The 287537-nt window shown below is 42.3% G+C and overlaps 4 protein-coding genes and 1 long non-coding RNA gene across 8 annotated transcripts; 3 read left to right on the forward strand and 2 right to left on the reverse strand.

Moving 5' to 3' along the window:
* Window positions 1-9881: 9881 nt before the first annotated feature.
* LOC135422008 (uncharacterized) lies at window positions 9882-18913 on the reverse strand. The gene is made up of 2 exons (XR_010434274.1): window positions 15874-18913; window positions 9882-15767 (listed from the first exon to the last, which is right to left on the reverse strand). It is a non-coding gene; the product is annotated as an uncharacterized LOC135422008 (long non-coding RNA).
* Window positions 18914-19413: 500 nt separating this feature from the next.
* Window positions 19414-152348, forward strand: CMIP (c-Maf inducing protein). 2 transcript variants are annotated; one of them, XM_064670942.1, is made up of 21 exons: window positions 19414-19945; window positions 89728-89853; window positions 100076-100126; window positions 117508-117669; window positions 118801-118842; window positions 121275-121337; window positions 122738-122818; window positions 125924-126027; window positions 126592-126696; window positions 127559-127912; window positions 135916-135981; window positions 137054-137080; window positions 137544-137592; window positions 139049-139174; window positions 141710-141826; window positions 143289-143429; window positions 144362-144409; window positions 145143-145289; window positions 146766-146871; window positions 147984-148054; window positions 150350-152348. In XM_064670942.1, exons 1-21 carry the CDS (start codon window positions 19649-19651, stop codon window positions 150401-150403), a joined length of 2337 nt encoding a protein of 778 aa, XP_064527012.1. In that variant the 5' UTR covers window positions 19414-19648; the 3' UTR covers window positions 150404-152348. The 2 variants fall into 2 exon arrangements, with proteins under 2 accessions (XP_064527012.1, XP_064527013.1); XM_064670943.1 differs by having other exon boundaries at window positions 139049-139156.
* A 5453-nt stretch (window positions 152349-157801) lies between these two features.
* On the forward strand, window positions 157802-234816 carry PLCG2 (phospholipase C gamma 2). The gene is given in 42 exon segments (XM_064670935.1): window positions 157802-158125; window positions 159910-159991; window positions 160986-161052; window positions 161988-162130; window positions 162842-163075; window positions 173581-173669; window positions 175482-175570; window positions 180273-180440; window positions 180442-180510; window positions 186020-186050; window positions 186053-186253; window positions 195478-195618; window positions 198223-198316; window positions 199567-199614; window positions 202280-202364; window positions 203145-203228; window positions 204472-204515; window positions 205684-205756; window positions 206767-206868; window positions 207027-207145; window positions 208047-208132; window positions 209091-209211; window positions 209562-209730; window positions 210984-211088; window positions 211296-211385; window positions 211978-212156; window positions 212958-213158; window positions 214410-214529; window positions 215850-216030; window positions 216987-217055; window positions 218286-218395; window positions 219195-219291; window positions 220218-220284; window positions 220551-220708; window positions 222829-222931; window positions 223677-223886; window positions 224490-224635; window positions 225632-225746; window positions 226980-227147; window positions 227484-227572; window positions 230948-231132; window positions 231917-234816. Coding segments are annotated over 35 exon segments (3927 nt in total). The 5' UTR covers window positions 157802-158125; window positions 159910-159991; window positions 160986-161052; window positions 161988-162130; window positions 162842-163075; window positions 173581-173669; window positions 175482-175570; window positions 180273-180416; the 3' UTR covers window positions 231960-234816.
* Window positions 234817-238785: 3969 nt separating this feature from the next.
* Window positions 238786-242556, reverse strand: SDR42E1 (short chain dehydrogenase/reductase family 42E, member 1). 3 transcript variants are annotated; one of them, XM_064670936.1, is made up of 3 exons: window positions 242089-242556; window positions 241714-241815; window positions 238786-240394 (listed from the first exon to the last, which is right to left on the reverse strand). In XM_064670936.1, the coding sequence occupies exons 1-3, from the start codon at window positions 242522-242524 to the stop codon at window positions 239292-239294; spliced, it is 1641 nt and encodes a 546-aa protein (XP_064527006.1). In that variant the 5' UTR covers window positions 242525-242556; the 3' UTR covers window positions 238786-239291. The 3 variants fall into 3 exon arrangements, with proteins under 3 accessions (XP_064527006.1, XP_064527008.1, XP_064527007.1); XM_064670938.1 differs by having other exon boundaries at window positions 238786-240399; window positions 242089-242229; XM_064670937.1 differs by lacking the exons at window positions 241714-241815; window positions 242089-242556 and adding an exon at window positions 241530-241688 and having other exon boundaries at window positions 238786-240399.
* A 14313-nt stretch (window positions 242557-256869) lies between these two features.
* On the forward strand, window positions 256870-272799 carry HSD17B2 (hydroxysteroid 17-beta dehydrogenase 2). The gene is made up of 5 exons (XM_064670940.1): window positions 256870-261314; window positions 265950-266162; window positions 266489-266674; window positions 270011-270148; window positions 271707-272799. Exons 1-5 carry the CDS (start codon window positions 261038-261040, stop codon window positions 272063-272065), a joined length of 1173 nt encoding a protein of 390 aa, XP_064527010.1. The 5' UTR covers window positions 256870-261037; the 3' UTR covers window positions 272066-272799.
* Window positions 272800-287537: the final 14738 nt, after the last annotated feature.

Here is a 287537-nt window from a genome sequence, read left to right on the forward strand (position 1 = left end):
GCTCCTGAAGCGAGTCCAGGGTTCACATTACTGGGCCCTGACATTTTCCACAGCCTGTGCTGTTCTCCCATTCCTTAATCCTGCCCCTGGACTAGAAAAGCTTTTAAATGAGACACTGTGATTTGCTTGCAGGACACAGTAACGATGCCTTTCAGGCCACCGAGGCAGGAGGAGTTTGGCTGATCCAGTAAATACCTGCTTGCCTGTTTTAGTCAGTGGTTGGAGTCACAAAGAAAAGAAACGCTTTGAAATGCTAAAAGCTGCCTGACCAAAGAGCCGGGCTGAGGGTGGTGCCGCCCTGCCTCCTTCCATTCCCACGTGCACTGCCCACCTCCCCAGAACCAGTCCCGCCTGTCCTCCCGCTGTTCCTCATCAGCTGCAAGGCCTCCCTCTCCCCCCTTCTCCAGGCTCGCTCCTGCCCTTCCTCAGTGCCCCCTTCTCTGAGGTGACTGAGCCCTCAGTGCTCCTGCTCACGCTCTTTTCTGCAGTCTCAGGTTTAAAAGCTGTAGCCCCCACACTCAAACGATCCCCCAGTGCTGGAGTCTCCCGGGCTGTGGGTGCCATCAGTGCCCGATTCCAGTTCTCCTCAGGTTTTCCTTCAGCGCTGGATGCAGAGATGGGGAGGGCAGTGCTGTGCTGCTCCTCCCCACGGAGTGGCTGGGTGGGTTTGTCCTAGATTTCTTCCCCCTGATATGCCCGTGTCTAAGGGTGAGTCATGCCAAGCCTGGGCAGAGGGTGATGCTCCCCCAGGAACTGCTCCCTCTGAGATATGAATGTCTCCTTGGGAAGGGCCTATCTCTTCCCATCAGCTGCCTGTGGAGCTGAGGGCAATGCTCTCCTCTGTGAAGGGCTTGGACATCAGGTGGGGTGATTCTTTGCTTCTTGCTATCTGTGCTTCAGCAGGTTTCGCTGATTTGCAATTAAATCTTCTTTCATGTTGGTTTTAATTGCCTCCTCAGTTCCCCATGCTACAGAGTAATGCTGAAGAATCCATTTTCAGCCCTTTCAGTTCATCTCCTCCTCATTTCAGCTGCGTCTGTGCTTTTCTCCTTGCTGTTGTAGTGTGAAATATTCAGGGAGAAATGTGAAATTCCCTCATCTGAAAGTCATGTACCACATCTTACAGCTTGCCATGAGGCACAGCAATGTTCCTGGCTCTACCTGCTTTGAAGAGCAAACAAAGGAAAGCTGCAAGCACCACAGTGTCTGGTCTTGGCAGATGCTTTGGAGACCAGCCCATTTTCATGGAAATTAGGCTGTTGCTATTAGTTTATTTTTTTGTCAGGACCTGAGTGATTCCTCAATCACTTTTCCATTTTCATAAAGCAGTTTATGAATCACATACACGTAAAATGAAGGAGTTAGCAAATGCTGCTTCCCTTTGATGTACAGTAATCTGGCCTTCTCGTTTTCAACTGCTCCCTGGAATTTTCCATCTTACTGTGCAGATTTCAATGAAAGGTAGCAAAGAAACCCCCCACTACCTTCTACTTGTTTAAAGAGAACAGGAAGGTCGTGCAAGCTAAAATGAAAACAAATCTGGTTTGCAGCTGAATGACACGTTAAGAAAGGAGGAAAGGGCTGAGAAAGAACATTCAGAGACAAACCCTTCAGGTGTGGGGAGTGGGGGAGGTTAAACAGTCCCTGTTCAGAGAGATGTGCTGGACTCACTTCTTGGTACAGGAGTAACATTATGCCATTGTAGTATTTTCCTGTGTTGACTGTGTTCACTTTTGTGTCTTTAAACACAGGGATGTTCTGTTTGTCTCCAGTTGGAGACATAGCATCAGCTATGTCTCAGTATCAGTGCACCACCACTCTGTTCAATGTTTACAGCTTTTCCCAACTTTTTTCCTCATGCTGAATGGCATTTTATATCCTTGAGATATTAGTCTGGTGGTTGGCATAACCTAATATCTAACAATTTCCTGCTACCTGCTGTTAACTGCTCCAGCTTTCTGGGCTCCTTTCCCCCCATAACCTAACCTGTTCCTTGGAGTTGGTGTAGTTCAAATGGCACCACCCTCTCAGACGCTGTTCTGAGATGACAGATGCTTCTTGGAATTACTTTTCATTGTACAAACATGTTGTTATAAAAGTTCTAAAGATTAACTTTTTCTTGCCTAAATAGAAGCTGGGAATAATTTAGGGGTAGCATAGGTCTTGCCTACTTTATCCTTGAGTTTGAAAAAGAACTTTTCATATCTCTAGAAGTGAATTTGAACTGGAGGTCTTTTCTGTTTCCACTCTTTCACTGCCATTGATGGTGTGGTCAGAGAACATCTTCCTACAGGGTTTCCCTGCCACGTTCATTTCTGTGGATGTACTTTGGATTTGTGGTTAAATGGAGAGGTGTCCTCTCTTTCTTTATGGTTGCATTTACCTATTGGGAAAAGACATCTCTACCCCTGTGCTGTTTCTGGAGTAGTCTGGAAGGAAGGAATGTTCCCCAATATTTCTTGGGCTGAATCAACACCCTGTTTCCAACAAGCGATGTCAGCGTTGCTCTTGGGGTTGACCCTGGGTTATGAGCAGCGTCAAGATTGCAAAGTAAGGCCCCAATCCAACAAATACTTAAAGCTCTGCCGAGGCTTTTATTTGCAAAATCTTTGCTCTGACATTGCAAGGCACCTGTGAACGTAGCAGACTGCCAGACAGGGAAGTGTTGCTTGGACCTAGAATGGCGCGTGGTTGAGAGCAGAACAGATTGGGAAATCTGAAAATCCGGGGGACCAAGGGAGCGTGTTCTCGGCAGAGCTTCTCACAGGATCTTCCACCACTCCCCCACGGTACCAGTTTATTAAAGAGACCTGAAAAAAACCCTAGTTCTTGCCAGCCTGGGTGACTCCTATCACAGCTATGACAGGTTTATTCCAGTTGCAAGTCTAAACAAGTTTCTCCCTCTCTCTTGAAGGTACATAATTATCAAGATCATCCTTATTGCTACACCCGTTACCATCGCCTATAATCTTTGGGTATTTGCACTTTCCTGGCACAGTCCTGATTGGCAAAACAAAGCTTGCTTGTGTGATAAGTTTAGGGTAAGAGACTCTTCTCATTAGCACTGGATGCCATGAATCAGAATGATTAAGTGATTTGTCCAAAGCACAAAGTAGATTTAGTGTTTCTGCACTGCAGTCCTACTAAATCATGAATGTTACCAATTTCACAAATATTACCTAAAAATACTAAATCCTAATCTTGTAAATGTGATCCATTTCTATTTATAACAGAGGCCTCAAACCTTAACCATTTATTTCTTCCTATTAAAAAAAGCTCCTAGAAACGCGAAATTATGGTAATTTAAAATTCCTTCATGCCAAAAAAGGTGTTGTTTGGCACCAGAGAAACATGTAAAATTTTATCTGCTTCCCTCAGTTAATTATCCTTGGTTTGGCCAGCTGGGAGTAACATACCTCCTGGTCTTCAGTGAGAGAGCTGCAGGTAACTGTCAGGAGAGACAGTGCTGGTGAACAACTACAAGAAACTAAGCAGAGATGAGGACAAATGGTCCAGAAATGAGAATTGGTCTCTGGTGGCCTCAGTTCCTTGCCCATTGCACCTCTGCATGACTGGCAGGCCAGAGAGAGGCAGATCTTTGAACATGCCAGAGAGTCATCCAAGATCATCCTCTGATCTCTTGAATTCAAAGTCAGTTCATACCTTGGAGGAGATGCTCCTGTCAGGGGAGAACAGAACTGGTCTGCAGCGCTAATTCATGATGCCTGAGAGGCTCCCACCCCTCCTGTACAGGGACTGTTCCAGTACCTGCTGTAGTTCCAGATTATTTGGGGAGCAGAGCCGTCTCCACAGGGTGTAGACATGGGAAAGGGGGAGGAAAGGCTGCCCACGCAGTTGGCTGATACCATCAGGACCGAAAGGACTTTGCTTAGAGCTTCTGAGACACAGAAGAGCCTGCTGTCAGCTGACTGAAAGTGAGACAAGTGTAATTTTTTGCACTGCTCCTGCTCTGAAACTCTCCCGTAGCTGTAGGGGCAGACGGATATCTCCTCTTGCCACAGGGCCCGGCAAGATGCAAAGAGATCTCGCTTTTAATGCTCCAGTGCACAGCAATGCTGCTGGAAGGAGGAAGTTTGAACAAGATGAAACTGCTCCAGCACCTTTTGGCCTCCCTGCTCACACTCTTTGCTTTTCAGGTCACCTTAATCCTCGTCTACCACTCAGCAGGAACAATATTCTCCAGGGAAATGAGCCTGATGTGAATGCCCCTGAGCTTCTGATGACTAGAGGAATGCTGGGTCCCTTCCCTTTCTAAACAAGCCTCTCCAGTAGATTCACACATTTCAGTTTGCTTTCACAAGGCTACTTGGTGACAAGTGGCACCATAACCTTCTCTGAGGCTTCTCACCCAAAGCTTTATGCAAATTGCATGTAAACTGACTCTCCCCATGTGAGGTAAGTGGTGCCTAAATGCCATGTTTGTTGATGGATGTCCTGGGGCTCAGAGTGCCTTGTCCTAGCAGGGGTCCTCTGAGGCATGCACCAAATCTGGAGCATCTCCAAGGGATAGAGAATTTAGGAGTGCTGGTGACTCGTGAAACTTTCTGGGCCCAAACTTACACTCTAAAAGTCCTCCCGCGGCAGCATCCAGTCCTCCCATGTGGGGTTGTTCTGCCACATCAGCATCATCATGGCTCTGTCCAGAAAGGAGCTGCCCTCACCCAGCACACAGGGAAACCCACAGCAGCCCCTCAGCTCCCAAAGCAGGAGAGCCCCACACATCCTTTCTCTCTGGTGCTGGCAGGTGGTGCTGGCCAAGCCCCAGCCAGCACCCCAGAGCTAACAGAGCCAGGGCCACAGCTTCCTGGGGGTGCCATGGTGCTGCAAACACACATGCACTTGGTTATGTTCTATGGAACAAGCACAGCCAGCTCCCCAGTGCTTGCACATGGTGCCAAATCCCACTTCCTCTGATGCTCTTTCAGTATTAGCAAGTCAGGTCATACATCTGATGGGTGCAGGGACAGGGAAGTCCCATCAGAGCCTTTAACTCCGTGTACATCTGACGGGGGTCTGTTCCCTTTCTGTGGCTCCTCCTGGGCCCTGTTCTAGTCTTTTCTTCCTTCTTTTCATTTTTTTTTTTTAATCCTTTAAAAGGGAGCTGTACCTACAAATCACCATCAATAAACAGCCCCTAGGATTGACTCCATCTGCTTTCCTGTTGCTGGAAAGGGAGACTGAGTTGTCACCCAGACCCATGACTTTTGGGAATGAAGAGTGGTTCATTGGGATTTATAGCCTAAGCTGTAAATAACAGGACCTGAATCCACGCTTCATTTATGCCTGGTGGTTTACACTGAGAGACCTGTGCAGGCTACTTGTCTTGTTTTTTCATCCCAACTTTGGTGCAGCTTTCATGTCGCTCCATGTCACGCCAGCAGAGAAAGGCTGGAGGGCTTGAAGAGCTGGGAAAGATTTGCCTCTCCAGTTCCTGTTACAGAAGCAATAACTTCTGCAAGGGGTGAGGGAACAGACAACATCTACAGTCACTGCTCAAACCAGGGTGTCAGGCCATGGGCAGAAGAAGGAAGTGGCTGTGTCACCTCCTCAGGTACTGGGGACCTCTGCTCTGGAACCACCAGAAAAGCCACAGGCAGCTCTCATTCACTACCCTGAGAACAACTGGACTGTTTACACCACCTTTATCTGGAATGGGGTTACATGCCATGCATTCAAACCTTAGTTTGCTTTGTCCCAACCTCCCTGCCCAGGCAATCCCGAAGTTACCACGTTGCCCAAAATGACTTGCCCACTTCAATTTGGATAAGTACTTGCTTTCCCAGCTGGCTCATTGTTCTGCTGCTAAATATTGCTCAGATATCCCAGCCATGCCAAGCCTGATTTTTATCTGTGGATTCTGCAAGACAAGCTGTGGAATGCAAATTATTCCGGTGTATTTGCAGGTCTGTGCCGAGGAGGAGATCCCTGGAGCTTGATCCTTCTGTTTCCCAGTGAGTCATTATTGTTATGTAGGTTGTATTGCCCCACCACTCTGAGGTAAGAAATGCTGGGGTTTTACAGGCCACTTGTAAAAGAACACAGGGTCACAAAATCTCTGTGTGTGTCTAGCAGGAAACCAGCATTCCAGTGGTGATCACACTGTATACAAACCTTTCTTCCAAAATCTCACCCAAAATCTATCTCTAGGCAAAGGCAGTGTCCCCTCAAGGCTTCGAGGTGCTCAAGTGCTTTGGGAAGGAACTCTGACTGCAGACAGCAACTGTTAGCTTAGCAAAGTCTAACAAAAGGCAGGCAGCTTTCTGCAGGCTCTTTTGTCTCAGGTGACTAGTATAAACCTTTGCTTTCACTTAATAACCCCAACAGCCAGGAAAGGGTGGGGGAATCATTTGTTAATTATGTTCATTTGATAGAGCACACATAAATGTCTGCAAGTGCCTGCAAATTTTACTAACTCCTGAAGTTACATTCCAGTTGCTCTGGTTATGTGTCCTTTCTGCTCTTCTGCTGAACAAAGGAGGCAACTTTATCAGCTGCCTCTGCAAGAGAGATTTTGTGGCTTCCTTACATGGAATAAGGCAAGAATAGGTTAAAAAGCCTTCCCCCACAGGGTGCTCCTTCCCAAACAGCCAGTTATCTCTCTGCAGGCAGGCTGGGTGCATTAGGTGCTGTGCCAGGAAAGAATGATGATCCTCCTGCACCCACTCGCCCCGTGGGGAGGGCTGACCCAGAAGGGAGCTGTGAGAGGGCAGGGAGTGCTGGGTGAGAGGAGACATTTCTGCCTTGTGAGCAAATTAAAACGTGTCTGATCAGTGCATGGATCCAGGGCATCCCCACAGAGCTCAGCCCTGCATGTGAATTCTTATGGATTAAACGAGTGTCTGGATCCAGGGACCTGAATGTTTATGGCTGCCTCGTCCTTGCTTTGAGTTTACTCCCGAGCTAAATGGGTTTACACACCATTCTAAAGTCTCAGCCTATTTTGCCACAGGGTTGGGTTTTTGCAAGGAAACATCCAAGTTTCCTCTGTTTGTCCATGCTTCATCCAACTTGCCTTATCCATGGCTGCTGCAGCAGGGAATGGTGTGAGCACTTGTCCTGGTAAGGCACAGAAGGACCTGTGAGGTGCCACAGAGGTGGTGATCTGGCAGGACAATGGGCCCAGGTTTTGTGTTTGCCACTGATGATCTTATGCGTAGAGTGAGGGTTTTTCAGACTGTTCTGGAATTCCAAACCAGGCAGTTTAGGTGATTTCAGCAGAATGAGGACCAGAATTTGACTTTAGGTACTTTTTCTTGCATTCACAACTAGTTTTAAAAGTGCTGGCAATAAACAGCAAAGTGTTGCTCACTTTAGCAAATGCAAAACCCATCCTGAGTACAGACTCTTCTATTTTCTCTATTTTTGTGCTCTGTTTGACAGTGGTTTCTGACTGACTTCCAGCAAGGCAATAGTCAACCTGACTATTATTTGTCACCTCCTATGAGCTAAATATAATTTTGATTTTATTTACCTCATAGTATTTCTTTAACAAGATGTGTAACTCACTCTCTGATATTTTTCCTGGAAAAAAGAACTCCTCACATTGCTGTCTTTACGCAAAATAAATAAAATCTTTGTCTTCTTGCCACATTTAGATCTATATATATATATCCCTGGTACACTGAGGAGATATCAGCTTGGGAATTGGCACTCTGAGGGTAAATAAATGAATTTACAGTAAAGCCTGGTTATTGTTTTTAAAGACCTATTGAAAGGAGAAGACTGTTCTTAATTTTCTCTTGTAATCACATTTCAAGATGTTTAGCTCATAAAGGTCTGTCAGAACATGGGGCCTGGACTTTTATCTTTGCTTTCCAGTTGAAAACCTGGAGGACACTCTGGTTTTTCACTCCTGGCTGTGGTCACGAGGAGAAGCCGTAGCCAATACGGGACAGGATCCTGTGGGCTCCTGCCACAGATTCCTTGTCCAGAAGTGAAAAGAGCTGTTAATCCTGCCTTGTTTGCTTTGCACACCACACCCCTGCTTATTGCCTACAATCTAAATTACAGAGGCGGCCAAACTTGCTTCCTGTTCAAAACAATAGCCCTGGCTGACACATCCCCTCGAAATGCACGGAGCAAAGTGCCAGGGAACGGCCCCGGTGGGTTGGATGGGCCCCAGGGCTGGGGCTGAGGGCACCGGTGGTCCCCACAGAAGGGTCACACCTGCACCCCAGGCAGGCTGGGGAAAGATGTAGGGGCTGCTGATAGTGTGCTGTGGAAAGAAATTACTTTATGGAGGATGTTAATTAAGGGAAACGTCTTGAAATATGGGGAAAACTTCCTGAAAAGAACAAGCATGAACAGGATCATCAAAGGCTTATGAATTTAGTAGGAATTTCTATAGGGAAGCTAATTTGTGAGTGTCCAGCTGTTTCAAAATCCGAGTCATGCTTTTCTCCATAAGGATGATACTGGTTTATTGCAGAAAATATTTTGATTAGGTAGTTTTCATTGGAAGGACTGTACGTGAGGATATAAGTTCTAATTTCCTCCATTTGTTTTACCTTTCCTAGGAAATGTGTGCAACAGTCTGAGCTGACGTTACTGAGCTGACGTTACTCGTGCTTAATAGCACTTATTGGGAAGAGCTGTGCTGCGTTGGAGTCCCTCTGCAAACAGAGGATGTATAGAAAATAGTCCCAGGCATTTCTGAGGAACCATGCTGGATCACAGCCAGGATGTCATGGAGGATGTAGGTGACATACCCAGCATTTCCATGGGCAAACACTGTTGTGTTCACAGTGCCTGGCTAACGAAGGGCAGGATAAGCTGGTGAGGGCACATTTGCTGTCCTCTGAGTGCCTGGCTACCAGTGCCAAAAACTTTTGATTCTGGTCTATCACGACACGTCCAGTGACGGTGTCTGCGGTCGTGGGATGTGTAGCAGCTTCCAAAATAGGGACTCCCTTCCTCTGGTTTGAAACAGAGGGTGTCACAGTGGCTGTGCAGGGCACTGCTGCTCCTGTGTTCCCCGGTGAGGTGCTGCTGGGCTCAGGTTGTTTACTGAGCTGAACTGGCTGCACAGGGCAGTGAAGGGGCAGTGAGTCAGGCCCACGATTGTTCAAGTGCAGGAAAACAAGCTGTGTGTGTGCAAAATGATCTGGGCACCGGAGCTGGAAAATCCATCTGACTCCTTGTGCTGTTGGTTTGAGGAGAATCGTGTTATGGAAGTGTTCCTGGGCCATTATTAAGGCTTATTTTTCCAGGGATGCTGGCACGTTGGGAAACTTCACATTTACTTCGGGTTTAATGTTCTTTTGTTCTGCATTCTGACTCAGAATAATACCTTCCCCTGTGAGCTGGAATTACAGCTGGAGCCAGGTTACAGGTTCCAAATCAATCTGGTATCCTAGAGATCTACCTCACTGATAGCAGTTAGAAATCATTTCCCCTATCTCTACCCACACTGTCTCAGGGAATCCTTGTGAAGGCTCTCTCTCTGTTTTTATCCTCACTTTGGGATCAGATGACATCTGGCTTCATTGCTTTGTGAGCCTTTGGATAATTCACTGTTTCCATTTCTCTCCCAGCATGATCTATACGATCCTCCCCTGAGACATTTTAATGTCTGGAATGAACTCCCCCGTCTCCTCCAGAGAAGACTGAGGCAGATGATTAACTGTAGCCAAATCTACCCCTTTTTCTCTCTAAATTATCCCTTACTGTCTCCTCCTTCCTCCCCTTGGTTTTAACTAACAACTTCATGAAACATCTGACTTCTCGGTTTTTCTAGGGGAAAATTTTAAACAAAACCACATTCAGACACACAGACATACACACACCAGGCAGACAATGAATGCTCACAGACAACCAGCAGCATGCTCACAGAGGCAGGCTTATACACAGATACAATGACGTAAATCAACACCCAGAAGCATTTATTAAATTACCCAGATATATACACAGAGGGACAGGCAGATGGGTTAAGGCTGCGTTTTTACTGGTGGATAAATGAAAACATCACTTTAATGCCCACAGGAGAGTATTTTGGAAAAGCGGTGGCAGCAGCAGCAGCACCAGATATTAGAGGTGATAATATCTCTTTATTCACTCTTGCAGACTAATTGGCTTATCCTAGGAAAGGGCAAATACTGCTGCATAGCAAGTGCAAAACCATAAGCTGATTTTTTTTTTTTTTGATTCATAATGAAAATCAGTGCAAAAGCAGCATAGCAGTCATCCCCAAAATCAGCCCCTGTTCTCAGACAAGGAATGGTTCCTGGAACTTGCATCCCTAAACTCCCACTTTTGATTGCTCAGGGAAGCCCTGTCTTCCTTTTTTCTTGCTCAAAGATGAAAGCAAACTGAATTCCCTTTGTACAGTCATGGGAAGAATTGTTCCCAGAATCCAGCTACACAGCTCTCAGTGTATTAAATAGACTTTTTCTTGAATGCCCATCATCCTCAGGATATGGAACATTAGGAAATACTGTAGTTCATACTGGTTCATACTGGTGCTTGGTTACCCCCACACCCACTTAAGGAGGCATTTTAGCCACAGATATAAGTTAACTGAAACAACTGCAGAATTAAACTGGCCAAATGTCTGTCTTTTCTGGCCCACATGCAGGTTTTCTCATTAAAAACTACTACTAAGCTAACTGCAATCTCCTTAGATGACCTTGAACCATGAGATTCACTTGTATCTTCAGTATGCTTACAGTGAGATATGAGTTACACAATATGAGACCTCTAAACAGGGTAACTCAGCCCCATCACCCCTACTTACACCTTCCTACCCGGTGCCCCAGCCCTGCTGACCTCACCCAACATTTTCTTTATTGCTTGTTTCTCTGTTAAAATGTGGATAGTGTTTAGGGCTGTAATGATCTTCTTTGCTCTTGACTGCAGGACAAACAAGAGGCCAACCCCTGGCTGCCTGCACTCACAAACATCACCTGGCACACACAATGCCTTCATTCTCCTGCTGTTGATAATGATAACCCAGCCCCACTCCACACTGCCCACGTTGCACCCACTCCCTTTCCTCCCATCACCTGTGTGGCTGTGGTAAACAAATGTAAATTGATATCTGCCTTGGTGCAATTTGCTGGTGGACTTAACCAATTCACAAGGTGTTTTGCAGCAACAGCTGTACCATCCCTAATGCTCTCAAGGTCTTACTAAAGGCTCAGGGTGCTGGATGGCTGGTGTTTTCCTACAATGTCTCATTCTGTGTTTGTATCTTAAAGCTTTCCATGGCATTAGTGAAGAGCTTAATCCAAATGTACTCTTTTCAGCTTATCTTTTTTGTGTTCTGAAAACATAGCCTTATGTACTGGAAGCCAAATATATGGAACTATAGAAACTGCCTCCATTTTGCAATATTATAGTAGTTCAGAAACTCTGATTTCGATGGTCAGCTGCAGCCTTGGGCACTACTGAAGTTATAGCCATGACTTTTTTCCTTTTTATGCCTTTTTTCCCCCCTGGTTATGATGTGTGATGCATTTCTTCTAGGAATATGGTACAGTTTGTCCATTACTGACCATCTGTTCTTTTCAGAGAATTCTATGGATTGTCATCTTCTTGCTCTGTTGCATGTGAAGTGGGGACTGTCCTAAGCAAATCACTGCCATTTCTCTGTTTTCTCTTCCACTTGGATTGTAAAGCCTCCAAAGATATTATACTTTCCAGAAATCATCTATGCTCAGCTGATGGACAGGTAAAAATTACAAGGTGTGTATTTACTAAAGCATTCCTTTAGTTGTATCTGTGAATCTATAAATCATGAAAGACAACCATGTTGTCTCTGTCCTTCGTATTTATTCTCTTAGGCTTCTTAGGCTAAGGTCTGTGTTACATGTATTTACAAGCACAACAAAACCTCCAGCACTGGATGATGTGCATTGTCATCAGATGGGAGTTTACACTTCACTTTGTAACCCAGCTCATATTAAGGTAAGGAAAGGACTGAGGACAAATGGGAGAGTTTCAGCTGCCTTTTGTAACGTTGTTTTGAAACGACCCTGACACAGGAATTTCATAATAAAAACAATAATTAAGGATGTTGTTTTATTGACTCTTTCTATGACACCTCTTCACCAGAGAACCTGTCCTCCTAATACTTGGCAGTCTTACACATTCTGTTTCTTTTTCTCTCCCTGGTCTTTCAAAAACTAATCCAAGTGTTTCAGCACTTCATCCACTTCTAATTTCACTTCCCCACTGTGTTGGTTCAGTGAGCAAAGATATACTTCCCTAATGTGGGGACTACTTTTTTCTTTCTTAGTTGTTCTTCCTCTGTTTTGAGGAAACTTCACTTTATTGTGACAAGCTCAGAGCTCTGCATCATATCCCCTTTCCCTCTGACTCTTAGTGCTTGACTGTGCTACGGTGATGTTTTATCTGTGTTAAGAGCTAATAGAGCATTTCAGATGGAGGAGCACTCACAGCTTGGAATGACTGGTAGGATGTGACCTATTGATGAAACAGGAAATATTAGTTGGGGGTGGGAACCATAACGCAGACAGTGTAACAGAAATGGTGACTTTTCACTGCCTCCTGCCAAAAGACAGTTTTTTACGTACATCTTGATGGCAGTAAGCACTAAAGGAAACAGAGACAGCAGCCTGATGAGGGCTTTTCCAAGTTTTTTTCCATGCCTGAGCATGTGGGTGGCACTGGAAGAAAGTGGGGAAGAAGTTTACTGCTCAGGGCTCCTGTCACTTAGGAGGGTGAATGTGGGGGATACCTTATCTGCACTATCTGGTTGGGTGCAGCAAAGCAGAAAAGAAATTTCAGGCTCTTTCCACTCTTCTTTGTGTCTTCTGCTTATTTCCTTCCTATCAACTTGTTTGTTTATTTTAGTTGCCTCTTAGTTTCTATTTGGCCAATTCAGATTTAGACCCGAGACTGTAAGAGTTGAGACTTCCTCCTTCCACCTAAATAAATCCCTTCACCACAGCAACTCTGTTAATGCTGCTTCTGTTCTGAAACATTTAATCTACTTTGCATAGTGCTCCATCCTCCTCTATCAGATCTGGGAAAAGTCAGATTGGAGTGCTGCTCAGATCAGCAGATGGCAGGCTCCTTCTAGCAATTGATACCACCAGCTTCATCCTACATCCCCCTACATCAGAGCATCTGATGATGACAGGCAGAAAAAAAAGTATTTCTGCATCATGCACTCAAGTGTGTGCATTATGTCAGTGAGGAATCAGAGATATATTTGTCCCCAGGGTCTGCACAGCTCAGAGTTAGCCCTGTGCTGTAATGTGCCTCAGCTGGGGAAACAAGAACCCAGTGCCTGAGTAAACCGGAGAAATAGCAGAAATCTGAATGTCAGAGATGTCAGAGAATTACAAATTCATATCAGAGTCTGATTTCCCTCTTACTACTCCACCTGTGAGGTGTCTTCCAAAATTACTTTTAGGCTCAGGAGTGGGTGATAAAACATTTAAGGAAAAGAAAGAGATGCTTGCAATCCAATCTTTATTTTGTGTTCCTATGATCAATGGTGCCCTAATCCAGCCCTTCCTTCCCTTAGGGCGACTACTCCTTGCAGGGTGGGTTTCTTTAATCTAGTTATTTTTTTAAATGTCCACCACCTCTTTTGGGAAACAATTGAGTTTCCCGTAGTTTTATGATTTACTGAATCCTCTTAACACCACCACGGTGATTAATTCAAACACACCTCAAATGCAGGACTTTCAGCATTACTGATACAGCATCTCTTTTATGTTTTAGGTGTTTGCTTGAATGTGTTGTATTCCCGATTTTCAGTAAAGAACGGTTTAAAAGTATTTTTTAACAATACAGCATTGTTATGAAAATGAGCTGACTAGTGAGTCTGATAGCAGGAATTTGCTCTGAGTCAACAGTGGCAATTTGCAAGCATTGACTAATGAATTCCATAATCCAGGCAGCACCTCTGCGAATAAGGGAAGAAAGCTCCATTATCTCTAATAGGCATCGAGGATTCAAACATGAGAGGAACAGCTGCTGTGTAAGAATCTAAACGAATACTGAATACAAGTTGGGAATTCCTGGTCTTTGCTGCTTGGAAAAACTGTATCTCACATCTCTGAACAGATAACTCCCAGGAATGTGTTAAGCAGACAAGAGCAGGAGAGTTTTTTTGTTACAGAAAGCATGAATGTGTTAGACTCTTATAGCCTCTGACAGAAAATTTCAGTGACAGTAAAAGGAGATTTATTTTTTTCTTCCTTCTTTGATTGACTGGGGAAAGGGTTTGCCAAGTCATGTGTTAATGTCATAACACTGTAAAATGAATCAGGGATAATTAAAAGACGTAGTAAGCAGTTATTATTCCTTTTCCTTGTTTTCTCTTTTAAAGTGTACTACTAATCCTGCAAAGCCCCTCTGGGGACAGTGGTCAGCACATCCCCTGTTGGAGCATCTCATTGTCTGTATCTGGTCCTTGCCACAGCTGCTTCTTTAGTCCCCTCATAGCTTGTCAGGCATCCATTTGCATGAATTTACTCTCAGACAAGGTGACTTTAGGCAATTTTTTTCCCCTGTGTAGGTTTTGTGTTTTCTAAAGGGTTTTCCAAGGCTCCCACTATCATGAAACCGGTGTCAGTGGCACTGAGCACTATACATAAAATGCCATCTTCTTTTCCTTTGGAATATCACACTGGTTTTGTTTTAACACATTATTATAGGTGGGTGTTACTAAGCTGAAGAAGGTATGCTGGGACAGTGCTTCTGTTTTGGCACCCACGAATGACCTCTGCAGAACACCTGATTGAATTGAGAGTAGTCAGACAAGAGACCAAATGTTGAGAATGCATAAAAAATATGTTTTTTTTTTCTTAAGACTGGAATCCCAGGTATTTGTGAATGACTGTGTCAATGGGCTTTCCTGGTTTTACAGACATACAACTGAGGAGATGAATATTCTGAATAATACACGTCACAACAGAACTGGTTTTGAAAAAGGGAAAAAGAAAGTCTGTTGCTGACCCAGAAGCCTGGGTCAGTGCCCTGAACTGCATGGTGAGTATAACCCAGGTTTCCAGGGTACAGTGTCTTTCAGGAAGTGATGCTTCTGTTTACAAAGCCTATTATGAAATGGTGGTGAATAATAAAAAGAGAGCAAATACAAAGAAGTGCAAATGAAAGGGCAGAGTTCAGGAGTAAGATAGAACTTGGAAGTGAGTGAGCAGAGCTCAAGAGTAGGGTACAGGACTGGCAGGTGGGTCTGAATTGCCCTTCTGCCACTGAACTCTCTTTTGGAGAAAGCATCTTTTACCTCTGCTGCTTCCCTGCCAGCCCCACTCTCATTTTGGTTCAACTGCACTGATATTTCTGCAGAGTAGAAGTCTCTCTTGGGCTATCTCCTTCCTCCTTCAAATTTGACCTGTATCTAGACACCTTGAACTAAAAGAGCTTCTACTCAGTAGTAGTATCAACAGTAATAAATAAGCCATTTGATTTTCATTTTGAAAGCTTGTGTTTCTCTTCTAGCAGAGAAAGGAAGTATTTCATAGAAAACCTTGTAAATTCTTGAATTATTCAAAACTGATAGCATGCCCAGAAGCACCTTGTGAATAGCTAGAGGTATGTGCTTTTTATTATGAATTATTTGCTCAGTGTTTCTTATATGAATGATTATGACTCATGCTTATGATAAATTTGTGGTTGAATTTGCTCATAAAAATTAGATTTTTGGGGAAAAAAACCAAAACTTACAGCAATTCCCAAATGCCACCTTGAAATCCTGCCAGGCGTGTATACCTGAGATGTCTGTTGTGCTGCATGGAGCCAGAAGAGGAAGTCTGGAAGAACAAAAAAGCCAGGATTGCAATTGATCCAACTTTTGATTGCTATAATAGATATGAGGAAGGGTGTTAGTTTTAATGTGCTCAGCCTTGGGTCACATACCAGCTATTTATTGCAGGTTGGATGGCTAATGTGTGTTCCAGCAAGCTGTGCAGCACCAGCGTGTTTCAATTTCACTTGTCTAGACAGGGTTTTCAGTTGCCCTGCTCTGGCAGGCAACGGGAGATTTCATACCTTGATCTTATCATGCTGTGCCGAGTTTACCTCACTGAGAACACCTGCAGGCCGAGAACAGGGATTCAGGGGAGCTGCAGACACACAGCACCTCTGAGGATTTGGACCTCTGTCCTTGACAGGGGTTGCCACGAGTGGCTTTTGCAATATGTCAGTGGATTTCAGCACTTTGGAACGGTGGATTTCCAGGCTTGGATCCTTTCAGGTAACTCGTGGGTCAGCTGCTATAGACCAGCCTTCATTTTTTTTGCTGCCTTCCGTGGAACACTAGTGGAGAACCTCTGCTCTAATTTGCCAGGAAATTCACTTAAGAACACCAGACTCTTACATAACGTCCTCCCGTTGGTGAGCAGCTCTCCGAGATGACAATTACGGTAGATTTAAAGCAGTGGTTTGGGCAGGTGAATGGTTTGCACAAACTAGAATAGTCTCACTGGCTGTATTTCTGGGTGAAGTGTTGGTGCAGATGAGTGTATGCGAGTAGTCCTACTATCGACATGATTATCATTTGTACCAGAACAGTGCCTCGGGTCAAACAAGAACAGGTCTCCCTTGTACCAGACACTCTGGGAACTCCTGGAAACAGACAGTTCCTGCGGTGAAAGGCTTACATCTACACAAAGCTGTCCTTTCCCAGTTTGGTTTGCAAATATTTTTTTGTTATTATTTTTATTGCTGTTCCAGGGAGATTTACAGGTGTGAGTAGATCTGGCTGTATTTCAGGGTAAATGCCTGCGTCACTCACCCCTCGCAGTATGTGGTGTACAAAGCCCTGTGGGAACCGCCTGTAATGTTTAGTGCACAATGACCAGTCAGTTTGTTTAAGTTCAGGAGGTAAGTGATTACCAGGGCTACGAGATACTGACAATCTGAACCTCTATAAAAGAGATTTTTGTCTTCCTGTTGGTTGTATTATTCAGGTCATTAAACGAGTGGCTTTCTTCTGACCTTTGCCAAGTCATATAATTCTGCGTCGTTCTATCAACTGGTACTTGGGAGTATTCTGGAGACTTCCTTGCTTTTTATAAATAATTTTGAGGCTGATATGCAAAAAAAGCATCTCCTGAATTTGCTAGCAATTGATAGGCTAAAAAATCGTCCCTTCTGAAAGTGTTTAGGCAGCAATACTCCAGTCAAATGCAAGCCTATTTCAACACAACAGCTCTGTAATGACACACACGTGATGGACACGCTCACTGTAATTGTGGTCCAGCTGGTCATGTATTGTCTTTGACAGCAGCCACTACAAAAGGTTTTATGGCAAAGGCTCCCAAACCTTTCCAGTAGAAGCTCGCCTCTCCAACAGATAATCTGTGTGACTCATGATGGGAACAGATCAGATGAAAGAGCTTTCTCTTGGGCAGGCTGGTGATGCTGCTCACAACTGCTGGCACCTCTCTTGGCATGGTGACCTATCTGAGAGCTATTGCAGCAGAAGATGCCACCAGAAACCAAGTCACGGGCACACACTGTAGAATAGTCATCACAGAACAGGTCATCCCTTTCCCAAACTCCTTCAATTAGAGGCAAGCTTAAATTTTTAAGTATGAAGGTTTATACTTTCTCTGAATATTTTGCAAGCACCAAGTAAAACAACCCTTTAAACTTCTTCTGAATTCTGGACCTTGGTAATATCCATTGCAATGAGCCCCACAGTTTAATGGCATGTGCACGTATTATATAAAATGTTTTTTTGTTTGTTTGTTTGTCCTAACCTTGTTGTGCAGATGAGGAAACTGGAAATGAGATCCAAATTCTCCCACTGAAAATTTAAACTGCTGACAAAAAAGTATCGATGGTACCGCTTCTCCGGGCATGACATCCATATCGCACACAGCATCCCTGAGCCATTGAGCAGTTTAGAGGGCTTAGAAGGGAGTTCATTTTTTCATTCCTTTTTTTTTTTTTTTTTTTTTTTGATAAACAATTGTACTGCTTTGTGGACAATCGGAGGACATTCCACATCCTTCTCAGCACAGTCTGAGGAGGTGCTGCTCTTCCTGGGCTTCTAAGGGCTGGTGTGTTGGGGAACGCAGCCATTCCCAGTCCCCTTATAAAGCCAGAGGAAACGGAACAGTGGGATCCACTGGTGAAGTGCTACCAGCCAGGCACGGGCTTCCCTGGCAGTTCCTCGCAGTGGCTGTACAAGAACGTAATGCAGACTGAGGATGCTCAAAACACAACCTGCCTGAGGAGAAGAAGCAAAGGGGGTGTGTGTGTGTAGTGATTTTAAGCAATTGTTCCCCTGTACTCTGGCACTGGTGAGGGCACACCTCGAATGCTGTGTCCAGTTCTGGGCCCCTAAATTCTGGAAGGACATTGAGGTGCTGCAGCGGGTCCAGAAGAGGGCAAGGGAGCTGGTGAAGGGTCTGGAGCACAAGTCCAGTGAGGAGCAGCTGGGGGGGCTCAGCCTGGAGGAAAGGAGGCTCGGGGGGACCTTGTCACTCTCCAGCTCCCTGACAGGAGGGTGGAGCCGGGGGAGGGGGTCAGGCTCTTCTCTCAGGCAACCAGCGCCCAGACGAGTGGACGTATCCCCAAGCTGCGCCAGGGGAGGTTCAGGTTGGACAGCAGGAGGAATTTCTTCACATACAGGGGGATTAGACATTGGAACGGGCTGCCCAGGGAGGTGGTGGAGTCACCACCCTCGAGAGCGCTCAAGGAACGACTGGACGTGGCACTCAGCGCTCTGGTCTGTCTGACGCGGCGGTGGTGCTGGGTCGCGGGTCGGACTCGATGGCCCTCAGAGGTCTTTTCCAACCCCGTTCATTCCGCCCCTCCGTGAGGGGCGCGGCGGCCGCGCGCGCGGGTCTCCCCGCGCGCCTCCCGCGGCCGGCGCTGCCCCGAGCGGCCATTGACGTCAGGGAGGGCGGCACGTGACCGCGGCGGAGCCAATCGGCGGCGGCCGGAGCCGCTCCGGCGAGAAGGGGCCGTGTCGGCAGCGCCCGCCGCTCCCGCCGCCCCCGCCCCCGCCCCCTCCTCCTGCCGCGGCGGCGGCGCGTGGGGAGCCGCGCACGGCGACACACACACAGAGACACGCACACACACACACACACACATACACACTTACATACATACACACATACATACACACACACACGCACACACGCTCCCGCACCCACGGGCGCGCACCCGCACCCACATACATGCACGCGCGCCGCCGCACGCTCCCGCGCACACGCCCCGGGGGGAAGGAAGGAGCCGCGGCCGGACGCCCCGCAGCCCCCGCCGCCGCCGCCGCCGCCGCCGCCAGGAGCAGCCCCCCGCACCGCCACCACCGCCGGCTTTTGTCCGCCGCCCCCGCGGGAGCCCACCCTGCGCCCGGCCGGCGGCAGCATGGACGCGGCGCTGTGACCCGCCGGGGGCGGATTGGGAAGTTTGAATAAGGATTTTATCGCTTCCCTTTCCCTGTTCTCCCCCTCGGTGCGGCTCGGTCCCTGCCCCCCATCTTCCCCGACAGGTTTTGTTTTTTTTTTCCCCAGCAATTTTTTCTTTTAATCCGCCGCGCGGGGTTGGATTTTTTTTTTATTATTATTATTATCGTTTGTGTTTTTATTTGGTTTGGTCGTATCCGTCTCTACCGGCCGTAGAGACCGGTCCCCGCGGGCGGCCGAGCGCCACCCCCGACCCGGCCCGCGGGGCTGCCATGGATCGCACCGGCGGCTCCGGCGGGGGCAGCGACCGCAGGCAGCCCGAGGAGAGCAAGCCGCTGCTGGGCGAGATGTCCGCTCCCGAGGGGAATAAAATGGGTGCCGCGCCGTGCCGGAGAGCCCTGCTCCACTGCAACGGCATGAGGTACAAGCTGCTGCAGGAGGGGGACATCCAGGTGTGTGTCATCCGGCACCCCCGGACGTTTCTCAGCAAGATCCTCACCTCCAAGTTCCTGCGGCGGTGGGAGCCGCACCACTTGACCCTGGCGGACAACAGCGTCGCCTCGGCCACGGTAAGAACCCGCCCGGGTCCGCCCGGCACCGGCATCGGCACCGCCGCGGGGCATCCGCGGGGTGCGGGGGGATGCCCGCGCCTTTGGGGCCCCCGCGCTGCCCCACCTGGGGGGACCCCCCTCGGGGGGTCAGTGGAGGGTCGGCTCGAGTGGGTCCCGGAATGCCGGCGGAAAACCCTGAAAGGATTTTTTTGTTTTTCCTTTGTAACCCTATGGATATTTAATTTTGCGGTTTCGATTTTTTTTTTTTTTTTGGAGAAAGACTATTATTGTTATTACTGATTTTTTTCCCGTCCCATTTTTTTAAAAAAATTCCTCCTTTCCCAACATGACAGACATGCAGTCACCACACCGAGCCGTTTCTGTCCGAAACCAAAGTCGGCAGATACCTGCTGGCACCTCGGGCAAGTTGGAGGTGAGGGAGGTGGAGGATGCTTTGAATTCGAGAGCGAAGGCTGTGCGCGGTCTTTGCTGTGGTTCAGGCCTGCTCTGGGGGCTCTGGTTTGGCGGTCACATACCCTGCCCAGACACAGGCGATGTGATTGGAAAATATGGAGATTCCTTCAGGGTTTTCTTCTGGCTGGAAAATGATGCAAGAGAAAAATGCGAGGTGGTGATATCAACGTTACAGAAAATGTGCAGTAGATGGATACAGTCTTGAAAAATATGATTTTTATGTTCGTGTACAATTTAAAATTTCATGGCCATTATTATTTGAACATTTATGTAGCATGTGATGTGATTACACCCATATTTTGGCGATTAACGCAGCTCACAAAACATGTTTTACACTGATCTTTAATCATTCAGTACTTGGATCGTGTCTTTTTTTGATTTATATGTAAATGTCTCATTTTTCTCAATGGCTTCGTTCTGGCCTTCCTATAGGACACTGTGAATCGAGAGAGTGGATTGGCTTTTGTGTGGATTTCTGTTAATGGTGTATTTCAGTGGGTTTCATCCAGCCTGTGCTGTGCTTGGAGGTTGGATTTTGTCACACTTTGGTACACAGACATAATGTGTGTAAATGTCCCTCCTGCATCATGCTCTGGTGTGAAGTATTCTGAGCAGCTTTTCAGTGGGAGCTCCTTTAACCTTCAGGTAGGCCAGCTGCCTGTTCTCACAGAGCTCTTTTTTGTGCCACAATGACATCTCACGGTTTCCACGGGGCTCTCGAGGATGTTTCCAAGGGAGTATTTTTCTTTCTTTGATAGAGCTACTGTCTAAAGGGAGAAGGAAGACTTGATCGAGCGTTGCTGGAGAAAACCCCCAAAAGACACACGAGCTCAAGGAGTTTTTACAGCTTTTGCAGCTCTTCATTTTGTTAAGATACCGTCAGTGTGGAGGGGGAGTTGAATATCAGTGGAGATGAGGCATCTTCCTGGCAGTATCCATAGCTGACTATTTCTGAGCAGAGAAGGATACCAGCAGAGAGAGGCATGATTGTGCTTCAGATCTCTGCAGTGTGGCAATACCAGGCATGAAGTTGTATTTGTGCAGGAGACGTCAAACTCTGCTTGCTGGCAGAGCTGTCACCAAAGAGACCATCCCTGAAAAGGTTTCTGAAGTCCCGTGGGGTTGTGCTTTAATTACTGTTGAGGTGTTCTCATTCCTAATTATTTTATGCACATAAATAGCGAGAAGACACTAAAATGTTGTGCGTACCATTGCAGGCTCCATTTTGTTGAGCAGTGCTCTTCGTGCTTGGTCTTGCGCCTTATCATTTTTTTCCAGTGCTAACTCACCAAGTAAATACCGTTGTTCACAGAAATATCTGTGCTTTATTATTTCAGGTAGTGTCTTTGGTTTCCAGGGAGCAATTAGGGCACAGGGATAAGATCTACATTCACTTGTTGCCTGACTCTATGGGTAGGTTTAGGAGGTATCTTACAGGTTCTATGATATCTATATTTTATTCTTTGTTTTTTAAGCTGGGAAGATTTGATTTAAGCAAAATCCGTGGTAGTTTAACTCCCACCCCCTATGGAAATGTGGTATAGGCACAATGCCAAAACCACCTCAAACTGGAGGTAGATATTTGAATGCGACTAATTTGGTTTTCAAGAGCCGTAGGAAAATATCCATTCTGTCCATTGAAAGTGAGCGTTGGGAGCACTCAACAGCTTTGATAACGAGGTCATTTTTACACATGGGGCTTTCCACGGGCAGGGTGCTTTATGAGCAGCCAGTAATTAATCTTCACATCATCCCTTTGCAAATCCTCTGGCATGACGAGTTTTACTGCATTCTATATAACATGAATAAAATTGAGCAGGAAAATAACATCACTTTGTTTTGCATTTGAAAGCAAAAGTTGTAATGACAGCTAAATCCAGATCTGGCAAATTATGTCCCTGAGTACAGTGGATAGGTTATTTGTTGATTCCAGGCACTTTATATCCTTTTTATTGTCACTTGAGACACATATTTGAATTAAAATCTTCTCCCCACAAGCTCTTACTTGTCAGTCCCTGGGCTGCAATATAGGAGTTAGCATTAGTTTGTGTATGGATTATTCATCTGTAGTTTATTCCACAAGTAGACACAGTATGTGCCCACATCTATAAGTCTGAATAATGAGACCCTATCTACATTTTTTTTTTTTTTTTGGTGAGAGATAAGTAGTTTTGTTGTTTATTTAGGCAGCTACATGTTTTGTGCTGACAAGATAGTTTTCAATAGCAGAAGCACTATGCATGAATGCAGTGGAACAACTGTTAGACCATCTTATTTTAGCAGAATTTAGGGAGAAAAAATAATGTTGTCTACAAGTGCATTTTCTGACATTATCACAGGCGACTGTTTCAACTAAAATAAGTCCATGTTAATAAAATAATAATAATAATAATAATAGTAGTATTCTGATTTGGTACATGCACTCAGTTAAGAAATGGAAAGGTATTAGCTTGTGGAGAGTCCCATAACTGTAGGTGTTGGGGCTTTATGTGATTAATATGTTGTTTCCATTGCTTGTTTCATGTTTTTATTTCTCAAAGAATTGGTTAAATATAGTACAGTTTCACCACTACAGTTCCACTTGCATCATGTCCAGGCTTTCCTTCTTTTTTGAAGAAAGTGAATACAGATCTGTAGCCTTTTTTTATTATTATTTTGTTTTGTTTTGTTACTGTAAATATTAAAGCCCCAGTAGGAAATTTTGATACTTAAAAACTTTGTTTGTCAGACAGCAGCTTGCCTGGGAACGACTCTGACTTTCTCCCCCATGGGAGGAATAATGTTTATTTTATAAACACCTACCAAACTCAGATGTAGCACCCTTACTAATTTTTTTTTTGCCAGTGAGATCTGTCCTTGCACAGCTTGAGGGGCAGTGATAGTAAAAACAAAGACAGAAATAAAATCCAATTTAATATTTCTCGAGTGGTACTTTTTGGGGGAGGTGAAGAATAACCCTATGGCTGTCTTCAGCCAAAATTTAATTTTCAGTAGTTTAAATGTAGGTGTTGTGACTGAACTTCTGTGTCTTTAGTATCATTCTGCATTGTCCCTTTCATGTCTCTGCCCTGCTTTTTTTCTTTCATTCTTTCTCTTGAGTCAGTTGGGATTGGATGTTGAGGACAATGAGTTTTAAAGTCCTGGGTTGCAAGGAAGACTTGTGATACATATGTATGTGCAGCAGACAAGGAAAGAATAAATAAGTGATTCATTTTTGCTGGATAGGGATGACCTCTCTAGTTCCCATCTGGGAAGATAAGACATTATTGAAACCATGAAGTTATTCATTAATATCCCTCAAGGAGAGGTGGAAGCTTTGGGTTTTCGTGCCTGTTTCACATTTCTTGACTTTGCCTTGGCAGGTAAGTTGAGTGTATTGTGTTTTGCTCAAAGCTGGTGACAATCCTGAAAAGACTTTAGTTTCTTTTAAACATCTTTCATTTTTCTATACAGAGGGAATGTGTGAGGACAATAGTTTATTGACAGACTGGCTAATCGGAAATGCATTTGAAACAAGAATGTGAGTGGATTAGGGAACTGCATTTGTATTTTCTTCTAGAGACAAGAACATACCCAATTAATATTAAATGAGGCAGGGCAGGATTATCTGCTTCAAATAGGAGAACTGGAGTAGAAAATTGTCTTCTAATTGTTTTTTAAAATTGAACAATTCTGCTACTGCATGTGTTTCAGCATGTCTTTCCTGGTAAAGATAGAGCAAAAATTCCTATCAAGCTGGACTCATTGTTTACTTTAGCACAGGTTCCCATTAGTTAGAAAAACATACTTTTAAAAATTAAATTTCCCTTGAAAAAGAATTAGCTCAAGTGGGAAGTATTATGCAGAGCTCAGAAATTTCAAAACAATCTTACAATGAGAATTTTTGTAAAGCTTTCATGGAAAAGGAATATTGTAGCATTATCCAGATTGGAAACAGAATAAATATGAATTTGCTATAGTACTACTACTACTACTAACTAAAGTTTAAAGAGTCTTGAGTAAATCAAGTGCTGCCCTTAAGTCCTGCACTCTTGATGAGGCTCTACCTATTTAGCCCACCAAGCCAAATTATCTTGGAGGGCCTGCCGTCATTACGTGTATAAGTGAGTGTGAACACATAAATAACAAAACAATTTAGGATAATTTTTTATCTCCTATAACAATGGAATGATAAATTACTATTTATATTTAATATTTCCCATTGTTTACTGTTGCAGATGATTGCTTTCATTTGATAAGAAGTGGTACCAACAGGTTTCAGATGTACATGTTTTTGCCTATTCTGGTTATTTATTGCTAAATACCAGGTATTTTGTTCAGGTGCATCAGAAAGGGCATTGAATCTCATAATTTGCAGAAAACCCATGACAATTTAGAGTTCTCTGCAAATAGAGAAGCAATTGCTCCATGTTATCTGTGCTGTTGAAATTGAGATGCTGTTTCAGAAGCGAAGGCAGGCATGTACCTGCGTTAACAAAATCCAGGTTTTTCTGAAGACTGGGTGATTTAATGTCTGCTGTGACAAACTTCTTTTATTGCTGTATTAGTTGGTAGCACGACATAGGAAAACCTAAATGATATTTCTTTAAAGTTGTTTAATGCCTATCAAACGTATTTTTGCATATACAGTTCCTGCAGTGGTTAAAAAGCATATTTATAAGTCAGCAGTGTTAAGGTATGTGTTTATATGTCACAGAGCTTATATAAAATATGAAAACAGAAGCTATATTCATTGGCAGAGTGAAAGCTCTCAAGGCTATTAGTGTTAACACCCAGCCAGTAAATTTTACATGTTCAGGAACATAAATAAAAAGGATACTCAGAAATACTTGTGCCTCATTTTTCGTTTTGGCTGGGGAGTAAAGATGTGGTGCTAGTCACTACATGGTGGTAATAGTCCCCCTGGGAAAGCTTGGAAATTGCCTCTGGTCCTCAGTGGGACCTGATCCTGCATCAGAGCAGGGCTTGGAGGAGCTCAGCATCCCTCACAGGGCTGAGCCTTTGTGGAGCTGTAAGATCATATATTTTTTTTGTTGAAGTGGATTAGTGTAAGTAGTGATATTCCCAGAAGAGTCTGGATCATCCACGTTGGGGTGTAGCCCTTCTAGAAAAGGACATACTGCCCAGGGAAGCTGTGGCTGCCCCATCCCTGGAAATGTTCAAGGCCAGGTTGGACAGGACTGGTCTAGTGGAAGGTATCCCTGCCCATGGCAGAGGGGTGGAATGAGATGATCTGTAAAGGTCCCTTCCAACCCAAACCATTTCATGACTGTGATTCTGTGAAACTCAAAAGTGCCATGTGGTTTTTCGGAGGTGAAGGGCCATGGTGAGGGTCCCATCTGCATCGATGGTCCGATATGCAAGGTTGGGTTTGCCTTGTTAGCAGGAGTGGGAGAACAGAGGCCACAGCCTTGGTCCCACCAAAATCCCTGACAGAACTGTATACACTGAAGGACCCTTTTGGAAGAAAAAGGTGGTAGGTTTAGTACATAGAAAGGAGTGATTTCTTTGTAACTGTTTAATTTATTGCATATAATTTGTTTGTACTTTTGAAGTTGATTAGTAACAGGTGAGTTTAACACAATACATTAAAAAGACTTCCCTCATTTCCTTCTATGTCAGTAAGCGTGGCTGGCCTAATAGGGTTTTACTCATCTCCCCACATAGGATTTATGAGAGAAGAGACCTACCTCAAACAGTTCAAGCCTTTTGGAGTCTTTAGGAGTAATTAGATTGTGGGTTGCATGGGTAGATTGCGGCTTGTTTGTTAGTGTTTGGAGCAGTGCTAGTTGCATCAGTTCTGGTTTGTGTCTGCATGTGTTTATAGATACGTAGGGCTTAATTCCACAAACAGTCACGTGTTTGAAGATGATTGATACTTGAGCATGTATAATCCATTCAGAGAGCTTGTGCATGCATGTGCACTCAGTAAAATAACTTTTTTTTGCCCATCTGATGATGCAGAGTCATTGGCAGCAGTGCTGGCTGGGGCTGGCTGGGGCAGCCTGGCCTGTGCCATTCTGCGTCTGTGCCGTGCCCTGTCAATCTGCCTTTTGTACACACCTAACAGTTTGCAGGGTCAGGTCGAGAAAATCTCTGTGAGCTGGCTGGGGAGCACCTTCTCTGCTTGAACCTTTTGCAGATTTGTTGTCTTTTAACTGCGTCAGGGAGCTGATGTGTTTCAGCCTATAGTCAGCCAGACTGCTGAGGAAGAAGAGAGCGGGAAACATGGTAGGCTGGAATTGCTGCCAAAAAAAATGTATTATTAAATCATTGCGTAAAATTTTCCTGTTTTGCACAATATTTAATAATGCAGGGACAACACCAGGAAAGGGAAAAGACAATTGAAAAGCATACATTATAACTGATCACGTCAGTGGTGAGTGAAGTTTTAGCACTTGCGGTTGTGGAAGAAAACATGAAGAAGTCAGAACCAGATGCTAAGTTAAAAGGCCTTCACTTCATAGGCTTAAAAATTAAGAGGATTTAACAATACTCTTTAGGTTTTGGAGGAGGGGAGTCTTGTTCCAGGATTTGTTGTTACCAGTACTGGCATTTCCAGTGCTTAAAGTGATTTGTTGACTTTGCCCCTTGGGCTGTCCCATGACTGATGGGACAGGGCCAATAGAGTGGGGAATACAAAAGCAGGTAACAATACCAGGTCACAGACTGTGGTGTCCAGGGCATGAGTTTATGGTGTAGGCAATTTTCTACTACTTTAATCTGAGATTTCAGTGCATTTTTAGATAATTGTAAGTCTTTTTCCTATTTTTGAGAAACTCAGAAAGAAGGCATCTGTTTTTTCTGGACTCGAGTGTTTCTGCTAGATGTGTGCCATTCCTACTTGAGCTCAAGAAACTCATCGAGTTGCAATGACTTAAATCTGAACTGGAAGTACACTCGGTCACGTACATTCTTGGTCTCGCTCTGCTGAAATCAGCAGGGTAATTTGAGGAGAGGGATTACCATTCATTGCCTGTAACGTGAATGGCAGGATGTGCTGTTCAGACAGCCAGGAAGGTTCAGCGAGGGATCGCCCTGCAGGTTGGCTGCTGGCTGGGGGAGATGGCTGACTCTGCTCAGCCTCGTGCAGCTCTCTCCAAACACAGCCACAATTCCTCCCTCTGCTTGAGGCAGATCTTGAGGTGCTGAGCCACTGGCAGGAGTGGCTTTCCCAAGAACAAGGGGATTGCTGGAAACTTCTGTGTTAGACAGAACTGGTATAGAAGCTGCTGCTCTTTCACCCATTTTATGCCAACATTTATACAACACTGTCCTGGTGGAAAGTGAGTTTGTGACATCATTTTCTTCTGTGGGGAAAACGTTTTCATTCAGAATTCTTGGAAAGGTCCTGCCAGCCATCGCCGCTGCTCCATGGGGCATGTGCCAGCTCCCTCCTGTCTCTTTTCCCCAGACAATAGAGTTTTATTAAGAAAAAAAAAATGCTGCTTGATGCAAGTGATCTCTTTTCCCCCATTTGGGCTTGAAATTTGCTGAAATGCTGCTGTGGGATGTGGTCCTGGCTGAAGTTTGCGTGAGGGTGGATCCTCTACAGGGGCAGCTGCCCCCAATTCCTTTAAGGTGTAGGAAGATGGTGCTGCTGCTTCTGCCATTGTCTTGCTTGATATTTGCACCTGGGGCCATTTTCACTTCTGGGGCAGTGGCAGAAAGGTTTAAAATGGAGTAAGGCTTTTCTGGGCCCTTAGGGAGCCTCTCCCTTGTCTGCTCAGAATTGCCACTTGTTTCAGGGGTAAGAGCTCTTGCACTTTTCAAAGTATGCTGCAGTTTCTGTGAAGTTCTTGTTCCTGTGAATGAGGGATTGCATGATTTTCTCGTTGAATGAAAAATTTAAAAGGAATAAATGCTTTCATTGATGAAAAGAGTAATAACCAGGGCTTCAAAAAAGATGACTTAAAAATGAATATCCAGTGCTTCTCAAACTCCAGACTGCTAATTTCTTGATATTAAGAATGGAGATGTTGAATGCTTGGCACTGTCTACAAAGGACTTTTCCTTCTTGGGTTTCCAGTGCTTAAAGAAATGCAGAATAAAATAAAATCTTTTTATCCTTTTGAAAAATTTAGAACTAAAACCTTAGAGCACACAGAAATGGATTTAGGTTTTGTAAGATTGTATTTTCAAAGATGCCATATGTGGTACAATAAATGTTGCCTGAAGAAAACTGGGATTAGCTAAATCAGAGGGGTTTGTGGAGAATAGATAATTGTATTCCCAAATATAATTATTTTATAGTTATCTTTTGCATAATATTTTTCTTAGACCTAAAGAGAAACTCTGTTTGCAAGTGAGACTCAGAAATAATGTTTTTTTTCTTAGAAATAAGGTGTATGTAATTTGAAGTGTACAGATATCTATGTATATTTTATGGATGAGATTTCTGATGCTGTTAACCCAAAGGTAAGGCAAGAATTTTGTAAACAAAAAAGTTGCCTTGTTCTTTATTTATGTATAGACAGTTAACATTACCTGAGCAACATTAGGCAATTGCATGTGCAGGTAGACAGTTTGGATAAGTTTTAAGAGAAAGCCTTTTTTTCCCCTAAACCTCCTGAAGATACCCCACAGTGTGTTCCCAGTGGTACATTTCAAACAATACAGAGCAGATATTCCTCTATGGTAAAGCTGTGATATTGCTATTGTTTTTTCCTCCCAGTCTTTGTCTGTTTTGGCTATTTGAATATAAGCTTTTGGGATTGGCAGGTGTCTCTTAGCATGTCTGGTTCCTGTTGTAATGGGATTCTGTTATACCAGAGAGTTTTTTGTTTGCTGCTGTAATACAATTAGTGTGTATTGTGAGCAGGCTGTGTTTTTGCTCTGTCTAAAATAAAACTGAATGAGTTTGTTATCCATTTTCAGGGATGGGCATTATTAATAGTAATGGAGAAACTGCTTAACAAAAAGTTTCTGAAATTTGCCAAGTGGACTCCAACTTTTTTAAACAAAATACTAAGGGTGTGTAGGCTTTTGCCATAAATATGAATGTCTGTTTGACCCACTGTGAACAAAAAAGAAGAGAGATTATTTTCAGCCTCTGAAATGATCAGAAAAAAATGATTTTTGGATGACAGTATAATGTCTTCATCCTACGAGTTCTTGGGTTTCAACTTCACTGTGCTTCAACCTCCTCAAAGTGCTTAATGGTCAGTGTTTTTATACTTGGGGAAAACAGAGACAAGTAAATGTAAATGAGACTTTTCAGACATGTTGGTTGGTTCATGCTTAGTTTGCAGTTCCTTCACGTCTGTGGTTCACTCTGGATGGTCTGAGGTTGGACACCAAGGATCAGTCATGCCTTGCCCTAATGTTCATGATAAATCAGTGGTGGGAGCTGGAGCAGAAGTGATGTTCCCTTGCTTTGTCTGCTAGGCTGCATCTTCCCTCCTGATTTGGATGGCTATCCATTTTCTTAACGGTTGTAAATCTCATTAAAAATCAGTGGAAGTGTGGGAGAGTGACTGACAGCAGAACGTGGCCCACAGTGTCGTGCTCTTCTTGCTACCCTTCAATCTTCCTGCAAAGAAAGTACCTGTCGGGGAACCAGGTGCCAATCAGTTCAAGTCTCTTGCCTTCTGCAGCGTGCGTGCTTTGTGTGTTCTCCTAGCAGTCATGCTGACAACCTACCACTTTGCTTTTGCTTTAGAGGCTGTTAAGATTGAATTCAGAAGAAAAGAGTAAGGCAGGGAAACCTTGACTGCTCTGAAATTTTCAGGATGAGAATGATCTTGCAAAATTACTGTAGAAGCAGGGTGTTGCAATCCGTTTTTGTAAAAAGATTGGCAGTTCTCTCTCCCTTCTCAAACCTTGGGTTTACTATAGAAGCTTTTTGACATTGAGCTCTTAAATTTAGGAATCCCTTGAGAAGAGTATGATTGCAGAGGCATCTCAAAACACCACGTTTCTCTCTGCTGCAATGTGTGCTGTAAGAAGGTATGAAACTGAAAGTAGAATGTTATGTGGACTCTTAAATTGTGGATCTTTGAGCCACTGGTGTCAGCTAATGCAGTTCTGCAGATTTTTTTCCTGGCGGCTGTGTGGTTATTGTAGTTGGGGACCTGAGTGTTGAGTTGTTCCTGGCAGCTTGAAAAGTTGTACAGTGAGAGATTTCTTTGCCCTGGCTGTTCTGATGCCAGGCAGGGCACTGGATGTCAATGATGGAGAGCTGTGAGCGTGTGCCTGCCTTGAATGCTGTGGCTCCACGGTGCTCTCACGATAGCTGTGGTGCTCTGTCATCTGAACAGTTTGCTCGGTATCTTGGCTCTGAGGAGGAAGGTGGGAGGAGGGGAACGAAACTGTGAAAGGCCCAGTGATTCTTGAAGAACAGCATTTACTTTTGCAGCAGTGATTGCCATCTCCTTTGATGGGCTGTGTTGAGTGAGGTCCGTGTCCTTGTCTTACTGCTCAGTGGTGAAATGCCTGGAGTTTGAGTACCTGTTCATTCCTTGTGGAAGATGAATCATGTTCAATGAAGCAATTGTGTTCCTTACCCACCAGTAACGTAGAACAGAGAGGTTTATTTGGATGTCTGGAGGAAGAGAAAATAGCGTCATGTTACAGATGTCGTTCAGTCATTGTTTAAACCAGGAGAAAATCTATGCAATTGCTGTAAACCTCTGCCTTTAGTAAATAGGTTATAGTAGCAAGATTATTGAATTGGAAGAGGAGCTTCAGCTTATTATTTCAGTGCAGGAACACTGATGCTTCTTCAGATATTCCTTAAAAAACAAATGGCCACTCCAGCTGTGTAGTAAGAACTCAAAGTAGTATTCCCAATCATTATTGTTATGAAATGCAGCCCCTATGTGGAAGTGAAGAGTGTTGATGAAAGATACTATGCAAGTGCAAATTATTAGTTGTTGCTTTAGTTTTTCTTTCAACTCTTCATGGTTCTTTTAGATCCTTTGGTGTTTTGGTTTTTTTTTTTCCTCCTTTCCCCCCCACTGATATTATGTTGACTTTTGAGGAAAGTGTTTTAATTTTTAACTAAAAAATAGCCTGACATCCAGAGGCATGGAACAGGCTCTTCCTCTCCCAGAGGAGCAAATGACTTGAGTGGAGTCCTGGCACTGAAAATCTCATCTACTTTGCAACCAAATAATGTGGACATTGTAGAAAGCATAAAACTTGTGCTGGCACAGAACTTAGTTGCTGAAGGTGAAAGTACGGACACAGTCAACATGTCTCGTCTGACTGAAAACACATTTTCTAAGGTTGGATAATTCGTCTTTTGTGATTGCTGTGAATGAAACAGGAAATCAAGCTGAAAAAGCTTGAAATTAAATGAAATGTGCAGGACCAGACATGCACTTTGTTATTAAATATTGACATACCCCGTGTAGGTAACCACTTTGCCTTTGGAGCCCAGCATTTGCCTGAAGACTGCAATGTCTTCTTGCTCTTATGGTGAAAAATTTATCAGCATTGAGAAATACTGCTAATGGCTGCTTTCCTAACACCAGTGTACGCTGTGTTTGGTGCCATGTCGCTGCCTCCCTTGAAATTAATCTCCTGATTTATTGTAAGTTATTTCAAATGTCCCCGCTGACTTGGGTTGACTAATGTACTTTAAATATGGCGAAATCAAATCATCTGTTGTGGGAGTTGACCGTGTATCAAGCTGCTCCCTCGTGGAGATAGATGACATGGGAAAGTACTGAGCCCTCCTTGGTGCTTACCCAAATACAGGACCAGTCCTCTGTTGCTGTCAGCCTATGGATTGGTCAGTTTTAAATCTGGGGTGAGCTGGGATCAAGGCATCACTAACCATCTGCATTATCTGTATATTGTGTGTTTATGGTACCACAGCATGGCCCAAGTGGGCTTGGAGGTGGAAGGGAAAGAAAGGAGGTGATGAGAGGAAAAAATTAAACAGGGCAGCTTCAGGCCTGAGGTCGGATGGGTCTGTGTGCTCCAGAAGAAAAGGGAAGCCTGTGAGTGCAGCGTGCCTGTGACTGGAACTTCTTGACTCATCTCAAAGGGATGTTGTCCACAGTGCAGCTTCTTCACATGAGGTGGCAAGGAGCCCACAGTGTGTGAGGCCTGTGCTGTTGTATCTTCCTTTCTGAATGCCGTTTAAAAATAAAGGGAATGTTTATATTTGGTGGGTTGTGTGTTTCCTAATGCCTCTTCATTTATCATACCCGCTGTAATTGAGACAAAGATGTAATTCTCTGTTACATATCTAGGTTTAACGTCAAGGGTTTGGGAGGTTGTGTCTCTACTTGTCAGATTTTCTTAAGAGAAACAGGAGAACAAACTTACCCGGTGCATCTTCTTGCCTGTACAGTCTGTACCTGGAGATCTGAGAGCGGCTGTCTTGAGACCTTTGTGTCTGATCCGAGGCTCTTGCTGTGCTCAGATTTCATGTTACCCGTTTTTTTATTTTGGAATTGTAAGAAAAGCCTGTACAAACAATGCTCTGCTGTTTCCAAACACTGTGAAGTTTTCCCCATTGCTTCCTGTTTTTGTAGCCTGTTTGTGAAAAGACCTTGCCTGCTTTGCACTGGAGTTATCCTTAACGTGAATGCATTCTGCATTAGCTGCTGTGTGTTCCACCATGCCGGGACCCAAGCTTCTCCTCAGCAAGCGTCATTACTCTTTATTTATGGCAAGACTAGATTTAAAAAGACTTGTGCATGTAAAAGTGAAAGCACAGGCGGTGTTAAATTGTGCAGTCATGAGCTTGTTATTTCCCTTCCCCCCCCCAGTATGCAAGCCAGTTAGTAACCCAGTGATCTATACATGAGGCTTTAATTGGATATATGCCCAGAGAGCAGATTAATATGGAAAAGCTATAAAGGCACGGGTTCACAAACTTTGTTTGACCACAGGAGGACTGTCTGCATGATCCCACATGGAATGTGCCAGGGATTCTCAAAACAAAGAAATACCTTCGTGTATCTGTATGTAAACCACGGGATACAGAGGTGATGTCTCTGCCTTAAAATCAATAGACCGTTGATTAAATGGGACTTCTTCAGCCTAGGAGTGCTTTAGGTGGGGCTTAGGTGCGTCTGTGGCCTCTGTGTAATTTACTCGAGCTCTTAAATTTTAGTTTTGGTAATTGTTGGAGGCTTCTCTGTGCGATTGGATATAATCTTTGGCTGCCTTTAGAGATAAGAGGGGGGGCGTGAATCTCTCTGTAGTGAAATGAAAACAAGCAGATGTCTGACTGCAGCTGGCTAGAGATAAATCATTTCATATAAACTTGCCTGGAGAACATGATCTGATTCCTCTATAAACCTACACTCCAGAGGGAAGGGAGAACCCCCATTAGTCAATGACACCCTCCTGGCCTAAAATTCCAGTGTTTCTAGTTTGCAAATCACATGAAACACATACAGACTAGTAGCTGTATTCAGCAAAGACTTTCTCAATTTCGAAAACACTTGTAACACAGATTTTGTGTCTCTTCTGGGGATTTTTTTCCCCCTAAATTAAAATTACAGCATCCCTAAATGTGTAAAACCAGCCACAGTCACATCCCTATGTTCTCCAAACCAATTTAATATTGATAAAATCTCTTTTAAGTTGGCACAGGGCTGCAATAAAGAGTTTTGTGATTTAGGAGAGCCCTGTTGCAGACAAAGCTGACCTTCCTGACCCTTCACATGATGGAGAGCAGTAAAGCATACCACCTATTTCACAACTCTGTTTTTCCTCTTTGCCATCCTGTGCATGGTTGTATGGCACATTTTTCCCTGAAGATGGTGGGATGGAAATGTTATCTCTTGTGGCATAAACCCGAATCAACATGAAGAGTGGGGAACTGTGGTAAATATACTCAAATAGTTGCAGAAAATAAGGTTACTCTAATTAAAGTTTCGTGCAAGTAGTTTCAGTGTTTGATTCCAACCATTTGCCTAACGAAGGCAGGGAATAGTCCTTAACTCTCTGCCTGCAGCAAGAATATGGGAATTGCAGTGACTCATTCTCAGGGACACGGCAATGGGAATGAGGCACTGCTGTGGTTGCAGATAATTCCCTGGAAGTCTCCGTTGTGCAGAATGCATTAATTGAAGAGATTCATGAGCTGCTTAATGTCACATCACTTCATTTCCTCATCAGGGAACTGAAAGTCTCATCCGTATGGGGGAAAAACAGAATCTCTCTGGTTGCGAGTAAGTCTTGACCTCTGTAAAAAGGGGTTGTGTGTGTTGTCCCTCACAGTGCCCTGGGTTAAACCTGTTGCCATGTAGCTTGAATTTTTCCTTGCCATCTTGTCAGCTGTGGGGACAGAGGCAGCAGTGTAAAGACTTGGATTTCTGAGTGCCCAGAAGTGAGCAGTGAGGGTGAGGAGGGCACTGTTTGCTGCTGGTTTCTTCAGTGCAGTGCAGCAGAAGGATGGACGGTTCCTCTTTGTAACTCATCACCGTCTGCAACCATTGCACTGCTCTCAGAAGCAGAGGCATATCTTTATATTCAAGGGAGAGGATGTGGCAGAGGATACCCCTGCAGAGAGCTGGAAATACAACATGGTACCGTGTGGCCCGTTCTGGAGGGGATGGGTGCATATCTCGGGGGAACACGCTCTGCAGACAGTGATGTGTTCCAAGTAGGCAGATCTGATGCCTTGTGTAGGCAGCAGAAAATAAACAGTGCAGCCCACCGTTTGCAGATTTAAACTGGAGAAGGGAATGTGCTGCACTTATGGAAATCAGTCTTGCTGTGTGTGATATCGCAGTTTTCAGAAGCAGATGTACCCTAATTCTGGTTTTCCCCAAGTGCCTGTGTTTCTGACTGTCTTGCCCATTGCAGGCTCAGGTGAGAGCTAGTACAGAATGAGTCCCATGGTATTTGCCATAGTTTTATCATGTGCCCCCCCCCCGACACTGCTTCAGCCTGAGTTTTTATCCCTGTATTACATTTATGGCATGGCAAACATTGCACAGAAAAAATTTAACACTATAACAGCTACTTGCTAAAAAAAAAAAAAGCAGCTTTTCTTACTTTTTTGACTAGAAATTAGTCAAGATTTCTGTGTCTTGAGTGTAAAGCATTTCTGAAGGGGTTGTATCTTACAGCTTTTGGTTTGGTCCTTGGCCAAGGAGAGCAGGTCAGTGAGACGAAATTCCCTTTCCTGTGGCTGTATCTGCCACTGCTATCCAGAGTTTTGGGAGTATCAGTGAGACCTTAGAGCTGGACTTGGGGCACTTTTTGTCTTTCTAGCATCTAATTCCACCAGGAGATCACAGTAGTTTCAGTTGCACGACTCAAACTCACATCTACCACGAACAGCCATAATGCTCTAGCTGTGCTCTTCTGTGGCAGGCTGGTTAAGTAATAAGAAGTACCTTTCAGATCCACTAATAATTGAGTTTTCCTTCATCTATGCCTTTGGGAACATTTCAGTACTTTGCCTGGCAGTGTATCACTACTCTTGAATCGTGTGTGGAAAAATGTCTGAAGCAAATTAAACAAAATTACTTGTGAGTAAAAGATCAAGTCACAACATTGTCGAGATGAAAATCATTGAGTTGATGGGTGCAGTCTATCTGTGAGTGGGAAACCTTTAGTGGTGCCAGGAGAGAAAATTGACCATAGTAGAAAAAGTTGCACTTGATGTTTCTGTAACATCAAAAAAAAAAAAAAATCAGTCTCTTTGTTCCTGTGATTTATTATTTCTGTGGTCACATGACACAAGGTATTGCGAACACATGGAGTCTTAGCAGAGGCCACAACAGGTTGCCTACTTCAGCAAAGTCTGGCTTGAGACTGAATCTCAAAAAATTAAGGTGGAGAGAATGAGAGAAAAAAATTGAAATTATTTTTCTGGCATTATATTTGTGGCTTGGCACGTCTAGATCCTGGGAGTCCATTCCATTGTTTTTACTCATAGCATCTTTCTCTCTTGCTGGGAATCACTAAGAGTGATTTGGCATCTGTGCCATACTAGTAAAAACAATCTTAACTACTTATAATTAATGAATTGTGTAAGCTGCCAGTCACTGGTTTGAAGGAATGGAATAACAAACATAAGGACAATGTGAATTCTGCATTGACTGGCAGAGTATGTCAGAGAAAGTGCTGCTTTGTTTTTCTGGTGCTGAATTGCTTTAGTATATGGACTTTTAAATAAGTAGTGCTTTGAGAAAGTGTATCAGTTGCTGGAGCTGAAGCTGATGTGTTCATAAGCTGAAAAGTGGCATAATTTTATATCGTTGTGTGTACTATGACATGAAATCCCTGTGAAGGGAAGATGCTGTCCTGTTTTCCCTGTTGTATCTGTCTGGGTTCACTAGGTGGGAAAATAAATCACTGACCTGAACTGGTGACACTGACTGCCATTTTTGAAAAAAAAAAAAAAAATTAGGATGTCTTAGTGTAAAAGCAAAAAAGCCATATTGAGGTCCATCAAGGGAAAGAAGGACGTTTTCAAGTGATGAAGCTTGTTCTTGGAGAGAAAATGATACTTCTAGTTTTTCTGATGAAGAGTTAACCCACAGCAAGATCTTTTTAAACAAAACAAACCAGTTGGACTCATTCTTAAAGAGAGGATTTTTTTGAGGGGAACACTTTTTCAGGCTTTTTGGTTCCTCTTTGAACTGTGTCTTTAGGATGGATATGTATGTTTAGTTCAGTCAAGAGCTGATAGAACAGCATCACTCCTCACATGGAAGTCTTACAAAATACTTCTATTTCCCTATGGAAAGAGGATCATTTTAGGGAGAGCTGATGTTCTGGGCAGTATATCCAAGATAGCTATAGATGCTAGAGGAAGAGAAAGCAGCCTCATGAACAATAGGGAGGATTTAAAAAGCTGTTTAATTTGTGCCAAGCTGCTTTTTTTTTTTTTTTTTGGTTGTCATAGAAATGTGCCAGCCCGTGTCTCTCACAGATGAGCTCACTAAATGAATGGCTGTGCAGGATGAGTCTGGTTTCAATGAAGATGTTTATACTTGAAGAACACAGATGGACTTAAACCACAGCCCAGAATCTAAACACCCCTGAGCTCCTGGGGGAGGGGAGTGATAGGAAATGAAATCTGGATTTTATAGCTCAGGCCTGCATCTGTCCTCCTTGATTTGGCTTTCTGAGTTATTATGGGGAAGCAGGAGAGGAATATTAAGTGCAATAAAGAGGGTTTGTTGGGTGTTGGAGGGGAGGATGATTTTGTGTCTGGCCCAACTCTGTTGGGCTGGAAGGACTTTTCCTGCCTCGATGTCTTTGCAGGACTGAGGTTAATTGGTTGCAGAGATGTCACTTTAAGGTGCAGTCTGTAGCAGGTATTTTGTGATTTCTATGCTCCTGCTACTCTTTGTCTTTTGAAATAAAATATTTCGAACGAGGCAATTTTGTCTCCTGTGAAATGCTGTGGTGCAGGTTTGGTAAAAGCTCAGAAGTTGGTGCAAATAACTACAAATGCTGCCCCAGACCTGTGAAACACTGACAATCCTCAGTGAGGTGTGTCACTGAGCCTTGGACAAACAGTCAACAAACACCGTGTCCTGTGGCGAGTGGGGCGTGTTCAGTGTGCCCAAAAATGTCCTTTGCAGGAATTTAGTCTCTGGATTTGTTTGCTTATGAGCATAATTTTCTGTGAATTCCTCTTGCTTCCAAGAAGCCCATTAATTCTTTATTTTCATCTGCATTTGGCACTGTCAGAATGCCTCAGAGGAGCTTAGGTGTAAAATGACAATAGCTACAGTATCTCCAGGGTTTTCAGGTATCCGAGTGATTTGTTTATCTGCCTGTCTTGCTTTCCTTGGTTTTCTATTCCTGGAGCTGGGCTGCCGGAAATGATGCATGTTGCTGAATGCAGAATAGTCCTTGCTGTGCCAAGGCATGTACTTGGAAAAATGGGATGCTATGTCCTATTAATTGGTATAAATAATCAAGAATATGGAATAAATGAAGTACTGGCTCTCTTTTTTTTTTTCTTTCTTTCTTTCTTTATTTTTTTTAATATATTCCCAACAAGTGGAAGGTAGCACGTTTTTAGATGAAATCCACCTTTACCAGAAATTTTCTCTGTTGGAGAATACTTTAAGGACTTGCCACTCAAACCTGTTTGAGTGTATTTGAGCCTCAGCTTTGGTCAGAGCATTGAGTTCAGCTGTGCAGACTTTTCTCTTGGTGCTCTGCTTTTGCTTGTTTTTTGATCTTAAGTCACCTGCTTGAACTTCTGTTGGAAGACAGGGTAGGCTAAAATTATCTTGCCTTTTAATGAAAAGTATTTTTTTTAAGCTAAAATGAGTTTTTGACGTGCTGCAAGCTTTGGGAAATGCAGTTTCTGTGCAGAGTAATTCCTCTTCTGCATGCCTGACCCATGTTTTGTGGGATATTAAAAGGTCCCAGCACTCTGTTAAAGACCTTGTTCTGTCAACTCATCTCATGCTCAGAGCTGGGAATAGGCTTTCTTACTCTATGAATTTATTTTAAGGGTTAATCAATTAGACATTAGCAACTGGAATTTTATAGACATTAATTTATTAAACTGCTTGCTTTTTTGATAGAGCTGTTTGAATTATCTGTTGTGTATGTCTTCTACTTTTGAAATAAATACCAAAAATTGACTATAGCTGGTTTTTTTTTTTTTTTTTTTCTCAAATTCACCTCCTTCATTCATTTTTGTAAGAGCCTTTCTGGAAAGGGAGTGCACAACCTATTACATTGCATTTGAGGAACTATGAAGTGATCAGCATGACTGCTGCCAAATGCACGGAATTAAGATGGAAACAATTAAATGACCATTTAAAAATATTTTTTCTAGTTATAGCCTAGAACCCTGACCACAAGAAGTTTTTTTGGGTAATGCCACTGTTTTCGGTGTGCCCTGGATAGGCTAAAACAATGTGTCAAAGCAAGAATACTAAGTGATCAGAGAGCCCGTGTTTTGATAGGACACATTTGCTGTCCTATTTGCGTGAGAAATTTGCAGTGATGCAATAATATTGAAAATTATCACTTTCACTGTGGGAGCATTGATGCACTGCTATTGGAAATTACCGCTTTCACTGCAGGAGCATTCATTTTTCTTCTGAGATCATTAAAATCATCTTGTTTTTGCTTTTGTAATTGGCTTAAGTTGCCCTTCTTGGGGGAGGGGAGGCTCTGGGGTTTTGTTGTTGGCTCGGGGGTTTTTTGTCTTTTCGCTTTTAATTTGAAACACAGTTTTAACATTTGGATTGTTTGAAACAAAAACAAGAGAAGTCCCAACATGAGCAGAGAATATTTTTAAAGGACTTTATGGCTCTAAGTTCCTAACACAGTCCAGATGTCTCCTATCTCTGCTCTTTCCGTAGCATTTTCTGGCGCAGTGTCACTGGATTTTGAACGTGGTCCAAGCTGTGTGCCAAGTCCTGAAATAAAGTAAATCAGTGAGTTGTTCTTGGACGTTTCTCCTTAATCCAAACCAACCCAAATCAAACTTCAGCTCTGACCTCAGGACTGCACATTCAAATATTTTCCTTTGCCTCCTCAGTTTCAAAGTAGCAAAAGCAGGAGATTACCACTTTGCAGTATTTAAACAGAGGCTTGTGTGACATCCGTGCAGCTGAAGCAACTGCATTCCTTGGGACCTGGTGTGTGTTAAAACACCAGTGATGTTCAGCAGCGCTGTGATTCTTCACCGTGATTCCCTTTGTTGGGTCAGGACGCATGTTAAGACCACACCGAAGCAGGATTTGTTTGGAGGCAGTTGTGTCAACAGTTAGATGGCAATTAAAGGAAATATTCTGTAGTGCTCTTTGGCAAATACTTCTGCCTAGGTGTCTTGTAGCAGTTACTGATAAGACAAACCCGGTAACCCCCAAAACAGCATCAGAACTAAGTTTTAGGATAAGTGGATGTCTTTTATCTTTCCTTGTGGTGCAAGCACTGGTTTCCTTTTGTATTGAAGCATTCCATTGAAGTTGGCCTCTCATGCAAACAGACTGTGACTGAAGGGGCCACCTATTGTCATTTAGCATTCTAGTGACATCCCAACAGGGAAGGTGGTGTTATTTTTAACAGGAGTTTAATTGCTGGACCAAAGGAGACTGAACAGTGTGTGATGCAGACTTTTTGCAGAACATCAGCATGTTTGAGACCTGCTGGTTGAATTCTTAGCTTTTATCTGGCCAAGTTGAGGTAAATTTAATTAAACTTTATCTGTTATCCAACCCCTTTTTTAGACCCAACTTCCACTGAAATGGAGGTGAAGCTTTCCTTTGGCTTTGCACTGGTTCCTTAAATGTGTGTGATCTACCAGGTGTTTTGATATAACTGATCATCCTTGGTACAGACAGTGGTCAGAAGAGGTGAGATGCAGGAATCTGGAGGTATTTTTTCACATGGTACTGTCTTACAGTGGGGAACGAGAGTTTTCAGCATGCTCTGTGTTGGCCTCAGTTCAGGTTTTTGGGATTCCCACTACAGTTGTACATACGTCTTTGTCCCCTCAGGGAATACTAAGATAAAGCTCCTTATTAAACAAGGGACTATCATATTGCATGTTATCAGGGCTGGTAGGATTACTTTATTTTTATTAATCAGTTTTGTTCCCTCTGGTCTTTGAGACAGTTGTCTGTCTTTCTGTCTTGATTCTGTATAAACTTGAAATGGGTAACTAATGGATCCTGCTTTGGGGCCAGAGAACGTAAAACTTACCTTTCAGAAGTAGCCAAAACAGCCATGTGCATAAAAATAACTCATGATTCTTGTGTTGGATTCTCTAACTTGAGCTAGATGTTCACCAGCACGTTCATGTGCTATGTGGAGGCAGTGGGACGTGCGATTACCAAGTTGTTATGCAACAATAAATACAAGGGACAGCAAGTAAATGAGTTTTTTGCAGAGAAATGTCATTAAAAAGGAAGATTTTAGCCCTGGCATGTCTTGTAATTCTTTCATCGCTCGGCAGAGCTTTTGTATACACACGACTTCATGTTTCCTGTGAGATGTCCTGTTCGGTGCTCAACTCTTGGATGTTCAGGACTGTTGTGCTTTCTGTGTGGAACATCAGGCATGGACTGACCAGTCACGCTGAGCTTCCCTTGCTTGTGCACTGTGCAGGGCTATTTCCCCCGGGTGTGGACCTCCTCTGAACTCCATGTCAGAGCCTCTCTGCTCTGTCTCTTGGCTCCTTGCACGGAGGCTGGACCTGATTGTTTTGAAGAGTGACCTTTCTATCAGGGCCGACCTGCTGAGCTTGCTGGCATGGGATCAGGAAACCAATTTCTGGCTCAGTCTGGGCTTCTGCTGCTGCTAAATTGCTTTAACACCCTCACCCTAAACACTGTGATCTGCATGATATACCCCACATCAAAAATCACTTGCATATATGAAACTATTCCATTCCTTGTCCTATCAGGAAAGACCTAAAGGTAAAGGTGGATTTTGTGCTCTGCCCTGTAGGAACTGGGAGTGAACCTGCCAGAGCAGGAGGTATATAACAGATTATAGAGTGTGGGAGGTTTTCTTTCCTTCAGAGCTTGTCGTGGGAATCAGTTTAGCAAAGACCCTGGGAGAAAGGCTGCAGTGGGCACAACCTTCATATGTGTGTTTGCAGATAGATAAAAACTGCTCAGGAGATCTTACGGCTTTCACAAAGGGATGATGATGCGAGATAAAGCTCTGTCAGGGGACAATGATTAAAGAACCCATGCTGAAAATGAAAGAGCTGTTGGGTGATAAGAGGAAACGCCTGTGTTTTGAGAGCTGGACTTCAGCTAGATAAAAATCTTAAAAGCCCTGTGCAGATCAGCAGTGTTGGCCTTGCCTGGGTTTCGCTTAATTTTCTCTCTGCCACCCAGGCTGGAGGAAGCAGTTTTCATGCTTCCCTGGCAGCAGGATTTTTGAATGTGGGAAACCTGATAGTGTGTCTGCTTAACTACCAGACTTTGGCCTGGTGCCCTTCCTGGTTTCCTTATGGAGTAAGTGCAGTGATGGGAAGAATGTGCTCCTTACACGTGTAGTCATCTCGGTGATAGTAAACTGTGACACTGATACCCTGTTAGCTACCTCTGCCTGCAGAGCCACTGCCACGGGCCTGGGGTCACCGACAGGATAACGAGAAGTCTGCTTTAGGTTTGGAGTGCAAAAGAGAAACTACAAGTGAAATCAGTTTTTTTTTTTTTTGGTCTGATTTATCTTTTTTTTTTTTTTGAGAAACTGTAGATGTTTGTTCTAAACTGTCAACCTAATACACATTAATCTAATTTGCTCTGTTGAGACTTTTGCAGTTGCTGCTGGTGTGCAAACAGAGAGCCTCCACTATGTGCTAGCAGCAGTTTTCTCAAATTAGTCCATTTTAGCTGTATTTAGTGTGACCAGTTTGCCTGCAAAACATAAGGAGAATTTGTTTGGGTGGTTAAAAAGTTGCTCTACAACCACTTGAATGTTTTGGAGCAGATACAAAAAGAACCCCATGAATTTTGGAGGGTTCCACTTACAATTTTGCATTTGTAAAATTGCTTTAGTATCGTTTGGTGTGATGTTCAGGTCAATGGAAGGGAATTTAAATAAAGCAACTTAAAACATCCACCCCCTAGGAAGCCCCGGCCTGAATGTGACTGATGGCCCACTGAATTGGATTTGTAAATCTTGCCAAACAAAAGCAAAATGTTTTGAATTATAAAAATGTAAACTGAAAATATTAAGGCAATGAATTTGTCCTGGAGACAAAAGGCTCCTGAAATGATGAGGAAATAGTTTTGTTGATTTAAATTTTACTGTTTGCATTTTGTTTGTTTTTATTTGGGGTATGTGTTTAGAGAATCAGTTTGCTGGGGACGTTTCTCGTTTCAGACTTTGCTTTCTGGCAGTGCCAATTGGAAATGAAACTGTAGGTGTCAAGCACATTAAAAATGAATTTAAGATCCTGGGGAGTCAACAGCTAGGACTTGTAGGTCTCAATACTGCAAAATACTGCATACCCTGAAATCCTGTTGCAAATGGAGTGCTCTGCAATGTGCAGGGTTGGAGCCAAGGAGCAACCGAGCCAGGTAGACGTGCACTAGGAAGTGATTTGGCAAACACTCATTTCATCATGACAGAGCTGTTCGTGATGGCAAATGCTTACAGGATCCTTGAGCCTTGGGCCTGAGCTACAGCCACACACAACTGCAGTGTAGGAGCTTGATGCAAAGCCCAATTAAATCGGGGGATGTTTGGATTGGCTGCAATGGCCTTTGGGTTAAATCTTAAGTCTTCAGTTCAGAAGAAGACTTTTACTTGGTGTGTAAGTAATGTATACACCGAAAAGCATGATTTCTAACAGTTGTTATTATTGGAGAGTGCTTTGTTTTTCTGCTGGGAAGTATAATTTACAAGGAAAAATATTTCTAAAATATTTTAGAAGTTTCGTATATAGTACACGTCAAACGACAAATTGTTTATTCATGTTGTGTCACAAAAGGGCATTTATTAGCACTCATTAACACTGTCTGGTGCAGTTCTGCCACTTCTTAAGTTACCTATTGTGGGCTATATCCCAGTGAATCTGATAAATCACAATGTGGTTTCTCGAGGTACACTTTAGAATTGGGCAGTATTACCTGGGTATTTTTGGCAGGGAAGTGGAGCCATATACTGTTGTCCCAAACCAAATCCAAAGTCTGTGTCAGAGCTAGAAGTGAAAAAGAACTTTAGAAGCTCAGTTTGAACAAAGGAACTGAATGAATGTTGAAAAACAAAAAAAACTGTTTTGAATATAGACATTTTTAACCCCAATACAACCTTCTCTTAAAATAGCAGGCCAGCTGTTATTACAGACACCTTTGGTGATTGAGGTTTTTCAACTCAAATTGGATTCAAGTAATACAAAGATTAAAAAAACCCCCACAACTGATGAGCTGTTCTTAAAGGAATATTCCCTCCTGGAAATGCTCAAGAAATTGTACACCCCCTGCATCATTAAGGTTTTTTGAGAAATTATATTTCTAATACTTGGTGACAGGTTTATATCTTCAGATCCTTGTACAAACATGAAGTAAAGCGTTTAACTATGTGCTACTGGAAAATAAGGTTTAATGTTCGAGTGTAGTGCCTCATTCAGCCTTTTTTCAGTTTCATTCATCAAGAAATTTCTAATAAAAGGATATTTCTTAGTCACAGGTGACTTGTTCTGCAGTGGTGAAGGTGTTTTCTTATCCTCTGTCTGTATCTTACGTGTCATTATTAATCTGTTTTCCCAGTCATATGTATGAATGTATAATAAAGACCAGGAAAATAGGTCAGCATCAGTCAGTATTTCTATCTCCAATACTGCTAAAACACCTCACTTGTCAGTTCCTGCATTTTTAACTTTCTTGTTGCTGCTTCATAGTTTCTTTATCTTTGAAGGTCAGAGGTGAATTTTAGAAAGCAGGTTTTCAGCTTGTCTGATGAATATGTTGGTATCAATTTCCATATGGTACCAGACAAGTTTCTTCCATTTTATTAGCATTGTTGTTGATGGTTTGCTAAAAAGTTGTATTGGTAGAGTCTCCATTTCTGCAGGGGAATGACTGGAAACCCCCTAGTAACAGCTACAGAGAAATTATTAGTACACCTCCTAATGTCAAAGGAAAAGTAAGAAAGCAAGTGTTGGAGATTTACCTGAAATTACCTATTTTGGAGGGACTACTGCAAAGAATGAAAGCAAAGAGAATAATTCTAGTTGGAAAAGTTCTTTTAACTTACAGCATCAGTGTGATGTCAGGCGTGATGTTTTCTGCATTTCACTGAGTCAGATTTTTGTTCTATTTGTCTGGGTCTTTCAAACAGCAGCAGAGGAATGTTAAACACTGGGACTAGAACCTTCTGAAAACAAAGCCATTTTTTCCTCAAAAAGAGTTCTACTGCACATGGGGAACTGACTTTTTCCAGAATTGCAAACATTCATTGGTGTGCTGTATTATTTGAAAAATTGAGGGCATTCATTCTCTCTCACCCTAAACAGGGTTTTGCTGTACTTGTGGCCATCCTGAGCAAATCCTGGTGTCTTTGTTGTTGTTTTTTTACTGCATTAGGTCGGTTAGCATCCAATAAACAATGTTAACTTTATGTAGCTGTTAGGTACACTGACCTTTAGTATTGGTTTGCACAAGCTGTGCTCGATGCGAGTCCCACTGAAATACCAGGGCTGATTTAAGCAAGTTGCTGTCCTGCAAACAAAATATGACATTTCTGCTGCTGAACAAATGCTTCAACAGCGAGAGCGCCACTATTTCCCAGAGCTGGTTCTCTCTCTCTGTTTCTTGATACTCTTTCAGTCTTGGTTTTCTCGCCTGAAAAACAGAAATAAAAATCCTGTGTCCTCGGGAATAACCAGGTTAATATTTGCTGAGTGCTTTGCAGCTCTGTGGTCCCATGATACACCGGACGGGGCCAACGTGACTGTTGCTAAATCGCACTCTAGTCAGAATTACAGTCATTAATAGCTCCGAGTCTGGGGAAAGAGTCACTGCAGATACTGTAACAGCTCCTTTAACTGTTTCCTTTTAAGCAAACAAAACCTCTTGACGTTTCTGCTGAGCAAGTTATAGTGGCTTAACTTATTAAAATGCTGCAGAGTGTCTTGTTCCTCACTAGCCTCAGTAGCCTTTTTGCTTTTCATTGAGCCAACTGATTAGGGAAATTCCACCAAAAATGATGGCAGTTCTTCAACTCAGTGGATTTAGAGAGTGGCTTTCTTGCTGTTACTCAAGGTTATGTCCTGGGAACATGCAACATGACAGCAATTCAGCAACAAGAGAAAAGGGGAACCTAAAAATCAGTGACGCAGGTTCTGTAATTCTACTTCCCATTCTCAGCCTCTCGGCTTCGGGTTTTCAGCACATGAATCAGCTTTGTGGAGGGGAATGCCCCGTTTGAACAAAATTTAACTCTGTATTTCCCAGTGGGTCAATGCTGCTGTACCAGGCATCCTTTGGGAGATCAGGAACAGGCTGCTTTCTGGATGCATTCAGGCAGCTGTAGCAGGGGCTCAGTTCATCATGACAAATACTGTAGAAGAAGTGGTTTTGGTTTCCAGACCTCCCTGTGCAATATTCGTTGTGCCTCCTTGAGATAAGAAGAGTGAGACTACATGTGCATTAACATTTTCTGCAAGGTGAATGAAAAAGATGGGAGAGGGGACATGTACAACATCCAAGGAGTTCTTGGCTATAAAAATTACTTAACATAAACTTTCAATATCTTGGATTTGCCTCCTGTAAAATGAAGGTGATTTTTCAGTGCTTAATCACCTAATAAACAGTGATCAAATAATGGAAAAACAAAAGCAAAACCATCAGCTAAAAGAAATAGTGCAGAATGAGAGTGAGGTTGGAGAAGCTCTTAAGCTTTTTTCTCAGTTATGAACTGGTCAGAAATAATTCTGTCAGTCCTTTCATTTGATTTTTTACAATACAATATTTCCATAGGGAAAATGAATGAAAATGTTGCAAATAGAAATACAGCACTAGAGGAGAGAACTGAAATATTCTAATATGGTTAAAATCTGTGTGAAAGTGTGGGATTATGTTCTCCTCTGTGGACAGCTAAGAGAAGGAGACTGCTTGCCAGCTGAATGTGTGTTTGGATAAGTGTGTGCTTGCGAGTGACAGATGTCAGGAGAGGGGAACTGGGTTAGTCCTTTCATATAGTTCTCATTTTGTAGGTCTTGGCTTTCTGCTTTGTGAACTGTTATGAGAGATGTGCAAGGTGAAAGGGTTATTAGTCAAAAGATTCGGGAAGGAGATTCAAATTGAAAGACTACCACTAACCTCATTCACAGCCAGGTCTTTTTTCACTGACTTAAAAACAAAAAAGAAAGAAGAAACCCCCAACGACCAAACTTCCTACTTAGCTGAGGCAGCTCCATTTTGTTTTGCTTTTTCTCTCAACTGGAGTTCTGATGTTGTTCAGACCTTTAATTAGGAGGGCTCCTCTCCCAGGTTCACACTGGGACTATGATGAGCTTGAGATAGAGGGGTGAATCTTACCTCATTTATTAATTTCAGTAGTTGATCATAACTGGGCCCAAATATATTATTTCTAGGATCAGTGCTGGCTTCTTTTTTAACCTTTTTTTTTAGTCTAATTTTGTCCTGTTGTGATGATTCTGATTCAATAGGCAAATAAAAATAACGAGAAACATCAGGAGTTACTGGTACTGAGCTGAACATTTACAGCTAAAGCTCGATTTCTCTCACGTGTTGTCAAAGCTTGAGAGCTGTACAAGTTCCTGAGAATGCTATTTCATGGTTTGTTTTAAGGCTGACTTATTCTGTACTGGAAAACAACAGGGTTGTATCCCCCAAAATTGCCATCCAGTCCCATCCCTCTTGTACAGCTGCTTGGCTTGTGCAGCTGCGTAGTTTGATTGAAGATGTGATCAACCTGCAGATTTTCTTTTTTTTTTAATAATTTTATTCACTGTAGGGTTCATTTTTATCCCTCAGTTCTCAGTTTAAACTGCAAAATGTATGCTTCTCATATTCCCTTGAGAGTGGGTTGGAGTTGAGGGTACTCAGCCCTTACGGGAAACCCTCGGCATTTTGCTGGATTGGACCACAAAGTGCTCTGGTGCTTTGCACAGTGTACATATTTAGAAACACCCTGAGATATTTTGGATAGAGGATTATTTGGGGAAAACTGGGGGAGTTCCTGCTTTTCTGGTAGAGAAAAAAAAAAAGTCACATAATCCTCCTAACTTCAGGCTGTGAAGGTTTTGTTTTAGCAGTTTGCCTGTGATGGGCGTATCCTGTGAGGGAAGAAATGGTGTTTATCTAAGATGCGTGGCAGTGAATGACAGGACAAAGGTTAGGTGTGTGTTGAAAAGGCTGGGCATTGATTTTCTAAAGATGTTTTTTTCCAAGCTGTCTGCTATCAGGGAGCAGAGACCTCCCTCTACACAGTTAGACATGTTTTGATCAAAAGTCACTGAAAAAGATATGTCAGTCTCACTCTTAATCTCTTATGCAGAGATGATAATACTGTCAGCTCTCTTGTACTTCACTGAAATAGGGTTACATTAAAGTCTGGCTCAGTGATTTTGCATGGACTTCACCCCATATTTAAGATAATAGCTGCAATACATTTCTGCCTGAGAATAAATTGATTTCTGAATGGCATAATTATTTCTTCACTGCTTATCAAACTGGTCTCTCCAGGCAGTTTGTTTAAAGATCAGATTCTTTACGCTCATGGGGGCACTGCGGGAAGGTTTGTTGATGGATTGGTAAACAATTTAAAAAATCCCAAATCAGAAAACACTAGGCTTCACAAAATAGAGCCTGGTAACTGTTTGACTGTCAGGTTTAATTAAGCTTTGTGTTCCCTCAATTTTTAAGAATTTAACTGGTCTTAAGAGGTAACTTAAGAGCATTGAACATATCTTTAACAAAAAAAGCATTGCTTCAGTCCTGTAAAAAGCCCCAGTATCCCCTTGCTTTGTCCGTGCATGTTTCCTTGCAGGCTTTCTGAGCTGCCTTAGATAAAAACAAAAGGGAGAAGCAAGAAGTGGATCTGTTGACAGCTATGACAGAGATCAAATTCCAAGCCAGGCCATGGGATTCCTGAGAAGGGGCTACTTAAACAGGACTCTCCTTTGATTAATTGGAGATAGGGTGACACCTTGGACGTCAGAACTGTATTTGAGCTTGGAATCAGACGCAGAGGGTCAAAGAGATGAGATGCTCGAGGGCTGAAATGTGATCCCTGCCTCTTCCCTCCCTCCTTTCTCCCCTTCCTGGCTGTGGTACAGACCTGCAGGTCCTGCTCACATGGCTTCATTTTACGTTCAGCAGTAGCTCTGCTAATCATCAGTTCAGAAACCTGTGACACACTGGGTGGCTTTTCTGCACTGCCTGGTGTTCTCTGGCATTGCCACCCTAGAAATCAAACTTTTTCACAACCTTACAGCCCCCTTGGTTCAGGCTTTGGAAACTTCCATCGTTGCCTAACTAGCCTTTGAAGATTTGCTAATTTTGCCCCAAGCAAGTTTTATCAACAAGGATAATGTTTTGTGAGTGGTTAATCACTTTTCTTCCCTGAAAAGTTAATCGCTTATCTTCCCTGATAACAGCTCTTCTGCTTGTTTGTTGTTTTTTGTTTGTTTGTTTTGGTTTTTTACAAGTACAGATATTAAGAAAAAACGTAGGTCTATGGAATTTGAGATTTGCTGCCTTCAGTGCCTTATTAGTGGATGCTGTGCAGAAATGCAAGGAAATAGTGTAGAGTATATGTAAATTTAGTTTCAAAATAAGAATTTCCTGTGTGTTTTCTTGATATCTCCACTAGAATAATATTTAGTCTCTTCTTCTCATCAGTCTTTCCTTGGCCTCTGGACAGGTTTACTTTAGCCACAGTGCTGACCCAAGATGAAAGACTTGGGATGGAATTCAGCTTACTTAAATTCAGCAGTATAATGCTCATTGTAAATGCATCTAATTAAATCAGTTTGCTGAAAAACTTTTGTTGTCAGCTGAATTCAGAGGCTGCTGAGAGTAATTCAGACTCCTCAGGTTCAGTCATTTAGTGTCCAAAGGGCAGTTCTGTAATGAGGACTCACGTCAGGCATTTATGGAGCAGGGATACTCTTGGCCACCTTTCTGTAGCCATTCTGTGGGCTCTTGGTGACAGTCCCAAGTGTGTGTAACCTGTAGATTTAGATGCTACAGGGTTTTTTTTACTTGAATCTGTGTGTTGAGTTCTCTTTGTCCCCAGTGCACGCACAGGCTTGACATCACTGTCAATAAATGCTTGGGGGTAGCAGGCAACTCCTGCACTGGTTTGCTCAGGAGTTGCTTGTGTGTCACACTGAAGTCCAGGCATCTTAGGGAGACCAGCTGAAAGAACAATTAAAATATCCAGGGCCATTCTTTGTAATGCAAGTACACTGTAAAAGTATTTAAAGAGGCAGTTTGTATGAAAACCTCTGGAGATGAGGAAATTACTAATTATCAAAGTTTTTAAACTGCATCCCATTTTGAGTCTGGCCTGCTTTGACTGTGACCAGAAGCTCTCACTATGTAAAGAATTCTCAGCTGTTACCAACACTGTTTGGAAGTGTTTTTCCAATTTTTGATATTTTGATTATAGAGATGCCCCAAAAGCATTACCTTTCACTAAGCTCCTCTGCAGGCTGATGAATTTTCTCCTGGGCAGACCTGAGAAACATTTACAGGGGTACTGTGAGATGATGACAGTCCTTTGGCAGGTGTTTCTCCCCATAGCTGCTGGTTTGGCTCCTTTTTGAGTATTTTTTTCCTAAGTTCAGATTAGTAATACCTAAAACATCCTATAGAACTTCTCATAAGCAAACACTTGAAGGCTTGACTGTTGGGGGAACATAAATTATTACATGGTATGTTTTGGAGCAGTGTCTTGGGGAGTCTTGGCTATGTTTTTGTTAACAGAAGAATTATAAATACAGTTCTACACTAAACTTTGTCAAAATGCTGGGAAGTGATTTAGTGAAGCGATTTAATAAAATTAATAGTGCTTCTCCCATAACACAGGGTCATTAAACAATGGGGTGCTTTCAGTCCATTCCAGTGACCTTGGTTTTAAAGCCTGCTTCTTATTTGAGGTGATCCCGCACTGAAAACTGGCAAAGAGGAACCACCTCTTTGGGAAAAAGAGGCAAGTGGTGTTTGTGTTTTGGCCAGAAGGGCTCTCTGTGGTAGCGTAGTCTTTACAAAAGAAATAATTATGCGAAAACACACGCTAAGAACAACATGCTTGAGGAATTTGATTTACTATCTGAGCATAATGACCAAAGTTTGAACCCAACATGCAACCAAGAGGCCATTTAAAACAATTATGTAGTTTAAATGGGGAGGCATAAAAGGCAGCAGAAGTGTAACTTTCTTGTAGTTTACCTGTGGCCAAAGGCCTTTTCACCTTTCTGTAGGCCATAAGTGAGGGATCGTGGAAGTTGCACAGGGTTTTCCTGGTCAGGACCAATCTTTAAAAAGCCCATGCCAAACCCCCAGAGTTTTATCAACCGTTTACAGCCTTCATTTAATTAGAGTTTGAATCTGATGAGCAGAAAGTTGTGGTCCTGCCTGTTGTGTGATAATGACTCTCTTGCTGCTGGTGTTCTCAGATGAGTGGCAGATGACCAGGACCTTAGCAGGAGGCTCTGTTTGGGTGTACTGGCTGAGAAGAGATTATTAACTCTATAAACTTGTTTGTTCTGGTTTTGAGGATCCTTATAGTTTTTACTGATGATGCTGAACAATATAAAGTTGTCAGTCCTGGACTTTGCTGGTTTTCTTTTGCTCCTTTTTCTTTCCTCAACCTTCATGGCTTTTGAGACTGGCCTTAGCATAAGCCTCGAGTGGCTGCTCTTTTTGTGGCTGGATCATTATTTGTAAAAATGAGCAGAACTGCAGAGTTACCATGGAAGCCATGTAAATGGCATTTCTGGAGCACAAGTCACAGTGACAAGGAGACAGGACTTTTTAAAATAAAACCCTCTTTTTAGCCACTCTTCCTTGTTTATAGGCGACAGATGTTTTTGTTTACATAAATGGTCTCCATAAATAATCCATTTTTGTATGTTCTGTACATTGAGCAATCTATTTTACAGACAATTGAAAATCTAACATTCATTACATGGGGTTTTTTTGGACTGTTGGGAAGATCTCAAAACTGGAGTGGTTTCATAATCCCTCAGCCTCCCACAAAATTATTTCACCAAAACTTTGGCTTTCTCTAGTGTTTCTCAGGTTTGGCAGCACAGCAGTGCTTTTGTTGTCCAACTCATGCAGCAGTAGATTAAAGTGAGGCAGACCTGTGTGCTAGAATAACCAATTTAGTTGTAGCTCTGGAGCCTCTGAGAGTTTCATACCCTTCTGAGACAGGGTGACTTGTCTTCAGTGCAGTGCTGTAAATTAGAATGTTTCAGCACCTTCTGTTTGTATTTGCTGTCCCATGGTGTGAGCCCCAGTCCTGGGGCTGGTGACTGTGTGACAGAGCTCCACGAGACCCTCTGCCAGGAGCCTTGTGCTCAGTGGGTAAGTGATACCCTGGTCAGTTCAGGCCAAGGGTCAGAGGGGGGTTTCTTCCTTAATCCCTTGTGATGGATCAGTCTGATACAATGGCCTTGTAGTATTTTCACTACTATTTTAATCCTACTTCTTCTCACGACCCCTTTTTGACACCGCTGAGCCCAGCTTTTCTTCAGCTGCTCACACTCCCTTCCTGGCCTCATCCAAGTGCTGATGGTTTGCTTCAGGTGTTGTCTTTGTGGTAAGACATGAGCAAACCATGAAGGATGGTTGAATGCTGTTGGAAGAATATGCTGCCCTTTTCTTCCCTTCATCTTGGAACAGCAATAGACTTTGGGTGGGCGTCTTCCCATATTTAGGCGAGGTGTTGTGGTAATTACACAATTTAGGTGTATCCCAGATGAAAATATCGTATTACCTAATATAGAACAGGTCAGGAAACAATATGATGCTGACATTGCATTTTTTCCACTTGTGTTTTGACGTTGGTTGTTTCCTTCTAGAAGAATATGTGTCCTCGGATAAGGTTGTTTGTGCCACATAAATAACCAAGTGTTTCACCTTCTTGGGTTAGTTCTCTGATCAGAACAGAAGATAGTCCAGATTATTCCTATTTTACTGGAAAAGCCACACGAACTTAACATCACTGTAGGATACAGTTATAGTTAGTAAACCAGCCTGTGAAATGAAAGCAGAGTAGGGTTTTTTTTTGTATAAGATGTGAACACAAGACTGCTAAATCCTTTTCAGGCATGCTGTATTCCTGTATTGTATTGATTACTGACCAGGTTTTACCTGACATCTCAGAATATGATTCATAGATATTGATCTGCACAGAAACTTGGCAGGAGGTTGAAAAACAAATAAGCAATGTTGCCTGGGCCCCCACCCTTATGTACTGTCTCAGATTGGACCTTCTACCACCCAAATCTTGACTTGTTCATGGGACTGGTGCTCACTGAGCACTGTGGTTTCCTCTTAAATTAGCCTTTTGTACAAGCAATGTTCACACAGGGTGGAATTGGGTCCCAAAAATCTCCAACCTTGGTGATAGCTTTTAACTCCAGCATGTGCTCCTCAGGCACTGAAGGGTCTGTTACAGACACACGTGTTCATTATTTCCTGTTTGATTGAATTTTAGATGAACCAGAAATGGGGAATGATTTCAATAAAAAACAATGCCAGAGGGGTGAAGAAGGAGCTGTTGAGATGCATGAGGAAAAGCAATGTTGTATCAAGTCCTCAATAAGTAAGAAGAATTAGTCATGATTCCTGAAAAATAGGCAGTGACTCTGTTCACCTTTCTAATTAATCAGTTTTAGGTTAATGAGTTATTAATTGTTTTTGAATGTGAAACCTTTGAGTGGGTGTTTCCTTTTGGTCCCTTGCAGTTGATCTCTTGTAGTGATTTAGTCGTCAGAATGGTATTTATTTTCCCTTTCCACCTTAGTTTCTTCCCCTGTAAAACAGTATTAATCTTTAACTCTTTGCACAATAGATTAGGAAAGCATTAATCATCTAATGTTCTTGCACTGGGCTTGTCTTCAGTGCAGTAGTCACTGAAATGAGCAGACTCGTGTCGTGAAACTGGGATGGAGACAGGAGTGACTGTGGGGTGAGACATCAGGAGCTGTGTGAGGAACTGGCTGAGCACAGGCTGGTTCAGCAGGAAGTGGTTGATGAGTTACTGGTGTTACGGGGTGAAAATGAAACCTGAGTTACAGTTTGAGCTCACAAATACGATAAAGTCTTTACAGGTGGAACTGTAGCATGACTTATTTTTACTCCACAGAACTTGGCTTGTCCCTGTGCCCAAAAAGAGACCTTGCCTGAAATGTAATAATGCAGTCAGCTGTTCCTGAGCAATTAATTATACTTTGTATTAGAACCAGCTTCTCTTGGTCAATATTGACATATTCATTTGAAATCTGCCACTCCAAACACCAAGCCCCGTGCTGGGAGTGGAAATATAAAAGCAAAATGGTCCCTTTCCATGTGCTGTCTAAACTCATTCAATGGCTGTAGCCTGTTGCTTTGAGTCTGTGGTACACAGGTTGTGCCAGGGTTACTGTAGTTCTGGCCTTGAAAGGGATTTTAGTGTGGAAGGAGGAAAAAGGACCTTACAGCTGGACTGTGATAGAAGTCTCTTCAAAACTGAAAACTTACGTTTTGGACCTTGAATTTTATTGCCTACCTGTTTCTGAAATTTTATTTTTATTTGAATGTAATTTATGGGATTTTGTAGTGGAACTGACCTGCATGGTATTTCTTTCTCTCCAGAGGAGCCATGAATTACTGGAGGCTGGAAAATTATTACAGGGGAAGTCACTGTTTGCCTGTTAGATTCTTTGCTAAAGGTACAGTGATGGACAGTGTTGGACGTTTGAGCTCATCAGTAGGAGTTTCTTACATTCCCTCTCTGCCAGAGGGCAATTCTAGCAGTGGATGCTGGGAAAAATGTCATCTGAAAAAAAAAAGTATTTAGTTTCGTCAGGGTATTCTTGTGGACAGAGGGAGCCTGGGTTTCGAGTCTCTGCATGAGGACATTTCTACATACCTAAGTTTATTGCAAGGTAAGCAGCAGTGAGAAAGTACAGCTAATTAGGTCCTCCTGCATGATCTCATTTGTGCACTGCTGAACTTTTATGAAAGGTAGGAGATGGGGTGGAACAGAGCTTGAAGCTGAATCTCCATTTTTTCATCTGAAAACCTTGGCTTTGTAGCTGGGCAGGGCTTGCTTCTGTTCTTTCCATTGGTGTCTGAGAGAAGGAAATGTGGATTGCATGTTTGTTTACTTTTCTTCTTATTTTATTTATATTTATTTGGAACACTAAAAAGCTTGCCACAGAATCGTTTAAAAATGAAAAGTGGGACTGTTTGCGGTGAAAATAATATCACTTGTTACCTCCCAGCTAAATGTCTCGGGTGAATCAAAATTGTCCTGCAGGCTAAGAACAAGAAACAAGCAGAAAATCCTTAGTTAAGTGCTGTGGTTGTACGGAAAGGCAAAAGGAGAATTACAGGGATGTGCTGGCTCACAACTCAAAATTCAGTTTTAACTTGGAGATTTTTCTGCGAGTAAAACAGTCGCCAAACGTTTGATCCAGATGGAGTCCTGACAGTAATTACTTGTACGTATGGTACAGCCACTGCTGCTGCTCTCACAGCTATTCTTGAAGAGAGCTGGGTGGTTTTGTGTTAGATATCCCTTACTGCTCCCTCTGCTTTCTAGGCATAGCATAACACTATTTTGTGGGAGTATTGATCTCTGCTGGCATTGATACTGCCTGCCTGGTGTCTGGAGTATCTCACAATCCAGTAAAGTTGGGGTTTATTTTTGTACTTCCTTTGGATTTTTTTTCTTTTTGTTTATAGTCTCCCCTGTAATTGCCCAGAAGATGTTGAAGCATTAAGGGTGTAAGTGAATTAACTGCTTTTACAGGAAAACTGCCAGCATGTTCCCACATCTCAGGTCACATCTGATGCAGGTTGTTCTCTCTGGAAATGCCTCTTCTGCTCACAAGCACCTTTTGGTGACTGTGCTGTGGCTAGGTGGCAAAGTCCTGGCCAGGTGCTGGGTGCATTACGGGGGGAGCTGTGCACCTGGACTTTAAATACTGCAGAGTTGTATCACCCCTGTCCCTTTGTGAATCTCTTCCTGAGTATTTGTGCCATCTAAGAAATCAAACAAAACATCAGGTTAACTGTGGTTCCACAGCAACTATCAATATTCTCGTTGGAGGACTTGGATCAGAGGCCAAAGAACAAAGTGGTGATGGAGGTTCAAATATCACTTCTTGGATGCAGGACTCAGTCCAGGAGTGACTGAAGGACATAATCTGTATTGCTGTGTGTGCAGGGGCTGCCCTGCAGTGAAATAGGGAGGTGACCTCATCGTGACACCTTTCACCTGCTCGTATCTGTTGTTCAAGTTCACCTTTGAAACCAAGTCACTGGTCTAAACTCTGTTGTGACAACTGGAGTGCAAACTGGCTCTGTTAATCTGTGTCCCATGGGGATGCCAGACGGCTCTTTCATGTCAAAAGTGATTGTTTAACAGCTTCTCTCTTACTTTGTCAAAATGTGGCATGGGTCGAACGCAGCAAAGTTAATAAGTAGTTCAGCAGCTGAGGAGACCAGAGGAAGAACTTCTGTGACAAGTGTTTTAAATGCCCTCCATGTCCAGTGTCACCAGCAGAACTTGTCCCATGGAGAGAGTACGAACACCTTGCCTTAGAGTGCATGAGTGAACTGTTGGGCCAGGAGCTGCTAATGCTGTGGGCTTCTCTCTGAAAGGTAGGGATGTAGCAGTGGAAGTGAAGGAAAAGCAGTAGTTAGGAAAAGAAATATTCCAGGAACTGAGCTGAGAGCTCTATCCTTTCCTCCCCCTTGCCCCTCACAGAAGAAACGTAGAAGGGGTTTATACAACCATAGGTCAAAGTAATTTCATGAAAAGATGGTTTAAAAAAACCTGTCACTAATTTTAAATGTATTTAATTAAATGCTGTGCTGAGTAATGTACTGAAATTGAGCCGTTTTGATCAGAAGCACGAAATACCAGGATAATAATACATGGGCCTATAAAAAACTGGTTGTGTTGTAGATATTTAAGTGATGCCAAACCGTGGCAGCCTGTCACTTGTGCCTCCCATTGAAATTCGTTGCAAAAGTTGAGTTAAATTTCATCGAACATCCTGACACATAAAATTTTATGATGATTAGCGATCCAAAACTACTACACTCTATGCAGTTACCCATATTCCTCTTGTTGTTATCTACCTTCCAACAGCCTACCTTTCAGCTTGTGGGCTACAAGGTCTTTTACCATTTTGAACTTGAAACATTATATTTCAGCTAATTTAACAGCTGGGGCCAAAATACACAGAACTCTGCATCCATTACCAGTTTATCTTGATCATCATAAACAGTAAAATGTGTGCAAATGTGTGCCCTCTGACAGCCCTTTATATGTATGACTGAAGTTTATGCGTTTAAGTGCTGCCACTGGAGTCAAGAAGAAAATCCTTTTTAATAGCTTGGGCCCTCATTGCTTTGGGTTGATTTGCCCAGCATGACCACTGGAATGTTTTATTCTTTGGTTTCTTTACATTGTAGGCTTGCAGGGGATATCAGATTTCTGATATTTGGGTATCAGCGTGGAGACAGAATTTTCTTCAGTTACCACATATTTAGTCTTCCATTGTTGGATATAAAATTGTGAAACTGAGAATTGCAGTAGCAATTGGTCTTATAGTTCAGATTTAAAATAACAGATCTTAAAATACTCCTGATTGCTCCCTCATCCTGTTTATCTTTCTTTTGGAAAGATATTTCTAAGTATCAGTATCTGATTTATGCAGTGGAGAAGTTACTTGTTTTAAATCTGAACACTGAACTGAGTTTATAGAGTTATGTGCCAGCAGAAATTGAAACGCTAGTTTGCTGCTGCTGTGGTATTTGCAGCTAATTGAATTGTGGATACTAAGAAATGAGTAGCTCAGCTTGACTTCTTGGCACTGCAGAATTTTTACCCTGGTTAGTAATTTTGAAGACTTGCTTGCAAACAATGGTTCAATGGGCGCCCTCACAAAATTGTGTGGGTAGTGATGTCAGAAAAATTTACCAGCTGCATGTTACCCAGAAGGCTAAATCTTCTGCCTCAGAAACGTAAGGAGAATGGGAACGAGACTTGAATTGATCTATGGGCTTTGTAAGAATGCCACTTAGGAGAAACCGAAGGAGATACTAATTTGACTTTTTGCTAACGAAAAGCTAATGGTAGAAAATGGGAGTGATTTGATGTATTTTTAATAGTTCTCTAAATCTTGACCAGTACATTATATTCTATGAAAGGGACATCTGAAATGATTTGGCTTGCCATTATGTTCTATAAATTTGAGTAAGTGCACTAGTAGTTAGCTAACACAAATAAAACAGATAAGAGTGTAGGCTAGTAAAAGCATTGCCAAAGGAAAAACAGAAGAGAAAGGAAGAATTGGAAGTAAATAACTTTAAAAGTAGAAGGTATTATCTTCAAACGTCATTAACTGCTTTCCTTTTCCCCCCCTATTTAGAAGTATCTTACCTCAAAGGTAATTTGTTTCATGCTCATCCAACATTAATGGTATTAATTTTTAATTAATTTAACAGTAGCATTGTCCATCTGTCAGTGCAACCCTAATCTGTTAAACAGATAAAATCAACATGTCTGCAGGTTCATTGTAGGTCGGCAGGCAGCGGTTGCGTGTCTGCATTCAGGGTTCTCTATTAAATAATGCAGAGGCTTTATACAAATACACAAGTGCAGAGACTTTTGAAAACAAATGTGCTAATACAGAAGGACAGATAAAGTGTCCTAGCTCGTGGTTCAAGTGTACTAAAGGTGGCAATCTCCTTGGCCAAAATCTGGAGTTAGTCTCTTACACAAATACTCAGCTTTTTGCTAGAGTGGAGCCCTTTGGAGATGCTGATGGAGAACACAACAGAATGCTCGGTGTTTCTCAAATTTGGCCTCTATTTTGACATCCTTATTTGGAAATCCCATCTCCTCCATGTGCACCACCCCCAAGCTGGGAATACAAAAGCAGTTTGAATGGGAACAATTACTGGATGTGCTTTGCTTCTGCACTTTCTAGAGCTGGCTGGGTAGTTGTGGAGAGAGGAGCCTGTTTGAGTGTCTGTGCTTAGAGAAATGTTACTTGTGCTACTAGGGGTTGAGAACTGCTCTCTGTTAAAAGAGTTTGAAGGAAGACAAGTGTTCTAAAACGATTCTAGTTTCCTGTTTGGATGCTAAAATGTGCTTTTGAACAACAGTTAAATTTAACATTGTGTTTTTGGTTTGGACAGAGATAAGCATCGGCAGCATGAGGAGAGCAGTTTCCTTGGCTACACTTGAAACAGTGTCTAAATGGCCTTTATGAAATACCAGATAGTGTGTCTGTTTTGTACCTGACTGATGGGAGCCAGAGCAATGCTATCTCTAAAAAGTAGGCAGATGCAAGCTTAGAGTCCCCAGGAATTTTTAGTTTTGCCATAAGCTGCTCTAACAGGAATTTAAAGCGGGCTCTTGCATCTCACCACACTACTCCAGGTTTGAACTGTGTTGACTAAGCCAGCAATACTTCAATAGAGAGTTTACTGATCTTTATCACTTGAGCAGCACAGGTCTTGTGTTCTTGGGTTTGGAAAGGACAAAACACTGATAGGTCGTGCTGCTTGAAATTCTTTCACAGCCAGGCCTGACTGGAGAGGAAAACAGCTGCTTTTCCACATTTTGTATGGAAGTTTGTGGTTGGACTGTATGCTCTTAAAGGTCTTTTCCATCCTAAATGTTCTATGATTCTGTGATTTTATGACTCTGCTCTGGTTTCAGCTTTAACTTGCTTTTCATCATTTTCCTAAGCAAGGCTCTTCACAGCAGTGAGGAGGAGCAGGCAGCTTTAGAGGAGAAAATGGGCGAGTCGAGGTATTTCTGGGCTGGTGGAAAAGGCCATAGCTGGACTGACAAAAGCTGTCAGCTGAAAAGTTGTCTCTGTAAGAGCTGGCTGGGGCTCCTCAGACCTCCTGTCCTGTCATTCCCGCCCCCACACCATCCTTTGCTTGGGTGGTCCAGCTGTTTACAGGCAGCCTGGTGAGTGAGGTCAAGAAATTCATCAGCACTGGAAAAAAGGAGGGGGGATTATTTTTGGCCTGGATCAGTTCCCTGATCCCCTTTACCTTCCAAAGCTGCAAATGGCTGAAGTAGCCCAGCTGAGGGGACAATGGTAAAGCAGAAATGGGCTGCAGGAGGAGGTAAAGGGTTAGATCACAACTCTGCCCAAGAGAAGCAGCCCATTTTCACTGACTGTAGGTTAAATAAAGAACTTCAAGGTTGGCTTCTCAGCCATAGGTTTATTTTATGTTGTGCTGGCTCACATAGGCTCTAGAAGCAGTTCTTACCATATTCATTTTCCAAGCACCAAATTCTCTTTAAAAATAAAACTGATTTGATCAGCCCAGTGAGTCTCAGTGCTAAACTTTTTGGCAGGGATGGGGCTTTGGTTACCTTGTGTTCATCCAGTTCTGGCTGCGTTAGGACACGTTCAACCATATAAACTTCAATATAGGTGTATGTTCTTGCCACACTGTTCCTGTAAAGATTATAGATTAACTAGAGTTCTGTGATAACTACGCTTTTATTGTTGGAAATTTTTAGAACTAAAACTTTGCTTGAATTCTCCCTTAAACAAAAAAAAAAAGAGAAGTTCAACCAGGGATGACTGGAAACTGAAGCAGAGGGTTTATGCTCCTTGCTCTGTCACTGTTTCAGCTTTTTGCCATTGGGGCCCATACAGCAATGAAAGACATGGAACTGCCAAACCACCCACCAGTCTGCTCCTGAAGGACATGACTCTTCAATTGCGTGCTAAAACACCTGGTACCTTAAAATGCACGTCTCCTCCCAGCACTGAGCTGCTGGGAAAGGTGTGGTGCAATCTGTGTGCGTGTGAGAAGGGTTTTTTTTTTCTTTTCCTTCATCAGGTAATATATTAAATTTTGGAGGCAACGCTGCAATTAGAGAAGATAAACTTGCTGATGTCAGATCGACTTTCAGGGTTGCTGTTTTGTCAAGCCTTGAGTTATGAAAGTAAAATGTAAAGGTGGGTCAATGACCTTGTATCCCAAGGAGCATCTCTCTGAGCTCATGTCAGGCTAAGGGTTCCTCTCTGGACTGCAGAGGAGAAAAGCAGATTCTGCCAGCCTCTATAGCCATAAATCATAGTGACAGTTGTAGATTCGCCCTAAAATACCCTACATGATTCCCAGGACCTCCTGGCATGTTGTACTAGCCTTTTAGCTAGAAAGCTAAAAGTTTGGTTTTAAATCGGAATTTTTCTTGTCAAGAGTATTGCCAGACCCTGCTAATTAGTTCTACTTTTCAAAAGAAAAGTAACTGCAGTTACTGGAGTGGTGGTTACTCTTACAGAACTGACTTCATTTGGAGGAGTTCTTTCCACCATTCATCTAATTCAACATTCATTCAACTAATTGCTCGTTGTTGCAATCTCCAGTGAGAGTACCTACACTGAGATCAGCAAAGTTTCACTAATATGCGAGTCTGACACCAGTAGTCTCATATTTGAGCTCACTGACTTGCTAACATGGATGCTGTATTGCTTTTCCAAGCCTGGTATCTTGTACCACACAAGGGTTTTTACCATAAATAGATAAATGATTGGCCAGTAAAAGCATGTTGAGAAGGGAGATTTTTCTTGTTGCCTTTCCCCAAATGGCTGTTCTGAGCCAGTTGGGAAGAATCTGCAGATATTTGTGGAGTTTGGGCCCCAAATATTCTTCATCAGCCAGTATAAATATCTGCAGTTATGTGGAAAGGGAATGTGTGGTGGATCTCTCCCTGGTCGAGTGTCTATGATGAGGCAACATTATAAAGTTTATTCCACAGAGAAGTGATTTTATTTATTTTCTAAACATTGCTCTGCTGGAGGTGAAATGTTTTGCCTGATGGCAGCAGACCTGTGGTGGGAAGAGACCTTGCATGGGAACATCCAGAGAAACACCGCTCAATTTATCTGGCTCTCTCACCGTCTTTCACTGAGCTGAGAAATTGGCATCTGTATTATTTGCTTTCAGTGCCAGCACTGGCTGCCAGGAACTGCTGCCTCACTGGGTAGGGCTCTCTGATGAGTGGAAAACCAAAGGAGCGCAGAAGAGTTGTTAATTACTGCAGATAGACAAATCAGCTTCTGAAGGGCCACCCATGGCCTAAGCACACTAGTAAAATATGCTTGGGCAGGAAGTATTTTACTGTGTCTTTGACCTGATCTAGGTACATGGACAAACTTTTTGGGCTTTTTTGACACAGTAACACATATGTCTGATTGTGGCACCCATCTATCTACAAGAATGGCTGGAAGGAGGATTTGGGGAACTCCAGGCCTGTCAGCCTGAGCTTGGTGCCTGGGAAGCTCATGGAGCAGCTCATCCCCAGTGCCATCACACAGCAGGTACAGGACAGCCAGGGGATCAGGCCCAGCCAGCAGGGATGTAGGACAGGCAGGTCCTGCTTGACCAACCTGATCTCCTTCTGTGACAGGGTGATCTGCTTAGTGGATGAGGAGAGAACTGTGGATATGGTCTACCTAAACTTCAGTAAAATCTTTGTCACTGTCTCCCACAGCATTTTCCTGAGAAACTGGGTGCTCAAGGCTTCTTGCATTCATGCAAATCCTCGCAGCAGAGCCCAGAGAGGGGTGGTGAATGAAGCTAAAATCCAGTTGGTGGCAGGTCACTAGTGGTGTTCTCCAGGACCAGGTCTCTTTAGTATCTTTATCAATAATGACGAGGGGATCAAGTGCGCCCTCAGTCAGTTTGCAGGGCGACAGCAGGTGGGACAGGAGCGTTGTTCTATTTGAAAACAGGAAGGCTCTGCACAGGGATCTGGAGAGGCTGGATCAGTGGACTGAGGCCAGTTGTATGAGGTTCAGCAAGGCAAAGTGCCGGGTCCTGCCCTTGGATCACAACAACCCCACACAGCACTCCAGGCTGGGGAAAGAGAGGCTGAAAAGCTGCCCAGTGGGAAGGGACCTGGAGGTTCTTGCCAACAGCAGCTGAACATGATCCAGCATGTTCCCAGGTGGCCAAGAAGGCTAGTGGCATCAGTTGTACCAGCAGTAGTGTGGTCAGCAGGACCAGAGCAGTGACTATCCCCATGTACTGGGTACTAGTGAACCTTGAATCTTGTGTTCAGTTCTGGGCCCCTCATGATAAGAAAGACACTGAAGTGCTGGAGTGTGTCCAGAGAAGGGCAACAGGGCTGAGGAAGGGTCTGGAGCACAGGTCATGAGGAGCAGCTGAGGGAGCTAGGGTTGTTTAACGTGGAGAGAAGTAGACTCAGGGGAAATCTTCTCATTCTCTACAACTACCTGAAAGGAGGTTGCAGCGAGGTGGTGGTCAGTCTCCCAATTAACAAGTGATACAATGGGAAGAAATGGCCCCAAGTTGTGCCAGGGGAGGTTTAAGTTGGATATTAGGAAAAATTTCTTGACTGAAAGCGTTGTCAAACACTGGAACAGACTGCCCAGAGAAATGGTGGACCCATCATTCCTGGAGGGATTTAAAAGATGGGAAAGTATGGGGCTCGAGGACATGGTTTAGTGTGGCATTTAGTGGTAGTGCTGGGTTAATGGTTGTACTCAGTGATCTTAGAGGTCTTTTTCCAACCTAAACGATTCTGTGATTCTATCTCCTGGGAACTCAAAGGAACCTTTCCCTAGAAATACAAGCAGAAAATTTGTTCTCTGTATTCCAGTGTGTGCTGGACTATAGATGTATTCAGTCTTTTCAGCACTGTCTGAAGTTTCAATTTTCAAGAGAGTGAGAGAAGCAAAGAGAATGGACTCGATGTGAATGCTGCAATGTGGTGTGGCATTCTGACATTCTCATACAATGGCTTTTGATAACAGTCTGGGCCGATGAAGGTCACAACCTGCGTAATAGATTTTGCAGCAAACTCATGTACTGGGGCTGTTAAACTCTTCAGTCAGCTACATTCAAAATACTGCATCGCTCCCGTGCAGTCCCTCCTCCTGCTCCTCTCGCTCCGTGTCACGCGCCGTCAACCAGTTCAGGACAGATGGAGATGAATTTGGCCATCACACTGTGGGTCTGCCCATGTCCAGGGAAGGTTCTTGGATTTGCAGAAAAGATTGCACATCATCAAGTTGCACTTTTTTTAGGGAATGGTACCTCTGTTTTAGTATGTGGGTTGTGTTTGACTCCAGCGAATACTAATGTGAATAATCTGCAAAATACCAAGCAAAGAGCAGAGAAGATTGAAGGGCATGAAGAGGAATGCATGGTGTTCTCTATGATTGCCAAAGACATAATTTGTTCGAGTTTGTCAGGAAATTTCGTGATTGTGACTTTTGTTGGTCATTAAAAGAAAGTGTTAGCATTTAGAAGTAGGCGTGTTTACCAGAAAATACGACGGTAAAGTACATTTGCTGTGGGAGAAAAAAGTACTTTGTGATCGTTGGGAACATACTGAATTCAGTCCTTTGAAGTACAACAAATTGTCGTGACCTGTCATTACAAAATTAGATGTATTTAATATTTTATTTTCACATACCTCTCCAGTAGTAATTTTTGTAAATTATACTCTGTACGCTTCTTGTTCAAAAGAATGTCTATATTTATACCATTTCCACTCACTTTTATCCAGTTCTGAACATTGACTCTGGATGAAGTATAGTAAAAGTAAATTTGGGAAGAATTATTCATTGTTTCCCACACACCTGGGGTGTGTGCCCTTTGTTATGACGTGCGTTATGTACAGGAGTTGGGTGGAGGTTATAATCCTTTTACTGTTTAGTGTGGAACTTGAACATCTAGTAATTTCTAACAATATTTGACTAAGAGTAATCTGCTTTGTGATTGCAAGGGTGCAAACTGTGCTGAAGATCCTCTCTTCTTTAAGAATCCTCTGTGTGCATATATTTGTGCATATATATGTGTGTGTGTATATATATATATATGCATGAATACTTGGCCTGTGTACGTAGGAGAGAAAATTGCTTGCTGAGGTCTAATCTCATGTTCTTGGTGTTAATATTCTTGTGCACTCTATTCGTTCATTGTTTTGCTAACAGCTGCCATCCTCTGAAAAGGGAGCACTGGAGCATGAAGGAAGGTGGGAGGAGGGGGGATCTCCCTTGCTGTGTGCAAATGCACCATAATTGTTTATGTTCGGTTTTGGTTCAGTTGTGAGCGCAAATCTTGTAACTCTTCGCATCTGCTTGGGGCATTTTCATCCAAGGATGTGACAAAACTTTAATGAATAGCTTCTTTTACAGTGAAGTTTTAATAGCCTGGTTTAATTGAGGGGAAACTGATACGCTGGGAGATAAGCTCTGAAAGCAGCAGGCTGGTTGGGTGACTAGGTTAAGATACTTGTGAGTCGTTTTCAGAGGAGCTACATAGCTTTTTCTAAGCCTGCTTGTGACAGGGATTTCAGGAGTTTATATCCTAGATGGCTGGGTCTTGGCTGAAATGAGCATGAATGTGTAGTCACCAAGAAATAATGGGAAATTCCAAAAATGTTTGCCTGCAAGAAACTTGGTCATATCTCAAGTATTTGGTAGAGCAGAGAGTGGAACATGCTCTGTGCATTAAATACAAATGAGTCTTTCTGCTTTCCTTTTGACTGTTTAATCTTTGTTTTACAAGACTGAATGAACAAGGTAATCAATGTAACTGGCTGTTTACCCTGAGGTATCTCCTTTATTCTTCTCTACTTCCCTTTCCCCCCCCTTTTCTTCTTTTACAGGCTAATGGTAATTTTTCTGACTCCTAATTTAGGAGTTACAATGAGGTTTTGATTAATTGCAGGCCTTAGAAATATGGTGTTCTGAGATGTCTAATCTGTCAGTCACACTCGTTGCTCATTTGATTGTTCTTTGTCAACTTCTTGCAGTTCCTACTGGGATTTTTGACAAGTGTTTATCTTTCACACAGAAAACTTAGTTAACATTTTGCTAGGGGCTGACAGCAAGGACAACATCACAAATAATCTCCAATCAACAACTTTTACCAGAAGTTGGACAGGAAGCAACACCCATGCTGTGCATTTGCCGCCTGGTCCTGGGACCAGGCAGGGGCCATTTCCAATCACACAGCAATTGATTTTTGTTAGAGGCAGCACCTGTGCCTGAGTGGGAATCCCCATCGTGTCTCAGCCTCGTGGTCTGGGTCTGTCTGCCTTTGTTGACTTACCAGCAGTGCTGACCTTCAGATCATTCCTCTCTTCTTGATGCTGACCTCTTGAGACAACAGCGATTCATAATATAGGCACACCAGAAATGTAGAGCCAGACCTAAAAGTGTATCACCCACGTTTCAGGCCTGAATCTTTGCCTGAATGACCTGAATCGGTCATTTCTTAGGTGATCAGTGGGATTTGACTGTTCACCTGCCCATCACTGCTCCACGCACACTGCAGTGCTTCTTTTCATGGTGAAGTGGGCAAGACTCCTTCATGGTGTGTCTTTCTTTAGGTTTCTATTTATTTATTTAATTTATCTTTGCTCTGGTGCTCCTCTGTGTGGGTACTTTGTACTTTTAAAAACCGAAGCAAACATGCTGTATTAGCTACAGGAGATAAAGCAACTGTGTAAATACATAGTAACCACACTTTAGAGCCCCTTTGTTGGAACAGCCACATTTATGAGTGATTCCTGTGTTCCTCAGCAACCGGCCTTGGTGCGGGCTCTGCTTTTCGGTTCTGTGTGTGGGCCCACCTCTGCCTTTCTGGGTCAGGTGGAGGAGGAGAGGTTTCTGCCTTCTGTTTTTTAACTCCTCTCCTTTCTCAGATGGAAGGATTTCTCTGGGATAACCTTATTGGTGACTGATATTTGTAGGTCAGAATTAGATAGCAGGGAAGTGCCCCATCCTTGTGGCGTTCACCATTGATCCTGCTGGTTCAGATGTGTAGGGATGGTCAGAGTTGGTTCCTTACTGCAGCTGTACTGTGCTGGTCCTTCCCAGTTGTGTAGTTTTGCTTTTCAGGCTCATCTTTTCGGTACAGCGGTGAAGGCTGGGCAGAGACAGGAGTCCTGGGTGTAGGCTCTGCTGCGAGGATTTGCATGAATGCAAGAAGCCTTTTTCTATTTATCTTTTTCCTTGAATTAAAATCAATGTCTAGGACATCAGGTAGCTGTCTTAAGCAATTAATCAGGGTGTGACTGCAAGATTCCTGCAGCCTTCCCTGATAGCATCCTGGTGCCTCTGTCCAGGTCAGCCAGTCGCTGGTGTTAATGGCAGCAGACCAGTGTGTCCCTTGCCTTGCCCTGCCCCAAGTCAGAAGGAGACATTAAGAGAGAGCACTGGTTTGGCTGTGTACGAAGCAGAATACCACCTTTAATGCCTGCTGGCTCCTGGGATCCAGCCACAGTGGGCTGCACCGCAGGCTCCAGCACACAGGGAAGCTGCTGGGACACTGGAGACTTCTTGACGTTGGAGCTCTTCAGAGTAGCTGGTCTTGCGTGGTGCTTTCGGCAGCCCGGTCCCCTTTCATCTCCTCCATGAGGAATGTGTAAGTGCACCACAGTCACACACATGATAATGTGTGGGTTACCCATGTTTGCAAGAGCTGCAAGTTTTTTGTTGTTGTTTCTCATATAAACACTAACAGATGTAACCAGCGGTCTCCATGAAAGATCGGCATGAGGAAGGGAGCCTTTGCTTTTAAAACCCATCTAAATATACCAATGCAAATAAACATTTTAACAAGAGGCAGGCCATAAACAGCCTTGGGAGAGTGCTCTGTCCTTTAAAGACTCTGCTTTTTCGTTTTCCCTATTTTGTTCTCTGACAGATGCCAAATATACAAAAGGAGAATTTCAATGGTGGCTTGTGCAGCTGGTGTGCGTGGCTGCATCTCGAACAGGTTGTTTTTCCTTTCCTCACTGCCAGCCTCATTTTAGTTTAATGTTCTTTGGAGTTCAATGGTGGTGAAATAGGGAGGAGAAAAGAGGGGAGTGCAGTCTTAGAGAACTTTTTGTGGGTCAGTAGTTACAAAGGGTGTGATTCAGTTACCTGTACGTAAGAGTGAGGGGCCATTTATATACTTAAGGATATCTAGAGCATATACAGGCTCACAGATGCAACAGTCTACAGTAGACCTGAGCCCTTCTACAAAGGCCACTGATTCCTGTTGTATCCCAAATGGCATTAGACATCTGGGCTCTTGGCAAAAAAATCTTTTGGGAAGAGCTCTTGGGGACCTGTGGGCAAGGCATTGCTTTGTCCTTACTGATCTACTGTGTCAGAAGAGATGACTATTTCATGCCTTAGTTTTTCTGACCAAAAAAAGGAGGAATAATACCATAATTCTATTAGAGTTTCTACCAGGAAAGGTCACGTGGCTCAGAAGTGAAACAGACCTTTTCAGTTTCTTCTAGATTTATATAGTCTTTGTCCTTCCAGTGAGGATAAATTAGGTTTGATTTGATTGTTTAAAGTGGTTGGCAGGATTTGCACCTCGTTGCAAATCATAAAATAAATTCTCTTGTGGTTATGTTTCTTCTTTTTACTTAAATGGTCTCTGCTGCCATTTAACCAATAAATTCCAGTAACAGCTGACATATTTGAGATAGAGGAGGAAAAAACCCTTTAACATTTATAGGGCTGCAACAGAGCCTTTTACATAGCCTTTTCATTTTGAGTATATCATCTTGATGCAATTGGAGACCATCCAGACTAGCATTAACCCTTTGGATTTAAAAAAAGGTGATGCAATTATCTGTGTCCTTTTTCCTACATTTTCACTATGTTGCCAGTCTGTAGAATGTCCCTTACCTATGGTTTTGTCTGTATAGTAGACAAGGTAAAAGAGCTCTGGGTGGGTGTTGCTTCACAGTTTGTTGTGTCATCCAGTAAATTCAACCTACTGGAATTAATAACTTCTAGGAAGATTCACTGAGATTTAGTTACTTTCTTTGTGTTTTAAATTGGTGTCTAGAAACATAGTTTGTACTATGCCACAAGTATTAAGACCAGCTTTAAAAAAAGAAAGATCACTAACATCAGTTTCTGCTCCGTTTGTTGTGTCCTGCCCTTCTGCAATCCGGGGAGCTGGGGGGGAGGAACAGATGGGGAATCCATCACTTCTGCAGAAGAGTAGGTGAAGGAACACTTGCCCCATCATACCTCCAGTGAGCAACCAGAGCCCTTAGTAAACATACCAGCTCCCTGTGTGCAAAGGTATGTGAGCGGGGGAGACCAAGAGAGGAGCTGAATCAAACGTCAGACCTCCCCAGCCAGGCATTTCTTCCCTCATTCCTGTCCCCTCTTCCAGGAAACCAAGGCTGCCTCTGTTTATCCGCACCCTCATCACACAGTCAAAAAGCCCAGGGCTTCAGTTTCCACTTCAAAGGCGGTGTTGGCTGCTGTGTTGGAGATGGAGCCTGATAATTTTGGTTATGAGTGGCTGGTATGTTCCTACGGCTGGAATTACCGCTGGTGGAGGCAGCCTTGCCGAGTGAGGTCATCTGCGTGTAGCGAGGGCAGAGGGCTGGAAAAAAGGTTTCCTTGCAGTGCTCTGCCCTTGTGGTGAGACCACCTCTAAGAGATCCCGTGCCAGTCATTTCTGGGTTTCTCCACAGATGCTCTTTGAAAAGGTGCCAGCTGCTGCCAACTGTGATGGTGGTTTCTGTGCTGTGTCTACTGGTAATTGAAATCAGGGAAACCTGTGGGATTTGGTTCTATAAGAAGAGAAAAGAAGAAAAGTGTGTGTTGCATTGCACTACACACAACTTGTATGCATCTTTCTAGAGAAACCATTTGGCCCAGTCTGACTGGTACGTGCAACCATATTTTTAGATTTACAGTGGGGTAGCACTGGAAGAAACTTGGGATTTGGGTTTTAGGTGTTGTGTGCAGTGGCTTGTGCAATAGTACAGCTACTCAGAGGATCTCTTGAAGTGTAACGGTGCTTGCTCATTCAGTGGTTAGAGTACAGGAAGTTTGTGTCGGTGTGTGTGGTGTTTTTTTTTTTTTTAAAGGTTTTGGTAAAGTAATGGATAGGTCATAGGAAATGACGTGGCTCTCGCTAATCCCTGGATTTGTCCTCTGCTTTCTTCTGAACTACAGCATTTACTTAAAAAAGCTGTTATGCAGCTTTATAAACCAAAGTGCAAATGTGTGTCTTACATTTTGGAATCAAACCCACCCTGTCTTATTTTGAACCTTTGAGAAAAGGGATCTAGAGTTTTAATTACGCTTTCCAGCCACGTAAATTGCAGAGTTAATTGTATACATCAGCATTGTCTGACCTAGTTCTGCTGCTGTGCCTTTCATCTATGGATCTCCAAGTGCCTTACAAAGAAAAATCTTTCATATTAGAATATGGGGAACCTGGGACACAAAGAAGCAACGCAGATATTCAGCCTGACAGTGACTGAACCCCAAGGGGAAGAAAGAGCTTCTGAGTCCCAGTGGACTAAGTGGCACTTACTCTTTGTACAAGTGCCTTCCATTCCTGACTTTACATACCCTTGTTCTACACACTGTAACTGCATTCCCATCTTTTTCTAGATTAGTCTTACATTTCTTCTCCTAACTCACTGGATGTCGTAGGTAATTTCCTTCTAAGCCTTTCAGATTTTGTTACAATCTGTAGTTCTGAAGGTTGCTGTTGCATGTAAGTTAGGTGTGTGTTCTCTGTTGGGTTTTATATTTCCTTTGGTGCCTGTAACACCTCCCATTTTCTCTAGGGTTGGAAGCAGGACAGTAAGGGAACAAAGAGAGTCGTGCTGCATTCCATTTTCGGCCTCTTTTTTGCAGAAATTGACTGGTGAAATAGTGGTTTTGCTGACATACAGATAAGTGACGCAGGTAAATAATCCCACATATGGTTAGCCAAGGCTTTGCCTGTCTACGTGGAGAGCGGTTTTTAGCTGCAGTGCTGTTTTGCAGTGGGTAAGCTGATCTTTTTCTGAAATTGAAATCAAAAGGGAACTTTCTGATAGGCATCAGTGGCAGTTGCACATTGCTCTGAAATGTATCTGTTTTAGCCCCGATGAAAGATGTTTGCTTATCTGCTTCCAGAATCAAATCTTTTTGTTTATCTGCAGAGCTGGAGTATCAACAATACAGACTCCCACTACTGCACATCCCATCCCTTGCTCACTGGGGACAGCCTGTGAGGTCAGAGGTGCTTCAACACTCCTGACCCAATTTTTCCTATGGCCTTTGTTATGACTTTGCTTATGACTGACAGTCCATGCCAAGCACAGTTGTGCTGAATAGTGTTTTTTACCAGGCTTTTTCCTACAGAAGCAAATGTGTGGTGGCTTTGTATTTGCTGTGTTCCAAGATTTTAGCATAAATAAATTAAGTGGGATAGACAAAGAGATTTGGAGGCTGAATGACGTTGCTTTCCTTCTGTTCATTGATAGCCAGCTGTCACTTTGCAAAGCCCCTGTGCTGTGTTCATAACAAGAGCTTTCAGATCAAGAGCCGGAATGGGAATGCTGTCCCCTGGCCTAGGGGACATGTCCCTTCTGTATTTCTCCACCAGTTTATGTAACTCACAGTGATAAGTCCTTCATGCTCTCTCTCTGTCTGAAGCACCCACAGCCGGTATTGCTGTGCATGTTGGTGGTTGGGATGTGCATCTTCTGTGGTCTTGGGGTGTTGTAGCCTGCGTTTCATCAAAAGCTGACACCAGTGCAATATATGGATTGATTGCTGTAGAACTAAATGAACCATTAACACTGTTTGAACAAATTTGCATTGAAAACTGGTCAAAGCAAGGGGTTCTCTTTGCTGCCATAAGGTAGTAAGTGGCCTACAGAAATAATAGCAGGAGTGGCATGCAGGCTGTGTGGGTGTGAGCTGGGAGCCCTATGCTCAGGATATAGCTGGAATCTGCACTTTAATATCCAAACTGTGCTCTGATATCATGCCACTGTCATAGACAGCCAATCCCAGGAGCTCCTGTGATTTATTAAGGACACGTTGTCTTTGCAGGAAGAAAATAGTGTTAGCGAGAAACTTAAGGTTTGCTGTGCCTGCAAGGATGTGGAACTTGCAGCTGGATGGTTGCTTTGTAAAACTGGCACATAGTGTAGGCTTGTGCCATGCCACGTTGTGAGTGGTGCTGTCCTTGCTTTTGCCAAGTTAATTTAGGCAGTTTAAGAAAACAAACTATGCTCAGCTGTTCTGTGCTACTTTGCGATAAGGCATCTTATGTGTGAGATGATTTTATTTTGACAGATGAAGTCTTCAAGTTAGGGGCTGTGCCTTTTTCACTACTTTGTACACAATAAAGCAGATAACTCTCTGTGGCAGCAAATGAATGGGTTTGGCAGGTTTTTGTTGGTTGGTTGGTTGTTTTTTTGTTAGGTTTTTTTTGTATTTGATGTTCTTCATTGTCTTTGGCCGAGAATTAAAGTAACTCTTTGAAGAGAGAAGGCAGATTCTGAATCTGAGATATTTCAAAATGAGCTAAGCAACAAATTCTGCAGGTAGCTAATGATACAGTCTAAGGCACGGCCTAAAGGAAGGTGTGTGAAACCTAGAAACCCTCAAGAGCCTTAAAGGTCAAAGCAGCCCGTTAAAATCAGCTGAATAGATTGCTGGAAGCTGGGGCAAAGCTGCCAGAAACGCAGTAACAAACATGCTGGTCAAACTTAGCAGCTGATGGGCTCCTCTCCCTTGTCGTGCAATTAAAACACTTCTGATTTTTCAGGTTTGATTGTTTGAAAGGTCTGCCTCGCTCCCTGGGACGAGTTTAGCTGCAGATGTTGGTGAGATTACAGTAGCACTCTCAGTGCATTCGCTGCCTTTGCGCTTGCTGGAGTAACCCTTGCTGAGCCCCGGTCAGGGAGCGCAGCTCGGAGCACACAAGGTCAGCCTTTATCTTCCCTGCATGGCTGGCCAAAGATCAGGCTTTTCACACCAAACCTGCCACGGGAGGCTTGCTTTCTGCAGATTTTTCTCTGCTTTCTCAGGGAATAAGGAGCAGAAAGTCCAGTTGCTGACGTCTTTCAACTTCTGCTGAAGCAATTAGGGAGTGCTCGGGGCAGGGTTCATCTCCCCTCGCTGGTCCTGGAAGGCCGTGTGAGGGAGGAAGCTCTTTGGTTCAAAGTGGTTTCATAATCTTCGGTGGGAAGGCAGAGCACGTCACTGCAGAGAAACAGCTTCAAAAGTGGTGCATCACGGTGCTGATACGGGGCAGTAAATACAATTCTCCCTCCACTCTGGGCTGCTGGGTTGGCTGAGAAGGTGATACTGCTGGAATGTGGAGACTTGGGTGTGTAAAATGTACAGGATTTCTCCCCAGAAGGGGATTTGCCTCTGGGGCTGAGGCTGGTGGAGTCTCTGCCTGTTGCTGAGGCTGTCTCACTGTGACAGATGTCTCTGTGACGGTGTCTCTGTGCAGTGGTACCTGGGAGCCAGGAGCTCACTGGCACCTGAGCTTGCTGGGGAAGCCAAAAGCTGAATGCACTGAGCCAGCCACTGTTAACACCCCAAGGAAAACACGAGGGGTCTCTTGTCCCCAGCCAGATTGCCAACCACACAGGTTTTGTCTGTTGTCAACCATACAGGCTTTGTCTGGTATTCAGTGGAAAATGAAAAAAAAAACACCTTGCCTTCAGTAGATGTATTGTAGCCATATACAGAAATTATATATAGAAATTATCTGACTTCTTTTTATTCCCCCTCAACGTAAGAATTTGAGAAAAAGCGGTTCTTTTCGTGTTATGTATTCCTTACCTTAGTTTTTCTTTGCAGTTCAGAGTCTCCAACATATATGTGTCATCAGAGCTTGCAGTCCAAATATTAACATTATGCTACCTGCTGTCATTGTGGAACACAGCACAAAAAGCTGAGGAATAACATGAATGAGAGTTAGTGAATCAAAGTAGTAAAGACAAAATACTACTCATGAGAGTGATCTGTGTCAGTTGTAAAAAATCATTTTTCCCTCAGGTTGAAAAAGAGAAATAGATGTCAGAATTCAGGGAAAAAAAAAAGAACCTTTTATTTAACAAAAATAAAGCTACTGTTTAAGTGTTAGTTTTAAATGGGAAGCAAAGCATGAAACCACAGGCAATTTGTGTGTGCACAGTGTTGCAAAAGACACAAAAGAGATTGCCAAGCACAGCAAACCTGAGCTTGAGAGGAGAGTGTCCAGAAAGGGTGTCCAAAAATGTACATCAAAATCTGAAAAGAATGCTGTGCTTTTCTCCCCGTTCTTTCTAAGCATGCAGAGAGTGGATGTTGAACTCCCCTTGTGTGTATTTAAGGTCACTGTCTCAAACTCACACCCTTGTGTACAGGCACAATCTGGTTAGAAGTGGAAGCATTAACTGGAACACATTCAGAGAGCCCAGATCCTGACTGGGTGTTGCTGAAATTTCCTCACTGATTTTTAAATAGTTTCTCATCTGCACAAATTAAGTTCTGTTGTTACTTGTCTTTTGACATTGTAGACGTCAAACTTCAAAGCCTTTCTTGACTGCCAGATAAAATATTGGCATCCTCTAATTTCTAATAGTCCCTAAAATGAAAGAGTGTTACACATTCTAAGCTGGAAGGAGTAAGTCTTGATCACGTTGGAATACAATTGGAATGAGAAATCTCGTTTGCTCTTTGAGAATAATTTACAAAGAAGTTGAGTGGAGCAGGAAAGATGACTCCGATTTTCTGTTTTCAGTATTCAAATAATTAGCTCATAATTGAAAAAGGAGCCTGATTCTGCAGACACATAACTTGTTATTTAGCATTATGGAAACACACTGTTTTCACGGAAGGGATTAAAACATTGAAAAAGGGACTATTTTCAGTTCTTCTCCTTCTCACTGTATGGTGGGTTTACTTTTCAGGTTTCTGTGAATATGAGTTATGCATGAGTTATGAAGTGCAGAGTTGTAGAATGAGAGCACAAAAAGACCTGTCACTACGTTTCCCAGATCAGTGCTTTGAGTTTTTCAGTGTTCTTGCTCTATTCAGGAATTTAAGGCTTATATTTAAACAGCGGCTCTAGAAAGTTGTCCTAGATTTCCTTCTTCTGATAGAAGAGATATTGGTGCATGTTTTTGATGAATTCTTGCCAACATCTGAGAAGATGTAATTTCTGATCAGTCTCACTGGGTTTGGGAAGTTACTGTTCTGTTTGCTGGAGGTAGAAAAAAGATGAACAACATGACAAATTTTCTGTTTGATTGGGGGTTTTGTGCTTTTTTTTTAGCCTTTGCTTTTACCATTTCTAATGGGTGGTGGTAAACTCATCTCTAAATATTGTTTCAGATAAACAGCAGTGAAAGAAGAGACTTGTGAAAACTGGCAGGTTTACTCAGTAAGGTTTCATATTTTGTGAACTGCAGAGCTTTGGTGAGAGCGGCAGAGCGACTGTGTCGCCTCAGCTGTGATTGCCATCAGCTTTGGGTCTCTGGTGCATTATACAGCACTAATTAATACTAAAACCCAACCAACCAAACAAAACCACACACAAAAAAACCATATAAGAAAACCCTGTAGTATTTCCATGGGGTATTTCTAAGAGTTTTATAAAGTACAGACTTTAACATAGAGTTAGTTTTGTCTCGGGCGCTCCAGAGAATCAGGGTTCTAGGGAGAAGGCAGGGCCCCTGGGAGAGGTGACTTCTGCTGCTGCCAGTTGTGTAAGCCCCATTTTAAATTCTGCTAATTGATCTCAAAACTTTGAGATTCTGCATTCTCAGAGCTTTTTCTGTTGGCATCAAAACATGAGCACAGAGGAACCTGTGCCTGGGTGACACTGGATGTTGGCACGATGTGCACGAGCCTGGCCAGATGAGCAAGTTAGATCAGAAGTGCAGCTTTTGCCACATGAATGTCTGTTTTCTGGGCAGTGATCTGGCTGGGTTTGGCTCTGGAAACGTGCTGAAATGTGAGGACTGGAGTACAGTACAGAAACCAGGACACCTGATTTGGGTCTTGGCACTTGATTCACTGGGGGCTGGATTTTCCTGGGCTTGATTTGTTTGCTCATGGGAATTGGGGAAACAAGACTCAGACTTATTAAATTCTCAGGTTTCACATGTGTTTTAAATAATATCCCTAGGGCATTTTGGGGCCATTCAGGGGAAAAAGGAAGATGCAAGAGCGTGTACTTATTTTCCATAATGCAGTTGCATATGGCTGTACTAGTTCAATACTAGATTTACTTCAGTATTTACATAACTCAGAGGGACATTTTTTAGCCTCTTGAATTCTGTCTGTAGTCTGAATTCACACGTTTGATGCTTCGTGGAGAGCATTAGGCTTGGTTACAGGTCAGGACAAAAGTGTCAGCCTCTGATTAGTCATACAGGGCATCACCCAAGTCATCTCCATCCTCAGCCTGGTTCAGTCTCAGCCTTCTTAAAGCTGTGCTGATGGTTCAGCTGCTGATTTCTGTCTGCAGATAATGTCAGTCCATATTAATAAATGTCATTAATTGATTAAAATGATTCATGAGACAGCTGAGGTCTCAAGGAGTCCAAACTTCAAGTATAATGACGTAGAAACTGCTCATCATCTGTATCTGACTTGGGTAGCGGCTGGAGTAATTTCTGGGAATGGCCTGATAACTTGCATCCAAAATTCCTGTAGAACTGTCATTTCGAAGGCATTTTAATTAGATGCTGTGGAGAGCAATTGTGTGATGTGGATTATTAGGGAAAAAGTAAATTCCATAAAGCTTCAGTCACTGTGGGTTTTCTTTTTCTCCCTCGACCTTCAGCACCTGTGAAGTGCAGGTACTCAGAGCAGGTTTGAATGCTGTTGAGAGGACCAACAGAGTCAAGGGCTGCATTCACCCTGCAGCATGAATGAATTTTTGTGTGTGTGTGTGTATGCCTTAAACACAATTTTTTGGCACTAAAAATGTCATCTTCAGCTCTTCTCATCCAACATTTTAATGGTCTGCCACGGCTATTTATGCATTTGTAAGGCTGATGGACGGTTCTCATAACGTGCCTCGTCAGTAGCTCTGTGTATTTGTCGTGGCAGAGTTTCGAGCCTGTGCTACTTAGTTCTCAGCAAGAACAATACAGTTTCCATTCTTCTTTGTCCTAGGATGATTTTTCCTGCTAGGAAAACAGAATGGGCGCAGCATTAGTCAGGGACCGTAGTTTTTAACGCCTGAGAAGAAACATTGTGATTGTCTGGTCTGACGTCTTCAAAACCTCATCCAGCGAGTTTGGCATTGACTCGTAATTTGCAGTTCACTGGCTTTTCATTCTGTTCATGAATGTGTGAGGGAATAAATGACAAGTTTAGGGGTTGAATCTCAACTCTTTACTCGTGTGATGAAGGTTGTTGCAACCACTAGCTGCTTGTCTCAAACTGTGCCTGCAGTACCTGGACTTCTAAATAAGCGCACTAACTGTTTTCTGATGACTTTCTCAAGGTGCTCTTAGTTACTGAAGGGAAGAGTTATGTTTCCCTTTCTTCACATGAGTAAAGCCTAGTGCAGCTACTGAAACAACCAATTTGGTGCTTCATGATGCAGCCTCTGTTCTTAAAAGTACCAGGGCTTGTTTTCATCCTGAAGACAGTGCGATGTTGTTGACTCTTGTGTGCATCTGCAGCTGTATATTTAGAGCCGGATGTGATACTTCTGGGCAGACAACAATATATTTACTCTAGTGCTAGATTACTGCCAGGATTAGACGTATGGGCCATGTTTTTAGAAAGTGCTGTTAGAATTCAGTGACATCTACAGTACGTCTGCTGCCATCGAGGCATTCCTGCTGTGCTGCTGCCTCTGGCAGGGGTCACAGCAGCAGGCTGGAACATTGTGTTTCTAGCTCTGTGTCATAACGTCTCAAATGAATTATATATACTGGAAAGAAACTGAAAAAAATAATGAAAATATTAACTAAAATAAAATAATGGAGGGGCTGATGACTAGGTATATCTTCCTTGTAATTGGGCATGTAGAGACAGTGAGCTTAGATGAGATAAAAAGAAAATGGGAGACCAGACAAGAATTTCAGAGGTGTGGTTTGTCTGGCACTGGCGTTTGTGGCTGAGCTTGTAATGCTCTGATATGCACTAGATACGCTCATAGGCAGTTGCACCTTTGAAAATACTACACTCTTTCTTCATCCCTAATCCTTGCATCACAGGAATGGCTCCAAATGTACAGTAAAGCCTTTGATCCTGTAGTTTGAGAGTGGTACTGGCAGAAAATTATTAGGATTGGCTGCGGAGGTGTTAGGATGTGGGTCAAACTGAAACTTTATATCGGTACTTTGGATCTGAGTCTGATTCTTTTTTTTTCTTTCCAAAGAACGACAGTTGAGGTTAAAGTACTGAACTTAAATCCGAAGCAGAGAAGCATATACCTCAGTTGTTCTCTGAACTTCTGATTTGGATTTAGGCATCCAAAATGTTGGAGTATTTGGAAATAATCTGCTACGCTGTTTAGAGTGTTGAATTTGGTTTTGGTTTCTGTTTTATTAATTTCCAGTAAGAGCTGGTAATTTGTTGCAAGAAAACAAGAACAGAATCTGATTTGGAATTCGAAGATCTATATTTTTAAATTACGTATTTTTCAGAAACAGAAAGCAAAAAGGTCCCTCTCAGCAGGATACAGGCTAGAGAAAAAGGCAGAGGTTACTTTATTATGCAAGCTTTGTGTTTCCTTTCCAATAATAATACTTCCCTAAAATGTCTTGATAACATCTAGTTGAAGTTTGCTGAGCACTTGGGCCTTTTTCAGAGGTTAACACGGATGCTGTGCCTTATTTTAAGATGCTTTATATTTAACCTGTTTCTTTGTCTCTGGGGAAATAATTGATAAACAATCTCTGTATTAAGGATTCTTCTATAAAAGGTATCTGGGAAGATATAGGTAAGAAAATGAAGCTAATTATTCTTGATGCTCAGCCCTTCATACTAATTCTGCTCTGGTTGTTTTGCTGGTAAGCCAGACTTTTCAACATAATAGTGCCATGAGGTTCTGTTAATGCTGTAGTAACGTGTACCAAGGCAATTCCTTGGTCACATGTGAGCTGTGCAGCAGCACTGTCACAGGGTGACGTGGTGGCATTTGTGGATTTTAATTACACAGGGGAGGGCAGGAACGCTTACCCATTTTTTCCATTCCTACTTCGGGTAAAGCTGATGCAAGCAGGAGTGGGCAAAACCCACGGTGTGTGTTCAGGTGTAGAGTTCAAACATATGTCTGATTTGGAAGCTTTTGTGCTCTGCTGAAACCAAAATGCCACAGAGAGGAAGCGACTCGTGTTTTCATCAATGTTCAGAGTCCCCGTCATTATGCTCAGTGGTGGTTGTAAGTGTGATGGGCTGAATCCAGATTTACCAGTAAATGCTCATGTACTTTGGTGGCATTGGCTTTCTTTTGGAAAATCTGTTTGCCCAACTTAACTTTGGGCAAACAGTTCACTGAAGACCATTCAGATTTCCTCGGTAGAAATTCCTTGGGCTAATAGCAGTACCTGGTTGTGGAGGTCAAAGCTCTAAATGGGTGCACTTTTCTTGCCCTTTCCTCCCATGAATGGAAAATTTAGTCTACAAAGTTGTGCTCGCAATATTTAAGGTTTTTTAGAAATAAGCCATTTCCTTCAGAGATAGTAAATAAATTAATACAATAATCTTGACAGAGGACAAGGATGTTGCTGCAGAATTGTGCACAGCAAAGCAGACTTGACAATGTCACTGAGCTTGAAAAACAGAACATAATTGTGAAGGGTGGGAGTGAAACTTGCAGCCATTGTGCTGACAGAACCTGAAGGTCCAGCTTACCTGAAAGGCTGGAATTATTTTAAAGCAGATTTTTGATATGAAACTGGAAGGGAGTTGGGGAGACAACCTAGTCTAGTATGCAAAGCTGTTTTTTTGGGAGGGTGTTCTTTCACTGACTGTGGAACTCTGAAGTCTGTAACACATCTCTGTGTTGATACACTGTGTGCTATACAATTTTTCCCAGCAGCATTTTGGCCATCTTTATGGTCTGAGAACATAAGTAAGGCCAAGTGAACAGGCAGAGGAAATCCAGAAAGCTGTCTGATTTTTTTCCTGCAGCCTGGGAAGCACCTGTATTGCTTTTCACCTTCAGATGTGCATCACTTGCTGCTGGCCCTTTAAGTATCTGTTTTTTTCCAAAATTGCATCACTTGGAGACACATCTGGGTAGTCTGGTGTATGTGTGTTGTGTGAGCCCCTGCCTGGTCTCTCAAAACAGTAGCAGGGAGGGCCTGTACCTCTGTTTCTTTGCCCACGTGTGAGCCCTGTATCAGAGCGTGCAGAGGAAACAAGTGTGTCTTGTCGAGGGCTGAATCATCCTGTTGGAACAGAAAATACTATTGGAGGGCTGAGGTGGTTTAGTTTTCTAAAACACGCTGTGAGAGAGAAGAGCAGTGCGTGATGCATTAGGATCTGACAAACAAGGCTTGTGTGGAAAGCATCTCTTCAGAGCCCTGCGCATTGCAATACCTGGGGGAACTACTGCAATTCCTTGGAATTCTTCTCCAGCCTTTTGGGATGGAAGGGTTTCCCGGTTTCATGGTGCCTGATGATTGTAGGGCCGCTCTCTGCTTTGCTTTCCAAAGTGTGTCTGTTGAGATGATGACAAGGACACCTTTCTTGAAGAAGTGACTTGCTAGGCTAAATGTTGTAGTGAAACAAGTTTGCTAGTTGGATATATCAGTTTCATACCAGTCCATTCTACATAAGCACAATGCCTTTGTGATTTTAGCTAAATATTTTTTTTTCAAAACAAAGAGAAAGTTTCACTTTCCTTTGCATAGTATCCTTTGCATTGTATCCTTTTGCATAGTAAGGGAGCTTACAAAGGTAATTTAGGTGCTAACTGGTGTTCTGTGTCCTCTCCATTATGCATTTCCCAGCCAACTGACACTTTTCTCAAATATTTACCCTGGTATTTCACTGCAGTTGCCCTCCTTCTCCATTCCCTCACCGTCTCCCTTCCACGGAGGTATCACACATACTTCAGTCACCTCTGTTTAAACAGCAGCACTCCCTCCCAGCACAAACAGTCAGACGTTAAACAATGAGGAAGACCAGCAGTGCAGGAGATGCCAGGTGGGACCTGGAGTGCACAAGCACGGCTTTGGAGAGAGTTCCTGCTGAAGGGAAGGAAAGGACACCTTCTGTTAGTGTCATTCTGTAGTGCTGAGAGACACAGAGTCAAGAGGAAATCACTGCTCAGATGTGAGAGCTGCGTCTCACTTACCATTACATTGAACTGTCCAAATTATTGCAGAAGGTAAGACAGGTGAAACAAAACACTGTCACTTTAACCACGTTCTCCCACCTCCTCCTGTAGCAGAAGTTGATTCCAAGTGGCTCTGACGCATCCTCAGGAGGTCCCTGTTGTTTTTTTTTCCTAGTAACAGGGAGAGTTTAGTGATACTGTCATTAGCAGGATATCTATAGCTTTTCTGAAAGCTCTGCTGCGTGTCCTTTCTCTTCTCTATATACAACAGAGAGCTGTGTTAATATTCTTCCTGGGAACTCAAGACCTGCTCATCTTTTCTCCAGAAAACATGAGATTAGAGCATTCCCTGTTGGGAATTCAGAAGAATAGTTGGTTTACTGCACTCCCAGTCCTGTACTTGTTCATCAGATTAAAGTTGGATGTGGCGCCCTGGGAATTGCAGGACTAAAAGTGCATTAAAAAGAAAAGGAAAAAAATTGTTAATGGAATCCTATTAATTTACTGAATTTAACCATTACAGTGTCTGAGGGTTTCATGGCTCAGCAGGTGAAAGGTGTGGATATAAGTGGTGTTGGGGAATGTTTCTTTAAATGAAGAACAGAACTTAATATATAGCATATTTGTGCAATGTTCAGTTTTGCAACAATTTAGTTTCTTGTAAATAAATTGTAGTAAGAAATGAGCAGGTCTATGTGCATTGAGGAAGTGGTGAGAACTGTCAGGATTGCAGAGTCCATGAGTCAAATTCGGTATTTCTGATGTGATATGGCATCAGCTTCTTACTAATTCAATAATTTATACTTAGGTGGCCTTTCAGGTTCATACACATGGGTGACAGAGGTGAATGTGTTGCTTTCCTTTTTGGCTTGTAGAACCCTAAAATTTTCCATGGGAGGAGCAGGTCCTTGCACAGCGGATGTGACCCTACTGAGAACAAATGTGGTTTCCTTCTTCACCTTTTGTTGACCTGATAGAGATAGTGAACAACAGGCCTTTGGGGATCTGTAAACCAGAAGTAAAAACCACTGCAAGTGCAAGGATGATATGCAATAGGAACATGCTTCTGCCAGTACCTAAACCAGCTCTAACACAACTGCAGGAGATCTCCTGTTCACAGTACATGTCAGTTTGGCCATGTTTCCAGTTATTCAACAGGCTGATTATTTTCCAGGTGCCACCTTTGTATTTGAAACCAGCTGATATCTTTCATTCCCAGCACTCAGGGCTGCCCCTGGTTGAAACAGTCATTAAAGGGTGACATTTTAGTCTAGCATACATTGTGTCTGCTTGGTCTGAAATCGTTACACCCAACCCTTTCTCCTCTCTCTGGTTTAGCAGCACTTGATACATTTCATGGAGTGTGACACAGCTGATTTGTTGAAAGGGAATTGAAAACAGAGAGCAGCCTTGAACAAGGATGCGGTTTTGTTTTCTGTCACATCATCGTTGCTATGGTGACTTAGTGAAGATCTGTTTAACACTCACTAGGTATATTGTGTTCTGGGCAAAAGTTAGGGATTTTTCAATATTCCTCAAGCAGTTGTTTTACAGAAGACGTAGGTGTGTGTCTAGTCTTCTGCAATAAGTCCCTGGTTCTCTTATTGCTTATTGATGCTTCTGTCAGAAGGTGTGTACTTGCTGTATTTTGGCTGCTGCTGTCCCTTCCTCACTGAAGTAATTTCAAGGAAGATGGACAAGTAACACACCCAGCTCATCAAGGAGTATTTCTTCCCCAGGAGGGGTGTTCTGGAGTGCAGTGGTAAATGCAAATGGATGGAGAGCATGAGGCCTGTTAAGGAGCGGTCGTTCTTATGAATCGGTCACGCAGTTTTGGAGGAGGAGGAGGAGGATGCTTTTGGAGCTGATTCACATAGTTGGAGTCAGGAAGTCTGGGCTCTTTTCCCACGTCTCTCAGGCTTCTCATGTCACCTAAGGCATGATCAAGAGCATGGTGCAGCTGCAACCTTAACTGAGATTTTCCTCTTGTAGGTTGGTAAGTGTGGGATAGTAATTCTGCTCTTTGAGTTCTGTACATTCATTGGGAGGGTCTGAAGGCTGCAGCTCATGCTTGGAGAATTGCTGCTCCAACCAGAGATGCTCCACCTGTGGCAGGGGAGTCAAGCCAGTGTCTGTGGAAGTCTCACCATGTCTGGCAGGTTGTGTCAAACACTCCCTTCCTGCTCCCCATGCTGGCCTGGGAGCCACATTCCTGCCCATGGGCGATGGCCTGGCAGATTAGGCCACCACCTCGTTGGCAGGCTGTGGTCAGACTCCAGCTCTGCACTGGGGCAGCTGCACCTTGCAGCATGTCCTCATCCCTGTCAGCAGAGGTCTGAAAGCAGGAAACAGGGGTTCTTATGTCGGCTTGACCTGAGAGAGAGCATTTTGGACACTGCAATCAATTTATCATTCAGTACTACTGGAATTGTCAGTGGAGTTCTTTGTTATACTAAGCTGGCCAGAGAGCAAGGGTTGATTTCTTATGGGCTGCTTAGACAGGGTCATCTTGATAATGGGCATCTTCAGAAAGTCTGCAAGATGTGTGTCTTATTTTACTCCCAGAAATTCAAACAAACGAATCTTCAGAAGTGCTCCTTCACCTGGGTTTGACAATAAAAGAGAAGAATGTCCTCATTTAAAAAAAAAATTATATGAATTGCAGCTAAATAATACAGTTTTCCTGCTTATTTGACTCTCCTGTCATGGTACATAGCCCATAATATGACCTTATTTTCCCTTTTTCTTAATAATGAACTTCCGTGCTTTGAACTTATTTCAGATCTGAACTAATATGAAGTTCTTCCCTCTCTTAAAATGCTGGACATTTTAAGCTCATATATCTTAATGCTGGGACCAGTTTTTTCTTGTCATCTCTTTGATGGACAGTTTTGGTTGGTCCCTTTGCTGTACCTTGACACAACTGATACTTGAGTCCCATTGCAGATTGGAAGGTTTTTTGCCTGCACAGTATGGGGTAAATTGTTTCTCACTGGCAGCTCTTACATTTTTATCAGTTTTGTAAGGTTAACTAATGCAACAGCCTCCAGTCTTGGTTGTCTTAAATATTTAGAGGAAAGAAAGAGATTTAGGCACATTTTTGCTGCTGAGCTTGATTTGGTTGAAATTCTGTTGAGTTTCTGACTTAGTTTCCCAGCTGGTACAAATCAGTGAAGTTCCACTGATGTATTTTGGTTGACCAGCTCTGTGGAAGATCTGATCTTTCTTGATTAAATCCTTTCATTTACTGAACCTGAGCTACTTTGATCAGTGGCTGCTGTATTTTTGTATAGAGAAATAGGTGATATATTTCTGCTATCTTTTATCTAGGAAGACAGGGGTGTGCGTGTACATTTATACACACGTGGGTGTTTATACACACAGTCACCCGCACACAAAGAAATGTGGTAGGAAACCCCCTCCCTCTTTTTCTTGTCATCATTACTGCACTAGTCCACCCTAGACTTTGGCTGCTGTGCATGAGGAGAGCCTTACTGAAGATTTGTGTCCAAATTTGTTTCCATGTACCAAAAAGCCCCAAAACCAACCAACCCAAACCCCACCAACCATCACTCCCCAACTTGGAGACACTTAGGAACGAAGCAACTCCAAGCAGAAATAATTTAGATTCACCCCATGAGGAGACCCTTCCCCACAGGTCCCTGGGTTAAGCACCTACACAGAGCAGGTGAAACCTTCTCTTATGGTCCCAACACATGAAACCACCTCCTTATTGGGAGGAGTGGGAAGGGAGTGGTGATGATGGGCAGGTGGGGAGGCTGAGAAGTGTGATGGACTAGGTGAGAGTGTTGTTCCAAGAAGGCTCAGGAATTCCTTTGTGCAGTTTTGGGGGTAGAGTTGGGTGTTTCCCCACTGTTAGTCTTTTTCTCTGTTTTCTTACCGCGTTAATCTCTGCGAGATTGAAGTTGACTTTAAACTCTTTCAAGTCATTCTGACAAGTGAGCATGGCAGTAAATTCTTCCGTATCAAGAAAAAGACAAATTGTACTGCGCTGTATATTATACCATAGTACTACTAATTGCTGAACTGGATAAATGGCTTCTGATAGGTTATGTAGTTAATGAACAAAGATGTTAATTGCCCTTATCTGAAATAGCTGCATTTGCAGGGACGTTCTCTGGAGCCATGGATGTCTTCTAGCAGAGATTTATTTCAAATCATCCATTGTTTTCAGCAGTTTCAGAGTCCATTACCCTTCGGTGTGCCAATGAAATAGTCTCCACCCCCATCAAAGTTTTGAGAGCAATCACCTCGTCCTCCATGTTATTCAGCAGGTCTGAATTTTATTTGGATAAAGAAAACTTATATATAGTAGAGATGCTCAGCATTCTGGGCTACAGCAGGAGCATGGCTTATTCTTAAAAGCATCCAAGAGAGAAATAAGTACCTGACAGTGGAAGAGCAAGGGTCTGGAATAGCCCCATTTCCCCCCACCATCTGGAGTATTTAATTGGGAAAATCATTCTTTGTTGTTGTTGTGTTGGTGGGAGCTGTCAGTCTAAATATGTTTTAATGCAAATAACTATCTCTGTTTGTAGAATTCATCTTTTCCAGACGCTTTCTTTGGAAAATATGCAGCTGAAGATTTAGTACATTATTATATGAGTAAGTGCATACAGGCCTCGTATTAACAATGGACGTCATGTTTATTCTTTCCCTTTTAGAATTTCCCATGGAAACAAGTGGGCAGATTTTTGCATTATTGAGTAGTTTGCTGCTGCCGACTTTTCCCAGAAACACGAAGAGAAAACTAGTCTTGAGCGGGAGCCTACATGTTCTTCCAGTTTTGGGAGCATTGGATCCCCCTAGGATTTGATTTGTAGTAGGTTTTGGTGTGTGGCTATTCTGGTGCCAAGTTGTTTCAAAGCTGTATGATAAATAAATCTTTGTGGAATTGAAAAAAAGACGAAGTTCTCACTGAGGTTAAAACATACCTGATTTCCCAATGGAGAAGCTGAATGTTTCATTAGAGGGCTAAAGGCTAATGTGAAGAGAAAAGTATTTCCTTGACTTGGGGTTTTTGTTTGTTGAAATAAATTGCATTTTGGCTTATGAGTTTTTCAGAACGTGTTCAACAGCAAACAGCCAGAAGTTCAAACTGTAACTGTAAATCTGTAAGCTGACACTTGTAGATTCTCTGGCCAAAGTTTCCTAAGTCAGGATCAATTTTGTAGAGTGAAGGAGAAAAGTCCATTATCTTGCTTCGTTTGATAGATTTCTGACTTTGCCAAGAAATATAAATCTCCTTTCAAAAATGACTGCTATAAAAATAAGAGTTACTATTTTCTTAAATAAAGGCATTTTCAACTGAACTTGATGCATTGCTGCTCAAAGATGCTGTGGCTTTAGGCTGTCTCATACCAATAATTAGACTGAAGTATTCAGGTCCTCAGCTCCCCCTTCCCCATGACACACTGCCCCTAAGTTATGTTAACATAGTATTTTCTATGTCATGTTAGAAACAGGGCTGAAGGAGCTAAAAAGTAATCTGGCAAAAAAGCTGGATGTGTTCCCTGATCTGCCTGACGCCACAGGCAGACAAATATTTGTACGGGCAGAGACAAAGTGGGTGGATGGAGGTGGGAATGCTGCTTAAGACTAGTATCGATGCCAGATGCTTCGTGGTGACCCACTGAGGATCTGTCTTGTTTTAGGTATTTTCAAACCTCTGAATCCACATTTCTGGTCTTGTGTGTTGTTCTAGTTTGAATTTCCCATGGGGCGACCCTGGGGGTGAGGATGCAGCTTCTGGGGGTGGGTGCAAACAAGACCAGCTGCAACATGAGAAGGTGCAACACTCGCACTGCTTATTTATCAACCACAATGATTCACTGTGATTGACATTTACATACCTGAATGTCAAAATAACCTGTGTTTTAAGAGGAACCAGTGACTCAGGCTGTGGTTTTACCCCAGGCCATTTCCTGATAAATGGCTGAACTGTGCTTGGTCTTGAGAAAACACAAGTGGGGAACACGGCTCTGTCCTCGTGTCTGTGTGTGTGGAGAGATTAGGGAAAGGACACCTTTGTGTGGGGCTGACCTTCACCTCATGAGTGCCGTGGTCTCTGTGAGGAGCACCACAGCCTTGTGAGCTCTGGGAATCCTCAGATCTGATGACAGCTCTGTTTCAGTGCGTCTTCAGAGCATTTGTGCTCAGCCCTGATGTGGGAGCATGGTCTTCAGTGTTTATCAGCATCTAGAAGCACAGTTTCAAGGAGCCCTACGTAGTGATAGATCACTTTGCTCTACACTTTTTTGGTTGCAAAACAGAGGTGAAGCTGCCTGTGATTGGTGTTTTCAGAACTGAAAATATTTCACTTCTTAGAACATTGGTGTTTTTAATGAAGCAGGAAAAATGCGTGTTGCTTACAGGGATTAAAGTATGTCTGGGCTACTCATTTTTTGAGTAAGATAGCAAACAACTGTAGTGAAGTTCTGTGTGTAGTATGACTGGATAGAATGTATGGAAATGGGATCATATAATGCTGTATAAACTACCTCATTGGTGTAGCTGTCATTTGGAGAGATTAACCATCTGTGTAATTCCATGTTATGGTTTAGGTGGTCTTCCCATCCTTTGCAAACTGCAGAACTCTGTGTTCCTCCATTTTCCATAAGGAAAAGGACTGTCCTGTGAGAAGAGGTGTAGCCATACTTTTGTATGGCTACAGAGCTGTGGTTGAACTGGATCAGTTGTCTTTAATGCTGTTTAAGTGGATGGTTTAAGGTATAGAGGAGGCTTCTCTTGGGAACAGATTCTGTGAGAATTCTTCAAATCCTCTTTGAAGTTAATGGAGGGTATTAAGGGCAGTGAGCACCTTCTTAAAAGAGAAATTTAAATTGCTTTGATTCGTTTCATTTTATATTTGCATCAACTGGTCCTGGATTTCTCCTTTCTCCAGTCTTCCTGAGCATGTTTTTGATAACTTTGCCCCCCCGAGCATACTAGATTTTATGTTGGCTGTTTTGATATTTTTCCCTGAGTGTTGTAATGCTGATTGCTGAAGGATCTTGGGCCTTTGGCTTCCTGTGAGAATGAGATAATTACCCTCCAGTAGGCAACGCTTGACGTACAGTATCAGCATTAAGCCACTGGGATTCCAGTCACTAGTGTAGAACAATGTTGTGGGTAAATGAATAAGCAGAAGTTTATCATACTTCCTGCATAACAAGGTTTTCGTTAAAGAGACAGTGAAAATTGTTTTCACCCAAGGCCGGTATGAAACGAACGCCGCCGCAAGAGCCGTTACTGAGAAAGATATTGAGGTTGAGTTCTGTGCCTCGCTGGGTTATTCCTGCTGAAAAGGCAGCTGAATTCTTGCAGCAGCAAAGGTGGATGACAGGGCTGTCGCTGCGTTTTTGACGGATGACGTTCATGGGCTTATGAACATGTATGAAGTGTATAACTTCAAAGGACAGTTCCCAGATGCACCACCTACTTAACTTATGGAAGAATGTTGTACCAATTAGAAGCAGAGACGTTCCAAATGCAATTTGCTTATTTCACACTCGCCCCCAGGAATCCTGTGTTGTGATTTTAGGAGCTGGCCCCGTTTGACCCTGAAATAGATGTGGTTTCTCCCTTGTCTTCTTTATTTCAAGGCTGTCAGTTAAAAATATCTTATATATTGGGCGCAGTGGGAGTAAGTTTGAGAAGCTGAAGTTATATGTAAACCAGTAATAGTGAGAAAATAATTCATAAATGTAATGAGCTCTGTTCTCTTGCAAGACATGGTCAAGCCAAGGGTTTATTCATGAGGTGGGGTTAATTTTTTTTGTTTGAAAATAGTTTCTCAACCATAGCAATACTGATCAATTTGCTTATGCTATAACAAAATAAATGATATCTTTGAGAATCCCTGTTAAATACTCAACTACTTTAAAAATTCCTTGCATAAAGTACGGTGGATTTACACATACTCAATAGATACACAGCTATAGATCTGTGTATTAACTTATGTTTAGGACATAATTTTACGTGTGCTTGCATAGATACACTTATATTTCAGCTTATCTCAGAGATAATTATACTTCTATAATGCCTAAGAATTACAGGGATACTAATAAGGAGTTTAAGTTTGTTTTCTTGCAACTGTCACTTCATGTTGTACGTGTAATTGCAAAACTCAGTTGCTTATTTATGTTTTAATTGTGGCTTCCACTTTAAACTGGGGATCAGCACACTGTGCAGGAAACCAGTACTTACATATAGGCTGAGATGAGTAGGTTGGTTGCTCTGCTTTGCTTGAGTCTAAAACCTGAGGGCTGGATCTTTGGAGCCCCAAGAACCACTGTCAAATGTAGGAGTCTAGATCTTGATTATGTGCTTGATCAGACGTGCAGCTGGGGAGAAGAACAAGAATGTGTGGTGTAAAACTACCTTGCTGTAGTACAGTACTGTGTGATTGAGATGCTGCTGCATACTTTGAGAGCACATTTATGGCCAGACTCCTCCATAGCTCAATTCAACTTGAAATTAGGTTCCATTGATTTTTGGGTCCAGGACAAATTTTGCTTTCCAATTAGATTTTGCAGATATTTTCAACACCAAGAGAAATTTTTATAGTGCTGTTCTTACTTTGAAATTGTGAAACTTCTGGTGACTAAGTAAACTTTTTTTTTTCCCCCTTTCTCCTTTCTTTTCTTGCAGCCAACTGGGTACATGGAAAACTCCATTTCCTACAGTGCTATTGAAGATGTTCAACTGCTCTCCTGGGAGAATGCCCCTAAGTACTGTTTACAGCTCACGATCCCGGGGGGTACTGTCTTACTGCAGGTACAGTAAACACAGAAGTACAACTTTTTCTTTCTCTCTTACTATAAATCTCCTTTAACTTCTGTTTCCTATGCGTGAAATCTTAATTAGATGGACTCAGAAAAGGCAGAGAACTCAGTACTGTCAAATTATCTAACCACCAGAAAATTTGCTCAGCATGATAGCTCTGAAGCTCTTCGTGTTGTTCAACAGTGAGAATGGAAATTTTGGGCCACAGTGATTAAATCTTCTGGCTGATTTTATGCAGCAAAATAGTGCTCTGTGGAAAGGCACACTGATGGAGGCCTGGAACAATTGTATTTTTACATATAGTCCTATTCCTGCATGGACAAAGTTATAAATTTCATCCTTCAGTTCATATAGGAAACCCAAAACTTGCACTGGAACTGACAGATATATCTATTTTTAAAATATATTTAATCTCCATGGAAAGATTTCAGTGTATTTGTATGGATATCTATATATGTTACTTCTCTAAGTGTTGTTTTCAAACAGAAGACACTCTGTTTACATTATTCCAGATTTCTCCATCCACTTATGAGGCTTTATAGGCCTTCTTAGGTCACTGCAAGTTTTAATGAGAGAAAAGCACTCCACTGAACTTTGGAAATACTTTAGAGTAAGTAGGAAAAGCAACTGAAAACCCAGCTACATGGCCCCCAAAGAACTTTGAAAGGTCATAACTTAAAAAGAGTGAATTGGCTTCAACTTAACTCTTATGTGGTTCTCTCTCATGTTTCTCAACGTTGTTTCAAAGATAGTTTGTTATCTGTTACCCTTTGGGATTTTACTTTTTCAGTTGATTATGCAGCCATGACTATTGTGTATCTGTATTTCATGCAGGTAAGACTGTAGAGAGACTGGGTGAGCAATTTCTGCAGAAAATTTGAAAAAAAGATCAATTTAAACTGTGGATAACTCATAAAAATTAAAAAAGATGTTTTTTTTCTTAAAAAAAAAAGTGTGAGCAACTTCAAGTGATTGATCACAATGAAACCTGTGCATTCAGATTTGTGTACACACACACACACTTTAACTGTCCCACTTTTACACAAAATATAGTCCAGCATATAAAAAGATGGGAATATATGGAGTGATACACTTAATGATTAATGACTGTGTCTAGTGGATCATTTGTCCTAGAGGATCATGGCACACATTGCACTGATCCATGATGCATGGGCCAGCATTTCATTATTTGGTGGTGCTGGATTGTTTGCTGAAGCCCCTGGAGGGCCACAAAGAGGTGACACCCCCTGTGTCCAGGGAGGGTTTTGTTGAAGCTCTTCTGGAATGGCTCTGCCTGCAGATCCAGAGAAAAATAACCCAAGTGGTATCATTCCATAACCCAAGGCAGGGTGCCAAGCTGATCTGTTTTCCAAACCACAGACTTCTGTAGGGATGTGAACAGCAAAATGGACTCTGAGCTGGGAAGCCAGTGTGACTAACACCAGGCTGGGCTAATATTAGGTCCAGCTCAGCCCAGCTCTGCTTTGCCTGTATTTCAGACAGGCTGATGTGCCTGGCCCTACACAGAGCTGTTCAGCAGAATCCCAGAGAACACAGTCCTTGACTTTAGGCCTTCACGAGGTGCCTGTGCTTGGCATTTGGGATAGTTTTGGAATGTCATAAAAATATCACAAGGTTTTGATGAGTTTTGACATGGCAAATATGCTTTCACTCTGAAAGGGCTGGAGATGTACGTGGAAACATTCATGGCCACATCCTTTGTGGAGTGTGTTTCTGGAGCTTCCTTTCCTGTGGTGTAATCCTGGGGGTTGTAGCCCTGTCAAAGGGGGCTGCAGCCATTTCCTCTTTCTAATCTGAAAATGGTGCAGTTAAGTAAGTTTGGGGTGACCTGAGAACATCAAACTTTGTGGACTCTCTTGGTGCATAGGTGGGATTTGTGTGTCTTTTCTCATGTCCTTGAAGTGCAGGCATGTGTCCCATTGCACATGGAGCACATGGAAGTGCCTCTGCTCAGTGAATTTCTGTGGCTCAGAATGACTTACTGATTTTAGGTGTTACTGTAGGGAGTCTGAATTTCAGACAGGCTGCTGCAAGTCCCCCAACATCCTCATTCTGTGGTTTGAAAAACCTCCACTGTACATGACATCAGGGAGGGCAGGGAGAGACAAGCCATGGCTTCCCATCAGCTAGATTAGGGTCCTCATTATTGATGAAATCTTCCTTGCCCTAATCTGTTAATTGAATTAATTAGACAGAAAATAATTTATGAAGTTGATTCTTTTTCCTGTGATAATTTTAATTCTGTTTTTTTTTTTTCCTTAGTGGTGCTAGCATTTGTGTCTGTATCTGTTTGAATAGATGGAATAGTTACACCTGCCTTTCCAAATTCTGTTTCTAAGTCTTTATTCTGTTGTTTATGGCAGCTGCTTTTATGGGACTGCTTATTGGGAAACAAGATAAAGCTTGAACCCACAGCTCCCTGCTGAGTTGAAAGGAAATTGTTAGGGTGGACAGACTGTCATCTGCAGCAGCCTGCCATTTGATTTTGTAGAAAAACAAACCCAAAAAACAACCAACAAGCCAAACACAAAAATAATTGGGTTTGTGAAAAAGTGACATCTTAGCATGGATACTTTGGTATTTTCTACAAAAAGACTGATGTCTTTCTGTAACCTCGTAGGAACTGATAAAGAAGTGGAGTGAGCTGGACTGCTGTTTGTTGCTGACTGGCTGAGCAGACAGGATCAGGTTACATTAGAACTATGGGAATTTCAACATAATTGAAAATACAAACTTTAAAAATGTTTTCAGTATGACTTGGTCCTTGGTACTGTTTCGGTTCATCAAATGTGGTCAGATCAGAGGGAGTATAAAATTAGATTTCCCTTATACAGTTGTAATGCGTGTTCACCAACCCAAAACAGTTCTCAAAGTTATGTTTAGTCTGCTCAAGAAATCAAGATGCAAAAACTGGATCTGTCAAGTAGTTGAGTTCAGTAGAAATTCTCTAGAATACGTGACAAAGAGCAGAGGTATCCAAAAGACCCATTCACTGAGGAGCTGGGAAATGGAGGTGCTGAGAGAGCAGCCCTTGCACAGTTTAGCTATTTCCGAGAGACTTCAGTGCTTCTGTGGGAAATTATGGCTTCCAGTTTTTTATAAAATCATTCTGCCTTGCTAATCTGAGCAGCATCATGTTCTGATGTCATGTCCAGCTCTAATATCAGGAAGTGTATGATAGTGAAACAAGTCAAACTAGTCCAAAACATGTTCCCCACTACTGTTTATTCTGAAATGCACTTTTGGTAAAATTTGTATTTTTTTTTCCCCCAAAGATTTAATGTAAATCAGGTGTGTGTGTGTGTGTGTGTATAATGTTTAAATGAACTGTTTCGTGTACCCCCAAATTATTTCGTATTTCTGATTTATATAAATTTTATATTCTGATCTGTATTTTTGCCCATGCTGCATTGAAAATTCTTTAATAGCATGGGATATTATTGACATGATTTGACATAACATGAAGCATTTTAGTACTTCTGAATCACACGTTTTCCCAATTTCTCCTTTAAAGAAAAGCTTAAAAAAAACTTCTTAAGAAAAACTTCTGCTTCACTGCAGGCAGTGTGGGTTTATGACAGGCTGGTCCTACTTGACTAACCTGATCTCCTTCTGTGACAGGGTGACCTGCTTAGTGGATGAGGGAAAGGCTGTGGAGGTTTATATTGGCTATTAGGAAAAATTTCTTCACTGAAAGTGTTGTCAAGGCACTGACTACGCAGGGAAGTGATCAAGGTATTTAAAAGACCTGTAGATGTGGCACTTGGGAACATGGTTTAGAGTTGGGCTTGGCAGTGCTGGGCTAGTGGTTGGACTTGATCTTAGAGATCTTTTTTAACCTAAAGAATTCTATGATTGTGTGAGAAATGCCCCACGAGAGTCCTAGTCCGTGTTCAAGTTCTTGTCCCCTCTCTGCTGTCACCAGGGTCTATTTGTGGCTCATTACTGCATGGTAATGAGTCAGAGAGGGAAGAGTGCCATCACCTTTCCTTACATCATCCTGATGCACTCCCATAGCAATACTGACCCATCCCAACCTATTTTAACACATGACACCTGACAAGCAGGGCCGGAGGTGATGCAGCTCCTCTTAGGAAATGGGATCCTGATAACAGGATTTGTCTACCTGGGTTTCACAGGAAGACTTGGTTCTCAGGCAGCAAACAGCTTAATCCAGGCTGGGTTCACGTTGAAAAGTCATCTCCATATATGATATGCTTCCCACTCAGTGTTTGTTGTATGAGTACAACTGTCTGAGCACAGGCATGTTTTACCACCCAGCATTTGGGGATTCTCATTGTCCCCTGTGGGAGTTCTGGACAGTCAGGTTTCTGAGGATCATGGACTGTCAGTTTTTTAGACACGCTGGGGGCTTGTGTTTTCTTTCCTCCTGCCAAATGATGTGTTCCCTGGGTCCTTTTTTGTGAGCAGCAATCAGCTCTCACAGATTTTCTTTCTTTCCTACAGCTGGGATAGCAGGTGTGAAAGAAGGTGTTGCTGAAGCTGGCTCATAGGCCACAAGCTCTTCAGGCCAGGAAATGGGAGCTAAATTTAGCTTTTGATGAAGTGTGAGCTCTTTAGTATCAGTAATAGCTGGGCCTCCTTGAGCTGGGCTAGACTTCTGCTCTTCTGCTTTCCCTTTGTAAAGCACAGGGTGTGATTATGGTATTGTGTGGATGATTATGAGGAGGATGCTGCCACTGATAGTGAAACAACTGGAATAACCTTTTGAAAGAGATTGGAAAAAAACCCTCTTACAGTATAATTTCATGAGCTGCTTAGCACCAAATGTAGGAAGAGTCCCGGGAAAAAGGCTTTGGTATTTGAGTCGTGACAGGACTGTCTGCTTTCCCGTGGTGTCCTTTCAGCCTTAAAGCCACCACTTCCATGCCTATCGCTCGTGTTGTTTTATTCATTTCTTGGCAATCGAGTGTAGTCAGAAGGAAAAACAAACAGAACAGGAAGCCTTGACAAGCACAACAGTCACACGCTCAGCTCGGTGCTTGAACAGGCTGTTTGTGCCAGGGAGTCCCCACGATAAGTGTTTCCACTGGGTTTTTAGCAACGTTTTATTTTAGTCTCCTTGGAGAACCTGGCTTTTGTTTGAAGTGCCAGGCCAGCCAAAACTGCCGGTGTGGAGAGGTCATGCAAGGACCAGAGTCCAGCAGAGACAGGGAATATTTTAAGGAGGAAAACAGCGTTTCTAACAATTACCAGCAACTCTGTCTGTACCTTGGATTAAGCCAGAAGAGTGGCCGGTTTCACTTGAAGGTTTGCCCGAGTCCTGGAGGTGTAACACTGGATTTGCATCAGCAATATAAGGTTTTGTACAGTCTGCATGAGGCAGTGTGTGCCTGCCATGGGGCTTGGCTTCCTGCAGCCCTGGGCCGCTCTGCTCCACTGATAATAAACTGGTGCACAGAATCCTGCAGCATTTTATGAGTCCCAGTAATGAATATCAGCTGGAAAAAAGCATAACAAAACCCCATCCTGCTGACCACAAAGCAAGCAAGGGAGAGAGAGGGAATCACAGAATAAACCCATGAAGAGTCAAAACCAGAATCTGGATCAATAAGTCCCACTTCTTGCCACACCTTTTTGGATGGCAAAATCCCCTGGAAGGGTACATGGGAAGGACGCTCCTGCAAGGAGAAACCTGGGAATGTTCTCCTGCGTGGACAAGCCCGTTCTTGTTTTCTTCTGAACAGCACACATGCCAGTAACAAGGGGTGCTGTGGTGGTAACTTACTGTTAAAGGAATGGGAAAGGTCTTCCCCATCATTTCTGGTTTCTTGCAGAGTTTCAAGTGTTCTGTTTCTCAGCAGCACACAGGTTCCTAGGTTGTCTCCTCCTTGCCTGGGTGGCAATTACTGCAGGGGCTGTAATGCTGCCATGAAACAAGTGTTCAGTTTCCTATTTTTGTGAGCAAAAAGAAAATCTGCTTTTAAAACGTTCACTGCTTTTTAATAAAAACGTGTGTTCCTACCCACTGACTAAGAAATGAGGCAGTTTGGGTGCAGGGAAAATACTTCTCTTTTTGAGCAGAGGTGTAAATTTACTCATGTTGGCCAAAGCTTTGCATATGCAGGCATTTAATGTCTTGCACAGTTTTCCTGTGAACATTTTAAAGCTGATAAGATTAATCCTGTGAGTAAAGTTTGTACTGCTGGTGATCCCAGGTGGCTTTTGCTCTCTGACTGAACATTTACACCCCAAAAATGAGAGTATAAAATCCTTCAGAATACAGTTCCAGCATCAGTTAATCTTAGAAAAAATACTGCCAACAGTAAGCTTTCTTAAAGTAGATATTCTTCCTCATTGGAATAGTAAATAAGCTACAAGTAGTTTGAATCTTCTTGTGCCTTCTAAGAGTTTTACTCCCACATTTTCCCGTTTTCTTAAGTATTTTTCTACTATGTTCTGGTTGTGCAAAACCAACATGAGGCCTTGATTGTGCAAGCAGCTCAGTTGGAGCTCAGCTCTGTGTGCCACCCAGAACCCTGTTAAAGCCACTGTATTTGAGAACAAAATTCTTAGCAGAATTGGGACCTTAACATATTGAACACACAGGGGGACTAAACTATTATTTTACATAGATAATTTAAAAAAAAAATCCATTGTACTCCAGTTCTATCTCATTTCCTTTCTGTGACAATAGCAGGCAAAACATTTCCAGGTTGAAGCTTTTTTAAGTTGGAAAGGTGTTAAGATGAGTGGTGTAGGACTAGACCAACTGTGTGGGCAAGGCTGAGAGTAAGGAAAACTTTCCCTCTGTGGTCAGAATGCCTAAGGAAAGCCTGGTTTAAAGTCTTTTGTGTCTCATTTTCTCCTTTTTATTGCACCCTAGAGCTGTATAAATATAGCAGGCGATGCCCACAGCTGGAGTAAAAAACCTAGGTGTCAGGAAATACAAGAATTCAGTGCAAAAGGGCTGAGCTCCATCAGTGCACAGCAGATGAACCTGTAAATGTGTATGTGCAGCCCCATAAATGAATTGTAGTTCCCTCCACTGCTTTACACTTCGGTGCTCATTGCTCCAAACTTCAGAAGTGTTCTGCCCAGTAACCCAAGTGCTTGAGTAGGTCAGTGCATGCAGAGTTGGCCATCAGCTGGACAGCTGAGCACCCCCAAGAGCCTGGGGGCTCTTCTATCATCCTCGCATGCTGTGAGCTCACTGTTCTTTTGGTAAGAAAGAAATATTCCCTGTAGTCCTTTCTCAGTGTAAGCCTGAAAATGAGAAGGGAGGACCAAGGGACCCAAGAGGGAGCTCCTTGTTGTCCTTTGCAGAAGATCCAGTGTTTCCTGCATATTGCTGCGGTTTTGCAGCTTGCTGGGAGGCGGAAGGGTGCACTGGGAGGATAGTCCCTGCTGCCTGGGAGAAGTGGGGGATGCTGGTGTCAGACAGCTCCCTCCAGATAACAGTGGTTGGGTTAAAGCACTCAGTCCATCCGTGTTGAACGTGAGATGGCCGTTGACTTTCCAAGTTCCTCTTACCATTGAGTCCTGACCATTAACAGAAGTGTGGGGATTCCCTTAAGGTTTGGTTTTTCATTTTCTGTTCCCTTTTTCTCCTGTGTCTTCATTTTCCTTGGCCTTGAATGACAGCCTGAGCTCTGAGTGTTTCTAGTTTTAAGGTCGTTCAGAGTCCTAACTTGGATCCAGGTGCGAGTTTTCTTGATCACTTCTCTATACTAATACAACAGTTAATACAAATGCTGGCAGCTCTTAGTCCCGCACTTGGAACCCGGTCACTTTGCTAATTTTACTTTTAAAATGGTTTTCATGTATTGCTGCCATTGAATTATACAAGTCTTTCCTTTGCCAGTTTTGCCTTTGTGTCTTACAGCATTCTTCATTTCTGTTCTCCTCCAGTATTTGCAGTGCACTTGTGTCTCCTGCTCTGCACGATGCTGTTGACCTCGTTAACAGTTAAGGCTGCAGTTGGTTGCACAAGCTACCTACACATAATATTTTCTAATTATTTGCAGTGGTCTTACAATCTGTAGCTGCTGACGTCCCTGAAGCAGGAGAATAATTAACACTTCTCCACAGTCCCCATTTTGGGCTTCAGTATTTGCTCTTACTTTCAACTTCAGTGTCAGACCAGTCCAGGGACTGAATCAGGTTGACATTTTGCCTCTTTGAGTGAAGTGCTTCATCCCCCTAGAATATTTTGGGTTTTATAAATGTAAATAACAGTATCTTAGTTTGCATAGCTCCTATAAACTCAATCTGCCTAATTTTTTTAAGGAAGTAATGGATGTGTACCTTAAAATGTTATTGGTGCTATTGCTTGGTATACAGCAAGCCTACAAAAACTTTCAGTTTGACTTATTCTTTAAAGGGCTTTGATGCAGCAACTGAAAAGGAGGTTTTTTTGTTCTCCTTCATGAACCAGTTTTCTCCTTTAAAAGAAAAAAAAAGGAAAAAGAAAAAAGGTTCAATTTGAAATTGAATCCTTTGAAGAAGTCTGGTGGGATTTTAAAACATTTTGTCTTAGATAAGAAATATCTAAGCGTATTTACTTCGTGCTTTTTTAATTATGTTAAAAATGTTCTTCCAGCTTTTGGTGGCAAATTATTTTTGACCTTTTTATTATATTAAAATATACTACAAAGTATATTGAATTGAAATTTAATTCTATAACATATATAAGTAAAAAGTCTATCTTGTGTTATAATGCACACATATACATAAAATACTGTGTAAATAACAGAAAGAAAAACATTAAATGTTGACTGACTGAAATGTCCTGAAGATCTGCACTCCAAATGGTTTTATAGTTTTTCACTGCATGCAAAGAAAACAAAAAAAAAAAAAAAAAAAGAAAAGGAAGTTATGTTTTATGTTTCCATTTGTAGCAGTTTCATGTTCTGATATATCAGCATTATTCTTGAAATGGAAAGTTTTCGATAAACTCTGTGGTCAGCCAAGATTATTTATGATATATTTGTTCCTGCTTTATTGCCCTGACATCTACTGCAGGAGCAATTGATTCTCATTAATATATAAATAAATAATATGCAATACATATATAAAAGGACATTACTCCATTTAATTCAGAGTAATCAGTCCAAGTTTATGTCACCAAGCCATCAGTATCTGACCTTGAGATTAAACATGTTTTTGGTAACCATGCAGCGTTTTTATTTCTAGTATTCCTGCCATTATCAGTGAACTGAACCAGCCATTATCAGTGAACTGAACCAGTGTCAGGAGATGAAATACATTCTGTGGTGTGGATTTTGAATATTTATCTGTAAAGGTGTTAGGGAGTGAAACTTGTTAAATGTTGCTTTAATTTGCAAGAAGTATGTGGTTTTTTAGCTGGTGAAGAACCTCACTTTTTCTTCCTTTTTTTTTTTTCTAAACATGGATTTATAGGCTATCCTGTAATTTTCACTATTTGTGTAAAACATTTTTTAAATGGTGAGTAAAAATTGCCCATTGGCAGTGCTGAGGTGGAATTGGAAAAGCCAAAGGGCATCTCTACCCACTCAAATATTTCAGACTCATGTCACCTTGTTAAGGCACGCACATTTACGTCACTGTAGAGGCTTTTATATTTTTTGATATGGAGCCTTTTGACCTTTGGGAGTGTTGAACTATTCCTCCATTGGCTACGACCTGGCTTCACACTGGGAATTTCTGGCAGCTGTGCTTAATACGGACAAAAATGGGTGATGGCTGGGAGTGATTATTGCAACATTGCTGCCGTTGCTGCAAACAGCCTGTGCAAGTGTCTGCACGTCTGCGCGGGTCGTGCTTTTCGCCGTTTCAATATCGCTGAGAGAGCGAAGACATTGTTTGGATTGCTTTGGGGCCAGCTGAGGAACAGGACAAGAAGAGAAACCAGAGCATGGAAAAAAACCCACCCCTCCTAGTAAAATGTCAACCCATCTTCTTACTCTGCTCCCGATGATTAATGGCAGAGGCAAATGCCCTACAGACATTAAAGATCTGACACAAACCTGATTGAAGTCAGGGAGGACTTTTTGCAGTCTTTGGGTTGGACACCATTTCATGGGAGGTTAATATTTTGTAAGGTTTTGGTTCAGTGTTTCACATTTGCAGCAAGGTCTTCGTGTCGCTGCTTTCTGTGAAAATAAACTGGTTATAATGTAAAGTGGCTGAGTGACCTGAAGCACTGGTAGAAACTAATGATTCTGTCTGTAAATTTTCTTTATTGCAGGCTGCAAACAGTTACCTGAGGGATCAGTGGTTCCATTCTTTGCAGTGGAAGGTAAGTTCTGCACTTCATTGTCTTCTTTCTCTGCCTTTAAGTGTACTTTTTAGAATTCCCTAATCCTTCATTGTAAGAAGAACTTTATGCACCGAATGGGTAAAGTCCTTCTGTTACAGAAACCCTAAATAAGAACATGTATGCAGTCTCCACTTGTTCATGTCATGAAGTGGAAATTCTGTTACACAGCCCAGCTTTATCAACATATGACTGTCTTCAAAAAGTAGATAGCCAGTAAATTCACATTTAGACAGAATAGAGATTGGATGGTTTTAGTTTTGTACCATGACGTGCAATATGTTACAGAGCGAGTTCACCTATCATATCCTCTGGACTCTTGGGATATTTTGAGGTTTTTTGTTTGTTTGCTTTTTCTTTTTCTGAGAAATTAGGGAGAAAGAGTGTCCTTTAGAGTTGCTTACTGTATGTAGCATCAATCTGTTATGCATCAGTCTATGTTTATGCTTTAGGATGATTTGGAATTAAAAGCAGTTTCCATTTCAGAGACCTCAAGCCCTTTCTCATTTCCAGTGGGAACAATGGACTGATTGCCTTGAGTAGGGAAAGTGGATCACAGTGACAACATTGTCTCTCAAAAGCAGCACATTCCTTATCAAAAACCGTAGCTGCTGACCTTTGGATGGAATCTGTATGGATCTTTGATGCAGCTGGAAATAAGTTTTGGCCAGATGTTGAACATGGTTGTCCTCCCTTGTCTTGTGGTGGGAAACACAAGCAGTAACTTTTCAGCTCAGGACTTGTCTGCAGCAGGGTTTCAGTGAAGTCAGCCAAGTTGGCTGTGTAGCTTATCAGGATTTCAGCCTGCTGACAGCAACCACATGTGAAAATATACGGAAGCCCCTCCCACCAAACTGGTTTTGTTGTAGGTGTGTTTGATAGTTGCAAAATAGTTGCGTGGCAAAACTACAGTGTTGGTGTGCTTTGTGTAGCCATCAGTGTCTGGCAGAGTTGTGTTCTGAGCGGATCCAGGTTCTTATCAGCAAAAGCCAAGTGTTGAGATCTCCTTTTCCAGACCACTGGCATATTCTCCAGCCCGTTACCCTGATTGCCTAAATGAGCGTGGGACAGTAGTGCTGATAGCAGAAGGCTGGGCTGTGGTGCAGCACTTTTATTTTGGCCTCTTGACAGTATCATTAACACAATGCCCAACCAGCCTTGCTTTCCCTGCGACTCCTGAGGATAACAAAGCACTTTAAGCGTGCAGAGACAGGATCTCCGTGTGGCCTGTTATTTTCCCTCCTGCTTTGGCAGGCGAGGGTGATCAGAGAAAGCACAGGCAGAAATTTTGATGGCATTTCTTTTTCTTCCTCACCTCCAGCTGGGATGGCTGTGGTGCCAACGTGCTGGTGGCTTATGCCCACTTTGTTGCTGCAGTGAGGGGAAAATTGGGGTCAGAGGTGCAACTCTAAAAAGCCCCGAGTAAGATGAGGTAAAGATGCAACCTGGCCACTACCATTCACTCTATCCATTAAATTATTAAAAAAAAAAAAAAGAAAGAAAGGAGAAAAAAAGCCTAGACAGAATGACCTGGCTTACTCACATACCTTTTGGTCATGGACAGGGAGCTTTGCTCTGTGGGAGTTGTTTTTAAAGGAGTATTTCTTAAACTTTCCAGTGCTTCTGACCAAGCCTCTCATTTTGGGAAACTCTGAGTAATTTAACGTGGTGCAAAGTAGAATTTATTTTTGCTTCCTTGCTTCCCTCCACGCCCCCATTAAGTTTGTTTCTGAAAAACAAGTGAAATATTATCTTGATTTGAAAGACCTTCCCTTTACCAAGAATAGCAAGTAGCTTTTTCCCATAAGAACAGTGAAAGGGTTTAGTCACTGCCCAGGTACTTGACACTAGGAAATTCCTCTTTGCTAAAATGGAGGTAGTTTAGGTGGGTTTTGTTGCTTAATAATTCAGAGGAAGAGCACCTGGTAGTTTTCTGCTCTTTGGCAGGTTTAAGTGAGATGACAACGGGACAAAGACAGAGGACAAGCTGTCTAGGAGAGTGAAGTGCAGTTATGTGTCTACCTTAGTGAAGTTTATCACTTTCCTGGTACCACAGCTTTAAGAGCCAGGTGCCAAAGTTCATCTCACTCCATAATTTGTATGGTTTGATGATTAAGCAGGTAGTGAGGGAACCCACAAAAAACAGGAAGCCTATTCTTCTGGAATGGGTCATTTACACAAAGCACCAGCTGGCAGAGAGATCACTGCAGCTGTATTGTAATTGGGTGGTTGTGCTGATGAATGATATATTTGTCCAGTGGTCTTACAAATAATAGGTCAAAACATTTCTGCGGGCATGTGGAACACAGATGCAAACTGGTGCTGAGAGCTGGTCAGGGGAAAACATTCAACAGAGATGAGCTTGCTGTTGTTTGTACTTGTGTGGTGGGAGCATTCAGGGGGTCCAGCTGAACCCAGGGCCCCACTGCATTAGCCATTAGATGTAGGGGGAGCAGGAGACCTTGGCTTCCCCTGCCCTGCCCAAACAAGGCTGGAGGAACCCGTTTTACAGATGGCAAACTGATGGTCTGAGAACTCCAAGCAGTGGGGATTGCCCCTCCTTTATTTACAATTGTGGGAGCAGATTGATGCTCTGTCAGTGTCCTTCTGGCTCCTTTTCCTGTGCTTCAAACCTTGGGAGTCAGATGCTGTGTTTACTCCGAGCTACTTGGAAAATGGCTGAGTCCAGTGGATAACTATAGCTAAATATTTGGGGAAATGCTTTAGGTTCAGGCACATACTGGTTATCTCTTGGTCTTGCATGAAGGTGCAGGGTCTGTGAGGGGGCTTTTATGTGGTGCAGTTTTAAGGTTTATCATGCTGTGGGAATTCAGTTTGCCAGCCGGCACCCTGGAAATAATTTTTGTTCTAGAGACAAACATTGAAATAAAAATCAAGAATAATTTCTTTCTGCAGCCCAGAGAATAATAGAAGAGATGCTAAAGATAAACAGAAATAATAGAAAACCAAACATGTAATTATCCATGTTTTAGATCCAGCTCCAAGAGGTTTTATGTGTCATCCAGCTAACTAGCTGTCAAATGCTTACACAGCTTTTTAGATGCATCTTTCTCCTTGAATCCTGTGCTCATTGGAGAGTCAGCAGGGATGTAGGGACAGAGTGAGTGTTCCTTATGTAGTCATGCTCTCCTTGGGTTTTCCATTTCAAACGCTCCCACTAAAGTTACTCATAATTCCTCATTTAATCTGGATATCAGTGAGTATCAGAACTCCTAAAGGATTATTGGCCACCTCAACCTATTTTTAGAAATCCTGATTTCCTTTGGGTTATAGCTAAGCCAGACTTTGTCCAGAGAGTAAACAGAACATGCTAACAGCTCTCCAGCTCCTCAAACATAAACAAGTCAATAATCCATTGTGCAAGAAACGTTCCTTTCAACCAAGGAGGTTGGATTGAAACCATGATACATAATCTTTGGTATTTGGAAGCTGATAAGTCATAACATTGTATCAATAAAGATAACAACACTTTCTGTGAATATACAAAAGAGAATAACACATGCAGTTCATTGCCCTCTCTGGATCTGGGCTGGCTCTGGATGCAGTGGTGACCAACCACTGCTGTAGGGGATGGATACAGCTAAGCTTGGCTTTGAGGGATACTGGGACTAGTAATTTTGGGACACACACAAATAAGCAAGTATGTACCCCTGGCATTTCCCCAGCCAGCATCCATCTGCTTTGTTGCCTGTTTATGTGTTGCTTTCTTTGGGCTTAAGACTTTCAGTGTATTTGTTGTGCTGAGCACAGAGAGGTACCATCCTCTGTAGAAAATGTGGAGCCCTTCTACACCTCATGCTTAAAGTATTAGTCATTAAAAGACACACTTGACTAATTTAGTACCGTGTAGCACTTGAATTAGAAAGATGTCAGAGAGGTCTTTTCACAGTGGCCTTTAGGTCTTCTCTTGTGGTGCAAAGTACAGGTCTGGGTTTACATTTGCTGGGGGAAATACACCTGAGGTCACACAGGGCGTGTTGCATTTTTTATCGTGCTTGATAGTAAGCTCTGAACACTTCCCTCATTGTGGGATGAGTGGCTCGTGTTTTCTAGTTAGCTGAGTGATGCAGCAGTGAAACATGCCAGTTGACAGCCTTTGGGGGAATGTCCTGAATTGACACAATACAGAAAGAACAGACCTGGGTCCACAGGAGAGCATGAAGCGTGACTCAAACTGAGCTTTGTGTGACCTGGATCTTCTAGAAAGGCTTGCCTATACCTTGTGTTTCCCACTGATGCTTTTAACCAGTGCTCCTGTGTCCCCTAATGACTACTACTGCTTGGTTAGGGGGTTTACATGTCTTAGCAGGGACAGTGCAAATGTGTTACTTGTGGAATTGTTTAGGTTGGAAGGGACCTTTGAACATCACCTGGTTCCCTCCCCACCCACACCACGCTTCTCCTCACACAATGCAGGGTTTACTTTGAGGCTGTGTGAGGTTGCTGAGTGCCTGTACAGCCAAGCTGTGAAGCCCCAAACCAGGCACAGAGTTTGCACGTGGACTCACAAGTGCTGAGCTGAGGGGAGCAGCCCTGTCCCTCATCCTGCTGACCATGCTCGTGCAGCCCAGCATGCAAACACACCCCTGACTTGCAGTCAACAGTCACATTACCTTTGTTTCAGAGTTCATTTTCTACCCCAATTCCATGTTTTGAATCCCATGAATTAGGAAACTGGAACAATGTTGTCATCTGGGATTTGCAAGCACTTTGCATTGAATACTAAAACAAGCAGTGTTGGCCTTCATTCAAAAACTTTAATTTTGGATTAATATTTCCCTGGTTCTCATAGGGATTGTTCTATCTGTGTCTTCAGGAAACAGATACTTCCATGCACAAGCAGCCCTATTAATTGCAAAGGGATTGGCTGTCAAATAAAGTCATACTTGACCTGAATGACAATACTGTGTCCAGGTTATGAATTCCTTGTCCATTAGTATTGAATATTTTTTATAAAATAGCCATGGGTGAATATCAGTTTTTGTATCTAAAAGTGAAAGTTAAGGGTGAGTTACTTTTCTGTGCTTTAAAACTGCAAAAAATGAAGTTGAGAGCAACCATTCTTGAAAGTGTGGTAAAGCCTTCCTAGTGTAAAGCACCTTTACGGCTTTGTCACCATGGTAATGATTAAAAATAGTGCTGATACAGGAGTGGGACTTATATAGAATTTAAATTATGACATTAAAGAAATTTACAGCCTTAAATCTTGGTAAATCATGCCTTAAAACTGTGAGATCAGGGAAAAATCATGTTGGTTATAGTTAAAAGGGCCAATGTATTTAGTCACCTAATTTATGGTCTGAGAGAGGCTGGTTTGATACCCTGTGGCAGTTCAATAGCCCTGTGCTCTACTGCACAGTGAAAATATTGTTGGAAGAGCTCAGCAGTTCTTTGGAGTGGTAGTCCCTGGACTTCAGACCCTCTCTTTGGTGGTTACACAGCACACACAAGTGTGTGTCTAATTGTTGTGGCTGTTTCTTTGCTTCCTTTATCTGAAAAACTGAGGTATTTTCACAGAATAAAAAAAAATTCATTTTTCTACTACTTTGAGGTGAAACAATAATTATCATACAATTAGGCCAACAATGGCTTTCGTTTCTTTGTATTTTTTCTTTTTTCTTTTATGTCTGTGTACAGGTCAATAATATATTGATAAGAACCAAAACTGTGGAATTAAGTTTTGCCATTCAAAGCCTCAGGGCTTTGGAAGCATTGTGGGCTTTGATGACACACTAGTTTTGGAGGAGCTTGTTTCTCACTTGGACAGATAAAAGGCAGCCCACAGGTTTTTGGCTGGTGGTTGTACTCTTCCCATGAAATGCACAGGTACCAATTGTGGGAGACCATGAACAGGTTTTTAAGATAACCAGAGCCTCTCCCCTGCAGGACTCTGAGCATCATGATGGCATTTCAGGCCAGACTTTGTAGGGAACAGATGCCATGTCCAAGTTGTATGTTGATGGATAGGTGTTGCTGAGAAGAGAGACTGGTACCAGTTTGAGCTTTCTGGTGAACAGAGTGAGACTAAAGATATATCTGGATATTTTTCCGGTTTCTGATGACCCCTCTCATGGTGAAGCTGATGCTTGCTGGCATGGTTTGTTCTTCTTTTGTATTTGAAAGGTAGTGTGAAATGCAGCTGTGTCTGCCTGCATGGGGCTCTCCAGTGGCATCCCCTTGCTCTTCACCTGGTGATTGATAATTCTGCTCTGTAATCTGTAATCTGAACAACCTCACTGCTAATTCAGGATCAGCATCATCAAAATCTTACATGGAATACTTATAGCCTTTTATTCCCATAATGGTTACTTTTTATAGGTAAGTCTGGAGGGTGTCTTTTTTTTTTTTTTTAAACTTTCTTTTTGACTTAAGACATCTTCATTAAGTCCATTGCCTCTCTCATTTTCCTGCACAAGTCTCAGGCCATCTGTTATCAGAAGTCACTTGAAAAGTCTTGGCCTTGTTTTCTGTTTCTGGCATCTCAGTTTGCTCGAGGTAGCTGTGCTGTCACACCAGAAGGGCATTGATCTCACTTTGGGAAGTGGAAACGAACAGATGAGGAACAGACAAGATGTTGACAGAAAGTTTTTTTTTCTTTTATTCATTTCATGAAACACACTGGTGGTGTCTTTTAAGAACCAGAACAGGTGAAGTGGTACTGCCTTTGCATTGGGGAAAATACCTCACTCTTTTTGGGGGCACATTGGAGCAGGTTCCTCCCATAAGGTACATCTGCAGCAGTGGCAGCTCTTCGCCGTCTGTGCTCTCTCTGCGTTGGCTTCACATGAATCACTTCAAATCTGGGAGCTGCATATCCGTGTCAGCACAGCACTTTGTCCAACCCAAAGAGGCTCTCAGCACTGCGCTGAGATGCCAGCCTGGCTCTGAGCTGCTGCCCTGAGCTGCTCTGCCCTCACCCAGCCATATGCACACGGGGTTTGTAAACCCGTAGCTGCCTCCTGCATTGCCAAAACAGCCTTTTCTGAGGAGACAGAATTCAAGCCAATTAGTGGCCAAGTGGTGAAATTTGAGTAGAAACTAGATAGTTATTTTCTGTCTTGCTTTAGCTAAGTCAGGACCAGCTCTAAATTTTCCCCTCTAGACTTGGATGCTATCCTATTCAAACTAATATTAGGTCTGAAGATAGAGGGGTGTCAAAAACAGCTGAATAAACAGGTCAGTTTGTTATTGTGTGCTTAGGTCTCGGCTCTGAAGAGGAGCAGATACAACTGCTGGAGTATGTTGTTTCTCAGGAATGCTGAACTGCTGACCAGGAGGGATCCTTGAGTTTTGTGCTGGAGAATTGCTCCTCCGCATTATTCCAGGGCTGACCTTATGACTAATTCTTTGCAATTTGGGACTTTGAGGTCATGGTGACCATGAATTTCACCAAATCACAACTTCTCATCTGTAGCTGTCATAACATAGAGCTGCACCAAAATTATTCTTTTTTTTAGGTTTCTAGCTGCAGAAAAATCTTTTTAGGAGATCTCTTATGAAGGCAGGACAAGACTGGTAGTCTTTCCCAGGAGTGTAATTATCTTCCTGGCATGATGCATTGGGTGTGAAAAGCTAACTCTGGGAGCTGACACATGCTAAGTGAGTGCCTTGTTAAGCTGCTGCCATGGGGCCCAATTCTGCATTCTGGATGTTACTAGAATTCTTGATGTCAGAAGACCTACACGAGCCTGAAGGAACAAAAGGGATCTAGGTGGTGTTTTAAATGTTTCTTTCATTTCTTGCTCAGTTTTATCCTTACATTTATTTTTTCCAGTGTGTTGAATATACATAATGTCTTAGAGGATTATAAAACTGCTGATGATGTCCACAAAAGAACCTGAAACAGTGTATTGCAAGTGTCACAGCCTGTAGCATCTCCTCCTCTAAGGTCTCATGTTTGTCTTGTCTATCACATCTCTTATTCTTTTTTTCCCAGAACACTGATTGTTTCAAAATTAGGAGAAAAAAATATCAGAGAGCAATGCTAGTAAAAGTATGTTCTTTGTTCCCCTCTCTTCATTCAGAAGCCATTGCATTGCAGCTGCTTACCATAGCCTGGTTTCTGGTTCTCTTTACTGGAATATATAAGATGGAAGCAGTAGATTAGGCTGTGTGACCAGAGGCAAGATCCATCAAAGACACCAGGGTTGTTGTGAGTGACTCTGAACGGGAGGTGGTCAGTGGTTTTGGGAGCACCCTGGTGATCTCTGGCCTCTCTGAGGAGTCTTGGGATCAGAAAGCTGAATGCTGTGAGACTTAATTCAGTCTTGCACGTCACGCAGCAGTTGTCCAAAAGGGAAAGGAAACAAGGAAATTGCAGAGATTCAGTGGCGTTTTGGTAGGCTGAAGAGCTGGAGGAGATTTGGGGGTTTTGTGCTGATGTGGCACAATAAGATGAGATATAAAAATATGGAACAAAGTAATGGGAATGTTTCAGATGCAAATGCTGCTCTGAAATTGGGTATCTCCCTGTGAGAAACTGCAAAATTCAGTGCTCCAAAGCCCAGTGATCTGAAGACAGAAATACCCTGCTTTTCTGAAGTCCCTTTTAAGATGCTTGCAAGCATCACATCAACATCCAGTCCCTGCTCTCCCTAAGGCTCTGCAGCAGCTTTCTGACACAAACATGTTCCTCGAGCCGTGCACATCTCTCTTGCTGACGACATTGATGATGCAGGTGCACAAGAGAGAAGCCAATTCCAAAGCCATTTATGGTGCCGAAGCGCTAGAAAATCAGCAAAATAATACATTTGCCAAGGAGGAGAAAGTGAAACAGGTGTGTAAACGTCCATTTGGAAGGTTTTGCTGACTGGTGAGAGGGGAGGAGGGCAGGAAAAGCCGAGGGTGTCCACTGCCAGCAGTAGAGAGTGATAAGGAAAAGGGATGACGTGGCTTTTTAATCCATTTTGCATATTTGGGAAAAAATAATTGCCTTGTGTGCTACTCGGTGCTGCCTAAGCTTACTGGAATTTCCAGTAGGAATAGAAGGGAGATAGATTATCTTTCAGAGGTTATCTTCTGTTGGCAGTTACTGCAATGTGTAGTGATAGTAGCTGCTTAGTCTCAGTCTGAGGTGGTTTCTCAGGTGGTGAGTTCTTCCGATCAGAGCTCGTACGTGCCTGAATTTACGGGCACATGTTTTGCAGCCTTGCAGATGAGGCAACGTCCTGTTTTCCCGGTGATGACCGGCTCTCTCGTGCCTGAGTGGGATCTGAAGGGTGCAGTGCCAGAGCTGGGGGGTTCTGCACAGCAGGTATGCCTGGCTGTGCTCCAGGGTGGCCTTGTGCACGGCTTTTTCTTTGGCAGACCTGGTCAAAGTGCAATGACGATAAGATTGTGCCTGGTCCTTTTTTTCCTACACGCTATCTCTTCTCTGCAGTGGCAAAGTCATTTATTCCCACCACAGGCTGAGAGCTGGTGGATGCCAAGAGCCAGGCTCCACAGACACAGCCATCATGTGTGGAACATAAAGGTGTTACGGGGCCTGGATCAGTTCAGCTGGGTGTCAGGGGGTTCTGTAATGCAGCGATGGTAGGTCTCTGCACAGAGAAGCTCACAGCAAGGATCACACCTAGGTGGCAGATTATGTCACAGTGCTTTGTGTCATCTGCTTTCTGTTTGCTGCATGTCAAACTCCGGAGTCATACAGTGTCTGCTGTAGTTTATTTATTTAATACTACTTTTTTTCCCCCTGTGCACTGCAATGCAGTTAGTCCACTGAAAGTTTCGGGAAGCATGGAGTGTATATGGTACATGTATTCCTGCTTTTTGTCTAGTAGTCTGCTCTTTTTTTCTATTTTAATTGAACATAATTTTGCTGACTCCAGCTCATGCTGCATGATCTCAAATACAGGAGCATGTCAGACTTGCACCTCTCTGGAAACTGTGGGTTGTGCCAGAACACTGAGATCCCGACGTCCAGACAGTGTCCGTGTGGAGCATTTGCTGCTCTGGAGAGAAGGGCCAAATATGCTGCAGCAGGCAGGTCCTGCAAGAGGAGGAGGCAGTTGTGTCTAAACATGTTTGAAACCTTCCCTCTGCTGATGAGTCAGAGGCTGTTAAATTGCTGTAGATCAAGCAGGGTGTCTGCCTCCTGCCCTGACTGTGTGAGTCCAGCAACTTCTCTGTGGAGATTTTTCTCACTCATTCTGCATTAGAGATTAAAGCAACCAAGGATGGTTTGTAAGGCCCCCTCCCCCAGCCTGTAGTTAGGGCAGACCTTTGCTGAACATATGGGACAACTGTGTTGTTCAACTGTCTTGAAGTTTTTCCTCCTGCCCAGGATAGGAGGAAAAGGCGTTATGTGATTTTTTTTTTTTTCATGTAATAAAAAACCCCCAAACCAAAACCCCCAAACACTTGTGGGACAGCACATTTTAAAAGATTTCTTCATTTGGGGAGATGTCACATGAAATTTTGAACCCAAGATATCAGTTTTGTCTCTACCAAGGCTTTTCGTGAGCAGGGAGTGGCTTCTGCTTCTGCTGGAGACGTATCTGCAGTCATAGTGAAATTCCACATAGCCAAAGCAACATTAAAAACAAACCCCAACTTGGCTCCGGTGCGAAAAATACGGAACAGCAGTTGCTGTGTGCAGGATGAAAGCTGATGTTTTGCCAACCTGAAGTGTAAAGCTGGTGCTGGAACTGGGGCCTGAAGAATGGGAGTGTTTGCCAAAAGGAAATGGAAGCAGGGATGGAGGGTTTCGGGGAATGCATCAGCGTTGGCCATGCCAAAAAACGTCTCCCCTGTGGACAGGTCTGATTACAGGAGTAACCGCATTAGCCCGGGTGAAGTGCAGCTGGAGCCACAGTTGGCCTTTTGCGTTTTCTAGCTGGGGAAATGGCATCTCAAATGCAGGAATAAGGTAGAGCAGGGTTTGGCTTGGCCAGCTGTGTTTGTGCATCTCAGAGACCCAAGGGCTGTGCAGGGATTTGAGAGGAAGGCAAGAACACCAGCAGAAACAAAGCCCAGTTTCTCTGCTTGGTGTGGTGGGAAGGTCTGCCAAAGATGACCTCTTCCCTCCTCGCCCAGGGGCAAGAAGGAGGCCACAATTTTTGAGTTGCTTTCAGGTTTTGGAGGCACACACAGTGTATTTGCATGTAGGTTTGCCTTCAGTGTAGCTCATGAATTTCAGATATGTTTGCCCAGTGTTTTTAGGGTTTTTTTTCCCTTGGATGGAATATCCTTCCCTTTCTATCATCTCATCTCCTGGTTACTGAAGGATATCCTTGCAGTAGTCCTGAGCACATCAGAGAGCAGAAGCCCATGATGGTCAGTCAGGTGACAGCTGTGTGCAAAGGAGGTGGAAATATAGATAGATAGATAGATAAGATATATAATATGCTTTGGGAGCAAGTTCATTTAGTGCATTAATGTTGCAGCTGCCCAGTGTCATGCTGGGGGGTGAGTGAGGAGCCTGCCCTGTGAACCCCCTCATCCCACTTCCACTTTGCACTTCTCGTGCTCCAAGCAGAAATGAATTTTGTCTCTGTTTCATCCTTTTAAAATTCTGTTTATTTCAGCATTCCTTTACTTTGCAGTGGTACTGTCCCAGTGGTACCTGAGCAAAGGACAAACTGAGCTTCTGGGAAGTATCTTTGTGGTTGTTCCAGCTTGTGCATTAGTAACAGCTGAACCCACGTCACCGCTGGCTGAACCCGCTGAACTCTGTCAGCTCTGGAACAGCGCTGACCTGAGCCTTTGGGGCTCCTTGCCTGGGTTAGTGAGCTCTGGAGCAAGGTGGTGAGACACTGCTGGAAAGAACCAGGTGAGGGAATGTGGACTGAAAAAGGGGATCGCGGAAGATGTGGCGAAGGGGAAGCACAGCAACAGGGTGTCAGCACTGACTGGCTGTGGGCACAGTGCATGCCAGTGGTGCTTCTCCTTAGGGGTGCCTTGGTCTAGCAGTTGCCTCATAGGCCTGAAGATCAGAAGACCTCAGTTCTGCTCTGGTTCTGGCTTGTCTTATGACCTCAAGGAAATCACCTTGGTTTTCTTGTTCTTTCTCTCCTCCTTGCTTTCAGTCATCAAGACTGATCTCTGCTCAGGGCAGAGGCTGTCACTGGGTGTATTTATTCAGGGCATAGATTCACGGGTGCCAGTTTCAGTGTAATAAATAATGGCAATTTCACCAGGATCTTTTTTATATGAATTGGCAAAAAACAAAGTGCTTTTTAAACCTTAACTGAGTGAGAATCAGAAGTGCCTAGCTTAAAACATTTCCCTCCAGCTCTGTGGCCTGTGGTGAGGAGCTGGTGGGAAAGTGAGCCTTGACCAAGGCGATTGCATTCAGAGAAGCAACTGAAGCAGAGAAGTTGATGCACTTCAGCATTTAGCACTGGGTAGAACGAAAAATGCAGAAAATACCTTGACCTGAAAACATGGTAGAGAGCAAAAGTTTGCTGCTGCTGTTTTGCATCTGTTTTAGAGAGCAGCACATTAGTCTTTCTGTACAGAACTTTAGGAAGGTCATGAAGAGTTCAATTATTGCAGCATGAGCAGTTTGCAGTCCCTGATTTGGAAAAGTTTCCATAATCTCATTCTGGGCCCAACCCTTTGCCAGGATTGGGACTTTTTATAGACTTAGTATTTTCAGGTAAGTTGTTTCTTTTTCTTCATAATGGTAAATGTTGCAGGTAGGAACTTAGTTCCAAAGGCTTTCAATGGATCCAGACCGTCTCCAGCTGTCAGGGAATCTTCTGCTAGCAACAAGTTAACCTTACGTATTTTTCAGAATACCATGAAGTAAGTGATGCCTGCTAGTATTAAAAGCAGAATATGAATCTAGCTGAGTCCTGGGGATGCCATGCCCTCTTGTTTTCATGAAGATAAGGATTTAATAGAAAAAAAATGCCAGCAGGTGGTGCTTCAGAATACATGGTGCACCTGGGCTTTGTGGGACAGGCCAACATGAGTGTTGGACATCACAAGCAACTCTTCCTGTTCCTTGTTACGCAGCGTTTTAACAAAATGTTCTGCTGCAGTGGGAAAACCATTGCTCTCTCTCTCGCTCTCTCTCTATTTCGTTTTTTCCTCTGTACATTTGCATCTAGCAAGAGGCACCTCCACTTTACATAAACACCCTCAACATTAGAGTGTAACACAAGCTCGTGTCAGCCGTCCCCGCAATGAGCTGGGGAGGAACCTCCGTGCGGGAGCTTGACCTTTTCCCTCTTGCTGGGACTGCCCTGGTTGCTCAGCAAGAAATAAACAATTGCTGGCATATACACAGCCCTCAAAGGCAGCCCCCGCTCCTGCAGTGGCTCCAGCTTCTCCCCTAAAGAAGTGACCACTTTGTGGGCTGGTGCAGAGAGCTAGAATTTAGCAGGCTTTAGGAATTAGGGTTGGCCATTAATTTTTTTAATGTAATGAAGATAGTATTTGCTGATGAGGAGACAGGTTATCAAGAGTACAGAACGTTCCCTGTCCAGCAGTAGCAAAGCAGGGATGAAATTTTGTCATCAAGGAGGCTAACTTCGTTTTTCCCTTTTTGGATCAGGTGTGCTGCTTGTTTTAAAATGCTCCTGATGTGAAAGGTCTTCCTAGGGCTGAAAAAGGAAAATGTTCCATGCTAACCAATTTTGTGCATTAGAGTCCATTTTTCTTAGCTGTTGACTACATCAGTATTATCATTCTTGTCCAAGAAAGTGGTGTATGAGCAAGGGCTACAGGATGAGGCCATTATAGGAGAGAAAAACATAGGAAAATCTTACTTTAAAAAGCTGAGGGTTTCCTAGGCTCTCCTGAACTCTCTGTTCAGAGCAGTGTTCAGGAGCTTTTGAGTACTGATGGTAAAACACACTGCTTATAGATTTTTGTCACTCTGGTAAAGTAATTTTTCACATGTGGACTTCAATTCTTTCTCCTCTAAAAGAGGATTGAGACTTAGCTCTTTGAGTTTCTGCAAGACTTAATTAATTAGAGTGATTTGAGAATGAAGGATGCCCTGTCAGTGTCACTTTTTCCTCGTGCTGCATCTTCTGGGTACTTATTAAATTCAGTGGTTTTGCATTTAAAATCAGCATTGCAGGATTTTGGAATGACACTGGTGGTGTGGTACTGGCTGGTCAGTAACTAGGAGGGTCAAATTCCAAGTTGGCATGTGTTATTTTCACTCACATAAATTTTCACAGGAGCTGCTGCTTCTATTGAAGCCCCGGTGAAACTGGATCCCTCCCTTGCCCCCCCAGTATTTTTCTTGCACAGGCCATTAATGATAAATGTTGTGTGAATATTTTCAGCAACTGAAGGCATCTTTTACACCTACATGCAGGGGGGACGAACTCCTTGCACGTGTTGATGTGTCTGTTCTCCCCTACAGGTCTTTACCAGGCAGCTTTGTTTTTAAGCTCGTGAGCGATTGTTGCTCCTTGCTCTGGAGTCAGCGCAGGTAGAAAGGAGCAGATGGCTCAGTGCTGGCTAAGTGCTTGCTGATACACAGCAAATTGCTTCTGTAACCCACTGATAGGTTTCAGGCTTTAATTGAGGCTTTCAGCAAGGCGCTCAACAGTGAAAAGCATTCTGCTGAGAAAAACATCAGCGTAACCATGGGCAAAGGTTCAGGATAGCAGAGTTCAATCCCCTTGGGGATGGCTCCTCTATTTATTTATTCATTTATTTATTTATTTATTTATTTATTTATTTTCTGCTGCTTTCCCACCATCATTCAAGGCTTCTGTAACGTTGTCTGCAGATTACAGCTCAGTCTATCAGTGCAGCGCAATCCTTTGTGCTGGAAACGTGAAGCAGAGACTGATAAGTTTGGATTTTGTGCTTGCAGCAGGCTCGGTGTGTCTGCAAAGGTACCTGTCCCCTGATGCTCCCTGTGAGTCCCCGTGTGCCTGCTCTGAGCAGCAGCTTTGGTAGATCTCCCTTGCGTGGCAGGGAGCACAGTCCCCACTGTCTTCCCTCTTATGTACGTCAGCATCATCAGAATTTTAACTTTTAATGGACGTCTTTAAAAGGGAAAGGAAAACTCCCTTGCTCCTTCCTCACCCCAAGCAAGAATGGATTTGACAGCGGAAGAAAGATATTTGTGGTGGAGTTGTCTGAGCAGCGTCCTGTTGGGCAAGAGTTTCCTCCAGCAGCTGCCCCTGAGGCTGAAGGAGCTGCTCTGAAATTGAGTTGTAACTCACCCAAGTAAAGGGTCAGTCCAGGCCAGACAAGGAGGCAATAACCCAGTGGTCAAGCTCTTATCCCCCCCCCCCCCCCCCATATCCACTCCTTGTCAGCTTTCAATTCTGCTTTGAATTGGATTTCTTCACAGTACAGGACCAAGGAATAAATTTCAGCATGGAAATTGTATCTGTTGAGCCAGCTTGGTTTAGTGTCCTCAATTAGTCTGAAAGGACTTGCTTCAAGTTAAAAAGCTGTCTGGTTGTCTTAGAAGTTTAGATTTTATTTAGTGTTGGAGTGGATCTAACAAAAAGACTAATTAAAGGCACTACCTGAGTAAGAGAAATTAAATTCTATGATTCAAGTTTCCTAAAGAGTCCAAGAAATCTCTGATGATGGTAGAAGTAGTGCTGGTAGCTTTAAATTACTGCTGGGCCGTCTCTGCCCCAAGGAGATCAGAAGAACAAAGATTTTTTTTCTCTGTTCCAAAATCCCAGACACATTTGATAATGTCTGCAGCACGTTTTTATTTTCCTTTAGCTTTTCAGTGGCTTAAAATGCACTGGAAGTGTGAACTACACTGCCAATGTGCTTTTGTACTTGCATGAATTTAATTAAAAAGATAATTGGATTGCTTTATCAGCCTTTACATGTCAGCCCAGTGCTGCCCTCCTCTCCCCCCTCTTAAAAACATTGACAAACCCAAGGCATCTGAAGTCTGTATTTTTTTGCATTGTTCTCTTCTCTCTTGTTTTGGATAGGGTACAGAGGTGACTGTTTGCTGTTGAGCATTAGATCTGCTCCACGGGGGGAAGGAAGTGGCTGATAAGCAGAGAGCCAGCCCTGGTCAGATGGTTCCTGCTGGGGCTGCCCTGGGCGAGTGCAGGGGGAAATGCCCTGGAGCCACAAAGCTCCAGAACAAAACAAAGCAGACCGACCCTTTGCAAAGTCCTCTGCTTTATTGCATCAATGTATAGCCCAAAATGTGCAGCTGAACCTGCAAGCTGCACACACAACATGGGCAGTTCTTGTGATTTTCCCGGAAATGCTGCTGAGGAATGTTAAGATCCATTTTTAGTGCAAAACACCGATGTTTTCACGTAAACAGAGAAGTGCCCAGCCTGTGCTGTAAATAAACCTGAGGATGTGTCCAAACTTCTTGACATCCCTTTGAACAGAGCACCAGGCTCACACACAGAGAGGAGTAGAAGGGCATGTGAATGAAACACAAGTGGGGTCTGTCAGTGCAGAGCTCCTTTCCTGCACAGGGGCCATGAGGAGCCTCCAGCACTGCCCTCCACACTGCCCACCTTGGCAAGCCCCTCCTGGTTCTAGTGAGCTCTTCCTTTTTTTTTTTCAGGAGTACCATTTTAACACTCATCATTGTTTTCCTGCACTTCTGGAGTACCATCAAGCCACCTCTGGGAATTTGGGAGGGTGGGTTTTCTCTAGAGGATACCATTTATAATACAAAGCAGCCTCTGTTCCAGTTGTTTGTGGCAGCATTGCTGCTGAGGAATAAGAGTTGCCCTTTGCTTATCCAGCTGGTCTGTGCATGGGGCAGTCGGTGAAACAGCTTGGGCGTGGCCAACAATAGTGGAGGGGCAGGCAGAGGACTGGGGCAGGTGGAGTTACACAGTCAGGAATGCTGTTCTTGAGAGTGGAAATGGTCTTGCATGGGAGATTTGGAGACTTCACAAGTTGGTGTCTGTTCAACCTGGAGGGTGACAGCATGACTTTTCAGGGTACTTCAAGACAGAAAAGAAAACCTGTGGGTCTGCTGGAAATTTGCGCTTTGATAAAATTGATTTTATTAAATTTTGACTGTAAATTCACCAATTAGCAATGTGGAATAAAGTATCTCTGCAGTGATGTTTTGATGGCCTCTCTCTCTCCCCCTTTCTTAATGACTCCCTTTAAAAGAACCTACAGCTTTAGAAACAATGCAATAACAGGTATCTGTTATTAGCCCAAGGAATAAAGTGTTTGCAAGAGGAGATGGTGAAAATAAAGATGCTCTGGAGTTAAAAAAAATATTTTAAAAATAAAAAGAATCATGGTTTCCATTGCTTCCACAGAAGAAATCGGTTCAGACACACAAGGTTTTCTTGTCCATTTTAAAGTTTTAAGTACAGCCTCTCAGCAACCAGAAAAGGCAAAACTTAAAATCCAGAGCAGCCCACTTGGCAGTTGCATTATAGGAAACCCTTTCCTGTTTCTTGCAGAAGAAGATTTACAAGTACAAGAAGGTGCTCAGTAACCCCAGCCGCTGGGAGGTGGTGCTGAAGGAGATCCGGACGCTGGTGGACATGGCGCTGACGTCCCCGCTGCAGGACGACTCCATCCACCAAGCACCTCTGGAGATTGTCTCCAAACTGCTCTCAGAGGTATGACCTCAGCAGGGCTCCTGCAAGACACTGTCACGTGTAGATGAGAGACAGTTAAAAGCTTGTGAGTGGGTTTTATTTTAACTTGGGCTGTCAAAGTTCTGCCTGTGAGTCTACTTGTGGCTTCTGCTGACTTGAGTGGAATTTGCACTTGCTGGGGAGAAGGGAAATTTGACCCATGCTGTTAGGTAGATTCCTAAAAACAAAACAAACCACATTTCTCTTGAGTTTGTTGGTTTGGGGTTTTTTGTTTGTTTAATTGCTTGGTTTAATATTTATGGTGAATTTATTATGGGTGTGATTCTTGTCTAATTTCAAGTCAGTGGTAAAACTCCCCTTGACTTCTATTCCATTGGCTTTGCTTCCATGACCAGTAATTCTTATATACAGAGCAATAAATTAATTATGTAGCTATTTTATTATTACTAGTTCTGTTTCAAATATCTAAGTTTTCATTAACAGGAAATGTAAAGCCAAAAAAGTTTTTCATGTCTTAGTTTTGATTTACAAAAATTTGATATAAGCAAAAAAAGTTGCTATCTGTTTTTCTTACAGTAGTCAAAAGTCTTAGCAACTCAGAACTTGGTAATTTCTGGATGGATTATGCTGCTGAAAAAGCCCAAAGCAAACTCTTTTGCATAGGTGACTTCCAGTCAATTTATTGGCTTTTACTGGTACCATGTTTAAAGAAGGGATTTCAGGAAAACTGCAGCGGTTAGTTTATTACCCACAAGTGGTAACCAACACCACAACAATCCTTTTATTAATTTTTATAGAAACATACAACTTGCCTTAAAACATTTTAAAGAAATGTATCACTAGCTTTAGTTTTCTGGATGATTGAGACCTCCTCGGGCATCCTGGTGATTGTATGCTCAGCTTTGGTGGCTGGGGTGACTTGAATCTCAGTGGGCTGAGGGACAAATGGAAGCTTGGACCACTGCTCATGGCAGACAGTTTACCACCTTCTTTAGGAGAGTGATTTTAATTCGATGATTTTTATTCAGAAAATAAGCTATTTCAGTCTTGAACCTTTCTGTTTGTGTCCATGGTAGCTGAGAACTGTGTGTGCTGATGTGCCAACTCAGAGTACTCTTTTCTCATTCACTGTTTTCTATTCAACTCTTCTAGAACAACAACTTAACCACTCAAGACCAGGAGAGCATTATTGTGGTGAGTATCCTTCTGTTGAAATCTGAGGATAAATCTGTATTGTTTCATGACACTTCTCTTAGTGCTTGTCTCTGCCCCAGTGAAGTCTCTGCCCCAATGAAAGCATTTCCACCAATGCTGGTAAACTTGGGCAGCAATCAAAACCATTTGTCTCTTTTTTGTGTGGCTTTGTAATTCCTCTTGTTTCATAGAGGAGTCACAATAAAGCTTTCTCATCAGTTTATATGAAAGAGCACAGCATGTGAGTGTTAATAGTCTCCCCAAATGGCCCCCTTACTAGGCTACACAGAGCAATGTTCATAGCTATATATGTACTTTATATAGTCAAAACCCATCATTTGCAGATGTGCCCTATAAAACCCTGAGGCTTAGTAGTTTCCTGAGGGGCTGATGCTACCATATACAGAATGTCTCCATTGCTGATAGTATGTGAGCAAGTGATTGTTGTTGTAAGTGTGGATATGTGTCACTACAGTTTAACCCCCTGCTTACTTGATTTGTAAAAATAGCCTCTTCGAAATTTTTCTTTTCTGTAGGTCATGTTTATTTAGACATAGAAATAAGTGAATCAAATAGCAGCTCTGTTCCTTGTGAAACAAAATACAAAATCTCAACAATTTATCCAAGATGGAACTTGGTTCCCCATCACTGTAATTTAATTTCATTCTCTGGCAGTTTCCAGGAGATTTTCCCAGTAATCTAATCTAGAGCCTCACCACCACCTGATTGTATCACATCTCCATGGCTCTTTCTGCGAAATGACAAGGTGGCAGGTAGCTGCCAGTAGGTGTGAGTTCTCTTTATCTGCTGCCTAAGATACCATTTTAGATGGAATCAGTCACTGAGATAGGTGTCTGAAGTTTGCATTTGCTTTTCTTTGTAGGTTGTCCCTGAGCTATTAAGGAGGTGGCAGTTCCTGGGCATTCAGAGCTCACTGCCATTACACAGATAACCAGGCTATTCTTGGAAAGTATTGCTAATACTGTGTATTTATGTGAAAAGTACACAGTGATTTGCTGTGCAGATGGAGCCAGCTTGCCTTCTCTAGATGGTGCTGGAACAGATCAATATTCCAGCCAATCCCTTCCTGCTCAGGACAGGGAGGCACATGTTGCCATAGCTGCTCTTGACCACAGCACTCATAAGGAAAATACAGGAAAAGGTGCTTTCAGGGTGTTGCTCTTCCACACTGTATGTACAGACAGAGCCATGACTTGCTTGAGCATCTCTGTTGTGGTTTGGCAGGTCCCATAGCAAACACTCCAAAAGATGGATTCAGGGAAGATCTCGAGCTCAGGTGTTGGATGGGGAGCGAGGATATTCCACTCTGACTGGACTGGTGTTGTGTTCTCCATCAGCCCACCATTGCTGGGCCACCACCAGAGAGGAATTGAACAGTTGCAGGAGGATGGCGCATGATAACAAACAGAAAGTTCAAAGTTCTTGTGCATAACCAAAACTGAACTTTGCAGATGTGTTGGGTTTCGTTGTTGAAATTCCCACTAATCTTGACTTGTGTGTGTGAGAGTGGCTGTTGTGAAACACAGCCATTGCAAGCAGACTCACAGGGCTGAAACCCTTAAGGAGATGAGAGGGAGAGCAAAAACCAAAGCAGTAAAACTCCAGATGCCATCCAGATAAAATATCTGGTGTTCAGTTGCTTAATACAAAATGTCCTGGCTGCTGTATTTAGTGCCTTACTTTTCAGTGGGTACTGGGAATCCCTTTAGCTGAAGACTGGAAAAACCCAAAGGCACCATCACATAGAGACAGCGTATTATTCTAGTACCATTTTCTGATTTACAAAGGAAGTAACAGCAACATAAATTCATTACACCCTCAGTGGCAGGTATGACCTCTAATGTATTTACCCAGCATAAGCACACTGGTTTGCGTAGCAACAAAGGAGGAATAGTGATCTCAGCTTTCACAAAGTTAAATGCTTGATTTGGATGAATAGGGTCCTCCCAGGTGAGAACAGGGCTAGGTCACTTTTAGTGGGCTATTTCTCATAAAAAAGAACTCAAAGTCTTCCATAAAAGATACGTGTGTGTGTCTGGTGGTTTTCATTTTTTTCTTTTAGGGAAGTGTTCTAACTGAAGTAGTGAGCCAGATTCATCCTTGCCTTATTACATCCTAGAACAATTAGTCTGCTCCTGTTTTTATTGAAACTATTATAAAAATCTCTCTCCTTTGCTGTGGTTTATGTATTTACACTGGTGCAGTTAAAGGAAGAGTTTTCCAGAGAACTCATGGCAGAGGTGTTCTTGAGTTTACTTGTAAAATAAACACATAGCCCACCTCTAATTTCTTTGGTTATGCTTTTTGTCCTTTTCTAAAAGTGAGTTCCCACCCTCACCCTGAAAAATAGTTGTTTGCAATATGCAGTTGCAGTCCTTTAATTGAATTTTTCTCTCTTTTTCCTTTTAAAGGCAATTGCACCTTTGCTGGAAAACAACCATCCTCCTCCTGACCTCTGTGAATTCTTCTGCAAGGTATCAGAACAGTTTTGCTTTCTGAAATCTCACAGTTGTAGATGAGCGTAGTTCTTTGAGGGGGTGGTTGTTTTTTTTCTTTAACTCCTTACCTCCTGCCCGAATTGATCTCAGTTTTTTGGTCAGCATCCAGTGATAGTGGAATAGTTAACAGCACCATTATGATAAATAGAACCGTGTGCCTTAGTACATCAGTCTGTTTTGTCCTGATACTGTGTGAGAGTTAACGGTTTCAGACTCCCACACCTCAGTCTGGGTACAGGAGGTGTCCTACTGCATGTTCTGTTTGGCTAATGCAGAGATCATTGGATCTGTGTTCAGATGAGGTGGTAATGTGATGTCTAACTCAGCCCTAATGGTATTATGTCACTGGGACTTAATAAGGACCTATCCTCTTCTCTGGTAAATCCATGCTTGTGCTGCGTTTTGCATCTTTTCCATAAACTTCTGGGTACTTTGGGTTGCAGACCTTGTGGATTTGAAAGTACTACTTTTCCTCTAGGCCTGTTAGTGTTTCAGTTTCAAGTCTGCTTAAATTTGCTTGCTGATGACTGTGTATACATCTATCAAACATTCTGGATGCTGCTTGTAATTCCCATCCAGAGTTACTCATCAGCTGCTTCTTCCTACAGAAATTAAGTCAAGTTTCAGAAACTGCTCTGACTGTTGCATTTTTATAAGCCACTTGTAGGGTCTTCTCCAGCCTTGGACTCAGGGCATTTTTATTCCTGGTTTGGGTCTTTTTTTGTCTTTGGTCTCTATCAGGGATGGGCGCCTGATTGTCTGTAAATGTGTGGGATGGGCTGTGTAGAGTTGCAGGAATGGAAACAGGTTATGGACTTTTCAGAACTGAAGTGGACAAGACTAATGAGAGGGCAAATTTATCTTCAAAATTGACCCTGCCTTGAGCAAGGGGTTAGACAAGATGACTTTCAAAGGTCCTTCCCAACCCAAATTACCCTGACTGATACATTTGATTGTATATTTTATCCTGTGATGGGAGAGTGGGTTGTTAGTACCCTCCAAGATCCACCAGAGGTTTTTAGCCCGGATCCCAAGGAAAGGAGGTTTGTGCCATTACACTGCCTGTGTGTACATATCTTCCTGCCTCCCAACCCATTTCAAAACTGTTGGCAAGCTTCAACCAAATTTGACAAAAGGGATATGAGTACCCAAAATGCTACATTCCAGTGAGTTTTGGGAAGAATGGGAGCTCTTGAACCTGTGTAGTCTATTAGATGCCAACAAATTCATAGGAGAGAGCAGTGTAACCCAGGAAAGGTTAATTTAGCCCTTGAATCTTGTTAATCTTGGGGTAGTCCATGCATGGGGTGTGAAGCCAGGGGAGACCCACCTTCATAATTTCTGCAGCTCACAAAGTGACCTGTTGCTCGTTCCAGCACTGCCGAGAGCGCCCGCGGTCCATGGTCGTGATCGAAGTGTTCACACCAGTGGTACAGAGGATTCTCAAACACAACATGGTGAGTGCACCAGAGACCTGCCCCCCCAGACTGTGAATGCTGCATGTAATTGTGTGTTACTTTGTATTCAGTGGGATTTTCCAGACCATCTAAGCGAAGTATTGTTTTCAGGGGCCCTTCTTTTGGCAGCAGTGACAGCATATGAAGCTCCAGCTCTCTCCCACCTGGCTCTTGGTGCCTTGTTTACTCCCCACATGCCATTCTTGCAGTTAAAATAGTTTAAAATCAAAAAAATAACAAAATCAGAACAGGGACTTTGTTGATTTTGAGCTAGGGCTCTCAATATTTTTTTTTAAGACACCCCCAGCTCTCTGGATTTCCATTTTTCTTTAGGCTCATGTCCAGTGAGTTCTTACCTAGATTTCCTGAATTTCTTTATGCTTTTCTGCTGTTATTCTTCCTTTTCATTGCAGGATTCATGTACTCATTTTATAACTGTTCTCACCCAGGCTTTTCTCTTTTCATTGCCAATCAATTCCTTGTTAGTATTTGAAATAAATGCCAGAAGATTGTCCTGCCCTGTGGAGCAGATTTTCCCTCCCCCTCCACAAACTCTGAAGATATTCTTACATGATCTGTATTCCTTCCCTAAGAGAGTTCTGGGTTATTTACCAGCTCTCCAGCCTTTGTGGCATATTAAATTTCCTGCCATGATTTTTAAGTTGCATAAAGAAGTCTTACTTCACAATGCTGTGGCAAAGACTAAACAAATAAGTAAAATAAAATATTTAAGACAGTTGACTTGGCAGTGATCTCAAGGATGAACCTCTGTAACTACATAATCAACTTCTTTTCACTAGCTGATGTAATTTTAGAGACCATCTGCTGTCGTGCTGTGTGCAGCATAAACCCAGTAGAAAACAGTTCATATTTCTTATTTTTACAATCTTATTATTTAACTCCCCGAGTTTACAGAGCTAGGTAGAAAGCCCAAGATGGCAAAAAGGTCGTATTCCTGGCTCTGTGCCTGCACTCTGCAGACATGTAAACATTTTTGAATATTCTGTACCGTTCAATGAAATATTCTGTAAATGTTATTCTTGGATTCCAGACTGATGTTTTTAAAGCATCCAGAGCTCTTGAGGGGTCTCAAATAAAATCTAAATGCACAGTGTAATGCTTGTATTTGGTTAGCTTCAGAGAATTGGGTATATTTACCATACTTAACATTTGCAGATTGAAAATCAACATGTCTGTACCGCAGCGTGTAGTCAGGGAATTTATGGTGTCATGTATTAATTGGAGTGGATTTGGGCACTTTACCACTCTCCAGGGACTTCTGTACTGAACAGTCCTTTAGAGAATATGTGTGTGTGTGTGTGTGCACGTAACTGAAGTTACATTTTAGGGGGACAGTATTGTTGGCAGGAAACTTCACCATCTGTGCAGCTCAGCGTCCTTAGAGTTGAGCCGGATCTCTCCACCTTTGTTCTGTGGCCTTTGAAAATTCCCGACAAGTTTCATTCCACAGTTTTCTACCTATAAAATGGGGAAGGGGTGTCTCATTTGTCTATGATTTTGAGATCTCAAAAGAACAAGGATGGCTTTTTGTCTTGCTGATACTGCAGATTACGTGCAGGACTGGAGGCTGTTGTGTGTTGAGTTGTTTGGGGAGTGCTCAGCAACCTCCTAAACCTTTGGATTTCAGCTGTTTGTAGGCTCAGCCCAAATGTTTGAATATAAGCACTTTTTTTTTTTTTTAGCAAACAATATCAACAGTGTGTATTGTTCTGTACTTGATATGCTGATATTATATTTAGAGAGATATTTTATTTTACAGGGATCAGCAATGACATCCTTTTCATGACCCCTTGGACGTGCATTCTAGCTTCAGTTAAGACACCCACATGGGCTGAAAAATTTCATAGGCAAATTGCAGCTGCAGGAGCTCTTTTGCAAGGCGTGTTCATGGAATTATTCAAATGTTGTGTGAGGCACACATGGTCTCATGCCCTTGGACCAAGTCAATTTGCTCCTGCCAGAAGGAGCTGTTGGAAGTTTAATAATTTTAGTTGTAATACCAAATGTGGAATCGCCCACAGTCCCTTTGCTGGGTGAACTGACCAGGTAGACATTCAGTACTAGCAGAGTAACACTTAAGGTTGAAGGAGACATTGTTCAGCCTAGGCTCATTTTCACATTTTGGGTAATTTTCTCTAGCTGTAAAACTTAGGAGATGTTAATACAGGTTATGCTATAGAAGTGCCTGAAACCAAAATGAGTTAGCAGAAGGTTTCAGTGCTCTGGGAATGTATCATCCCTTTTGCAGACCACCACCAGTTCTTTACCACTGTGGCATTTCTTTAGGTTGCCATGAAGTTTGTCCACAGGCAGCGCTGGAGGGATAACTGGGGGTGCTTGTTTGTCCTCAGAGGACCTTGTTCACCCCTTGGAAATTCAGTTCTGCAACACCTGTGTAATAAGGTTACACCTGTGCAAATGTGAAGAAATGTGCTGTGGAATAACACTCACCAGACAGCAGAACTTACTCCTTTCACATCTAAAAATAGCAGGTGATGTGAGGAGATGCAGGATTTCGGTTTGCAGGTGCCTTTCTGACTGCAGGATTTAAAGAAAGTGACTGTTGAGCTCACCTGTCAAATTCACATTGTAGCTGGAGTAAAATCCCTGGAGAAAAAACTGACCTCTGGTTTTACATTTGACTGCTTATTGATTGCATGCCCAAAAGATTTTCTCTAAAACCAGGGTACATATGATGCCAAACATAGAAGTACAATATTATTTTTGAGTTTTACTTTCAAAAATCTGCAGTGATAAGTGGAAGCAAAAATGCAAACCAACAGCAAAAAATGTTCAAAATGAAGGTATAAAGTGAAATGTACAAAAGAAACGTAAGTGCAGGTGGGAGGTTTTGTTCTTGTTTCATTAAACATCTTTTTTTTTTTTAAAGTGGGTATGGGGAAAGAAGAGATTGGAAAGCATGTAACTATTAGTGAGGAGAACATTACATCAGCATGCAGCAATACTGTCCTCTTGAAGCATAATAGCAAAGTGAATTCAGTTGGGTTTGAGTTGACTTCTTTTGAAAACCCACATTTTGGACATACATTCACCATCTTCACCGGGTCTCTCCTTTTTGGACAGGATTTTGGGAAGTGCCCTCGGTTGCGGCTGTTTACTCAGGAGTATATTCTGTCTCTGAACGAGCTGAATGCTGGAATGGAGGTGGTGAAGAAGTTTATTCACAGGTTAGTTGCATTTAATTTATGGCATATGTCCAATCCTGTGTACATGCCTTGGTGTGTTGCTTCTCCCACATCTGCTTGTCCCCTTACTGGCTGTTAAGAGTAGCTGGTGCTTTTTTGGGACTGGCAAACAGCAAATAAATTGAGTCCACCAGCCAATGTTGCTGAATGCTCTTTTGAAAAAAACTGAATTCTCAAATATGCCTGGGGCTTCTGCCTAGTTCCACACTGGAAGCAGACTTTGCCTTGTGTACATTCTTCCTTTATATTTAGACTGAGAGCCTCTACAAGGATATTTTCATTAACATTCAACCTCATAATGCTCAGTTATGTGTGTGCTTTTTGGGGGTCTGTAGGACTACCACATCAAACTCATGCTGCAGGTTAGCCTTGATCATAAATAGGGCAATTGGTAGGGATTTACAGAGTTAAAGTATCTCTCTGTTATGGCCCTTCTGAAAGATTCCCCAAGGATGCTTATCCAGGTTTGACACCTCGTTCTGTCTGGCTGGTTTTACCCACAGAAATCTTCCTGGCAGTGATGTCATCTTGGTTTTTGTTTTTCAGCATGCATGGTCCAACGGGACAATGCCCACATCCCAGAGTCCTGCCAAATCTTGTAGCTGTCTGCTTAGCAGCCATTTATTCGTGTTACGAAGAATTTATCAACAGGTCAGTATGAATTCCCAGCTGCTCACTTCCAAACCCGAGGCATCAGTAAACAAGATGGGTGTGGGTCTGTGGGAGGGTGTCTTTGTTCTCACCTGCTCATTGCTGGTGTTCTGGTCAGTCACATCTGTGTGTTTGTAGATACGTGGTTATATTTGTTACACTTGGTGCTGGAAAACCTGAAAGGTGTTGAGCCTTCATTCACTGGTACTCACCAAAGGGAAGGGTGAGACCTTGAAGAAGGGGTTGTGTGTAAATCCCTGTATATCTACAGCTTTGAACCCGAGCTGGTTTCACAGTGCCGCCTCCATTATTGTGGAAAATTCAATTCCTGACTTACCGTAAAATAGACGCTGCAGTTCTTGACACATGAGCCAGTTTCCAGTAGGCACTGAGGGTTCCCCTCTGCTATGTTTCCTGTTTGTTTATGCCTATCTGACTTTCCTCATGGTAGAGCACGGACAGGGGCTGCTTAGTGTCCAGCACAAATTCCAGACGTGAGGGCTGCAGACAAATGTCTGGGCATGTACTGTAGCCAGATACATACTTGGGCATGGATTCTGTTACGGCTTTGCACAACTTGGATGGGAAAGTTCACCTTTATACTAAACTGGCATGTCAATTAGAGTAATGAAAAGCTCAAATCTTTGTAGAATAGGGGCTGCAGAACAGTCCTATTGGAGCCTTTTAATGTTTTTAATTGATTTCAGTAATCCGATTACACAAGGGAAAGCCGTCCGGTGGGCTGGGGTGAAATACGGTGGGAAATTGCAAAAAGTCTTGGCTCCTCAGCGTTGCACTCCCTCTCCTGCTCTCTGCTGGTATGTCTGTCTATTGAAATGATTTGTTTATTTCTCAAATTCAGTCGGGACAATTCGCCAAGCCTGAAGGAAATTCGGAATGGCTGCCAGCAGCAGTGCGACCGAAAGCCTAATCTCCCCCTCCGCCTTCTGCACACAAGTCCTGACCTGGTCTCTCAGGAGGCCACCTTGACTGAATCCCGTCTCAAACCAGTTATTGTCACTGCAAACGAGATCCACGTGGAAGTGGAGCGCAACAACACGGCGAACCAGAAGATGACAGCCAGCGTGGGCAACGACAGCGAGCCCAACCTCATCGACTGCCTGATGGTCAGCCCCACCTGCAGCACCATGAGCATCGAGCTGAGTGCCCAGGCAGACAGGATCCTGGGCTGCTATGTTGAAATACTCAAGATGCTGTGAGTAACTATTTTCAAACAGCTTTTTGAACAGTGTCATCTTAACAATGGGGGGCTTTTCCCACAGGCCTGTTGTCTTCAAACATCTGTGGCGGGCAAGCACATGGTTATAAATCTTAACTCCAGCTCGAGAGAGTCCAGCCTTTGAAAGAGACATCTGGCACTGCCAATATGTTCTAAAAATAGCATTAGGAAGATGAAAATGGAAAGCTTATTTGTACAGTGAACCTCAGGCATTTTACAGAAGACGGGATGTTGCTGCCAGTGGTTTCTGTTTTTGTTCTTGCCCACCAAAAATAAATAAAAAAATCCATTTGTCTTCTCCAGGGCTCTTGGGATTGCCTGAGACAGAGCTAGAAAAGGCAGGTCTGTTCTAGGCTCAGTGCCTGTGCAGTGATAGGCAGCAGGAGTTGTGTGAGGTTATTGTTCTTTACTTAGGTGTTCTCCCTTCACGTGTTTGTTGAAGTTTTATGATTAATTCAGATTTACTTGTATTAGAATGGAGTCTCTATTTGTTGACCAGTTGCTTTGGTACAGTGAACCTGTGTTAGGAACAGGTGCTCAAATAATCTTTACAAAATGATGGCTCCAGGGTTTCCTGAGAGGCAAATACTCTGAATATCTTCAAAAGGAATACAAAGGAAAATGTTCTTCAGAAAAAGCTTGTTTTGCTCCTGGGTAAATAAATGAAATACAATAACACAAAAGGTGGACTACAGAATAGAAGCTTGTAATAAAAGCACAGTAAAACAACATCATTAGCTTTGACAGCCAGTTCTGGTACTGAGTTGCAGTATGTCTTTGGGCAAACTGTTAAATTTTTTCACTAATTATTTTTAAACAATGTAAGGCTTAATGAAGTAATAGTTGAGTTTTTTAGAATCCAAGATATGGTGGTTGAAATTTGGACTCCACTGTAAACCATGAGCATGCAGCTACACTTTAGTCAAATCTGGAGGCTTGCTCTCAAGGAATTAATTTAAGTCAGACTGCTGTGATGGAGGTTTCTGTGAAGGTTTTGTCCCACATTTTCATTTTATTCAAAATGCATGGTACAAATTTGCAACACAGCTCTTTCACTCAGTGCAGATCTGGCTTGCAAATACTTCAGCACACATTCAAAACTGGAGACAGGACAGGTGAATCCAAGGTACTGTTCCCATTAGATTCTTGAGCAGGAAGTTGCTGTGAAGGCTGATTTTATATTTTTTTCCCTGTGGCCTAGGCTCTTCTGCCTTTAAAAATGTGCATTAAAAAGCACAGCATCTGAGTTTGCTTCATCTGAGGGCTACTAAGTCTTCACCCACCCAGGTGCTTCATTGAGCACGTCGTGTATTTATTCTCATCCCCTTGGACTGTCTCTGTTTTCCATAAACACTGAACTCTCTCAGTCCTGATGCTGGCTTGGATGCTGACTCACTAAGCATTGACGGTTTTGGTTTCATCATGCAGCTGACACACACTTATAAACAATTTCACGAATGGGCATGTTCTTCCTCACAGCCTCTCCACATTTTAAACATTTGATATGCCAGGTCTCAATCCCTCTGTAATTTCCTACGCAAAGAACTCTTATTTCACGCCATACCTTAAAATAATCTATTTTTTTTCATTTGTTTGGCGTCTCTTTAAAAATCAAGCTGTTCAAGAGCAGCAGTGAAAATGGGAATCTGTTCCTGTTATGGGCATTGAAGGTGTGGAGCAGCTTTGGGGCCTTTCTTGGGTTGTATGATGTGAGTTCTGAAGGGTGAAACCCACAGGATGAGAAGGCCCAGCAGCAGTACAAAGCTGGTGCAGCTCTCCTCAGATTGACCTGCCAGAGTCCACAACCTGTGAGAACACAGGACAGCTTCCAAGGCAGAGCCATGGCTGTACAAATTGTAGCTCCACTGGTTAGGGTTCCCTTCCATTCCTGTTCATCCCTTGGTTTTAGTCCTGCATTAGTGCAGGACTGAGTTCTGCTGATTCTGCCACTGGCTTAGGAGATTTTAGATAAGTCACTTATAAGTGCCTCATTTTCCTTATCTGTAAAATATAGTAAAGATTTTTAATGTTGTTTTTTAAATGCTGAAACCAGTGATGGAAAAGCATTGTAGAAGGGCTTGTAGTTATTACAAAAGTACATGCTGTTATGATGCTGATTCCTTTCATGCTCAAACTTTTCTTGAACAAAGGCTTTCTGCTGCACAAAATACTATTGCTGTACTTTGAGAATCTGAGAATATGAACAAAGAGTTGAAGAACATGCCAGTAGGAAGAAAACATTAATTATAAAACAACTGCTATCCAGGAGGTGAGCTCTCAGCAGGCAGTCACTAAAATAATGTTCTTATTTATAACAGTGGTAAGCCAAACATAAATAAGTTGCTTAGCATTGAGTTTGATTGTTCTTTTAGGTGTCTGACTCAGTATCATCATCAAAACAAGAGAGTCACCAGCAATGCTATCTTTTTTACATAATTAACTTAGGGCAGCAGGCAGTAGATCATTTAGGCAGATTTTAATTATTGAAACTCTAGCAAATAAGAATTTTCAACAGTAGCTTCAACAGAGCACATTTTATTGTTCACCTGATTCCTACATATACTTACTTTTTGGGGAAAAAACTCACTTCTAACCTTGATAAAAATGTTATTTAATAATCACTGTAATACCTCACTTTTTGCACAGAAGGCTAAAAGAGCACTTGGAGAGTTCATCTGTGGGGCTTTTATAGCACCCAGAACATCTTTGACCCTCTTACTAATGTAGTTGAGTAACAAAACACAACTATTGCATACTAAAGGAAAACAGAAAATCATGATTTTAAAGATGTTGGCAGATGACCCAAAGTCTGGGCAGATGTTAAGGCAGACAGTCTCTAGTGGAACATGATATTTTTGTCTTGCACTCAGAAGTGGATCAAACTTCTGTGTCAATATTCTCTAACACAGTCTGGACTCTGACAGTGTTACTGATGCCAGTCAGTGCCTCCTGAATGCTACAAGTCTTAAACTGGTGCATAGAAAATGCACTAAATTAATTGAAAAAACTTTCTGTTCATCACATTAAATCAGAGGCTCTGAGAACAGCTCAGTGTTGCCCAGCTCTTACTTGCATGTTAATGTCTCCGTGACTTAGGGAATGTCTTGTACAGCCAAACTTGAGCTTGAACAGCACAACTGTGGTTAGTGGAGGTTGTGGTAGAAGGACCTCGTGTCCTCTTCCTTGGTCTGGATGACTTCAAAATCTGTGTTTCACTGGAAGGATCCCGCTGGCAGCACCCAGAGTTGGGTGGGGGGACACTTAAAACTCCTTTAGTGAAATCTGGATCAACAAATAGCAAACTAAACTGACTGTGAGAACAGACCCCTCTTAGGGAAGCTGTGATGGTGTTGTATCCTAAGCTGTTACCCTTTGTCTGTGTTATTTTTTGTTTCCATGGCTGCCTGTAGTGACAAGGGTCCTTCCAGATGTCCAGACACTTGTACCCCTGTCTGGGGCCAGTGTGACCAGGGCAGTGTCACCTCCTTTGGGTAACCTTGTGTTGCTGTTTCCTGATGCTTTCATGCCAACTGTGAGCAGTGGAGCCCATTTCTGTTCTTAGCAACCAGGGCAGGACCTTTCTAGGGTATTTCAGTGGTGCTAAATTTTCTTCTTTTGGAAAAACCACAAGCCCAGCTCAAAAGAGGGCTGAACATGAAAAGGTACCTCACTGTTTTGTAGATAGCAGGTTTGTGCCTTATGTGACAGAGGGTCTGATGGGGCTTTTTTTCAGTCTGCTCTGGAGCCCTGAGCTAAACCTTGTGTCACACAATTCAGGGAGTTGGACCTAGAGCCAGGGAAAGAAGGGATCAGGAACATGACGAGGGGGCTTGATCATCTTGTCTGACATCAGAGGTCATCTAAAAGATTTTTAAGCTGCTCAAGCTGCTCAGTCTGGAGAACAAGCTGCTTCCAAGTAATTGCTCTTGTCTCTTCATTGTCCTCCCAAAACTGAGGACTTTGGGGCTTGTGCTCTCTCAGAGATAAGAGCAACAGCTTTCCAAACACAGGCACCCACTGGAGCTTCCCCTGCCTGCTCTGCATTCCCCAATAGGTCAGTGGCATGCTCTGAATATCCCAAGTGGATTCTCTTATGTCATGTTTATCGGGGTTGCCCTGGGCTGCTAGTATGTTTTGGATTGTTTGTGCTGCACATGACATATGGGCAGGTTTTCATTTTGGTGAAAGGTGATCCCGGGGAAGGAAAATGTATTATGTTGGCAGGCCAAGAGCGACGATGGCCCAGAGGCAAAGTCACTGCAGTCGGGGATTATTTAATTAATAGGGTTGTTCTATGCTTTGGCCAATCCCCTAGAAAACGTGTGCAGCAGCAGGTGATGGCTCTGAGGAGCTGTCACAGCCTGGCTTCCTGACCCCCAGCCCTCCACACACTTCCAGGAACCCGTAGGTCAGGCTGCAGCTTAGCTGCTGTGCTGCTCACCTAAAATTGCAAATCCTGCAAAAAAAAACAGAGCCAGGGAGTCTTTCTGCCCCTTTCCTTTTATAAGGCTAGTCCTGGGATTTGAGCTGTGTGATGAGCGTGAGTGTTGAGCCCAGCACCCTTTGAAGAGCTCCAAAGGAGTTTGTCACAGGTGCTCTCCCTGGAGCTCTGTGCTCCCTCCTCCTCCTGTTCTGGCCTCTTTGTCTGGCTCATTGCAGTGGTTGTTAACTGCAGCCAGAGATAATCCATCTCCCTTTCTTTCCCTGCTTCAAACACTTCTGTCTTGTATTACAGCTTTGAATGGACTGGGAAAAAAAAAAAGAAAGGAAAAGAAAAAAGCAACTGTCTGAAATGAAAGATGAGTGAAGATGAGATGAGCACAGACAGAAGGAAAATGTTTTTGAAAAGGGAATAGGTGGGAGGAGGAGAAACACCGTAGGCTTTTAATAAGTAGTTTAGTTTTATTCTCGTGCTATGTTTGTTTCATGTTTCCTAGCTCAGGCTGAAGGGATTACAGGCTGTGCAGATTTTATGTTCAGGTCCCACTCATGTGACCAAATTTTATATATTTCATTGGAAATGGTTGTCTTTCTTTCTTCTCCTCCTAGGGAAGCAGGCTATGGTTTATTTTCACTGCCCTCTCACAGACCTGCTCTGCAAATGGAGGCTCCCCAGCTTCAGAAGTCAGAGTGATACTGTCCAATTCTGCTGCAGTTTCACTTGATCTTAGTCTGTTACAAAACATCTCTTTTCTTACTCTTGCAATTTCCTTTGAAGATCAGCCATGAAAAATTGATTGGTTCATATTATTACTAATCACAGCTCTCCAGATTGCAAAAGAAGGAACTTCAGTGGTGTAACACTGAACCTGAGATGCCACAGGATCTGAGCCTCCAAGTGGGTCTCAGCTTTTAAGCTTCTGTTGGGGAAGATCTGTAGGTGCTGTATCTCGTGGGATGTGAAGCACCTTTAACACCTTTGAATTTCCTGACTCAGCCTTTTGACTTCTGAGTCTGACCTGCTCGAAAATCTGCATTTGAAGTTGTTTGCATGTACCGATAAAAATGTGTCATTTTTAGAGTAAAATCATCTAGGACTTTCCAGAGGGTGTGTATATTTAAATTTAAAAAAAAAAAAAAGTCTGTGCTTCATTCTCACACCTAACAAACATAGTGAAACCCAGGCTGTGTGGGTCAGAGACCTCTGGCAGTTCTCATGGCTGCAGCTCTACATGTGTTGCATCAACTGTCTCCTACGGAGACCTGGTAGGCAAACAAAAGACTTTCAGCTGAACCTGAATACAGGTCAGAGTTCTGTGTCGCTGACCCTTTGTGTCTGTAGGTCAGAAACAACAAATAGTCATGTAGAGAGCCCTAATTAATCAAAGCTTTGTTGAAAGAACCCACAGAGCTCATCTTAGAGATGCTGTGTCAGAGGTTTCCTTGCCTTATTTCAGTTTCTGTGACAAGCTCCATCATCAGGTGTTTCATGTTATTCACTTTACACTGACTAAGTGGAAAAACAACCCCTGTAACAAAGTCCTGCTTCATGTCTTGCTGTTCTGAGACACTAAGAAATTGATCATCTTCCTTATTTGTTCAATGTCTAAGCAGGTAAGGGACTTTTTGTCTCTGGAAAGAACCTTAGGAATGGGTGATCACAAAGTCCTCTCCCTGCAACTGACTCACACTGACTTTAGATTTGTTTAACCCTTGTCCCAGAGTTGCTCCTAATTTATACCCAAGAACAGAATTTTTGATGGAGGAGAAAATTAGGCTCATTGGCTTCTAGTGCACCTGGCATGGGCATGAGGTTTTCTTCTGTTTTTTTAATATGTTGCACTACTTTCAGATCACAGTGGGTTGGTTACTTGCGTGAGATACTATACATTTTTGTAACCTGAACTCATGCTGCTCTTGGGCAAGTGATAACTGCTTCCCTGGTTGATTTTTACATCATGATCCTCCCTTCAAGTAAAAATTTTTTGCATGTTGCTTCTTAAGAATCCCCTGCTCATGCATGTACATTTTCTTTGTGTCCATGAACACGTCTTTGTGGACTGTCCCTATTGCGTGCGTTACTAGTTTATGGAAATTTCTGGGTTATGTGGTTCAAAAGATGGATGAGGCTTTTGGAAATGCATCCATCTTCAATTTCTCTGGGCTAGAACTTTCTCTTTGCAAAACTGCATTCTTTTGGAATGGTTCCTGTGCATATGTTGTCTGTCTCTAATGCTATCAGTAGATACTGTCCATTTGAGAACATTACACTTCGTTCCTTCCTAAAGACACACCAGATTTTTGTGCCAAGTTTCCAGTAAGCTGCAGCCAATAATCTGTTTTTTAACACTGAAATCTGAAAGGTAGCAGCAGTAAGAGGAGGTGGTAGGCTCTTGAACATTGCCTCTACAAACATCTCAAGGTGTTCCACCCCATCTGAGATTTACTTCTGTGTGTACTCGTGGCTACTGATGGAAGTGAGGGTGGCCTGGCTGGCAGTGCCAAGAGCTGGGCCTTGACTGTGGATTCTGTGCCCTGTTTTGGTGCTGACTTGCCAAATTCTCTTACTTTCTGTGTCCTTCACTTCATCTTTCATACAGTGATTGTGCCCTTTGTGCAGTGCCTTGGTTCAGCAGTTCATCAGTGCTAATTAGCCACTAGATGTTTGGGATCATTGGAAGGGTAGGGGTGGCAGTGTGCAAGTGCTGTTCCTACATGAGGAGCCTTCCCCAGGTGTGGTCAAGCAGCTGGAATTTGGCAACAGGTTGGGATGATGTGCTGCCAGATTAGTTTGCCTTGACCGGTGCATGCTGTAAAGCAAAATATACTTTATATCCTGGTTCACATGAGCCTCCCCTTATGGATGGCTCCTTGTAGGACTGTTCTGTGTGTTGAGAGCAGAGATGAAAACCAGGTGCATCAGCTGAGAGCTGATGTGGTGCTGACACAGCAGAGAGGAGGTACTTACTGGGTGCACTGGGCTGAGCTCTCTGCTGTGGTTGTCCTCATTTGTCCTCTTCCACTCAATAATTCTGACAGTGCTTCCTTCTCTAGTCTCTCACCTCTTAAACCAAAGACTTTGTACTGTTTGAATTGACCCATTCCTTTCTGCCAAGGTCAGAAATGGATTGAGGGGTATCTTTGTTTTTACAAATGGGTTTATGTCTTATAGCAAATAAAAATTCCAATTACATGCAGAGCAGAGCTGTAAATAGCAATGGCCTGGTAATTGCTGTACCAACTTAGATGAAAGTATTACTTAGTGATTAAATGTCAACAGGTTTCATAAACAGCAAATGTCTTTAAGTTGACATAAAGAAGGCCTCTCTGGAGGTCACTGTAAATACCAGATTTATTGTGCCTCAGTGGAGAATGTGCTGCAAATGGAAAGGGAAATGTCACTGTAGATCTTTAGAGTGTTTCAGTAAAACAGAAAGGTTGTTAGTGCCTGCAGTAAAAAGCTTTTAACTCCTTGAACTAACTGTTGTCAAACCATATTTAAAACCTGGTAACCTATTAATAAAACGTTCATTTTTCAGGTCAGACTATGATGACTGGAGACCAGCCCTGGCCAGCTTGCTTCAACCTATCCCATTTCCCAAGGAGTGAGTTTGCACTGGCTTAATATTTACTGGATTATTCTTTTTACTGTTGTTTTATGGTGAAATAGAACATCAAGTAAAAACTGATGGTGCTAGGAGCTTTGTGCCTCTAGTATTGATTTAGAAACTAGAGCTGATTTTGGCTGATGCAGAGGGACATGAAGACCTCCCCGTCTTCAACTTCCTTCCCCATTTCTCTAAGAAATAGAAATATGGTTAACTAGAGACAGGCAGACAGGAAAGGAAGGAAAGCTGGTGAGGAGGAGAGCAAAGTGAGAGATTTAGTGGAGGAGGATGCTTTACTGGCGTCACAGAGACTCATATCATTTGTATTTTGCGTTAAATGAAGAAGTTACCCTACGGATCAGCCAGGCTCCCTCGGAAACCTATTAATGAGCAGTAGTGTTCATGAAATGCAGACCTCCACGGACAAAAATTACAACCCCTAATTGTACAATTTGCTGGCTTATCACATCCCCTAATGACCTGGTGTCTTGAATCAGAGAGGTCTAATCCTCCACGCCAGGTTACCTGGGCTACAGTGAGAGCCTGGAGATAGGCAACAGAGACAGCATTACCTAAGTCCCACGTGAGTCCTGGGGGAGATGGAAACCATACCATGATGCAAGGCACTGCACAAAATCACCATTAATTGCTTTACTGATGTTAATTAGCTGTGACCATACCCTAATTGCATTGCAATTAAAGAATTCACCTGGCTCTTGGAGGTAGCCAAAACTCTGTTTGTAATTATATAACTATATTGTAAGTCTTTTGCTCCCTTTCTTCTGACCCAAAGCTCCCATTGACGTTACTCAGAGCCTTGTCTAAGACAGACTCAGGAAAAGCTAGAAGATTTGTTCCAAGTAATTTTTTTCCCCCCTAGGTTGATGAAAGAGGCTTTATCTGATTTTTTTAAAAGATTTTTTTTTTTTGTCTTGTATGCTGCAGTTGCTTAGCAAATCCTTTTATTATCTGGAAAGAACTGAAAAGTGGTTGTTTGGTTTTTTGGGCTTTTTTTCCCCTCCCTTCTCCCAGATCCTCATACTCTTCTGTTTTCTGTTTTAAATTTCAGGGCTCTTGCACATGAGAAATTCACAAAGTAAGTCCATGGGGCTCGTTTGTTGTACTGAAGGGGGCAGATTACTTAAAATACTCGTACTGGTCAATAATAGCAGTGATGCATTATTCAGTATTGTGTCTCTAATGTTTTTTATGTGTGAGGGGCTGTAAGCATGTTCAGTTAGCAATAAGAAACTTTCTTTGTAATTTACTGTGCTAGCAGGAGTTTAAGGACTAAAGCCACTGGGTGCTGATAGAATTTACAAATTAGTTTGTCAGTGCACATCTCTGAAACCTTTTCTGGCCTATTGTGAATAGACACTGTCCTTGGTAATCACTTTTTAGACGTCATATTTCCTTCCTGCGGAAGGAGTTCAACTTGTTTCTCTCTAAAGTGCATGAATATATAATGTTTAAAGTGTAAATCAAGAGAAATATGACACTTGTGTGAATGCTGCAACCAGCCACTGCTTATTCTTGTCCTTCTTACTCTTTTTTTTCAGAGAGCTGAAATATGTGATTCAGAGATTTGCAGAAGACCCGAGGCAAGAAGTGAGTTTGTTGGCAGTTTACACAGAGTATTAATTGGAGGGATCTCAAGTGTACTTGTTCAGATCTCTGCTTAAGTAGTTTGTTTCAAAACATGGTGTGGTTTTGCTCTGCTTAAGTCTCTTAAGGAGTAATGAGCACTGAGGACATCCACTGTCAAGGGTTTCTGGCCTTATGTGTTAGCATGTGTTGTCACCTCCTGTCTGGCATCAGTTGATGTCCTTGTTCTGCAGTGTCCTGTAGCCAGAAAGATTTTTCCCACTCTCTGGAATCTCTCAGAGCTTTTCATCTTTCGTACAAAAAAAGTGAAGCAGAATCCCTGGATCCATACAGCCTACAAAATGACAGGTTCCATTTAGCTGTGTTTCAGCCACACTGTGTGAAATGACCCTAATTCTCGTGAATTGGCAGGAGAAAGGGGGTGGGAGGTGTGTTACTGGGGTGAGTGTGTCCTGGTGGCTGCTGCTTCAGAGCTGCACTCGTAGCTTGTTCAACATCATCAGCTTTGGCTGAGTCAGAGGGAACCTCTCATCCACAATAATCCTTACTTTTGACATAAAGGAAACAAAGCTCCCTCAAACTGTGGGTGAGGCTGTATCATCATCATTGCCCAGAACTCCTGGTTTTCGTGATTTTACCCCTTGTCAAATAAAACCTTCTTGTCCTAGAATGGCACCAGGATTTCATCTGTCACTCATGTTGCATCCCTAAAGGAAAGAGCATAGACTTTACCTCCCCCAACACAGACCTCAAAAATTGAAATGGAACATCTGTGTCTTCAAGAGTAGGAGAAAAAAAAAAGGAAAAAGAAAAGCTTAATTATGACTCTTCTATTAAACTGTGGGACTAAATATAGTAATCTCTACAGTGAGACAAATTTAGACTAATGGTTGCTCACTGGTGCCAGTTCTTCAGTGCAACTTCTGTGTTACGTATCCCTGTTGAGTTTTCCCTGTGGACTTCCTTCACCCTGACTCTGGTCAAATTTTATTAGAGCAGGAGTAATAAGAATTTTTAATGATTGGAATGAGCAAACCATCAGCCCCTGCATTTGGTATGCAGCTCACATCAGATGTGTAGACACACATGCTGGGAGGACGTGGGGAAATGGCAGAAGCTCAGAAATTTGTGGGGATTTTTTGGTTGGTTTTTTTTTTGGTGGTGGTTTTTTTCCCAAGTGGAAGGAGCTGTTCTAAATTAAAGCTGGTTTGTGTTTGATTTGTGTAAAGGGAATGAAAAAGGCCAAGCATTTAGTGATGATACAGCTTCCCTCCTTGTTTATACTGAAAAAATGGGTTCTGTGAGTGGAGACAGGCCTGCAGCTCTGTAGGTTGGGATATTAACCACAAAATTTCCAGCAGTCCCTGGTTTTGCAGTTACCTCTTTCAGCCCAGTGTGGGAGATGCTGGTGATTATTGGCAGGAATTTTAACCTTCCCAATGTCTTCACTTTTTGGCAGGTCCACTCCTGTTTGCTGAGTGTGCGGGCTGGCAAAGACGGCTGGTTCCAGCTCTACAGCCCTGGAGGGGTGGCCTGTGATGATGATGGAGAGCTGTTTGCCAGTATGGTACGTGTCTGCAATAATGTGAGTTTAGAAACCTCCTTTCAGTAAGTAGTTAATGCCTACTTGGCAGTAACAAGATTTATTTGTCTTTGTGAAAAAAAAAAATAAAATTATCAAAATCATGGTTCTGTAAACCATGAGCATTCACCAGGAAATCTGGATCTTTCTATCACCACATCCATTGACCTCCCTTGTAGTCACAGTTTGTTTAGCACATTATTATTCTCCTTTTGGACCTTGGCATGTTTTCTCACTGATAGTGTAATGCACAAACCATGCCTGTGCATATGTATGTATTTTCGTATTGATAAATATGTGTGTTTGTGTGTCTGTATAAAAAACTCCCTCAGAGAACATGGAATACTGGGAGACAGGGGAGACAGGCTGTTCTGTACATGCAAATCTATAGTTTTCATATATAGGCTACCCTGGAATTTAAAAGCAGTAACATAGACTTAACCAAAAAGATAGATAGATAGATAGACAGATGGAAAAAAGATGTATCAGTGGCTCTGCTCAATTACATTGGTGTGGGGAGGTGTAATTAGAAACCAGTATTCCATTTCCAGCAGTTATTTCTTTTGTGACTCTGAGAAGGACTAGACAGAAAATAACAGGTTTTAATCAGTGATGTGATTTAAGCACTGTCTTCCTGTGCAACCTGGGTCAGGTCACGTAGGTCTCGCTCTGTATTAATTCTCCATATAGCAAGTAAGATGGAAATGATATTACTGCCTTTCCCTGGTAAGGGGAAAAACATTTGGTGCAGTTGGCTGTTGGGTACACAGTGAAGTGACTTTCAGGGAGAGCTACACTTCTGTACATCTCCCACATGCTGAACATTTTGGGACATAAAGAACATGCATGTCTGTCTGTACTCTTAAATTCAGATGGATCAGATACCTTTGAAACAGATAATGAACAAAGACTGTTCACAAAAGGTTTCATCCCTCTCCACTGTTTATATGTCTTTTATCTTCTGAAAAGAAAATTTCTTCAGAACTGTATAATTTCTCCTGAGAGCCGGTTCGGTTCAAGAAATTTATGAGCATCAGGAGATGGTGTGCATGAGAAAGCACAATGCTAACACACATTAATATGCAGTACACTGTGCCCTTTGCAAGGATGTTGATAAATACTTAAAGAGCTGCTAACGACTAACCATAAGTTTGAAAAACATCCTGTTCTGAGATGCACCCAATGTTACATTAGTGTGAGTGTCAGTATTTTCTGTCGCTCAAGAAAACCTCTAAAAAAGCTTAACGGAAACTGCATGAAATTAAATCCATTTTGACTTGAAGATTAATGTTTGTAAAGGCCACCTGAGCTGATGGATGCTTAAGAAAAAAAGATTTTCTGTATCTCTGAAGACCTTGCTGGTAATGAAGCCGTGAGGGAGCACAATTGTGTTCATGATTCACATAGAATTGACCTCAACATGGCATGGTTGTGACACTTTCAGCAGTATTGAACATAGCCCAGGCAATGCCATGAACCAGGGGGACCACAGGACGAATTTATAGGGTCATTGTAGAGTGTTGCTGATGCTGAGTCTACATAGTGGAGCTCTTCCTGCCCAGGCCATTGGAAAATACGAATTCTCACACAGTGCTTTCCAGCAAATGGGGAATCAGCCATCTGGGCTATGAAATAAGACTCAGCTAGGAACCCAAAATTTTTTTCATCTAATTTCTAGGGCTTTTAAATGGGGAGTAATATGGCCAAACCTCTTTTGTGAGAGGAGACTTTGATTTGATTTGTACAAATGGCTTTGCATTTCTGCCAGAGGTGTTACTATGTGATGTCACATGATACTTTCTGGAGCTCAGAGAGAGTCTGCAGGACACCTTTGTTAACTAGTGGACTCGAAGGAGTCTTACTCGGGGTGTTTTTGGCATTGCTTTCCTTTTGGGGAAAACTGAGCAAAAGAGACAACAAGATAATGACTCAAGCACATGAAAGCACATGAAGTCATCTCTGACTTTGGGCTCAGGACTGCTGGATTTTCTTAAAGCAGTCCTTCCTTCCCCAGTCAGCTCCTGTCTGTTCATCCTGCACAGGTGATTTTGTCCGTCACCACCCCTTAACCAAGGCCAGCAGATTGCCAGCACCACTGCCTTTCACCCAGACACAAACCCCTTGCTCACCAGCTGGCATTTCCAGGGAAACCAAACCGCAAACAGATGCGAAAGCAAAATCTCCGGTGGTTCCCTTGGGGCTGGTTCATCATGTTACTGGGAATGGGGGCAATTGCACAGCTGCTCTGGTGTTTCCTGGGAAGCCTATATCAGGCCTGTGGGCTGTCAGCTGAGCTCCCTTGTGGGGAAAAACTTCCCACTCCCTCAGATCTCACTAGGCATCACCTTCTTCAGAAAGCCACTTCCGTTCAACAATAAGGTTGTTGAGAGTCTGCAACCATTAATTGTAATGAGGGCCTCTGTTCCTTTTGGTTTGTTGCAGATACTTAATGTTTTCTGACTGCATAACAATGTCCCTTCAGAGGTATATGTGTTTTTTGAGCTAACATCCCTAATTTTACCTCTGTTTCTCAAATAGGTTCATATTTTAATGGGATCCTGCTATAAAACAAAGAAGTTCCTGCTTTCACTGGCTGAAAATAAATTAGGACCTTGCATGCTACTGGCTTTGAGGGGTAACCAGACGATGGTAGAGGTAAGCCCTAAACATTTGTGGTCATACAGGTTTATGAGCAGTGTTCAGATTTGGCCTCACACTGCCTTTCCCAGCAGGGTTGGGGTTTGTGCTGTGTCAAACCACCAGCATTTTGCAGTTGTGTTTCTCACAATTAAGTGGAACAGAATATTGTTGTTCTGCAGATATGAATGTGAATTACATGAAGTTTTGTTGCAAGAATTTTTGGAGAAAGAAATTGTTTTCTGTAATGCAGCTGGAGAGGTTAAGATGGGAAATAAATGGCCATGATGGTATTGGCCATTTATTTGAGGGGTGAGCATTCACAACCATGCATATTGGTGAGGGGTCAGCATTCACAACCATGAGGCTTTTCCATGACAAAATGCTTGATGCTTGTCTTGTCACCTGCAAAATGAGCAGTGCACAGGAAGTACATTTACAAAACCTTATTTGCTTACATCAATATGCATTTTTTGTGCTTTTGATTGGTCATTATTATTGCACTAATAGTTTATATGTATTTTTTGGGGTTTCTTAAGAGAAGTTTCTTGATAAATGTCATATTTTAAGTGGAAGTAAAGGGTGGATAAATAGGTGGAAGGCGTTACAAATTTTCATTGACTTAGATCTGTCCATGCTAATTCAATCCAGTAAATTAAGGAGAATGCTGCATGCATTTGAATATAATATTACTGCATTTTTTTTCATTAAAAATAATTGAAATTGTGGAGGGAATAAGAGATTTGCATTTTAATTGCAATGGCATGATACATAGCTGAAAAGGAAAGGCAGCATGGAGGGGCAGCTTGTGTCCGAAGTCTGGAATCAGCCTCTGAGGTCTGACTTGTTCCTGGCAGCCCCTTTCCCAGGGGTGAGTCAGGTGTGTTCCCAGTGAGCTGGAGGGTGTCCTGGCCCCAGCAGTGAGCTTCCACCATCATCCTCTCTCAGAGCCTCTCAGGCTTTTCCCATCCTGCCTCATGGGCTGGAAAAACCTCACACGTGTTCTGCTTGCTCAGAAACCTCAGCACTTAGGGACAGAAAATCCGGCACTTAAGGAGCTGCTTGGCTCTGCTGCTGGAGTGTAATGTCCCAGCTCTGCCAATCCACAGCCTGTCCAGTGTACCTGGGAAATACTGGATCGATTGTACCTGTTCTGAAGAGAGCTGTGGCATGGAGCCATCTTCCAGGTCTGAGGCAAAGTAATTGCACCTCTCAGTCGGAAGGAATGAGCACTAATGGAAGACAGGATGGACAGGCTGACTTTTAGAGATTACACTTCATTCTTTATGAACAAAAAATTGGTTTCTTGTCTTGGAAGGTCAGTAAATGTTGCTACAATCCTCTAATCTAACCTACATAATGCATGCTCTGAAAACTTAGCCAGGAATTTAAACTGCCATGCCCAGTGTAATTAGGACATTTGAAAGATATGGAATGTAAGCCCTGCAGTGACCACTCTTCTTCTGTTCTGCTCTGCTAGATTTTGTGTTTGATGCTGGAATACAACATCATTGATAACAACGACACCCAGCTCCAGATCATCTCCACCCTGGAAAGCACAGACGTGGGAAAGAGAATGTATGAACAGCTGTGTGAGAGGCAGAGGGAGCTGAAGGAGCTGGTATGTCCCCTGCACACGGTATTGCCATAGCACGGTGGGGTCTGCACCCTCCAGAAATGGAGCTTCAAAAGAAAGACAAGCAGGGTGTGAAATTCCCAGTTAGCAACAGGATGGGAGCAGTGCTAGGAGGATTTTACTGTGAATATGTATACTGTGTGGTATTTAGTGATGTGACTAATCCCATACTATGTTTATGAATGATATTCAATAACCTGCTTAGGATCTGTGTGAAAGAATAAAGGTGAAACCCTGCTGTCTCAAGATCTTACAAGTCAGCTTGTCAAATTCTGCCACCTTTTGACATATGAGTAGCAAATATTTCTAGTGCTGGCCAGCATTTCTGAATGCTCTGACATTCGCAGCAGTTCACTAAGATGGTCTTAAGGTCTAGTTCTCCGAGCTAGAGCCTATAGAAAAAGTTTTTTTCCTGGTTTTAAAGACAGGATCTACCGATTAAAACCAGATCTGCTCTCATTAGCACTTTTTTACCTATGCAAACATAGCCCTGCACAACCTTCCTCTTCCTTCTTTCACATTTATATTTGTCTTTAACCTCTGCTCCCAGCCTGAAAAGTAGATGCTTTTTTTGAAGTCAAACAAACGATTTTATCAGCTGCACAGTCTCAACCCCTTTGCTCTCCTAGTCCAGCATTTTAAAGCTGTTTCCTTTAAAGTGAAAGTAGCTAAATACTGGCAGGCTGGAGCAGGCAAATGGCATGAGAAGACCCACTTAGCTGTGGTTAGTGAGTGTCCCCTGGGTAGCAACAGGCACACTCAGAAAAAAATCTGTCAGTGCAGAAAAAGCAGGGATGAGGTGGCAGGAAGCTTTGAAATCAGAGCAGGGTTTGTTCTAGTGGAGAGCTTGCTGTGCTTCCGTGGGTCTGAAATGTAGAATGGCAACTTGTTTGACCAAAATATCTTCTCTTTTACAGCAAAGAAAAGGTGGCCCCACAAGGTTAACACTGCCATCCAAGTCCACGGTAAGTTAATCATGTCAACAGAAAAACAAGCTTTGTCTTTCCATATTTAAACACTTGATTTATGTTTGCCATGTGGCACAGTGGTTTGGGGCAGTTGAGTGGGGAGCCATTCCGCTTGCTCTGTCAACACAACTGGAGTTTACACAAGTAAGGGCACATTTCTCCTCTTGGGCCTGTGCAGCAGTTTCCAACCCCAGCACAAGCATCAGACTGTCAGGTTTATACTGCTGTGCAGATTTGGACCAGTAGATTTGGGGACAGAATTTTGCGTTAAAAAGGCAGCAGTTCTGGATCTCAGACGTGGAGGTGTCAAAAGAGACCCAGCACTGTTGCAGTTAAGCCTGGTGAAAACCCAGACTATCTTCACTGGGGCCAGGTAACAGTCCTGAATGCAGTTGGGATCTGGACCTTGTGGTTGAATCTTCATGAAGTTTAAAGACCCAACTTCAGCATTTGTCCCGGCACTGAAGCTTTCGTGTCTCATAAGGATACACATGCAAAGAACATTTTTGTCCTAATGTTTGGACAAATTTTTCCCAGGGTGTGTGAAGCAACACTGCCACAAGAGCCCAGCTGCTTGCCAAACAAACAGAAACTTCTCTATGTGGTTCTCTGTTACTGTAAACAAGTGGAGTAATTGTGCAACTCCCGCTGGTTACCAGTATCGGTGACACGGACGGTTACGGGCTGGGGAGTCCATGATCCTGATTATCAATCCGTTGCCTCCTTTCAGGATGCAGACCTGGCCCGCTTGCTAAGCTCGGGATCTTTTGGGAATCTGGAAAACCTCAGCCTGGCCTTCACCAACGTGACGAGTGCTTGTGCTGAGCACCTCATTAAACTGCCTTCGCTCAAGCAGCTGAACCTGTGGTCGACTCAGGTAAGTGCTTTGCAGTCTGAGACTCAGAGCAGGAACCAGCGCTGACTAATTCTGAAATTTCACATTACGTCAGCACAGGAAGAGTGTGTGAAGAGGCTTGCTCAGATGACTTTGTCCTCATGCTATTTTTATGAGGCCTTCCTGTGGCCTAGCCTATCTGGGCGGCTGATTTTGCCTTTTTTTTTTTTCCTAATTTAATTTTTATATTTTTATATTTTATATTTTATTTTATTTTTAATTATAAAAGGGTTGCTGCTATCTTGAGTTGAATGGTCCAGTTGGGCATTGTTGCTGCTGTGTACTGTATCTGTGCTGTTCATCTGAGAAGTGCTTATGTTTTCATGCATTTAGGACAAAAACATGATGCTGTGCATCTCATCTGGTCAAGTAAAGCACAGAGTCTGTGCAGTTTAGGCAGTGAATTGCTTTGAATGCTGATCAACCTGACAGCAACAGAAAGAAACTCAACTAATGAATAAGTAGAAGGAAAATGTTATTTTGTAAGCAAAAAGAGACCAAGTTAACTGAATAAATTATTCAGCTGTTAATCGAAAGAAGTTTTAAAATTAAATTTTTCTTCTATGTTTTACCTCTGCTTTTGGTCTCTGAGGTTCTGCACTGAATAGGTTTTCCCCATTTTCTGTTAGCAACTATTTGTAGTGTTCCCTGAAAATATGATTATTCTCAGTGCAGCTACAAAAAGCAGCATTTTTTTAACCCAAATGTCACGTAAATATTTTGTTTTGTGTTCCTAACTACTTTCTATCCCAGAAATTTCCTTTTTTTTTTGTATGGGGAGTATGAACTGATTCCTTGCTTTTTGTAAGACTCTTTTTTTAATCTCCTTCAGATTTGTCTTAACAATATGACTTTTGGATTTGAAAATTTTGATGCTTCTTGCTCAAAATGAGTTTGATTTCACTGGACAAAGATTTTATGTGTGTGTGGGGGTTATTAAAAAAGAAAAAAAAAGGGTTTAGATTCCATTTTATTTTGCGATATCCTGGTTTCCATTAATCTTAGAATTTAGAAACAGCAGAAACCAAGTGGGTCAATAGAACAATTACCAATCAATAGTACATTGTTCTGGAGACCAAAATAGCTAATTAATACCACTTGCATTGTGCTTTTTCTGTGTGATGTGGTTGGGAACTGGCTGAGGCTGCCGCAACCATCGTGTATAGCCTGGGTGGGAGCCTGCTCGTACAAAGTCCGGGCTTCAAAGGCACCATTCTAATTAAGTGATGGGCTGTGGTTAAGTGTGCACAAGTCACTTAATTTCTCTGTTCCCTGCCCGCAAAACAGGGATAAAACTATTTGCTTTCCCTCCTGTCATTTGTGATTGTGGTGAACGAGCAGAGCGCGGCTTTGAGGGCTCATCTGCAAACGCTGTTTCCACGTGCCCTGTTTGCACTGAGGGCCCTGCACAAGGTGTTGGTGCATTGTTTGAGACACAACTCTGCTTGTGCCCCACAGTTTGGAGACGCGGGGCTGCGGCTCCTGTCCGAGCACCTCACGATGCTGCAGGTGCTCAACCTGTGCGAGACGCCGGTGACGGACGCGGGGCTGCTGGCGCTGAGCTGTGAGTGACCACAGCGGGAAGGTCGTGTGGGTTCTGAGGGATTCACGCGGGTTCACACGGAAGGCTGAACTTTTGGCTGCCACAGCGATGCTTCCGCAGGGATTTTAGGACAGGCCTTGGTTGTGGTTGGGTTTGAACTTCCCTCCCTCCTGCCCACACACGCGACCGTTCAGGTGTGGGCAGGGGAACGGGGATGGTGACCTGAGCCTGATGGCACTTGGTGGCCTTGTGTGGGCTTTGTTAGCCTGGACCATACTCTGGCTCTTGCCTCTGCCTTTACTGATGTCACCTGCCTGCCTCTCACGTGGTGACCTGTTGCCCTGGGACCTCCCAGCTTTCTTCCCACACCCTCCCATGGGCATCCCCTCTGGGTGGGGCCTGACCTTGTGGTGCAGGAGGGGAAGATTGCAAAGCCATGTGGCAGCTTATCAGTCAGTTTAGCAACTGTGCACAGCAGGTTCTGTACTCTTCTGGCATTTTTTGGTCCTTCTTTTCTGGGGAGGTGAAACTCTCCCTATTCTTAGGTTAAACACAGCAAGGCAGAGGGAGGCATTCAGGATTCCCTGAGCACTGAAACCTGCTCAGTGTGCCAGAATGAAACCCTCTCCTTCATCCAGCAGTGTATTATAAACCTCACTGTTGGGTTTACAGGGCTACTTTCGTAGGCTTGATCCTACGCAGACGTGCCAGACAGGCCAGTAGTTTTGGCTCATCTTAGGAAACTATTCTGCTAAGAACTGGAGCCTAAAATGGGTATGAGGGGAGGAGAGGGAGCACTGCTAGATCAGCATGGCCCCTGTGAGCACCACGCAGAGCACTGAGAACGGGCACTGTTCAGAATAATGTGCAGGAAAGTGATTACGAGAAGTTGACTGAACTCCTTTGAAGTCAGTGGACTTAAGCATATGCTTAATGGCCTGTCCTAAATAGGGACTTTTTCCTGGATGAGGGCCCAAACAGCTGTTTATCCATTTGTACTTCTATATTTTACACTATTCAGCATTTTCCTGAGAGTGCTCACATACATCTTGTTTATGCTTTGGCCTACTGTAAGTTGATTATTTTAAGAAAATGCAGAATGATCAGAAATAACTGTCTGTTTTTTCTTTTAGCCATGAAGAGCCTGTGTAGTTTAAATATGAACAGCACCAAACTTTCAGCAGATACCTATGAAGATCTCAAGGTATTTGTGAATTGCATCCACTAAAGATGAGAAGTAGATTTAGCGCGTGCATGGTGGTGATACCTAGTGCAGAAAGAACTGGCCCCATGGAGTGGGTGGAAAGTTATCCAAAGAGGGTGAAGTGGATTATTTTGGGGAGAAAATGACTGAAAACAGCATTGGGAGGTTGCTGGCTTTGATGGACACAGGAAACATTTAGTATACTGAATGGAGAAGTATGAGATAGAATCAGAAACTGAATCTTTTTGCCAATGCTCTCAACAGTAAAAGGTTTTGTCAGTAAAAGTTTCATAAATAGGAGCATATCGATGTTTCTGATGAAGGATACAGAAACAGGTAAAATCTAGTGCACACCATGTCCTGTAGTGTTAACAGGACCACAAGCAACATGGCTGAAGTGTTACAGAGCTTTGTATTGGAATGCAAAGGGAGAATTAAAATCGTTGAGTAGGGTGCAGGTTTATCTTGACATCTCCAGGACTGGAATGGGCTTTAAGCAGAAATGCCTGCACAAATGCCCAGTTCCCAAATGTGACATGTAAGATGTCTGGTGTTGCTGTGAATTCACAATGTTTTGTCAAAATGGTGTAAAGAACTAGAATGTAGCTGTGGGAGGGGAACGGCCCCAGGTGGTTTCAGACAAAACCTGCCTGAGATACGTCAGCTTTCATGACTTCATGTGGACTTTGCCTTCACTCTGGTGTTGTGTGAGTCGCATCTCCCAAAATCTTACCTTAGAAACCCAAACACTCAAGATGAAACTTGGCATTAGGTTGTCTTCTATGTTGAAACCTTGGATTGGGGCAGGTTTGCTCAAAAGGTCACAGTCTTGGGTTGAGTTTCTAACTTGAGGCAAGCCCTGAAACTGCTCTGCTTTCAAAATCCACTGCAAACGTCTCTCTTTGGTTCTGGCTGTAGAGCCAGGGCTCCCCCAGGGACTCAGTTGCAATCCTGCTAGCATGGATTTTTCAATATCAAGTTTTCAAAACTCGTGTCACAATTGTATATGCAAAGAAGTCGTCCTTGGAATCAACAGCTGGCTTGCAGATGGGTTCACACAATGGAGCTTGTATCAGGCCCCAGGCATTTACAGACAATCAAGGTCAATGCTGATTTTGGCCCAGGGCTCTGAAATCACATCTATTGAAAGGCTCTCTCAGTCCCACCCTGCTTTTGAGCCCCTTTGCCACTAACTTCTTACTGAAACTCATATTTTCCTAACCAGTTCCCTCTGCTCTGGTATTGCATTAACAGTCCTTAGCAGCAACACAAGAAAGTGACTTGCCAGGGCAAACAGCAAAACTGGCTGTGAGCAGGGTCCCGATGGCTGCAGAGAATTCAAAAAGCTGAGAAAACACGCAGGCGTCACTTTTTCCCCTTTCACCTCTTCCACTGAGATTTATCTTGGTGGCCATTTTTTAGTGCTCTGTTCAAGAGAGGGTAATAGTTTCTCTCCCTGGGGCACATGGTTGTAGGTCTTTTGAGAACAGCTCAGACTTCAAAGAATGTATTTTTGATACAAATCTTTCCTTCTTCTCCCCTTGGTCTGCGAGAGCATTTGGGGCACAAGCCAGTAATGACATTTCCTCTCGGCTCCATCCCCCACCCCACTAAACACACTTGCACACACACACAGACACCCACATATGTACCAGGCAGGCTGAACCAGACAATAAATAAACACCCACTACTGAAGTCATTATTGCCTAACTGAAAAATTATTTGCTGGCAGTGTCTGTAGGATTATGACTAGCTCTTATCAAAATATGCGTGCACATAAATCAAGGAGTGAGGTAATAATGACTCCTAGAAACTTCCAAGTCCTCAATTATGCCCTAGCCTAATTAAACGTGTTTATTTGTTTTGAGAGAATTAGCCATGCAATTATGGTCAGAGAGCACGGAAACGGGATCGACAAGTAGGAACAGCACAAACAGCCGATCCCCGTCTGCCTCGCGCGGGGTAATTCAGGAACGACACGGAAGTTACGGAAGGGAGACCACAAAGACACTAAAAAGATGCTAAACTCTCCAACTTTTTTTAGTATGTGAAGGGAGAAATCAAGCAGTGCCTTAGTGTGGAGGCTGAGGGAGGAACACGTGGCTGTGCGCTCGATTTGAGTCCACTGCCTTCTTGGCGGGAGTTTGGCAAACACATTTTCCTAAGCATTTGTATAAAAAATGAAGATCAGGGTCTGATCTGGACCCGATTGCTGGTACAGATTTCACAGGGACTTTTTACCTGAGTCCTGAACACGTGTCATTAATCCTGACCTTTTCCTCTCTTCCCACACAGGCTAAACTACCCAACCTGAAAGAGGTGGACGTCCGCTACACCGAAGCGTGGTGAACTCTCCCTGCCTCCGACTCTTCTCTTTTGCTTCTCGTGAGAAGGAAAAGATTTTTAAAACAAACAGAGGAAAAAAAAAAAACAAACACAAACCGGAAAATAACTTTTGGCTAATACCTGTAGAGCAGTGAGTCCGGGGACTTGGTGGCAGGAGTTGTGGTTGTGGGGTAGCGGAGTGGCGTTGTGTGTGTCGGGGGGACGGGGCAAGCCTGGACCCCGTTGGATTCTTTCAGCTTTGTGATTTCAGAATCAACGTAATTTAAATTGAAAAGGAAGCAAACAAACAAACAAAAAAAGGACTTTGTAGCAGCAAGAGGATTATAAAGAGGAAAAAAAAAACACCTTTGTGGATTTTATTTGCCTTTGTGTTTTATGCCGTGTGGAGAAAAAAAAATATATTCATTTGTCATTATTTACCTGGGTTTCCTTGGCTGGGACCCAGCCAGCCAGAACTCCTCTTTCACCAGTTTTGCTCCAGAAAATCAAACTTACAAAAATCTCAAGAGAAGAAAACCAAAACCAATATGATTTTCACCTCCCCCCGTGTCCTTGCAGTTGTTATGCAAAGTAATTTTGTTGTACATAAGATTTACATAATGCACCTATTTAAGAAAATGGTTCACAAATAACAGGTCTGGGACCTGTCTTTTATTTATGAATTGTTAATTCTTTTACCCTTTTTTTGCGTTTAGTACTGTATAAACTAGTTTGCTGTCTTGTTGTTATTATTATTTTTTTTAAGGAAACGTCCTCCTTGAAGAATTGCCTTTTAGTAATGCAGACTGTATTATACTCCCTCTCTGTCAACATTCATCGCGTTGTCTTTTTGATTTCAAAATGCCTCAAACGTTATCAAATAGGAAGGAAAATATCAAAGGGGGGGGTTGGTCGTTGGGGGAGGGGATACAGGGATTAATAAAAGTCACATTTCCTTCCGAAGTCTGAAAACTTTCTTTAGTCTTTTAAACCACGTCAGGTTTGAACGCGGGAGACGGGGACGAGACGTCGTTCATTTTGCCAATGGGGTGTTCGCAGAACTGTAGATTTTACAAGTTGCCTCCGTTGTTTTCTGTTTACGTCCGATATTTCAAAAAGAGAAAAAAAAAGTTCTCCCTCCACTTCGTGCATCAGCTTTTCCTGGTTTTGTTTTTTTTTTTTTTTTTTTTTTCCCCTCCCCTCCCTCCCTCCCCTCCCTCCCTCACCTGTTCTGTGCACGCATTGTTCTGCATGTTCCTCTGGGGACTCTGAGGAAATCGCGGTGTTGCTGATCCGATAGCCCTGACCTGTCTGTAAATGTGACTGCTACATTTTTCAAATTCCACAGTTGCTTAGAAGATGATTTTTTAAAAATTGTGGTTTCTTTTATAACTATGCTGTTGACTTTTTTTTTTTCATAATGAGCCTTCATTGTACAGAGCTGCTTATTTAAAAAAAAAACAAACAAAAACAAAACAAAAAGTTTTTCCTCTGTTTAACACCTTTATTTTATTCTTCAGCACCTCGAGGTTTCACATACAGCCAATGTAATTTTTTATATATAAATATATATATATATTTAATCTTATTCAATGGAAGCCAAGCTTTTGTTCAGGTTTTTTTTGTTGTTTTGTTTTTTTTTTAAGTTTGTTGCTACGTAGACTACCCCATCCCAAATAATGTTGTTTTTCTCTTTTTTCCTTTTTTTTTTTTTTTTGATAATGAAACAGAAATTGAGTCTTAACTCATGTAGTGTGTCAGGTTTTTTTCCCCCCTTCAAATCCCAAACTGTACGAGGATGCAGTATGGGAAGAAAGAAGGAAAAAAAAAAAAAAGAAGAAAAAAAATGCCAACATTTTCCTTAGCACTGTTGCTTTTACCAATGGTTTACTACTACTGTTCTGTAGCTGTGTACAAAGAGATGTGAAATAATTTCAGGCAAAAATAAACTGTAAGTGAATATCTTTTAGCTGCGTGCTTTGTGTTTTCTTTGAAGGAGGCTCTGGCCGGATGGTGACGTGGGGACGCTGTGGGAGGTGCAGACACCAGAGCCCTTTGCAGAGCGGGGGTGTTTTCCACCGGTCACCAGGTTTTGAGGTACTATCACTTAGAAGGGATGAGGAGGAGAAGGACAGCTGAGTCCAATTGTGTCCAGTTCTTGCATCCCTCCCCAAGGCTGTTGATCTCTGCACCGTCCCCAGTCCTTCAAAGGCTTAAGGAGTCCTTGCACTGGCCATGGAAGGAGTTGCATTGGTGGGAGGGTTTCTTGCACTGCTTGCCTGATGTAGGCAGTGCTGGAAACACTGGGGCATTTCCAGACTCCAGAGGGGTTCCTGTGTATTAAGGTGCATCTCAGGGCAGCATCCAAGGGGAGGGATGTGCTGTATTTGTGTTCTGCTGTCCCTGATGAAGATCCCTGGTGTGTGATGCCAGCAGGAGATCCGGCTGGAGCTTCACAACTCTGCTGTCTAGATGGTTACTGACCTTCTTTAACCTTCAGACAAATGGGCCCCACTTGAAACCAATTCCCACAGATGTTCTGAGAGCTGCCTTCATCACTCGTATTCCTATACTCTCATTTTTATCTGTATTTCTGTTATATTCTACAAATGAGACTTCAGGACACGGAGAAACACGAGGGTTTTTACTGTGCTTCCAGCCAAGCTAAGAAGTGCTCACTGGATGGCTCTTGATAAAGGCAATAAGCTGTGCCTTTATTTTTTTTCTTCAGTAAAACCAGAGAGCTGTAGCTGAGGCTGTCAGGCTTTTTGGGTCTTTTCCCCTTGATCAGTCACTGCTGCCTGTGGGCTGTCCTCCCCTGGCAGTAGCAAGGACTTCACAAAGCCTTTCTGGACCCTGAATAGCCAGAAATATTCCTGTGATGTTGCATGAGGGACTGAGAAATTGCCCAAGGAAGGAGAGTTTTGGGCTTTGGTCAGATGAAGGCACATGTTGGACACAGCTGCTCATCCTGCTGTGGGCAATGACTCCATCCCTGAGCTCCTGCCTTTGAGGAAACCGGCGACAGCAGTTGGGATCTGCAACCTCAGCTGGATCATCGGCAGTGGGAGAAGCCTGAACGTCCACAGTGCACTGATTTGCCAAGATGCCACATGGGTGACTTGAGCAGGAGATGGATGTGCCCAGGACCTGCCCAGGTCCTGCCTTCTGCAACGGCCTCCAAGAAATTCCTTTGTGCTTCTTCCCTGCTCCGAAACCAGCATAATCTCCCCCCTGCGATGGCAGCTGGCTGAACAAAATCTGAGCAAGCCTGAAGATGATCAATGTGTTGTTCAGTAAAGTGGTACTCGGGGTCTGTCTCACCTGGCACAGGAGTCCTCGCTGTGCTGGAGGAGCTGCCTTTGGTCCCCAGCCTGTGGCAGTTACAGAGCAGCATTGTTAGAATCCTTCAGGATTGCGTCGGACCGAGGATTCTCCCGTCGGTTACAAAAGGTGGGGATTAGACATGCTATAATGGAGTTGCTGTATCTCAGCTTGCACTTGGAAAGGTTTTCCTGAGCTTTTTTTTTTGAGAGCACTGGGCCTTGTAGAGGGCTCTGGTGGTTTCCCCTGGATAATGATGGCTTTCTGCCTGTGCCCAGCTGCTGCTCGCTGATAATGGAGCCACTGAAAAGCTGCCTGGTTCCATCTGGGAGGTTATTCCTGCCCATCTTCCTGGGGACTCTGAATGCCAGGGGCTTGTCCAACCTACAGCTTTCGGCTTTCAACCCGAACTAGTGCAGTAGCTCTGATGCAAGTCCAAAAAGCACAAAGGCGCAGCACTGCCGAGTTTCAGGAGCAATTTTCTCATGGCCTCATTAAAACCCTGCAGTTGTCTTACCTTCCTACTGCTGCTTTCACTGCTCACAGCTACGTTTTGAGTTTCAGAAGACCAAACACAGAGATGAATCTCACAAAGTATCAGTTGCCTCCAGTTTCCCAGCTCTGTGGGTATGGCTTGTTTGTCGCTCAGAGAGTAAAGTATGTGCCTGAAATCCTGACAATTCAGATGGATTTGCTTGTAGGGGAGTGCTGAAACAGCTGCTGGCCTGAAGTGTTTGTACCAGGTAAGAGCTTGGTATGTCTTGTTCATATGATCCTTTCACACCAGGTGGAGGCCGAGTTATCCACAAGTCCCATCCATGAAGACCTGAGGCTCCTTTCCCAGCACTGAGGGAGATGTGGCAGATTGTGTCTCAGGGGTGGGTGTGGAGCATCTGGACTGTCCTCAGGGCAGATCTGCAGGTTGCTCAGAGCCCTCCTGAGGTCTGTGGGTGTCTCGATCCCCTCAGGGCTGGCTGTGTGACCCAGGAGTGGCCAGGCCTTGTCCCAGGGCTGTGACCCACCCTGGTCCCCAGGGCAGGGAGAGGCTCCATCTCTGAGCCTTGGCACTGAGCACAGGAAGTGTCTCTGACAGTCTTCAGTCCTTATCCTTCCCAGAGAACATCAAGCCTCTATTCAGGTAAAGTCCTCTTGGAAACAGAGCAGACTCTGGACCAGAAATCCCTAAATGCAGTAAGGGAATAAAATAGTAATGAGCTAAGAGCAAAGCAGGGAAATGCCAGCTCCACCCAGGACTGCTGCCTTCTGGAAAACAGCACCAGCTGGGCCTCTTCCCATCTTTGGGATTTCCACTCCCCCGATGGCTGGGAGCTGCAGTACCCTCCTCTCTCATATGTACAAGGATTTTTAATCGGGAGAAGGAGCTCCTTGAAACTTTGTACACATCTACAAGCAGTAGGCAGTAGTGCTGCCATCATTCTCAGGCTAAGGGCAGCGCTGACCTCTCCCAGCCCCTGTAACAACAACCAGCTGTGCCTGTTAGAACACATCACTCAGTTATATTGCTGTGTCTTGAATTTTTAATGATTTTTTCCAACTAAATAGAGTACTCATCTCAAAATACTTGTTTTAAGTGGATGTTACAATGCAGGTTTTTTCCATTTTCTTTTCTATTGACTGGGGAACAGTCTAAATAAATATTTGAGATAAGCCATTTTTATTAGTAACAGATCTTGGAATATCCTTTTTGCCAGTAATATCAAACATGCAGGTATTTTTCCTGCTAGCCTGATACCTGCTTTTTTTTTATTATTTTTTTTTAGGTGATTCACTTTCATGCTTTTCACCAACCAGCTAGAACAAGTACTGTAATACATTTGTAATGTTCAAATAGGCTCTATCAGATTTTAAAAATATACATACCCAAACCTCACGGAGATCTGCTGGTCATGGATGAACCTTGTTGATACAGCACTGCTGATGTAAATATGTGTCTTTTTTCTACCTCCATCTACAAAGATCCAAACACAGCTCTGTGTAACAGAATATAGTTCGTGTTGAGACCATTAAATTGGTCTCAACACCTCACACTGGTCTCAACACCAGTTTGCTTCACAGATCTGGCAGTTGATATAGTAACCAGTTTCTTGTTAATTTTTCTTCCAACTGGGATAGGATATCAAACATTAATCCTTTAATTCTAATGCAGGATACATTTGAAGCTGATTTGTTCACCGTAGCTAACTGAGACACTTTTAAATCTTAGCAGTCTCTCCCACCCAGAATCTCCCATTTTTACATAAGCCTTTGCTACGAAATCAGTGTCTTTGTATTAAATTACAAGAAGTTCTTTTAAAAAGAGAAGTTTGCTTTGAATATGGGATCAGACTGACTGTCTGATCACACTGACTGTCTCACTGTAATGAAAGTGGTGCTGCTGTCTTTGGTATGCAGTGTACCTCTTTACATTGAAATACAGAAACTTTGGCTTAGGGATACTTTTCTTTCCATGTTTTACCAATTATGATGACATTAAGGATAACTAATGTTAGTGACTCATTTGCCAGGTGCTTTGAGATCTTGGGGCTAGGTTTGGTTATTTACTGCTGCAGAGAGGCAGAGTGTGATCCTTGAAGGTTGCAAAAGCACATTTATCGGGAACACTTTGAATTTCAGTTTAGGCCATAATGTTAGAAACACACAGGTTGTGGTTGATTGTTGTTTATAAAAGAGAAAAAGTATTGTAAACCTGTCTATTAACTGGGATTTTATGTTGCTCTCTGATGCTGTTTTACCAGCTGCCTCCCACATGATTCCCTCTCCAGCCCTGATGGATGGGGTGAGCAGTGGTGGTGCTGGGGGAGCATCCCTGTGCCTGGATCCAGGCGGATGGGGCCCATCAAGATCCCTTTCCTGGTAAGGAAAAGAGCAGATCTGGCTCTGCACAATGACCTAGTGTAGAAGCAGGGTTTGTCCAGTGTAACAACAAAAAAATAAATTAGGCCTTTATAAAAATCCCATCTCCAGCTAAAACAAACCTCCCTGTGACTCAGGGCTGTGTGAGAGGGGCAGCCAGGACAGCGGAGCTCTGCCCTAGCGCTGCTCCTGCCCTGTCACTGAGGTGAAAGGCTTGTTTTAACATTGCAGTGAACTCAGTAACATGTATTTTTGGCTGGAACAGTCTGACCCAGACTTGTGCAACAGTCCACTATTAATGGCAGTAGCCCTGATAAGTTAAAGGAGGCTCCAGGGGAATCAAGGATTTGTCTAATGGGATCGTATTCATCCCTGGAGCTGGGGCCAGTGAAGGGCTGAGTCTCCATTCTCAAGCCTGGTGAAGATTCCAGGTCCCACTCCTTCACGATTCTTTTCTTCAGGGAATGTGCTGGGTATTGTTTTCAAAGGGATTTTTGGTTTATTGCTGGGGGGACTCTGTCCTGGTGCATGGGGGAACCTCACTGAGCACCGAGGGCAAAACTCCACCAGCAGCCATCAGCTGCTCACCCAGGCATTACGTCCCTCATGGAGACATGGAATTTCCTCTTTAGTTGGTCTGTCTGGCTCCTCCTGACAGGAGAATGAGTGGTGGTGGCTCTGCATAATGCAAGTGGCAGCGAGCTCGTGGTGTTCCTGCACAGTGAGAGCTGTAGGTGCCATGCACAGCAGCTCCCCCAGTGTGAGGCATCTCCTTGGGTGGGAAGCCTCTACCCAGGTCACCTCCTTCACATTTTGGGAGCTTCCAAACTATCTTCCTTGGAAATACTGTCAATTTATGAGGATGAGGAAAATGGGTCAGTGTGTGCAGGGCAGAACACAGCCCTGGTGGGTGTTTCTAAAATACAGCCCCATCCCACAGCTACCAGTGATGGGCTCCCCAATACCCCCAGATGATGTGAGGAGGGGTTTGGGCTGCTGGACATCCCTGGATGCTGTGACAGGGTCACCTCCTGTGAGAAACGTACAAATAAATAAACAAAAACCCCAAACCAGGGTGGGAGGAAAAAGAGAAAAAAAGTTGCAGTTGAGGTTGAAGCTGCTGCAGAGCCGATGACATCAATGTTTCCATGGCAACAAAATCTTCACTTAGGTATGGTGAGTGCCCTGAGCTTGCGGCTGCCAAGGAAACCTGCCTGAGCGCCGGCACACAGCCACTGCGGTCCTGGGGCCTTCCTCCTCCTCTTTCCCCTGCCGTGCCACTGAGGGGCTCTGAGCTGCACCCTGCTCACTGTTCCTCATGGAAGTTAGTTGGTGAAATTGTCCATTTTTCATCCCCACTGCTGTCCCAACAGCTCCAGCGTGTCCCAGGAATGATGAGGGGGAACTGCCATCAGCAGTGACGTGGGGATGTGGCAGCTCTGCAACCGCCCATTGCTGCACCTCGAGTCACCTCCTGTCCATCCATCACTCCAACATCTTTATGGAGGCCAAACAGAGCTGTTGGCCTGCTCCAGCTCATGAGTGAAGGTACTTTGGTTTTGGGGGCCTGGTTTGGACTGATGCCCTGCTCAGGGGCTGCAGGGAGCCCAGCCTGGCGCGGGGCCCATTCCTGTCCCAGGGTATGTTGTGGTGTGGCCCCAAGGGCAGCAAGTGGCTGGAGGGGTGCCCCATGGAGGATCAGGTGGGTGGGACATTTCCCATTCCTCCATGCCTTGAAATGCAGCATGAAGCAAACCCATCTGCAGCCACTCCTTTGCTGGGAGGCTGTACCAGCACAGTATAGGCCAGGGCTGGGTCATTTTGTTCCCTGTGATTCAGGTTAAAAACCCGTGAGTACCCACAGCATGGGGGACTAACCTGCAAGGAGAAGTAGGGAAATTCATGAGATGACAACCATGTTTATCCTCCCCCACCACCATGTCTTCCCTCCTCTTCATTAGTACCAATAAGAAGCTTCTCCTGAAGTTTGGTTATTCTCTTGTAATGCACTGAATTCAGACAAGAGCAGTGACTAATGAGTCACCAGGGTAAACCCATGGGCTAACAAACATTGAATGACATGAGGAAAAATATTTGATGTGAGGTTTGGGTCTGAATAAAGTCCCAGTTTCAGTGCTGTGCTCAGCTGAAGCCATGCCATCACTGGCCAAGGGTGAGCATCCTGACCAGTGCTTCCACAGCAGCTTTGGCAGCCTAGAAAGACCCCAAAAGCCTCTCCAGCATGGTGGCAGGTCGTTAAGTGGCTGCTGGCTGAGGGGCCTGTTCTGTCATGAACTCATCTCCAGTGAAAAAACATAATCCAAATCCCACGAAAGTTGATGGGAAAGGTTCTTTTTTTAGCTCATTTTAAGGCAGACCTCAGTGATTAATAAGTAGTCTGGGGATTTTTGTTTGGATTTGTGTTTTTAACTGGATATTGAGTACAGGCTTAAAGGCTCCAGTGACTGATCGTGGCAAACGATGCTACTACATCACTTCACGTGTGGCCATGGCCAGCCCTGTGTGACCCCAGCAGGGACTGTCTGGTTGGCTGTTTGCACTCCAAGGTACGGCTTTAGCTTTGATTTTGGAAGCTGGGGATTTGGTCTTGGTCAAGCTGTTGTTATTTCAGAACAAAAAAAAAAAAAAAAGGAGGCGAAGAACTAATCTGTCTAAAAGAAAAATGTCTGCTGGCATGAGAGACACTGCTGGCATTCAGGCGTCGGGGGCTGCGATTAATCAGGCTCCGAGTCGCGCCCAGAGTGTGGCTGAGTTGAGCCAGTTCCTGGAAAGGAAAGGGAAAAGCTCGACAGTGGCACAGAGCTGCCAAATCCCACATGGCACGTGGGAGCCAGCCTGGTAACCCCCACCCAGGGTGCCTCAGCAGTTGTAGAGCAGGTGCCCAGGGGTGTGAATCACCTCATGCCACTTCTATTTTGGGGGGAAAAGGCACAATTTCCCCAGAGGCAGAGCTATGGTTCAAGGAAAGCCCAACCTGCTGCTTGAGTGCTAAAAGAGGCTTTAAAAGAACTCCAACAGTTTTGCAGTAAAATTACTCGGTTTTATGTCACAGCTGTAACAGGAGCAAAGGTGATTAACAGTAAACTCTGGAGAAAATGAAGGATTTTTTTTTTAGGTCTGAATTTTTTGAGACTAATTATCAATTTGTTGATATCCTTTCAAAATAATTATGAATTTTACACAGTACCAGATCTCTGGTCACAAGAGAGGATTCCAGTCAAAGGGAAATGACTCATGGCTGCCTGTGGTTGAAATTAATGAGATGTTTATCTGGAAATATTCTTGTCAGTGGCTTTTCCTTGTATTCCAAGTCAGGACAACTGCTTGGAAATCATTGCTGAGGACAGCGGTGCCCTCACTGTGGTGGCTGCAGGGAGTGGAGGATCAGCTCTGGTAAGTGGAGGATCAGAGGAGTGGTGGGGTTTAAGGCCAAGAAACCTCTGTCAGAGTGTTCCAGCAGACCTGCTGCAGAAAGCAGCCTGTGATAACCCCACAAGTGTTATTTATTGAGGACAGAAGAGAGAAAGGAGATGACGGGGAAAACCGTCAGCTGTGAGACCTTGGGATGGGGCTCGTTCTTTTTTTAAATTTTTCTTTGCCTGTGAACAGAAAGCCCTTTCACATCATGCATTATACTTTCTGTAAGCAGCAGCTCTTCCAGGAGATTTAAATAGACATGGAAGAGAAATCCTTCCCCTGCCTGTGCCTGGGGTTACCCCGCGCGTCATCTTCCCGGGAGAGAAACAGCAGCGGCCGTGTGAGCAGAAGGCTGTGCTTTCTGGATTGCTTCAAAGCCCTGCTCTGCCAACCAGATTATTGATCAAGAGGAAACGTCGGCGTTTCAGAAGCTTCCCCAAAAAGGCACGGAGCCTACTCGGCTCCCGTGCGTCACTGGGGATGTTTCTATCCGTGGATTTTCCGGCGTGTTTAACACAGCCGGGTCGTCCAGGAGGGACCCTGGCAGAATCTCCCTGCCGAGTGACTCACACTCGCACATCATGGGAATATGGGTTGACTTCAACATACTGCACTTTTCAACTCTGATTCACGCCACCCCAGGAGAGTAAATAAGGCAACTCCACACACATCTCGGCCGTGACAAGTTGCCTTCCCACTGAAAAGGTGTCAGGGCAAATGACGCTGCCAGGGAATGGTGTCACCTATAACTTAGCCAGCCACTTCCTAAATAGGGCAAAATGTCTCTTTGCACACAAGTCCCATTACAGCCTGGGGTACCTGCCCTCTTGCATGTTCCAGGAGGTCTTTACTAAACCGAAGATGCTGGGCTGACTCCAATGAGTTTTTTTGGCAGTTTTTTTCCTAAAGCCTGGGGGCATTTATTAGCAGTCTGGGGTTGTCACTTCTCAGGCAGATTGTTTCTCCACAGATCACTTCAGAAGGGTGATTCAAAAAAGCAAAGAGCCTCGCTCATCTGGATGATTCCCACATGCAGAGTAAGCCAGGTCACTGCTGCAGAAGGTGTTACTTGATGCGTTTTGCACCATAGAGACAAAAGTCAGGACCAGATTTTTTAAAAGGGATCTAAATGAATTATGTATCTGAAATCAGTTGTTTGGGGAAAAACTCCATTACTGGTACCTGGATGGTGGTGAGTCACCAAATTACATCCTCAGGTAGGGGAAAGGGGTAGCTGGATAACTAGATGTCTAGTTGCCTGTTAAACCAGCAAAGAAATCCAGCTGAAAAGCCTCATGTACCAGTCAGATGATTTTTTCAGTACAATTTCACTTCAATCCTGGCTTGCAGGTTAGCCAAGAAAGCCCATGGAAAGTGCCCAGGTGCTCCTTTCAGCTCTCATTCAGCCTCTGCAGGCAGCGGCAGCCCCTGTCCCGGGTCAGCTCTGGCAGCTCCTGCCAGCACATGGCACTGCAAACCCAGTGACTCAGCATGAATATCTTGGCAGAAATTATCAAAAGAAGGAAGCCTTAGACACCTCCTGATAGCAGATTGTGGATTTGTGCTTTTTATTTAGCCTGATCTGTCATTAAGACCATGTAGCTCTTGGTCTGTGCCTGGAGGCAGCTGGATTACAGGTGATTTTTCTGATTGCAGGTTGCTGATGTGAAGAGGTGAATGTGTTCTTGGGCAGGTTAGCCAAATGGAGGGGCAGAAGCTATTGAATAAGCATTAAGTGAACTGGGGGTTTAATTCCCAGTGAAAGCCAGCTCCTCCAGTTCTTTTCTCCCTGAGGCTTTAATAAAAGTCTCAGTCTTATCCTCAAACCTGCAAGAGAGAAATAACCCCAGCAGCATAATTAGCGCATGCTATGCCACCTCTTACAGTGCTGTAATACTGTCTTTCTTTCAAAATAAATAAATAAATAAAGAACCCCCCCTCATTTGATTACATGTTCTGTTCTTTCCTTCAGCCTTGTCAACATGAAGCACAGAGATTGCCTAATCTGTTCTCGTTATTCAATTATGTGACTGCGGTAGCAGCGCTGGCTTCTGGCTGTATCCCATCACGGCTGGCACCACATTCCTGCCCAGCCTCCAAGCACTTCAGACTCAGGTGGGTAAGGGAAGTGTGTCCCTGCATTTGGAATGTGTCCTCACATTCTCTGCCCACCAGGTGCTGCAAGTGGTCAGCAAACACCGGAGTAAGGACGTGACTTGGATCCAGCTGAGGGCTCGGTGAGTGGAGTGCTGGGTCCCCAGCATCCAGGTTCGTGGCTCAGGGGGATGTCAGCCAAGCCCTTGAGGAGGAGGCAAGTGGAGGCGTTGGATGCCCACACCCTCCCTGGCACGGCTGCTCCCTGGGTGTGCAAGCTGGGATTTGTGCTCTGGCATCCTCCCTGTGCTCCCGGGATTGCTCCCGGCCCTGGGGTGCAGGGCAGCCAGGCTACACAGTGTGCTGGGGCTGGGTCCAGCTGCTGGGTGCTGGCAGCTCCCAGTGGGAGCTGAGCTCCAGCCCTGGCACAAGTCCTCCTCTGGCCAGCCAACCTCTCCTGCCCTCAGGGGACAGCTGCAGCCCACATGTATCTGGGGGTGGTGTCTTAATCCAGCCGCTTAAAAAACCCAATTAAAAAGTGCTTTCGCTAAAATGCTGCTCAAGGAAGGACAGAGAAGCCCAGCTGTATGGCTCAACAGCACAGAGGATTGTTGAGCTTCAGTGATGTTATACCAGATGAATTTATCCTCTCAGCCTTAGTCAAACTGTCTGCATACCTGGTCCCTAAATCACTGTCTTTATTGTCTTGTTATTTATCTGTCTCCCTCACAGAGCTATTAAAGTCCAGGGATTAAGAACATAAAATGTCTCTCCAAGACAGAGTCTGTGCCCTCTGCTGTTGACAGTTTCCCCATGTGAGCCCTCTGCGGCGTAGCTGTGTACACCAGAGAAGGAAATAAGAAGAACTTGGTCCCCATGGCTTAAACCCTGAGACACAAGGTGCTTTTCTTCCTCTGCCACTTGCAACGAAATGAATCACCATCAGGACGGCATCTTCTGTGTGAGGTTGGTGTAGCTCTGGGAAATGGTCCCTGGCAGAGTAATGGAGGTTTGATGGGGCTTAGAAAGAGCCACTTGCATCAATAGCTTTGCACAAGCACTTCGGTTCTCTATAGTTTTCATTAAGTAAAGACCTGCAGAGGCACAGAGTGATGCATTTTCTACTGAGTCAGTCCCCTTTGACTGCATCTGAGCAGCTTTGCCTTGGGGGTAACACAGACCTTGTGGGGCTCCTGCTCTGAGGCTGAATTCTTCCAGCACTAGGACTGTAACAGGGACTGTAGCTGTAACCAGGACTGCAACTGGGAGAACTTTGAAAAAGAAGGGAATTCAGCTGGAATTTGGTGCTTGTGTTTCTTAGGCTTTGAGCATTCCCACCTAAATTCACAGGGTGCTGAAGGATAAGGTGCCTGTTTTCCTCTGTTCTCATTTCGTTTGCTTTGTTTGGGCCCTGTCATAGCAGCTCTTGGGCCCAGGCCCAGCACTTAGCAGCAGTAGCACAGGAATTGATTTCAGCAGAAGCAGACAATTTCCTAAATTATTAATGTTAATAGTGGACAAACCACAGGACACAAGCAAAAATATACAGAACAAAGAGCTGAAGAAAAGCAAGAGGATGGCAGCCGGAACCATCAGGGCAATGAGAGACAGAACAGGGAGAGATGTCCCAGGTGACTGGGACCAAGATGGAGCACACACGAAAAAGGTTTTGGGAAAATCCAAAAGCAAAGCAGTGAACCCCTTGGAGATGTTCCCAATTGCTATGGATACATTCACTGTTATTATCAGGGTTTTATAACCAGCAACAAGCAGCTCACACTCAGAAATTTGTGCGTGACAAAAAATATGTGCCCCATGCCTGTATCAGAAACCAGCTGGGGGGCAGGGGACACTACTGTGTTGTCCCCATCCGCTGTGTGGGGTTAGTCCTTGAGGTTGCCTGGTCCATACCACACTGGGTAGGTCGCTGGCAGCCTGCCTGGCGCGTCCTAGTTGTGTTTCTCAGAACCCCTTCGTGTTTTCAGCTGATTTGCTTTGACATCAGCAGCCGGCAAGAAGTTCTCTGTGTCGGGGTGCGTGGGAGTGCTATGTGACACCTTAATCATGCTAAACAGGAACACACATTCAGATTTCCTCGGCGTTTCAAAGAAATGTGATTTCCTTTGTGCTGCAAAGAAAGACTTGACTTGATTGCGGCTCTCTGTGGAGATCAGCCCTGGTGGCTGTGAATTAGGGTGCCAGGATCTCATTCAGGGAAAGAAAGGGAGAGAAAACACACTGGGCTTCGGAGCTGCAACCACCAGGGTTAAATTTCTTGCTGGTAACTGGGGGTCATTTTGAGGAGAGCTGTTTAATTTAATTGGTCAATTTATCAATAAATCAGATTTTGTTCAGAAATAAAAATCTGTATACAGTCAAAGTATCAGGAAATATCATATTGAATCCCAACTTTGGAAATATTTGTTAGTCATTTAGCACAGGCATTAGAACCTAAAATCCAAATGAGTGACTCACTTGTTAACTTATTTCTCCTCCCTGTATGGGTAATGAACCATTCCAATCCCAGTGAAAACTCAGCTAGGGATGTGTATAAATCAGTACAGATATGACTGAGCATTTGCTGACCCAGATGAGATGAAATAATGGCAGGGAAGGGTTGTGAGAGCCCTCCTAGCACAGGGCCGGGTAAAGAGTGATGATGATGATGATGTAGGGCGGGATTTTTTAGCTGGTGTTATTTGTGGTATGTGGCAATGCCATTGGGAAAGCTGGATTTGCTGGTGTGTTCCTCCTGCTGCCAGCCTTGCTCATCCCAATGCATAGGACTGCTTGGATGCTCAACACAAAAATGCTTTTAATTTTTTTCTGATTTGAGAGATCCCATTAAAAACACTGCATTTAGTAAATTACCACGCATGGTAGTAAGAAAAGCTCCTGTTAGATCTGATAAATGAATTTGAATGATTATGCTCAATTTAGCAAAGGGCCGTGTTCCTGCTAGATATGCACCCAAAGCTTTGGGCTGAAACGGGGTGTTGCCCAGGAACCCCTGTCAGGGGCAGTGAGGTTTGCCATGGGTTTCACCAGACATGTGATAATTGTTGCTGCCCAACAGTTTTAGTTTTCAGCACCGGATTAGCTGTTGCCTAACCCTGTTCTCATAGCGTGCAGAAAAAGTAGGTCACTCAAGACAGCAGGTATTGCTCGGTTTGGAAATCCACTTCTGCACGACACAGTTCAGCAGCTCCTCTAGAGGAAGGATCACATCTGTTGCCACCAGGCTCCTACCCAAGCTGCCACTTCAAAAGAGCAGTGACGTGCATTCTTCTCCCCAGTGTAGTGTGAGGATGCTTTTCCCTTTTCCCGGGTGGACTGCTCTGAGACAGGGAATGTGCCCTTCTATCTTCAGTGGCAATGATCTTCCTGTTTTAATTCAGAGTAATGATAGGCTCGCCTTGCTCTCTGAATTGTGGTCTGGATTTCCAGTCTCAGGCTGGGAAATGACATCTCTGCTCAAGGGCAAGGTGAATGCAGGATGAATTCCTCCTCCCATGCCTTGGTCTCTCTGCAATATCCAAAAGCCAGGCACTGCCCAGGAGCAGGATAAGCCCTGCTGAGGGGCTGCTGAGGGCCCCTGGGCTGCACAGTGGTGTCCAGGGCCCAGGGCCAGCAGGATAGTCCACCATGGGGGTGGTTGCTGGTGAAGCAGCACTGCCCTGGAAAGCAGGACAGTACAGACTGTCAGAAGCAGGGTGGGCTTGTCCTATCAGCCTCTTAAGAGGAGTTCAGCACCGGATTGACAGCACTGGATATTTTTCCATGACGAGCTGCTCTTTCCCACGGTGCTCAGGCGCTCTCCTTCGCCTTGCTCAGGGGGATTAAGGCAGATTGCAGACCCAGGCAGGAGCTTTCCACAGCCCCTTTGCTGTGTTGCCACACAGTCCCACACCCAAATGGGTTTTCTCTCCCCTCCTGCTCTTGCTGTATTTAAGCTCTTCACATTGTTGGCCCATATAACAGGAGGCAGGCCCGTGATGGCACGTTTTGGTGCAATAGCAAACAGCAAAGGGTTCTTAGTCCCTCGGCTAAAACACATCTACTTGCATCTTTGTATGGGTTGGAGGGCAGTGCTGGCATCAGGCCAGTGTCCATCACTGCTCTTTCTCCCTGGATAGAGCAAGGGGCCTCTCTCTACCCATTTGACAGAGCTTGGGGATCAGCATAATTTTAGAGCTGGGGTTAGGCAGTCACACAGAATCACCTGTGTAAAAATACAGTGCAGGGAATGTTAGCTAAGCTTCACTTAGATCACTGCAGATGTGTTATTTTGGGACACATTCATACTGTGCAGTCCTTATTCAGACAAAACTGCAATTGACGTAATTTTTTCCATAATGTTGCTTTTATTTGAAATCATATCTATACATCTTGTACAAATCAAACTAATAATAAGCATTTCCATGTCAGAATCTACTTATGGATTAATTTTGGAATTTACTTTATAGACATGATTTGACTTCAGTGGGATTTGTGTCCTTAAAAGGACTGCAGCAACAGGGGACAAATGCTAGAGAGTGGCTTTCTGTCTATAATTCAACATATTTGTTTGTGGAACCCTGAACAATATTCTAATCTTCCATCTGAAAACTGCCTTGTCACCTCTTGATTTACAGCATTTTCCTTTGCCTTTCCTCTCTACGACTCAGTCGGTATTTCTTACAAGGCAGGTATTGTCAAATCTCTTTCTTGAAACATATAATAACCACCTTTTGTATCGAACAGGCATATAAATTACTCAGCTTATATGACAGAACAGAAAATAAAGAGTTGAGAATCTGGCAGAGATGCCAAAGAGTGATGTTATTATAACCTTACTGTGAAAGATTTGCCAACAGAAAGTTATGTATCAGTGAGGTAACCAATGACAATATTCCCTTTATTACACCAAATACCAGAAAATATTATTGTAGGATGTATTTCCAGACAAATCCCAACTCTCTTATTGGGATGTTCAGTAGCCATGCTTGTGCATAACAGATGGGATTCATAACTTAAATAGACCCCAGGCATTGAAAGACACATGGTCACAGGGGCTGCGCCTGTCAGCGTTGCAGACGTATTATTCAGATCTTCTTGGGAATTTTTCCAAGATGTTTGTTTTTAAGTGGGAAATAGTGTTCCTGCAAAATTGAAATCTCACAGATTTTCAGATTTTCCTTCATGAAAATTTTACCAGGAATAGAATAGCTATTTCAAGGGAGAGTGGTCAAAATGAAACCAAATCACAGTGCTGGGCTTGGAGCATTTTCACACATTCATCCATCCATCCATCTATCCATCCATCCATCCTTGCCTGCACTGCCAACAGATGTATGGGATTTATGTTCAGATGCTTTGTCCCTCCAGTTTCTGTGAACAGGCTTGGCTCATCTTCTGGGTAGAAGCAATGCATCCATCCTGGCAGCCAGGAAACACCACGACCCTGGGCAAAGAGGCAAGAGGAAACAGAATGTACACTTGGAGGAAAAGCTGAAGATTTCAGTTTATATGGGAAAAGAAGATTATATGGTTGAGAGGCAGCTTGCAGAAAAGCACCTGTAGCTGCCTCTCCATGCCAAGCCTCTCACTCAAACTGCTCAGCCCTCTTTAAGCCTCAGAATCAAGTGCAAGAGTAATCAGGACAGCACAGCACAGACATGGAAACAGAACCCCAAAGCATGATCTAACCAGCTCTGTTCTCCTTTGCTGACTGCATCCCAAGGCAACCCTGTTACCTGGGAATGGTGGGAATGGCTAACATCACCTGCAGTAACGAGCAGCATTACCATCAGCGCTTTCCGCTTGATTTATTGGTGCCTGCAAACATCACCTGACTTTGGATGGAGGCTTGAGATCAATCTGGCTAAAGTGGAAAAAAAAAGAGCTGAAAGTCCTTGGTCGCCGTTGATTCCCGGTTGGGATTTGGTGCACGGCTCCACCTCATGGCAACTGCACAAATATGCAAGGAAAGAGTCAGAGCTGTGGTTTGGCCTCGGAGGGTGAGAAATGACAACGTTTCGAGAAATGACAACGTTTCCTTCTTTGTAAAATAATCGCTGAGTGTCACCAAATCAAACAGACTTAACCGAGACTCTGGAAATCAGGCTCAGGTACAGCCGAAATCTCAGTGTTGAGTTTTTACTGCTCAAGGCATGAAAGTCGCACACAGGCTTTGGCTGCTCTGTGTCTTTTCCCCCCCTGCATTAGTGGTGAGTATCACAGGATCATTTAGGTTGAAAAAGCCTTCTAAGATCATCGAGTCCAGCCATTAACCCAGCACTGCCAAGCCCAACACTAAATCACACCCCCAAGTGTCTACACTCCTTTTAAATGCCTCCAGGGATGGGGACTGCATGGCAGAAGTTTAAAGTGTTATGGACTCAGTAATTGAGACTTGTTTATCGTCCGATTCCTCGCAGGCTCCATATCCCGTGGGATGTCCAGCACCGATTGCAGGAGTTCCTGTGGCTGGTCCCCAGCAGCCCGAAGGCTGCCGAGGCAGGAGCCGGGGGTCTGGGGACAACTCCGGGCACCCCTCCCGAGCAGTGCCACTGTCCCCTCAGAGCCCGCACACCAGCTCCGCGTTCCTCAATCTCTGCTGCCCTCGCATGGCACGTCTAGGAAAGAAAATGAGCCCGTTTTGGGCAAATCCAAAGGCAGGGTTTGAACAGGACATCTGCCATAGTGACCACCACTGCGGGCTCCAGGCAGTTTGGCAAGTGCTGATGGTCGTGACCCTTTCTGCAGTAATAATGCTGAAACATTGATCATCGCAGCACTTGGGCACATTCAAAGCCATGTTCAGTAATAAATTGGAGCTTCTCTAAAATAGATCTTGAAATACAGACCTAACAAACCAACCCATCGATCTGCACGTGTGCAGGCAGGGAGTCCTTGCCTGCTCTTTGGTAAGTGGCTTTTTTTCCCCCTTTATAATGTCATTTTGCTCTTCACTAATGCTCTTTGTTCAAGGTTATCAGGAAGCTAATCAGCTAGACCTCCCAAGAGCAAATCATTACCTAGGAAAATATTACTCATCCTGAAGACCAAACACAGCCTCGAGCCCTGCCTTGAATAGATATTAAAGAAGGCTGTTCCAACCTGATGGTAATAATAAAAATTTCTTTTGCATTAGGGTCTTCTTACTGCTGTTACTAGTAAACACTGCATTTTATAAAATTATCAAATTATAGAGGTAACTATCAGGAAAATCTGAATTGAGCCTGTTTCTCAACTATGAGAAACTTTGATGCTCTGAGTGCAGTCAGACAGTATCCCAGCTCCATTTTTAGTTATAAATTTGTGGAGTTTTGCTTTTGTTTTATTTATTTTAGTGCAAGGCTGTTGTTACTGTTCTCCTCTCCCTGTGGTTAAATCCCAAGGTAATATTTGCAGTATGATGCACACCTGTGTGTGTGCTCTTGTAGCAATTATTAAACCTGAAGAAAACTCGATGTACAATGGATAGTAACATACAGTGTGCAAAGGACTGAACCTGCTGTCCTGTGGGATATGTGCCATATGCAAATATAGGTCACATGTGCAAGAGCAGATTTGAGAAGATAAGCTGCTAAACTGGCCTATCTCTGGGAGAAAGTCAAGCTGGCAGACTAGAACAGCTGAGCTAATAGCTAAACTGATCTTTAATCCATCTTTGTTGTAAACTACCTAAAAAGAGATCACTAGGCACTAAGCAGCTTGTGTGGATGAGTTAAATGATAAAACCTGAGAAAAATCCCTGGGAAACTGGGAAAGCCAAAATTCTGAAGCGTCAAAACTACTGGAATGGCATAATTGTATCCAGTGCAAGGAGGAAAAAAGGCAGTCTTTTTTCCTTGGTACCAGGCAAACAAAACATGTCTGGAGTTACTCTGGATTAGTTCCTTGATCTGGTTTACCATGTGCCCACTGAAATGCAGCAGCCTTGGGAAGAGAAGATGTAACTGGTGATGGTGGGATAGAAGTGTTGTGGCACAGACAGAAAGCGAGCATCTTCTCTGGTTGTTGTAAGGTTTCATAGCTGTCAGAGGGCTAGAGTAGATTTTGTGGCTGTTGGGGTGGTGAGGTAACTTTACTGATGCAGATAGATTTTTTTTTTTTATGTGTCCCCTTTGAAAGAGACCAGTCAAAAAGGTGCAGCATGAAAAGAGGCACTTAAAGCCAAGCCAGAAACTCGTACAGTTCTGCTGAGGTAGCAACATTTCTACTAAATAAATCCTGAGCAGAAAGTCTGCTAATACTGGATGTAGGCAGAGAGTGGCATTGTGGTATCACAGAAGAAGCAGCAGTGCCACAAACTGAGATGATCAGACACAGCTGAGAGGCTGAGGAGAGGTTATTCTCAGGATGGGGATCCTACCTGTGTCCAGTGTTCTGCTCATACACCCCTCCATGATAAGCTGTTACACTCCAGCTTTTGGAAATAAGTACCATTTGCCAGTGAATCTTGTGTTGCTCCTTCATCTCTGCCCTGCAGCCCCCAGGGATATGGAAGGCAGGCATATCTCTCCTCTCTCCCTGTGGACTGATGAGCCTCCCTCCTGTCCTGTAGGAACACACTGCACAAGTAATAGATCTTGGTGATGGAAACGTTTGGACTGGTACGTTTGGACTCACTGAACCACGACTGGTTTATCATTAAAAGGGATGATGGCATAGATGGCACTAGAAGAAAGCACACAGATCCTGGTATGTGTAGCAAAGCAAGTGTCAGAATGCTGACAAATATCGTGGGTGGTATTTTAACCTCCTGGGAGAGGAGAATTTTAGGAATCTGAATCATGCAAAGCTGCTCACTGGTGTTTCTGGGTCACTGGCTTGACACCAGGGCAGCCAGGAGCTCCTGGAAGGCTTGCTGAGGGCTCTAGACAGGAGGAATGGAACTTGAGCTGGAGCAAGTTTGATGTCTGAGGCTCACAGTCCACACAGCACAACCTTCCAGCTTGAGGAAATGCAGCAGGAGAGACATATAAATGTAATGTGACATATATGAATAGGAATATTACTTTGCCAGTCTCCTCCTGTGTTATATTCTCAGTGGCAGAACCTATAAATCACCAGCTCTGTTATGTTTTATTATCTGTAAGTACAGGATAGGGCCAATATTGTTGTAAAATTCAATTTATCACACTAATTCTAAACCTCAGTGCTGTAACATTGACTTTCTCTTTATTACACAATCCTTTGCCTTCAGGAAATCAGTATAGAAGATGTTAAAGTTGCCATAAACAACTGATGCTTTTAAATACATTTCTTTTCTTGATAACATGATTGTATCATATGGTGGCTGAACAAAGAGAAGTATAAATAAGTATAGTTGGCATATTGGCCTCAGAATTACAAATAGTTTTTTTCAGTGCTACACTCAAACAGATTTAGTTTCTAAATACAGCAACGTAATTTTTGATAGCACAGATTCCATCTGTGGTAAAATAATAACAGTGCTGGTTGTAATGATAATGCTGCAGTAGTGGTGTTATCTCACTGATAAATGCTATATCACAAATACTGCCTCCTGCACTCCTGAAGCAAGAAGATCTCAGCAAAGTGAAGTATCCACCTCTCCACTTTACAGCTGGGGAAACTGAGGCACAGAGGGTTTGCCCAGAGTCCCCAGGGAGCAGTTGTGGAGCTGGGGACAGAAGAGCGCAGCTGTGGCTGCCATCCCAGGAGGAAGCTTGTCCTGACATGCAAATCCCGTGCTGTGCAGAGCACCTGCCCCCTTGCAGGGACTCCGGTGAGGGGACTGGGAAGCTCACGTTGCAGTGAGATGTTCTGAGTGCCTCGAAAAAGGCTCACAGTCCCTCGGAGTGACGCTGTTCTCCCAGGATGTCTGCGCGGTGCTTTGTGAAGAAAGTTCTCCCCGTCCTCTTCGCCGTATCAACCTCCATCATATTTGCCATCCAAACAATTTGAGGACAAGTAAGGACAGAAAATGAGCAGCCAACTGCTTTCCATCGAGTGCACTGGTTTCTCCTGGACACTTTGCAAGAGTTTTGTTTAGCCCAGCTCTGGCTTCCGCCCGCAGAGATATGAACAAGCAAATGAGCCGCCGCCGCCCTCGTGTGAGGGTAAACGGCCTGACAGTGGTCACACAACGGCAGCTCAGGTCGGGGGGTTTGAAGTGTGACCTGGTGCTACAAAACCACAGCACGGCCTCAGTGATCTCCTTTGGTTTGTCATTCTGCTCTTCGCTCTCAAGGGCCTGTAAGAAACCCTACAGAAATAAGTAGTGCCTGCGTTCGGGATTTTAGGGTGTTTTTTGAACAAGTCATTGCACCTCAGGTGGTAAAAATGTGTCTGTCATTTCTTCAAAAAACATTTCCTGTAAAATCAGCTGGGATTGTTACCCTGCCTGGGCTTTCTTCTGCTCTGTGGTAACCCAGCACTTCAGTACAAGAAGTATGGTCATTTTTATCTTGTTTTTTCTTAATAGAGCATATCCAGAGAGACTGCTGATCTTCTCCACTTCGAGGGAAGACTAATTTAAAAACATCTTCATTATGCTGGTAGAACCAGCCTATCCCTCAAACATTCATCTATCTTTCCTTGGAACAGTAAAAATGAAAAGGAGGTAGAGTTGAACTAATGTGGTGCAGGGGCTCCACACACACAGGGGAGCAACCGCAGATTGCTTTCTCTTCAGCTGATCCAAATTTTTCTGCAGAGCCTGATTTTTGATAGCATGATTAAATACCATTTTTTAACAGGCCTGGGAAGGCAGCAAATTTGCTCTCAGTACACACATAAATAAAGCCATGATGTCTGAAGGTCTAAAAAATATCTGTAAAACATGTATCAGCAAGAAATAGCATTTCCAAGGCATCCTGGATCTCAACTTCTCTGCTTGAATATTTCAACAGAAATCATTTGTGAGGATTTTTTTTTAATCATCATGGATGTTTTAAAAAAGCTTGGTGGTTCTTTTCCTGTTTGCAAAGTGCTTTTGTTTTTAGTGTAACATTTCTTACTCTATTTTATTTATTTATTTTTTCATATCAACTGTGTTAGCTCTTAATGTCTTTTAAGGTGTTCATAGATGTTTTGTCACAATAGATTTTTCCCTTTTCTCTTTGTCCTCACAGGAATCAGTCGTTTGCTGGCTGGGTGGATTTTTCCTTAGCAAATTTCAAAACACACAGTGCTTTGCTTAATTACAGTGTCTCTTTTTTCAGCTTCCTCATCAGAAGATAGACCTAATAGTGTAACATGTAGATTGAATTCCAGGTATTTCAGCCAACTATGCTGTGCAAGGCCTACTCTTGTGAACTTCTGAGTGGTTCTGTTGCATTAATTTTTCATGACCATTTGTAGCAGCAAAGATTATCAGATAGTTTACTGCTAATAAGCAACAACCATGAATAGCCAAATTAAAAGCTGTTTTGTAAGTTAAAGAGCTCTACCTCCAGCTAATTCTATCTTTTTCATTACTTGCCCTATTCACAATGTCAGTTTTGGACTTGTGTTTTCAGATTTCTTTCTTGTCTTCGTGGTTCAAGCCAAGGCAGAGACAGCAAGAGGCAGATGAGGACAGCAGAAGCAGGGACAGCCTTTTATCACTGTAAGTGCTTGATGAAAATGTATGTGAAACTTCAGCTTGAAACCAATTATGCCTCAGCTCTTCACCTGTGGGAATAGAGTTAATAATCTGTCATTGTCTTCCTGTCCTGTCTTCTGCTATTATCTGTGCTACAATCCAAAGGAGCACTGGTTTTAGCTGTTTAGCATTTCTATAATAATTGCAGCCACAAATGCAAAGAATTCTACTCAAAGTGCCATTCTTCAGAGTGAAATACAGTGTTGATACCTCAGCTAACTATAGGTGAACTTGAACTTTGCATTTTTTAACTAAAAAAAAGGCTTCTTGTATGCTTTTGTTCTCTGAGAGAACCACAAAACAAAAATACCTGTCTTTTAAATACCCAGCCCCACACTTCCTGACTGACCCGGTATGAACCACTGCTGCTCTGCACACATATTTCCTCTCTTTGAACAAAAATGTAAAAAAAAATTAGCCACAGTCTGGCAATATCGTGCTTTCCCATTGACCTTATCTCTCATCTTCTGGGGGCAGCAAGCTGCTCTGCACGAGGAGGTAGCTAAAGGCAGAGCAGAGCATGTGTGGTGAGAGGGGTTGGAGTCTTTGGCTTCTCCTGCCCTGGTCTTTTCTGATTCTGTTGACTGGTCTTCTCCCTGACATCAAAGCACCTCACTGGTGTCCACCGTAGTAGGAGGCATTATTTTTTTTTATTTTTTTTTTTAATTTTTATTTACGTATTTGTTTATTTTAGTTTTAGTTTTGTATGTTTTCTTTTGGGTCAAATAGCGTTACATTTTGTCTTGTTTTCATAAAATGCCTCAACAAATTAACTCTGTTTTGCCCTATTGAAACCCTGTTTTGATATAAATATTTGGATTTCATTTTAATCTGTTAAAATTATATTTATTTCTAAATAACTTATCTATAAATCTAGTCATAAATTCTTCTTATTAGTTGCATATAAATCAATAGAAGAACTGGTATTATTCAGCTTCACTATTTTTAAAATAAAAAAATAAAATTGATGCCAATTATCAGTTGTTGACAAAGTGAATCTTCTTTTAATCTATTTCCTGCCAGGTTATCAAACCAGGAGTTGTCTTCTGGTCTAACCTTTAAATCCTTGATTCCATGCTTAAGCCATTTGTGTTCTGACAGCACGTGGCTGAACACAGGCTGCCTGTGTGTATATATATTACACATGCATATCTCAAAACAGACGTGAGTGCTTTCAGTTCTCATGGTTTTGATTTTTTTTTCTTCCTAAGGATTAAAGGTATTAGATGTTTTCCTTAAAGCCCAGCTGTTGGAATCAGCAGAGTCCCTGAGACTCCTAGTGTTTGTTCAAAGAAAATAAATTTTAAACAACCCTTTGGTTACAGAGAAAACTCAAAACAGGAGGAGAGGGCAAAGCCCAAAGGCTTAGAAACCAAAAGGCAATGAATTCAAAATTTGCCTAAGAAAACCAGAAGCTGTTACAATTGTTGGTTGATCTCAGGTGGGGCATTATGAACACATTACCGAGTTATTAACGTGTGATGCACGTGAGACAGTGTGAAAAGAGCTGAGCCCATGAGGAGAGGAGAGTCCTGCTGGTTGGAAGTGACATATTTCAGAATTAGTGTTCCACTTTCTTTCTTAGGACTTCCTTTTTTTCCCCCCTCCTGCTAGCAACAGCCATAACAAAATCTGTCCTTGTGAAGAAGAGAGTGTCATCAAAGGTGACAACTTTTTTTCTTTTAAATTTTAAATTAACTAAAAGGCCCAGGGTGTTGACAACTTGCTTAGAGATTTTGTATGCTTAAGGGGCCTTAACGGTGAGCTTTCACCCAGGTGGAATCAGAGTACAAAGAGGAAGAAACCTCCGTTTGACACTGCTCATCTCAGCAGTATATCACTCATTATTCTGCACAGGATTAAAGGTAAGCTCTGTATTGCTGCCTTTGAGACTCAGCAGGGCAGCTATCCTTTGCAAAAATGGGGTTAAATAATTCCTGATGTGTGGCAGAAAGGTTCTGCAGACAAGACAGTTGGGTTTAAATTATCTGGCAGAGCCTTCTGTGCTCCAGCCTTTGTCTTTGTGAAATATTCTGTAGCCTAGCTCTAGGATAAAAGGAGTTTCTTAACCATAAAGGAAATTTAAAAAGCATTTACTTTGAAAGAGGAGATGGCATTTTAAAGTCTAAGAAAAAAATAGGAAACATTTTTGTGTGTGTGAAGTTTTTAAAATCATTACAAACACACACAAGTCCTGGGAGCTCATCTGAAGCTAATCAAGCTATTTTTATTTCATTCCAATTCGGAGATCAGGTCAAGTAAGCATTTGCAAATTCACTTTGTTAGGTTCTTTATTCTAGACATTGTCTCCTGTTAAATGTTAGAAATTTTCCATTGAAATAAGTTTGGTTGGTTTTCGTTGTTTTCTTCTCTCTCGGTAAAGTTCAAATTTTGTGTTTACTTTTAAAACATCTCATGGAGTGTCTAAGATCAGATTTTCAGTCAAATATTACTGACTGAGAGGTGTTGGCTGCTGGTACTTACAAACGTATTGTGAAGTTTCTGAATTTTGTGGCACAAATATAACCTGTTTTGGAGATATGAAAGGCTTCTCATATATGTCTTTTAATATGATAAGAAATAATTTAATATAATAAGAAATAATAGGACTCTACCTATATATATAAATACACATGAGTTTGAGATCAGCAACCATACGTGGTTGTTGGTACCTGCCTGAATTTCTGAAAAATGATCCTTTGCCAACAGAGGCCCTTCTGAAGCTGCAAAGTTAAAATTGCTCCCCATGGTACTCAGCAGTGTCATGTTTTCTCCACCTGCCTGCCCCAGAGCACAGTCCCTCCAGACTCTAACACAGATTTGTTCTGCAAGCTGGAAGGCGGTTTGAGAGACTAGAAAACTTAAGCAGCCTATCTCAAATATCTAATTTAGTCAGGATTTTAGTAATTAGCACATACATTATCCCAATTTCCTCCCCCTTCATTTATTCCCTCTTTTAAATTGCTATCAAATATGTTACTAAGATTGGGTCCCTGTGCCAGGGTCTGTCGTAGATCACCCAATACCAACTCCAACCTTGATCTGTTGATGCACAGGCTCTCTAACACTGTATGTTAAAAAGATGCTTATTATAAAAAGTAGAACAGAAGGTTTTGACCTTTAATGTGACTCACTCAGTTATGACTACAGTGCATAAAGATAACAGCAGTTGCAATAAAGATTTGCATTCTATACAAATATGCTGATCCTGGAGATACACCAGATGGATGCTTTTCCAAGGCACAGGCATCTGCAAGGCATATTCCTGAAGAGCAACTCTCATTCTACCTCTATTCAGAAATCATCACTCAAGAACATCATTAATTTTTCAATCCTATTTTGATTTCAGTGAGATTTTGATGTGTTTTTTGATGATTACATGTTTATCTGCATTAGGACCAGCATGCTCTCTCCATCCCCAGAGAATTCTAGTGCTTTAATTAGCTAGAGGGCTTTTCAAAACTTTTGTGATGTAGCATGTATCACATTAAAGCTGATTTTTGCATGAGTGAGCACAGATGCAAGGAACTTCTCCTCCCTTCCTGTGTGCCCTGAGGGAAGGCCTTAGACAATAATAAATCCCTGCAATCAGCCATGTAGAAAGTAGAGAAAGACGCTGTTTTATGGTCCCAGAAGAGCTTCCACCAGCAGAAGCAAAATCAGTGTTAGGAAGACTTCAGCAGAACGGGAGGAAAATGGAAAATAAGCAGTGAGAGAGCACTTGGTGTGTGTTCCTCCTGTGAGTGCAGCACACTGTGAGACCCCACTGTGGCTCCCCATGAGGAGCTCAGAGCAGTGGCTAAATGCTCCATCCAGCCTTGCTCATTGCTGTGCCCAGCTTGACTTAAGTTACCCTTCCTAAGCCTCTCCGAGCTTACAGGGATAATGAGTGAGAGCAGGAGGCTAAAGCAGATGGTAACAGAGCCTTTTCTCTCCCAAACTCGCCTGTGGTGCTGCTCTGCAGTGGGAAAGAAATGAAAGGTTGAAAGTTACCCAGGGGGAAGAGCCAGACTGGTTCTTGCTGAATTGCAACTCACTTCATTCGAAACTGTTGTCAAATGCTGTTTTTTCCCAGTCTTTCCCACTCAAAATCACATTATTTTTTTATGACAGATTTTCATGTACTTGGCTTAAAAAGCACAGAAGGAAAATTTTCCAGGTTCCCTGTGGAGCCTCCTGCAGTTTTCCTGTTCTGCTGAGGCCTTGGTAACATTGGTATCAATTCACTGTTGATAGTACTGGTAATGAGCTGCTGGCATTTTATCACTGTGCATGTAGTGGCTGTAGTATTTAACATTTCATCTGAAGGTGTGATTGCAGACCCTCTAAATACACTGGTGTTGTATGTAGCCAAAACTGGCTCAAGACACTGAGTAAATAGCTAGATAGCATGTGTATAAAAAGCACGTTTTGACAACTTTGTTCAAATGTTTTTGCACGTCTGTTTAGAAAGGTTTTCATTGATCATCCCAAAGCACAGAGCAGAGTTTTTGCTCAACTGAAACTTCTGAAAAAATAATTCTGACAAATGAAAAGTTTTTTTCTAGCATACTGAGCTTTGTTATGAGAAAATACCATTCCAAAGTCAGGATATTAAGTATAAAATATGGAAGCCGTGTTCTGCCCAAGACATGTAACTGCTGTAAGTTTTTTGGCAAACCTCCTCATTCTCTGGGGCTGATGCCTTGAAAATGGGAAATAATGATTTCCATTCTTTTTTAAAAATTGTTGTGACATCTACAGATGCAAATTGTTACAGAAGTTGTAAGGGATAGCACTATATTTTGTGTATGAGGCCAGTGGGCAGGAACTCCTTGGAATTTTTTTTTAAGTCAGTGCTTGCAAGTAGCAAGGGAGTGGGTGACTGGACTGGGAGAAGCTGAACATTTGAGGCTTCACAAACATTTCAGCAGGCAACAGGCCAGCAACTTACAAGTACAACCTCCCTTCCTTCATGTCAGCTTTTCTGCTGGTGACTTGAATAGTTTACTTTAAGTTGATATTTACTTTTAAATATTATGATTAAGTGACAATAATTTACCAAGATTAAAATGAAACTCTGATAAGAATGGAGCCAAGTATACATCATAACACTTTCTAAAAGAAACACGCTTTTCAAGGAGCCTGAACTCTGTTATGCTGAGAAGATATGCTGGGAGTGTTGGACCTGTCACACAGTATGACAGTGTTTGAGGGTGAGTCCTATGTGAAGTTCATTATTTGATCTGGACAATGTTCTCAAAGATCAGCTTCACACCACAGAGGCCCTTTGAGGCGTTAAAGGTGATCATTAAAACCTGATCAAGGCTTCCCAGAGTAGCTGAAGCAATGCCAAGAGGAGCTGGGGTGGTGCAGGACTGCTCTGCCAGTGACAACAGCCACTGGGAGGGACGTCCTTGCCCCCTCCCTCCAGAATGTAGCAGTTGTCTCTAAAATACTTGTTCCTCCTGCCTAATGACTCTTTAACATTTCTTACAATTGAGGGGATAAAGCTATGCAACTTTTAGCTTCTCCACAAAAGCTGTATTTTCTTGGTGGGTCCTGTGAGGAGTTTTGTGACCATTATTTATTTTAACCACTGACGGCCTAGCCAGTCCTGTGATTCTCTTTTGTGCCTTGCTTTATTCTTCAGGGGAAGCAATCAACACTTCATTACCACATACAAGACAGGGCTGAACTTTCCGGTGCTGTAATTAAGAAAGTGTCAGTGTCAACACTATAAACTGCCTTCCTGAGGGATTTATGACCCAAACAAAAAAATGTACTTCCAGCTGAAAAACTCGCTTTCAGATCTTATAATATGAATTGTGATTATATTTTTTAACAATTCAAGAAGCTTTTTAAAATTATACAAAGAAAGTCAAACTGGAAAAAAAAAGGAGAGGAAAAAAAAGAAAAAAGGAAGAAAGATTTTATTCTAGTAGCTAACCTTGTCCCCTTTAAACACACAGGCTTTGCTGGGGCCAGATTCTTCAACTCAGATGGAGAACTAATTTCCCCACATCTCTTCTCAGCATACATATACAGGATTTTTTGCTACAAAAAGAGAACTGAAGATGTCACCTGATAATTATCTGTGACTATGAGGTCCACTGTCCTTACAGGAAATTCTGTTGTCTGCCTGGGGTTTTGAGCTTTGAAAGTTGGATGGCAGAGTTGCTGATTCTGATAATAACTCTGATCTTCTCTTGTGATTGTGAGGCTGCCTGAGTACTCTTATTTCTGGTGTGGTGGATGTGCTCAGTAACAGCTGGTGTTTCTAAGAGTTACTATTTTACTGATTTGATTTTGAGGATTGCTTACTCCATCTATGTGGCTGGGAATTTGTTACAGGATTCAATGTTATGATCCCCACTGCAGCTATGATTTTCTCCCACATATGTACTTTCTCTGACTCTTCAGCTTTAAGAGAGTTTTATCAGGTAAGTTCAAGGTTGTGCAAGGAATGTTGGGAATTGGTAGATTTTAGTGGACCAAAGTCCCACAGTCTTTGCAGCAGTGTTTAATTCGGCAGCAAAGCTCTGAGGATGATACAGATGTTCAACTCCGTGCCTGTGTGGCTTGCAGGTTGTTCAAGGGTGGTTCCTGTGCCGAAGCTGTGCCATATGACTGCTGAGGAGGCTGTTGGTACCTGGCCAAGTGAAGCAGAACCAGGAGGGGCTTCTGAGGCTGGTATTTGCTGGAACTTGGATTCATTATCAATGGACCCAAATGACTTCTGGATCTGACAGCTGGGAATAAGAGACTACTGTTACCTCCTGCTTGTATAACACCCAGGATCACCTGCACCCTTCAGCTCCCTGTGGTATGTGCTGTGTACAGATGTTTGGCTATTAGCTTTTGCAGCTGTGGAAGTTGGCCTCTTGGCACGTGCATTCTGCCTCTGTTCATATAATTTCAAAAGCAGCTTCATCATAAAACACTGAAGGCTTTAAAGATGAAGAGCAAAAAATGAAGTATAGGAGAGAAACCGTGACGTGATTGAGACATATTCTGCTATTCTCATCCTTTTACTATCATGGCTCCTGTAAGATATTGTACTGTGAATTTGTAACTGAGTCACATGTTATGAATAGAGAAACTTTTCCCAGGTTTGGCATCTAGAAAAATGTGAAGAGTCTTTAGCAAGATGGCATGAAATTGTGAACAAAGATGAGATTGTAATGATCATCTTTTTGTTTTGCATTTAAAATGATCCACACCTTTTGCAGGTATTGGGTTTTCAGGGTTTTTCCTTTTTGTGGTAGTGTATTTTGAATACCTTCTTCACTTCTGTCTTGATAAGTCATACTTATTTGAATCCCTTTTGTGCTTTTGACTTGTTAGTTTGTTTTTGGGAAGAGTTTCTGAAACTGCTTCTACAAACAGCTGGATACAATTGACATTTCTCTTCACAGGTAGCTAGGTAGTAAAGCTGATGGTGCTTGGTGAAGAACCTGTTGCTGCCTCATTCCAGGTATCATTTTGTTTCAGTAGTTTCTGCATGTGTAGGGTGAAAGAATTAATAAAAAACACACTTTGGCTATTATTCAACCCCTTTCAATGCTGACTGAAATTATGGAAAACTTTTTTTTCCTCTTAGTAAAGCGAGTTAGCTTGTTGAAAGACACGTTCTTTTCACTCCCTTGTGCCAGCCACCGGTGGTGGAAGGAGGGGAGATGAAGAGCTATCTCCATGAGATTTAACTTCAGCTTTTGGGAACTAGCATTTGGAATATGGGAATGGCTGCTGTAACATGGAGCGGTCCTTGCAGAAAGCCAAGAGCTTCCCCTGGATGGGGAAACCTGTTCCTTGCAAAAGCTGTACCATCCCTAGCTTTGGTTTCTAGCCATTTGTTTTGGTGTCTTCTGAACTGGCATGACTTGTTCCCTGTGATGACCTTGTTATCCTGCCTGTGGATGTAGGAATTTACCCCAGCTTTACCAAATTGGTCTAGGGCAAGAGTGATACCTCAAGTTTAATGACTGTACCAGGGTTTGACCTCCAGGCAGCGTGGCCTGTCCTATCACTACTCTTCTGAATCCCAACCTGGGAAATACTTTTAGCGTTCCCGCTCGTAAGCTGAGGTGGCTGTGATACAACTGCAGTGGATCACTTTGAGAGTCAGTTTTAACTTGTCAACATAACTGCAAAGACAGTGAAGTTTGAGAGCCTTTTCCTAAGCTCCAGGTACTGCTCAATCCTCCTGCTCAGAACATCAACTCTAAGAGCCGGACAGCCCGACCTGGCAGGAGGGGCAGGCTTAGCAAGTGGTCCCAGTTCTGCATATGGTGCAGGACACCTTCCAGGTTTATCTCCTGCAGTTCCTACAGTCAAAGGGAAAGCGTCAGGTAGCGGTGTCTGCGTCTAACCCAAAGCCTGTGCATCAGGGGGCGGTTGAGGGGCAGTGGCTGCAAAGGGCTCGCCCCCACACCAGCCCCGGGGGCGGGGGAGGTGGAGGAACGGGGCGAGGAGTCCCAGCCCGGCTTCGCCGCTCAGGGAGGGCACAGGAGGGCAGGAGAAGGTACGGGAGGGCAGGACCGGTCCCCGGTGCGCTGAGGGGCCCCGCGCCCTCGGCCGCCCCGCGCCTGTGGGTGGCCGCGGGGTCACGAGGCGCCGCCCCTTCCCGGTGACGGCAGAAGCAGAAGTGGAGCCCCGAGAGGCGCCGCGGGACCAGCGGGACCAGCGGCGGCACCGGCAGCGGCAGCCGCCGGCACGGCCCCGCCGCCGCACGGAGCTGCCGCCGCGCAGGTGAGCGCGGCCCCGGGGGATGCCGCAGGAGGGGCTCTCCCCGCCGCGCTGAGCGGCGGCCGCGGCCCCGACGGCTGCAGGTGCCGCGGGGCTGGGGCGGGGCGGCGAGCCCGGGCGTGAGGGAGGGTCTGGCGGGGAGAGGCGGGGGCTGCGGGCGAGTGCGGGCTCGGGGAGAGCGACGGGCAGCCCGCGAGGGGCGAGGGAGGGACGTGCCGCGGGGAGAAGGGACAGGGAGGGTCGTCCCGCGGGGCGGAGGGTGCCTGGGCTGGAGGGGACGGGGCAGTGCGGGCGCTCCCCGAGGGGGCTCGGAGGGGACACTGCCTGGCGCCTCGCGTGTAGCCGCTCTCCGCCGCAGCCCAGCCTGGGGAAGAAGAAGGAAGGAAACCTTCAGTGTGGCGTGTCCCTGACAGCAGCCCAGCCATGCACAGCCCTGCCGGGGCGAGGGCCCAGCCGGGCCGGGGCAGGTGGGCACCGTCTTGCTGCGGTTCCCCTCCCCTGCTCATCGCCAGACCGCAGGACTCCCGGGGCGGCAGCTGCATCGCAAGAGCAGCACACTGATTATTATTAATTATCAGTGCTATGGGGCTGCACTGGTGTTGCTGGTGGATATCCATACTGGTAGTGTTGTCTGCTCGGGTTAGGAGGTGTCCTAAACGCATCCAAAGGCAGAGCTCGGATGCAACAACCCTTTTGCAGTGCCCAGAGCACATGGGGAAACTTAGGAATTGAAGTGGTCAAACTTTGTATGACCTTGTGTGCCTGGAAAGCACCTGCTTTGTCATACTGGTAAAATTATAACAGAGTATGGATTCATTAGTGCTTATCTGAGATGTTCTTTGCTGGCTTGTACAATTATAGTTTGCCTTTATTACAGTTATTCCTTGCTTTCTGTTATTGCAAAGAAAGTTAGGAGCTGTAGACTGATCTTCAGATAAGAAGGGTTTATTTCTGAAAGTCTGAAGTACTGTAATGAAGTAAAACTAAATATACAGGTTTTTGGATAGATTAAGTAGTTTGTTTTTTTCATGTCCATGTTCACTTGGTTACTTGCGGTGAGTCTTTTAGACTCTTCAGTCCAAATCAGTCAGGCTTTTCAACTAAAAAGTGTCAAAACAGCTCTTACATAAACAATAACAAGTGGTCCCAGTTCTGCATATGGTACAGGACACATTCAAAATTTAACTCCTGTAGTTCCTACAGTCAAAGGGAAAGAGTCATGGATTGGTGTCTGTGTCTAGAGCTTATGGCATGCTTCTGTGATTATTAACTCACTTGTTGAATCCTGTGAGTGGTGCTGGACCTTTCTACTTTAGGCTTCAGTAACTTTGCAGTAGAAGAGCAGTAAAGCTTCTATTGCACACAGCATCTTGTAGTTCACACTCTGCTGGGCTAGAGGCATCCAGGTGATGAGGGTCATTATGAAATTCTGCTGCATGAATGGGTAGAAATATTGTTAATTCAAATAGTTGTGCAGTCATGGGTGTAGGGAGGTGAGGGGCACCTGTTGGTAAGACATGTTTTAAAGGTTAGGTCTAAAGCCAAGGGCTTATGTTAGTTCCTTTACTCTTAGGCAGCTCTCTGTGATGTTACTCTTAAACTGGAGCAGGTAACCAGAACAGTCTAGAAGTGGTCACTTAGATTGGTCAAATATTGCAATATTCCTTCCATCTTTTCTGACAAAGTGGGTATCCTCAGCTCCACTATTATTTCACAGTCAGTTAAAAACTTGGCCTATGACTTAGGATTCAAGTTAGACTAAAACCACTGTTCTCTCTGGTTTTGGAAGAAAGAGCTACTTTAAAAGAGGAAGTCCAGTATATTCTATTCAGCGGAAACTGTTTAAGAAGCCACTTCGGAAAGGCAGTTCCTTTGTACTGAAGGACTTATCTCTCAAAAAACCTGCTGCATTGCCTTTTATTAAATAGCTGTACTTAGAAACTCCTTTTCTTATTGTTCTAAGTCATGTTTCGTTTCACAGCGACACCTTGTAGTGTAAAAGGCAGAGCTGATGTATATTTCTCTACAGTCTCCTAAAAACCTGTGCTAATTTAAAAGTCCAGGTATTTGTTATTGCAGCAAAGTGTTACTAAAATGGTTAAACCTTGTTCCAAATCGCAGCATATTTGTTTTATTACAATTCTTAATGAAAAGAGCAAAGTGAGAAGATGGGTTTTCTTTTATTTGTCAGAAAAACAGACACTGTAGAAAGATTTTACTTTAATTTTTTGTTTTCCCCTCCTTTCATTTCTTGTTAATACCAGTCATTGCAGCAAGACAAGATGACTACGGCTGTCTTGTTAGGTGCAAACCTGTGATAATTCAGATGATTCTCTGATTAGTGCCAGGGAGTCTGAAAGAATCAGTTACATTATGGCTAAACCATAAAAATCTGCTGTTACTTACGATACTTAAAATTGTTCACTCCCTCTGAGTTGTAGGATTGGAGTATATATATATATTCAGTATTATAAGGAAAGAATACTCCATTTTTTATTATCATAACAACGTTGTTGGTATAAAACCCCACATAATGTGTGTAATGTTTTGCAAAACGTGGTGTGAGATGATTCCTGCTGTGGAGCACTTCAGATTCACGAGGGGCAGTGCAGAAGAGGCCACCCTGCAGCTAAAAAGGGACCGTTGTGGCTTCTCTCTTAGTTTACAAAAAAAAAATAATTTTTTTTTCGAAGTGGTCGAATTTAAAAAGGGATTGGAAAGATTGCCCAGATAGCTTCGAAGTCAGGTTGCACTGAAAACAGCTGGTGACAGCGATGTTGAAAGGCAGATTAGTGGCTTTAATGAGAGGGAGCAGAAAAGGGCGCTCCGTAGCGAGGGGCAGGTCAGGAGACAGTGCACGGGGTGAGGGGGAGGAGGGCTGGAAGAAGTTACGAAAGGGAAGCGAGAAGTGCCATGGTCGAATTAGCCATCAACGCGGAAACTGAAACTGCCTGTGAGGGAGAGGAGTGGACTGAGGGGGAGAGAACCGCAGGAGATGCTGTGCCTGGTGGCTGCATGTGCACAGAGCTCTTTAAACCTGCCCTGCTCAAGGATGAGCTTAAGGAGGATGGCTGGGAACTGTGTGGCAGCAGCCCCTGCAACTTGTGTGAAAATGATATTCATGGATGAAAGAGCAGGTTCCAGAGCACCCTGTTTGTAAATAATCTCACCGAGGAGTAATCAGGCTTGTAATTAGCTGTTTGAGGCAATGACGTGAGGGAGACCAGAGCACAGAAGCTTGGTAATATTTGCAAGATCTGCTGTGTACACATCTGTCTTTTGGCTGTTTGGTGTCCCAAGTGTGTGCACACAAATATCACGTGGGTAAGAAAAAGAAGACTGTGTAGGAGAAACACAGCCATGAAGTTTTAGAAGTGCATAAACTGAGACTTTTCAGATGTAGCCAACATTTGTACTTCCTTTCAGGAGAGAACAGCAAGGATGCTGTTAATATTGGCCATGTACCTGCCTTGCATTTGCATGGGCAAGAGTCTCCATTGGGTATCTAACTTACACAAATGTTATTTTTAAAGAAATGAAAATGTTGTTTTAAATATTGAATTTTCTCAATTTTTTTTTCTTTTCAGGACACTGAAAACCATAAAAGTTTGATTAAAAAGAAAAAATGCCCAGAAAGAGTATAAACTATGGAGTGCTGCCGGAGTATGAGAAAAGCCAGATCAAAAGGACTTTGGAGCTGGGAACTGTTATGACAATATTCAGTCTTAAAAAGAGTAGCCCAGAAAGAAGGACTATTCAAGTCATAATGGAAACCAGGCAGGTTGCATGGAGCAAGACAGCTGACAAGATTGAAGGTGTCTGTGAGTATTTGCGAAGTGTACCTGAACTTGGAGTTGATAGTGAATGGATGTACTTGTCAAATATTAATTTAACATTATGTGGTAACATAATGAAGCTTCTGGCTGAAAAGAGTTTGGTGATTTGCTGAGAATATTCTGAATTGTTGCAAAGTAGATGAAGAATTTTCTGCGGCTTATTATTTAGGTATCTAACACTGCTTAAATATGATTGACATGCTTTTATCCTGAGCCTTGTTCTTTAAGTTTTCATCTTTGAATATGATGGTGCTTGTGTTCTTTGCATTAAGTTACTGAGTGACAACTGTTTTTGGTCATTATGTCTTATAAATTCAAGTGAGTAATTCTTTACCCCTTCTCACTGCAAAAAGAAAAAAACCACCTTCAAATACAAGGAAACTGAATTAATATTTCTATTTTCTCAGGCAATTTGCTGCTCAGAATAGAAATCATTATTTAGGACCTTCTTTGGGAAATACCAAGTCAAGTGAGTTCTTGGATGGCATTTCAGTTTTCCTGAGCTCAAGGTGGCTGTTGAGCTCGTCCAAGCTAGTGAGACTTGCTGAAGGCAGTAGTTGCTGTTTGTAAGACAACTCTGATCCTGTTGTACAATCTACATTTTTTTTTGATTTACTGTGACTCTGCTGTTGTAAAATGTAATGCTTTGTAGGCCCAAAGAAAGTTTGAGTGACTGAGAGGTGTCTTGCTTTCTTGTTGGCCAATAAAGTTAGGAGAGACTGGTAAATGAGCACCTTTCAAGGAAAGTTAAATAAAATTTGCCCATGTTTTCCATTTTATGAGTGTATCAAGTGATGAGAGGGAAAAGATTAGCAACAGAAAGAGGGGAGCTACCTCTCTTGCAGTATTTTTTGGATGTAGTGGAGGCCAACAAAGTTTTTAGTGCCTCTGCTCTTGTAGTCACCTGCTGAGACTCCAGAGCACCTCACCTGTGCCTTTCCTACATTGTTTGGTTCCAACACAACCCATCATGTAACCTGAATGGACAGGAGGGAGCAATGCACCTTAGAAAAATGTTTTCATTGTGGGTGTTTGAAATGCAGGGTCTCAGTAGTGTATTAAAATGAATGCCAGCACCATGTGCTTCCTTAGGGAGGCCTGCAGAGAGCTATGCAAATAGCTGAAGGAAGCAGCTCTGAGCTAGATGTGCCTGTGCTCACCCATGCTTGGGCTTCTTTTAGTCATCTCACTGTTGTTCTCTGCATGGAGACATTTTAGATGCCCTTGTAGCTCTTAAGGTCACTGAGGGAAATCCTGGTAGGTGCTGGCTACAAAATGTCGGAGCATTTTCTTCTGCCTTTTACTTATTGGCATTTCTTTGTGTCCTGCATTATCCTTATTTTAAACTGTTAAAGATACCCTAAGGTTTACTATGAGATTGCTTGTGGAATCTCAGGACTGTTGATCCCAAGTTGCCTAAGTCATGAGTGCCAAAAGATTGGTTTAACTTCTGATGACAGATGTCTTTCCCTTGAGGAGCTGTGTGGGGTTTGTTTGTTGTTTTTTAAATTTTTTTCCTATTGTTTTGTATGTTCTGTCATAGCAGGGATGGCAGTGGAGGGAACTGCTGGACAGCAGTGAAAGGCAAAGGGGAAGGAAAAGGTGGCCAAGGGTGAGAAGAGCTGGCCAGGACTCTGCTAAGAGTCTGTGTGACTGGCACCTGGGGCTTGGTGACCAAGAGGACATTCCAGTAGTACCAAATGAGGGCTCCCAAATTTCCTTGTGTTGTGGTATATGCATTTATATGCATGTGAATAAAGTAGGGCATAAGAGGTTATGGTATTTAAGCAAATAGGTGGCAAGGTGTAAATCTCCAGGAAGATGATCTGTAATGGATATTTCCTTCTTTATCAGATGCAAAGTGCTTTAAGGACAATTATTAAGGGAAAGTTAGTAGTGAGTAGAATTTGATTAGTCACTGGAAAACATGTGAGTTTCTGCATATTCTTCCATGAATCTGTGAGTGAAGGGATGATTCACAGCCAGGAGAGTTTATACTCTGAGAAATCTGTGGTGCCTTCCATGAATGTGCAAGTGTGTGATTCTCTGCAATACAAGCATGCTCATTTCAAGGAAGATTCTGTTTGAGGACATAAGATGATTTCTCTTGTTTTGATGACCTAGGAATTTCTTTTTTTTTTTTTGCCACACAAAGAGGAGACCTGCTTTTGTAAAATGATATAATCAATCATATTTTATTCCCTTAATATTTGGAAAAAAAGATCACCTATTTTTTTTATGTTCTTTATTTATTGCAAAAGACTCAAGAATAAAAATATCTAGTGATGATTTAGTTGTGCAAGCACAAAACAAGAAGTAGGTTTAAAACATCAGAGGGCCATGTTTAGTAAAAGTTATATAATACATGAGCTGTTAAACTGCTTTTTCTGTATGTAGACCAAGTTTTCAGGTTACAGGTAAGGTTGAAAGAGAAAAGGGTTGTTAAGTTCACTTGAGATTTTCTTCCTGCTGAGAAGTGGAGATTGTACAGAATTTGTCCTCTAGAGCATGATATTTAAAAAACCCTCAAAAAATCAAGTTGAATTTTTATGTTTCACAGGTATGTTAAAAAAGAGAGTGAATGGAAGCAGAGAACTAAATTCACATTATAAGTAGAATTAGTACCTGTGGGAGTTGCTCATTTTTTTTTCTCGATCTGCAAGATTGCCCCCCTGTTTTCAGGTTGTGTTACACTGCCAACCAGAAATCACTGGTTTCTGCCAGATGTTGCACCTGGATATTTAATGATCAAAGCTCATTACAGAAGCAGTGCATCTATAGTATAATCATGTAAATAACAAGACCAGATCAGGTCACATTCAACTGACAGGGTGAGGTGGAATGCAGGGATCTATAATTAATTTAATGGCAGTCTTATGTATGTTGCCACAGGCAGTGCTGTTCTTCCTAACAAGAGTTGGGTTTTTTTTAATCTTTGTTGTTGTATTTTGTGTTTTATCCTGCAGCATCTTTTCCATGAAATTAAAATTTGATAATTTTGCTTTTAAAATCTTTGCTAAAATGACCTGCCAAGGAGAGTAAGTTTTGGTTCCATGTATCCTTTTGGCTGTCAGGTGCATTGGGAAACTTTAAAAAACTAACGCCTAAGAGACTTTTGGCTTACGTTCTCAAACATAGATTTTTCCCCCATACATTAAGCAGCTAATCCTTTAATCAGTTGAATTGTTAATGCCAATGTAAATTTCCTCTGTGGTGGAAAACTGAATTTTTTCCCATTGGAGAAGATGGTATAAACATTTACAGGTCAGTACCTCTCTGGGAGAGGTGATAAGTGTCTACATATTCTGCCGAGGAGTGTGAAATGAGAGCTTCATTTGGCTTGAATGTTAGACTTGATCTTGCTGCTTTCTAGTAGTGACTTTTATTTTTCCTTACTGCTTCCAGAATTTCTGTCTGAATTTCCTTACTGTTTCAGACTTAGAGTAATAAATTGAAAAACCCGAGTCTCTATTCTGTCATTTGCTTTCTGTCTTTTGAATACTTTTAAAGAACAGTGTGTCACTGGAAAAGTGAATCCACTTCTTGCTCTTTGTGGAGTATCTTCACAAAGGAACATTAAAATTCACCTTTTTCCTCGTGTTTTGAAATTGCTGTGTTTCAGTTGTTACCCAGGGAATCATTGTAAGTCTTCAGATGAATATTTAGAGCTTGGTTTCTGTGGTCAAATGAAAAAATGAGCGTGTGTAGCTTGTAGCTCTTTTTCAAATAATTTGTTCCCTTTAGCAGCTCAGTTCTGCAATGTCTAATGCTCACTTACAGCAACCAGACTTCCTGTCATGGCCAGCCAGCAAAATGGGGATGGAATGAACTTCACAGGCCTGACACCCTACAGTGGCTGGTCAAAGTGAGTGTGAGATGGAGGTACTCCAGTACACTTTCCCCAAAGTCAGGTTGACACAGCAATGGTTTGGTTTTGTTTTGTTGCATAGAGCAGAATGTAAACTTTTATGGGCATATATGTAAATTGTACCTTATTCTTATGTCATTTGTGGAGGTGCCTTCTAATTTTCAATATGAAACCAGTAGCCATTTGAGATGTATGGCCTCTTGAATTCAGAGCTCAAACTGGGAAGCACTGTAACACGTTGCTCTGCTGAGCAATCCAATGAGAAGTTATAAATTTAATGGTAATTTGTTGTTGCTGTATGTGACAGCTCTGTGTGACCTGATTACATAAAACCCTGGGGGTTTAAAAAGTGCACTTCTCTAAAGCTAAATCCCCAGAGGACCCTTGGAAAGGTGCTCACGGGTGCTTTCTCAAGGTGCACCACACTGTTTCATCCTTGTGACTGTGTTTTCAGATCATTTTGTGGCTTATCTGTAATGACTTCTTGAGCCACTGAATGTCTCAGTAAACATCTTTGTTTGTATGAGCTGAATTACTTTCCCTACCACATCTATACTGCCATGCTGCTTTCTGCTTTCTTGTGACTTTGTTCTGAGAGAAGCCTCACCTTGTTCCTCTAGAATCACACAAGATTCACGTTCCATTGCTGCTCTGAATAAAGGAGGCTGTTAAAACACACCTTGTGTAGTTAATATTTAATTCTGCAGAAGTGAGAGCAGAGCCATTGTCCTCACTAACCACCGTGAAGTACATTTGCCAAAGGATACTAAAGGCGTTTTTCATTCACTGGGTGCTCATTTGCACATAGCCTGTGTTGAAGAGGGCAGTTTCTAACATGAAATCTTCTTTGGAATATTTTGTAATGCAAATTGTTGGGAAAAAGAAAAGTATTCTGAAATCTGGTTCTTCAGCGTGGAATGTTGCTATGCATACATACACATGAAAATGCAAATATATTCATAGAGAGAATGCCCATCCCATGTCTCAGTGCACAGCACCTGGGTGATCACAGTCCCTTATTTTCTTCTCTGGAACATTGCCAGTAATTTCCCTTTAGCCTTTTGAGGCTTACTGAAATAATGCTCACAGAATGATTTCTGAGTCCATAAGCCTCCTCTGAATCTTTCTGTAGGCTTTTTCTTCTCCTTCATTAAGTGCATTACTGAGCTCTGATCCAAGCATCATTTGTGGCCACAGGCACTGAAGGACTCCTGGAGAATTTAGGCTTTGAATCAGGAGTGTTATCTTAGAGGACTCTGTAGTCCATAATGGCAGACTTGGGTGAACTTCTACACTGTTAATCAAGACTTTGCTATCAAGGATACCTTGCTAGGTTGACAGTCTCTAAGGTTTTTTGACTTACTCGTTTATAAACAGTCTGCCTGTCTTTCCAGCCTAAAATTACTGGACTCAGCCAAAGGTGATCTGTGCAAATTTGCCTTCCTGCAGTGAATTTACATGGGCACTTGCAGCTCACAGAAGGTGCTCTGCTGTTGGCACTGACTGGTTTTCAGCAGGGGCTGTTCTCTAATCTGGGTGCTGAATGATTGTTCTCCCAACCAGAGGTGGGTAGTGGGTGATCACAGGGCAGACAGAGGCAGAACTTCTCCCTTTAAATAGCAGTGCTGGTTTGTTCTCTCCATCTGGGATGAGCACAGTGTTGTTGTGTACAATAGCATAATGTTCTTTTCAGTTCTCCTCTTCACATAGTTTTCTACCTGTGCTTACCTTATGTCTTGTCTTCTGCTCAGCTTGCACAGCACCTGCTGTAGTGAAATCCCAGTTCTGTTTTACCCTCTACCTCTAAGTGTGACTGAAGGAAATGTAACAGGAATTCCTACCTCCAAGAGTGTGACTGAATGTGATCACTGCTGCCAGGTTATTGGAGTGGAGATCAGTGGAGATGTGGAAGATCAAAAGTTTATTGTGAAATTCATGGCAATAAAAGAGCTCCAGCAGGTGCCCTGGAAGGCATTGAGCAATTAATCTGTGCAGTCTTTGGAAAGTAGCTATGTAGTAGGGTAATGATCCATTGAATTAACTGATTTGCCAAACAACACACAGCAGCAGGAGCTGAAGTTCAGAAGCTTCAGGCTCTGAACTGCCAGGAATACTGGACATCCAGATCAGAGCCTGAGACAGGATGGTAATTGAAGGTGCCTTGGAGTCCAGTCTTGTTAAAGAGCTGCTTGAGGGAGTTGTCAGAATAAATCGGTGACTGATGAGGCTGCCAAGGAGATCCTTTCAACCTGGCGAAATAACCACATGAAGGAATGGATGAAATGTAAACTAGTGTTGTGGGTTTTAGAGTGGCATTAGACTTCTTCAAACTATTTGGCTGGGGACTGAATGTGTTGGGAGTGTCCATGTCTGGCTGGATGCGAGTCAACTTCTCTACAGGGCATACTTTGGTTTGGGTTTCCTTGGGAAATGCATTCATCTTCTTTCACTTTTTTTGTGGAAATTGCACCTGCAAGTGTATCGGATTTGATCTGACACTGCAAGCTGCATATGTTCAGGTCTATGCTTTTTTTGGGTGTATCAGGTCCCAGGAATATGTGTCTGTGAAGCCAGGCCAGGGTATGTCTGCAATTTGCACGTGGCATTGAGGAGGAGGAGGAGGAGGAAGGCTCAGTGCTTGAAGGAAGCACAAAATAAGAGTGTCTGAAGTGCTGTGCTTGTAGTTCTGGCACAGGCATGAAGTTACATTTTACTTGTTCAGTGACAGATTGTGCTATAAAAAGTTCACAGTAAGTGTGTAACAGCTAAGTTGGTACAGTTGATTTACTAATCTGAGTCTGAAACATGTTGTAGCTTTTCCTGGCCCGTTCCTTTCTCGGTTCAGTTGGGATCAGCCACTGGAGTTCATGGGCATCATGTGGAAGGGGCCAGGTAACTCCAGACTACCTGGGAAGACCATGGAGCTTAGTGTGAGACCAAAATTTATGCTTGATATGCATGTTTCTCTTTTCTCTCTCCGATTTTCTGCCTTGGCTTTTCTTTCAATGAGATAGAATAATACATGCTAAATGGCACTATAAAATGTAATTAAGGTTATACAGGTAGTTTCTATTCATTTTCTGCAAGTGTAATATGTGTAATAACTGCAAGTGTAATAAATGAATCTTTGCTTCATTTATTATTTAAGCAAATGTAATGCTATCTTGCCAGACTTTGATAGGATGTATTTAATATGTTGCTAGAAAAGTAGAGGAATGTAAAATTTTGAATTTGAATGGGTTTTATGTAAATCTTTCTCTCTCCTCCTCTTCCCCCTGTTTTGTTCTCTTGCTGAACCATTCCTCTAGTCTTCTGAATGTTTAGCAACTAGGGCATAGTGATCTCTTTTTCAGAGACCAGTTGGAGAAGCAATAATGTGCTTGTGCACACAAAAATCCTTGTGCCTCAATGTATATACACACACATGCAGGAGAATGGCATGGCAGGGTTGAAAGACCTTAAGGCAAGGAGAACTGTAGTGAGTGTGAGGGGAGGCATTGAGTAAGTTTTGTATTATTTCAGAGGTCAGTGTGAGGTAACAGCCCCTGGAAATGACAACAGCAGTGCAGGTTGTGAAATCTGCTTTATCGCTGCTCGTAGTTCATACTTCGAGGGGGGCTTCGTGGTGTGGTGTTCATGTGTGGGGGTTTATAGGAGTCTGAAAGGAGTCACTTTGAAGTTAAAAGTGTGTTCTCTGCTGATATTAACGTGAGTTGGTGGGCTAAGATCAACTTTTTCAGATGGTGGCATTTAGGATGGTAATTTGGATACCTCACTAGGGGTCTAAGAGAGCCTCTGGATGGTAAGGGGATCAGTCATTGTTAGGAGCTTTTGGTTCTTGGTCATTTATAGCTGCAGCATGAATTTATTTTAGAAGTTTGCCTCTAAATTTAAGGCCCTTGGCCAATATGCAGATCTTAGGAGATGTTTATGTGGTTTGAGAGGGTGGCTGAGACATGAAGGTTGAGACATTGAAAACTCTACCTCGAGGCTAAAGATGCTTGGAGAAAAGAGTTTAAGAAAGATGTCTGTGTCCTCTGATTAGTTCATGTAAACCTTTGAAGTCTCGTTTTCCCAAAAGAAGTTGTTTAATGACTGAGAGAAAGGAGTATGGTGGAAAGTTTGGCCTGGGATACTTTGCTTCCAAGATGAGTTAATGTTTCATTATCAGGATTTTGTTGATGAACTTCCTTGCTTGTCTCTCCTTCCCATGTTGGCATCATAGAAATGCAGCATTACAACAGGCTGAAGCTTTACCCATTGTTCAACTCACCCTCTGTTGGCAGCAGTTGCTGTTTCATTGTGTTATTAACTGTCTTCTGTCACTGATGAGGTGCTCATTTAAAACAGGGTTTTTATGCTGTGTTATTCTTAATTGCATGGACAGAAACCCTCAGCTGTTTTCCTTGGATCTTGCTAAGTCTGATAAACACATTTCAAGAGCAGCCATGAAATGTTTTTCTTCGCACTTCATCCTGTAGCTTGTAAGACAAGACTGTCCACAAGTGGGAAGAGCTGTTTATTTGTCTGGTCCACAGGCAGAACAAAACCACTTCCTCAGTTTTCTAATAAGTATCTTATCTTGAGAGTGCACATATTTCTATTTCAGTGCTGTCTTGCTCCTGTTGTGCAGGCCTTGTAACAAGGGTTTGACAAAAAGGGAGCTGACTTGGGAAAGTGTGTGCCTGTGCAGTGTTCTGCTGTGCTCTGATGTGTACCTGTGTTCTCTAGAGAGCAGCAAGCTCAAAGTGATACAGCAGTTTATGTTAAATAACAGAGAGAGACATCTTTGGAATTGACCATGAGAAAACTCACAAACTTTTTAATTATTAAGCTCAATTTTCTGTTTATATTCCTTCTTTTTAAATGTTTTTCTTACAAGTGCCAGTGACTGCACTAGGTGACAAGATTAGCTGCTTACGGTATGATTTGTAACTTTTAGGTGGGTAAGGTAGAAGCTGTATCTTTTCTTCTTTGAACAGTTGTCATGGCAATTGGAAATCTCTCTTAGAGTTAATGCTGTCTGTGAAATCATATTTTCTGTAACCCAAAGGACCATATGTGCGTGCACGTTGTCCATGGACAGTGATAGTGAAATAATAAAAATACAACAAGTTATTTTTCTTCTTCTTCTAATCCTTCCCTAGCATTGTCTATTAGTCAGTAATATATTTACTTTTGGATTCTTGGATTGCAAGCTGGTGCAATTTGCATTTCTTGTGCAATACAAACCTGTAAGTTTATACATATAGCTATTTTATATGTGTGGGCATGCTTTGAGTTATTAATCTTACTGTTTCAGGCTCTGCAGTTGTACTGACTGATCGTTGTTTCCTTTCAGTGGATCTGATGGAAATAAAAGAAATTCGCCCAGGGAAGAATTCAAAGGACTTTGAACGTTGCAGAGCAAGGCACAGAGAAGAACACTGCTTTACTATATTTTATGGCACCCAGTTTGTCCTCAACACCTTAAGTTTAGCAGGTACTTTTCTTTGCTTCTTCTTTAAAGCTACCACTGAAAAAATCAAACACATTGATGAAACAGTAATGCAAAGAATACTGTGGTTTTAACTTCAGGAGTTCAGGAGTGCATCAGATGCTTAAAATTTGGAGATAGATCTTTTACTTGGCCCTCCTTGTCTGTGAACTGCTGCATTTTAATGTTTCACTTTCAAATAGTGCATTGTGCAAGTGTTATTTCTGATTTGCTCAATCATTTCTAGCAAGGTAGACTTTTGCTGGTTAAATATCTCCAGTAAGGTTTTCTACACTGAAGAGCAGAGATAACATTGTCCTCTTCAAAGTCAGCTTGTCAGCCAGAATATTGTCCTGGCATTTTAAGTCTGCCCAAAATGATTCTGGAAAAAATAGCCATAAAGGGTTAGACCACAGCTGTGTCATAGAAACTTTCCTATCACCTATGGGCAACTGGAGATTAATCTGAGAAAATGGAGTTCTAGTTTAGGTTATGTGTGTGCATGTCACCTGATAATAATAATATTTTCTAAAAATCTGCTAGGGCACCATAAATAAATTTCTAAGATGATAAATTGAAGAGATCTGTGAAACAGGGATGTTGTATCCTGTATCTGTGGAAAGGGTTGGGGCATTTCTTATTTCAGGTGAGATTATCCAGGCTCACAAAACCCGAAGAATTTGAAATGAAAAGGGATATAAATTCTTACAGTGCAGGCTGAATACAGCTTCTAACTAGCAGAGTTTACCAAGAGATTCCTCTTCTAAAAAGTTTGTAATGGATCCTTGGTTTAGAATCATGTAGACAATTTATTTGGAGTAGTAGCTCTCTCTGTCCTGAGCAAGAACACGCTTACTCATTTAAATCATTAAATTCATTTGCAAAATCATGATGTGAGGAAAGGGGAGTGCTTTGTAAGTGCTTTAATGCTGCCAGCTCTTTCTTTTTTTTTTTTTTTTAATGGAATGAATTGCTTATAGATTGCAGTACTAGAAGACAAGTTTTTTGCAGTCTGGCGCTCTCGAAATGAAAGATTGCTTGTGACTAATCCATTGTTAGAGGCTTTTAACTTTAAATAAGTTTTACCTTTGTTGACTGAAGTCTGTGAAAATTTTGAGTAAGTGGCTGTGCTTATGTGCAGCTGTGCCAGGTACTTAAGATTGATTTCCTCTAACAGCCCCCCCAGTCCCTCCTCTGTGGCACTTCCCAAAATAGGGCTCTGCCAAGACTTGGAAAACACTTGGTACCATGAGATATGTTGCTGTAAGGCTGAACTGCAGAACAACATGACATAACTTTCAATTAAGGGGGAAATCCTTTTCCTTGTTAAAGTCCTTTGTCGTGGTTTCTTAAAACAATATAAAATAACTGTTATTTAAAGGGAATGGTAGCTGTCATAAAGGGCAGAATTGTCTTGGGAGAAGAATTGCTTTGGCAGTGGTAGTGGGTGTTCTTTCTGAAATTGTAACTAATTGAAAAACATTTCCATGGGGAGCTGAGGCTGGGCTCTAGCTTCATCCTTGGGGCATAAAGCATTGTTTGAAAGTATGCTTAAATAAAATGTAATCTTCATCTTTTGAGAAACTGGTTTGCTTTGAAGGCCATTAAAAGAATTTGCACAGATTACAGCTCCTGTGCGAAAATAAATTTTCAAACCTGGTTTAATTGAAGAAAGCCTGCTTGAAATTTCAGAGCCTGGATGCTAAATCAGATGGGCTTTGCCCAGCTGAGGACTGGGATGTTCACATCTCATCCAAGGCTCAGAAAATTGGTTTCAGCTTAGCCAGTATTTTCTAGGGAAGGCTGTGCCCAGCAGGCAGTTCATCCTCTTGCTTCTGTTGGGTTGAAGAATCACCAAATGCAATCACGATAAACGATGTGGAGGACTCTTGTGGTGTGGGAAATGGAAAGGTGAACTAAATTTAAACCAAACAGGACAGTGATATACTAATTTTCAGGGCTTGTCTTCTAGTATTAAGCTGTGTAAGGAATTTTAGACCTTTTTTTTAACTCGTATTAAAATATGTTCTATATAAGCTACACCAGTTTTGTACATTGCTCCTATTCTTTTCCTCTTGCCTGAATTTATTCTGGAATAATCTGTTTAGAGGCCTGGTTAGGACAGACAGGAGGTGGTTATGTCCATCAAAAGCCAGTACATTGCAATTTTGTTGTAAGTTGCTTGAAACATAAGCAGCTTTATGCTGTAGCACTGAGTTCTTTTTCCTGTGCACTTCAGGTTGCTCTGATCTAGGTCCTGGGATTTTGCCCCTTTGGAGACAGAAGATAAGAAAATGAATTTTGATTGTGTTACTACAGGAGCTCAGCAATAGTTTCATAGTGCTTCTGCTGAGATATTGAAACTTTCCTGCTCTGATAAGCAGACTTGCAAAAGGAGGTATTTTTTGTCAGAGCTTCCTTACTCCCAAGTTTATGCTGTTTCTTATTAGTTTTATTATTGGAAACATTAAGCTATGCAATGAGATTTATCAAACAGAAAGGTTAGTCAGCAGCTTTGTATACTAGGGTTTATCTAAACATCACAAGTTATGTCTTGGTTTTGTAACGATTTTGTTTTGATGTTTCTCATAGTGTGTTACTTTTTTTCAGCTGACTCTAAGGATGATACTGATAAATGGTTGTGTGGCTTGAATATCTTGTATCAAGAGGTCATGAGTGCTCCCACACCTGCCATCACAGAGAGGTATGTGGACATACTTTCACTTTGAGAGGCTGGATGCTGCTGTGGAATTGAAAGGGGAAACTCTGAAAGAAATGTTTAAGTGGTGCTTGGCCATTACCCTAAGAACAGCTACTCTCTATTAGTGTATGATACTGAAAGCTCATATGGAAATTGTTTTGCTACATACACGCTCTGGAATCATGCTCTGCTTCATCCACTAATGCAAGGTTGCAGTTTACCTTGTTCTTTGTATCCAACCCAAAATCTCTTCATGAGATCACAAGAACACCTGGTGTACATGGGAAATTCAAGTGTCTTATGCAGCCACAGTAGGCTTGTTCCAGTAGTTGTCCATGTGTCCTGTGTCCTAGTAATTCCGAGGTACATTTTTGCAGTTTTTACTTTCTACTGGCCCCATTGTGTTGTGTGGCAATGTGATCGGCTGACTTGGAGGCTCAGGCTGAAAATGAACATTTTTAAGAATTATTTCTTTAGCAGCCACATGATGGTGAACCTGTGCCCTTAATCTTCTGAGGATGTTGCCCATGAAACTGCTCATTCTCAGACTGCCAGTTCTGGTGACAAGCTTTCAGTGTTGTCTCCATACCTGATTACTTTTGGTCACTGCTGGCATTGTCATTGTTGTTTATGGTCACTTCTGTTACCTGTTGTCAGGGTATGCTCTGCCCTCTCTTGCTCCCTGACCAAATTGTGGCCTTGACATTGATGTCAAACGAGTAATTCCTGTTGAGTCTGAGGAATACCTCAGCAGTGCATTCATCCTTTGGATCAAAATTGTGTGTGTGAATATATATTTACTGTTAATGCTGCTAACAGTATTTTACTGTGCACCTAAAACTGGTATGCACTTATGCATCTAACAGATCTTTGAGCCAGCAGCCTCAGCTGGCATAAATCATTGACTTTATGGAGTTACTCCAGTTTAGATTAGCTGAAGTTTTGGCTTGCTTTATCCACTTATGTTTTCACAGCTTCTGGTTGCTCATTCTTTTCAGTCCTGCCCACCCTTCCCCTTCCTGTGTTGTTTATATGACTTTTGTTGTTTTATTGACTTGAAAATGCAGTATTAAGCAGCAAAAAAAGTACATGTTTACAAATGCACTTATAAAACTGAATCCTTAGATGTATCTAAAGATAGGTATTTCTGTTGAGTTTTGTCTATGGATTTTGATATTTCATTGGCTGTATTTTCTTTATAATTCTTAAATTAACCTCTTTTTTTCCCCCATTTCCCCCCTCTTTTCCACAAGCTGGCTGAGAAAGCAGATCTATTCTGTGGATCAAAGTAGAAGAAATAGGTAAGAAGCTCTGTCTTTGTTCAGTTGTTTTTAGTGAACTTCTGTTGCAGATTCTAACCTGGAATAAAAATAAATAAGTAATTCTCTGTCCAAGATGTGAAATATGAGGCCCCTGAAAATGATATTTGCTCTTGATCTAACAACTTGAATTTTGCCATTTGCTGAAAACAAATGTGTTTGTAGCACTCACTCATGTTCATGTACATGAAGAAACAAATGATGAAAAATAAGTAGATTAAATTTTAACCTAGAATTACTCTGGCAGAATGAGGAAAAGTAGCTGTCATCTTCCAGTCTTACTGCAGAGATTGAGCTCAGCAGTGCAGGTACATTGGGTTGCCTGCTTTATTGAGGTCTTTGCCCCTTCATGGCCAAGTTGGAGCCCAGATGCTTGGACTGTATAACCTGCTGTGAGCTTTCTTGTGCCACCAGGTCTTCCTTCATTGCTGACCATGTTTGCATTGCAGTGACCAGGCTTTAACACAGATAGACCAAACCAGCAGCTGGCCTGGCAACCTGGGCTTGTCTCTGCCACATATTTGAACAGACCAAAGCAGAAGAATCACCTCTGACCTGGTGCTTCTCATGTGAAAGAAGCCTTGTGGGTTATAGCTCCCAGTGTGCTGTGTAGCTTCATGTGTTTTAGTTTCAGTGGCTGACTTCAGGTCCATGTTGATGTGGCTTTGTAGCTTTTGCACAGCGAAGGAGACTTCTTTTTTTTTTTTAAATCAATTCAGCTGCAAACCTCTCCTCAAAGTTGCCAGAAGTCATGTGATACTGAGAAAAATGTTAATCCTTCCTTCCCTGTGTGTTATTACTTTACCATGATTTTTCTCTTTGTCTGGAACATGCATTTTATTCTAAAGTGTAATTCAGTGTAGAAAAGTACGTGCTTTTCCTCTCATTTACACCTTTTCCTACAAGCAAACTGCAGTGTGGTGTGTCATTGTGTGAATGAGGCTGAGGTATTGCAGGAAATCACACCCTTGTGCACACAGCCTGTGGCACAGGGCAGGGTGAGCTGAGAACCATTTCAGAGCCATGTTTCCTAAACTGACCACAGTGGAGAAGGGAACAGTACCATCCTTTACTGGATATCCACTTGTTCCTCCTGATGTACTTTAAAAACTACCCTGCAATGAGAATGTGTTGTTGGGGACCATGTTAGGATAGAGCAGCTGTGGCTGACAGTAGGTGTCTGCTGAAGAGGTTTCATTTGTTGCTTTAGGGTCATTTCATCACTACAAGGCAGCTTGGTTGGGATCAAGGGGACTTGCTCTGTGGAGAGGGCAGTTTTTTGTTCTCTTCCTAGATGATTCATGCTTTTATTAAAATTCAGGAAAGGAGTTTGGACTGAGTTCCATTGTGTTTAGAGCTGCAGTTTCTAGGGAGGTTAATTGTAAAGGTTAGGCTTCCAGGCAAGTCCTGTTTCACAGGTGGAGTTGTTTCCAGTGGTAATGAAGTCCCAGTTCTTTGTTTTCACTTGCACTTGTCTGGCCATAGGAAATGGCTTGGTGTTTAGGGTACAGATGGAGTGCTCATTCTTGCTCCTAATGGTGTTTTTTTTCCAGAGGTCTGGCGACAAGGCGGAAAGCCAGGAATTTCCTGAGTTCTAATCTGGCTTCAGCATGGACTTTGACCAAGTTCCTTATTGCTTTGCCTCTTTCCCTCACTACACAATGGAGATGAGAGGATCTCATGGGGTTGCTGCTTGTATGGACAGTGTAGAATAGAAGTGTTACTTTCATCTAAGTGCTAATTGTTTTTGTTGCTTTTTGAGCGTCTCTGCTCTGACCCTGTGTTTGCAGGGAGTTAATGGATTATGAATTGCTCTGTAGGTCAAGGCAGGGTACCTCAGTCTTGTTTTGTTGGGTACTCTTGGTAGTGCATTAATGTTTTGTGGGCAGTAGGACCCACAGATCTTGTGCCTGTGTTCTCTTGACCTGCTGTCTTGCTGTCATCTAGAAAACTTGGGGTTTTAACTGCTGCTGATGTATCACTGGACATTCTGAAGCTCTGTAAAAAGGGTCAGAGGCCTGTATAAATGAAACTGGAAGGCAATTCTTTCTGGGAAGACTTGGTTGGGAAGGGAGTATGAGGTCATGTTCAGATGTTGCAGAAGGGAAGAGCCTTGCTCTGCAAATCAGTGTTACCATCTAAGTGAATAACAGCTGTAGAAAAGGGTTATACTAGTATAGAAAATAGTACAGAAAACTGAAGCTTTTTATTTTTTGTTTCAACTCTGTTTGGTATATCCTTTGTGTGATGTTTTCTGTGTCTATAATCCAGTTGCAGTGGGACTGGAACAGTGGAGGAAAGACTGCAGTTCATTTGACCATGTAAAAACATCTACATTTGAGCTGATCATCTAGATCTGATTAATTGCTGATGGAGAGAAATAGGTGTCTCTTTAACTTGCTTCTTTTCATCCTGATATGGATGTTCACATGAATTGAAGTGCCTGTTTCTCTGTGTCTACCTTGTTTCCATGTAGGTGTTATGTTTATAGAACTTTACAGGTATGTGAGATGAGCCCAACCCAAAATGTTTCAATAGTCACATATTTGTGTTGACAGAAAATATATGAGTAGCTGATACAATGAGATACAACAGAACTGTAGTGGTTTTACTATCTTTTTTTTAATTCTTCTTTTTTTCCCCCCAGTATCAGTCTTAGAGAGCTGAAAACTGTCCTCCCCCAAGTGAACTTCAAAGTGAGCAGCATGAAGTTCTTAAAGGATAAATTTGCGGTAGTTACCTGATTACTTAAATCTATTTGGAATTATCTGATAGATGTTGACATTTCTTTTTAGGACACTGTCTATATTTTTGATTCTTACCATGTACAGTTAAATATATTATGTTGGTTAATTTCTCAGCTTGGCTTTGCCTATAGCTAAGGCTCTAAGAAAATATGACATAAATGTTTCTTCTTTTCATTGTATGGTTAACTAGAGCAAACATTGGATTTTGAGCTTCAGTACAGTGCAAGTGCATAGGAAATTATTTTATCTTTAAGATAAAATTCATATGTAAGATAAAGACCTTTTTTTGCAATATGATCAATAATAACCTCTTTGCTCAAACTAAAGGTTGTTTCCTTTCCTACAGGAACTTTAAATATCCCCACCTCTTCCTGCTTTTAACTCTCCATCCTTAAAGCAGACATCTGTGCTTCTCCTTCTCTCAATGAGTAAATGCTCTCAGCCATGCTCTCAATGCTCTCAGTGCTCTCAACCATGAGTAAATGAGGCACTATTTATCTCTCAGTAATGGGAATGGAGTCAGAGTGCAAAATGTAAGGCCAAAGATGGGTTCTAGGAACACTATGTCATAAAGCAACATCTATTTACTTGTTTGTATTATGAAAAAAATGAATAAATTAAAAAAATCCAAAGTGTTTAAAACAAATGAAGTTGGAGTAGACCAGGATGTGTGAGAGGGTGGCAACTGGACTAAGAGTAACTTGTTCACTGTGCAAGTGCAGCTCAGGAAATTCTAAATTCACTGTGTGCTGCTTTCCATTGTAGGAAATAGGTGCTCAAAAGGAAGAGCTTACTTTTGAACAATTTCACTTGTTCTACAAGAAAGTCATGTTTGAACAACAGAAATCGGTAAGCTTTTCCATAAATAACCTTCATAATGTTCAACTGCTTGATCGGAATAAAGGGTGAGAGCTGATTATCTTTTTGTTTCTCTCTGTTACTGGTTTTCTTTTTCCCTCATTCTCGTACCAGAAGAAGGGTGTATTACTGTACTAGGTGTGTAGATAGCAGTCACCATCAGCAATTGGCATAAGAAGATGAATAAGTGACTCATGTTGCTTCTTATGTGTTGGTAGTAGAAATGTGCACAGATGGTTTTAGGAAGAAATTTTCTTGTGAGTGTGTTCAGGATGTACAATGCCTTTTCATGAAGCTTGGCTGATCTTTTTATTGATAGAGGCAGTTCCATATTCCAGATTACCAGTGGTGAGTCTGTTACAGGACACACATCAGGAATAAATGCAGTGGAGTTACATTTTAGCTAATTTAAGTGGGCACCTGCCTAACTACTGTTTCCATGCATTCACTGTACAGATTCTTGAAGCTGGTGTAAACTGCATACATTTAGTGACTCTGAAAGATAGGAACCCTTTTAAACTGTGTGAAAGCACATAATTTGAAATTACTTGCATGAATGTCTTTGACTACGTGCTTCTTGTCAATTCAACTTGCATATACTGAAATGGAAGCTTTGATAGTTGAAGTTAGTGCTGGTTTTTTGGCAGTAGAGCTTGTGCTGTTTAAAAGTGATGTTGAAATCATGATGAAGTGATAAAGAACCTAAATTTACTGTCAGGGTTTTGGTTTTGGTCATGAAAGTCTTGTTAATTAGCTTAAGCAGAAAGCTGAAGACTAAAATACACAGCAAGGAGACTCTCTGACTTCCTTAAGCTCTCATTATTGCCCCTTGTGAATCATTTCAAAGAAACTTCTCAGTTTGCTTAACAAGTGCTTTGGATCAGTAGATAAGTTTCCTGCAATCTGTAACGATGCTGTGCCAAGCTGGAAGCAATTTAGTGTTTATATTCACATGAATAAATGTGATGGATGACACTTAATTCCAGTTTTTCTGGGATATCAAACAATAAAAGCTCCCCAAAACTTTGACTGTGTGTTTTTTCTCATGCATTCAATTAAAAATGTGTCTTGCCAACTTGTATGCAACTTCTGTGGAGTAGACAGGCATTTATTTCCCCTTCCCAAACCAATGGACATAAATAGATGGACTTAGATAGAAAGTTGCATATTCTTTTATTATTTTTATTTTCCTCATTTTTTTGTTTGTTTTGTTTTTTTGTTTGTTTGTTTTAAGATCCTTGATGAATTCAAAAAGGATTCCTCTGTGTTCATTCTTGGGTGAGACTCTTCATTTGTATTATTTTTCCATATTTCCATATGATTGTAATGCTGCAGGATTGCTTTTTAGTTACATCACTGTTTTGTTGTTGTTGTTATTGTGATGCTTTAGTAAGTGAAAAGAAATTATACACATTTTTGCATTCAGAAAGGTGAACTTAGGTTGGAAGTAAGTCTTGAACATAATTTGATGAATGATTTTTAGTTTCTGACTACAAAAATGGCATGGACTTGAACAACTGAATTTGCCTATCCTCTGATTTTATGAAGAGCTGAACAGAACTATGGAAGGACCATTTGATGCAGAAATTTTAACTTCAGTCTGGAGAGTGGTGTGGTGCACAGGCTTTGCCTAGACTTGAGCAGAATGCTCAACAGCTTCTGCACCTTTCTCTTGGTGGACTTGAACATTTAAGTAAGATGTGTACAGCATCAAAAATAGGTCACAGGCATTGCTAACCCTTTGACTGTGGACTACAACAGTTTATCCTGGGTTTGAATATTACACTAACAGGTTAAGAAAGTAACTTAAGTTTGCTCTGAGTGTACCAAGGGTTTTTTTTTGCCCTGGGTTATGTCATATGAATTGAACTTTGTGAGACTGCTTAAAAGCACAGATTTATCAAGGGTGGGTAGGTTATAATTACCTTATTGGTACCACATGCTGCTGCATTTGTGGCCTACAAAAGGGAAATCAGTTATACCACTTTTCCTTGGTGCAGCTTGATGCCTCCTTTTTCAGAAGGTTTTGCTCTATCACAGGGGATCATCTAAACATTCCACAGAAGGAGTTATTTGTGGAAGTGTGGGTCTGTGATATTTTAAAAGAACAATGTCCCCATTTGCCTCAGCTGAACTTACCAACACCCCTGTCAAGTGAATGCTGCTCATTTGCTACACGGCAATGAGCACAGATTTTTACTTTTTCCCAGTGAATTACTGTTAAGATACATTCAGTAGTCCTGGAGGCTCAAAATGCAGTAACTGGATACTACAATGCTACAAGCCTACTCTAAATTCCATTGAAGTTATATGAAGTTTCTTGGTGGTGGCAGCACATTCATACTGTAAATCCAAGACACAAATCCATATCATCTTCTGCTGTAATATCTGAACACACTTGCTGTCTTATTTCTTTAACCTCACTTTCTCTTTCTTTTTTTTAAAGAAACACTGACCGTCCAGATGCTTCAGCAGTTCACCTCCACGACTTTCAGAGATTCCTGCTACACGAGCAGCAGGTGGGAAGGTTGCAGAAATACTGAGTTCATTTTCCTTGAGATTGTCTCACAGAATTCTGGGCTCATTAAAAAGAAATGTGATGTGTCCTAGAATATGATTGATTTCACTGTAATACTGGGCCTTGGAAAGATTTCTCATTTGTTGCCATTGAAGCTCACAAGAACTATTATTTTTCATCTATGTAAAGCCTCTGAAGGTGCACCAGAGGACAAGAAGGAGGACAAAGTAGATAAGGTTTTAACAGGCCTCCACTTAGTCATGTAGATAAACAGACAAGGTTAGAAATAAATGCTGGGTGTGTGTCAGAGATGGTTGCCTGGCCTGGTTACAGCTGTCAGCAGAGGTGCACCGTGGTAATGCCTTGGCCATGGCCCCGTTTTAGCAGCTCTCATAAAGCTGCCTGCCTGCATTCCACTCAAAGGAAATTTTTTATTGAATACAGCCAGTTAGATGTCCCGTGCCAGCAAGCGGATAAGGATGGAGGCAGGGACTGGAACTGTCTTCATGGGTTTTTATGGTGTTACTTAGCACAGACTCCATGGGAAAAAATTGTATGAGATTCGCTCGGCGCTGCTGAGCTCCAGGTTTGCAAATATGGTTGAAAAGCGAGACTTGCACTTCCTGTATAAGCTTGCTACTTTCTTTTTCTCTCAACTGCACTGTGCTCAAAGGACATTCAGATTGCACTTAGAAATGAGAGAGTTTATAGTGAAGCAATGTCCAAGGAGGCCAGCTTTTTTCTGTGTGTCAGTGCATATATGTACTTAAGTAGTGTATATCTTCTGGACCTCCAGTCCGTAAATGTACTTACATGGAGATCTTATTCTTCCCCCCTTTGACATCATAAGGGAAACCCTTAAGACATGTGATTACAATAAAATATATTGTATGAGGCAGATGAGAAAGAAGTAAATCACTTCTGTAGGTCTCTCTGTTCCTTGTTTGATTTTTATATTGAATAACATCACTTCTAAAGTTTTTTTTTTTACTGTATTTTTATTATCTGAAGGAATCTTGGGCACAAGATCTCAGCAAAGTCCGAGAACGAATGACAAAGTTTATTGACGACACTATGAGAGAAACTGCTGAACCTTTCCTCTTTGTTGATGAGGTGAGATAATGGTACTTTGTAGTGCTTCTCATGCACTTCTTCTCTTTCACAATATTTTCATTGGATGGCAGGTCCTGTAGGCCTCTCTTGCTACATTGGTGGCCTTCTTTCAGTCTTGTATGGTATAAACATTTAAATTCTCTCTCTTTGTATTGTAGTTCCTTGCTTACCTTTTTGCAAAAGAAAACAGTATTTGGGATGAGAAATATGATTCAATAGATGTGCAGGATATGAATAATCCTTTGTCCCACTACTGGATTTCTTCCTCTCATAACACGTAAGTTACCAGAAGTCCTGCTGTCTATCCCTATTATACAAACCTAACACCTGCTAGGAGACAGTAAATTATGCCAGAAATGTACTGTGTGGATGTGTGAAACCTTCCTAAAGTGTGATGTAAATGTGCTAAATAGAGTTTGTGGGACTCCTTTTTCCCCTTCTCAGAAGATCTTTGAGCTTTTGAGATATAACCGAGCTCAGCTGCCAGAAAACCCAAACCCTGAACCCTGTTACAAAAATAAAGAAGTATTGAGTTGAAACTGTTCCAGCCTCTCTGCCTTCAGAAATATAAGTTACTAAAGGAGCTTCCCTTTTTTTCCAAGCACCAACAGCCTTGCTGAGCTCCTATCAGCATTAATTGTACAAAGGATGTGATGATGAGTTTGAACTGTCTTCAGATGAAAGGGATTTGCTCATCTAGCAAAAATGAATAATAATAATAAAAAAAAAAGATGTAAAGAGAGGGAGGAGAGATGAACAAATAAAGTATTGCAGGGAATGCAATAAAGTGGATATGGATACAGCTTACAGGTGTATTTTGAAGTATGAGGTGTGGTATCACTCTAAATACCCTCCACATCCCTCCAACATGATCATGCCTGAGCATGATGTGGTTTAGGTGTGATTCAAAGCTCGTGATTTGCTCTCTAGAAGCGTGTCAGTTAGAGCCTGTTGATGTTTATATTGAGGCTTTAACCTCCTAGAATTCTGTCCATTCAAAAATCTGATAACATCAGGTTCAGCAGAGTTTGGTTCTTCCATCACAATTTAAAAAAAAAAAAAATTAAAAAAAATCAACATATATTCTCCATTACAGGAGACAGAATATTACCCAGTGAGTGAGTGAGAACTGGGTGAAATGGACTCCCTGTCTTTTACCTTTTCCATTTACTCCTTAGATACCTGACAGGAGACCAGCTTCGAAGTGAATCCTCCACAGAAGCCTACATCAGGTGCCTTAGAATGGGATGTCGATGTATTGAGTGTGAGTAAAGAGCTTTTGGAGTAGTTTGTAACATGCTGTCTGTACAAGTAGTGTCCTCTGTTTACCAAGAAAGAAAAAAGAACCGAAATCAAGAACTAGTTTGTTTTCTGAATTTGAAGTTAGTCATATAAAGAACACTGATTCCCTGAATTGTTTTTCTGATGTCCCACTATTGCCCCAGTCACTTCCTCTGATTCTTGTTCCCTTGCAGTTTTCAGAAGGTCTTCCTAAATCTCCTCTCAGTGTATACCAAAATTTCAATCTTGAATCTATATGAAAGCTTAGGATTTAAACTGGAGCACTTGTGTAGCATAGATACATAGTTTATTTGCCTTTACTGTAATACAGACAAGCCTAAGACACAGAGATTTTTATGATTTGGTGCCATTTGTCATCCTGTTCAACTTGCTTGTAAATCAGTTGATGTCTTTTGTGCATTTGTTCTCCATCAGTTGTGAATGCATCTTATCTGTGTGCTTGTGTTCCTTATTGAAAAGTTTAATTTATTTCATGTTATTTTACCAGTTTCTTCATAAAATAGGTTCTATTGCCTCTTCAATTTGGCTGATGCAAAATGTATCTCAAAGTAGAGTTTCAGGGTCAAAATCAACAGAAGACATAAGCTCTCAACTTGCCACTTGTTGAAATTGTATTTATCCTTGGAAAATTATTCTAACCTGGTAGACTGACACAGATTTGCCAGAATTTCTTGTTCCAGATTCCCACATAATAATGCTTTGGGAAGATTTTATATTGTATCATATTTGTCTTGCTCTTACTTAAATGAGCTCAGTTTCCTCTGGGAGAGGTATAAATTCATGTAATGGAATATTTTATTAGAACATTAAAGTCTATGAATCAGTATGTAGAACACTGAAGTTTTGGATGTATTCTTTCTACTAGAGTGATTTAAGGAACTGTTTGGTCTTTTCCTTCTTCCACTGTTTGTCTTCCCTAGTGGATTGCTGGGATGGTCCTGATGGGAAACCCATCATTTACCATGGATGGACACGGACAACAAAGATCAAGTTTGATGATGTAGTACAGGCAATCAAAGATCATGCCTTTGTTACATCTGAGTAAGCTTTGTTTGATTTTTCCTTCAGCATTTTTTCATAGCCCTTTCTGAACTTATTTGCTCTGTAATCTAGAGCAAAAATGACATCCAGTAGTCTTCATTATTGCCAAATGTGGGTCTTCCCAAAGAAGAGGTTTGGGCTAGATAGCTCCACAGGTCCCTTCTGACCTTAGTGATTCTGTGATTGCACATCTCTTATTATTTGTTGAGGTCTGTCTCTTCCTTTTGTCATCTTGTTTGCTTCAGATATTTTCTTTCATCTGGTGGGTGAGGGAGGGTGTTGTTTTCTTGGCCTTGCCAGCTGTAATAATAAGAAATTGTCTTCATTCACCTTGTTTTTCTGCATCAAAGATACCCCGTCATTCTGTCAATTGAGGAGCACTGCAGTGTGGAGCAGCAGCGACACATGGCCAAAGTGTTCAAGGAGGTATTTGGGGATCAGCTTTTAGTGAAACCTGTAGAAGCCAGTGCAGATCAGCTCCCATCACCAACCCAGCTGAAAGAGAAAATCATCATCAAGGTAGGCTTGCTTTGTGTGCTGGGAGATAAAATAGGAAAACAAGAGCGGGAGTCAGAAATACTATTTCTCAGACTGAAACTGCAGTAGAACCTTTTTGAAAGGCAATATTAGGTAAAGAATATGAGAGCTGTTCATGATTTCTTTAGTAAAACAATAATCACTTTTGTCCATGCTGCAGTTTTCTGAGTAACAGTACTGCATCCTCTGTATTAAACTTCTGAACAGAAGAAATAAGGGTAGAAAGGTAGAAGCATCCAGATTATGTCAGTCTGGAAATAGTAGCACGCCATTATAAGGTGCAAAAGTTCTGTGCTAAAGTTTTTGGGTGGTTTTTTTGTTCCCTCCAGACTGTTTGTTGTTACCTTGCAGAGCACAGAGGGGACTGGCACAGGCACATGATTAATAACATGACAGATCTGATTTAAAGGGAATTGAAAACTCCTATGAGTGTGCACAAGAGAACATCCATAACATTCAGTGCTGTCTAAAAGAGCACTGAAGAGTCTTTAAATAGATCAGCACCTGCCAGTGAGCTGGTTGTGTTGTTTGGCTTTTGTTTGGAAAATGTTGTCAGTAAACAGTCAGAGGCAACTCCTGCTTTACTGGCCTGTGAGATTTTTCAGATAAGCCTGTCAAATTGAAATCTACCAGCAGTAGGCTATACAGAACTGAAAGTGGTTGAGAACTAGATATGAGACAATCTCATTATTAACTGCAGTTAAGTAATTGATATTACCTGTGGCCCCCTGAGATACTGGTTTTTGTGAGAACTCTCAAGAAAGTAGAGCTTGGCCGCTTTTTCTCATGAAAGATTTCCCTTGTGCTCATTTTTCTTGTAAAAGAGTGAAATCCCCATTTATTTTAATTCCCTGTTTTTTCATTTTGTTTTGACTTTTTGTTCCTTATGACCTGCTCTCTGCAGAAGGATTCTTGTTTTATCCTTATTTCTTGGTACGTGTCACTTCATGTTTTCTGTTCTCTAAAGAATGGCGAAATTTTATAAAACTAGTTGTTTCTTTATTGCTTGAATGATACCTCTGCTAGTTTCTTAACCTTTATATGAGATCTAAATTTTAAAGAAAGAAGTTCCTGGTGTTCCTTGTAGGACAGCTGCTGTTATGGGAATGACAGAAAGTGGCTGTGCAATAACTTCCAGTAATACTGAGTGTGCTGAAACATTAAGAGCAATTTTATGTGTGATTCTCTGCAAGTGTATGAATGTGATGGGGTTTTTTGTTTTTCTGTTTTTTTAGCACAAAAAACTGGGGCCAAAGGGAGATATTGATGTGAACTTGGAAGACAAGAAAGAAGAAAAGAAGCAGCAAGGAGAACTTTACATGTGGGACACAATAGAACAGGTATTATTTCTGACATTTGCTGGTTTGTTACTCAGTTCTGTAATATTAGAAATTTGCATGAATTTTCTTAGTATTTGTGTAAGTAATATTGCCAGTTGAACAGGTGTGGATGAGGGGAAGAAGGTATTTTGTTTATTGTTACGCTTTGTTTTGAGATTGTGTTTTCCCTCTTTCTTGTTAATGGTTTCAATGTCTCTGAACTTTCAGAAATGGACTCGGCACTACTGTGCTATTGCTGATGAAAAGCTTTCATTCAGTGATGATATAGAACAGAATGCTGATGAAGATTCATCAAAGGTGATGGCTGTGGTTTATTGTTTAAGCATGTTCTTTTTATTCTCTCAGATTGTTTCAGTGTCTACACATGCATATTTTTTTAACCCAATGTTGAAATTATAGAGGAGCCATGTGAGGTAAAAAGTGTGGAGATAAAACGTTTATAAAAGGGTCTTTGCCAAGGTTAACTCCAGTTAACCCTATTTCTGATAAAATAACTTTCTCCCTTGGTTAATTGAGGACTTTCAAAGATGAGTACAAAGACAATTAAATACAATTTTGGTACTTATCTGCTAATGATGACATGTGCACTGACAAAGTCTTTGGAGTATTATTGCTATTCTCAAACTAAACAGCATGAACTAATGTTTGTTGTGTTACTAACCCAGCACACCTCTTACAGGGGTTCATTTCCCTTTTGCAAAGTGTTTGCCACAGTTGATCATGTGGTGCTTGGTAAAGCAGGGTGACTATAAAGGTGGTTGGCTGGAGAGCTCAGACCCAGGAAGAGCTGAAATCCTGAAACAGGAGATTGTTTTGTCAAGAGCAAGTACTTTGTTTCAAAACCGTAAAATTAGAAGTGCATTATAAAAATTCTTATTTCCTGGTCTAGGAGGTGAAACGTACTGAACTGCACTTAAAAGAGAAATGGTTCCATGGGAAAATGAAAGGGGGGAGAACAACTGCTGAGAAACTGCTCCAGGAATATTGTGCTGAAATGGGTGGCAAGGATGGGACATTCCTAGTTAGGGAAAGTGAAGCTTTCCCTGATGATTACACCTTGTCTTTCTGGTATGGTGATTGTTTCTTTTATGGCATTGCACAAGAATGTGTGTATTTTTAAAATATGCATTTATAGCTGAGAAGAAATAGGAATAATACTCATGTTATGGATGGGATTGTGAAAGACTACTTTCTAAATTAAGCTTGAGTGTAACATAGCACATTTTGGCAGAGTAGGCTTTATTTGAAGCGTTAGATTTGTCAAGAGAGGACTGACTGGCTTGATTCTTCCCCAATCCTCAACTTTTTTAGTGTTTTGGCAGGAAATAGGATTTGTTATTTCCTCAATGAGTGGGCCAAAATTAGATCTTTTAATTTAGAGATAAATTGCTGGTTTCTACACTGAAAAGGTAGTCTCACGAGTGTACCTTTGTTATCAGAGATTGATCTTTTCAATGTAAGGGTCCTCTAGAGGGAAAATAATAAAGATTTTGAAGTTGGTTTTTTTGGTTGTTTGTTTTCATAGTCTGGGTTTTGTTGTTTTTTGTTTTTTTTTTTATTCTTCTGGTTGGGACATTATGAGGAATAGTGTCAGATGGATTTCTGACTCAGAGAGCTGTCAGAGCAAATTTTGCAGAATAAGTTTATGACAGATTTTAAACAATTGTCAGTTGAAAATTATTATTTTGGTCCTGTAGTCTCCCTTGTCAGCATTTTTGTTGGTTTTTTTTTTGGTTGTTTTATGAGATGACACTTGCCTCTTCACAAGCTCACCAACTAGTTGACCAGGAACGGGTGGAGAAGGGCTTCAAAAGAAGAAAATCTGTTATAAAACCTGTATTTCCCTTATGCCCCCCTTCACTTCTTCAGGAGGTCGGGGAGAGTCCAGCACTGCCGGATCCGTTCCACAGGAGATGGGGACACTGTGAAGTACTACCTGACAGACAACCTCACCTTTGACAGCATCTATGATCTCATCCAGCACTACAAGGAGGCCCACCTGCGCTGTGCTGAGTTTGAGCTGCGCCTGACTGATGCTGTGCCTAATCCCAGCCCTCATGAGACTAAAGAGTATGTACAGCAGAAGGCAAGCACCGTCGTTGTGTCAGTGTCCTTTGCCTTGTTTTTAGCTGGTCTTGGATTTTTCTGTAGGAAATTCCCTGGATTCAGGAGCGCTTTAAATATTGCTTGTCCCTGGAAGTTGGAGGAATAAGCATCCCTGAAAGATCCCGGGTAACACCACTGACTTTGTGAGGACTTGGTACAACAAAAAGCAGTCACTAGAAAGCAATTTACTAGCAGCAACTAGGAAAATCAGTGAGAACTGTAATGCCGTGGAAATGTGCCAATTCCTTCTCTGTCTGCTCAGTGTTTTACAACACCCAGTGGGTTGGATTAGATATTTAGTAGTTGGCTGTGGTTTGGCAACTAAGTGGTCATGGTCTGTGCCATCTGGAAACTGTTACTGGGGCAGTGAGCCCAAACAGTTATGTTTTCCTAATCCTGCCCTCCACCTCACCCCTGTCAGAGTTGGTTAGGCTGACTTCACCCCCTGTGGTAGGAACTAGTACAGCTCGGTGTTTGTTTCCAGCTGGTGTTTGCTGATCCTGGGCAGAGCTTGCCCTTGTTTGCTGACAGAGAACTGTAATCACTGCCCTTTGTTCTGTTGGGTTTCTTTTACAGTGAGAAAAGTAAATCTCTTTTGCATGTAAAATACTGATCTGTGACTGAACTTTTTTTTGCCCTGCTGGGATCTGGGAGTCACTGAGCACCCGTAGGTAACTTTGGAAGCCAGTGAGAGGGGAAGGTAGAGTTTAAGGGTTAGACTTTCCTGCCTTTCTGAATAAGGTAGGAATATACTGCCAGTATAAGTGACCACAGCTTCAAACTCAAGATAGGTCCATCCCTATAGAGAAGATAAAATCAAGCACTAAAGAAAAGAATTAAAATGCCTGGTGTCTTTCTTTTGTCTATGTTTGGACTTTACCTTAAATCTGCTGTGTCAAAACTGAATCAACTCCTGTGAATGGAATGGCAGACTAAAAGCAGGATCCAGTGCCTTTGTTTCAGGAAGAAACGTAGATTTATGTTTTATGATTTGAAATAGACAAGGTGTACTGATATATTCCTTGCTTTCTTCCAAAATAAGCTTCCGTGTTCCAATGTTTTGTAAGGAACTGCTGTCATAGGTGGCAAGATGGGGAAAATCTAATTTTTCTTACAATGTCTGAAACTGTGTTGTTAATAATGCTGTTATTCTCTCTGAATGACATTTGACAAGCCTTGTAATGCCTTGTCCATTTTGGTTTTTATCTGTTGTAGTTGGTACTACAGCAACTTGAGTCGGGGTGAGGCAGAAGACATGCTCATGCGAATTCCTCGAGATGGAGCCTTTCTGATTAGGAAGAGAGATGAACCTGACTCGTTTGCCATGACTTTCAGGTAAGAAAAGGGCAGATAGGCCCTACCTAGTAGCCCAACAATGTTCTGGTTTTTCTTATTTAAAAAATAATGGTCTTTTTAGAGTCATGGTATTCTTGCTTTCAAACTTTGAGTAATTAGCTTTTGAGTAATCGATTTGTGCAGCAGCTCCAAGAATGGGAATGTGTACAAGAGTTAATTTGTGACTGGCATAAACTTCTATGCTTTTATAAAGGCAGTTTGAGCACCAGCTGTCCCTTTCTTTCCATTCAGAACTGTGCATAGCCCTTCTTCACTTCTTTGACACCCCTTGCTAGATGGTGTTATTTTGAAGTTTCCTTTGGAGCAGGTTCATCAGTGATTCTATGTCCTTATCCCCTGACCTGTCATATAACTGAAAAGAAATGTCAAAGTGAAATTGTTGGCTTTTCTCACCAGGGAAAACAGTTTTGAAACTGTGGCTCTTGTAAAAACATTAATAAAATGTAGAGAGAATTGTGGTGTTCTCCATCGTGCCTTCAGATCAAATTGCATTTCTCTGAAAATGGATAATTTAGGAACATACAAAATTGCTCATTTATATGCTTATTGTGTATTGAAGATGTCCAAAATTCCCCAGTCTCCTATGTACTTTAGATTGAAGCTGTTACCAAGGTGGATATTGAAGTAACTGGAGCTGCAGCATCTCAATAAAAACATTTGACAGTGGGGAAAACAAGAAGTACCAAAACTTCAGCAGCTTGAAAAGGGGTCTTTGTGGGTGGGATGGTTTCAGAGGATGGTTTTACCCTTATCTATGGAAACACAAACCATCTTCTTTAGGTGGGATGGTTGTCAGTGGATTGTTTTGCTGTTATCGATGCAAACACAAACCCTGTGTTCAAGCACAAGAGATTTCTTTTTTCTTTCAAAATTGATTTCTGTAGTTATCAAGATGATTATAAGGAAGAGACAGCTACTCATTTTGAGGGGAGTGTGTCTGGTGCTTAGGGACAGTGGCAGATCAGCAGCAGAGGGTTCCAGAGGGACTCTCAGTCTGATCAGAGATATTTGTGTTGGTATGAAGGTGACAAAATACCTCTCTGTAGGGGAAAAAACACAGAAATGTAATCCAAGCAAAACCATGGATTTGTCCCAGGGCTCTGTATGTTGTAGAAAAGCGGGAATGGTTTTTTGTGAATTTAATCAGGCAATTGTAATTCGATTTGAATGGGAGAGGCTTTGTTAGGGGGAGAAATCATTTCACATGGTTGAGATGCACGAGGCAGCTTTGGTGCAGTGCACACACAGCCCTCCCCACGAGCACCAACACCTTTCACAGCACCTGCCCTTGTCCCACAGGGCGGAGGGGAAGGTGAAGCACTTCCGAATTCAGCAGGAAGGTCGTCACTTTGTGCTGGGAACCTCGGCCTACTTTGAGAGCTTGGTGGAGCTGGTGACATACTACGAGAAGCACCGGCTGTACAGGAAGATGAAGCTGCGGTACCCGGTGACGGAGGAGCTGCTGGAGCGCTACTGCACGGTGAGGGGGGGCTGGTAACTGGGGCCTGAGGGCTGGGGTTCAGCCTGGCTGAGGTAGATCAGCTTGGGGGAGGTCTAACAGGTAGTTTTCTGTGAAACAGAGATGGTTATATTGACTTCTCTCGCAAAGTTTCCCCAAGAGATCTATCCATTGACTAAACCAGGAGCCTGAACATTTAGCTGAGGATAAAGGTCTCCTTTCTGGATGGATGTGTTTCATTATGAGAAAGCTTTGCTGAGGCTTTTGGAAAACCTGAGGTGCTGTCTTCTCTCCTCAGATATATATCTGTGGGGAAAAAAGCATCTGGCATGTTTGAGAAAACCAAAACCTGGGGATTTTGTTTCCTCTGGGGAGACTGAAAGGGGCTAAAAAGATTTTAGACCTCAGGATTTTTTATAATGTTGCCTATAGCAAAGGTTCTGTGTCTTAGGTCCAGGTCCAAATGGAATCACAAGGACAGAATAAAATGAAACAGATGACTGTGTATATTGTTTTAGAATTTTTATCTAATAGTGAAACCAATACTAGTACTAAAGTACTGTAACACAGAAATCATGAGTGTAGGTATTTCTTTCCTGGTTGTACACAGAAGGGTTCTCACAACCAAAAAGCTATTTGACTGATTAAGAGATACCTTTGTGAGGTATTGCTATTTCATGGGGTTTTACTGTTCATTAAACTGAGGCACAGACAGATTAAATAACAAACTCATGCTCAGGTATGTTCAACTATAGAGATGAGCAAAGCATAGGTATCTGGCTTCCTTCTCTTCTGTTTGCCTGTGTATGGTTAAAAAGGTGGTTTCAGCAATGAATGTTAAGTACTTTTATATTATTATATAATATTATATAATATATAATATTATATTAATTATTATTAATTAATTAACATTAAGCACTTTTATAATTTTTGATTTCTGAAACTTCTTTTTTTTTTTTTTTACTTCTTGTTTTTAGGAAAAAGATATTAATTCCCTCTATGATGTCAAGATGTATGTGGAACCCAGTGAAATCACCCCCACAGTGGTATGCTTAAAGAAAGTTATTCACACGTACTATAGACTTCTTAAAATTATGAGACTTGTTTGTTTCCTGTTAGCAGTGATGAAAAGGAGAATTGAAAGCATCAGGCTGCTTGATCATGGGGGACTGGACAGCAGAAATTTCAAGGGTGTGACCTTTTTTTTTCTAGTCTCCAAAAGTTGTACCCACACATTTTCTTGTGTTCAAATCCTGTACTGATTCATTCACACTGGGAATTTGGGCACTTTTTACTATTGAGTCTGTGGAGACAATTTGATTTGGCTTATGCAGGTGTGTGTCCCCAAATTAAATACTTGTGAGAAGATTCAATTTGAGAAGGCCACATCTTTGTGGAAAGAAAGTGCAACAAATAAACCTCATTTCTGTGCCTGTAGGTGTCTCTACACACTGTTACTTGTGTGCACAAAATCATTGCATTTCCATCATCAAACATGGCCTGAATGCACAAATAGGTGCAGAGTGTATTCATGTGCTTTCTATATTAAAATGGTGCCTTTGGTTTATTAATGAGTTATTAAAGTTTGTCTTCTTTTAAAATATAAATACTGTTTTAAAAACCAGTGGCACATCAAACATTACTTGTCTGTAACTCCTGCTAGGGCCTGCCTACTTGTAAATTCTCATAAAAACCACCTGCTTGTAAATTTTGTGAATGCAATTCTTTTTAGTCTTTTTGGCCAATGAATTTGCATTGCTGCTGAAGAATTTGGGTAGTAGGAGTAAACTCAAGATAAAGGAATTGCTCATCCTGCTAAAACTGCCTGTCTTTGTAAAGGAAATGTGACCAGCAGGATAGCTGATGTGGTTTTGAAGTGAAGGTTTTGTAGGCATCTAAGCCTACAAACTCCAAATGATTATGAATACATGGGTTAAAAAGAAAGGATTGATATTTCACTGTATGGGGTTTCTTATTTTTATTTTTATTCTACTGTAATTATGTTTCAGCACCCATAAAAGAAAGATTCTTTGGTTTTTCGTTTTCTTTTTCTTTTTTTTCCTGAGCTGATACTTGAATAATAACAAAGTAGCATCACTTGCTTCCACCAATAGATGTCACTCTGGATCTGTATTTTGTTTTCTAAGCTTCATCACAACAAAATAATAATCCAATCCTCCTCTCTTTTTTTTTTTTTTTTATTTTTTAAAATTGGATTATTGATTATTTTATGACCTGTCCCCCTAGATGACCCCTTTGCTCTGTTTCTCTTGAAGCCTCAGAGAACAGTGAAAGCCTTGTATGACTACAGAGCCAAAAGGAGTGATGAACTGAGCTTCTCTCGAGGAGCTTTAATTCATAATGTCACAAAGGAAACTGGAGGCTGGTAAGGACAAAGATTCCTCATGAGAGAACTTCTGGTGACTTACTAGATGGAGGAAAAAAATGAGCTTTGAGTAGTAGTTTAAAAAAACTGCCAGTTGTCTGATTGCTGCTTATTAACTGTGGCCTTATAAATCTTAATGCCAGTCTATTAAAAAAAACTCACAAAACTCCCTCGTCCTCAAGTCTCCTTTCATATCTTTTCCATTTTTCTATCCCACAGCAATAACCTCAGCCTGCAGAGCCTCCTTTTCCCCGTGTATCCAGTATTTTTCCTTTACTACCTTCATCCTTCCCAAACATTTGTGTATTCTGGGGAGTCACTCACCCATTACCACTGTAATGGTTGCCCTGTTTCTGTCCTTGCTCTGCTAAGCACTTCTGAGGAATCAAGCCCACCTTTTTTAGTTCTCTGTACAGTCTCCTTTCATAACAGGTTTTCTTTTCTAGCTGGTTTGTAAATTGCTTGGAAAGCTTGGGAATCTAATGTTTCCCTGTAGTTTCTACAGGGTAATCAACCACATAATAGTATTTTTAGTACTGGAGGGGGAAAAAGCCTCTTAAGTCATTAATTGCAGTTTACAGTAACTGTAATCCCTCTGAAATCATCTGTTTCTACAGTTAATGATCACTTTGTTAGAGCTTTTAGCTACTTCATCATTTATATTTTGGTGATAGCCAGCTAGACAAGCTACTATGGGGTATTAATGACCAATTTCTTGGGGATTATTGCTTCATTAATGGCCTATTGAAGTTCTCTAGCTATTTTTTTTCTCTCTCTCTACTTTTCTGTTTAAATTCAGGTGGAAGGGGGATTATGGAGAAAAAATCCAACATTATTTTCCATCTAATTATGTTGAAGACATGTCATCTGATAACTCTGCTGAGCTTGAGAATCAGGTGAGGGTTATGGTTTGTCCACTACATTTCCTTGGCTACCTCCTGGCAGTGGAAGTCTGGTTTACAGACTCAGAACACTGCATGCTGTGTCTGAAAGAACACAGAACAGAGAGATGCATGTATTCTTCATTGTTCTCTGCTGCTGAATATTTTTGTCAGAATATATTTTCGCTCATAGAAAACTGTTTAAGGAGATGGCTGATTTGGTGAGGTTTCAGGAGATGATGATGATTTCCTGTTAATGAAAATCATACCACTTCAGGTTTTTCAGATAGTTTGGTTAAACAATATCATGCCTGAAACTTGTAACTAGTTTTCCTGTATAGTTACTGTCTTAATATTTGCAAATAAGAAAATTTGTGTGTCCAAACAGATCTTACGAACCATTTTACTCTCCATTATTAAGTTTTTATGCATGACTAACCCTGTAGTGTTTGTCAAAAGTATCTAAAGTATATGGTCCAGTGTCTTGGACAAAGAGCTCTTCAAGAAAAGAAAACAGAATTTCACAATAATCAGTTTTGACATTTTTGAGTTTTAAAAATAAAACACTGAATTCTTTTGTTGTTCTGAAGCACTTCCAATGATTTTCCAGGAGTCTTTGGAGGAAAACACAAGTATTAGATTTCCTCCCTCCAGGTCATTGTAACCTTAAGCAGACTTAACAAATGAGCAGTTATGTTAGGTCAGAAGCTGCACTCCTCCTTTTGACTACTCTCACTGAAGAGATTCACATGTGTTTATCAAAACAAGACGTTTTTGATATGGAAACAGGCTTTTAAAAACAGGCTTTTAAACCTTACAAGTGGTCATGCTTTCAGTGAAACTGAGGTTGGATTTAATGGTGCACGTTTATTATTTGTTAATGTCCTGTGCATGTTGACTCAAGAGAATATTTAGGGTGAGAATCAACTCATGTTTTTCAGATTATTGAGGACAACCCCTTAGGCTCTCTGTGCCGTGGCATTCTGGTGCTCAATACGTACAACGTTGGTATGTATTTTCTGATGCTCACATGTGGTCCCTCCTGAGCTTTCTGTGTTGAGTGGATTCTTTTATGTTTAGAAGGAAAGATTTAGAAAAAAACCCAAACAAAACTCCACCAAAAACCCGAACCCTCTGCTTGTATTAATTTAGCCAACGTGGTTCGTACATTGAAACTTTATAATGCTAACTGTTGCCATAAATCAACAATGACAGCTTAGAAAAAGAACTGTTGGATTTCAGTATAAATTTCTTGCTACTGTATTGCCTAACAGTGAAAATGCCACAAGGGAAGCACAAAAAGCCTTTTGTCTTCATTCTGGAACCCAAGAATCCAGAAGATCCTTGTGTTGAGTTTGCAACCGATAAAGTAGAAGAACTCTTTGAATGGTACCAAAGTATCCGTGAAATCACTTGGAAAACTGCAGAAGAGGTATTGAGAAAAAATTATTCCTTGTTGTTTTTTATGATGTACTGCTGTAAATTCACAATAGTTTTTGTCTTTAGCTGCTGTATGCTGCTAAATGTTGCTAACATGTGGTCCTTCATTCTCATGCGTGTTCCAGTTTTCTGTACGTTCTATCGATGCTTTTCCTGTTCTGATGCTCTAATTTACCTCCCTGTCGTGTTTTCTAGTATTTAAGAACTCTTTTACATGACCAAAAAGTCCTTAAAATGGCTGTGCTTTACTACACTCTTTCCTTTGTTGCTTTTATTCGCTTTTATTGTTAAGTGGGTGATATGGCTGATGGAAAATGTGTTTCAGTATCATGTTGGCTCATGCTGTTTATCTGTCATATGGAGTGGTAATGCTCTGGGGGTCGTCCTAATCCTATTTATAGCAGGCAAGTTGATATCTCAAGCAGAGGGCTACAAATTCAGCAAGGGGAGAAGCAACAGGCTGTTGACCTATTGTTGGGGGAGGAGAGATAAGGTTCTTGTGCCATGCTTTCATTTAGAAATAAAAACGAGAAAAAGAGAAACACGACCCAGAAGAAGTGTCTCTAAATTGAATGTTTTTTATGGTACAACAATGGCTCTTCAGGAGCTTGGCAGCTTTTTCTCTCTCTGTACAGTTGGAGAAGTATTAAACACTCTGTGTTCAAAGATGCTTCAAAATTCGATCTTGTCAGTTGGGAGGCTTCCCTCACAGCATGGCCTCTGGAGAGTTCACATGATAGACTGCTGCATGGGGAGGGGATAAAGATGAGGAAAGACCCTTGTTGCCAGTACAGTTAACAGGCTGAATTTTGGGGAAGGAAAAGGCATAGTGAGTTAACACTATGCTGCAATGTGATACAGGTTTGGTTTTTTTTCTAAATTAGTTTGGTTTTAAGCAGTGTCTGTTATACACATGAAATAAAACTAAGCTTCATGTATCTTGTCATCTCTGCTCAATACTGACCCTTGCCATGCTCCCAGGAGTGGTTGTTCATTGCCAGCACTCTTGCTTGGTTGTCACTAGAGGGTTATGTCTAGAGATGAGTAGAAGTGATCTTTTGCTGTTTGGAGCTCTGATCACTGTTAAGCAACGTCTGAGAAACTCTGGTGGATCACTGAGTACAATGAGGTTTCTACAGCTTTTCCCCAAGGTTATTTCCAAGCCTAAATACTGTGTTCCTCTTTGCTTTTCTTAGACTTCAATGCATAATCTCTGTTTCAGTGAAACACTCTGGAAACTCATGCCTGTCTAGTTCTGATTTTCATTCCTCTTATGTTTGTCCCGTTGAGGGAATTCTTTCAGAAGGCTTACTAATAGCTGCTGCTTCATCATCTCTTGTGCCAAATCACTGTTCAGTATGGGACTCTTCTAACGTGTTCTATCCTGTAGTAGCTTCTTATGTCTGAAAAACCTCCAGCCCAAATGTCTCCACTCGGGACATGTCTTGCTGCTTCCAGCAGTTCCCAGTCTTTGCTGGCAGGGAACATTGCTCAGCTTCCACAGAGCAGGTGCTTGCAAATGTGGAAGTAGATAGTGGGTTTAGTACTGGTAATGCCAACAAGATTGCACATGATTTTCCACACAGAACATTATTGGTTTGGTGCACAAATAGAAAACTAGAGGAATGGTGCTCACAGGGTTTGAATTTAGCTGTTTGGGAGTTACTAGCAAGACTTAAGTTCTGCTCAGAATTTTAAATAAATACAGAGACACTTCACTACCCTTTGCATTTTTTTCTGCATACATTTGCATTTATATGAGCTATAGAGTTAAGAACATAACTAAAAATAAGTTGAGTAGAGCCACATTAAAAGAAAAAAATTCTGAGTAGGACTGATCAGGGAAGCAATGAAACCCTTGCTTAAAAAAAACCCCAAACAACACCCTTCTCCTCCATAAAAAAAAAAACCCAAAACACATCCCCAACTAAAACCCAAACCCACTTGGTTATAGCCTATTCTCTGAGTTAGGTCTGCTTTACATCTATGCAAGTGTCTAAAGTATCAGATAGGAATCTGGGCACCAAAGAATGCACATTAGAGTACACCCTGCAGTTACTGTACCATAATACTCAGCATATCTGTAATCTAAAACTTTGTTATGTTTTCCAGGAGAACAGAAGGAAATACTGGGAAAAGAATCAATTAATTGCTATTGAATTATCTGATCTGGTAATCTACTGCAAACCAACGAGCAAAACCAAGGACAATTTAGGTACTGTCTTTAATATTACAACTGAATTTTACTCTTTCTTCTATCTTTACAGATGTTAGTTGAGATTTTAGAACTGAAGGTAAAATCTGGCTGAACACTTGTGGTTTGTTTGTAAAAAACCTTCAAAGTGGGTTTACTGTGCATTATATGACTTTATGGTAAGAGCCTGTTTACCAGGTGTAGGCTGTTGAGATGTATGTGGCTTCATAATGTAACTGAGGTCTGTGTAAGTGCAGGTGTGGAATCTGATACTGAAAGATGTACTTTTGATTCCATTGTTTGGTCATTGCTGCTGGAGAAATCAGCAAATGTGCTCTTTTCTTTTAAGTTTCTTTGCAAATGTTTTTAATAAGCTGTCACTGCAGTTAAGACATTATAATTATAGTCATTGTTTGAGGCATTGGCTAACCCTGGCTTGCCCTTTCTTCTCCCCATTTAAACCCAGGAAGAGATGTCTCATTTAAATATGTGTTATAGTGGTCAAAAGTACATTATTAGCTATGATGAGATGAGGACATGACTATGGGCTCTTATCTGCCCTCCTGCAAAGCATGTGGCAGGCAGGCAATTTTAACTTTCAGACTTGATTCTCAACCAATTTGCCGTGTCTGCCTGAAAATGGTGCCAATTATTGCATTAAAGGACAAAGCAAAACAAAGTAAAACAAAGTGTTGGTAAAAATACAGTATAAATGTCAACTTATTTCTTCCTTTGGTAACTACTTTTCTTCCTCACCCCTGTGTAGACAATCCTGATTTCAAAGAAATCCGTTCTTTTGTGGAAACCAAGGCAGAGAGCATTGTGAAGCAAAAGCCAGTTGAGTTGTTGAAATACAACCAGAAGGGACTGACACGTGTCTATCCTAAAGGACAGAGGGTTGACTCATCCAACTATGACCCATTTCGCCTCTGGCTTTGTGGCTCCCAGATGGTGGCTCTTAACTTCCAAACTCCAGGTAATATTCCCTTTGAAAAAGGATCTAATCCACCTTCCATTTCACCATGAACGAGCCCCTTTCTGGCCCTTCTGCCATTCTAGTCACTGTCCTATTTATTTGTACTTCCCTTTGGGAAGGGCTGTGGAAGAATTGAAGTTTGCTTTTGAACCTGTGGATCGCCTTATAGAGCTGGGCCCCAAAAATGGGTCTCCAAAAGCCCTGTCTCTGAGCCAAAGTAGCCCTAAACTCTAAAAGATTTATTTCACCTTGATCTCTCTGTGATAAGCAAGCAGAGATATTTACAGTAAGTTTCAGGTGTAGGAATAGGTGTTCAGACACAGGGAAGGCTGTCCTCCACTTTCTGGTGAGGGCCAACTATCTTATGTCACATTGGTAGGAAGCCAATTGTGGATGGAGATGGGGTTTTGGGGATTAAAATTGATGAAAAATAGCCTGTCAGTTTGAGTTACTGAAGAACCTGAGTCTTTGAACTTACCTTTCCAGCTCTTTCTGATAAAGTGGTGACCAGGAAGCACTGCAGAGAGGAGACACTGGTCTGGTATTTCCTTGGCTTTATTCCAGTTGGGATCTTCTGTTATGACTGTTTAACTCTCTCCCTAGATAAATACATGCAATTGAACCATGCCTTGTTTTCACTTAATGGACGCACTGGCTACGTCCTGCAGCCAGAGAGCATGAGGAATGAGGAGTATGACCCAATGCCAAATGACTCGAAGAGGAAATTGCAGATGATTATGACAGTGAGGGTAAATCTCTTTTGTAAATTATGGTTTTTTTACCAGTCATAAATATCTATAAAACTAAAAATAAAGCTATTATATTTCAGAGCAAGATCTGACAGATTGTCAAAATACTGCTTTTAAGTGTCAGTGTGTTTGAGAACAAAACTAGCTTCACTGGTTTCCTAAAAAGAAATATATATCTTTATCATGCTAATGAAGCACATGTTTTAGGACTGAAAACACAATCCTGGGGTGATTTTTTTATAATTGTTAATAAAAACTTGAAATGAACTAATTTGCATTTCCAACCTAATAACTTCTCAATAGAAGGGTCCTACTAGAGATTGTTTTGCAGCAGACTAACTAGTTAGGAGATTTTGAGTGTGGAAGAAAAATATTTATAATGAGATAGAGAAACTAAACAGAAAAAAAATAAGCTGATCTCCCCTTCATCATATTTAATACACTATGACTTAATCTGAATTTCATTCTCATTTTTCTTCGAGAGATGGGTTTGTAATTTGAAAATTTTGCCATGTTGACTTAGTACCAAACAGGGATTGAACTTGTTCTCAGTTGCTGTGCAGTAAGACATGTCCTTTAAAAGTATGTTTTCTGAGAAAGAAGAAACACATTAACTACTTTTCACTGCAGTTTAAAGACAAGTTAAACAGGGGCTGTGAATGCAAAGCAGAAATGTCTAGAAATAGGTATGTAATAAAGACCGAAGAAAGATAACAAAACTTATGCTACAGGCCTGGTCTGGAACTGCATATTGTGTGTAATGAATGTCAGCTGCAGTATCTTACAATGAAAATCACTGGGTTACCCAAACAACAGTTATTTGTTGCACAGATAGTATGTTTAATACATGCAAACATATTCAAGAAAGAGAGCGTGTGCTTTTCCACATTCTTCTGGATTTTTTCCCCCCTCTAGTTCTGCAGGATGTCTTCTGTTCAGAAATAATGGTGCCAAGTTTCCTTTGGAGGTGGTTATGATTTCAAGTTGCTTTTGCAGGTTTTGGGTGCTCGTCATCTCCCTAAACTCGGTAGGAGCATCGCTTGTCCCTTTGTAGAGGTTGAAATTTGTGGGGCTGAATATGATAACAGCAAATTCAAGACAACAGTTGTGAGTGAGTATCTGTGGCTTTCTGTGGTTATACTTCCAGTGTACTTAAATAAAGTGAGTAGGCAGGGGATGACCATGTATTTATGTTGTCTGTAATTGGCCAGCAACTTATACTATAGGGAGGAGTAGGTTAACTGTTGCTCTGCACTGACAAGTCATACAGTCTTATTCTCTTGCTTGCCTCAGGGCCAGTTAATTTGAGAAACTTCAATGTATATCAAGTTTTCAAAAAATAGTACTGTTGCAGTTTGGAAAAAAAAAGAAGTCCCATTCTGTTATGTTTTTGCCTGTGCATAAGTTTGTGTATTTGCATATTTTAAAAAATTGCTGTCTTGAAAGTGCCTCCAACAGTGCTAGTCAGTTCCCAAAAGTCTGGCCCAAACAGAGAGTTACTACTGTGAGATCCAGACTATGTTTATTTAAACTCAGCTTCTAAGACTGGCACTCCCTGGGAGACAGCTTGGGTGTATAGGGCTGTAAAATAGTATAACTTGCAATGCAAGAGAAGTTTGATCAAAGCTCACTCCTGGAGAGTTCTGGACAAGGGATGTGTGTTTGTAAATGAGCTTCATTTAAGTGCCATGGGGCAATATCTCAGCCACTTCCTATTTTACCATTTAATATTTCTGGATACAGCAGTTTTCCTCTGGTAAATAACAGGCTTTGGTTCTGAGTATCCAAACCAGTAATACCAGTGGAAAATAAACACAAAAGCAGGAGCAAGAATGTGCATTGTGGCTCTTTGGTACTTCAGAGAAGAGGATTATGGTGTAAACTTTTTGTGGGAAGTGACCAAGACTTTAGAGAGCAAACTTCCTGGCTGTGTCACATATACCAAATGTTAGTGTTCTGTACATGGCTACATGTACCCTGGGTCAGGGTACAGGCAGTGCTTTTCCTGCTTTTTTTTTGCTCACATATAGAATGTAAGGCTTATGAATATGAGCTATTAATTAGCTTTTTTTTTTTTCAAACAAATACATGTCCAAGGGGGTTTTATATGGTTAAATACAAATAATAGCTTTCCTTAATGGATTTTCATCCCTGCCTAGTTTCCTCCTATGTCCCCCACCAAGTATACAAATACAAACCTTTTGAACAAGGTTACAACATGAGACAGATGGTAAATAGGATTTTTGGGCCTTTGTATTTTAGGAAATGTCCTGGGATACATACCCATATGTGAACGAGGTGAATTTACTGCTCTATACTGCAAATGTTTCCCCTTTCCCTACAGATGACAATGGCCTGAATCCAGTTTGGGCACCCTGTGCAGAGCAAGTGAAATTTGAGATTTACGATCCAAACCTGGCGTTTCTGCGCTTTGTTGTTTACGAGGAGGACATGTTCAGCGATCCCAATTTCTTAGCACACGCCACTTTTCCCATCAAAGGAATCAAATCAGGTAGGATCAGTGGTTACAATGAGGGGCTGTGTCAGAAAGATGCTGTTCAGCACTGTTGTACTGTGACTTCCTCTGTGGTGCTGGACTCCCTCCTTCCTCTATGAACCCGACTTACTCTTGCTTTAGTTTTCAAGAGCATGTGAAGTCATGAGTTTCTCAATTTTGCCATTCTTGCCTTTTGCTCCTCTCTAACTGCCATAGCAAAGCCTGCTCTCAGCAGTGGAGCATTTGAGCACTGAAAGAATCCCCTCAGGACTGTGTGCACCTTTTTTGTGGCTGCACATGACCCTTTGCCTTGGCTCTAATTGTCCTTTGTGTATGTTCCCCCCACCCCAGGTTTCAGGGCAGTCCCTCTCAAGAACGGCTACAGTGAAGATATCGAGCTGGCCTCGCTTCTGGTTCACTGTGAAATGCAGCAAGTTCTGGTGAGAACCACTGTTTGTTTTTTTTTTTGTGCACTTAGCATGTATGTTATCAGTACTTTGTGGAAACCAGGAACTGAGGATTTAGTTTTCTGTTCTGTGTCTGATGTGTTATTGTCAGGCATTTCTTCTGCAGGTACCGGGGAAGACAAATAGCACAAATTGAGTTACTCTCCCTCTGGGTGGACAGATTACATGGTTGTTAAAAGAAATAATGCATAAACAAAGCATCATTACCTCCACTAGTTTTTGCTGTAGCAGCATGGTCGTTGTCATTCCCTGTTAACTGAGTGATGCCATGCAAAGCTAGCTAAAATCAGCTTTGACTTCGTAGAATAACCTTTTTTTTAAAGGTCCTACATAAAAAGAAATCACTTTAGCAAGAGAAGATACTAATTTCTTCCAGTATTTCATGAAAATAAACAACCCATCAAATGGAAGACATATCTGGTCCCTACAGAAGTGCTAATCTGCTTCTTTTAAGCCTCTGTAAAACACTTACTTGATGTACTTGTATTTTAAAACACATAGGGGAAGAATAATGGTTCATCCTTGCTCATGAAGCCAGGCATTAAAGTGGCTGATCTGTGAATGGTGTGTGTTGGTGTTCCAAAGCTGTTGTATAGCTTGATCTGAAGCAGGATTATTCTCAGACTCTTTCTCAATAATATCTTATGTAATTTAAATACACTTGCAGAGAGGCCATATGATGAAAGTTTAAAGATTCTTCTGGGAAGTGGCTATTTCAGGGTGCTTTCCAGCACCCTTCAGATTCAGAGAAAAAAAAAAAATTCAACTTCTTATTTGTAACCTTTTGCAACCATCCAGGCCTACACTGCACTTCACACCAGTGTACATTGTTTTTCTGACTAAAACACCAAATTCTGGGAACTTTAAGTCATAATGTGTCTGAAGGGATTTGTACCTGCAGTTGCAAATGCTGAACTGGAAATGGCTGAGTTCAGTCACATTGTTCTTCCCAAAGGAGTGGCAGCCTTTTTCAAACCTCCTTTGTGGAGGTTTTTACAAAGCCACCTTGTAACACATGATGTAAAGTGACTGTGCAATGAGTGTTTGACAGCCATGGTAGGTTCTTTCTGTGGGTCCTGAGGGCAGGAGAGGGCTGGAAGCTGAGACAAGAGGGCTATGTGTGTGTAAACAAGAGAGCTGTGTCCTTTAAAGATAATATTTAAATTGTTCATATTTCATGAACACAAATCTGACAGAGGCCTGGTAAACTGCTGGTTTTTGGCTTGCTGCCTTTGAGAAAACTGTCAGCAACTCACCATTGCCTAATGCTGAGCATGGACATCACTTGTGGATACACTGGGAATCCCTCCTGCTGTGGTTTCTCTTCAGGAATTCAGATCACTATTTGCCTGGGGCAGGAGCAGCTCTAACAGTGATGTTCAGAGCAGCAGAGTGTCTCCCAATCTGTTGACTGAGCCCTTTGAGCATGTTTCACATGAAGAAACACACAAACAGAAGCCCCTTTTGCTTGTTAAGCCAAATGAAGATGCAGCTCAGCTTTGTATTTTACAATGTCTGATGTCTCTGGGTGGTATTGCAGTGGAAGGAGAACTTTCACAAATTTTCCCTTTTGTTTGGCAGTCTGTAACAAACCCAGACTTGCTGTAGTTATCAACTCTAGAACTTCTGGCAGAGCATTCAGGAAGCACCAGAAAAGATCAAGCCTGTCTCTGTTCTTCTGCCTCTTTTTAAAAAATGATGACCATCCATAAAGTGATACCATTTAATAACAGGCCTGTTTATATACAGAGCCCATCTGCATACACTTGGAGATGAAATACAAAATTATAAAGAGGAATTACAGATGGCTGTGGAATTTCTCAGGAACAGAGAAGCAAAAATATTGTAGACGTAAGCATGCACATTTGAGAGTTATTATGAGGAACTGCATAAGGCCCCTGTAGAAGTTAAACAGTTTTCTTGTTATTGTAGAAATACTGAGGTGGTTGTTGCATTTAAAAGCATGTCTTATTTGCTTGAAAATTGATTTACTTCCATCAGAAAGTGTGTGTATCTCTTCAGTGTTTTCTGATTGCAATCAACCTCAATGGTGCGTATGTTTTTGACATAAAGATTGAAGTGGACATTCTTAAATGCAGTTTTAAGGTCTACCTTTGTGGATACATTTATTTACAAGAACTAATAGTAGTACATATGCATCTTGATGATTACACCTGCAAATTGGTAATTAGCAATCTGCATTTCCTTTGTGATTTGGGAATACAGAGTTTCCTACTGCTTTACGAACAAAAATTAAATAAATTACTTTTTAAATCTTAATCAGTAGCATAGCACTGAGGCTGTTTCAGTTGCTTCAACTCATGCCTGTGTAGGAAGGTGTTTCAGGAAGAAAAAGAGGAAAGGATCTTGTTCCTTCCTGTAAGTGAAACTCCCTGGGTGTGTTGGTAACCTATCAGTTGGTAACCTATCAGTTTTCCTAGATCTGGACTGAATGCAGAAAGAGTCAGTCTTATTAGTATGCAGCCTTTGAAAATGTTTGGATTTATTACATTTATTGATTGCATGTCATTTCTTGTAGAATGAGCATCTTGTTTTGCTGCTGATGCGAAGATTAAGACTTCAGTCCTGCCAGTTCTATTCCCCACTAGTAACTCTATAAAGAGACAGCTTTTGACTCCAAAGTTTTGAAGTATTAAAATAATTTGGAGTCCTAAAGGGAATAATTATGATTGTTTTATGCTTGTGGAATATATTGAGACCTACTGTGGGCCACATGCAACAACAGAAAATCAGACATAGTCAGTTGTTCTGCAAGTACTGAATTGCCATAGCTACAGAGAAATACAGGAGCTGTCCTTTTCTCTTGACCATCTGGGTACTTGCTGCTATTAGGGGTCCTATTTACTAGTCAGTATTTTAACCTTTAGTCTAGATTTCAGTAGACAATCCCCAGGATTGACAGTTTGTTGCATAATACACAAATATGATGGAAGAGCCAAAAAATAAACTTTAAAAAAAGTACAGTTAATGCTGTTATAATCTGATAACTCACCATGATACACTATTTTCTGTTCTTTCCTCAAGAGACTGACATACTTTATTAGGGAAAAACATTCCAACAGAAGTGTTTAGATGCACCCAAGTCGTGACCTGTGCTAGAATGTCCCTGACACCCCTGTTAGAGGGGCTGCTGGCTTTTTTCAGTGCTTTCTAAGTTAGTTTATTTCCATAAACATTCATAAACATATCAAACCAATTTTATAAAACATTCTATACAGTTATTAAACTGTGTTTAAGAAACAAAATAATCCCCCAAACTATAAATATTTGGTGCCATTTTGGGTGTGTGTCTTACAAGTCACCTTGATTTCCAATATTCTTTTGAAGGAGAGTGAAGAAGAGCTTTATTCCTCCTGTCGGCAGCTTCGGAAGCGCCAGGAGGAGCTCAACAACCAGCTGTTCCTTTATGACACCCACATGAATTTAAGGAATCCTAACAGAGATGCAATATTGAAGGAATTCAGTGTGAATGAGCACAAACTACAGATATATCAAGAGACGTGTAACCGCAGGTGGGTTGATAATCGTTCTCCTTTCCAAGGCAGCTCTATCTACACATGAGCTGTGGTAAGGAAACCTCAGATGTATCAAAATGAGCATCTAAAGAGTGGTGAGGGCAGAATGAGCTCATCTGAAGCGAGGAAGGGCTGCAGAGAAGCCAGGCTGGGCTGGGAGCCACTAGAGGCCAGCAGAAGCTGTGCAATGTCTGCTCAGTGGCATCTCAGTTTCAGTGATCACAGCGAGACGTGTAATCCTGTGAGGTTTTATATTCCTCTCTTCTGCTTTCCAGGAGGAAAGTCTGGAAGTATATACAGACAAATAAACCTACCCCTTCACTCCTTCTACACTGTCAAAATTGTGTCCCTGGAAATGTCCTTAGCATATTAGATGTGTAGGAACAGAGGATGCTTCCAGATACACAAACCACAAAAGATAAAACTAGTATTGAGTTGTAACAGCATTGCACTGTCAGTTCAGTACATTATCCAGAGCTTAGGGGAGGGTTCTTTCTCCTTTGCTGCCATCTTTGGGATGAGTGTGAAGGAGACAGAGAGAGGCTTCATGTACAGGGAGAAAGTCTTGAGTAGATCTCATGACTTGAAGTATTCTTGTCCTTTTTTATGTGTGCTGAACAGCTGCATGAATCACTGGTTTACTCCCATTTATTGAGGAAAAAAATTGCAATCCTTCTTGCTGATACATCACTCATTTTGGTATCTAGATTGAATTTGGTAGACTGTTTTCCTCTGAGAAATGCCTAGTAGACTGAACATTTTCCTTTTCTTTTCCCTTAAGATTAAAGGAGAAGAAAGTCAGTAACAGCAAATTCTACTCTTAAAGGCCATCATTCTTTAAGGCTGCTTTATGGTGCGATTCAGGAAGAGATTAATTTATCCTGGTCATCCTACTCAATGATGGTCTCATCAGATGGAATGACTGGAAGAAGAGGAGGAAGAGGAACGATGGGTTTCCTTGAGAATTTCTTATTATAAGAAAAACTGGTTTAATTCCTAATAATTTATATTCTGTACAAAGCATATCCTCTGTGCAAGCCAGAGCTTTTGTGTATTCAAGATTTTTAAAACTTGAGGACATGTAGTTGGATAGACCTCACTTCTTATTATCAATACCTGAAGTACAAGTATAACTCATCTCCTATATTTGTGTATGCAGGCTGTAGATAAGACATTCACAACCACTTTCATGCATGGAATCACACCACTTTAACAACCTGGCTCCTCAAGATTAACTAGTAGTGAGTTTTTAATTTATTAAATGCTGTAAAAGCACTTCTACACCAGCATTGTCACCTCATGTATGTTACAGTCCCTGGGGATTGTGCTTCTGATACTGTATAAAATATTTTGGGCAGCTGATAGCTTGTACCTTATTGTGTCTTATTAAAAGTTTTCTGTTGCATTTTTGAGAACAAGATAATATGTTAATTTTGTTGAAAGCAAATAGCCTTTTGTCACTGTAGTTGTGTTCTTCCTGTTGAACTCTCTGTAAAGGTTTAAGAAAGGAGCAATGTGTGAACCTCTGTTCACAGCCCCTATGAACTTACGTCACAGCCTCAAGGCACTGGAAGGAAAAGTTTTAAGATATGCAGTAGGAGATATCTGTTTGTTTGCAGCAAGGGAAGGTATTTGAAATTCTGAGTAGCATTTACTTTGTATAGTATCATTTTTGCAGATCCTTTCAGCTGCTAATGTGCTTAGAAATGAATTTTTAAATGAACTGTCAATTTTTAATCTTGCAATTCTACTTAGACGATAGTCAAATGATAGTGTTCTGTAAATGCAGACCATTTTCCCAAAATGTAACTAATCCAAGAATGATAGCGTGCACAAATATAGAGGTACGTCATTCTTGTGCCTTTAATCAAATCAAGAGCATGGAGCTACAGATGAGAAAACCTGTTAGATTAGCAAGTGTGTTTTCCTGCCAGAGCAGAACTAAAGTTCTTCGATGGAATATTTAACAGCAGTTGTCATAATTTGTGTATGTGTTGGTCCTTTGTGCTAGCACTGTTTTACTGCTATCAAATTTCTAGTTGCCTTATCTCTGCATGGGAGGAGTTTTGCTGTCTATGTTCCCGACTTCAGCTTTCAAATGTGTGCAGAGGAGTTTAGTTTTCTGCCTGAATGGCTGCCTGAGGCATCAGATGCTGCATACATACTGCTGTATTTCTCATCACAGAGGACTTGCTTGGATTTGGGATTCATGGCCTGATGCAGCTGCCTCAGCAATTTTCAGTTTCTCTTGCTCCCCACGCTGTGACGTCTGTTGTTTGAAGAGGCTCTTAATTGATGCCATTGTGCCTTCACAGATGATGGTTTGAGGAACCCCCTTGAGGTTTTAGCTGTTCTGTAAAGACAGTCTTGTCTCAAAGTTGAAAGTATTATAATAGTGTATCCCACAATGGGGTGGCTTCTGTAAATTTTTTATTATAAAGAAATTAATTACTAATCACTCAGCTGAAAAACAGAGCAAAGTTAAAGGCAATTCTCTGCTTTTCATCCTCCTGCCTGAAATCTCTTCAGTACCCACCTGTGACTGACCTGTTCAAGGACTAGATGGGTGCAAACCTCCCTCAGACAAAGCAAAAAATCATATCAACAGTGGATTTGGGAGGTGGAGCTGTAAGCTAGGCTGCTGTATAAAGCTGGTCTTGTCTGCAGTATCCAGGAATAGTGAGGTGATCCAGTTGCTCTCCCTCGAGGTGGGGGGTCACCTTTGGTATGCACGTATTCTGCAGCATGTTGCAGGATGTGCTTAGTTTGTCATATGATCAGTTCCTGTGCTATATATTTCAGTCAACAGCCTCTGTGATTGCCATGTAATGTTGTGAGAACTCTGTGTTGTCAGTGTTGATCAGACAGGGTGGCCCAAAGCCTTGTCTGGAAGGCCTTGAGGTTGTCACTGCTGTAGGATGAGATTCGTGGGCAGCTGGCTACCAGCAAGGTTTGGACTGATCACAAAAACTAGACTACAAGATGCCAGAGCTTAGGAAACTCAGACCTAGAGATCGAGGCTGTTGCTGTGGTGAGGTTTGTGTTCTGTTTGTGGGCACTTCTTTTAAAGCTCAATTCCAGAGCAGACACAAGCAAACTGTCCCTTCTCCTGGCTTCCTTCATTGGTATTCCTGACACAGGACAACCATTGTGTGATGGACACAGGAGTTCCTTGTGCTGTTGTTGTGCAAATATTTAAGAATTAGCACATTTTGTAGTCCTTTGAAAAGTCCTGTGCACATTCTCCATGCATATGTGATGTCAGAAGTTATGAGGCACTCCTTCAGTATTTATGAAAATGCATTTTGTTTTACAGTAAGACTTTTCCCCAGAGTATGATGTTACACTGTATGCAGAATGAAAATACTGTTTTGACTGTTTTGTTGACTTGCTAATGGTGGGCAAGGCTGTATTCTAACTCTTCCTTGGTTTCTTGCATTCTGTTTTAATCCAAGATCTCACCTCTCAGTTCTTTGTCAGGGCAGACTCTGTATCAACTTTTTCACAATTGCAACTGTTTGAATACAAAAGAAGTCTGAATGTGTGTGCTAATTTTTTAATCCAGGAGGAAAAACATTTATAAATTTTTGAAGTTAACAATTGTTAAATTGTTATATTCTTATCGGAACTGTTTTAAATCACTGAAATAACTTATTAAAATAAATAATTTTTGATATCTCAGCTGTGATGTGAATGATGCCAGATGCTGCTTTGTTTAAGTATTGCTCATTGAATTTCATGAATTTTGCCATCATTTGAAGCAGTGAGTGAGTTCTTACTGAAATGTGGTCTGCTGGTGTGTTATGGTATGTTCTGCTGGAGGTTGGAAGAAGGGCAGTTCTTTGTTTTTAAGATGAACTGACTTAATGATTGTTTCCGTAGACATGGTTATTGTTGCACTTCCATCTGCCTGCAAACACACAGGGCAGAAGGAAAAGGTCAAGGATCATGTTTAACTTGTGACTCCTACCCGACCTTTTTCAGTGAGAGCTAGATATAAACTTCAGCCCCAGTGAGAATCAGATTTGGATGAACTTGAACAAAAAACTCTGAAAGAGGCAGAGATTAAGTTGCTGGTAATTTGGAAGAACAGTAATGTTGATGTTTACCAAATCTTGATGTTTATTCTTTCTGCCCATTAGTTTGCGTGGGCAGAGGTGCTGCTGGGGGAATGCACACTCTCCTTATGTTGTGATTTTTTATAATTGTTGGGAGTCTTGGGAACAAAATTTTCTCAATCTTTTGATAAAAATTATATGCTTACTGAACCTGAATCAATATGAGATGTCTGCAGCCTACTTCTTCTAGGTCATTAGATAAGCTAAAGAGTCTTTATCACCTTTGCATTTGTGAGTATTGCTATGCATGAGCTCTGCAGTCCAAAATATTGCTTTATTTAGGTGTTTTGTTGCCTGTATTCATGTTTTTCCCACCCCAATGCATCTTTATGTTTCTCTGTTGAAAGCACTTTGTTAGTTCTGCAGTTCTCTCGATGGTGAGATGGTGTGAGCTGTGTACCAGGTGTTATCTTTGAATTCTTCAAACCAATTGTAGAAATCTGAATGTGGAGTGAAAGCTGAAGTGCAGTGTTTGAATTCTGCTATAGTCATGTGTCAGCGTTTCCAAGTGCAGTCCAACTAGTTGGCTTGGTTCCAGACTGAAATTCCATTTATATCATTAGAAATAGAAGTTACAGATAATGAAAATTAACCTTCAGAATCAGTTCAGAGACAAATTTATCCTCTGACCCATAACAGTATTTGTAAACATGCACAGCTATTAGTTTTAAAAGAATTTAAATTAAAATAAAAGCAGTTTAATTAATTGCTAGTCTACATTTTTAGCTTTACTTCAGTAAAACTGGGAACCATGAGCTTGACTAAAATAAAGCAGAAGTAGTTTCCGTAACACTTATATACTCCTGAATTGCAGTTTATCCCCAGATCTTTTACAATATGTATAAATTATCAGTGTTCAGGACACTTTTCTCTGAAGATCACATCATGAATTATTAAATATACCACTATATTTTGGAAAGTATATGGAAATAAGTAATAAATAGAAATGAAGGAACATTAGGTTTCTTAGGAGAAGGCACTATAAAATCTGATCTACTTTAAAGTTGATTAAAAATCCAAAATAAATATATTTAAGTACACTTTAGAAGTATAAGTTATTCATGTGTATATGGCAAATTTGTACCTTGATGTGCTGTGTCTGTGACATTAAGCAGCTGACTGAGGATTCTATTCACTTGAAACAGCAGCATCATTCTTTATAGTGAGGCACGTATCAATTGTTCAGTAATTTTGAGGACTAGGAAAAAATGAATCTGTGCTATAATTTCATTCCGCTTTTTCAGTTTTTAGATGTGTTTCTGGTAATTCAGTTTCAGGAAAACAGGCGAAAAATTAAAATTTGAAAATAGACACGACACTTGAATTAATTACCTTGATTTACTCTGCTGTTCATGCAAGAGGAGTAATAAAAAAAAAAACAAACACCTGGAAGAAGGAGAGAGAATTCTCATTATAAAATACTTAGAATGGAGCATCTGTGACTGGCTTTACACAGATGTAATTTCCAAGCAATTTTAGAGTCTCTCCTTAAGCCGCAGATTGCCTGTTTTCCTTTTGGAAAGAGGAGAAGTGTCCTTCACTTCCTCTGTAGTCAGGATGGTGCTTTTTTTTACTAGATAAAGGTGAGTGGCAGGGATTTCCCAGTGCACTGTTGATGGCTCTGCTCACCCCTGCCAAGCACTGCCCGTGTCTCCCCACAAGTACCTGATTTACTCCCGTGTGCTCCAGCACAGTCATGGGCCATTAGGACAAAAAAGTGCCCCCTGCTCTGTTAGTGGTGAGGACTTCTGTCCTTGACTCCAGATGGATGAAAAGGTTCATGGATTGAGCTCAGCTGCTGCAGGACTTCTGGTATTTGTGGTTTTGTTGGGCTTTTTTTTGGCTGCTCAGGAGCTTCCGCTGCTGTTGTACCTCAAAAGCTGCCCAGGGCTTGAGCCTCAGCTGGTATTGACAGCATGGATTTGGGATTCATGGCTTAAGGAACCTTTCATAGATTTTTTTTTTCAACCCCACTGTTGAGATAATTATAAATAGCAGTAGCTGAGTTTTGCTAAAAGATTGCAAACAGCAGAGGAAATTCCCCAGGGGCACAGGGATTAGGTTCCGTATCTTAAAAAGATTTTTTTTTTTTACAAGATGTAGCATGAAATACTGTTTCTTGTGCAATTTCTTGTACATTTTGGTTTTGTCTTCTGCTGGCATCAAAATTTCTTAATCTATTTCTGATAACATTGTGTCAAACCCAGAGAACTTAAAGGGGAAAACAAAGTGGTTTCCACTTGGAAGAAAAAAAAGGCTGTTGGAAAGAGAACAGCAGCCCAGTGCTTTCATGGGGTCACGGCTGTCTTCTTTCTGTTTTATTAAAAAGAAGGTTTCTTCTTTCTGCAGATGATGGTGTATATTAATGACTTCTGGAGCGTGGCCCTTCTGCCATCAGCGCTCAGTTGGAGGCACATAAGCTCTTTATAACAGAGTGCAACACTCCTGCTACACAAACAGTTTATTTGCTATTAGAGGAAAAAAAAAAGTGAGTTCTCTCTTGAACTGTCCCTCAAGCTAAGTATTAAATTTAGCTTCTTTTATGGTGTACTTACTGGTAGGGGAGTGAAGGAGAAAAGTTAGATTTCAGGCAAGACAATACAAAAAAAGTTACCAATACCATGGGTTTATTTTCTTTTTAAGGTAAACTTCTCTGGAAGGGAACTCAAAAGTAAAAAAATAATGCTGTCTCCAGTCATTATTAACTACAAAACCCTCCATCTTCTAAGCAGGGGTGGCAGTGGACTTTTTGGTTTGGTTCCTCTATTTAAGCACTCTTGTTTTCTGAGAATCCTTTAACAGTGCAGCAGAACTACTGTCTGCCTCTTGCTCTTCACTTCCCCATTTCATTTGCAGCAGAGTGTAACAACTGAAGTAACTGGAAGTTACGGTTAATTTAAGAGCAGTGTAGCTTCAGCTATTAAAATGGAAAGACTAAAGTTTGAAGAGGAGTGTGAAATTCTTGAAGGACTCCCCTTTTATCAAGGGGCACAGAAACTGTAATGTTGATGGGTTAAGTGAAAACAACTGTATTTTAATATTTGAGGTGGTTTCTGTTTCTCTTCCTATATTAAACTGACAGAAGGAGTTGCTTGGGACAGTAGTGACCTGTACTTAACAAGGTCTTATCTTCTATTCTTAAAACTCCATAAAATTATGAGTTTCCTTGTAGCAAGTGTTTATCTTCCTACTACAAAGGTAAAGTTCTATTCAAATTGTGTCAGGTGTTAAAGAAATATTATTAAAGCTAAAAATGTTTTATAAATAGTGGAACGTGAGTGTAATCACTTACCAAATGTCTTTGATGGAGTCTTTGTTTAACTATTCAATAATGCTGGGGAGAATCATAGGTTTTATTTATGAATGCACTTTAGGTAGCTCATTCATTTTAAACAGACATATTTTACTGTTAGAAAAATCTACGAATCTGTGGTGCTTCAAGTGCTTTGCTGTAATTTAGATTAACCATGGTGCATTTTCCAGGAATGTCGTTAGATATCAGAGAGTTAACTCAGAAAAGCATACCAGAATGTAAAGAAACCACATTTGTTTATTGTCTAGCAGTTTATCAGTTAATCTTGGTTAGGCATATATACAGCCAAGCTGGAAAGCAGAACTGGGTTTTGGAATGTGATCAAAGAATACGTTTATTCTCCTCTGGATCATGTAGCACAAACTCTTTAGGAATAAAGGGCAGGAATCAAGAGTATAATCCCATCAGGGAGGAAGAAGAGCCAGCCTAAGGACATTTGTTCCATTCACTGTAGTGTGCTGTTGTACCTGAGAATAAAATGCTGTTTGCAGTAATACTGAGCTTCATCTTGTTAGTGATCTGATCAGTTTTACTTTGAAGAGAAACTATATATAAAAATTACACCTCTTTACTCAATGGTTCCATTCCTTGGGGATAAAACTGTTTAAAGATATTTACCTGAATCACACAAATGTGTATTTTTTAAAAAAATCTTTATTACCTGTCTGTCAAAACCAAGAGTACGCGGAGAACGTAACTAAATTCTGTCCTCAGCATTTCATCTTTTAGAGTGAAAATGTAACTGCAGATGGAAACCACGAGACCATCACAGCAATCAGCAGGAAAAGCAGTCCTCCATCCCTAACAAGCTGCATAATGGTATAATTTCTTGGCTTTCGTCCACATCCCTGGGATCTAAACCATTCCACCACTTCATTCAGGCTGTACTGCTGAGGCTCATACCCCAGCTCCTTCCTGGCCTTCTCCATACTAAAATAATGAGTGACACCAGTTTTGTAAACCTCTGTGCGAGTCAGGAGGGGCTGAAAATTATAAATGTGTCCTACAAGAAAATGAACTACTTCAGTAAGGAATGCAAAAAAATAGACAAGGGAGAGAGGGAGGCGACAGGTTGGGAACTTGTAACCCAAACCTTCCACTAAGGGTCGGAAAAATTCAAAGTTATTTACAGGCCTGCCATCTGAAATAAAATAAGCTTGGCCTGCAGCAATGTGCTGCTTGTTGGCTTTGAGGGCCTCAAAGGCAAGGATATGAGCCTGAACCAGGTTGTCTACATGTACAAATTCTACCAAACTAAGAGGATCTCCATAGACAAATTTAAACAGTCCCCTTTCAATATAACTGACTATTCTTGGAAGGTGTCTCTGTTCTCCAGGCCCGTAGATGCCTGCTGGTCGCAGAGCACAAGTCCTTAATACACCTTTCCCATTTCCAAGCTCAGCACCATTTGCCTCCAGCACCTTCATTTCAGCTAAAGATTTGGTTCGGGAGTAGTGATCGGGATGGAGGTGAAGAGGTAGGTAAGGCAGAGATTCGTCCCCATTTTCTATAATCTGCCCTCCAAATATCACGTTGTATGTGCTTGTATAAACCAGACTCGACACTCCTGTGCTCTTGCAGGCTTGGATGACATTTTCTGTTCCTTTCACATTAACATCTTCTATAAGTTTTCGGTTCAGCTGCTCCCTGCCAGACATTCCATAGGAAGCGATATGGAATACGCAGATTACATCTCTGAGAGCATCTTCCACTTCAGACAGGCAACAGATATCCCCCTGCATGAAATTCATTCCCTCTGGCATGGCTTGAAGTGGTTTCACGACATCAAAGAGAATCACGTCAACTCCCTTTTGATATATGGCACAACCTAAACTGAAACATGAGAGAAACCATATGTTAGGATCCGTAGCACAACGGTGCATGAAACATTTCACCTGGAGGAAGAGAGGACTATTAACTATTTCAGTGCTGATTATTTTTCTGATGGGAGCCTTTTAAATATTCAGCCATCTACTATGGGGCAGATTCAGCTGTGATACTTGAGGTACTGAACTAATTTCTCACACTCCAGCAGTACTTCGGAGAAAAAAAGAGGCAGAATTGCTGTAAAAGATTCTGAACAGAAACAACTGAAGTGCTTTCAGCGGCCTTCTGGAAGAACACAGCTTTGGAAGAACCATGTTTCTATCCCCTTTATATCAGCAACAGCAAACCTCTCAGATGGAAACCTCTACCCAACTACTAAAAAAAAAAGTTTATTGGTTTTATCTTAATGCTTTTGTGCCATCCCAACTCTGGCAGAACAACAGGTTGGTCTTCGCCATTGTGTTTGGAATTTGTGGAGAAGAGGAGTGAGATGCTTCTCAGCTGGAATGAATACCTTGCCACATGCCACATTTTACTCCAAGTTGCAGGTATAAATACAGGTATTGACACAAAGAATAACTCTGGTGTTTCTCCCCCCCTTTCCTACAGCTGTTTTATGTCTATAGTGTTTTAAGTGGGAGATAGTGGAAGAAAAAGCCAAGCAGAAGTTGGATAGGGTTCTTCTGAGATTTTTTTTTTTCCTCCTCCCACTTGGCATTTACTTTTTGGTCCTGACTGTGGTCTCTCTCCCCTCTGTAAGCAGTTCTAACTGTGCAGGTACTCAAGATAGTCTAGGGCTCAAAATAGGATTTTTGTTACAAGGCCTGCAGAGCCAGCTACAGTAAATGGACTTCACTGAAATATGTACCTTATTAACAACTCTAATCCTAAAACATTACTGCTCATGAAAATTAATATATTCTTGAGAGAGCAGCTGAAGTAGTTAATCTGTAGAGCTAAGCAGTGTGTAACTATTTGCAGGTCAAAAGAAAGATGTGTGTACAAGTGGAGGCTTGTCCCTCGGAGCAGGCTGAAAGGAGGTGATCTGACCCCCATTACAGAGGTGCTCAGACAGGTAAATGTCGGCGAGGCAGCTGGTGCCTGACATTTGGAAACAGGATAACAGAGTTACTTACAACATCTGGACACAGACTAACATGCTTCTTTAAAACTGAGAGCCCACATGAACCAGAAGATGGACTGAACTGGATCAGGCATCTCAGGGACACAGTTTTCCGTTTTACAGATGGAATTTGTTGCCTCCCCAGCAGCAATCTCTTACATTTATTCCTGTATGTAATAACCATTTAATGCACTAACCGGAAGCCAAAATAACCCCCTCCGCCAGTAATGAGGACTCTTTCCTTGGCAGCGTTTCCTGCTTCCATCCTCTTTCCTTTGGCACTATATGGTGAAACGGACCTGCAAGTCACATTGCAAATACATTAAAACCAATCTGAGTTTTAATATCACATTCGGTTATCCACCAATCTATTGCACGCTTTAATTGCAGCCTTTCATCTCCCCACCGAGGCGGGGGAGGACGTTCAGCCCCGGGATTCCTCAGAGGTTTTACGCGGAGGACAGAGGGCTGAGGGGACAAGGCGAGTCTGGAGCCGCTCGTGACGAGCTCGTTCGGCCTCCGACTCCCCTCCCCGGGCAGCGCGGGGGTCCTGCGGGGGTCCCAGCCCGTACCTGCTGTGCCGGTCCCGTCCTTCCCGTGCCTGCGGAGCGGTGCCGGGCTCCGGGATCCCGGGAAATGGAGCGGGCGGGGCGGGGGCCGCGCCGCGAGATGGCGGCGGGGCGGGCGGGCCCTGCCGGCCTTGGTTGGCAGCGTTGTGTCAGTTCGTGTGCCAGGAGGGCGCCGCTTGTCCCCTTCTCCTGCCCAGGGACGCTCGGTCACAGCGGGGCTCTCAGTCTGAGGCACTTTGAAATGGGGGCTGTCGTGTTGTCTGTGGAGCCGGAGCCTTTTCCAGCTGTGTCCTGTCCGGATGTTTGTACCAAAACCGGGTGTTGGTGCTGTCCCTGGGTCAGGGCAATCCACGGGATCAATCCAGGCTGGGGATGAACAGATGGAGAGCAGCCCTTGGGAGAGCGACCTGGGGGTGCTGGTGGGTGAGAGGCTGGACATGACCTAGCCCAGAAACCCCAAATCCTGGGCTGATCCCACAGCGCTGGTTAACCTCTGGGATTCTTAAATAGCAATTTCAAGATGGAGCTGGTGCTGTACCTGACTGTGCAGAGCTGTCTGGCTTGGAGGGCATCCTTCAGTCATAGCTGATTTCCCTGTCTGCTGCCTGTATGATAGGAGAGTGGGTTTGAGACAACCCTGAAAAATGCCATCCAGATGTATAATCCATGTTATGTTCACAGAAGTATGATAATTCTAGCTCACAAGCACAATCTTGATGAAGATTTTGAGAATATTTTCCCAAGTGTGTAATCACCTGCAAAGTACCAAAAAGTCCTGAACTTTCCCTGAGATCTGCGGACACAACGTGTTTTGTCTTTGAGGAGTCTCCCTGAGAGTATAACAGCTGGTGTCTGTCTTCTGATCAAGCAGATTGTGTTTGAATGGAATATTTCAGAATCACAGGATAGTTGGGGTTGGAAGGATATCGCCCATTGAACCCCCTGCACAAAGCAGGTTCACCCAGAGAGCTTACACAGGTCCCTGTTGGTATGGAATTTCTCCAAGAATGGAAAATCCATATGTTCAGCCACTTTCTTCTCATAGCTTACAGAGCTTTGTGCTGTCTGAATGGTGTCCCTGACCTTGCACTCTGTGTTGTGTGAGTAAATCCTTCTGTTTGAACAGGCAGCTGTTAACCTCAGGATGACGTTTTGTCCTCTGGACTTTGTGATGTGTCCATGCAGGACAGTTTGCAGGACTGAGACCTCTCTCTGTACATTCTGCTTTTTCTAACTCTCTGCCTGCTATGTCATCTACAGTGAGTGAATCGTGTCAGACTATCTCATAATTAGAGTATTATTAATATAATAAAGCTGTATTAAGATACTGTAAAGATTTTGCTCTTAAACCACTATCAGTTTTATTTCTCATTGTAGTGAACTGTCCTTTTCAGCTTCAAAGAATAGTAAGGAACACTCATTCCTTCAAAAAGGTGACATCCATGAAAGCTGTGGGTAAATACTGTCCTCGTTTTACATTTACAGATTTGATGTTAAGATTGACAGTCTCAGATCTCACTGTTCTCCACAATCCACTTGTTCATGGCCTTTCATTCCCTATGAGACTCCACTTTTCCTAAGACTTTATGGACTTCCTCAATGTATCATAAATTCTGGTTTGCTATCAAATAAATGGACTTCCAGTTTTACTTTATGTGTAAAAGAACGTTTGTCCTGAGATTGTGTCTTCCTAATTTTCCCTTTAAAGAACCAGGCATTTGGGAGGATGCCTTGCATATATCCCAGCATGCAGAGAATCAGACCATGTTGCAGTCACTTGAAGAGACCACACTAATCCCTGGAATTGCAAGTTAGGGCAGGATGTGTCAGGAAAGAAACATTTGCAGGATGGAGTGGGAGTTATCTCAGTACCACAACCTGAATTGCAATCAACCTGAAATAGGCTGCAAAAAAGTCCTTAAATCAGCAACAAAACAGAGCTAAATAAGCAGCTGTTGTGAACAGTGCAAGTTAGAAAGAAACAATGAAATCATTAATTATTCTTTCATAGTATGTTAGTCATCTGGTTCTCTTTGCAATTTAAAATACTTAGCTAGTAAAATTATTTTTGTCATCAAAATACAAAGCATGCCAACAGTACTATTTCAGGAAGCAGGGCAATATTTCATCTGGGGAAATAAACCTTAGGTTACTGGTTTCATATTATTTGATTGATTTCTTTTTAGTATTACTTAACTGTGCCTTTTTTTTTTTGTTGTGCAATGGGATAAGAGAAGAGAACGAGATTTAAAACTAGGTCAGAACCAACCACATTTATGGTCTTACCAAAACATATAAAACCAATTGGTTAAAATAGTACTGAAGAGGTGAAAACTGAATCTATGTTGAGAATGGAATTAGAATTACAGTGTTCAAAATTAAAAATCAAACATTCAGTCTAGATTAGAATGGAATATTTTCCAAGGAAGACAGGTTCATGGATAAAAATGCTGGTCTGAGTTTTAGTCTTGGCTCTGACAGAGGTTCCCTGAGTGACCTTCAGAAAACTGTTTTCTGCTCTGTGACAAAGGTGGTGTTGCACTTCCTCACTGCCTGAGGTTGTGGTTGTGCTGGTTTCGTTTGTGTTTCTGATGCTCGAATGGGAGCTGCTGTAAAAATATTAATAAAGCAGGAAATAAATTGTGTGGGGCTTAAAGAGTTTAGGGAAGTATGCAAGTTATACCCTTTGAAAGTGTTAACACTGACTTCTTCTTAGGCTACCTGTTGATTGTACAGTACTGTTTGTGGGAAGTGTCATACATCTGGTTATGTGGAGATGACAATCCAAAGCACTTCTAGGTTGCTTTTTTCTGTCAGTTCCAGTAGTGGAAAAACTTAGCCCATCTCTTCCAGACTGAGAAAGGAAAAGGATTTCCGCATTAATTGTATTTACTGCTTAGTGAACACCGTTCATTAAGGCTGATTAAAACTGTTCATCTGAACCGTTGCTTTGTATCATTTTCCTAGTTTAATTCTTTGTTCTCTCAGGAGATATAACTTTACAAACATTTCCAGTCCTGACTAGGAGGTGGTGCAGGGAGTAGCGAATTCCTTATCAAAGTAGGAAATCGCAAAATGGAAGGTAGTCTCTACTCAACAGAGCTCTTGGAAAGGGTCTGACTGCAGTATATTTTGAGACCCTTGAGTGAAGGAAGAAGCTTGGTATATGTTGCACTGAAGATATGTGGGCTTTGTTATCTAATTCTTTCTATACTGTCAAAAAAGTATTCTACTATTTTAGTTTTGGAATCATCTTGAATGCGGATGTGGATTTTGGGGTGAATGGTAACCTGGGGCTAGGAAGTTCCTTTTCATAGATGTCCAGAAGCAAGATCCAATGAAGAACCCATAGAGGCAGCGGGGTGTGATGTTGTCAGCAGCAGTGCAGGGCCCTGCTCACAGGTTTTGTCCCTCCCCGTTTGCTGGAGGCAGCTCTGCCCAAAGCTGTGCAGGCAGGAGCTTTTCGTCCCCTTCCCCAGGCAGTGGAGCAGCTCTGGCCTGGGTTGGTGGGTGTAGGAGGGTACAGCCAACTCTTCAGAAGGTACAAACTGCTCAGACTTTGGCTGTTTTCACCCCTCAAAAAACAGGTTGGGTGGAAATATCAGTTGCCAGTCAAACCAGCTACTTAAAGTGTGTGGAGGATTCCTTCTGCAGTTCTGTATTCCTTGTGTGCCCTGAGAGAGGGTGCTGTTGTACCGTCGTGCTGAGGGACCACAGCTCTCTGACATCAGCGGTACCAGCGTTATATTTGATGTCAAGGCTTAGTTACCAAGGAGGTATTTCATGCAACATCCGTGCATTGTATCGTGTAAACAACAGGACTACACAGGTCAGCTTTCATTCCAGATAGCTGTTCACAGATCAGAACAATTTAGGCTCAGTAGCCATGCCTTGGCTAACTTGGATTTTATGGGTGGGTTGCACTGTGGACATCTTTAGTGTGTTAGTTATGAAAAATTGTTACTATGAAAGATGCTGAAAAGGCTTTGAAAATCTTTTTGCAAAGATTCTTAAAGAACAAGCTTGATTCTGAGTTGTCTATTCAGCAGTAGGAAGTTGAGCATGCCTTCCGTGAAGTCATCAGAAATCAACTTCTGTAATGCTTCGAAAATGTAAATTATCATATTTTCAAAAGTAACAGTACGTTATCCTAAGGGGAAGGGAAGAAAGTCACGTATTTTGGGATAAGTGAATGGTTGAGCACCAGGCGGAGAATAACCCGTGTTCTCCCGTTTTACTTTGATAACAAATTGCTGTTTATGGTCTGTGTGTCTCTTCGTGTACCCTGCAGAGCACATCAATAACCCAGTTTTCAGAACAAATATATATTAATCTTCATGACCTCCACGGAGCTAAACAGAGTCTCAAGGGGCTCAGCCACTCCTAAGCATTTCAGCACAAGTGTCTGAAGTAAGTGGTTGCTCCAGTGATATTGATCTTAAGCTCCCTTAAGCCTTTTGTGGTTTTTTTAACTTATAATTTGACCTGATGTGTTACCTGATGTTCCGAGGTGCTGATAGCTGTTTGCAAAGTATGTTGCATAGATATTAGTACTTAACAGTATAAAACAATGCTATCCAATGAAATTGCAGCACTTTGGAAGTAAAAGCCAAATTTTAACCCGGTCCTGTAACTTCCTCAATAATTTCCATACTGCAGAGGAGGCACACAGGACTGCAAGGGCTCCAGGACAGGGCCTCTTTGTACCTGAAGGGATTGTATGCTTTAAAAGTTGGTACATTAAGAAATAGAAAAATATTATTGAAAATACTATCACAGATGTTTTTGCAAGCGGGGGAGGACAGGTGTTGGAATGCAGTGCTGAACATCTTTGATTCTGTTCCTTAAAGCAAGTCTTCTATATTTAAATAGGCAGCTATTTCAGAAATATACTTACACTTTATTAATTGTCTGATTCGATTTCAGGTGTGATTGATGTGCATCCAGCTGCCCTTATTTATCACACTGATAACAAGGAATGGCTTCCCCGTTGTAGTAATTTATAATTTAATTCAGTTATCCATAGGTTTACAGAAATCTTCCCCTCTAGCAAAGCCAAGATGAGGTCTGTCTTCTGTGAATCGTTGACACTAATAATTGAACATCCAGGTGATGGTTGGAGATGTACTACTTTGATCTCTTGGAAGGATCTAAGGGATCTTTCAGCTTCACAGGCAGCTAATCATGTGCTGTATATCCCATATGTAGAACAAACTCAAGGCAGAATGTGTTCATTAATCTGTATTTTGTACTGTGCTAATTTTCTGTCTGTGAATAAGAAATCTGCAGATACTGGTGGTGAGGATGAGAAGAGATTTGTCAGCAAGAACACCAAAGCCTGAAGTTGTAGCATTTCTGTGGATTTCTCAGTGGAAACTGTGTTGGGAGAGAAAGGAGCATTGCTGAGGAAATGTTGCCCATCTTGGCACTTCCGGTGCTTTCATTTTCATGGTTCTGTGGTCAAGGTCTAGGCAGTGTTCTCCCATCTTCAGACACTTAGAACTGCAAGAAAACAGAACAGACACTGGCTTAAAAGATGTTACTACCATTGAGTTCTGTAATTACCTTGACAACATTGCAAAAAGTACATCATTTTGCAGAGGAAGGATTAGGTAAGAGTTTGAACATCCAAGTAGAGGAAAACAACCTCAAAAAAGACAAAATCACTTTCTTGCTTCAGCTGTGCTTAAATTAGATAACCCCTCCAAGGCTTCCTTAATGGCATCTTTGTATTTACAAGAGCACCACATTCTTATGTATCTGTCATGCTGATTTATTCTGTTCCACCAAACAAATGATTGTAGAACTCAGAGTTCATGAGCATCACGAGCCTGAGTTTTCCCTTGAAAGGGATTTGTTCAGAACCAAATATTTTGAAGGTCAAAAAAAAAAAAATCAAATAACTCTAAAGTGGGGCAAAATTACCGAAGTTACGAAGATCAGATCATTATAACATGCATTTATCTTCTGTTCAAAAGCCTTATTTGAACATGTTTTATCCTGGAATGGTAATGCAAAGAAGGTGTTCAAAGTGGGAGCTATTCAACAGGGAGTGTGAGTGTGCTATAAGTTTAAGTAATTTACTGCAAGTTGTTCTTGCTCCTAATTTTCATTCCACTAAGCAGAAGTTGTAGACGCAGCATCTGGTTATAACTAGTTTTGAATTTTTGCTACTTTTGAGGCAGAAGTAAGATCTGATTAACCAGGGAATTGAAATATCTGATTTTTTTGTTTGATTCTTGCAGTGAAAGAATTCTGAATGAGCTTTGCATTTAAAGTACGCTTCATTATTTTTTGGAGAGTATTTAGCCCATAGAAACAGAATTTGTGCCAGTTGAAAAAACTGGATTAATTCCAGGTCATACAGCATCTTAATTCTTCATTCATCCTTGGAACATGGAAGAATCAAACATCAAATGCATTATGGACAAATTGTATAAGCTGAAATGTTCTTCTGAATGACTTAGAAGAACTACATGTTCTAGTAACTGGCTTTCTTGTATAATGAAGGCTTCTCAAGTCTAACACGTAATCTTCAAGATAAAAAAAAATAATATATACCGAAAGACTTCTTTATCCACCAGCTGAATAAAATTATATAGAGGAAAATTGCGTGCTTAATCAATTTATAATTATTATTATTAGCACAAGAAGGCCTGTTTTAGCAGTTGTCATTTTAACACTTTCCAAGAGAAAGCATTATTTAGTACGATTCTTTCCTCAAGTCTCTCACTGACATTGCTTGAGCTCCTTTACTCTTCTAAAAATTACTCTGGGAAAGTGGTTTGAGTGGCCAGGGAGAATCCCTTCAGTGCCATATTGTTAATTTTACTATTAACAGATTTTACCTTTTTACGGTTTTATTGTTAATTTTACTATTAACAGATTTTACCATTTTACCAAATGGTAAAATTTTTGGTCCTGGCTCCTTTTTTTGGTCCTGGCTTCTTTCCCTACTGTCATAAATAAAGGTAATCTCTCCTAGGAACAGGCATCAGCTAAAGCAGGCAGTTAATCACACTTTAACAACACACACATTATCAGCTTACCAGGCAGAACCATCCCACCTCCCATGGTGTTTTATCTGTTTATGAAGAAAACGCCTTCCATAATGGTAATTGAGAAATCAAAATGACTCAGAGTTTGTAAGTGTCAATAAGAATATATTATCCAGCCAAACTCCCCGTGTCTTGTTTGCAAATGGGTCACGCTGCTTTTGCCTTTCCAGTAGGATTTTTGTCAGTGAGGGACTTCCTATTGTTTATTAACTTGAAGAGAATTTCAAAGCTGGGATGACTCTTGTGAGAATAGACTACAATAATTCCTCCCATTTTGGTTGGAATTCTAGTCCCCTTATTATCTCTGGTATGAAATGAAGGAGTCCAACCAGGGCTGAACAAGGATGCAGGGCTCCATCTCCTGTATATTATACTTTAAAGAGAGATCTCAGTTAGCATCTGCTGCCACTAAATCTGATTTTTATAGGTAATCTTGGTATAATGTTACATCCTTAACGTGTTCCATAATTTAGACTTCTTCAAATTAAAATTATTAGATTATTTGGGTTACTGAAGTTCTTTAACAAGTTGCCTTCTTGGTGCTTCTGGCCATAACAGCTGAAGTAATTATCACGGACTGATATCTTGGGATGAAGGTGCTGTGGGTTACCAACTTTTAATTTACTTTCTTCTGTTATGGAATAAATAGAGGAATATTTAGTATGCAAATTCAGGCTAAACTAAACATCTGTATATAAATACTGCAGAGTATACTTCATGTGTAGTGACTACATCTTGTTTGGTACATCACGCTGGAGGCTGCACAACAGCACTCTAAGAAAGGTTGTCAGAGCAATTTTTTTCCCTCTGGTACATGTGTTCAGTGGCTGCATTTGCAGCCTTTGAGTTATGGCTGTTGTATTTCAGCTGCACTTGCTGAAGTCTCTGGGTGATGGAGCTGTCCAATTTTGACTGTTTTAGTAGTTGAACTGTACTCTTGCAGGTGAGGTGCCAAATGTGAACCTTCAAGACCATTCGGCTGAGTCTTCATGTTCCTTTACAGTAGGTACTGATTTTATAAAAGCTTTACGTGTTCTCTGCCATTTTAGAGATTTCAGAGGTTGCAAAAAGACTTATTTATAACAGCACAACACCCAAGTGTGTGATGTCATTCAAAAGAACAAATGAAAATAATTGTTGCCACTTCTCACCTTTTCGTTAGAAGTCTTTGTATTTTCCTCTTAATATTCTGGCTTGTAAACTCGAACTTTCATTTTCAGGGATGATTTGTTGAATGTATCCCTGTTTGTGCAGGCATGTGCAATGCTGGATTGTGCTTTAGCCTCATGAGGTTGCAGTAGCTGTTTAACATGCTCACAAAGTTTCACAGAGTTCCAGTTTTACAGATTCCAGTGTTACTAATTTCTGTCATGTATCCGATGATCCTAAGGGTCTTTTCCAACCTAAATGGTTCTATGATTCTTAACCCTTAAAAATACTCATCTGAAACTCAGCTTTGTACTTTTTCTATCAGTGAGATATCTTCTCTCTGACCTTGGTTAAATCCAAGGAGTTTTGCATGGAGGATCCGCTCTCAGAAGGGACACAGGGGGTGTGAGAGTCCCACTCAGCTTCTTCTAACTGGACTTGGATTCAAGGAAGATGTGTGAGAGAAGGATAGAAAAGGTAAGAGTGGGGTGCAAAGAACCCCTGCCAGAATTGTGAAACTGAGGCAGTGCTCAGGACTGAACCTGTAGCAGTTCTGCAAAACAGCATCTTGTAAGGAACCTCACCTGGATTCACATCTCACTGCTACTTTTCCCATAAATTTTAGCTGAATGTACCTCTGCTGCAATGTAGGTACAGTTTGTGCCTCAGTGAAGATCTTGGATTGGACACTTGCTCTGATGGAAAGTTGGTTCAAGTTTGAACAACTCGTGCCTTCAATAGAAGAGTAGGAAGAGCCTCACATTCAGAATTTATAAACTCCTGTCATTTTTAAAATTTAATCCATTTATTTTGAGCAATTATGCTTGGATCTGTCAACACTGAAATTTTGTTTATGATAAAAGACATGAAGCAAGTGGAGATGATAACATCAGATAAACTAGACAGGAGAAGAGAAGTATCTTGTGTGTAGGAAACACTCTGTGAATCATAACACTGAGGCCAGGTGTGTCATAGTTAGCAATTGGCCACAGGCAAAATCTTCATACAATAACATATTTTATTCAGGCTTTTGGCATAACCTCTGTGGATTAGTAATATCTTTTTTCCCTGGCCCCTTGTGTAAAAGCCATTTTTTTTCACCTCTGTCTGCCCATTTACATCTCTATGTGTGTAAACATGCCTTACACCTCTCTCTGATTCAGCAGGAAGATGCTGACACCCTCTCTGATGAGCCCACCTGCCCTTCCAGTCTCTGCTGCCCACTTCTGATTTTCTCAGCTGGGCATCTTCCTACTTTTTCTCATGTTTTTCTCCATCTCCAGAGAAGTTCTGTGTAAGCATCTGCAGCATGATTCTCCCCTGACCTTTAAACTGTGTTATGACGTCTATAAAGCATTATTTGATGGTGTTTAGCTTCCCTGTGCTCCAGGAGCACTTCCTGTCAGGCTGGTATCTGCATTTTTGAGCAGGAGGGGCCAGGACTGAGGGTCATGGTACAGCAGTTCTCATCTGTAAGATTTTTGACTAATTAGAAGATGACCTCTCTGCTTCAGTTCATTTGTGTGTACTGGGGGAACAGTATTTCCATCATGCCTTTTACAGCATTTATGATAGCTCAGTGCTTAAATATTCCTGAAGGAAAGCAGTGCCATTTAAGGAAGGATCATGCCAGGAGAGTTTTGCTTCAAAATACCTCTTTTTTATTTTCTGCCATAGAGTCCTGTCTCTAGAGGTACTTAATTCTTCCCCTCTTCTCCAAATGTAGTTGGGTGTCTCATTTCCATTTGCCATTTTGAATATAACTGTGGGGATAGAAGACTGATGGGTGAACCAGTTATCAGCAAGTAAACATATGGAGGCGAAATAATACTCCTAAGGATACAAGCATATTCCATCTAATTTTTTTGATTTAGTTTGAATTTGACTAGTGGAGTTTGGCCAATATCTACGGGTTTCTGTCAGTGCTTCTGGTGGTCCAGTTTTAATGACTGCTTGGAAAACCCACTGCCTGTCTCTCTTCTAGAGTCATGGAATGGTTTTCTCTGGGACAGTCTCTCCTTGTTTTGCACATCTCATTTCAAACTGCATTGTTTTATCAAATGCAATAGTAATCAACTCTTCTTTGCAACCAGTTATAAGGGAAAGAACTTTTAAACTTCAAACTTTTAAATGACATTGAAATTCTAATTTTATCAGTGCAAAGCTATATTTGAGAAGAAATTTTACTTTATTTAAAAATAAAAACCCAGTTTAAAGGAAGCAAAAATTACTCCTAGGACGGTACTTTTAAATTCAAGTTTCAGTCCATAAATTTGATTGAAAAACCGGAATATTTAACCAGTACCGTAAAATCCTTAAGAATTGGAGATGCTGTCTGCTTTAAAATGTTAGAACTGAGAAAAAGGGGAATCAAACCCACATATGAGCTCATTATTAATAGTAATCGAGATCTAAAAGCCACCTTGGATACTTCTGTATATCCTTTTAAAGTTGATAGAAACCGTGTCATATATCTGAGAACCCTCTTAAAAGCAAGTGTCTGGAATAGTTGTTGGGCATGAACTATCTAATGATGTTCCAGCTTGTCAGAATGAAACTCCTGTAGCTTGGAACATCTTTACGTTGTCTCAGAACACTGTCAACGTGTTTACAAAAACTTTTGCCCCTCAGTTACAAGTACAAATGTGGTTCAGCAGCGAATAAAAGTAGCTGCCTTCTGGTGGCCATTTGCATTCCCATGTTTCAGTTCAGTTCAGTTCCTGGATATATTTGTTCATTGCAGAGGTGCTATCCTGACTTACATCTCTAAGAGAGAGCGAAAAAATCTACCATGTCATAGAGAATGGGCTAAGGGCTATAAAAAGCTATTAATTTTAATAATTGTGTCCTGAATCTGCACATACATGTATATATAAAAATATAGATAAATATAAAAAATTTCAGAAATCCCAGGGAGAAGACACAGAACTTGTCTGCCATCTGACATTTTGACAAGCTCTCCAGAATTAATCTGTCTAGGAGCTACTATGCTCAGCTTAATTATGGAAAGGCTGCATCTGTGTTCAAAGCTGCTGAGAGAGAAAGAAGAAAGTAAAAATGTCCACTAGGTTTGATTAACTGCTTTCAGCCTGATGAATAAAGACAGATGGTTACTAGTTATTTTTCCTTAATGGATTTTGAAGCTCCATTTGGTGGATGAATTAAAGTTATAGGTCCCAAATCAGCCTTTGAAGATGTGCCTGCATAACCCTTAGTGATTCTAGCAAAGTTTGCATGCCTCCAAGAGAGAGGCTTGCCCTGAGGCTCTTGTACATGTTGTTGAAAAACAGTTTTGAAATAAAAAATGCAAGTTTAGAGTATTAATAAAATAAGTTACAAACTCTGCACAGCTCAGGCAGGAATCCCTTACAGGGGGTGATTATTTTGAAGTGCCTGTGCAGACTTATCCCCATAGAACCTGTGCCTGTTCGGGAATGGCCTCCACCTGGAGCTTGGCAATGTTTTAATACTGACTTTAAAACTTGGGGAAGTTCATTTTAAAGTTGCACTTGATGGTTGTGTTACCTGGAAAGTGAAATAAATAGTTTTATGGTGCAGGTTCATTTGCATGGATCAATTAGCACATCTCAAATCCAGGTGGAGGAGGTCTTTAAGGCAGGCTCTAATTCTGCAGGTGTGCATGTTTAAAAACGTGGCTCTGAATATTTCTGTCCTTTACTTGCCCACGAATATCAGTGTTCACTTTTAAGAATGTACCTAATTGTCCGTGTGTTTGGGCTCTCGGGGAACATTTAAACCTAATGGGTCTCAGGATTGTCATTCAGCAACCTATTAAATCATCTGTTTAGTTTTATGTGTGGATAGTCATAGTGATTTTAATGGGATTAAATATGCTTACATCTAAACAATTTTTGAGTCAGGGTTAAGGTTACTGCGCGATATAAAATGTTTAAGATGGACAATATAATAAGGGGAAGCAAAACAACAAAAAATGGCATTGAATATACAGCTTTTTCCATAGTTGGTGGATTGCCTAAAGAAAAAAAATATCATTAACTAAAATGCTACCTGCCACAGAACCATCAAAGCCCCCCACAGGTCCTGAAAGGGACCATGAGAGGTCACCTAGTTTGTCCCGCTGCTCCCCCGCAGGATCATCCGTCACTAAGTCACTCCTGACAGAGAGCTGGTCTTGCTGACAACATTCAAACGCAATTGCAGCAGTTTCCAAGCAGCACAGACATGGCTGGGAGGCGACAGGAACGGGGAACGTCCTTCAGGCCGCGGCAGTGAAGGAGAAATCGGGGACGTCCGGTACGTAGCAAACACGCATTCCATCAAAATCATAATGCAAGTCATTGGTTACACACACGGTGAGGGCACCATTCCTCAACAGGAAAAACACACGGCTTCACCGTTTGGAAGCGAGGGGCTTGTCCTTCAAGTGACAGAAAGCAGAATGGGTTTAGGGCAGGTGACACTTTGTCGTGGTTGATTGCTTAATGCTTTTTGAATCATCGCTCGTTTTTCATCTCGTTCTGCTTCGGCTTTCGTTTCAAAGACTCGCTGATGTAACTGCGAGGAAAATCTAAAAATAAGTGAATTCCATTTGTGAGAGGCAGCGATGCTTTCAAGAGTTTGCAGATGGGAGGGAAGGCACGTCGCAGATGTGCATAGCTAATAACCCACGTGATGGTGGGGACGTGCTGCCACCCATTTTCTTTCATCCCCTTTGCAAAGTCCATGCTCAAAGCTCAGAGACATGTTCTGGGGCTCTGAGCTGTATGTGTTTCATTTTTAATGTTGTCACTATTATGATGCAAATGCCCACTTTGAAGGGACTCTTTCCTGGGGTCAGTTTCTCAGTTTGTCCACACGTGCTTTAATCAGACTTTTGATTACCGTGTATGCCTAATTTTCTGTTTTACCTGTTTATTTACATCGATATTTATGAATTTAACTGCACCAAAAATTAAGTGACTTTTGCATAGATAATACCTAAATATTTTGTTGTCTAATATAAACATGTCTGGAAAAGGTTGGATGTAAACCAGACGTTTCTCCAATCTGTCAATATCTGGAGACACACAGGAGAAAAAGTTACAGAAAGGAGATGCAGAAGTGTGTATTTTATCTGATGGAGATGCAGTTGATATGACTTGTGGTTAGGGGAACCCTTTTAGAGGTAAGGCAGGCAAAACTGCAGTTGCATTTCAGGAAGCACCTGCAAAGAAACAAGCAGTGGGGTAGAAAAATGTGGAAATCCTTTGTGTTCTGGGCACAGAGATGCTGCCTTTAACTTCAGAGAGGCAAAGCTGTAGAAAAGGGAAGGCAATAGGGAGAGATAATAGAAATCTAGTTGGAAAACCAAACAAATCTTCTAGTTGAGAGTACAGCTTATATCTTTATTTCTCATTTATTGAGGCACCACTATGCCGTGCTCTGTTTTAGGCAGGGCTGGAATTTTACTCTGAATATACCAGAGGGAATTTTATGGAACAGTCTGTGCTCTCAAAGAAGTGGACTAAGATAAACTGATACCTTTTCTCTTCTAATACTGATGGTTCATGAAGCTGTTTCATGTTACAGGATGACAGAAAAAAGGCAGGCAAGTGTAATTTTTCATAAGGATAACCTAGGGATGATTCCTGGATAACTTCCTGAAGAATACCTAATTGCCTTTAGATTCTATCCTCTTCTTGGAAAACAGTGACAATTGGGTTGATAAAAATGACTTATTTTGAAAAGAGTGCAATCCCCTTTTAGCTCTTCCTGAAAGCCTAGAGATACATAGATGTCTGTAGAGTTCAAGAAGAAAACCTCCCTTGCAAATACAAAGGAGTGCTCATAATGTTAATGATTTCTCTGATTTGTTTTGTCTATTGCAGAAAATTTACAAAGGGTGATTAAAGTTCATATAAATACTGAGGCAGAACTTACAGGCCTTGACTTCATTTACAGGTCTAGTTTAGCCATCAGTACAAACATTCTTCACTCTGAGGTTCTTTCTTACATTAGAGAAAGTAACAGGAGATTTAACTGAGGAAGTTGTTGTTGTTGCTGTTATTCTTCTTCTTATTATTGCCCCTTGTTAGAATTGAATGTTGGGGAATGATGTGCTACAGTTTTATCTTCACTGCCATGTGCAGATCTTCAGAAATTACTGTTAATCTCTGAATTTACAATATTTACCATTGCTATATTTCTAAAATCAAAATCTCCAGTAGCTTAGAGGTAAAAGATATTCTTTACTTTTCTTTAATGGATGCACACTTTATTTGGCAGGAATTATTTTCCCTAAGGGTCTATTACATAAATAGTTTGCAGACAAATGAGAGGTTACACAGCCTTATTTTCATTTGCACATAATCTTTTTTTTTTGCCCTAATTCAGCTCCTGCCTGTGAGTTCAGAGATCTTAATTCACCACAGTACTTAGCTGCATTCCTGGCTTTAGGCAGGGTAATGGGGACAGTTGGGATAATTGGGACAGATCATATTTCAGGTTGAGTGCACGAAGAGAGAAATGGCCGAAGGCAGAGGATTATCTCAACTTTTGTACAGGAGTTCTGCAGTATTTGTGAGAGGAAAGTCTGTTCGCCCAAATGAGTTTTGTCTGTGAAAGTTCAACAGCTTCTGCATCCAGGACTAATAGCCTCACAAGTTGTGTGGCCATGAAGTCCAACAAAATCCAAATGGATGAAGGTGTTTAGGCACTCTCAGAAGCTGTAGTATACAAAGTAAATAATTTTATATTTTTTCTGCTCCTATAAGTATTTGCTCATTAGAAGCGTGTTTCTGTCTTGGTTAATGACTCATTTGTTGAAACAGATTCCAACCTGTTTTATGCTGAAATTATATTCCAGGAAAAGCCTTGTATACAAGAGCCTCCCTGCAGAACCCGAAATGCAGATCCTTTACCCAAGCCACAAAAGCACATGAAGCACATGGAGCAGGAGCTCTCATGAGCAGCAGACATTGCCTTGCACGGCTGAAAAAGCCTGAATCAGCAAACAAAATAGACAACTGAAGAGTTCTGTGGGAAATTCTAACCTGAAATGAAAATTAAATCTGTGACTGGCAGAGGAAGCTGAAACAGAGATTGGATGTGTAGAAAAATTGCTTCATGCTTCTAGACAATGTAATTCATGTTACAACTGGGACAGAAGAATATCAACAGCCAACAGCTATTGGATATGGCACATGGTACTTCTGGATCAAGGGAAAGTGCTGAAAAGATGTTGATAGTAAATTATCGGAAAATGCAAAGAAAACCCATGAGAAAAGTGGCCGAAGAAGTGAAAAATGATGCAGGGGTGAGGCAATAGAGACATGCCTGAAAGCCTTGTGGTTGAATTGGAAGCTTCTACTATGCTGGAAAGTTACAGAGGCTTTAGAAAATATAAACATCAGGGAAACTTCTGAACTGCAAATGAAGCCATGAAGAGCAAAGACAGAGTGCTCATTACCAAGGCTGAACCAAAAAAGAGCTTGGTGGTGCATTTCAAAGAACTTGTGACCAGGCTCAGCTTCACCACATTTCAAAGTAACTAGGGAACCTGAATATTTTGCCCTTTTTTTTTTTTGTGGTAAGAACAGCAATGGAAAGCACAGGCCAAAGGGATCATGCTCAAAAACATAGAGCAAGCAAAGAGTGTCGGGAGAAAAGCCTCAAATAATGGGGAAGAAGTAAATTAATAAGTGTGAAGAACTGTTTGTGCCTAAAGAATGAGAGCGTGGTCAATGGGTTTATGCCTATGGTAAAGATGCCACACATTGGAGAGGTGTCCTTGCTTTGTGCTGAGAAAAGTCTTCTACAGTGATATGACACAGGGTGAAAGATGCTGTGACTTTAGAATTTGAAGGAAAACAAGCTGGCTTTGGATTGTGTAGAGACTGGCTGATCACACTGCAAATTACCACAGAGTGACCGTTCTCCATGAGAGGCATCTTCTTTTGCCATTGATTTAACTGACCTCCAAAAGTCATCACTTGGATGAAGACACTTCCACAGTGGGACATGCTTGGGATCTGCAAAGTCCCAAGAAGAAACATCAGAAACATGCACAGTGCTCGGTGAGGGTAAGCAAAGGCACAGCAGCCAGTTCAGCTCAGAGGCTGCTTGGAATTGTTTGCTGCTGTTTGGTGTTGGCATGGACTGGTTATGGAATTCAGGCCTTAGTATAGATTCTGTACATTGCCAGGGTATAAAGGGACAGGGCACTGAGTTACTGTGAGATGGCTCTGATAAGCTGGAAAGGAAGACAGATGTCCTGGCAAAGGTAGACGGAGCTTAGCCCCACATCAGTTAACTTCAATCCATGCTCCTCATAACACAGATGTCATGTTGATGCAACGTCCTGATAATTTGGAGGAGCCATCTTTTTTCTAGCAAAACTACCAAGAAGGAGGTGAGATAAGGACGTGCATTCATAGCATGAGTAGGCATGGCATAGGCAAATAGGAAATAATGCAAACACAATTGCAATCCTGTGCTGCCGTACAGCTGGGACAGCTGGAAACGTCCCAAAGAGGTAGAGAGGAAAGTAGGTGCTTTTTCAAGATGAGTAGTTGGCACAAGATGGTAAAATTTGTCTTGTTGCAAAATTCTGCTGAAAAATCCTCAAGCAGCAATCTGTCATTGATGCTGTCAGAGAAAGTGCAGAGTCCTCATGAAGTGGGTACTCCACATTAGCATTTCTCAGCCAGTTTTAGATCATACCCTCCTTTCTGATAGCAATCTGTGTGTGATCTCTGCACTTATATACAATGCTATTCCCACACCAGGGTGAACACATGGTCAGCTTCTCATTAAAAGAAGCCTGCGGTGGTTATATTTTATATTAAAAATATAATTTCAGTGATAATTCAGATAGGGATCTGTCCCCACCAGCCCTTCCCACAGCTGTTCTGCAGCGTTGTGGGTGCAGACAGGTGTTGTGTCAGTGCACAGCAGCAGGTGGGTGTATAATTCATGCATATGGCATCCCCAGCTTTCCACCCCCCCACCCCCCCCCAGAGTCAGTGTCTGAGGGAGGAGATTTGCACGTGCACATAAACATTTCAGTGGGGGACGTGGCAGGGGAGCAGGGATGGAGCTTGGAGCTTGCTCTGCAGGGGCCAGACATGGTGGCCACCACAGCTTGGCCCTTTGCACACTTCTGTCCCATCCCCTCAGGCTGAGGGGAGGCAGGGCAGACAGAGGGCTGGAGGTGATCACTTCTGCCCCTCATCCCCTATGGAAAAGCTTCATCTCGCTGTATCCCAAAGTGTGAGAGTGCATGCTTTAAATGCCAGCAATTTTGAGATCATCTAAATCATGCGATAGAGACCAATGATGGAGAGAGCAAAATTCCCCAAGAGAATATTTAAGGAGATGCCTTAATGGAGAGCAAGGTATAACTGACCTCAAGACCAGCATGGTACTAAAAGCAGAAGCAGCATATGGCAAAGAGAAGTGAATACAGTTCACACTTTGTGCACTGGTGGGAGGATGGGTGGATGAGTGTTCACAGCAGTCATGGATGATGAACAGACCTGGAGGGTAATGTTCCTTTAAGAAAGTGACCTAATCTCTAATGTAAACTACCTATAGAGGTATGTAAACATTTCCACTGGCTGGAAAAGTGTATATTCAACAGATTTGTAATCCCATAAAACCCCAAAGGCATGATGGAATGGAAATGTGGAAATGGGCTGTCTCATGTCAGGTTTGCAGCATGCTTCAGTCTTCAGTGTCTGAAATCAGATAGGTCAGCACTACATTTTCTTTTGGAAAACCAGCTGGGTCTGTCATAACCTAGACTTGTCTCTCAAACCAATTAGTGGGGATTTTTAAACATATAAAAATATGCTTAAGTTGTATTTCAATCCTTTTGGCTGGCTGGCTTTTAAAATTTTCTTATTGTTTAAATAACTTTCAGATTACAGCACAGTACGTGTTAAATCTCTCAAGTATACTTAATTGGTTACTTTTTCCCCCCCAGCTTGCTGTGGGTATCAAGCCAGGGATTCCTGTCAAAACTGAGGTGAATGTCACCACTGGAGGTCAAGTGAAGATTCAACCTCAGGTGTGTTACATGTGTTCACCTAACAAAGTGCCCCTAATGGCAAACCAGCAGTCACCCCTTCCCAGCCTCCCAGACCCCCCTGAATGTCAACTAGCTGTAGGTATTTGCTGAATGTGGAGTAGGTAAATAGCCAAAGGTGGGCACTAAAGTGGGGAAAGTCATTTGAGGCTTTTTGTTGACAGAGGGGGGTGTTCCACGTGTGATAAAGCCCAACAGTAACCACACACTTTGTACTGCAGAGGTTAAAAAACCCTGTCCCGACTCATTTTTGTCATTGCCCATTGAAAGCCAGTTCCACCAAAACTACACCCTAAGTTTTGAGGCAGGAAATTCCAACTATTTCTCATAAAGGAGACTGTTCTTTTTTTCACCGTCCAGGAAAATGTACTTTGAAGATATAAAAAATTTAGCAGTTAATTTTTTTCCTGGAGCCAGCGCTTGCTACATCACATCCATTCCCATTGCTGTCAATCATTATCCAGCCAGCATATTGTTCAGAAGGTGGAGCTGTCAGGCAGAAGGAATGAAAGGTAAGAAAGGGAAGGCTTCTGCTTCTTGCTGATGCCAAGGGTAAGTGAGATTATGTCAAACCTTTAAACAGAGTCCCCTTTCTGTGCCCCACCCCCTGCTCCTATATAACACACACTGCATTTAGCAATACCTGCTTTCACCCAGCCGGTGGTGGGGTGTGAGTGCCTGCTCTCCACCCCAGCTGATGGATGCTCTGGCCAGCAGCCCCCTTGGGTGGCTCTGCGCAGGTGTCACCGCGCTCTTTGGGGCGACCGCGCTCTGCAGGGCCGAGAGGAGCCCCATGGACAAAGCAAATGTGCTGGTCTGGAGCCTCCTGCCTGCCTTGCTGGGGCTGCTCTGCGTGGCCCTGCTGGGGGCTGCTGGGGGGCTGGTGGTTTTTTTGGCCACGTGCCTCATCTCCTCCATGTACCTGGGCGGCCAAATTCTGCTGCCTGTGGGTGACAAAGCCGTGCTCGTCACAGGTAAGGTGCTGCAGGAAACAAAAACTGGCTTTTCTCACAAGTGGGCTGGAAAACTTTGTGTTCCTCAGGTTAGGGATCTATAAAGTGCATGCTTGTAAGAGTTCTTTTATTTTTTTTTCTTCTTATTTTATTTGCTCTGGCAGAGATTTTTTTTTTTCCCCTAGGTAAATAAATGTTCTGAAGTTAAGCAGAAAAGCATCTTAATAGATGCTATTATTTTTTTAGTGTCTCATTTAATCTTTACAAGTAGCTTTTTAGGCATGCTTGTGAAATTAACTGGTGCAAAAAGCATAAGAATACTTAGGGTGGTCTAATTTTTTAGGAGAGACTTATTAATTTGTGGGAGCCCTCAGAACAGTACATTCATTCATTACTTTTGTTTAATTGAATGTATTGTGCTGGTTATGGGTGTACAGTTAGTTATCTTTGGAGGGGTGTGTGTGTACACAGTGCACACTTTATATCATGCAAATATTTCAAGACACTGGTTTGGTGCCATCTCTTTGAAACAATGTGTGAAATCATTCATGAGGGATTAATTCCCTTCACTAGCAGTGAAAGTTCAGAGCTAATTAATTCAGTCTCTATTAACACTCTGATCTACTCAAAACACACTTTTATTTTGCAGAGATGGGCATTTTTCTAATGTTATGGCTTTTCTCCTGTTTCTTGTAAAACTTTAGATGTTGTTTATTTAGATGTTTTTTGTTTGTGTTAATCAAACCTTTAAACTGGAGTGCCTGCCAACTGCTTCTTGCACTGTTAATTTGCTGGGTTTTGTTTTATTTTCTGGTTTGGTTTTTTTTTTTCCCCTCTGGAAAGCTGAATTAAGTTGTTTTGGTTTATATAGCATTTTCTTGCAGAATTTCATTTTGTTTTATAGAGACACCTGGAAATAATTTAGATTTGCCTAGCAAGCTTTAATATGGGGATTAAAGATAAAAGTTGAGAGGGGGCAAGTTCTGCCCTTGCAGTTTATCTGCCAGCTGGGTTTCTCCCTGCAGGTATATCAGATGAAGATGGGTATTGGCAGGGGGAATTTGGGAGCAATCCTATCCCACCCCTGCAGGCTCAGGGATTGCTCTTGCACTTGGGCATCTCCTTGCTCTTTGTAAGACTGCAAATCTTCAGGAAAAAGCACTCTCTGGGAGCTTACCTGCTCTGGAGGATCTGAATTAGGATGGTATAAGGGAGTAAAGAACATTTGGTTAAAGTCCAGTCAGTGAATGTGCTGCAACTGTCCTGAAGAAATCTAAGTTTGGACATCTCTGACAGCTGATTCATTTTGAGGAGGCTATTTTTTGTCTTTATTTGAATCCTGTGCAATCAGTCAAGCCCTCTATCTACTGAAACAAAAGTTTTACTGAGCATGTGTCTTGGTTAAATTGTTCTGATTGTAGTATTCTTCCCCATACCAACTATAGGATGTGTGTCCATGTGCATCTGCAAGGTGCCTTTAAATAGATTTTGGTGTAATTTTCTCCAGTTTAGACAAGACCTGAGGCAGGCACTTTGTGGAAAATGGTGATTTTTGATTCTTTTTTCCCTCCTCCCCCTTTCAGCCCCTCAGGGTTGAGGAATGTGGCTGTTTCTGGGCAGCTGCCACAGTTTCTGGCTGCCTTTGGCCAGAGGCTGGAGTAATCTCTGCTTCTCTCCCTGGATTTTGTCCTATATTGTTCTGGTCCTCTCTGGATGGAGGGAGGTGCTGGTGCTTCTGTGCATTATTTAATCCCACAGTTACTGGAGTACTGGGATAAGGGAAGACTGTGCCCAGTTGTTAAGGTGCTTTTCCACATGAATAATTATGGGCATGTGAGCAGGCTTAGACCTGTTGCTGGAACTCTTCTCTTGATCCTCTTGCTGGGACTGAGTGCTACAGTGTCCTAAAACAGAAGCTCCTGGGCATGTGAACACTTTAGTGTAGTTTGGTAAACCCAATAACCACCTTCCCTAAAAATTAAATTACCATGAAGATCCAAAATAACAGGAATTGTGGAATTCTGTCCTCAGTTATTCTGTGAGCCGTGGGACGGATTTCTCCAGTTAATTTGGTCTTTCCATTCTTGGTGTGTGATTCGGTGTTTTATGCTCAGCATGAGTCAATCATAAATTCTCAGTAATGATTCAGTTACAGTCAGTAGTGACTGCCTTCCTTACAATAAATCCTCTCATAATTCACAAATTGTTCCAGACAAGACTCTTGCAGGAGTGTGGTTGAGGGGGAATTATATATTTTTTTTTCCCTATAGAGACCAAACTACTGTTTAAATTCTAGGAGTTGAAGTGTAAAGTTTCTCTGGACTTCAGAAACAGGTCTGAAACTCAAATCATGCTTTTTTTTTTCCCCTAAAAAAGGCCAGGGACAAACCCAGTATCAGGCACAGATAAACACCACTGTTATTTCCTTATCAGGATTGCTACCCCAGTCCCATGTTCAAGCTGTACTCTGCCCACTCTCAAGTTAAAGCTGCATTGTAAAACTTAAGTAGTATTTAGCTGTGGCTGTGTACTTTCTGGGAAGGATGAAAAGGGAAGGATTTGACCCCAAAGTAGGGTTTTTCACTAAAAGGAAAAGAAGGAATGATGCTCCACCCCCAAACCTAGAAATCTGTCATGTCTCTGGGATATTTGCAGGCCTCTTCATGTCTCTTAAGGAAATTCCAAGAATGCAGGTTTGTTCTTTCAGGTCAGGACTGGAGAAGCTTAATGTGATACTTGTAATACTCTACTGCATCTTCAACAAATTGAAGACTTCTAAAATGCCAAAAAAACAGATGCATTTTCTTTTAAGGAATTAAATAGAGCATGAGTAATCCTTTTCTGCATCATGCACTGATTGATCCAGGCATTTGGTATGTGTTTCCTTCAAGCCACCTGGAATTAATTTTTTTTCACCTTTCAGAACTAAAGCCCCAGTTCAAAGACAGAATCCAGAAATTAAGATCTAACCTGATAACGATGAGTCTCTTTGGCAGTCAAATTCTATTGACTAGACTTTGAGTGCAGGAGCAGACCTGTGAATAACTGTGATTGTATCTGCCTTGGTGTGCTGAAATCACAGACTAACCCTTAGAAGTTTATGGTCAGGTTAAGTAAGGAGTATTGCAGCTCTTTCATAAACAGGAAAACAGTAAAAAAACTGGCAGGAGTTCCAATCCTTTGTCCCACATTCAGGTTTCCAGAGTTTGGAAGCTGGGTGTTTATGTAGTAAATTGCTGTTGCAGGAGATAGTCAAGCCCTGGGGTAGCTCCGTGGATCTCGGTGCAGAGCAGCATTTCCAGGAGCTTTCTTTGCCCTGGTTACAGTGGAGGGTGTGGTGCAGAACAGGCTGATGTGTCACTGCTTTACAGTGCAAAAACTGTATTAATGTCTTCAACTCCTCATTTTCCTCCTGATATCCTTTGCAAAACTCCTGATGCACAGTCCCTATGAACTCCTTCCCCGTCTCTAGCTGTGGGAGGGACTTTTGACAGAGGCAGGGAGAGACAGGACAAGGGGGAATGGCTTTAAACTGAAAGACAGTAGGTTTAGATTGGATATTAGAAAGAAATTCTCTCCTGTGAGGGTGGTGAGGCCCTGGCACAGGTTGCCCAGAGAAGCTGTGGCTGCCCCATCCCTGGAATTGTTCCAGGCCATTTTGGATGGCACTTGGAGCAACCTGCTCTAGTGGAAGGTGTCCCTGCCCATAGCAGGGGGGTTGGAATGATATATCTTTAAGGTCCTTTCCAACCCAAACCATTCTATGATTCTTTCAATAGCAGCAGCAAAGGGAGAGACTTGTGAATCAATCAAATTATGTGTTAAATATTCATCATCTGTACCTGGTGGGAGGAATTGCACAACTGTGATCCCAAAGGTCATTGTGTGTTTGCTTCCTGCAGTTGGTGGGTCATTGCTTCATATAGACAAAGTCTGAGAATAAGTTGGGAAGAGCATAGAGAGGATAAGAGAAATTCTGGTTCAAGTTTGAATGAATTAAATAGCTGACTTAGCACAAAGATGCTATTCTGAAGCTTTCTTGGGGTTTGAAAGCATTGAACTCCTTTGCAGGTAAAGAAACAGTTGTTTAGCTTTGTCTTGGTTACAAACTGTAAGAAAAAAGTGCTTATCAGAGGGATCTGGGTGGTAGATGTTTGAATAAAACAATGCTCCTTTTTTGAATTAAAAAATAGAACCCAAGAATTTGAATGGAAAAATGCCCCATAATTTCTTTGTCCATCAGAGATTTCAAATTAAAACATTAGTGTGTTTTTTCTTTTTTTTTTCCTAGATACTTTTGTTATCAGGTTTGGGACTGCATATTTGTATAAAACCAATCTAGGGTTTTATTTCCTCTGTGTATGTGAAGCAATTTCATAGAATCTGTCAGTGGAAGAGCACGAGCTGGTGCCATCAGCTCTGAGCCAAGAGAACGTGATCTGTCAATCTTTGTGGAACATTCAGAGGTCCAGCTCCTCCAACCTTCAGATCTAAACCTCTTTTCCTACTGACATATGCATTTCAGGGACTTTGCCATCATCTATTTGTTTACATTTGCATGGATTTCCAATGTGTGTATTTTTTTATTTATTTTTTTTCCTTCTCATGACAGTATAGGACAGACCCACTTTTCAAGTGTCTTTTGGATGCTTTCAGGAAGCGACACCGGGATTGGACACGCACTGGCTAAATACCTGGATGGCTTAGGTTTTGTTGTGTTTGCTGGGGTTTTGGATAAGGACGGACCTGGAGCTGAGGAACTGCAGCGGAGCTGCTCTGGGAGACTCTCTCTCCTGCAGCTGGATGTAACCAATGCCACTCAAGTCAAGGAAGCCTATCTGAAAGTCTCAGAGAAGGTGCGAAGTACAGGTACAGCTTTTATTCCATTTTAGTGGGAGCATTAGTGTAGCTGCTCACCAGGTGCATCTCTTAACTGTTGGCTACATCATGGCTTGTGTGTGTAGGTCATTTCCATGGCACGGCCTTGGGCAGTCAGGATATTTACATTGATGACTCCTGCTTTCTGGGGCATGGGAAAATGGTGATGACTGTTCCTGGAGCGGGGAATGTGTATCTGCAGCTGCAGATCATCTCTGCTTCTGTCCGGAGGCACCATCCCTCTCATCAGTGTAATCCTTATGCCATTGATTTCCTGCTTTTGGCTGTGTATTTTCTGTGCTTTCTCCTCTTCCCAGGACTCTGGGGTGTTGTGAACAATGCAGGCATCCTGGGCTTCCCTGCTGATGGTGAGCTGCTCCCCATGAGCAACTACAGGCAGTGCATGGAGGTGAATTTCTTTGGGGCCGTGGAATTGTCCAAGACCTTCTTACCGTTACTTCGGAAGTCACGGGGGAGGCTGGTTAACATGTCCAGCATGGCAGGTGAGCTGAGCCAAAGCACCAGATAAATTTCTGGAACAACAGAAAAAACAGTGAACTTCCTTGGCAAAAATGCTGAGGAAGATGTCAGTCAGTCTTTTTTGTCTATACACCCAGGGAATTAATATTAAGGGAATGAGTTCAGTATTTTTTTTGTTTGAGAGACTATTTCCAGAAAACAGCTTTTAAAGAAGAGTTTAGTTTGGCTAAAAGTATTCTGTGACAGAAAAGACAGTAAAATTCAGATCTTGTGTTCTAGATGCTATGAGTGATAACTTTGTGAGCTTCCATAAAGATGGGTGGTACCTCACAGATATTTCTATAACATGTTCAGCTGGAAGTCTGTGACCACCTCAGTGTGTGATATCTGCTGATAATCTGAGAGCTGAAGAGCTTCTGTTTATATTTATTTAAAAATATTTTGGATATCTTCTTAGAAATCCTTAGGCCTAACTTATTAGCAAAGTGGTAAATTTTTATTAAAAAAACCCCAAAACCCCAAACTTACAACCTTTTAAAAAAATTACCCTGTGCTTTCCAGTTTTTTCCCCTAAATTGTTCATGCTATATATATGTATAACATGTCCTGCTATTCTAGGAGGACAGCTGAGATGCCAGTATGTAGGAAGTAATGTAATACATTATCTGGTAGCCAACAGCTGAGGAGTAAGAATGCTCCTTTGAAACTGAGACCTGCTAGAAGCAGGATGTCATGCTGCTGGAAAGTATTTTGGTTTCAGAATTCTTAAGTCTTTACTGTATCATGTGCTTCCTAAATTTTCCTTTGCTCTATCTGCTTGGACCCTTCTGTACAATTGGAGTCCACCCAAATCCTGCTGTATTGCTGGGGTGGCTTGTGAAGGTGTGACCTGGTGTTCACAGCTTACATGAGGATGTGGCTGCAGTCTGGCTCTGACACTGTAAACTGTATTCTCTTTATAATCCCAAAGATGTTCTATATCTGCATGTTTGCAGTGAGAACTTCTGTTTTCCTTCATGCAAAATTTTAGAAATTATACAAGGATTTGCATAAGTGTAATTTCTCTGGTGACTGCTATAGAGTCCAGCCCAGAGGAAGAGCCTGAGAGGAGAATTTTGAACTCAAAAGGAAGGTCCAGGTGTACTGCTCTGGTACTAATCACACAGGGAGCTCTGTTTCAGAAGTTATCTTCTCCAACTCCTGCAACTTCCCTTGCCTGGTTGGATGGGTGCTACAAGTGAAAATTAAATTAATTTACAAAAAAAAGGGGTTGGGGTGGGTGGTGAAGGAAGTATCTATAGGGAAACTGTATGGAAGTGAGAAAACAGACAAGGCAGGCTGAGGGTAAGAAAGTTCCAGGTAAAATGTTAGCAAGAAAAATGTTGCCTGTTTCAGTTACTACTACTGAAGTTTCTCTATATCGAAACAATTGCCCCCAATAAAGCTATCTTGAATCTTCCAGATTTAAAATGTATGGAGAGCTGTAATCTTCCTGTGAAAACACTTAACAAGGTCTTAAATATTTAAATATCTTAAATGATGATACAGAATAACTCCTGTGTTCTTCTCACAGTATCAGTGTAAACAGAGCAAAATCTTTTATGTAACAGTTGCCTGTATGAGTGTGTGTTCATAGTTCATTGCTGACACTTTAAGAAATCAGGACGGAATTATCAGAAGGACCTTTCTGGTGCTGCTTTGCCCACCAGCTCTTGCAAGCATAGAGGCTGAGGCCAGACCTCTGTTTCCTCTGGGTGCCCAGGTGAAGCCTGCACTGGTGTTTTGGGGCAGATGTCTTAATTCTTGGCACGAATCCCTGAGCTGCCTTGCAGGGATAAATGGAGAGCTTCCCTGTGCTGAGTAATTTGCCCTTACAGGAGTTGATAATGACCCTGCTTAAACTATAGCTGTCTGCAGAGATGTTCTTGCCCTCAGGCTGCTTTGGGTGAATAGCTTCTTCTTAATGCAGGGTCTGAGGGTCCTTTAGTAAAACATTAGTGGAAAAGTTAGTGAGGTCTCATTGTGCCGAATCTTCCTGTCTGTGTAGAGCTCATTTAACTGGACCCAGGTTAGCCTGACCTCAAAGGGAAAAGTATGTGATTCAATTGGCTCAAGCCAATTGAAACTCCAGCTTATTCAGGTGCATACAGAAGAATAATTAACAAATAATTGCCCTGACTTCTTTACAGAAATGATTCTGTGTAAGAAGATGATACCCTGCTCTTTGCAGTGCAATACCCAATAGAAGGCACTGGTGGCTTACCTGAAAATTCCCCTGTATCCAAGTCTTTTCTTTTAAAGGACTCAAACACATTGAGGTGAATGTATAATACGTGAAACAAGAGGCTGTATGGGAGGGTATGTCCAACTGGCCATGCAGGCAGGAGGAGGGATGTGCCTCAAGAAGGTCCATCCATTCTGTCCCCTCCTCCCTGCTGCCAGCACAGCCCGTGGTGGCTGTGATGACCCTAAACCTGGCAGAGCTGCTCTGTGTGGTGATAACACCAACCCTGTGGAGGAAATGGGAGGGCTGAAGAAGGACAATATGTTCAAACCAAAGCATGGATTTTTCTAAAGCTGGATAAGGGACAGTCTGATGGTTTCCAGGACAGAGGAAATCTCTGAATTTGGAAAATTTTGTTTTCTGGAAGCTTGTTTTTGTAAACATAGAGATTTCTTTTAAGTTCACCAAAAATATTGTCTGCTTTCTTATCTTTTTCATGTAGACAAATGCTTCTGGGATTGGAGCAGATGAGTTATAACTGTAGGCTGGGAATCTGCTTCTATGATGGGTCTTGGGGAAGTCCTGTCACCTGCAGAGCGAGATTCCAGCTTTGATTTGTACCCAGAGGTTTTCTGCACTGTTGTCTCTGGTCTTTCTGAAACTGTCTGGAAAGAAGAGGAAAATAAGTTGGCTTTATAAAGCTGGAATTGAGATTACCTACCCTGTTCTAACTGTGGTTTATTGTAGGAGCTTGAAATTCGTGTTACAGCGATGAGAACAGGAGCATAAAACTACTGCTTCACTATTTGTATGAACTAAAACATTATCTGTGTTTCTCAAACCAACAGTCATAACTTTCAGCAGTTTTTACCCTTAAATGCAATACAGTTTATTTTTCTGCCCTACAAGGTGTCTTATCAGGTGTTACTACGCATAACTGCCATAAGCAACTGTTAATTTACAACTTTCACTCTTTTTTAACCTCTAGCAAGAAATGATTCCCTCACTGACTTGTCTTTAACCTCAGTGAGAGATGCATAATTCTTGTTGTGCTATAATCTTCCTTCTAAATCATGAAAATAAAGGCTGGAAAGAGCCACGGCCGAAGTTTATCATGTTTATATTGCTCCTGCAGGAGGCATTCCACTACCGAGGTATGCTGCGTACGGTGCATCAAAAGCAGCCCTGTCCATGTTTTCTGGAGTAATGAGGCAAGAGCTTTCCAAATGGGGAATTAAAGTTGCTGCAATTCATCCGTCGGGCTTCAGAACAGGTTGGTGTTTGACATTTTGGGTTGTTCTTTCTGCCTCTCCTCTTTCCCTGTAGTCCAGCATCCTCAAACAGAGCCCCGAGTGATGTTAAGGAGCCAGACTTTTTTTGCTGTTCTTCATGTTGGTTATGAAAATGAAGATCTGTGTTTTTTGTGAGAGATAGTCCCTCCAGTACAGTACACTGCCTGCCTCTGCCTCTCCTGGGCACAGCTGAGTTCAGGCAGTTGGTGCCTTCCCTTTGCTCCAGCTTGGTTGAAGCTGATGAACCAAGTGTGTTTGATTTGGGTGTTAGGACTTGCTTGTTCTGCATGAGAGCTCCAGGTCTCCCTGTCAGTCCTGCCTTCCTCAGCATCAGAGCTCTCCTTATTGAGCTGCTCCATCCTGCATGGCAGTATCTGCAGCAATACCTGTCATCCCTCTTACCTGCTGTCGATACCACTCTATGTAGCCTCTGATCTTTCCTCTCCTTCCCTCTATTGTGCTCCCGCTGCTTTCTGTTCCAAATCCTTCTCCTCCTTCCACTGATCCAAGCACTCCTGGCAGAGCCTGTCTGGGTTCCAGACTCATCTCCTGCTGCAGGTGCCCTCGCTGCACCCTGTGCCTGCCTGGTGTCACACAGGTCCCTGTTCTGTGGGCATGCCTGGCAGCTGTTTGAGGACAACATCAAATCCCATTGCTACCTACTCAGCAAGCCCTGGTGACTTCATAGAGACAATTTTTATGATAATTAAAAGCAAAGTGGTCTTTTTCATAAAATGTCCCTTCCCCTAATGCTTCCCCTCCTGGGGAGGGGCCCTGCAGGACACTGGGCTCTGACAGCCCTGTGTGGTCAGTGGAACCTGCCTGAGGCTTTACCTTCAGGGCCCTGCTTAGCACTGCTCAGACTTATGGATCAAAATGAGTCCTGGGAATTGAGATTTAAATATTTATTTAAAGATTTTTCTTTATTTGCAATGCTTAATTCTTGATGTTGAGGCAATAATTGTATTGGAGAAGCCACTGCTTTCATTCCTACATGATGCAGATGGGGTGGAAAAATAGATTTATTTATATTTTTAAATCTATCCTAACACAAGGCTCATCCTTCATGAAATTAGTTATTGAAATACTAATGTCACTTGTGAAAGGGGAGCTTAGCACTTGGCCAACCCAGCTGAATCCTGTTCATCTTAGTTTGCCTGTCTGTCCTCAGTCGCTGACATCTGTTAATAAATATTGATTGGAAACAACCAGAAAATGAATAAGGACAGAATGGCAAAGGGCTGGAAGAGAGGAAAAGAAAAAATGCTGACTTGGCTGTGAGGGAGCCTTTTTAGGTAGAGTTGGTAACCAAGTGATGCCTTATGCTTTTTGTGTAGTCTGAACTTTGTGCTTTCCCTTCTTTTCCAAGTCAAAGCCCTTGCAGTAACCAGCTGTGGTGTTTGTTCTTCACTGACACAGTTCAGAACAATTGTGAATCAGATTGGTGATGGAAAACAACCTGTTGACTATGAATTACAGATGATTTTTTTAATATTCAGCCCCAAACCCACTTGCTATCCTGTGATGTTGCTACTGCAGGTATACAAGGCACATCCGACCTGTGGGATAAGCAGGAAAAGGAGCTGATGGAGAACCTCCCTGCAGACACCAGGCAGGCCTATGGTGAGGACTATCTCCAGGGGCTGAGGAGCTACCTCCTCCACATGCCCACCTGCTGTGACCCCGACCTGTCCCCTGTGCTGGGCGATGTCCTGCACGCTCTGCTGGCCAGGAGACCCCACGGGCTGTACACCCCTGGCAAAGGGGCTTACCTGCTCCTCTGCATCTTCTGCTGCTTCCCTCTCTGGTGCTATGACTTCTTCATTAGCAAGATGCTGAGTGCTGAGCCTGTTCCAAGGGAGCAGAGAACATCAGAAGATGAAAGCAAAAACCTCTAAGGTGTCCATCAGCCTTTGTCTCACTTGATGAGATAGCTGGGAAAAACTATTTATTGTACTGTCTTTGTTAAGTTGAATTTACACTGCCTTGCAAAGAGGTAAATCTTTGTGTTAAGAGTAATGTGGAAAAGCAGTGCATAAACAGAAATAGAAAGCTATTCCCAGATGGGGCATTTTTTGAGGAATTTCAGTGTTTTCCTATGTCTTTATATCCTGGCCTCTTTAGCCACCAGTGTGCTTGTAGCAAATGTGGGTGGAGTCCTTCCCAAATCTTCATTCATGAAGCCTGGCCATGATGATGATGAAATCCTGCCTTCTGTGTAAGGTATCTCACAAATTATATGGTGCCTGTCTGCTTCACAAAGGCATCACCAGCACACAGACAGATGCATAGCCTGTTTCTGAAAACAAAACAACCTTGAGAGTCAATAACCTTCTTAAATGTTATAAGGAGTTACATATATTCCTATCCTTGGAGACATTTAGAAATGTCTAATGAAAGTCTTTCCCAGTGCAGCTGCAGCCTAATATGTTTGAGGTTTTGGTTCTGTTGCTGTTGAACTTGTGAAATTATTGTATTTCCCCCCCTCCCCAAGTTTTGTGATGTATAATTGTGAAGTTTAGAATATGTTCTCTTTGCTGACTAGACAACATAAATTAGTTGAGGGGGGGGGAATGAATGAAGACAGATCAAGACCTTTGTGAAGAAATAAACAATTTCCTTCCTACAGTGATAGTGAGTGTCATAGTAAGTGTATCAGCTGCTGATTTGATGTGGCTGTCTGGGTCTTTCTCTGCATTGCCTGCATGTGCCTGTGCATATCTAATTATCAGTAAAGTCTCACCTCACTTCTGCTTTTTGTGCTATTCCTCACTCAGTTATGGGTTCACAAGAAGTCATGTTGTTGCCCATTTCTCCTGATACCTTCTTGTCTCCTGCTTTGGGGGGAGTTTGTGCTCACTCAGTCTCCATGTTGGCTTTACTGGAGACCAGTGTCCATCTTCTGATTTGACCGTGGTTGCTCCCCTTCCCTAAATTCATTCTAGGTGATGCATTTCTTTTCAAGTGCTGAAAAATTAAAAGTGATCACATTCTGGGTTTTAAATGTAGATGAACACTTTTCCTTTCCTCTCTGAGCAACTTCTGTCATAATCCTAGTGGTGTGATGTCCTCTTGCAGCCAACTGGACAAAATCTCTATTTAATTTGCATTTATAGTGTTTATTCAGTCACCTTCCTGGGTCTTCTACATCAATGCAAGTCTCCTGTAAATGCACAGAGGATGCTCAGAGGGCTTGGGCCATCTTTTTAATCTTTGCCCCAGTGGGGAAATCCTCCTGTGCTGTACATTGTGTCACAATTACTGCTTTTGCTACTGAGGTTTATCACCAGGCAGCTTTGTATCAGTCCCCTGATTATAGACTTTTGCTTTCCTTTGGGGAAGTGTGACAAAAAATGTTTTAAACTCAGAAAATCTGGGACTATTTCTCTCTCTCTCTGCCAATTTTTTATGTGTCAGCAGAAAGGCTTAATTAAAAAAAAATATTTAGTGACTGCATGGCTGTGACTCTTTCTGTCTTGTCTGACTCTTTGTGCTTTTTGGGAATCAGGGCTACATTCCCTCCCTTCCTGGGCTGCCCTTGGTCCCAGAGCAGGAGAACACTGAGGAGAAACGTGGTGGGAGCTTCTCCAGGGAAAAGAGCCAAGATGGCAGTTGGTGCCCTGTTTTGGCAGGACGTGATCTCAGCTGGCACAGAGGCAGCTTGTGAGCTGGAAGGAAAGGAGAGTGCAATGGGTGGCAACCTCTGAATTATGGCTGCCTTCAGGGTGAGGGAACTTGCTGCCAGTCAGCCTATCTCTGTCTCCATCCTGGATGGAGGTGGTTGTTTTTCTCTTCACACCCAATTTACGTGTAAATTCTGTGGGCTGTAATTTTGCCCTTAGGTGCATTTTACATTATACAACCAAAATTCTCTTAGCAGTCAGTTAGCTGTTTTGCCTACCAATCTTCATAACAATCTTTAATTGTTGCTTTGTTATCTGGCTGTGGTTATAAAATGTAATTTTTTTTTCTCCCCTTGACTTTCTTAATGGGAATATTATCTTGCACATTGCAGACATATTAAACTAGGCATTTACTTGGAAGTTTTGACTTCATTTTATTTTTTTTTAACTTTTATTTCCCAAGAAATTTCTATCCTGAATAGTCATTTTTTATCTCTTCGCCTAACTACAAAGATATTTTAGCAAGCCTCAAACAATTGTGGTATCAAAGATTGCTATTAGTTTTTTCCTACAGGGAATCTTACTTTGTGTTTTAAAGATAATTCTGTTGTAACACATTATCAAATTATGTGTCATTTAATGGACCATAGTATTAGAAGTAGATTTCTTTTGCTGAGGGCTTGTATTGCAAACAATCCCAACTGTGAGACTGGGAGAACTGCAGAATAAATCACATGTGTTTGTGGCCAACAAGACCCTGTGGATTTTAGTGCCTGTGCTCTCGAGGACAAATGTCTGGGTGTTATGCTCTTTCTCTTACCATAAAGGCTGATCTAATACAAAGGTATTTTAGGGGTGGGAAGAGAGGATATTTAGTTCTGGCAGTAGAAAATGATGTATTAAACCCCTCAGATTAACTGCCACAGTTTGGGCCTATTTTCAAAGATAACATTTCTAACAAAATGCATATGGTGTGAAGGAAAGCACCTGAGAAATTAAAGAAATTGGCTGTGGCCCTAAAAAAGGACTACTAAATAATACTCTAAACCATCCCCTAATGCCCCACACTAATCAAGTGTGTATATATTAAAACCACACACGTGTATATTTAAAAGGGGTTATAAACTGTGGAAATCACGATTAAAGAGCAGGTTTTATACACATCCCTCTGATCCAGCCTCTGGAATGCAGGTTTGACCAAGAAGTAAATGCTGTCAGATGCTTTTTACCAAGCAAATCCCTGGCTGGTGTCCCAGGGCTCCCACTCCTCTACTCTGCATTCATTACTGTGCCTGACATAGGTTCTTACTTCACGTAAAGAATTGATTTTAAGACATGCAGCTTTGGTGAGACAGAAGGTGAGATATAAAGCAATTTGGTTTTATAACTTTTTTTTTCATTCTGGCTCCATTTGCCCTCTTTATGGGGCCCCTGATGACAGCCATGCCTAATGTGTGCTGCTAGCATTGCAAGCTGGGGAAGAGAGGTAAAATATTGTGCATTTTTGTGGTTGTGTCACTGGCTGGCCACGATGGGGAAGTTTTGGTGGTCACTTGCTAAGGGATCATCTCTGCATTTTGAGAAGTGCTAATGTGTGGGACTGTCCATGTGGCTGGAGGTAAGGAAAAGGGCTGAGGAAGTTTAAAGTGTGCTGAAATGAGAGCTCTGACAGGGGGGTTTGGGTTGGATAAAAGTGTTGGTGTAGGGGAATGGAGAGCTCCAGGTCACTGAAGGTTATGGACTCATGCAGGGACAAGGATTAATTCTAAAACTGCTTTCAAGCTCTGTATGAGGTTGGGCAGACCCATTTCTCACCAGCAGAGGCCAAAAACAGGGATAGGGAGAAAGGGAATAGTCACATTGTCTAATTCAATGAGCATGAACAGGAGTTTAGTTATTTCTAAACTAAAATATTTCAGATTTTGCCAGTTTGAGTCTGTGCTGCCTTCAGAAGAGAGGGATTAACTTCCATGTTCCTCTGAGTGTGTGCCCTGGCATGTATGGGGGGTTTTTTTGTTTACAGTTGCATATGAAAAGCCATTATAATTTTTGTGTGTATTCTTTGTATCAAGAGGATGCTTCCAGGGAACTTTCAGATGTCAGTGATGTCAAAACACGCTGCTCTTGCTGTGCCCACCCTGAGCACAGCATTGCACAGGTACAACCAAAATGGGTCACGTTGCATTTGCTTGAATCCAAGAGTCCACATCTAGCCATCAGCATCCATCTGTGCACCAATGGTATTTGCAGCATGCTTGGGACAAATATGTGAGTTTGGACATCTTTCCTGAAGAGGTTGGGCTTGGGAAATTTTTTTGGGGGACGCAGTGTTGCCTGGTTTGCCCCATTCATGTCTGTGGTTTGGAAGTCAGCTGGATTCCTAAAACGATGCAACAGCAAAGTGGATTGTGCGTCACGGAGTCATCCTATTTCTAGGAACACTCAAAGAAATTCCTCTGAAATAAAACTCATGCAAGCTTCAAAGGAAAAGCGTTCAAACAAAAGATCTTGGCACTTACAGGGAATTCGGGCGGGGTATTTTTTCGCTTCTCAAAACTCCGAGGATACATAAATGGAAAGTATTGCCACTGCCAGGAAACACCCTGCACAGTGGATCCTGGGATGCCTGAGGTACAATTGTTCCTGCAAAAACTTTTCAGCTGGTGCAGTGCTCCCTGCTATGCAGACACCATCACAGGCAGTATTTCAATAGCCAGTGCTTTTGTCACTCAGGCTGAACATCAGAGCTGATGCTGTTCAATTATAGATGTATTCTGGCAACCTTGAGGCAGTGGGCTCTTACCATAGTAAGAGAGGTAATTGCTTTTACTTTTAAAGCATGACCAGACCATAAATCAAGAATCACTGACATCTCATGAAAGGAGGTGAGTTTTAAATCCCTTTAATAGCATAAATGGGTTTTAAGCATGTTGTATAGGTCATTGTAACCTAAGCTAATGAATCTGACTTTAACAACCTGTATGAAAGTAATTACAGTGATATAAACAGTCTGCACAGGTTTAATGCTTGGAATATGTAGGTTAAACAATCCAAGTTTATGTCCCTGGTCATCTTGTAGCCTTTAGCTGTGGAAAGAGAACTGAACAAGCTGGACACTAAATCCATGAGGTAAGAATTTGGATCTTGCCGTCTGCCATGAGTGAGAAAAGCAAGGACAGCTCAGTGGTCAAAGGATGGCTCTCAAATCCTAGTGGGGCCAGCTTGGCCTCTGCTACTAGTCTGAGAAATCAGCAGAGCTCTAGGAGGTGCAGAGTGTGTTGCTCTTTCTACAGAGCCTTTCAGAAGCGACCACTTGATTACACTTTGCTTCTGTGAGTTTTGTGTTCTGGACATGTTTCCTCTATTTGGGACTTTCCTTTATGGTATCAAAGGACATGTTTTGAATTTCAAAACAAGAGCTGAAAGATGAAGCAAAGATCAAGGGGTGTGAGAATGAAAGATCTAAAGAAAACAAAATGACATGAGGATGATGCTCAGGAAATGGGTTTGGGCAGGTTCAGCTCTGTTGACATGTCCTACTCTGGGTCATGTTAATCTACCTACTGCCTTCCACACCTCCTCCACCACCTCCCTCAACACCTGACTTTAAAAGGTGTTATTTAAGAGACTGTGAACTGATAATTACATTGAAGCCTTACTCATGTTACTTGCTCTTGTAGCATCCCATCCCATGAAACCCACGGGGGGGATGTGTGACCTGTTCCAACGTGGGGTGTTGTTCTGAGGATGGGGGTGGATGCTCCAAGCTTGACCTACTTTCAGTGGCTTTGGGTGGTAATGGGAGACACAGATCTCATATTTCCACACCCCTGTGACTGGGGAGATGATGGTGGTGAGGCAGTGCACATCAGTGCTCCCACGCTAAGCCCACACAGGTCTGGCAGTGCTGACTTCTTTGCTCTTTTTCTTTGGGGCAAAGAATTATGGTGTGTACTTGGTTCCAGAACAGAAAAAATATTGGCCTTTGGCCATAGTGATTTACATATCAGCAATCTGTGAGAGTAGGCAGTGTTGTCTGTCTGGGTGTTCTGTGGGCATGCACTGTCAGCAGCAAGTGCCGACACACCGATCCCCCGGCGTGTGTGGAAATCTCTGATGTGTGGATGACACAGCGAACCAAGCACACAAGATGAAGATGATGTGCATCTGAGAATGGCCTGAGGGTGATTTATTCCCCTGCTGTTTGGGTTGGAAGGGACCTTAAAGCTCACCTAGTTCCACATTGCTGCCACGGGCAGGGACACCTTCCACTAGATCAGATTGCTCGGAGCCCAATCCAACCTGGCCCTGAATGCTTCCAGGGGTGGGGCATCCACAACTTCTCTGGAAAACCTGTTCCATTCCCTGCCTGAAGGACAAAATGCTAAAGGACCAATTTAATTAAAAAGATGAGCAGGAGAAAGAAGAGCAAACAGTCCTTATGTTTTAATGTATATACACTGATGTAATCCTGTTGCACGCTTGGCATAGATGAATTAAGAGAATAATGGGCTTTAAAACCAGCATTTTGGAAAATGTTTTATCAAGTAGAAATGTGTTAAAAGTTCATGTTGGGAGCTGGTTGTTTCATACTGGGATTTGAATTGCATGTTCGTACAATAATATACTGGGGTTTATATCTCTTTACCCCAAATGTTGCCACTATGGTTGCAAATATGTTGCTTTAGATGTTAGAGTGGGAAGCACTGCTCTTCAAGGTTCAAAAACCCCAAAGAACCAGCCAACCAACCCAAGAATACATCCCCAAAAATGGATCCACTCACTAGCAGTGCCCCAAAAACATGACTTTGGGCCGTTTTTCAAGTGTTCTTAAGGACAGGAAAAGGCTGATAGTAATATTAAAAAAGGATTGATGTTAAAAACAAGAAGATAAATGATTCTGCTCAGCCTGCTAGCTTAACATATGGTGTGGAGAAGCAAATGGGACGTGGTGACAGGCCCACGTGCACCGTAATGGATGGTTGTGTTCCAGAGCAGTGGCACAGCTGCCCAGCCCCTGTGGTGTCAGCTGAATTTGAGCACCAGAGAGGAAAGGGTGCCTAAGCATGAACGAGGGCAACGTGATGGATGTGCCACGTACCAGGCAGAGCTTAAAGCTAAAATCTCTCAGGCTGGCTCTGTGCAGCAGAGACAGAGGGAATGCCTTACCTTGGAGAGGTTGTGTCCTTGCTGGTGCTGAGGAGCTGCAGTGGGGAGTCCTGGATGGAGGGACTCATTCAGCAGGGGCTGAATGAAGTTGATTTTCTGGGTTTGTTTGTTTCATTAATTAGCTTAAAGCCCCTTGAAAGCATTGCTAAACATCAGAGATTTCCTCTGGCAGAAGAGAAGGAATTATGGACTTTGAACCTAAAGTTAATTGAGACTTTTAACTGTATTATGTGACATTTTCACCCTACTGTCTGTCTTTTAGGGATTAATGGCTGAAGACGTGAATCTTTGTGACTATGAGGTAAAAGCTTATGGGGATCTTTCCTGACTCTGTGATCTGAGAGACAGCTCTCGAGACCTTTTGCGTATCTTACTCCAAAAAAATACCCAATTCCACCAGAAAATAGTCAGTCCCAACCATTTTGAGAGAATTGGCTTAGAAGTGCCAAATGTCTCTGGAAGAGTTAATGTTCCCCACAAAGTTTGCACAATCTCGTGGTATCCACTGAATATAGGCACTGCTTTTGTTTTTCTCTTCTTACTCCACAGTGCTTGCTCAGCTTGGAGGACACTCTGTTCTGGCAGTGAGTGTATCTGGGTAAGGAGGGAAAATGGGGCTGATGAAAGAGGGTTTGCCTGTGGTTGCCCATCTAAGCTCTGATTGTCTCATACTCCTGAGGTCACAGATGTCACCATGGAAACTGGTTCCCCTGAGCTGCTGCTTGGTCTTGATTTGGGCTGGTCTTGAAAAATCCTTGTTCGTTTGCTACTCGGTGTGCAGCTGTACATCTGGGGGAAGCAGGATTGCCACGGCTAATGTGAAGGGACAAAAGTCACTGTGAGGCTGATCCTGGCTCCACCACAGCCTGTCAGAGTCCTACCTGGGTGTGTTATATACCTACACAGGCCTTTTTCTTCCCTGAGTGACATTAATACTGTTTGCTCAAGCAGGACAACACTGGAACATCAGAGCTGTGTTAGAGCTGCCTCCATCTGACAGCTCCCGAGTGTATTTATTGCTAGGAATGGAGTTACTGAGAATGGAGATGAATGTTGGCTTTCCTCTGGGGAATGGGCAGTTGGATTATGTCCATCAGTATCACTAGGACATGTACAGCTCAGCAGGAATGCTGCCAGAGCACCAGTAATGCCTGCAGGGTCCCTGGGCACCTGCACCAGGATGGCCAGGGCAGCATCCAGTGCACTCTGCTCTTGCAGGAGTGTCTAGAGATAAAGCAAATGCTTCCACAGAGAAACAGAAGCTCTTCAGGCTTGGTTTCCTTAACCTTTTGAAGCCCTGTTGTAGTTTGGGTTGTTCCTGGTTCTTAATGGATGTTTTTACATCTAACAAATTCCTGGTGCCGTAATTAGTCTTTCAATAGTGAAGCATTTAAATGTCTTAATTTTTACACTAATGAACTGGGATTCCCCACGGGTTGTCACACAAGCTGTTTCAGAAATTCTCTGTGCCAAATACTGCTGGTATCTTTTGGGAAGCCGCAGTGACAGGTGCTTCTCCTGTGACCCCTCCATGCCACTGAGCTGGCTGCTCTCTGCCTTTGTCCAGGGTGACTTGGACAACCCAATTCCCTTTAGGCAGCAGAGATGGTCACTGATTTTTTCCAATGAACAGCTTTCTACCAACTTCCAACCTAAACCAGCTCCTTTCTCCCTGACCTGGTTCATTCAGCAGCTGCAGTGTGACTTGGGGCCAGCAATAAAAGAGGAAAGTAGGTGTTGCTGGGGCACAACCTGTCTCTTGTGTGCACTGTGTGGAGGAATGTTGCTGACACCTCTGTGCCAGTGCTCACAGGGGCCTGGGGGTAGGATTCATTGGTAAAATCCCCCTTCCCCTAAAATCCAGAGAGCAGAACATGCCACTGCCTGCTCAGCTGCAACCACTTGGAAAACTGTTCAGGCAGCAATCAGAGTCTGCATCTCTCTGCCAGCATATTAACGAGAGATTTACCACCCTTTGCTAAATATTTACAGCATATTTACACCTGAATTTTAGCAACAAATCCTCTCACATGCAGGGATGCTTTGGGCTGTGAGGAAAGAGGCAAAATACTGAAAAAATAATAATCCTAAGAATCCCTAAAATTCACTCCAGTTTTACCCAACAAAAACATCTCTTCTGCAATTGAGCTACGGTCTCTTTATCTCCAATAATGTAATTGTCATAAGATTTAACAGGAAGACAAGCAGATGGTTTAACTGCTTTTCTGTGGTAGATGAAGAGGAAAATCAGGCTGCAGTGGAATGGAGGTACCACCTGGAAAATTTGAAGAAAAGCAGGGATTTCCATGGCTGAGCTGCATTTGGGGAGACTGCTGTTTTGAGGATGTCACATGTTTTGATGTGTGCTGCCAAGAGGGACAGGTGAAATGGATTCTCTGAATGCTAGAGCTGAAAATGATAAGAAGCAAGGCACTGTGTCCTGGTGTGTTGTGAGGTGTGAGCTAATGAGGCGTCCCAAGCACCAGGCTCAGGAAATTCAGAGTCAGCTGCAGGACATCTCCCATCAAACCTGATGCTGCCTTTCCAAGGTGTCAGGAGATGGCCTCGGCCCCGTGAGCACAACCCAGATAGGCAGGGGAACACCAAAGGCTTAGCCTGGTAATACTGAGCTGTACCCAGCCCCAGAGCAGACTGGTTTTTACTGGTGCAATAATCTTGCAGCTCTAGAAAGCAGAGGAAGGACTCTGGACTTGGCAGCTTCGAGGTAATCTTGTAGAAATATTTTTTTTGCTTTTATAAAAACATTGTTACCCTCACATGCATTTTTGGGACTGGCCATGTGGCCAGTTACTGATATTATGGTGTTAGACCTGCAACATGTAATTTTCACTGTCTAGTTGGGTCTATAGGAACCTGTTTGTAACGAGCAAGTCTGGGCTACTTTTTCTTGTTAAAAAAAATTATGTTTGTGCCCTTCATGAACATAAATCTGGTGATAAAAACAGTGGGAGCCAATCTGAATGTACTAAGGAGGTGGATTGCAATGAGGAGCACAGTACATACTGTCCCAACTTAGAGACTTAATTACTTTGAACAGAAATTAACCGCAAATTTTCTTTCTGGGCTAAGGAGAGAAGTGCCAACCTTTCAACCTCCTTGCAGACACAGTGTCCCCTCCTTTAACTCAACACACCAAACTGAGGCAACTGATATTCTCATTCTGAGTAAATGCTTACTGCCAGGAATACGTAGAGTGGGATTCACGGGACGTTCTCATTAAAATCTAGATCATTGTAAACAACAAAAACCAAGGGAGAAAAAAACCCAAAACAAACCCAGGGCTTGAATTTACAAAGGAAATCATATTTCATGCATAATTGAGGAGAAGTTGTGAAATATTCCCAGGCATGGGAAGCACTGCAGTTTGATGAGGGTGCAGCTGGCTGTCCAGAGCCTTGCCAGGGCTCTCCTCTTGTTTATTCTAAACAAAAAGCTTTTAAGACAGGAGCAAAGCCCCAACACCAGAAGTCTCTTTTCTTGTGGTCATCCATGTTCACCTGGGAAACACGAAATGTTTGAAGCCTGTCAACCCCTCATCAGGACTTAAGTCTTTGTTCATAAAGTCTGAATGGTTAACATAGGTAGGAATTAACCAGAACCAAACCAAAACATGGAGAAATGAGAAAAATTGCCTCAGCTTACTGACACAAAAGGAGAGAGAGCTCTCTCCTCCTTCTCACCTAATCCTTTCCTGACAGCAGGCTCTTGATTTCTTTCTATATGCCTATGATACCCCTCAGGCTGTATCTGGGTAGAAGTCCCCATCAGACAGTATTAATTAAAGTTCATCTCTCCCTCCAGAGGCCTTACACCCCTCTCTTGGGCCCATATAGGCAGATTCAATTTTTTACCTTGAAACTTCCTCTGTTACTTCTTTATCTGTTTGACTGCCTGGCTGTTCTTCTTAATTAGACAGCTGACTTATATACTTTCAAATCTTACCCAGAAATAAAATTTTATCAATTCTGCAGAGATTCGGAGAAATACGAATGACAGTCTTAATATTCTATGATTTCACAGCAGCTGCCACCAAGAGCTTGTAAGATGCAGAAGGGCTTGTAAGAAGGGCAAGTAGTGCTGCAGTTAAACAAGAGATGCTACGGTTGTGTCACAATCTGCCACTTGCCATGAAAATACAGCCCAAAAGGCAGAAGGGGTGGAATTTGCAGCATGATTGCAGCTTTGCAGTCCTAGTGTCCCCTTGTCCTGCAGAAATACCCCTTGGCTTCAAGGAGGTAAAGTTGTGGTTGGCCAGCAGTGCTGAATGTCTGTGAGGATGGGTGTTGGCCACCTGTGGGTTAATGAACCCTATGGGATCTTCCTGAAGTTACTCCCCATGGCAGTGGGAGAGGCTCAGCCTTTCTGTGTCTGGCTGTGCATGATCCTGCCATGGATCAGATGGGCATGGTGTGAAGGAAAGGGAGATCTGAAGAGAGCAGCAGGATAATCTTGTCAGAGTTATTCCTGCAAAGCCAGCCCAGCCACTGTTTTGAGAAAGTGTCTTGAACTTCAGAGCAAAGTAATCTTTGCTTTGTCTCATGCAGAGACCCTCAGCTGGATCAGGGGTGTAAATTTTGGGTATCAACAGACACTTCTGAAACACATCCTTAGAAAAACCAGAAACAGGAAAGCTCCTAGAAGTCCTTGCAGAGCCAAGTTATGTTTCCTATCCTGGATGTGAGATCCAGAAAAGTGAATATCAGCTCTGGCATTTCCCTCACAAGGTGCTGGGAGTGGGGTTTGGTTTCTTTCTGGGAGTTCCTGGGCAGCTGAAGGGGTGGCCTGACCATGCTACACACATTTGCACTGGGGCACACATGGGCCCTTTGTACCTGATCTTCTAAAGTGGTCCTCTAATTAAATTTAAGATCCAATTAATTTAAAGGTCTGTGCATGCCAAAGTTTTGATATATGTTACAGTGAGAGCCTGCAATGCAGCACTTCAGCATGGCAAATGCCCTCCATGAGCTCCTGCCCACGAGTCCCATGGGTGCTGATCTGCATCATCAGGGAAGTGGCTGCTGCTAAAATTTGGTCTGTACAAGGCGTACCTGAGCTCACACAATACCCCTCTCGTGGGAGCTGGAACTGGGTGTCTCTCTCCAAAGTCCTGTGCTAATGTCTCTACCACCAGGCTGTTCTCAGCTCCAGCACAGCAATAATGCAGTCAGACTCACCTGCCTTTTCCAGCATGGAGTCAGAAGGAAGCTGGGTAATGCAGTCAATTTAAATGGACTGGTTCACTTAGAAAATCCTCTGCTAACTCCTGCTGTTTTCCAAGCTGCTGAAAAATTTAAAAAGACAATAATGTATGCCTATGTAGACAAGTAAAATAGCACAATTAATTGCATTTTAATTTTTTTTAAAACTATTTTGTCTCACAAAACAGTGAGAAGGTTGAAAACTAGAGGAAGGATGTGAAAGAGAATAATTAAGAGTAATGAGAGGTAGGATTTGCGTCAGAACAGGTTTGCTGTGGGATGTCAGTTTTTACAGTAGGATATATCAGACATCTGCATGTAGGAACATTTACTTTCTGCTTGTCTGGGATCAGCCCAAGCCTGTGTGGTCCCCCCTGAGCCTTCACCTCCAGGTACAGCACTGTGGCACAGTACCTGTGTTTTGTACAAGCCAGCTCCAGCTGGCATGTGTAGGGAAAAGGAAAATATTGTTTTACCTGGCGATGGTTTCCCCAGCAAATCTGTCTCCTCAATGTAACTGGAAATCTGATGATGCACTTCAATTATTCAGCTAATTGGGAGATGAGTTAATTTTTGTGTCAAGCTGTGCAAATGAGTCAATGAGCTTAGAATCCTTCCAGCCCAATAAGGCTGTTTGACATGCCTTTGATAGCTTTTTCCTTCTCGTTCTTTCCTCTAGACTAAAAGGGAGGTTAACATTATTTATTCTTTTCAGAAAGTAAAAACAATATCAAGTGTTTTGAAGGCTGTGACCTGAAGGCTTTCTTTGTGCTGTGCAGTCAAGGGCAAGGCTTGTATTCAGAATTGCAGAGAGACAGACAACAACGGGGATCAACATAATAAAAGTTATTCAGCTGAAAGGGAAAAAAAACCCCTACACCAAAAACCCGGAGACCAGACATTTGCTGGTAAATGCAGTGAAACGGGTATAAAGAGGTGGTTGTGTTCAGAGTTTTAAAGGCCAAATTACCTTCCCAGCAAAAGGGCCACTAAGTGAGGTTTCCATCCCACCACCAGCTGCTTTCTGCTGAAGTCAGTGGCCTTTCTGTGAAATAATGGGGCAATTATGCCTTGTTGACCTCAGGAGTCGTTGTAGGAAACAAGAAGAGAAGCATGACTTGGTCAGGGCATACTGGCACGGCAGCAGAGCATCACCCAGCAGCAGGAGATCCAGGCTGTCTCTGGGACAAGAAACTTGAGTTTTAGTGTAATTTTTTTCCTTGCAAATAATGCCTCCAGCTGCTCTGACTCTGCCTGTTGAAACATGCTCAGTCCCACACAATGGCTTTGACCCCTGCAAAATGAGCAAGCAGGTCCTCAGGCTGAGCTGGGCTGGTGGAGGCAGTTGCTATCCCTGTGCTGTGGAGCCAGGAGCTGCCAAATCTCCCTTTGCCAGCCTCGAAGGGCAGCCCAATGCAGGAGAGCTGCAGCAGCACAGATGGGCTGAGCTGCAGAAGGTAACAGAGCACTTCCCCAAATTTTCCCTCCAGTGCCTGAGCTTCTGAGGCTAATGAAGCTTTGAGGGATAATGTGAATTGCTGCATAAATTGATATCCTTTGCTAATTGCATCAGCATTTTGCTTTGATGAAAGCATAGTATAAGGTGCCAAGAAACTAATAACATACAACATCAATAGCTATTTTACAAAAAACAAACGTCGATGATGGATTGAACGTCTGATGATTCACGGAGCCGTGAGTCGGGTCACCAGGAAATGTTTTTAAAGGTTCAGTGGAAGAGTATTTCAACACAGTGAAGGATCATCCCTTAAAAAAAAAATCAAACCCCAAACACTGTCAGAACATCATTCAGGCTACTGAGATGGAGGTCACCTTGTTGTGCTCGCTGAGATGAGACTTATCACCACTCACAAGTTGCTTCAATCCTCTCTCGCTTTTTCCCCTCCTTCACCATCACCATCATCTTGTCCCAGTCGCAGAAAATCAGGTGGCCAGAAACACTGTTGAAGGTCTTCAGAGCCAAATTGCTCTCAGGACAGGGCTGCTGTGAATGCCTGACAAGCATTTTCACGGCCAAATTGGATTGAGGCAGATTGTCTCTTTTCAGCTTGGGCTCTGACAGAAGGAAAAGCCCTGGTATTCCTGCATGGCGCTGCCAAGCACCTCTGTGTCAGATGGTTGGTAGCAAACAAATTGTTATTACCTGGCAGTTGGTTGGATACAGAAACTCACTCACTCAAGTTTTGTCAGGACAAAGAAAAGCTTGGTGAAGTGATGCCATTCCCAGAGAGCCGGGGGCTGCATCCTGCACAGCCATGACCTCCCTTGCTGCTGGCTGCCCGCTTGTTACCCCTATTCTGGACACTTCTAGCTTGACCTTGCTGCAACCTCCTGTTACTGCTGTGGTGTTGACAAATGCATTTCATATCTACAGCTTCTGTGCTCCAGTGAGATCCCTCACCATCACTGCTACACAAACCAGAGATGTTTGCAGGGTCACGCAGTGTTACAGCGGGTGCATGAAAGCCAAGAGCTGGTTTTGCTTTCCCACTGAGGGAAATGCAATAAGGATTCAACAATGCTGTTTTCTTAGGCATAATTTGTTGTGGAAACTGTTGGTGATGGCTGTGAGGAAAGGGTTGGCTGTCCACCACGGGTGTTCACCCAGTCAGCAGTGCAGGGACAAAACAAACACCCCAACAGATGCTGCAAACATGTAACTCCTGTAAACCACGGCCAGAAGTGGTGGCAGTGAAGTGTGAGACAGTTTGAGCAGAGAGTAGGAATGAGCCCAGAGGTGCAGAGCCCTAGGACAGGGTTTTGGGGGTGTGCAAACACGCACCTTCTTGTGGCAGCCAAGGGTTAAACACGTGTCAGTGCTCCAGAAAAATACACCCAGCTTGCATAAAAGCATTCCTCATGTTTGAATGAAGAGAGAACTGAAGAATTCCATTGAAACCACCTAAGGAACCACAGAGTAACATCCACCAGGTTTCCCCATCCTTCAGCTCCACTGGTTCACTTGCATGACTTTTGTTCCCATGTGTTCCCTTTTTCGTTGGCATGTTACTGGAAAGCCTTATTGAAAGATATATAAATGTCTACAGGAAAACACATTGCTAAAGAGATTTCTGAGAGCAAAATATTTCAAGCCAATCTAATTTATTTCGAAGATGGAGCTGCAGTATGCATTGATCTGCCTTGATCCTCACAGGACTTTTGTGACATTCCTTTAAACCAGCAGAGGAAATACAGGCTAAAAAAATTTACACTCAAGTGGATGTATTGAAACAGAAAGATTATTTTACAAAGAGCAGCAAGAAAAGGTTCAATTACTGCAATGATTTAGAGGCAAAGATGTGTTGAGTCTTTTTGCGCATCATGAGGGAGGGGGT

Source organism: Pseudopipra pipra, chromosome 14 (assembly GCF_036250125.1).
Source record: "Pseudopipra pipra isolate bDixPip1 chromosome 14, bDixPip1.hap1, whole genome shotgun sequence".
NCBI lineage: Eukaryota > Metazoa > Chordata > Aves > Passeriformes > Pipridae > Pseudopipra > Pseudopipra pipra.

What these genes read in the sequence shown, in the direction of transcription:
- HSD17B2 (XM_064670940.1), top strand. Translation starts at nt 261,038, where the DNA reads ATGGATGCTCTGGCCAGCAGCCCCCTTGGGTGGCTCTGCGCAGGTGTC. An exon ending in CAAAGCCGTGCTCGTCACAG is followed by an intron (nt 261,315 to 265,949) that starts GTAAGGTGCTGC and finishes GGATGCTTTCAG; the next exon opens with GAAGCGACACCGGGATTGGA. An exon ending in TAACATGTCCAGCATGGCAG is followed by an intron (nt 266,675 to 270,010) that starts GTGAGCTGAGCC and finishes TTGCTCCTGCAG; the next exon opens with GAGGCATTCCACTACCGAGG.
- CMIP (XM_064670942.1), top strand. Translation starts at nt 19,649, where the DNA reads ATGGATCGCACCGGCGGCTCCGGCGGGGGCAGCGACCGCAGGCAGCCC. An exon ending in TCTGTGAATTCTTCTGCAAG is followed by an intron (nt 121,338 to 122,737) that starts GTATCAGAACAG and finishes TGCTCGTTCCAG; the next exon opens with CACTGCCGAGAGCGCCCGCG. An exon ending in AGAGGGAGCTGAAGGAGCTG is followed by an intron (nt 143,430 to 144,361) that starts GTATGTCCCCTG and finishes TCTCTTTTACAG; the next exon opens with CAAAGAAAAGGTGGCCCCAC.
- SDR42E1 (XM_064670936.1), bottom strand. Translation starts at nt 242,524, where the DNA reads ATGTCCAGCCTCTCACCCACCAGCACCCCCAGGTCGCTCTCCCAAGGG. An exon ending in GGACGGGACCGGCACAGCAG is followed by an intron (nt 241,816 to 242,088) that starts GTACGGGCTGGG and finishes TGTGACTTGCAG; the next exon opens with GTCCGTTTCACCATATAGTG. An exon ending in GGGGGTTATTTTGGCTTCCG is followed by an intron (nt 240,395 to 241,713) that starts GTTAGTGCATTA and finishes GTTTCAGTTTAG; the next exon opens with GTTGTGCCATATATCAAAAG.